The following is a 288,358-nucleotide window of genomic DNA, read 5'->3' as shown; positions in this document are numbered from 1 at the left end:
TCAAGCAGGTTCTCTATTTCATCACAGAGGCAGGACACAAAAAAGTTTGCTCTTGAAGTACTGCAAGCAAGACTGAATAACAGTAGTAAGTGAACATATGACATAAGTTAAAGCAAGCTATAGTTACATTTTCCATTCTAAAAAATGGAAGGGGAAAAAAAAAGGTGGTGGCAGGGGAAAGTAATTTAGTATTTATAGAATTCATCCACATGAACAAAACATGTAGCTAGTATTTCAGCTGATGCTACAATAATTGATGACTTTAAGGGGGGGTACATTATTATACACCCCATTTCCAAATTACCCAGCTTATTCAAACAAATCTTTCCAAAATGTATCAACTAGATTAGCTCAGTGCATCAATCAGCAGCATTCAAGATTGTGCTGATTTCAGTTTTTGTGGTGTCTTCTTTACAGTATTGTTGCCCTTATAAAAATTATTGCTGTGGTCCTTTCAGATTTCCAAAGTCGGCTGCATCCAAGTTGTTCTAGCAGTGGACATTTTGGGTAGTGAGGGATAACTATTTCCAAAACCACATTTAATTTATTTATTACCTCATCCCAGAACTTATTTTACCCTAGGGCACAACCAGAACATATGTAACTAATTATCCTGAGCATGTCCACAGCTCCAGTAAGTATGACTTTTTTTTTTTTAATCCTGCAATTTTTCATTCCTTCTGGTGTCTGTTAAGTCCTACAGAGACGTTTCTGCTGGTTAAATTCAGCTTTGAGTTCATGGGCAGATTCATTTATGTCTCCAAATATTCTGTTTCATCTTTTGCTGTTCAAGTAATAATCTAAATCTTGGACCACAAACTCTTAAGTCTCTCAAACATTTTGGGGATATTAAAAGAGAAGGTCACAAAATGAAGGCACCAAGGCCCAGATTTATTCAGATTAAATTCCTCTAACATCCCCAGGCTTGGTGATTCCTCTTGGCTACATACAGCTGAAGATGCAGGGCCAGCCATGAGGAAACATTAGGCAAGAGGAATAAATTGGAATTTAGCCAACACAAACCAGATCTCATGTATCTGACTTTGATTAAAAAAACAAACCTCTGAATTCTTCAGGATAGAAAGCTGTCTTATGAGCCTGAAGTTTGTTTAAATGCAGATATTTTCACTGTCTTCCTTCCAAAAGAGGGAAAGAATAAATACAAAATAATTAGTGAACTGCAGTGGAGTCATAGGAGGAATAAATTCAGGCCATTCTAATTAGAACTGTGAGAAGGAGTGTTTAAAAAATAAAAAAACAAACCCAAAAAACCCAAGCCCAAAATAACCCCCAATAGCAAAAATCTATAGCAAAGTTTGGAGAAACTTTCAGGCAGATGGCTGAAATCTCTCTCAGATATACAAACTTTCTGTTCTTCATTGCCACAGAACAGACTTTTCCAACTTGCTCCTGGGAGTCAGGAGAGTTGCATGCTAAGAGCGTGCTGGCCCCAGTTCAGTGCAGGGGAAAGAACCAAACCTGTTCAGTCTAAATATTAGAAGCAGCTTAATTCTCATGGAAAGCAGTTCCATCTATGCTAATTTATCTTATGAGGAAGGATGGTACATCAGCCCAAAGCAGCCACCACTGGACTGCCTAAAAATCAGATGTGCATAATGTAGAGAAGGCACTAAGTACTTTCAAGTCTCATTTTCTTTACTGAATATGTGGGAGCTCAATGCATTTCACATTGAGGCTCTTGACTAAAGGTGAAATTCCAGCCTCAGTGAAGGCAACAGCAAAGCTCCCCTGAGTTCAGTGAGGCAAGATTAGCCTGATTTGGCTAATAAAGGACAGGTAGTTCAACACAGGAGAGTTTCACTGCAGTACTTGGTGTACCTGACAACACAAAGTGACTCTACAGCTGAAACACGTGTAGTTCCTGGTAGCACTGCCATGTGGGAAAGAGTCCTTATTGGAATCATTTGTTTTTAATCCTGCAAGCAAGGGCATTTAATATTTGCTGTTTTACATTTATAAACTCCCCCCATAATTTTTCCCATAACTATTAAAAGAAATAATGTAGATGCCTGCTTTTTTAATTAATCAAATTGGAACAATATGCCTGGTTCCATTACAGACTTACAAGTGCACGTGACCTCAGGAATATTAATCTCCCAGACAAACATAGCAAAAGCAGATTCAATAGAAAACAGGAAAAAAAGAGCTGCTCCATATTTCTTAACTGATTCTGATGCTGAGTTTTCATCTATCATGTTTGCTGGAAGTTTGAGGGACAATTGTCTTTAGGAATCCAAACTGTATTTGAGGGATTTTATAGAGAAACATATCCTGCATAGTCTTACTCTGTGTGTGTGTGTCATTTGTTTTTCTTGCTGCCCATTGAAGCTAATGAGCCTATCCACAAGAGTAAACATAAGATGATAAAAATTTCCCCTTCAGACCCTAACTCACATCTCAAGATATGTGACCAAATGTCGGACATTCCACTCAGAAGTCCAGATGAGCTCATCTCAGATAACTCACTGTGTTTCCATCTGGTTCAAATTTGAAGAAAACTATTTAGTTGGAAGAAGAAAAATACATTTTGTATCATTTTAATGCTGAACAGATTTAGTGACATGCTTGCTTATTTAATCTACAGCTTTGGAGAGTCTAATGAACTGAGTAAGATACATATCTTGGCTCCAGTTCTGTTCTAAGATACACCAGAGAAGCCCCAATTGACTTAAATGCAATAGCATTTTTGTTAATGAGTGCGAAATGAATTCCAATGAAAAAAAGACTACAAGCATGATATGAATATAAATATTTCAAACTATTGCAAATTACTTAACAGTTCATCTGTATTTATGTCTTGTGTGTGTTTTTTAGAGGAACAACACCGTTTAGTCAATTCACTGGTCCTATTTTTTTAAACTGAGGAATTTAAGCATGTAACTCCCACTCCCAATAGTTGAAGAAATAACAGATAGGTGGATCTTCCAAATTCTGGTGGGAGAGGGAAATCCAGTGTTATGCTGCACATCACTGGCTGTGCTGTGTGTGCCAGACAGGCTACCTTTGATACAATACAGCCTGGGCCTGGAGGGTCCCAAGCACCTATTAAAGAGTTCATGGTCATCTGCTACAATTCAGGAAAATGGGTGTTTTCAGCACGGTCCAAATATGCTTCCTTTCTGTTGTATGAAAACACAGAGGGACGATTGACATAAAAAACAGGTCTCCTCATAACCGCCCAACTTTTATAAGGAAATTCATGGGTTCTGGTGACCTTATCTGGAGAAACTACCAGGCAGCAGCAAATTCTGTAGTCCTGCTTAAACTGGAACCACCATTGCAATAAAAAATACTGTTCTGTCCATCTCCAGCTGCTCACTTATTCCCAGTTCTGCTCCATCCTTTTTTTCTGTCACACATGCTTGGGAAGCCTTATGATGAACACGATCAAAGAAAAACAGTTCAGGCTGTCCTGTTCTTTGTGTAGGAGGGGACTATGTAAAAAAGAGAAGAAGGTGGAAAAGAGAAGTACAAACTGCATCAAGGGTAAGATCCATGTTTTCAGTGGCAATTCCACTTTATGCTGATTAAAGTATGTCACAGTACACTCAAGGGTGCATCTTCAGCTCTCAGAGATGAATGGGCCCCATTGCCAGTGCAGCTACAATATCAACCATTTGACTGTCTCTGGCCCAAGCTTGACATATAGCTCAGTTGCTTGCTATATTTCTTCTTATTTTTCCCTGCTAAGTTATGCATATGAAACCCTGCAAGTAATACCACAGAAAAATACAAGGATTCAGGAAAAAAAGTGAGTCTAATTTTTGTTGGAGTTGGGTTTGTTCTACAGTTCAGTTTTCTTAGATGTTGTACTGACAATTTATTTTTTCTACATTTGTGTTGTCATCAAAGTTGTGGCATAAAAGACTTGATTCTTAAGTGTCAAGACTGGAGTGCTGTTTTCAGTGCAGCTGATGAAAGAAAAATTTAGAGGGCTGCCTTTTTTTCACAAAAGATTATACAGTAATGAATTGTACAGAGAACATTTTTTGGGCACTCAACTGTAAAAAATTAGGAGTCTTTTGACAGTTCTTTTTTTGTCAGAAAATGTCATTTTGTTGCATCAGTCAAACACTGAAATGTCAGTTCACCAAGCTTTGGCAAAATAACTTCTCCAGATGATATATGGAGGGAAGGAGAGACAAACTAAGAGAAAGGCCTTGGCTTTCTCCCAGGTATGAAAAACCAAGTTTCCAACCCCAGTCTGGTTAGTGAAAGCTCTCCAGAGGACCCTCATCCTTTGCTGGGGAGTGCAGCCACTGTGAACCTTCTCTGGGAGCTTTGTCACAGAGCTATGCTTTGTTTTCAGTAGAAAGGTTGCAGATTGCATTTGCATGCATGCAGAAAAAAATTTTGAAACTAGACGCAGTTAAATGAAAGAGAATTCCAATTTTCCATCAGCCTTCCTTGCTAAGCTTTGTCATCAGCCGAACTCAATGAAAAAGGAAGTAAAAGGAAGCGTTCTCTAAAAAGAAACAGACTCAAGGGAACATATTTGAAACAGGTATAAATGCCAAATTTCCATTGCCATGAAATGATTAAGTAGAAGAACTTAATGGCTGAGAAGTTTTGTCCCCTTCATCATGGACAATCTGAGGGTGGGGAAATTTTCTTATGAAGATGCCAGAGCACTTAACTGCCTTTTAAAATACCATATGGAGGCAGAGCATGCATTCTGCCATGTGCACTGATTGCAGGAATAAGAGGCAGCAAGTAAAGAAGGCAGAAGCAAACGCAGGCATATTTGCTCTGACTTCTTTTCAATGAAGCAATTGGGCATAGAGGTTCACAGGTGTTAACATGATTTTCTCTTTTATGACATGCTGACAGTCATCTCTAATAATCACTTGGTCATTTTTTGAGACCTGTGTGAAGAAGGAAAGGGAGTTAACCCTCCTTCTTTTTCCCTCTCTATTGCGCTGCAGCAAGGTCTTGTGAAGATACATTTACTCCCTTCTTCTGAAGATTTAAGGTAGTAACTCACCCTTTGACAGAAGAGAAAAGAGGTGATTTTGTTACTCTTACTTAAAACTGGCTCTTAGTTTCTTGAGGACAACACAAGAAAAAAAAAACCTTAAGAAGAGAGGGGAAATAGGATAGCAAAACAGCAACAGAGTACTTTTCTTATTCTGTTTCCTCCAAGCTTGCTGTTAGACAAAGAAAAAATGTAGCAGAAAGCCTTATCAGCCACTCTGAGACCTGGCAAATTTTCACTTCTGCTAAGCTGTCAAAGGCAATGCTCTCAGTTACCTTGCTGGATGCAGGGTTGCAGCAGTGTTGTAGAAGAAACAGTTTAGGACAGACTAACTAAACAGATGACAAGAATAGAGAAAGATTAACTGAACTGAAGGAAAAGAAGAGAGCAAGGAAAGACTGGGAACAGTAGCCTGAGCCTGACATGTTGGAGATCATTAAAAAGTGAACAGAAACTAGTAGAAATGGTATTATCTTTTGGATCCTTCCCATTGACTCTCTCTGCCCACATCATCTCTTAGCATTAGGAGAATTAATGTTCAATAATGCCACAAAGAACTCTCAAGTCTCAGCATACTGATGGCATTTTGTGGTACAAAGCTAAATCTCACTCCTTTCTGCCTTCTTGGCATCAAATTATGAACACAAAAGTGCAATAAGTAAAATGGGATTATTCTTTTGTTGTTTGACAAGTAAGCCAAATTTCCTGTTCATCAGTTTTGAACCATTCCTCTCATTTTTTTTAAATGTAATTTTGCCCAACACTTCATTTAGCAAGGATTTTTTTTCCTGAATTTCTTAAAGCTTTTGTCTATAATCTTCCCTGACTTTATAAAATCTTTTATGTAACAGGTAGAGGGACACTTGCTATTTGGACATTGATATGTGCATGTAATATGTCTTGTCAGTTCTAGATTAGTGGTTTTGGTCCAATGAATTAGTCACTATTGGTGTTCCTTGAAAATAAATAAACCATTATTTCACATGGAGTTCTTCATTGTCTTCTAAAATATCTAATATTGTCTACTGTCAGAAAGGGCCACTGAACACTGATATGCCAGCAGTTCTATGGCTTCTAGGATTGGGGGCTGCCAGTTTCTAAGGGTGTGTTCCTCTCAAACATGCCTTGCAAAATATCTTGAGACCATCTGATGGAAATCACTGTGGAAATGTCACTATGCTATGTGCCTGTCTCCTTAAAGTTTTGTGGTAAGTAGAAATAGCTTAAGGATACGTTCAGGCAGTAGTCTCAACAGAATCAATTCTAAGATGCTGCCTATGCCCTTGGCAGTGTATTCAGTGCTCACAAAAGTGAATGTGCAGTACAACAGGGCTCAGCCTGGGCACTGGGAACTCCCTGGGACTCTGGATAAAACCTGTGCAGTTGGGTCCTCAGCCTTCACATTAGCCTTGCTCTCTGCAGGAAAGATGGCATGAGCATACCAAGTCTTGCAGCAACCAGTTCTTCCTGCGGTCATGTAAAAAGGGAGAAAGGAATAAGAACATTATGCAAAGAACACTGCAGGGAACACTAAGCAAAAACTGTTCTACAGTTGGAAAAATGTCATCAGCAGATTTCCTCTTTTTTCTTCTGTAAATTGCAGCCCTAGGAGAAGAAGGGGAGGGAGAAGGAGGGAAGCAGGCTTGTAGCCAAAATTTTATTAGCCATTTAAACAGTAGTCCCAACATAGACCGGGAAGTCTCCGGTTAAGAAATTATTTTTTTCAAAGCTGTCTAAAGTTCTTCAAAATTTAGCACTGGTTTTATTACACTGCCTCAGTAACAAATGTGAAATGAAAATAGTCACCCTCTAGTGCATAGTACCCCTTCATAGTGCAAAGGACTACCCTGTTGCAAAACGCATTTCATTCTAAGAGGCAGAAGCTAGTGTGCAAGCCATGGGTACTTCAGTCCATCTGGTATTCCATGTAGCTGATGGAGAAGAAACCACAAAAAAGGCCCAAAGACAGAAAAAATACAGAGATGTAAGGAAAGGCCAGCAGTCCTTTGATATTCAGTTTTACATGCTAGAACTTTGAGCATTCAGTATGCCATGACTGAGTCATGTCAGCATTCCCTGAGATATGTTGGTGTCCCTTCCAGCTCCACTTCTCTGCACTGCTCTCCAATTCAGTTACTCATTTTAAATCCCATTTCAAAACCCTGCTTTCTTCCTCTACTGAGCCCTATCTTGTTTATCACTAATAAAACCTAATCAGCATGGCTGCAATGCCACGAGGTGGGTCTCACGACTGGAATGTGAGTGTCTGTGGCAACAGCATGGTCTGGGCAGGTGGAGGGGGGTGAGTAGGTGCTGCAGTCGTGGCAGGCAGAGCCCAGTCTGCTGATGCTGAATAGGTCTGGTGAGCACTGAGCCTCACCTACACATGCAGCTCAAAGCTGCAAAATGCTGAGAGACCTTTTACAGACCATCTGGTCATTTAATACAACTGCCTAGGACATATATTAAGAAGAAGAAAAAAACACACTTGTGTGATTTCAGTTTAGGTTTGCTAGATATCTGATGCTGAACTCTGAAAGAGAATCTAGAAGTAAGAACCAACTTTTAAAAACAGAAAGCCTTGCACCCTGGAGGGGTGACTGAAAATAGGAGCACTATTTTAGGTCTAACAGGGGAAGAGAAGCGCTCTATGACTTTGTTAACTTATGCAATCAAAATAGTGCATAAAACGATTAAAGGAAAAGAGTGAGCCAGTTCTCTAAAACCTAAAGCAGTTCTATACATAGTTACTTAGGAACAGAAACTTAACATGAGAACTGTTAATGAAACTGGGAACTGTTGAAGGACCTACCGCTGCTTCGTTGGTGCACAGCATAAAGGAGAAGTAAACGGAACCAAGATCAAGTTTCAATTCAACATATATAGGTGACAAATGCAAATCAAAAGAATAAACAGACTGTTTAGAGGCAAATCTGTCTTGTGTTTGCAATGGAGCAGGAACACACATTCTCTCAGCTGGACAACAAATAGTGCCACACTGCACCATTTGCTGTGTGAATGCCTCTGGCACAGCGTGTCACTCCCTGGGACTGAAGCAGGAGTCTGACTTGTGCAGGGCTCATGGGAGGAAATCTTTGGAAACTAAATTTCAGTTAAGCCAGCCTGATTACCTTAAGGCATATTTACTTACTTCTCACTGCAAGACACCTACCTATGTATCTAACTAGCTAGATCACTTGCCACCTTTCTGCTCTCTTCTCTTGCACCAGTAGAGGTGAAATGGAAGGAGAGGAAGAGAAAAACACAAACTAAAAAAACTCCTGAGAATTCAAAAGCTGTTGTACAATGGGGGTTATTTTTAAATGTTTTCTATGAAAATATTAACATTTTTCCCTGGTTGTAGTGAGTGCATGAAACAAATATGTTGTGTTCTGGTGCTTCCTACTCTATTCAGGTTGCAGCCAAGGACAAGTATGGCTTTTTTACTTGTTGATTTTTTGACAGGATTGTTCAGTCTTCACCTTTTTATTTCCATTATAACTTCACACAGAGCAAACCTTAACATTTCTGAGCATCTCTTTAGTAACTGTCACTTAAAACACAATAACCTCAACATTGAACTCATTGCTTGCTCTCTGCCCTCCCAAACTCCCAATGATACAGAGGATTCTAAGAAAAGAAAGTGGGATGTGCTAGGCATGATCCAAGAGAGGGATCAGCTCCATGAAGGCCTGAATCTTGGAAAGAGACTGAGCAAATGAAGGTCCAGCAGAGGAACAGTCTTCCAGCTGCTACAGTATCTATGCTATTGTGAACACCACTTTTTCTCTTGTTGCAACAAAGCTTTAATAACAGTGCTATCTAACTTCCACTTTTTGTGTTTTCATCGGAGGAAAAAACTGCCAAAAGGAAATTCTTTTGCCAATGGCCAAGTAATATTATTCAAAAATTTTGTGTTAGATGGGGGTTACTAAAATCCCTTTGGAATCTCCCTTGTGCAGTGTTTCTGTACAGACACAGCACAGCACTATGTTAAATCACCATGCTGTAATCCATGACAGGAGAAAAATAGATTGATTATATGGATTGAATCATAAGAGATAGGAAAGACTAATGCAGAAAATACGTTATTTAATTAGGAAATCTTTCTGTCTCAGGTATTTAAAAAATGAAGTTAATTTCAGTAAAAATTTTACATCTGGGCAGACTTAAAAATGTATCTGCACAGAATAGTTTAAGCAGCTTCCTAGGGGAAATTCAATAATTTTTTAGGGCCAAACATTGAAGCTAATAGGATTTTTCGCTATAGAATCAGAATCAAACAAAAAAGCCCCCATCTCTCCCCTTAACTACTGATGACAGGCACCAGAGCTCTGCAAAGGAAAATAGAAAACGAGCACTAATGAATTTTGAAGTGAACTTGCCAAGTTGCAATACTGTCTTCATTTAAGTCTCTCCTAAGAATTTTTCCAAGGTAGTAACAGGAAATAAATAGCTTATGAAAACAGTAGTATAATTTCAGTGGAGCCATTGACATATCCAGGAGCCCAAGTCAAAGCTTTTTCATGCGAATGGGAGCCTCCAGAGCCACTGCCAGAACAGCACACATTTCACTGGTTTAGGGGCTGGTTTGGCAAAGAGATGTGGCTACAGTTGCTTTCTCTGCCCTGACTTCCTCTGAAAGTCTTCAGTACTTGTTGGATGATCCACCAAGTTCCTTTGGGTACCTTTCCATGCAGCAATAACCAAGCCAGCTCTAAACCTTTCCGTACCAAGACAATATCTAAAGCCAAATTTCATATATTAAAAAATACTCCCTGAATGAGAAATCCTGGTTTCTGGAAGTGGGATAATCTCAATAGCAAGGCACAGATTTCTTTCTAGCAGGGCTGACTAACTAAGCAAGCATGGCTGTTCTTCTCCCAGTGCCCATTTTGCTCCTGCATGATTGAGTTGGGAAGGTTTGTGTGTCCCTGCACCAGGCTGTTTAGTTACAAGCACTAGTCTCAGTTCTTCATGTGTAAAATGAAAGCTGTAATAGCTTCCTCCTGCCACACACACACGTAAAGGAGAAAATGTTAGAAGACAGAGGAGTATGTGGGTGTTTCTTGTAAAGGTTACTGGACCTGTCTAGTACCTCAGATCTCTCTTTCTTACAGCTTTGTGATTTTCGAAGCTGATCAATGCCAACTGGCCATGTGGTTTCATAATTTCATTCACAGTCCTGCTTTTATGCTGTTTCCTCCTGTTAGTCACAGCCTTGTTTGGTGAGCACAACAGTCTAGAGGGATGGTAAGAAATGGGAGACAAAGAGTCATCACAGAGCTGATGCTGGGGCTCTGTATTACAGAGGGACTCAAATGCAGTGGAAAAGCTGCTGGGTCAGAAGTTTTCCAGACACTTCCTTTTTCTGCTGCTACCGCAGCAGGGTGTAAGGTGAGAGGCAGCCTATTCTAAGGCCTATCCTGAAAATCAGAGGACCTTGACCACTTCTTATGTTTCTATTGGTAGATTGTAGTGGCAATGCCATTCAAAGCGGTCATACCAGACAGCGAAGGGCGGTCCCGTGGTGTAAAGGAGAGCACTCTGGACTCCAAATCCCAAGGACCTGAGTTCGAGTCTCACTGGGACCGTCCCCAGGCAGTTCAATGCCTCCCTGCCATCCCATCCCGTCAGATCTCGGATGCTCAGCAAGGTCAGCCTCAGTCAGTACCGGGTGCTGTGACAGTCCAAAGGACTTCACTGTCACTGTCCAAGCTCGCTCGGCCATGGCAAATGAACCTTAGGACTTAAACGGTGGGGCCAGTTCGTGCACGCTGTGCCTCACCTAAAAAATCCGCTGTGCAGGCTGGAAGGGCACACCCACGTGAGGAGAGCCCTTCCCAAATCTTCGTACGCAAAGTCTGGCCATACATACATACATATATACATATACATACCAGACAGCAGGATGTCATTGAGTTGCTTGCTGACTTAGGAGGTTGGATATACATAAGGACTGGTTTGGTACATGAACAAAGAAATGTGCTGTCCTGCAAGGCAAGGAGAAAGAAGCTTTTGAAAGTTCTTACAAGTGCAGGCAAACGTCCTCTCTGTATCCGCTCTCCCCTTGCGTGGGTAAGATGTCTTACACATAGTATTTGTTCCACATGCTACTGACTCATTTTCCTTCTCATACTAAGATCACTTTTAAAGCAAAATTTCAGCCTTTAAAAGCAAGTCTCTGCCCTTTTATAGTTAGCAAAAGCAAGCAACTTCTCTAAAATCTGTCTGAATTTCTCTGCAGTGGGTTTCTGGAGGTTATACGACAGACCTGACAGTCATAGTGAAAGAGGAATATGACCTGCTCCATTCATGAACCAGGAAGTCTGCTCTTTAGGTAGTTAGTGAATTTCAGATGAAAGACCTAAGTTCCTTTTTCCACTTCAAGCTAAAAATAATACAGTTCAGCCCCAAAGCCAGAGGGATACAGAAGAATGGGGATAAAGTCTGTCGATTCTATGGCTCAGGAGGTCAAGACACTGCAAGATCATCACATGCTGATACAGTAAACCAGACCTAACAAAAGTCTTGCAAGTGCTTATCGTACTATTTACACATAGTCTTAAACCTTTTTGCACTCACTTGGCTTCTGACCCACTTAATAGCCCTTTAAGCAATATGTTTCCTAGAGAAGACTTTATTTAAGAATTGCCAATTTAACAATCTCCGCCTGGTGCTATAAAGAAGCAGAACTACATAATTTTACATTTTCCCTGCCCTTCATACCTAGGTTTGAGAAATCTCTTGTTGGAAAGTGGAGAGTCTGTGGATTCAGTGTGTATTTCTAGCTTTTCTCTCAGTGAGATTTGTGGCTATCATTTGGGCCCTCTAAACTGAGTCTGAGTGTCTCTCTGAATATGTTTACATTGTACAAGAGGTGTTTGCTGTGAAGCCCCTCAACTCGGATATTTTTCTAGTTCTTCCTTTCAAGCATGTGGCTAAACAATGTGTTGGCTCCCACCTGCTCACAAGTCCGTCCAAGGAGGGGATGGGGAGACAGTGAACATCCAGATCTCTCTGCACTGTGACCTGGCATGTGGGTGTGCAGGTCAACATGCCTTTTACATCACTGGGGAAACAATTTCTCGTATTTGTGGGCCTTTGATGAGGATCTTGAAGATGACTGATAATCTCATTGATTATTTCGGGCTCTTAGCAGGAGGGTGGAGCTAAGTGGTGGAATTCAGTATGTAAAATACCAACCTGAGAAGACAAGCAATTGAGCTGGCTGAGAGTTTCTGTAGCTGGCGTTGCTTCAACAGCTTCTACAGCAGTGCAGTTCTTGTTTTTGCCTTTCAAGAATGATCTAAAAAAAAAAAAAAAAAAAGGAGAGAACTCAAAGAGGATCCAAAGCAATGGTTAAAGGACTGGAGCATGTACAAAGACTCAAAGGAGCTCAACCTATGCATTAGGTAAGTAATAACGTTAAGGAAGAGTCTGCACATTATGCTCATTGGGGAAGAAATGATTTGATGATAAAGGGCTTTCTGATCCAATAAACTCAAGTACAAGACCTAGAAGATGTGATCTGAGGCTTCCCCTAAAATTCCAAGAAAGTTTTTCCCAACACCTCCTCTTTGGTCCAACTGAGTTGGCTATGGAGGGGAGTGTTGCTTCTGCTGAGTCCAGTGCAGGCACTGCCTCCAGTAAGACAGCTCTGGCCAAAGCCCTGGTCTGGCCTCAGTGGCAACGACACTATTGCATCAAATGCACTGTGCATTAGAGAAGCAAGGCAAGATAATGGCTACAGAGCTGCCACGTCACCTGCAAATCCTTGAGCAGTTGTTGAGAAATCTGGATCAATTTTGCTATCATGGGCTGGGCCTGGTACATCAGGCTTTTTTAACATGCATTAGGATTGAACAAACAGGGACAAAAGAAGTAAGGTCTAAAAAGGGAAACAAAGTTTTTTTTTGCCCTTGGAGAAGGAGTTTTTTTACCCACTTTTGTGTCCTCTGACTGTTGAATTTGATGACTGAGAGTCAGGGGCAGAGACACAGAAATCCCATGGTACCGCTTGCTCCTATGGGTGTCTGACAAATTCTGGAGCAATAAGGAAATTATTTCTGCTCTCATCATAATTTAAAAGCACTGTTTCAGGTAAAGAGGGTTAGAGAATTTCATCTCTCTAGCCAAACTTCAAATAAAATCCTCAAGAATCTTCTACAACATACCACTTTAATAACAAGTCCTGCCATCAAAACTAGCATTGGTCAAAACTCAGACAGCAGACTCCGAATGACTGCAAGAAGTGCTGGACTTATAAAACTGACTCAGATTTTTCTTGTAAAGTTAAAAAAGGGCCACTTGTAGAATATTTTTTCTCCTTTTCTTGAAATTATTAGATTTGGCAAATGTTAACTGACATTTAACTGAATGTATGCTAGAAAGGATTTCTGGAATAATGAGGGCACTTACAGGAACATGCTATCAAAAAATCTTTAAAGGAACACTGTAACAGCAGCTCTGATATCTTGGACTTCTCTCTCAGGACAGACTAAATCACTCTCTGAAAGCCCTTTGTGACAGAGGAGATGAATTCCATGTTCAGGGTCAAAGAACATGAATTTCTGTTGTAAAGTGGCATTCCTCATCAGGGCACAGTAAAAAATACCACAAACGAAAAGGCTACTCAGCCACTGTATGCAGTCAGAGGAACGAAGCGACCTGAATGCAAAAAGGGACAACTAATCTCAGGATGAACCAAGCGAGGAAGGTTCTTTTTAAAAATGGGAAAATTAATGTTATTTGTCAAGAATATTGGTAAGATGTTATCTGGGAAGTTTGTTCACTCATGTTTAAGAACTCAGACTTGTGCAGGGGTAGAGCAGGCACCTGGATGAAATGGAGTAAATTGCTCTGGTAGAGCAGGCATGAGGGAGCTTGTCTTGTTTACCACAGCAAAAAAGAGACAGGGATGTGATATGATTGCTTTCTGGAAATACATCAGAGGGCTGAGCACCACGAGAGGAGAAAGATATGTGAACTAACAGCATATACAGGAAATGGGAGATCAGTAGGTAGATGGATAGATATATAAATAGATAGTCCCTTTCAACGTGACTCTTCTGTAGCAGTTGTATCAGGGGCTCAAAAAGTTGGAAGTGCAAACAAGAAAAATTGAAATCAAGATGAGAATTTTAGTTGTGATGATAACTGTAGCAATTTATCAGTTTGCAGTAGATTCTGTTTCAGTAGAAACTTTAAATGAAAATGGCATATCTTCTCTAACAGATAAATTTTAATTCATTCATAGTGCTGCTCTTGAATCAGGAACTGATTCATGTAAATCCTAGGGCTCTTATTTTGCTATGTGACAACTAGGTAATTCCCATAGTGCCTAAAATCTTGTTATCACTCAACTTATTTACTTTACAGCTTCTTTTAAATTGAAAGAACAGTGTAAATCAGACTCAATGGAAAGAAAAAATTGAATCCTATACTTTAGCACTTCTGTGAAACAGAAATCCTTTGTTTTAGATGTCTTTAATCTGCCTTCTTGAATAGTTTTATTTCATACTTGCTGATAGCTCAGCAGAAGGCTGTTGTTACCTCACAATAATAGATAGCCTGTAGGTTAACTTCTGGAAGTGACTTTGGAAACTAATTTTCAGGCAATGCTCCAAGAAAAAGAGGCACATGTTGAGGAACTGACATAACTTTTTAACACCACAACCAGCATATTTCTTCATGCAAACACAGCCAAAACAAGTTGCCAAAGTCAATATTGATCTAGTTCTTCATGCAATCAACAAATGCCATTGTTTATAAGATAGAACTTTTCTTGGTTAAAGTTCAAAGCTAAATGCCAAGGATTTTCAGAACTATTAAAACGAGAGGATTTAGGTTTCCAGAAACTCTGGCTTGCTTTCAGTCTCAGTGGGTATTCTGAGCCGTCAGAAATTATCTGAAGAACTTCTGTAGTTTTTATGTAGAACTTAATGGTGAAATGCTAGCAAAGAGGATGTGAGGGCTTGTACATGTGCATATGTGTGTGATAGATGTACACAAAAAGATACTCTACAAGTCTTATACCAAAAAATGGCACTTCAGATTTTTCTGGATCTCTGAAATTTTGTTTGAGACTAGGAAAAGAGAATTATGCTGTATGATTAAAAGAAATTTGCAGGATCTCCTTTTTCTTGATAAAATATCTGGTCTTCCAATCCATCAAATGAAAATTGTGTCTGGTTCAGAATTCTATGAACATGGGTTCTATAATCATAAATGTGTTGAATCATTGCTTAGGCATGAGATTTATTTAACCTTTTCCTTAAGAATTTTCTTTAACAGAACCTGTCAAATATTCCTGATTTTTCCATTGTAATAATATGTCCAGAACTACACAAACCCAGAAGAGGAAATGCAAATGTTTATCTCTCTTACAAAGAGATTTTCACAATTCTAGTCAAGGGTTATATTCCAGAATCTGGGCTTCATTTTGTGAGACACCTCACAGGAACTTTAGATAACAGGTAGAAAGGCAGGCAATATGGCAAAAAGCCAAGTTTTCAACTAATCTTCAGCAACCTCAGTAAGTAGAACCTGCACATTTCAAAGTTTCAAGTAATAATCTGTGTTCTAAAGAGAACGGTCAAAGTGTTCTTTAAATATTACTGCATCATACTCTCTCATTCTGGACAGCCATTATGCAATGGTGAAGCCTCTTGCTTAGATATTGAACAGTAAAATTTGGTTTATTTTCATAGTCTTTAAATTCCTGGAGCTGTGGTGTAGGCTGGTTTTTAACAGGCTTATATTATCCGCTGAGGCTGCTGCTCGGCTTTTTCCTCTAAGATTTTTGGTTTCCTAGCTTGAGGGTGTAGTGGTTGGAGCTGATTACAATTTCCAGAGTTAACTCCTAAAAAGCACCACATGTGCCTATTTGCTAAGAATTCTGGTTATTCATTGCATTGGGTGGAGCTCGTGATGTCATCTCCCCACTTTTACCATTTCAGTGGCCCAAGACAGTCTCTAAAGCACCATAGCAGTTCCTCTTTGTGCCACCACATACTTAACCTACCTTGTGGCACAACAGAGAGCAGTGGCTTAAATCCCCTTTACTCAGTCTAATATATGGTAATCTTGGACATGACAAGGGATTGTGCCATTTGCTTACTGTCTTCTTAAAAATCAGAGCTATGTTTTTGAAAACAGGAATGCCTCTGATCATGACAAAACTGATGCAAATTGCATTAGTTTCACTTAGCTTTTTTAAAGTAGTCTCCTTAAAATAGAACATGGTGGACGTAGTCCAGGATCTGGTAATCAGACTGTAAGATAAAAACTGAGCATATTACAGAGTGGAAATTTGGTAAAAAAATGCAAAAAAGGGTACTGTCTTTTTTAGATATTCTGAGAGTTCTTCAAGTCTTGGTCTATGCAGTAAAAACATGAATTCATGCTATTTACTGATGAACACTCAAAGAAGATAGGTCTAGTTCTTCCAGACATTGTGGTCCTAACCTATGCCATGCTTTTGGGTTTCATCAGAGTTCTAGCATAGACTACATGGTAGGATATATGTTTCGTGCAGTTAATGTCACAATTTACAAAAATACCCAACAAACAAACCCCAAACATTTTCCCAAAGAAACGCCTTCATCAATCTTACTTTTTTTGTGTGGCTCCAAAATGAGCATTCCACTCAGACCTTGGTAGGCAGACAAATTACCCCTGATCTTTACCTGGAGGTCGATAATCTTTTCTTTATTAGGAGTAACTTGTTTTGGGCTTAGATCAAGCAAAGATAAGGCCCTCTTTACTCCATCCTGCCAGCAGAGCCAGACCTCTGTCCAACAGCTTAGAAGCTTTCTATCAATCTCAGCCCAGACCTCTGCCTGGATCCCAAAAGCTGAGGAGGAGAGTGAAGTACCACCAAGAGCCCCTGGCAGCAGTTGGATACACTGTTATCAGCAGGCATTCAGTGGGGAGGGGACAGGGTGGAGTACAAGGTCCCACTCTCAACTGGTCAGAAGAGGCATTTCAGAGCTGGACATGGAGGACATGGACTGGGAGGAGGCAATCCATTCTCCTGCTGTGGCAACATAAGGTGCCCTGCAGACTGAGTGGTTTGCTCTGTGGTGGCCTCATCTGAAAGTTTCACACACTTCAGGGAGATGAGGAGTTGCTACTGGTGCTTTTCAACCCTTGGAGCTTCAACGTGCTGTAAGCCAGTTGAAAGCAATGGTGGACTGGGTGCTTACCAGAGCATCACCACACTGACCAGGGCAGGAGTTTCACAGTTATCTGCTAATAAACTGTTATGAGTTTGTCTACCTGTTTTTACTTGATTCACATTTTTTAAACTGCTTCTGTTTAATGTGATGATTTTCACTGTGAATTATAAGACTGCATTGTGTTCATTATTTCAGCCTTCACTTTTTTGAAAATATTTCTTGGTCTTGCATAAAAATGTTTGCACTGTTCAAGTTTTTTTCTTCTTTCAGATACAGAAGACTATTTTGGAGTGGACATCCCATGACATATTTTGTTTTCAGGGAGATGTTTAAAAATACTTGAAATCTATTGCCAGTAAATATTCATAATACTCCCTGCAGAAAAGCTTGTTCCCAGAAGTTGCCATAGGTGACATGGAAGTTCAGGAATGATAAATGTTTCTTTTTGCTGATGATTTCACATTTTCTTCTTGCTGCTGACATTTAGACAAACTTTTCTGCTGACATTAGGAAAAAATATTATTTTCCCTCTCCAGACGTTCCTGGCCAAAGCATCACTTTTGTGCTTGCTTTTACATTCTTAATTTCCCAGTTGTCCTAAACAAATTCTTTTTTATTGATCTAATGATTACTAGGTTCAAATTCTCCCTGATTATTCTTTCACTTTATGCCTTATATCTGTAGCCGTAATAGGAAAGCTGAATTGCTTCATTTTAATACATTCAGTAATCTTGCTTTCTGTCTAGCTAGCACAAAATAACTTTCACTTGACTTTAGATTAGTTAATGGCAGGTGGCTGCACAAATTCATATGCTTTTTTTTCATCTCTTCTGCAACCCAAATTATTGATTCGTTCTTCACACAATTCTTGAAAGTACTTCTACCCCATCTGTTTGGTGCCTTTGTTTATGTCTTGTTTTATAGCAATATGGTTACAGTTTCCTCACCACTCTGACATCATCAGGCCTCTATTTCCCTGATCACATCTAGCAGTGTCCATCCTCTAGAGTACTGGGTTTGGCTTCTCTCTTAACATCATACATAACATTCCCCAGTTCTGTAACAAGTCGGTTCAGACCAAAACATAAGTTGCAATGGCCACAAATGAATACATTTTGAAATGCCCTTACTTTCTAGAGCAAACATTCAGTACATGTCTTATTAGTTCCAGACTTGCACAGATTTCTAAATGCTGCTAATTCAAAACTTTTGAATTTAATTTTATAACACTCAGGCAATTAAAAGCAGGCTGGACATCAATGAACAAATCTGGGGCTGGTTATGACACCATTGTTGTTAAAACAGTTAGGGCTGTTTGTATTTTGAAGTGAGAAAATTGAAAGTTATTCTGAACCAAACCAATGCTTGTAAATGCTATACTTTTAAACTCAGTTTCACTGAGTTTGGGTTTTGTGCCACGGAAAAAAACATTCCTAAAAAAATACCTGGCAAAAAAATCTTCTTGAGTGTCATTATCTGTCTGCCAATCAATAAATAAGCAAGAAGGGCACAAGTCTGTGATAACACAGGAAAAGGAAAACAAAGCATGCAGGCCAAATCCTAGCAGATCTGAAAAATTACACCACTCTTACTTCAGAAGCCAAAACAGTTGGGGTGAGGCAATGAAAATGTTCTGCAGAAAAACCTACTGCACCTCTGTAAGATGAAAATGTTTGTTCCATATATTGCTGACAAGGAAGTCAAAAAAGGACACAGTTTTGCACAAAACACACGCTTGTGCAGGACTTTTGATACTCTTTTCCTTGTTTATTGCCTAAAATGATAGGAACCTGTCTGTACACAGCTGTTCCTGATGAGCAATTGTCTTCCAGTGGTAATACAGACCAAGAAAAATATCTCAGCTTGGGTTCATGTTTTCACTCCCTGAAGAGAAGGCACAGCACAGACACCTGCTGTTTGCTGTTTTCTGGGGTTCTGGATCCCCTGGATCTGCACCAGTAAAATAACAGTTTGCCTCTGGAGCCAGATTGTTCCCTCTTATACCTGTCCCTTTGCAAATTCAGTTGCAGTTGGAACCAGTAGAATTGGTTTGCAGTAAGAGAACCCACACTATTTTTTCTCTGCTGCTACTCCAAACACTCTGTAATACCTTTACCCTACTGACAATACAAGGATGGACACAGTTGCCAAGAAAATTAATATATTAAAAAGTCAGCAAAAATAACAGTTTTCTAATTTTTAGCCTCAATATCTTGTAGTGCCAAATACCATTCTGCCTTACCACACTGTTCTTTTCTAGCTTAACACTCAAAAGAAGTAATACTCTACTGTGTCTTGTTTACAGCCTTGAAGCTTCAAATATCTGCAAAGTTAAAGGCCCTATTCCCAAAGGCTGGGCTGGAGGCAAAACAGACAGCTGAAAGCACATGCAGTGTGATGAAAGTATTTTACATAAGAGACTCTTCCCCCCACCCCCTGCAAAATTCATTTTAATATAAGAAAATTAAGAATTTCTAGCAGAAAACAGTAATCAAAAAACTTCCTCATTTTGTTTTTCTGTTCATGTCACTCCTAGTATCCATGAGAATGAAAAGCAATGGAAATGAGAATTGGTTCAACTTCATGGAGGTATAATTCTTGACACACTACATTTCAGTTAATAACACCTTGTGTTAGGGGACAGAGAGGACTATATAAATAACAGGAAGTTTCCTGCTAAAGCAGGAAACTATTTTTAATTTTTATCAGAAGCCCTGCAGAGAAATAAGGTAGCAGTGATGCTGAGCTCTATTTTCCCTACTCATCTGCCCCAGCACCATGGCTTCAGGGGCTTCCTGGTTTGGTAAGCATAGCACGCAGAGTTATCTAAACATATATACTGTTAATGGGAGAAGGTAGATAAAACCAGTACTAAAACTAAGGCAACTCTAGATGTTCAGGCAAATGTCAGCTTTGGAGCTTTCTAAAATTGGATTGAGGTGTATCCTTAAGTGGTGTTGTAAGGCCAAAGTCAGATAGACTGGGAGCCTGAAAACCCTGGGACCTTCAGCCTGGGTCAACCTGAATTAGCAGTGAACCTCTGCAGCCTCCTCTGTTGAAGGACATCTGGCAGGCATGTAAATTTTGGCTTGAGCTGGAATTGCAAGCTAACTGCTATGAAGATGGAGGCCAAAATAAAGCTAAAAGCCAGAGCTTCCAAGGCTTTCTTGCTCTTGGCTCAAGTAGGATCCCCAATCCTCTCTGGCCCCAGGGCACTGGGCTGTTCTGGAACTGTGGGTTCTGGGACCATGGACTCCTAGACAGAAACTTCCCAGCAATGTCACTGCAGTCCATCAGACCAAGGGAGAACACTTCAGGTTTCACAGTTTTCATAGGATCACAGAATAGTTTGAGTTGAAAGGAACCTTAAAGACCATCCAGTTCTAACCCACCTGCCATGGGCAGGGACACCTGCCACTACACCAAAGTTGCTGAAAGCCCCATCCAACCTGGCCTTGAACACTTCCAGGGATGGGGCATTTGTGCTGGTTTAAAGGTAAACTGGCAGGAGAAATGAACTCAACACAAAAGAGATTATAAGTCAGAGTTACAATTTATTAACAATATTACAATAAATGCAATGGCACAAATAGAAATTGGTTTTAACCCACAAAGCCCAGAAGTATGACCCAGCACCCTGGGGCACAAACACAAAGGGCTTTGTTAGCCTCTGTGCTGAACCCCATGTGGTTCCCCCAAGTCCAAAGTAAAAGAAAGTGAAAAATCTGTTGGTGCAGCTGACGGTCACAGTCTGGTGAAGAGTGGTGGTCTCCTCCTGTCGAGGTTCTGATCCTCCTCTGGATCCAACTAGTGGTCCCCAAGTCCCAGAATCCCCAAGATTACATCCCCTCAGGTCCAGGTGGGACCGCCCAGTACCTCCCCCAGGGTGGGGAGTTACACAATGGGTGATCTCACTCTGTGAGTCATAGGGCATTTTGGAATCATTGATGGCCCATTAGCAGACATGACACCTCATGCTGGGTGTGGAGGTGCTAACGACTCCCTAGAGGGGAGTTATCACAGCTCTTATGTCACAGGTGTCTTTCATACCCACATCCTGAGGGGTTGGGTGTGCCCTGGGCAGCTGCTGCAAGTGGTCCTTTGTTAACAGTTCATGAGAAATGAAGAGAGGGTATAGAATTGATGTCGTGAGTGTACCCCCACAAAGCAGGACTCTGAGCCAAATTGTGTAGGGTAAGATAAAAAGTAAAGGTCCTTTAATATCACAGGCCTGCGGCCCACAGGAATACATGATGACATGCATGTGTCCCAGTTCTAGTTTCCATGGCTTTTATAAGATCCTTCCAATCATTGCTTTACACATTTCTCAGTCCAACCCTGGTTCCACCCCTGGTCCAACCCCCCTGGAATTTAGGCTGGGGTCATCAAGACCCTCTATCTTCATCCACCTCCTCTTCTTCAGCACATAAAGGTTTCTTGGAGTTCTTCCAATGTTCTGAGTTCTGGGTCACTCTGACCTGTGTTTATGTCTTGTTCTGTAGGCCTTTCTGATATCTTCCAATCTTGTACCTTGAAAAAGAGACTAAGCAACTAAGAGAATTTGAGCTACTGATAAATGCTAAGGGTTAGGATACATAAACAATGAACTTAGGCTGCCAGAATATTAGCACATTAAATCTACATTTGCTACAGTTACTGTGTTCCTAAAATCTACAAAATGTGAAAATCAAAAATCAGAAAACCCTTTTGGCATCAGAATACATAGCTTTGGTCACACCCATACAGTGATAAACTGGTCCCACCTGCTGAACTAGGACACAACTTCTCTGGGCAGCCTGGTCCAATACTCACTCACTCACTATACTCCAGGTACGAAATTTCTTTCTAATACCTAATATCAACCTAACTCTTTCAGTATAAAGGCATTACCCCTTGTCCTATCACTGCATGCCCTTGTAGAGAGTCCCTCTCCAGATTTCTTGTAACCCCCTTTAGGTACTGGAAGGTGCTATTAGGTCTCCTCAGAGTCTTCTCTTCCCCAGACTGAACAACTCAAACTCTCTCAGCTTGTCTTCATAGGAGAAATGCTCCAGCCCTCTGATCATCTTCCTGGCCTCTTCTGGATTTGTTCAAGCATGTCCACGTCTTTCTTGTGTTGGGGCCCCAGAGCTGGACACAGTACTCCAGGTGGGATTTCACAAGAGTGGGAAAAAATTATAGAAAGATTTTCTAACTTTTTAAAGGAAAAATGACTAGCTGATCTTTGAACCAATTTTTCCATCCTGGTCACAGGGTTGCAATATGTGAGAGGAAAATATAAATGCCTCAGATTGTATCACAATTTCACAGCATTAGTAAATGTGTCTGAAAAGCCAGGAAAGTCATTTGCTGTGATGCTGTCAATCCTATGACTTGTAACCCTACAAAATAAGATAAAAACTCTTCTTACTCATCTTAATTATCTTGCTGTGGCTAAGACTGGGATTTTCTTTCTAATAACTGGGTCATAACACATTAACACCTATTTATACATCATGTGTCAGCTGGAAGTGAACCAGTAGGACAACAGTGTAATAACTTGCCTGAACCAAGAACTTCAATGGGTTATTTTGCCTTTGCCTTTACTATGACTATAATTAATTTTTTTCAATGCCATTGTTCAAAGGACTCAAGTAAAGCAGGTCTGCACTTCATCATGGAAACTGAGTACAAGCTGAGAGTGCTTGTATTCCTGAATGTAAACTGGGAAGTAAGTTGAAGCACAACACATCTGGTTTTTCAAGAAAATACTATTTTATCTTTACACTGAGACAATGAAATCTGTATATCAAAAACATTACAAAACATCACACTGCAATACAGATTACCATAAAAAGAAAACAGACGTTAAAACTGCATTCTTGTGGATCTTGGTTAATGGCCAAGTCAATACCCTTATCTCTGAGAGTAACCAATATAATTTTCTCTGAAGGTATAATACTCTGCTGCTTCTAATTTCCTATTTCTGTGAATAGGAGAAATTCTGTCCTCACCAAGCTAGTGATCAGCCTGTGAAGCAGGACTGATGATTCTAGAGGTTCTCGCCAGCTGGTAGTGTAGCAGTAGAAAAAAAATGCCAAGACATTATAGAATGTTACATCCATAGGTTTATTGACTCATCTTTGTTCCTTCAATGCAGTATATGAACAACTATTGCAAACAATTTCCCTGTCTAACAGAACAAGTAATCAATAGGCAGGAGAAAGAGCTGAAGTTCACATGCAACCATAGTTCCTTTTTTGTCTCTTTCCACAAGACACATTATTCACATGCAGCATGAACCCCACACAGTAGTCCCTCTCCCCCTTTCCCCACATGCATATAGAGCACAAAAGTGGTGGGAAAATACTGTGACTGCTTATTACTGATTACAGTACATTTTTGTGATAACATGGTTTGTGGGACTATCAGGATGAACTCCAGCTGACTGCTTTCAGTACAGCAATATTCCATATAGTCAGGAACTAACCCTTGAAGCATTTCCTTCTTTTCTTGAGCTCAGCAGTGAGAAACACTGGCTAGTTATTTGTACATCTTGAGTGCTTCTCTGTATTTCTTTAAAGCAAGACAAAGATGCATTCAATAGAATTTGCCTCTATTATATAGCTTCTACTTCTGTTTTTGCCATTACCACATATCAGCTCTGATTTTTTTCCCCAGCCAAGTTCTTTTCATATTTTCCAGATCATTTAAGTGTCTGCACTAAATGCCCCAAAAAGGTTTAATGGATAAGTCAGTATTACTTTTAAAGCAAGCAATTAGTTTTTATTCATCTTTTCTCAGATTTGTAAGGGAAATGGTGAATTAAAGAAAGTAGTGGAAAGGAGTTCTTGCTGCCACTCTCATGTGCTGGCTCTGAGCCACAGCCTCTCTGACATTTGCTGTGTGTGAAATCAAAGTGGATGATGGATTTCTGTAAAATTATTAACAGTGTTGGTCCACTTTCACTCTTTTCCTGGACAGAAGTAAGACAGTTCTTACAAAAGAGCTAAACTCAAAAATATTCCAAGTCAGCCTGCATTGGGGAACCAGGATAACCTCTGCTAGAATTAGCTCATCCAACCTTTCCTCCTGCTCCTAAAGCTGTAAAAAGTTCACAGACAGGGGTATGTTTTGGACTCCGGCACCAATGACTGTTGCTGTCTGAAGTAGCTCAGACCAGGATTAGATCTTTTGGATGAAGATTTGGGCCCCAAAGTCCATTTATTTCAAGGTTGTTTTCTTTTCCACTTCTGTTGGTCTGGAATACCTCCAGATATGAAGTTGCTGCATGCCAATGTCCTACCATTGTCAGCCTTTGGGAGAAAACATCCTTGTCCCTCTCACAAGAACAACATAGCAGAAGCTGATAGCTTCCACAAAGTTCTGACTGCATATCATAATTTTTTGTTTGTTTCCTTTTCAGCTGTGGTTTTCCTTGACATCTCAGCCTATAAGCATTATTTTGTTTTCCCTGTATCACTGACAAATTTTTATGCCTTGCATCAGTGCATTGGAGCATTTGACCTAACAGCCAGAATCTCTGACATGACTCTATGTTATGTGTCTTCCAAGTGACCATGGAGGGCAGAGGGAAGGAGTGTATGCTATAACCTACGGGCTACTTCAGCATCTGAGAGGTGCTATTTGGTCTTCCCTTCTCTAGGGATGACACAGTAAAACAGGGATGCTATAACTTTAGCCTCCTCAGTGTCTCATTCAGATGTCAAAAGCAGATAGCTTGTTACTTTTCTCCATGCATACAGAAAATAATCCTTCTGTTTTGGTTTTACATCTGGAATCTGATGCTGGACATGAAGTGCGTTTATCACTGCTCTACTTCCTTTGTAGCATTGCCTCTTCTATCCTTGGGCCCTGATGACTAAGATGTCACAAGAAACATTGATGCCAATAACATGACATCCTCTCACATGGAATTCGTGCTGGATCCCTTTATCACTGTGATTGCTTGTATTTGAAATTTTTGTTTTCTTTTCTCCCTGGATGATGGTAGTATGAATGTCTAATAATTATGCTGATATTAAAGTTTGCATTTTATTTTTGCTTATGTTATATCGCTTCAGGCAGAGATAATATTAAGGCTGTTATTGTAAAATGAGTCGGCATTTTAAAAAACTGCAGTCTTGAGGCTCCAGATATTTAACCCTAGGAGAACAGATTTGTATTGGTAGTAAAGGACTCCCAAGACTTGGGCCTGGACTAGCTGGGATTGTAGTACTTGAGATACTGATGTAAGTTTACAACTTTTATTTCACCCTAACAAAGTTTACAGTATCACCTGTACATGTGAATGGGCACATGATACATTAATAGAAGACAGATTTAAACACACTAACTTAGTTAGTAGTTTAACTTGATTTGGTATCTATTCCCTCTAGTGTTTGTTTTAGAGAAGCCACGAGCTCTTCTGGCTTAGCTGGCCAAGAAACCATGCTGCTCCAGGTGATTCTCAGATACAGGGAGCTGGAGTCCGGGTCCTTCAGTACTCTTAATTTTTAACCTCAGAGCAGAGGTTGACCTGAAGATGAGAGATATGCCCAGGTCCCAGACTTTATCTTCTTCTTTTAGCATCTACTTCCTTATAATTATAAGGCCTTCACCACACAGAATCATGATCACCGCTCCAAACAGCATTGCATATTTTGAACTTATATAAACCACAGTATCTTACCACACCTTGCACTTCTTGTCTGGAAGCATCTCCTGATGTTGCCTACTTTGCTTTTTAAGGACAGGAGCAAGTATTCCTCTGAACTGATTGTAACAGAGTAAAAAGAATAATGCAGCAACTTTCTAGGAAGGATTGTGTTTAAAAACGAAAACAAAGCCTATTGACTGGAAATGATCTAAATGTGATTCTAGCCACTGCCAGGTCTCTTGGCAGTGTAAGCTGCCAGCTTTCCTTTCCTGTTTTTTTTCCCCTCTGATAACGTATGTAAACAATCAGTAGTACACAGCAGAAGGTTTTTCTTAGGCTTACGCAGGACCTGTGCATAAAACACACACATAATACGGGATGGCGAAATCTTCTCCATCAGACACAGGACTCGTTCTGTCATAGGGCAAATTTGCATTTGCAGGACGTAAACCAGCATGATGGTAATGGAACTATTTGCAATTCGGGGAAACAGATGCTGAGGACAGGGTCAGATGACTGCAAGCTTCTGCCCAAGGCACAGCGTGACATGAAGATTGCATGGTCCTGGCTTCTCACACCCATCCCACAGTTCATTCCCATTTGCACCGCATAGGCTGACAGAGGCAAAGTGATCATTACTGCAAAAGCCAGGGGTTTGTGGGTTTAATAAAGTCTTCACCTTTTTCTCATCCTGGTACGTGAGGTCAATTAATGAAGTTGTCACGGAGCCCTGAAGCTACTGAACCCTTTTGAACTTCATGGTGCATTGCTCACAGCTATTGTTTCATATTGTACATGCAGGCACCAGTATGGGCATCAGTATTTCCTCAGAGGAACTTATTTTTAAATGAAAACTGAGACTGTGATACAGTCAAATGAATCTCAGAGGGTTTTGGCTCTAAACTATTAAAAGAAATTTTTATGTATACTGCCAGGTAGGCCTTTCCCAGCTTCTCATCTTAAGTACTCCATCACTTTTACACACTCTCATGACTTGATTGTTAAATGTCTTTGTGCTTGCCAGACTAGCTATTTGGAGTAGGGAAGGAACATGACATAAAAAGACAGAAGAGACTAAAAATTACTGGTGAAAACCAGAAGCAAAAAAAGTTATAAAAAGATGGGCAAAAGGAAACTCATAGTCTTCTTCCTCTGAAATGAAATCTCAAGAATTGGGGAACAATGAAACTTGAGCTGAGTAACTAAGCCTTCTGCCTTGGTAAACTCTGACCTGGGAGGCCCCAGGGTAGTCCTGGTGCTTGTCAGGTTTGGTCACTCACTGGCATTGAAGATGGTGAACAAAAAACACATAGTGTTGCCTTTTTTGATTTCTCCATCAATGCAAACAGCACAGAATTATGTCTGTCAGTGTGTCTTTAGAGACACTAACTTTGTCAATATCCTTGATTTTAAAGAAAATGCAAATGATGATGTCAAATGAACTCCTGGCTCAAACAGCCAATTCTTCATTATCTTGAACATTATTTAAGCAGAAGTGAACAATACCATTTTGACAGAGTATAAAGCTCATTAGTATTCCATATAATTCTCACTAACTGAAATATTAAGCAGGAAAATATGTTTCATTTTAAAATGTCATTTGCCAGAACATTTGAAAGTGTGATGTCAGACAGAGAGCAAGATGAGTACATGGCCAAGTAATATGGCGAAGTGGTAAGTCACAAACAAAATGTACTGTCTTTGTACCAAGAAAGTACCATCCATTGCTTCGTCCTCACAGCACCTCTGTGTTACAGGTTGGAAAGCAGAGATATAAAGAAGAGGCTTGAGCATCCAAAAGGACATGCAACTTATGTTCTTTTTACAGAGAGCTTTGAAACTATTTCACTCACTAGCTATAGGGCACACCTACTTTGTAGCTGATTGTAAGCAGCAGTAGAGATGATGTCCACAGGGCCATGCTGCCCCCTATTCAAGTCCACTTTTCCTTGCCATTATGTCTTGTCAAATCCTAAAGCTGGACTATCACAAATACACATTCACTCCTATTTTAAAACCTATCAGGCAGTCAGATTTCTCCTGCTTGTTCTTGATGGCCTGCTCTGCTCCAGAAGGTAAGAACAAGGCAAAGTCACTAAAGCTGGGCTGTTTTTATTTCATTTCTTTAGACTGACTCATACTCTCCAATTCCTTGTCCTTAGGGAAGATACAAGGAAATGATGTAATTCTTTTTTGGCTTCTTTCTGTGCTTTGGACTTTTTCTTTTGGCATAATTTGTATTGGGCCTGTTTTTTAATTAATCTGTATGGACTGTGCTAAAGTAAAAGCCTGAGCTGTCTGTCTCTGTATGCTCATTTGTAGTAGGGATGTAATGGTTGAGGATAAGAAGTGTTGATATCCATGATTCACCAGGTGAACCACTAATAATTACTCAAAAGTCCTCCAAGCTTTCTTTAGAGATTAAATTTTTAAAAGCTGACCAAATTGAAATTTTAGAACTCTGCTAAAATTTTAAAAATATATCTGAGAGATGCAAATGTGATAATTTCTGCTTCTCTAAACTTGCCATAAATCTGGGGTGGAAGTGGAGACACTACATTTTTTGTGTTTAATCAAAAGAAGGAAATCAGAAACACCTCAGGGATGAAGCTCCTGGTGTTTTATCAGACTGAAATGAGACCTTATCTCCCCCTGTGGACCATCTTTAGTTCAGATTAAAAACTAAGTCTAAAGCTACCCATGGTGTCTGACTGTTGGGAAACTTTTGGTTCTGCAAAACTGAAGTGGAAAACTTTACAAAAGTATCTCCTTATCAGAAAATAAATACACTTGTGTTGTTCTAGAACCAGAACCAGAAAGACAGATGAGGTGCCCAGAGGCAGAGGATGTCTAGGAGGTGGAGAATGTAGGTTTAAGTCCTCTCAGACTCAGAAAGAAGCTGAATATGGCTGTGTCTGAAAGTTTCCTAAACTAAAGTAACATTTCAAGGCATAAATGAAAAAGACATTCTAGAAGCTGTTTTTAATTAGGGTGTGACATACCAGGAGTTTGGAGCCACAGCTGACTGACAACATCATAGCTCCCTGCAAAGCAGTGTCTCCCAGCTCTCTGGGCAAACTTACTCTCTCATCTGGGGATAGGAAAAGTACAGCCTGGGACGCTATCATCAAAATATTATTGGCAGGAATCTGGACTAAACTGGATATTGCACAGAAGTGGGTGGTAGCCTTTCACAAAAAGAAATCTTCCCTGCTCCTGCTGCGCATACCAAGCACAGCCCTTGGGAGAGCCCCAGCATCATGGCACCAAAGCTGCTGTATCTGTCAGGTCCCAGCAGTAACGTGCAAACTGACAGATACAACTCTGAATATGTCCATATGCACAGCCACAGGTGCCAAGGGAGCCTCCAGGTCAGAATAAGGAGGCTCTTGGTGAGCTCAGGCATGTCCTTGGCAGCAGAGTGCATTTGCTTGAATTTCCTGCAGTGCCCAAGGTTTCTGGTGCCAGCATCCCCTGTCAGGTAGCAAAACAGCTTGAAAGCCAGATTGTGGATATAACCTGTGGTCTAAACACGAGTGTTCTTTATTAAGTTTGAACAGAAGCTGAGATGAAGTTCTAAGAGCACATACTAAGAACTTTAGGACATAATTGCTATTTTAAGTAACTAAATCCCTTTATGGATCAGACTGCAGTGGAAGCAATTCAAGAGCATTAGCACAAAACCACTGGAGCACACTTCTGTAGGAATTCTCTTTTCTAGCAATCAAATGCTTTTAACCATTCCCTTTACGTTCCTTTCTGTTGGCTTTCTGGAAACATGCATTCACTCAAAATGTGCCTGACAATTTGTTGAGAACAAATGCAAAAAACATATACACAAGAATTAACTGAAATTAGATTTTCTACTCATACCAGCAGCTGCACAAGAAACTTGCCTGAGCTCTGGCAATCCAACCAAGGAACTGAAATTACACAAATGAATGTGGCTAATCAAAATTAAAACATTCAGTGCAAAAAGTTAGCCAGAAGTAGTAAAGGAAGTTCAGAGCCGTATTTTAAGAGCATAATGATTCACTCAAACAAAAAAACTAGAAGTCAGAAAGGTAAACTGTTAAGTGTTGAACTCTTTATTGTGCTCTTCAAAGCATTAATATTCCTTTGCTGAGGAGGGAAGCTTTGCATAGTAATGACTTAACAAAAGCTGAAATCACTCACAATGTCAAAATTAGCATGTGGAACTTCTGACCTCTGCTCTCATGATCAATACATCGATGTACTATATGATATCTGCATTTCTAATGTCACTTGTAGTCATCTCTGCCAGAGGGGAGTGAGAACAAATGAAAGTTTACCTTTTTCAGTTTGTACTGAATGCCTTTGTCTGAGTTTTTTACTTGAGAAAAGCAGGAGAAGACAGAGGTGGCTTTACATGGAGATAATGTATCAACTTGCTTTTCAAGATAAACTATCAAAATAAGTGAGTTGGAAAGAAAATGTTCTCTTTTATTCAGATGCTGAAGTACATTTATGTGCAGTACTCATTGCTTAAAACTTAAGTGAAAAGAGAAGTCTATGATACAAGCTGAGATACAAAAGAGAAAGAGGGATTCTAGCAGCAAACCCAAACTTTCAAGGTGAGTCAAGTTTTAAAATCAGTTGGTTAAACATCCCGAGTATCTGCATTTCAGGTTACTACATCTGTGTCCTTTTTCCTGCAGACTGCCTGAAGTTTGTCAGCTAGAGGACGTGACCACTATTGCAGGGTTTTTCAGCTGAGAAGAGAGAAGGAACTTAGTATTTTATTTTAATATCCAACATTGAGGTGAACTAATTTTGAAGCACGATGCTTTAAATGAAGCCTACATGATTCCAATTCTTTTCTTCCTTCACTCTTTATGCATTCTCATGAAACTCTATATAGAGCAGGGCCTTCTTTGACCACAGACAATTAGTCTCTTTTTCTGATTTGGCAAACCCATCACTTTGCCTTTTTTGGAGAATTGAAGTAAAGCTCCTTCGATTCACATTGCATCTATTTCATCAGGCAGCCAGGAAACCAGTTTTTCATATTGTTTATGTGAGGACCACAATTGTTATCACTTGATAAAATAAAATCTGCTCTTCTGAGTTACGTGTAAAGTAAACGTGTAAGGATTTCTCTGCTTACATAATGATTCAGTGTAGGTTGTTGTGGCCTTTGCATCATTAAACATACAGAACTTACCAGGGGTTGCTGGCCATAAAAGTATACAAGCAGACACAGGAGTGTTACCATGCAAAATTGCTGAGTTTGCACATTAGAGAAAAATATTCAGTGTCTTCCCAAAGCCACAAAAACATATATAGTTGCCTAAATATTTGCATTTTGGTCCAGAGCACTGATACAGTTTTGTCACAAATCCTACCCCTTCACTGTTCCCATTTTACTGTGTGTTGGCTCAGCTCACAGAGCAGTTTTGGTGCTTTGGTCCTTTGCCAGGAACTAATCCAGAAGCCCTGCTCAGTGCACATGAAATGCTCTCCAGCAGGAACATTAAGGGTCCAAACCCACCAGTGGGCCTTTGGGCAGCTTGCATGGTGAGAAGAGATCCAAGGGATCGAGTTAAAGGTAGCCTGAAGTACAAATCCTTGAAATGTTTGTAACAAACGTGCTGTTCTCATCACTAACCACTTCAGTATGGTGATCTGTTTTTGTTATGATGAATTACTCATTAATGAAGACATACCCTGCTCATGAGACAAACACGAAAAGGAAAAAAATCCCCAAAAGTATCAGATTGGTTTTTGCACAATATTTTGAGTGGTATCTCTACAGGTTTATTTATTGTGATGGTAGTTCCTCTACAGTCCTTGCTGTCACCTCCCCCTATGATATAAAAAGTACCTAAGATTTTACAGATGAAGCAAGACACCTTTGTTTTAAATTAACTTATAGTCAGATGAAAAAATTCTGAAATGGTAAATTTGAAAATACAGTACCAATTTTGATCCTCTATATGGGAACTGAACAGACCAACAAATAAAGAAAACAGCATCTCATTCTTCAACTACTGCACAATGGGTGATTTCTGATCACACAGACATGATGGTGGTCTCATTTTACAGTTGCTAAAGCCTCTGTAGGTTCTTTCAAAATTATAACACACAGGAACTCACTAATAAAAATATCTCAAGAAAATCAGTTCCATTCCAAACTGCCTATTATTCCTACAGAGAAAGACAAATTGATCACTGATCTAAAAACTGTGGATTGTGTAGATTCCATAGGTCATGCTCAAATTAAGTTTGCTTTGGAGAAACAGATTATTTTTTTGACCTAAGCAGTAACTACTTTACAGGAATAATTTCTCAAGGCTGAAAGTAACTGTCAAGTTATCAGAGCAAATGGAAGCATTTTATTTTAAATGTGAATGATAAATGAGAATTTTTAAAGAAGGCTTTATTAACTGCAAAACTTCTGTCATCAACAGAGAAGCCTTTCTTTTCTTAAAAGAAAAACTCCTTTAAGATGATGACAGCAGGGTGCTCAAAGGCAAATGCACGTAAATTGAGCTTATCCATTTCCAACTTGGGCAACACAGAATTTACCCCCTTCTTGGTTCCTGGCTAATATTGCCTCTTGAAACTAAAAGTGGCATTTCTATTCTTCTATCTCAGTTTTTATGGTGCACTTTTCTGACCATTCAGAATGTTCCAAGAGGTCCCAGATAATCTGTAAATGCCAGTGCTGTCTCCCAGTATTCACTTTTGCCTGTAACTTCATTGAGTTATCCCAAGTAAGAGCAGATATCTGGAGTGAAACAGTTGGTGCTGAAGGTGCTATGTTCACCTCGTATGTGTTTCAGGGGATTTTACTTTGAAGGAGCTCAAGCTGGACTGATGGACTAAAAGCCCACGAGCCATGTTGAAGACATTTGGGGGACCCCTTCTAGTTTAGCTGCTTTGTAACTAGATTCAGTTCTCACAGCCCCAGAACTCCCTCCATCCTGAACAACCATCGCAAGTGAAGACAGTTGGGAGATTAATGTACCATGGGCACATCCCCTGTGCCCCTTTGTGACCCTCTTAGACATTCTACCACACAACCAGGAAAACGGTGGTAAAGGAAATAAAACCTAGCCATGCTGCTTTGCTCTGAGCCATCGGTGATACCCTGGTTTCCACTCTGCCATGCCTTTTCAGAGCCAATGCAGTGAAATACAAGGGAAAGGAGAAAATGAGCCAGCTCCATGGCTTTGTTTCAGGCAGCATTTATTTTCTCTCCAGGTTGTTCTGAACAACAGTAAGACACACCATCCTCCTGGCTTCCAGGGCTCTTTAACCCTTTCTGCTTCTCTCAGAGGCATAGGGTGAGGGTGTGAGCCATCTGTTCACAGCACTACACAGTCCCCAATGAGGAACCTCATGTTTTCCAGTCACTCTGTACTTCATAACAGTATTTTGGAAAGTAGGGGACTAAAGTCAGGGTGTATGTATCTCAGAGAGGTGGTGAGAGCAAACATTAGGAAAGTCTTACCTTGTTTTCTCTAGTCTTGCTATCGCAACTATATTCTTTGATAAAGCCCTGCAGAGGTGTCAAATATGACAAGGATGATTTTTTTTATCATCCCCTTTGCAAAGATTAGCATATTTTTCTTTTGATTTTTGTCTTCCTGCCTTCAGTTGTTCCCATTTATTTCTCCTCCCTTCCTCTTTTCTCCCCCTTCCTTGTTTTGTCTCCCTCAGGTTCTTTCATTGTCACATTGTGCTCCTTCAAATGCCGCACACATTTTGTCAATGGAGCCTCTGTAGTGGCTGGAAACTGAGAAGACCCTGTACTGCTGCTTGCCAGGCAGCAGGGGACCAGGGTTTTCTCAGTTTCCAGCTGCTTTTGAAGCAGCACTGATTGGTTTCTCTCGCTGTTGCAGAAAAGGCTGGCACACGGGAGCAACAAATTCAGCATGTCCTTCTGGCCTGTTTTCAATAGATCTGCAAGTGCCAGAACAGAGTTGGGGAGCAATTTGATCTGTCTGCTCAGCCATTCCTCTTTCTATTCACCAAAGACACAGACTCTCCCTTTGTTTTTCTACCACTTTTTCCTTAACTTCTGTGATTTCTCTCTCTGTCACATCTCTTTCCAGTCCACCACTCCATCTTAGCCAGAGTTTCTGTAGGACCATAAAGATGACATTTTCCTCTTGTGCTATTTTTGCATCAGTATTTAAGCTGAGCAAGTACAATTCTGGTGCTGCTTAGTCACTAACCCAGTGCAATGGCTTAAAATGTGCAAACAAAACAGAGTAATATCAGCTGCATTTATAATCAACATAAGGGACAAATCAAAAGTTTCCTGAGTTTATTAAAGCAAGACAATCCTTTCAATAATCTTTTCAAAGGATTTCTATAACAAAAAGTAACACCATAAACAATGGCAACATATTTAAATATTAAAAACTTGTTCTTTCTCATGAAGTTTTAAGCATCTCCAATATGTTTGGTGAACATCCTGTATCATGTTTAGGAAACACAACTAGAAAGACTTCTTTAGTCAGAAAAATTCAAGGGGCTAAAATACAATGCTGTAAGTGGATAGAGCAAGAAGTGAGAAAGGATGGAGGAAAAAAGGAATAGAAGTCTACAATAACCATATGTATGCCCTAGGCCAGCTGTAAATCACTAAAACATTGTTTTCATAAAAACACATAATTGTATTTTATGAATCCCTTATTTCCTAATGGTCACTTATCTGGCCATTAGGCATTAGAAAATGGCAGATGTTACTACAGAACCAATTCAGAGAAGAGATTTGGAAGAACATAGGTTCAAGGCAGATATGTTAAGAAACAGTATATAAGTGGTCTGTGGGTAAAAACCCATCCAAGGCTCCACCAGGCAGTAAATCCAAAGTTACAGCAGTTAATCCTGGATCAAAAATGTCACCATCTCTTGATGCAATGTGCTCAACTGGTACAGCTTAAGATAAAAGATTAAATTTATTCAAAAAGGTCAAATATTCCCTCTGTGCCATTTGAGTTAGATCAAATACCACTTTTTCTCCCATAGTTGTCATTGATGCAGCATAAAGAATAAAGCTGGGATAAACTGACAGTATGTGTAGTATGTGTATGTATTATGTGTGCTGTGTGATTCCACAAACACTTCATTGTGCCTGATCTGGACTGAATTTGTGCTGCCCAAAGATCTGGAAACTCATAGAACTGGTCTTTATAAAAACTTATCTACAGCCTTGGAGATAGAGGATAATGTTGATGAAATAAAAGGGGCAATATAAAAACTAAAACTGCTATCCTGGGCTAGATTTTCCCAACAGCTCATCTCCCACTTGAGTACATGAATAATAAACTTCCAGTGCAGCCCCAGGATGCTGCGGGGTTTCAACATTAGACTCTCACACTGTATGCATAACTGGACACCTCCTGGGCTAGACACTGGTATATTCATTTCATCCAGGCAATTAAAATAAAACTGAGTAGGAAAATTAAAATAAATGAACTCTTTTGTTCACACAATGACAAATTTACACAATAGAAGTTTAGAGTATGGTTTGTCCAGAGCAGAATTTCAGTATGCCACAATAGGATTGAGGAGAAGGGAGTGTTCTACCAACAAGAGCTTGGTTCAGAGGGAACGTGCCACAGAACGAGAGTGCCAACACAGTTGTTGAATTGCTCATTCAGTAAAAGCTTTATTTTTATCAGAATGTATTTTGGAAGAATGTATCTATTCTTGCATTTTGCATTTGGTAGTAAACACAAGACCTGTAAAATATCTCCTGAATACTGAAGTCTCTTATTTATCTGCAGAACACATGAAATCAGTTCTAAATTTCCCCAGCATTATTTGAAAAATATCACAGAATCATAGAATGGTTTGGGTTGGAAGGGACCTTAAAGACCAGCTAGTTCCAACCCCTCTTCCATGGGAAGGGACACCTTCCACTAGACCAGGTTCCTCAATGTCTATACTGTGTCCAGAAGGATGACTAAGAAACCCGGTCCATCCCCTGTGCTAATCTAGTCACTGGCTGCTAGAATAAAGCCTCCAGTACAGGTGCAAGCACACACCAAAAGAGAGGATTTCCAGAATGTAGCACCTCTCTATGGCGGACTACACACAAAATACAACACTTCTCTTGGACTATGAATGGGAATGACTTTCAGTCCCCTTATATTTGGGGCAGATTTACATCAATTACCTGCAGGTCACAGGCTTTTTGTCTTTTCATTTTGTTACTAGTCCACTGCCAGCTTCCCATTCCCTGCCTTCCCCTCCCCAAAATTAGACACATCAAGTTATTTACACGTCATACACATTTTATTATGTAAATGTATCTAAATGATACATTGACTACTCTTCTGCAACTTTTTGTTTCAAACTCAGTTCCAAAGGACCACACCAAAAAAATTGTTCTTTTAGTTCTGACCCAATGCTGAAAGGCTGCCTGGTTGCAGTACAAACCTGTGGAGTTCAGCTCCATGCCAAATTACTCAGGGAAGGTGCCCCCCAAGTACCAATGTGTAGCTGAGCCTGCTGAGGTTTTCCAAGGAAACAGGCAGAGGCTCTGCGTGCCCCTGCAGGCTCCAGAACCAGCTCTGCAGCTCTGGCAGCTGAGGTGTCCTGGTGCCAGTGAGGCCAGGGAGGTGGAGTCTGGAAGACGTGTGCATGCAGCTACCTGGAGGTCTCCTCTTCCATATCATATTTCAGGCAAATCCTTAGAGAAGACTGTCAAACATTACATGGACTGGTGAGGTTTTATGCAAAAATGACAAGTGGTGCTTAGTAAAAAGCAACTGAGGATAGGACCGAACAAGATTGTGTTTACTTCTGCCAAACCCACTAATTATTAGATGAAATGTCAAAGATTATGTATGTGGTAGTGCTGTGACAGACACTGTAGCTATGTGAGGCAGGGACTACAGCATCCTTTGTGTGTTTTTGCTAGTACAGTACAGTTTCTAGTTATTTGGCAATGAGCCTTACTTAAGAAATGTTCTGGGGCCAGCACCACCTGCCCTTTTCGTAACTTTCCAGGGCTGCTGCCTGTTTCTCTCACTCCATGCTGGCACTGCTGCCTGTTTCAACGGTGCTGATGCTGAGACTAAACTAATAAAGTCAGCTGAAGAGTGCTGAGTTTGTCCCAAGCAATTCAGATACCTCTACACTGAACTCCATCATGCCCCTGCTTCCATTTTGATGCAGCACTGAAACACTGGACTTAGCCCTGCAACAAGCTAGCCCAGATCAAAAAGAAGTGTTGTGCTTTACTTCTATGCCTTAAGGTACTGCCAGGAAACCCATCAAGGATGTCATGCCTGCATGTGTATGTTCAGCCAAGGGTGCAGGACAGCAACAAGTGAAAGGTTTGCAACACCCCGCAGTAATGGCTGGTGTGTCACTCTGGTGGTGTTGAAGTAGCCGTTTTTAGCAGGAGAAATGAATTACTCACTAGTTGTTGTTCAGGCTGAAGAGATGCTAAAAATGCTCATGTGGTTTCAACATCACAGTGACACAATAGTACTCATCCGATTTCCAGGAACTGTTCAGTTTACGTCAGTCAGGGCTCTCCACATCTCACTCCAGCACATGGCATAAGCCCCAGAAAAAGAGATCTGCGTGGACAAGCTGGGGTAAGTGGCAGAGATCATCTTGCTGCTGTTACAGAATAACAAGTTTTCAACATCTACTGTCAAAGCTTTTCCCATTTAACTATCGTCTGCAGAGAACTTTGACAACAGGAAAAGAGGAAACAGAGAGACCCAGGCAGTCTTTCAGCAATGCTGCGTCAATTACAAATACAATGATCACTAGATCTGGGCTTATTGGTGACAGTTTTTCTTCCCTTCAATTTGTGTTACAGCCTGAAATCACAAAGCTGTGATCCCCGAGAACCTCCTTTGTAATGCATATCAACTCTCCTTGTGCCCCTTTGTTCCCAATGTGATGGAGCATTGTGGTGCCTGTGTCCAGGGAGCAGGTTCACTTTATTGTTCTTGTAAATATGTACTGCTGGGTGCAGCTCAGTGGAAGGCATTGAGTTTGTGCATGACTGACGCCGACCCGGACAACTGCTCTGACCCCCAGCAGATGGTGGTGCAGGGACTGCAATGATCTGGAAGTAATAGTATGTGCCATTTCTTTTTGTTTGGAACAGACAGGCAGACCCTGCGTTTCCCTCCCCTGCGCAGCAACAGCTGTATATACAGTAGGGACCAGCCAACCCCTAACTGTCACTCCAGTCTTCCTGCCCTGCCATTAATCAGGAAACCTTGGGCACTGAGACTTCACTGACATTACACACTGTATGAACACCACATGGCTTTCCAATGTTAATAAAATTGCGAGTGTTGGGGCATAGATCAGTTGCTTTCCTAGAGAAAAAAAAAGTTAAAAATACCCACTTTCCTTGACATTAGATTTCATAGTGGTGGATTTGCTGGTTTTTAACCTCTGCATAGAAAAAGCCAGGGTACAGGAGTCAGTATTAAGTAAGAACTTTAACTTTTAGATTACAGGTAACTTCCCTGTAGCTTTAATATTTTTTCCTTTTCATTTGTATTTATCAGGGACCAAAATAAGTGTTTGTTTTGAAAGAAAGGTATAAAATAGGTGAAAATCCACAAGTGCTGCTTTCTCCAAGGCCACAGGAGTTTTATTGCTTCAGAATGACAGCAGAGCAGTTTGCATTCGATTTTTTAAGTAAGTTTTTTTTTATAACTCAATATGTATAAGGCATCTCATCACAGGTCAAAAATGACAAATTATAGCGTGCTGGAGTTAATAATAATACACTGTGTGTCTGGTCTGTGTTACTAGTCGCCATAAAATTGTCCTGACGGTCCAGAAGGGAAGTTCCTTGGGATGGATGGAATAACTGCTCTGTGCCCCTCCTCTCCCAGCCCTGGCTGAGACGGCTGTCAAAGAAAGGGGCTGAAAACCAGCTGCACTCTAAACATTGTATTTCTGGCTGCTATAATGCCTCTGCCAGTCTTTCAGCTGGCAGGTCAAAGAACAGCAGACTTGCAGTCCTCGTACCGAGGAACAAAGGTGGGATAGGAGTAATGGTAAGGAAATGCTTTGGAGGCTTTCCCCCCACTGTAACAGCATAATTCTGGAGGATTTCACACACAAGATCCCCAACCTATACCCCCATATACAAACTGTCAGACCATTCCTCTGTAAGAGTGAACAGCTTTATATGGTTTAAGTCAGAGTGATTCCTCTCCTTCTGTGCAGGAGAAACCTGTCTGGGTCTGTCCCTCTCAAAATCCCCACATTAATGAAATTTTCCTGGTGTGACCCAAAATCTCCCAGGTGTCAGCATCAAAACATTGCTGGGCTGTTGGCTGAAATGGATGTCTCATTATCTTTCATTTAGTAATTTCATCCTAGACATAATAAAGTACCTTGTAAAGTTTGCTGAGACCAGCTTTAGTTTTGACAAGTCATCTTCTGAAGAAATAGCTATGAAAAGAAATCCCTGTTCACCTCCAGTGTAAAACTACCTTATGTTCATCCTCCATCAGAGTTGAGTCAAGGGAAAAAATGTTTGAATTTCTCTTTGTATGACTTTTACTGATACATATTGTTCAGTCTGAATTCCTTCCAGACTTTCCTGATCTTGTTTCTGGCTGCACTACCTCAAACAACAAACACTTAAACAGAAGTAGCTTTACTTTCCTGACAAATCCCATTAGCTTTAATGAGTCTAATCACACTAGTAAAATTATGCATGTGCTTAGCTCTTGGCAAGGTCGCTGCCAGTAATGAGCAGAAAAACAAACTGATAATGAAGTCATGAGTAATAAGAATGTCTGGATATCTGCATTTCTAGAAAAATATATAGCTGTCTGGAACATTAAAAATTAAATACCACTTGTTAAGATTAAAGAAGAGAGTGAATTCTGAACCGAGAGTGATAATAAATAAAATTATAGAGAAATTCTTTAATTGTCATCCATGACATGTCTTCAGTTACCTCCATAACAGCTATAAGCTCATTACCTTAGTTATGACTTATCAGTTCTTTCATTCATTTATATGAAGCTCATCAATATGATATCCAAGCACTAATGAACTTTAGCATTAAAAGGCCACATCTAATCCCCTAAGAAGAAAAAAAAAATAAAAGGTGTCAGCCATGCTGTATCTGAGCAATGAAACATTCCCAAGCAATTTTTATGGAATTTATTTTCAATAATTACTGGCAGAAATAATCTGTCTTTTTTCAGGATGAGGAATGGTCTATAGAACAGCAGAGGTTCAAAATGAGAGTAGTATGAAAATTAGACTAAATGCACAACAACCAGAATCTGTGCAAATGTTCATGACAAAAGAAATAATCCAAATAGTTAACAACATGGCAGTATTCCAAGATAATTATTTTTTAGGATTATGTGTTCCTTGACTGTGCCTTTAGACTATATTAAAGAATCTTCTGTTTCAGGAGTGTGTAACTTCCTCAATATTTTAAATAAAGAAACAGCCCCAAAACAATTATTATCTTCATAGCTCAAGGTCAGGGACAGTCTGTAAGCCAAAAAACACACAAAATAACTTCTTCAAGCAGGACCAGCATGAGGCTAAACCATCAGAAAATTCTCCAAGCAGCATTTATGTGGTGCCTAGCTTTATACTTGTTGTGAAGCAATTCATTTCCTGACTCCTCTCCCTAGCCACAGTGAGAATTATTCCAGTGTGCACGTATTTGTAAGTAGAATTACAGATTAAGGATTTCTGTACACATTTTGTCCCATTTGACATGTGGTTATGATGGGGACAAAGACTTTCCTAGTGCACAGTAAAATGGGATGGTTTATAGTGGCAAATGGTACTTTTATTAAGAGGTTATATGCAGTTTGTGGTTTTCTTTTAGAGTAGGCTGATGAGTTGCTTTTCTGTGCCTTACTGTAGTTAGTCTGAAATTCCCTTAAGCACTATTCTTTTACACTATTCCCTTAGGTAAGAGAAATGTGTCTAATCAAGATTGTGGGTTTCTCTCGTGTTTTGTTGAACCAAATGAGTTTTCATTCCTTGTGTTTTCCAAAAGCACATTTTACTCACAGGTTGAGGCGAAGCATGTCAGCACATTTTTTCTCAAAGAGCCTCATCAACAGGAGAGCAGGCTAGTTGAAAAAAATCAGCTGTACCTCAGTCACTGGATTACAGGCTTGGGTGTGAGCACACCTCTGGCAGTGTAGATTGTGAACTAACATACATCAGGAAAACAACAGAATTGTGGCAGCACCTTTGGTTAAAAGGTTTTTCTGCACAAAGACATCTGTTTTCACATTGATTCAGAACTGTAGCACTGCAAATTCCATTTGTACTTATGTATGAATAAAATCAATAAAACATATGGAGCCACATCATAATCTTTAAGTCTTCTTTTTACTTTGTTAATTATTTGTGATAATTCACAGTCTAATCAACTCGTCCAATCTTTCCTGTTTTCTTGATTCCAGCAGGATGAAGCTAACTTCCTTTGGTGTCTTCTGCTCAGTCAGTCCTATAGAGAGCATACTGAAAAGGAGCCGTTATCTTCTCCTGTGTGTTTTGAAAGCATGGAGCTTTTTACAGTTTATCCTGCTGCACCCTTTGTAACTAATGACTTCATAATCCTGCATCTTAGAACTGGTTTGGTAGGTGCACACGCTAGCCATGGCAGAAGGTCAAGGTGGCATGGGAGCCACGCTGCTGACAGCACCAAGAGGGGCCTGGGGACCCCCCACTCTGCCAGCGCCTGTGGCTGTGAGTGCTGGGGTGCAGGGGGTTGGCAGTACAGCCTGGCGTGTGGTGGGCAGGCTCTGACAGCCCCCAGGACATTTCACCCTCCAGACCATTCACTGATGTCTGGTGGTACCTACAGGGGCATCCTGAGGGAAGAGAGGCTGATGGCAGCAGCCACCACTGCAGAGGGCTGTGCGTGGAGAGCAGGGCTATGGGAATAACCCAGTGCCACACTTAACTGGTGGGCAGGCATTGTGTGCAGGAGTGGAGGAACGCTGAGTGAGAGAGGTTCAGGCATGGGCTCTTTGAAGAGCTCAGTAAAAGGGATGCAGGGGCATTGACAGGCAGACAAAAACTTTCACCCAATGGAAAATAAGTGAAGATGCTTTTCTGGGGTAGGGTGAGGAGCAAGATTTAATACAATGGAAAGTGTCTTGATGGGATATTCTAAGAAAGTATTTTTAAACAAGAGCTTTTTAAAATAAAACTTCTGTAAAGAAGTCAGCCATCAAGCTTTTCACACTGTTAACCTACAGAACCACATGATGTTATTACTGTTAACCTCATCTTCCCTCCCCCTCTTCCTTCCTATTGTTTGCTATACTCTTTGCATCTTGTCTTTACGTTATAAGAACACTCTGGCAAGTGACTGTACTTGCTTTCAAGGCGATATCAGAGAGAGACCCAGACCCGACTGTGGCCTTTGGGTACTCCCACACCAAGACATACTTTCACCTGAGCCTTCATGAAGATGCAGATTCAGACTTGGCTCTACTATCCTCTTTGAGATTATGACACATAAGCAAAAACTATTTAACAACACTCCTGCTGCAGACTACTAACCAGCCTATTCTTTCTCCCTGCCACCCTTAAGAGAATGTCGCAAATTCTCTGAGCTATGCTGAACATCAGCATCCATTTCAAACAGCAGAGGCACTTCTGACAAGCTGGCCAACTAACAACGTAGGCGGTAACTTTTGTTGGTATATGCATCCAAATACAGATCTAAGAGGTGTTCTGTGGGCAACTGCCTGTTTATTTTCTTTCCTAGACACACAGTTGAACCACCCTGTATATCCTGTGCTTATGAAATACCAGGAGGGTGGTAACACAGTATCTACCACGAGACTGTGTGATTTACAACACCAGATACAAACTGCAACATCTCAAGATAAACCTGCTGCTTATAATGAAGATCCAGATAGCTGTGGTTCTACTACCTAGGGTGGTTTTTAAGGTCACTGGATTTAAAAGCAGCTGAGGTTTTACAAGACACAGTATGAGCTTTTTCTTATGAGACAGGCTAATCTAAGAAGGGGACTCTTGTACCCTTGCCTGTCTCTTACATGCTTGTGCTAAGCACGTAAGAGACATGGGATTGCTCCTACATGAAATGATGCATGTTGTTTTCTCATCTTTCTCCAAGTCTGAGAGGCAGGAGGCAGTCACCAAATAAGAGTATTAGCTAGTGCTGTGCCCAAATGAATGAGCTTAGGGGAAGCCTAGGGCCAAGGCTGAGCTGAAGAAAGCTTTGTCTGGACTGGTCAAACAAGCTGCTGAAATCTTCAGCCCAGTTATCACAGCCTGCATCCAGTGCTCCCTGCCTGCCCTTCTCCTTCAAAGCTGGGCTGCTTGTGCACTGCTGGCCAGCAGCTTCTGCCAGCATTGATGGGAAAAAGCTTGGGGCCAAAAGACCTCCTCCCCGTTCACATAGAGGGCCTGATGTCTGATGACTCTGGGTTCTTGCTGGGCTCCCTGTCTTCTCTTCCCACACGAGGCAAGATTCTGAGAGGACTGGGGAGGGAACTGCATGAATTCCCAGGCAAAGCTGGTGGCATCCACTCAGCACTGGCTAAGTGGCTGTGTCCACATCTGCATGTGTTGGTGAATCCCACGAAGTTGGAGGTTGTCCTGCTCCTCAGTTTCAACAGAGTAAACTGGATTTCCTGCTTTAACAGCCCTTCCACTTTTGAAGAGGGCTTATGAGTCTGAGCACCCAGCTGGGGTCACTTGACACAGCATCTGCCTGGAAGACAAGTGAGGCTCAACACATGTGGAAATCATATCCTTCAAAGGCACCTCCAAACTGTACTTTTCCAAATTGTCTTTGAAGTGATAGGCCTGATCCAGGATGCTTCCACCAGCCTTGGCTGTGCTCACGTCAAAAAGTCAAACTATGGATTTGCATAGCCAACCCAAAATTTTAAAAGGTGCAAATCTCGCATTTAAATTTGTTCCTCTACCTCAGCTCTGGAAGTGCTTAAACTCATTACAGGCCAGAAAGGGAGGTCTAGATCCCTGAGGGACTAGATGCTTTCAGTTTCCAATAAAGTCCAATAGGAATTGCTCACCCTCTGTGTGAAATACAAACTTTTAGCAGCAAGAAAATTCAGTGCATAAACAATACTAAAATACCCTCTGTGGCTCATTATCTTTTCTCCCACCAGCTACTCACATTAAGTTCAGGCTATTGTTTTTGATTTGAATAGTATTCCTGGCCTTTTGAACTGCAGATTGTTTATAATTTAAAAAAAATAAAATCAATGATTGTTTTATAATGTACTGCTGTCAGTGATGGAAAGGACTACAATGGTTTCTATAATTACTAATTCTTTGAAATAATATACCTGCTCCAGTATCCAATTAATATGGTTATTAACCAATGTGCCTTCTTTGTAAACTATTAAAAAGAGTCTAGACACTGCCGATTATTGTGTGCTACAATTTTAGATTTTGCAGTTTGATTCAAAACATACTATAAGAGGGGCCCCATAAAATGACCATCTAGAGACAGTCCATGGCAAATATCCAGAAACTACTCTTAATGGAATGGAGTTAGCATGAGCTGAGATCATTCTTCAGCCTTGGGAGACAAAAAAAAAAAGAGAGAGAGACATGTTTTTAGGAAGAGATTTCCAAAGGGATTGAGTTGCTCTTTGCAAACAATACAGAGGATTTCCAGCATGCATTGTGCTTTTGACGAGAACTGTGCCTACAAGGGAGCCAGCCAGAGTCCTCTGGTACCTCATGGGGAGGTGGAAATCATGATGGGGAAAGTCCCTTAATGACAGGAGACAAAAGCTGATTGTTCAGTGAGTAGAATTACAGCAAACTTTGTCACCAAGCAATCTCTTAAAACATTTTACTCATCTGAGACATTATTCATTGAATTAGTATCAGCAGCAGAAAATATGTGGGCTAGAAACCCAGAATCATATTCATGGGATTACTGAAACGTTATCCTTTTCCGGAATTTGGGAGACAGCAGAGGTACAGGGCTAAAGTAATAAAAACTATGTGGGCTTTGTAATCTCAGCACTCTTTAAATCAATGTGGCACTTGTGCCCAAAGTTAGATTGGCACGTTGTACTAAAGATGCAGAGGAAGTTAAATGGACAGAATTCTTGATGTAAAAAGTTTATTTTTCAAACATGGTCTCCTAGTGGACCCTGACCACAAGAAACGGGGCAGACCTGCCTGAACTGCGCCTCCACATCACGGCCTCCTGCTGTTAAGTTTTTGTTCCCAATCTGGAAAATCTTGGGGTTTCCGGGCCTGTGGGGATAGAACCCTGCCCTGATTCCTGTCCCCTATCCCTGTTCCCGATCCCTGTCGCTGATCCTTGCCCCGATCCCTGTCGCTGATCCCTGTCCCGATCCGTGTCGTTGATCCTTGCCCCGATCCCTGTCGCTGATGCTTGCCCCGATCCCTGTCCCCGATCCCTGTCGCTGATCCTTGCCCCGATCCCTGTCCCCGATCCCTGTCGCTGATCCTCGCCCCGATCCCTGCCCCGATCCCTGTCGCTGATCCTTGCCCCGATCCCCACCACTCGTGTCTCCGGGCCGCGCACGTGCCGGGCCCGCAGGCAGCACGAGGCGGGCGCGCCCACGCGCGCTTCCCGCGGGGGTAGGAAGGGAGGAGGGGGCGGTCCCCGCGCGCGCGGCAGCAGCCCCGCCCCGGCCCGGCCCGCCCCTCCCTCCGCGCCCCGAATGGTACCTCCCTCCGCCCCCGCCCCCGGGCCGGGGGAATCCCTCAGTTTCCCCCACTGCGCGCGCCGCTCTCGCGAGATGTGCTGCCCGTGCGCGCCGTGCCGTGCCGGGCGGCGCGCGGCTCTCGCGAGAGCGGCGCGGTTCCCACGCCGGGTGTTGTGTCTGGGGCGCGGTCGGGGCCGCTCAGTGGGCGGCGCGCGCCGCCCCCCCCCCCCCGCCCCGCGCGTGTCTCGCGGGCCCGCGCACGCGCGCTCCGCGCCGCAGGGAGGGGGGCGCTCTCGCGAGAGTAGGAGTTTTGGCGAGAGTTTGTGGAAGATGGCGCCTGTTGTGACAGGGTGAGTGCGGGGCGTTCGCCGCGCCCGGAGGAGCCGCCGCCGCCCGGGGCCAGCGGGGCCGGGACGGGCCGCGCCCCACCGCCCGCGCCTCGGCCGCCACTCGCGGGCACGGCCGGCTGCCCTCCGGACGGGCGGCGGGCGGGCCTCGCCGCCGCGCGGGGCTGGGGTCCCGCCGGGTGGGCGCACGGAGGAGGCGCCCCGGGTGCCGGGCCGGCAGTGGCCGCGCTCTGCGGCCGCCCCGCGGCGTGGGGATCCCGACGGGGCCGGGCGCTCTCCGTGCTCTCCTCCCCGGCGCGGACACGCCGGTCGGGACTCCGTGCAGAGTCGGTGCTCGTCCTGGCGGCTCCGGAGCGGGTCCCGCTCTGGGGGCTTCCAGGGGAGCGGCGGAGCCCGGCGGGGAGGGGACCCGGGGCTGGCACGGGCTGTTTCCCCTTCTCGGTCGCCCGGGCTCGTCCCGCCGCAGCAGGGGGTCCCCCGGGCTCCCCCGGCCGCGGACCGAGAGAGCGCTCGGAAAAGGCTTTTGCTGCCGTGGTTGGAAACTGAGCGCGGCGTCCCCGCCGTGCCCGGGACCGCTCGCACACGGGGCCCGGCCCGCCCGGCGCTGTCACCCCCCGGCAGAGCAATCCCGAGCGCTCCCCCGGTCGCGCCGAGCGAGGACGGGCGCTGCCCCTGGGAGCAGGGCACCCGCTTCCCCAGGCTGGTTCCTTTTCTCTGCTCCCTGCACACCGTTCCTAGAGCTTTGTTGAGTTTTAGCTGCCTTCCTCCAAATACTGCGGTGCGGGGAAGGGTAGTAGCGTCCCTACCCCACTAAGCTACGCTGGATCATAATGAATGGTAGTCACCGTCTCTTTCAGCCACGCTGGGTAATACTTAATCATGGCTAGCCAGCTGCAGCATGTGTCACTGTAATAAGTGACACCCTCTTAGCCACCTACAGCTGATGAATAATCACAGATCCAGTGCTGGGATACAGTGTGCAATCACACATGCAGTGTTGCACTGCACGTTGCCGTCCTCACCACATCTTGATTGCTGCTGCTTGTTGTAACTGCAGTGTCCTTAATTTTGGGCTACGCTGAGCGCGTGTGACCTCCCTCTATGTGGTGAAGGAAGAGAGTCAGAAGAGCAGGCTGTTTCTATGCTCAACTTGTTTGTTCCAAATGAAATTTTGACTGGTGGAAGTACTTGCCATGTCTTTCTAAAGCGTGGACTTTATTTTAAGATTTCACAGTGTGTCTGTGACCTTCTGTCTTCCCTGTGGGATTACATTGTCTACAGCATTGGCTCTGTGGTTAGAGAGCAACAGCCTGCTTGGGGGTGGGGTGGAGCTGGTGGTTGATGCTTTTGTTCTCCTGTGGAAGGTAGAATTATGGTATTTGTTGTTTTGTTTGGCTGCAGGAGGGTTTCCAATTCCTCACTCTTGTTTGTCGAAAAATAAATCTAAGGTTTTGCTTGATTTCTCACCTGATGAAGGCGTCTTGCAGCTTATATACATTTTCCCAGTTAAATGTTCCTTAGGAAAGCTGGTGTTGTTTGTTATGATTTCTGGAGTGTACTATTTTAGAGGTTATAGTTTGAAAAAAAGGGAACAAATGCTTTTAAAATTCCTGTAACTATTGGCCGGCACTCTAGTTAGCAGTTAAGTTTTCCCACATTTCTGTTAGTTTGCTCATCTAAATATTTGGGCTCCATTTCTTTTTGTTTATTGATTACTACAGGTTTGTCAGAAGCATTGTCATGTTTGTGACATTACTTTTTTCCTTCTCGGACAACTACTAAAATGTTGACGAAAACAACTGTAGGTTATTTATTTTTTAAAAGATCCATGATCATATAATTGGAACACTGGGAAAAATAGTGAAAAAGTTGTGTACAGGTTAGGATTTTAATACTGAATTTATTGTTCAAAACCTGTGATTCGAGTAATTCTCTGGAAAAGTGGTCTTGTTTTCTTACTGTCAAACACTTCCAACCTTGGTAAAATGAAACCTGTTAACTTTGGTCAATGTTGTCGTTAAATTGCACTAAGGAGCCTGACTCTTTGTTTTCATTATGGCCTGTTTTGAGTACCTCTCTAATGCTGACTCATCTGTGTGTATTAGGATTAAAAACTGCTGTTAGTCCAGCAGCTAATTGTTATGTTTGTTTTTCAAAATAGTACAAGCAGTTTTCCGTCTCGACTATTCTGTAAAAGCTGTTTTGTGCAGGGGAAAAACTGCTTGGAATTAACAATTGAAGAATGTAGTGAGCAAACCCCTGTGTTTGGATGGGTGCTCACCTTTGAGGCACAGCTTGTGGCTCTTCTGCAGTCAGTGTCAGCTGGATGTAAAAAACACTTTTTGTTCCTGTGCAAACTGTGTGTGCCTGAGCTTCAGTTAAGGTCCGTAAGTTTGTGCAGTGTTGGAAGAGAATAGTAGGAATTTACTGCAGTGATTGTGGCAGTCAGAGAATGTCACCGCTTTGTTGCGTGCACACTTGTGCTGCTGCATCTCCAGAAGTGTTTCGGTCAAACTTATTTGTACGTACAGTGTGGCTGAACCTAAACTGTGCACTGTCAGAACCAGATACAGTGAGAAAGTACACAGAAACAGGAGGCAATAACTGAAAATTAATTACAATTTGAACTATTATTACAAAAAGTTGTTAATCTGTGGCTGGAATTATAGGATAGTATTTTGGGGGTTTGTGGAGTATTTTTGGTTTTGCCTGTGAATGATTTAGGGAAACATCATTTTAAGGTGACAAAATCAATGAAATTGTTATGTAATTTGAGAGCACATTTTGAGTGCAAAACACTTGGTTTTAAATAATTGCTGATCCTACAAAAATACCTGTAGGTGTCAGCTTGAAAATTGCTAATACAGCCACATGACTGAGAGAATCTCTAATGCCATGAACTTAATTTTATGTAATTTTAAAATTGCGTAAAGTTTGGAATCGTGTCTTCTCAGTAGCCTGGGACAGCCTGGTCTGGAAATACCTTGCAAAGACGCCTGTACCAGCAGCAAGTGCACAGAGCTCTAATGATAAGTGGTGGCATTGGCTTGGGTGTTCAGTTACCAGTGAAAGCCTCTGTAATAGCCGTATACAATACAGTATTGGGGTTATTTTCCAAACAGTTTGAGAAGCCTTGAAAAGACAAAAATAACTCGAGTGGGCTTATCCCTGGTGTGATGTTTTCCACAGGCACTGTAATATTGAAATTGTTTTAGTAACACTTTGCTAAGTAACAGGCTGTTCAAGTTCCGTGTCTGAATTAGTCATCAGGGAGTTCAGTGGTTAAGAGGGGTTTCCTGACCCAGAATGCTGAACGATTTAAGGGCAAGGGAAGACACATCAGATCTGTGATGACACAGGAGAGTGTTTGGCATCAGAGCAGTGGATTTTAGGGCAGTGGTGTCGATGTGCCAGCCATCTGGCTGTTTAGTTTGTTTTTAATGAGAACTATGAAAATACGTGTGGGAGGTTTTCTGAGAGAACGTGCTGGTTTGTGGAGTTCTTCCAGCCATGAGGCTGAATAAAGAGAAGTTCGGACATTAAAATATGATAATTTATTGAAACTTTAACCTAATCTACATCCTGATTAGTAATTTTAGGATGAGGACATTGATCAGTGAGGGTCTTGAAGTAGAGAGTGAAGGGAGAACTTGGGTTGATCTGACTTTGTATTTAGAAAGCTATTGAGAGAGGAGTGTTCATGAGGGTCAGTTCTGGATTTCAGAAGATAAGGAAAGATGCTTCAGTAGTTCAGATGTGAACTGCTGTGGTCACAGGGTAAAATTTAAGCTAATGAGGGGATAACTTAATGATGTGATAGGCATACCAGGATCTCAACACCAGGTTGTTTCTGGGACCTGTAGAGAGCCATTGTTTGAGTGCTAATGCTTAGTTAAGATTCCTGAAAGTTCATGAGTTGCAGTAGTGGAAAGGAGCCTGAAGCAGTGATAGAGAGGGTAAGAACTGTGTGTTTCTGTGCTGAGGCTGAGCTGATAGTGAGGCATCGATGTGGGGAGAGGGGGACACAAGCTGAGGTGTTGGCTTGGACTAACAGGAGGTGGAGTAGAAAGGATGTTTCTGTTCAGTTGTAGGGGGTGCACAGTTGAATTTGAATCCTGGCCCTGAAGAGAGTGAGGAAGATTGGAGAGGGATGCAAGGCAGAAACCGACTAAATGATTGATAAAACAGCACAGGTGAATGAGGAGGCTCCTTCAGGAGGATATACTGAAGGAACAGTGAGAATGATAAGAGCTGAGTCATTGGAGCAACAATGCCAAGGAAATCAGGGAGAGTGTTTCTGGAAAAGGTGCATTGCTGGTAGTTTTGGGTGATTGTCATGTCTAGGAAGATAAGAATTACATGTTGATTCTGAGCCTCATGGTAGGATTAGGCTGAAAGAGATGTCTGTGAGATTTGTTTAAGTGAAGCTTGAGTGGAAACAGGATGATGCAGACTGTAGGACTGGAATTCATGGATGGGATCTGCAGGCTACAGGTTTTACTGCCACTGAAGGCTTAAGCAGTGCTTATTAAGATTTGAGTAATTGCATAACTACAGTATTGTGTATATGCACCTGATGAGTGTTAAAGGTTGGGAAAAACTCGTTTACAATCCAATGAGTAGATGTTTTGCGTGACTAACATTTAAATCGTTATCAAAGAGCATGTCTGTCTTGAGTTTGACTATTGGGAAATCCTTGTGAGCACTGTATTCTTGAGGGAGTCTTCTGAGATGCTGGCAAATACTCTTTTAACCTTCTGTAGTTTCAGTAGAAGCAGTTTTATGAAGTTAAGCTCTTAATTTGGGTTTTATTTGCTTTCATTGTTTATTCATTGTATTAAGTAGCTCTTTGTTGTTTGACTTATTCTCGTGGATACAAAGCACAAAGAAACTTCAAGCTATAGAAAGATTATTTTCTGTTTCTCTAAAAATAATCTATAGACTATTTTATTTGGCATAGTGTGTGTGCATTTGTTACAGCTAATTAAAAGACAACAGCCCTTGCTGATACCTCTTTGCAGAAGTAACTCTCTTTTAAGTCTCCTGTTCCTTGCTATGAGTTGCATAATGATCCTGAGTTTAGGAATGAGAGAGAGTTTCTTTCCTCTGACTTGCTGATTTCTACTTGGCAGTAATAATTTGTTTGGGTTTTTTTTTCATTGTTTTGAACTGCAATATTTCTACATTTAAAAATATTGTGAAAAGAAGGGTAAATAACCTGTGAGTACGTGTAAAGTCTCCCTAGAAGACTTGAGGTGCCTTCACTGGCAAAGACTTTGAATACAGATTTTATAGTTAGTAACTCATTTTTGGTGAAAATTACTGTTAAGGTGCAGTTCAAACCTGTTCTATGCCAAGTCTGTTCATTGATAAACTTGCAGAGACAAATCTCAATTTACATTTGTAAAGTACATATTTCACACAAGCAACTGTTCTAACTTATGCAACATGCTTGAATCTCTCTTGGCAGTGAAGGATGTAGTTTATGCAAAATATTAGTTTCACATTTGGAGAGCAAATTATGTCAGCAGAATTTTCAAGTTTCAGGGCATCTTTTCTATGTTCGTAGCACTCGCTACCCTAAATTCTTTGGGTGTTAATTGCAAGCACATTATTAACTGACCTCTATGTCACTGTGATGTGCTGATTCACTGCCTCCCAAGAGCATGTCCAGGGAAGTTGTACTTTTATGTGGATTTGTTATTTCAGTGTTTTTAAAAATTGGGCAGTTGTAGTGTCTACCTGCTTTTGTAGGGTTGCTTTCTTTTTCCTGTGTGTTTAGGTGAAGAAGGGAAAAAGGTCAATGTATAGTTAGATAAAATCTTAAGTCTGTTCACAAAACTGGATATGCCTTTTAAGTTTATAGTATTTCAAGGCAATTTTATAATTATAGGTGTATAATATTCTTGATCTTGGTGAACTTTATTTTATGTGGAAATACTTACAATATTATGCACTTGATACCTGTATGGAACATAATTGCATTAATGAATAATTATGATTATGAGAGACAGGGAAATAATATAGAATATGATAATTATAAGTATAGAAATTATAAATATAGAATTGTGGTTATCTCTTTCCAGCATAAAACAGCCAACAGATCTCTTTGAAGAGAGAACTGTTAATAGAAAATAGCAGTTTCCATATCTGTATTCTTACTGAATCTTGGAACAGTAAGTGCTAAACTTAGTTATACATTATCTCATTTCCTGGGGTTCCACTTCTGTTATGGTGCTCCTTAATCATTACACGTGTGTGTTTATTTTGTGGGTGCTGCTTTTTCTTAAAAAAAGTTAAGTACCCTTTACAATCTGAAGAAACTTTATTTTGTTGCCTTTGCTATGTCACAGAACAGCCATTTTCAAAGCCTATTTGTACTGTTTAATTCCATTTTCTGAAAAATACTTCATTCTCTTCAACTGGACACGTATCTTCTTACTCTTTTACTTGTAAATGCAAAAACTACAGATATGTAGTGGTAAATCTTTTCACCCAGAAAGGAAAGAAGGTGTGGGGTTTGGTGTCTGCAGTGTGAAAAATCTCTTGATTAAGGTTGCAGTTCTGTATCCTTACAATAGACAGTCTATTAAAATTATATATATGATATTATACATTAAAATAGAGCTGATAAACACTATTTTTGTGTTCCATTTAAGATTTTCATTTTTGAAAAGCTTGACTGATGTATAAAATTTTACTATGAGATATCATTATAGTGTTTACTGTTTTGATTAATATGATCAATGAATAACATGCTGCTGGGACAGGATTTGTTCTTTCTAAAGCAGTGTGAAGAGCATGTGTCTTCAGGAGATTTGAGAGGCTCTTTTTATGTAGATAAGTCTTGAAAGCATGGTTGTTGAATTTAAGTTACATATTTCTATAGTTATTTAAATTAAGAGAGGGCCTGCAGAGAGATCCTGACTAATTACAGGGCTGGCCTATCACAGCTGTATAAAATTTAGCAAGGGCAAGTGCCAGGTTCTGCACCTGAGAGGTGACTGTCCTGCTCTGCTCTGCACTGGGGTGGCCTCACCTTAGACATTGTGTGCAGTTTGGGCATCACAATGTAAGAAAGAGATTCAGGTATTAGAGAGTGTCCATAGGAGGGCAATGAAGGGCCTTGAGGGGAAGCTGCATGAGGAGCAGCTGAGGGCTCTTGGTCTGTTCAGCCTGGAGAAGAGGAGACTGAGGGGAGACCTCACTGCAGTTCCAACTTCCTCGTGAGGGGAAGAGGAGGGGCAGGCACTGATCTCTGTGGGGACGAATGACAGGACCCAAGGGAATGGCCTGAAGTTGAGTCAGGGAGGTTTAGATTGGATATCAGGCAAAGGTTCTTCACCCAGAGGGTGGTTGGGCACTGGAAAGGGCTCCCCAGGGCAGTGGTCACAGCACCAAGCCAGAGTTCAAGAAGCGTTTGGCCAATGCTCTCAGGCACATGGTGTGGTCCCTGGCAGTGTCCTGTCCGGGGCCAGGAGTTGTCCTCAATAATCCTGTTAAGTCCCTTCCAATTCAGGATATTCTGAGTCTATGACTCTAAAATTGTTTACATTGCTTAACTTGGAAAACATGAAGACATTATGGTGGTTGTTTTATGGTATAACTTTTCCTCATTTGTTTCTCATTTGGGAGCAAGAACTATCTTCAGTTCATTGTAATTGCGTGACTAACTTGTGTGCAGGGTCATTTAATGACTGTATTGAAAGTCTGGAACACTTTCTCTAATAGGCAGAGAGCTGTTTTGGCAAGTGGTCATTTTTAACTGCTGTGTGTGATACTACACCTGGTTCTTAATTTAATTTTTCTGCTCCTGGTAGGCTAAGTTAAGTGTTATACACTGCAATGGGTGCTAGTCAGTCTTTCAGTTGTTAATCTAATTTCTTTTAGTGATTTGAGCAGAATTGAACACTTAAATTTTTCCCTTTACGAGTGCAGACAAATATAGACGTATTTCTAAATGTTCTGGAGAAAAAGCCTTTTTGCTCATGTTCTTGGTAAGATTGCTTGGTCTGCAGAACTTTCATCTGCACTTTGTTGGTTTGGGTTTTTAAAGCCATACTTGTAGTGTATTTCCAGTGTGTGGTGCTTTGGGAGATTACTAGGAAACTTGGTATCAGAATGAAACTCGATCAGGCTGCCATGAAATTCAGAATTTTCCAGGCCTGAAAGAGGGAATTGAATTGTGCAAAATACTGGTCCCTAATTTTTACTGGACCATAGAAATTGCATGAATTAAAAGATACTCTTTAAACAATATTCTGCTTTTCTTTTCCCAGCAGCTTTTATTTTAACTCCGTAATTTGATTTTGTCTGGGAGCAGTGGCAAAGGATCTTGCAGGGAGTGTTTCTTTTTTACAACTTGTGGCTTAGGAACTACCAGTGTAGAAAATAAGTTTAAACTTGTTTGCTCAGCATAAGAATTTGTAAAACTAAACTTTTATCAGTTATTGATACGAGGGAGGGTATCTTGATAAAGGGGTGTTACTGCTTTCACTGGTGATTTTACATAAAGGGAGCTTCAAAATAAAGATGTCTAGAGAGTTGGAGGTGCTTGTGCTCACTCTGAATTTATGCCATTATGGAAGATTTCTAGGGCCAGGCATAATGGAATAAATAATAGTTAAACTTACTCAGTTATTGTTGTTGTTCCAGCCATCTGTGTAAAAGCTCTTCATGTCCTGAACGTGAAAAAACAAGCACAAAAAACCAGTGACTTGCCAAGGTCAAACAGAAGGTCCATGGAGAGGTAGAATTGCTGTCTCCTGACTCTGTTCCTGTTGCCCAGTGTAGTTGGGGGCCGTTTCCTGGGTTTTCCCGGGTGACATAATGAGAAAGTTGGTCAGAAGACACCAGACTTGAGTAGGATTTCAGTCTGTGTAAGAGAAAGGTGTGATAAGGAGGACTCGAGGGTGACTGTGTTCATCATCAGTGTGTTTTGGCTACAGTGAGGGATATTAGAACAAACACCAGAGAGATGGTGCTCTTACCTAACTGAGAGAAATGCAATGGTTGGGGCATGGCCAGCAGATAAATGTGGCATGTAATGGAACAAGGTGGTGCTGCAGTGTGTGATGGAGCCCTGTCTTTATATTGCAGAGGAAATTATTCTGCATAGGTACTTACATTCAAAATTGAAAAAATTGTCACCACTTTCCAAATCTGCCAGCCAGCTCTGGCTTCAGTAGTGAGTGTAAGAATTCAGGATAGAAAAAAGCTTCACTGAAGGAGTGCTGTTATTCTGCATGTGTGTGTTTCTTTTCACGCTCTCTTAGTTTTGTAGTAGATACACAGTGATGACTAGTAAAATCCTCAATAATGTAATATCTTCCAGAAGTTATGGGGATATAGCAAAACTATTTTGGACATGTCTTTTCTGTCCAAGTATTTCTCTGGCCAAATTTATTTTTTTCTGCTGTTCAGCACTTCTTTGCCAGCACTGAGTCCTGTGGTGTTGGTTTTGACTTTTGTTTTTTTCTTTAAATTCTCCTTTTGCATTCCAATTTTTTCTTTTTATTCAGTATCACATGGGTGCTGTTGATTTTGTTTTGTTTGTGGTCATTACAAATCTCTGATTAATTAAGTCATACAGAGCAGTTAATGAAAGTGGGATCAGGCTTGTTCTTTGAAAGAGGCTTGTGGCAGGCTTGATGCATTGTGATAACTGTTTCAGTCAGCACAGATGACACTAAGACAGGATTCTGATCATGATGTAAAAGTACTAATTTACAAAAGTGGCTTCCTCCATTAATTGTTTTGTTGATCATGTGGCTAAATGTACCTTTTTAGTTTGTCTTCAAGAGAGATGGAATAATGTTATATAGAGATAGAAAACGAAGTTCTCTAGAGCTGAAGTAATTTTTTTGCTCTGAAGATCGTCTGAAACAGGAAAGGTATGAAAAGTTATTCTGAGATGTATTTTAATTAATAATATAAATGTTGGCCAGGTTCACATTCAGTGTTCATAATACAGTAAGTAAGAGCAGTGTTTGCAATGTCTGCATTCAGATAACAGCACTCTCAAAATACCAAGAACTGTGTTAAAACAAACGTCAGAACTGTTTGCATTTTTATTTGCAGTGGGCAAAATGTCTGTTTCACAACAGTTAGCAGGAGTTGTTATGAAACAATATTTTAAAAAACTGTTGTTGAGAAGGTTTACTCACAATTAGCCTGTTGAAATGATAAATCATATTTCAAATGGTGGCACAGGAAAAGTAGATCAGGCCTTTGCATTCATTTACAATTGTTAAAGGCTACTAGAAAGTGTAGGGCAACTCTTTTTATTGGATCCCTTGTGCTGTAAGGATAATAGTTGTTCTTTTTGACCAGCTGCATCTGCCTGTGGCTTTTGGGACTGCAGGAAACTGGTGAGCTCAGAAGATGTGCTGAAGGTACCTTTCCAGGCAGACTTCTAAGCCTGTCTTTATGTGAGTGTTCATTGCATCTGGGCTGAATTTCCATGTGGAAATAAAATATATAGGAAACAAAACTCTGGGCATATATCCCATGTCTTTCCTATGTTTCACTCAAATAGTTTTTTGGACAAAATCGTAACTTTAAAAAAATTGTTAAATACTCAGGTCAGTTGTTTCCCTGATTATTTACCTCCTGCCTTGCTGTCTCACCGTGCTGCTGAGTGGCACTCACAGTTAGCAGTGGTCTGGTTAGACTTGTCAGGTTGCATAGTCATGAAAGTTGTGTTGCATCAGTTCAAATTTGAAAGTTTATCTTTTTCAGTTTGAACAGTTCTTACAAAAAATAAAAAACCTCCAAAAGCAACAGACCTATGTTTGCCAGAAATTACCAGGCAGTGATGAGTATTATATCTGTAGAGATAGGGACTTCTTCACTTGCTGGAAGTTTTCCTTTGTGCTTCTCAAATTTTGGGTATCCTTGTAGGAAGTACATTTTTAACAGATTTTACTGGTGGTGCTTTTGATATTTTCTCTGTTGTGTTCAGCATTCTCCTACCTAATGACTCGATTGTAGATTACCTTCAGTAAAGAGACTACTTTTTTTAAAGATGAAAAATGCTATTCTGCGGTTGTCCAAAGTGCATTCCTAGCTCATGGTTTCACTTTTTTGTTTTGATATTAGTTGAAAAGTGTGTGTAGCCACTGCTTGAAATTCCTTTCCTCTGATTCCAGTTTAGATCTGGTCAATTCTGCTTCCTTTTGTTGCATATAAAACATATTGAAATAATGTAGAATTTTGTATTTTACTTAATTGTTCTCAGTCCTGCTCTCTCCTGAATTTTTTGAGCAGCCCTCCATTATTTTTGCTTCTACATCTCTTTTTATTTTCTTTATTTATTTTAATGGAGTACTACACCAGAAGACTCCAAGTTTTTTCCATGAAGGTTCTGTGTAAGCCCTATTCTTTTTTTGTGGGCAGTCCATATTCACTTACCCTTGTCCAGAGCAGTACTTTCAGACTACTCCCCAACAACATTGCTCCTTTCTTCCCCTGAGTTTCTGCTTTTAGCAGCTCTGTAAGGCTTGTGGGGTGCTTGGGGCATCCCCACCACCATTACCTATAGAATGGCAAAGTCTCTGTGCATGCTCCACCAATGCAGTAATCTATCAATTGTGTGTTTTAAATCAAGTGCAAACCTGATCCTTACTTTTTGGAACTTGGTATCAGTGTCTTTGATCATGAGAGGGGGTGTCTAATGAGCACTCCTATGCAGCTTGTCTGCCCCTTAAGAACTGATGAGGACCGGAGAGAAAATACAATCTAAAGAATTCAAGAACCGCACATACCTCATGTACCAAAAGACAGAACACTGACACGGAAAGAGGAGGAAAACTTAAATTATATGGGGAAAGCCCAAGAAAAATCCTAAGTGTTAATATTATAAAGGCAGGAAATGTATTTTGGGCTGGGGAGAAGAAGACATAGTAAAGGATCACTTCATTTTGGAGGAGTTTTGTTATTTCCTTTTACCAAAACGTTTCAATCCTCTTCATGTGTGGGAAGCTATTACTGTTTTTTATCCTGTTGCTACTCTAAAGAGGATGGATAAAACAGAACTTTCAGTTCAGACTGCAGTCTGTTCCAGTGGCTTTGTAGGGTGTATATTGAAAGCTGTGAAGGAGCAGGACACTTTGTTCTTACTAACATGGTGTATTTCTAAAGCAACAGAATTGGGAGAAAGGATTGTTTTTGAAATGATGAAAGCAAACAAAGTAAAGCTGAGACCAGGTTTTGAAAGCTGAATTCTGTAAATAAGCATTGCCCAAATAGTGGTGGGTGTGTGTCTGTGTACACAGATACACTTGGGGTTGTTTGTTATACCAGCTGTGATACACAACTTGCATTAATATTTTCTATACAGAAAGTTTCTCCTAAGGTAAGATGTGTTAAAAGAACATGTGTTACTTTTCAGATAAAATTGTAACTTTTCTGTTTGCCTGGTTCAGTGGTTGAATACAAGTATTAGATTTGCTTTTCTTAATACTTTTTCAGAACCTTAGGAAATAGTATCATGCATGGAGTGTTTTAATATAGATTAAAAATTACCAGTTTGATTGAAGTAGTCATAGTCTACATTTTTTGTTCTCATCATAGAAGGCATCTTTATTACTTTGTAGTTTTTGTAATACATGTTATGCTCTTGTCTGCTCTTGTTGCTTCAGAAAACAAAGTGTATTTGAAAGTTTTATATAAGGGTGTTCTGTAACTTCATGTGTAACAATGGTGCTCTTTTTCTTCCACCAGTGAGCCTCAGTTTACTCTTGCTGATTAAACTGCTCATGTAGGTAGCCCCTTGTCTAAAACATACTCTCCACTTCATTTTGCAACAGAATTCAAAAAGTGAAATAGGCGTGTCCTTTGGGTACCAGAACTGAATGATGGTTCCCAGTCAGAGCCGCTGGTGTGTGCAGCCTCTCCTTTGGTAAAAGGAACCTTCCAACTATCAGTATTGCAACACTGGACCATAGCTGGGAGAAACAGGAAGCAAACACTTAAGGATTGTCCCAGATCATCATTGCTCCTTCAGTCTGTTGGCTCTTCCTTTTTTTCAGCTGCTTTCTTAATTTCTTTCTTGGAAGCCAAAAGTAGCTTCATGTTGTTCTCCTAAGAGTTGAGTCACTTATCAGCTTCTCCTTTGCCAAATAATCCATCATGGAATCCACTACATTTTCTTCTACCTGAGGTCATTTATTGCATTGTCCACTTGCTTTTGACTTTGTCTCAGTCCTTTTGATTGCTTGTTCTGTTTTCTGCAGTGTCTGTAGTGAGTTGTAGCTGTTAGAAACATCTTCTTGAGGACTCTGAGTTCAGAGTGCCCTCCTGGGTCTCCCACAGTGTCGTTCCTGTCAGTAAACTGTTGCTCATAGTGCTTGCAAAGTGCTGGGTGCCAGGCAGGTCCATTCAGTACAAAACCAGTCAGGGTAACAGGAGCTCCGAAGACTTCTCTGTACTCCTGTGTTTTGGGAAGAGTGACGGGCTGATGTTGACTGTACTTCAGGTTTGTCCCAAGGTGTGCTGGCATGGGGGACCAGATCTTGTAACTATTGGTGTAGTTGAAAAGCTGTTGGATGTCTGTAATGGCATTGTTTGTGTAGTTAATGAAGATTTATTTCCTAAAGGACATTGTGTTTTGTTGTTGCCAGTCAAGGGGAAAATTGGAAAATACTTTCCTTGTTTAAAAAAACCCAGACAACTAACTTGAACCTGAAAAACTCCACAGCACTGCCCCTTCACTGATCCCTCCTCCCCTCCAAAAAGTTGCTAGTAGAGGTTCATTATGTTTTCTCTTAATGTTTGTGGTTAACTTTATTAATAAGCATTTGTATCATTGTGCCACACATGACAGCTGGTTTCTACGTGTCCCTTCACACAGCTGTGTCATTCTGTTGCAGCGCTCTGGTCTGTGGTGTAAGCCTCTGTGGCTCCTGAGCCTTCTGACTTGCAGGCTTTTCCAGAGCCATTGCACTATGAAATTGGGGTTGCTGACGTGTTAAAACCAAATTCTATTTCAGAGGCTGGATAACCCTTCGAGGCTGATTGTACTGATGATGCCAAGTTGCCTTGGGATTTCCTTGCACATGTGGTATTGCCCTTTTATGTAACAAACTCTTCCTTGGTCTCCTCTGCCCCATTGGTGCCCAGAGCACAGAGGATGTGTCCTTTACTCTCTACAGTGTGCTTGAACCATGTGAGATCCAGTTATTAATAAAAGTTATGCTCATTTCTGATATCAACATTAGGCTCAAAAATCCCTTGAACTGAAAATGGTCACAGACAGGAGAATGTTCGGGAAGGGACCATTTAGACTTGTGGTTCTTACTCTTCTTCAGCTGTCTCTTAATGCTGCTATTGGAAATGGAGAAATGGATTGCTGGAGTCTTGGCCTGAGTAAGAATAACCCTTGCATCCACTGGCAGTGGGAGCAGAAGGCCCTGCTCCTCTGGGTGAACTGTCTGAACTCTCTCCTTGTTCCCTGTCTTTGCCTCAGTCTGTAATAGCAAAAGGGAATGGAGAGGAAAGGATGGACAGCAGTTTGGGGTTGTGGAACAGAGGGAACTCTCTAAATGTGAAGGTACATGATGATCTCTGTGTACGTGTGTGGAGTCAATTTTATTTACCACTGCAAAGACATTGTCTGAAGAAATTTTGGAGGTGGGAAAAGCACATTTTCTTTAATATCAGTGTTTTAAGTTTTTGTCTGATTCTTTACATTTTTATTTGTTGAGGTATGGAAACATTGAGTGGCTTTTCTGTTTTACACATGTTCTTGTATTTAGCTCTAGGGAAGTTGTTCTTTCTCCCCTCAAGGGAGTTTCCTGTGTATATGGAAAAATACAAAACAGAAGTGAAAAATACCTCAGGCTTCCAAACCTGTCGTTTACATTTCACTTCTCCCCCTGCCCTTCTTGTCCTACAAATAGCCTGGCAGTTCTTCCTCTGCCCCATAGCAATACCAGCTATTTTAAAAGCTACACCATCAGAGCAACTTGGCACACAAAATTATTACAACAACTTGTGAACCACTGAGGAAATAAAAAAGAATTATCCAGTGTTATACTTTTTTGGTTTTTAAATTGCCAGAGTGTTTTTATTAGGTTTTCTTCAGGCTAGTAAACATAACATAACTTGATACCTGTTCCAAGAGCTTTATAGTCCTAAATAGATTCAATATGCAACTCATGGTTGGTTTTGGGTTTTTTTTTTGTTTAAAAATCCATTTAAGGCAGTGGCCCTAAAATTGTGTAACTCGGCAATTAAGTTGCATTTCACAGTGTATTTCTGCCACTAGAAATTCTGGATACCCTCTGCTCACAATCCTGACTACAGAGCAAACAGTTTGTTTCTGTTTTTAATGCCTGGGTGAGCAACATGTAGATAACAAGTGCAGAAGGTTTGTAAGATGAAATGCTGGTGTTGTATTTGATACAAATGCTGTCTTGACAGTATTTAATCTTTCCCATAACCATATAAGATAGTTTTAGCAGTTTAAAATGTTATTGTCATGTAACGGGATTTGCAGGTTTTGGCCTCTAAGTTGTTCTCTAAACAGCAGGACTAAAGAACTTCTTGTGTTCCCCTGTGCATTTGTGCCTTGTATGGTGAGGAAAGTTTACGGCACGGTACCAGCCAAATGGGCAAAATGTGGCTGTAGTGGAGCTGAAACAATGTCTGTCCACGTGGCATATGTGAAGTGACCAGCTGTGAAACAGTCTGGGATTCCCAAGCTCTGCCTGTGTTTTAGATAACATCGGTATTTTGGACATGTCCGTCCAGCTTCCAGTTTTCATAAAACTCATAGCAGCTTAATTGTCTTTGAAGGCTCTTTAATACTGAGTTACAACTGATTTAGGGATTCTGAAGTTCCTGCAAGGATGGCTAATCAGTTTTTATAGCATGAGCTTTATAGTATTTTTTAGTGAACAGAAAAATTAAAGCAATGAAGGAATATTAGTTGTTACAGTATGAAGCTGCTTTGTGGACACATTGCCATGCCATGTTTTCCAGAATGCATTAATGCTGTGGAAGAAAAGATACACCATCTCTCAAAAATGCTGAACTTTAAGCAGTAACTTCTAATATAGGTCATCCCCTGATTTTCTTTAGGATGAGACATTTTTTTGTTCATTTATCTTGTCTGCATATTTTTATTCCATAGTTCAGGTTATCTGTGTGATTGTTAAACCTTAATGAGTGCATTTGTCAATAATGTTTCCTTTTTTTTGTAGAGCTCAGTCAGCCCTATTTGAAGCAGCAGAAGGCAGGAATTTTGGGAAGGAACTCTCCCTATAGGTTGGCGTGATCCACATAATGCATGCTTGGTAGTCCCATGTTGGCAACCATTTTTAAACCAGTCAAGGTACATTTGAAGTGGTGGTAGCTGCTAGCTGAAGTGACAAATTGGGTTGTTTAGTACTTCAGAACAGTTTTGACAATTTATTTTCACTTCTGGCCTGAACATACTTGGAAGGATAAGACAAAATTTTGCGAAGAGTTTGGGTTCAGAGCTCAGCAGTTGGGAGTCCTCACAGCACTAAGACGAGCTGACAGCTGCGAGATCTCTGCAAAAAATGTGTGCCAGCACTGGCACCATTCTGGGAAAGGAGTGTGGCAGCAGTCACAGGTTCAAGGTCCTGCAAAAAGTGCTGCTGGGTAAAATTTTCTTTTAAAATACTAGTTCCTTAAAACCTTAGAACACCTAAGTCAAGTGAAATTTGCCTCAAAAACGCTCTTGTTTTCCAGTTGGCTTCATGGTTTATAGAGTACCTCATTAAGATGCAGGGAGAAGTTTTACCAGTAATTTGCATCTGTGTGGAGTTCAGACTTGACAGACCTGAAAAGCAACCCTCCTTGAATTAAGTATGATTCACACAATTTCCATTTTAAAAATGGACAATAATACCTGCTTTGCATTTGTGCTCTTCAGATGTTTTTTCTTACGAAAAATGACTCATGAAAGCTGTTGTGGCACAATAGGAACATGTGTAACTATGTAAGAGAACTGTAATGTTATAATAGCAGAAGAAAGGATGATAAGGTGTTAGCCTGCTGACATTCCTGCCATGCAATCTAATCTTTTCATATGGTTATTGTAAATGTACTGTGATAAGGAGGAGTAAAAGTTTAGTTTTGGAGTGTCCATATAATTATCTCGTTCAGGGGTCATTGACCCACTTACCATAACAGTTATTGAAGGTATTATGGTATTTGATGATAAGCATTGTGGAGATTATATTTCTCTAGCAAATTTTTTCTAAATATTTAAGTTTTGCTGTTAAAAATAGCAATAATTGAAAGAAGCTTCTATCTTATATTATTTGAACAGAAGTGTACTTGTACTTAACCTATTTTCCTCCTTCTCCTTCAAGTCAAGTATTTGTTAAATGGGAATCTGAATTTCTGTCTATCCTATGTTGGAAGGTTCTATTAATTTTTGCAGGGGCTGCAGCTGCAGTATAAATTGATATTATAGAAACACAGAAAGAATTTAACTGTGAACTAATTCAACCACAGTGACAAAAACTCCATAGCTTTTACATCTTTCAAAACAATTATGTTTTTATTAAAACAGAGGTTTGTAAACTGCAGATGGAATAACACCTAATTTTGCCGTCTAGTTATGTGACTTCAAAAGTTTAAGAATAATTTGCTTGTATAAAATGCTTCCCAGTTGGAGACCTTTGGCACAACCACAGTGACAAAGATTAACAGTGAAGAATGGCCTCTGACTGATGTAGCTATACTAGAAAGTTGAAAAAGAGCTTTCTAACTCTCCCTCTTTTCTGGGATGTGTTTATTGCTGCTGTTTTTATATTCATGGGTGATGTATTCATAAGCTTAATTGTGAAACAATGTACTTGAGATTGATTAATTCTGGGATACTGACAGCTCATTTGGCAACTGTGCCCGATTAATGTGAGTGTAACCACATAATTCCTGGGTGATGAAATAAGAAAACATCTGATATCGAGGAAACCCTATAATTTTGTAAAACAGGTTGGTGCCAAACAGAGCTTGGTTAAAAAGGGTATGTATGCACAGGTTTTGTGTGATCATTTTAGCCTACTGAAGAGATTAATTTTATTTGCTAATTTGGAAATTACTGTTTACATGGAAACCTGCTTGGGAGCTGATAACCTGTTCTCTTCTGCTTACCTACTGTTACAATTTTTGCATTGTTTTACAAGTCTAGAGTCAGTGGATAAGACATAGTTCAGAAAAAGTAAGCTTGTAGAACTCTAGCAGTTTCCTTTTAAATGAATATAAGGAGATGCTTCCATATTGCATTTTGAAAGGTAATGAAAGGAAAGGTAGAGACTGTAATACTGTGTTGAATTTTTTTCCTTTTTTTTTTTTATTTTGACTGAAGTGACTGAGTTGCTGGAGGAAGCAGATGATAGGACATTGTCCCCATTTCTTAAAGGTGTTTTTTGGAAGTGTAAAAATACAGTAAAGATATTTAAAAATGCCTCTTGCAACTTCGGCTTTGGAGGGCTAAGCACTGCATATATTAGTGCTGTCAGAGCTTAGTGTTTCTAAAACAAGACCAGTAAAGGGAAATGTATGAACTGGGGTTTTGGTTTTATTTATTTATTTTTAAAATCCAACGAAGCAGATCTAAACTGAAGCTGTGGGTGCACCAGGTTTCTAATGGTGCTCTGGTACTGAAGTGGGAAGCTGCATATTCTGTGTGCCTGTTGATTGCACTGTGGTGGTGCTGGCACCCACTGGGTTTGTGATTCGAATTTTTCCATGGAAAGATCTGACAAGTACTGGAGTTTGGGGTGTGAGGGCAGGTCACTGTAACCAGGGAGAAGGTGGCAGGCAAGACCTGTTTGGTGGTGACAAATCAGCTCAGCTGCCTGTGAAGCCTCAGTCCAAGTTGTCCTGACCCAGCACAAAGGTGAGAAAGGCATTTGAGGCAGTGGTGACTTAACCTGTCACAGCAGGACTTGTCTCAAGTGGTCTGTGTAAACCTTAAAGAAGTTACTGTACTCAGCTGTCATTTTTTGTTAAGTTCTGTGTTTGGGGTGAGACTCTTGTAACTATCCTAAGCTAAACTTTGACTAAGGATGTTAGTCTGCTGTCAAGATCTCTTGATTATGCTTAAGACTTGGGTTTTGCAAGTCAGTTTTATTACAAAATTCTGTATATTTTCTTACATTGTATTTCTTTTCCCATGAGAGTTATAGTTTGCTTAGGGCAGTCCTGTGGTGTAAAGGAGAGCACTCTGGACTCTGAATCCCAAGGACCTGAGTTCAAGTCTCAGTGGGACCATCCCCTGGGAGTTAAAGCCTCCCTGCCATCCCATCCTGTCAGATCTCGGATGCTCAGCAGGGTCAGCCCCAGTCAGTACCGGGTGCTGTGACAGTCCCGAGGACTTCACTGTCACTGTCCAAGCTTGCTCGGCCGTGGTAAATGGACCTCGGGACTTAAACGGTGGGACCAGTTCTGTGCACACTGAGCCTCACCTAAGAAATCTACTGGGCAGGCTGGAAGAGCACCCACGTGGGGAGAGCCCTGCCCAAATCTTTGTTCACGAAGTCTGCCATACATACAGTTTCCTTAGCTGCCCTTCCTGTGTAATCTCTTCTGGCTTGTGTTAAAGGTGAATTTGCTGAGGTGACCAAGCAGCTTTCTGCAACCAACACCACTGGTTTCCCTGTCTCCTGCTTCTCTGTGTATTATAGGAGTGACAGATTGGTGGGCTGAGTTAGCTCCCTCTGAACGTCTGAGCTCTGCAGGTGGTGCAGGGGAAGCTGGTTGAGGAGTTTGCAGCACGGACAGTAAGCCCCTTAGAGACAGATTAGTCTGTTCTCCTTGTTTTTCTGCTCAGAAAAAGCAATTACTGTAGTAATGAAGCTCCTTGGGAGAGTGATTACTCTATTACTTTAATAGAGCAGTGATTAGAAATTTTGAAGCTGGCCAACAACTGTCCCCCTCAAGAACCTGTTGCCTCTTTAAGAGGTGTTCCAAAGGAATATGTATTTATGGTTAGTGAAGTTTGTCTGGCTTTTTGGGAATCTTCCTTTTGCCTTTGCAAGTTCAGTGTGGTTCTTCACCACTTCCTTGCAAAACCATTCACAATTTCTCCTATTACATATTTCTGACATTACAGTGAACAATGGCCATTCAGAGAAAACCATGAGCCTTATGTTTTTGTGCTTCTTTTTGAAGTTGCCCTCTGCATGGAAGATTAATGCTTATCTTCCAATTAATTCAGTTTACAGAGGGGAAACTGTTAACACTGCAGACATTCAGTCATTGAAATCAAGGTTGAGCAAATCCTTAGGTACTGTAGTATAGTGCAGAATTCCTATATTGGTAGGAAAGTTGTCAGAAAAACCTTCTCTTGTATCTAATTTGTGCCTTTTTCCAATTGAGCAGAAATAATAGTGTATTTATTAAAGTTGTTTACTCGTGCATCTAAAAAAAGGAATATTTCTTCAAACTAAATCTTATTTGCAATTATGGGCAGATAGTAACTGTGAAAAGCTCTGCTTTAGTACTCAATAGCTACATTCATACTGTATTTAGAAATTTATTATCTTAAAATTTTGACAGCTGCTTGTTTATTAGGGGGTCACTGATAGTGAAATTATGGTTTAGTAGGAGACAAAGAATCACTTTCATAGGAAATAAAAGTCAAGGTTACTTGTAAAATATGTATTCAGAGATGATGTACAAGGTGAAGTCCAGAGGAAAATTTACTGTGTTAGGTGGACAAGAAGGATCCTAATAGTTCTAAGCTGAGCAAAGTAGTTGTCGGTGAAAGCTGTGGCTGTGAGATGTTATGAGTGGAATAATTTTCGAGGCTGGTTTTGTGTAGCACTGTTACTTCAGTAGTCAATTTTGTGAACTATGCGCAGGTGTTTTCCTTTTTCTGATTATCCACTCTTTTTTTTTTGGTTTGAGGGGATGAAGATAAAACTAATGATTGCATTCCCTGTGCAGTTGCAGTAGCTGAGCCAAATTATATTGTGTTTTAGGGACTGAGATTCTGTTGGCACGCTGATTTTTCAAGCTGATAACTCTTTCAGTTGCTCAGGTAAGTGTGTGCAAATCTACTGTTTCCACTGAACATAGGAACCAATCTTACTGGGCAGTTAATAAAAAATAAATATTAATTAATTTAGTAATTTTTTTTGTTCTTCACATTCTGCACCACTCCAACATTTAATGGTATCCTTTGAGTTGATAGTATCTGTTCTTCAATATAGGTGCTTCTTGCTGTGGGTACCTACAGCTGAAAGCAAGAGCAGGGCAAACACACCTCCAGGTGTATGATTAGGCTCTTCCTCATTAAATAAGCTGTCATTACTGACTTTCTTACCTCACTGTGGCAGAGCTGTGTGAGTTCTGTCTAATTAAATTATGTCCTGTTTGGACGAGACCTTTGACTTTCAGTCATATACAAGCATAGTGATGACTGCATGAAGTTTTTTCCAAATGTAGCTACACTGATAGCTATGAAGAAGTGAACTTGTTTACTTTCTCTAAGTTTTTTAAAAGTGAGCCTGTTTACTGATATGGTGCAAGCTGTATTTAAATTTCATTTGTGATTCTGAGATTTTATGGGGATTGGAAAAGAGAGGGGACAATAATGAAAGCAACGTGGGAGGATGAAAGCGGATCAGAAGAGGGAGAGGGAGTTTCTAATTGAACCAGTGACTTACAGTGAGAGGGCGTGACTAAGTGATGCAGAGCCTTTTCTGTTGTATTTTTGTCAGTATTATTTGATACAGTACCAAAAGTGACACAGTGCTGTGGAGCAGGAGGCTTGTTTCAAACCCGTAATATGTTCCCTGTGTTGGAGGACTTAAATTGTTTAAGGATAGTCAGGAGCAGTACAGGATAATGCAGTACAGAGATGTGATAGTGCATGGTTGGTGGCATTCACCCTTCAGCAGGTGGGTCTTTTTTGTTGGGTTTTTTTTTCACTGAAGTGGGGAAATGTTTTGTGTATTGATCAAAAACTTTCTGGTTTTTTGGTTTCAAGGGCTGCTGTGCCCCTACCTCCAAAGAGTCATAATGCAGTTGGACTACCCATCATTGGCTCTTTATAGAGGAGAAAGAGACTTCAGGAGTAGGAGAAATGCTAGCATTGTTCATGTCCCTTAGCCATTCTTGATTGGTGAGGTTTTAATTAATTTTATCTCTTTTTGTAGGATGGGTAAGAAAGAGAGTGCCTTGGGTCAGTAGCATTTCAAAGCAGATTGGCTGAGGTTGGTTCTTTGTATGTGAATATGAAAACTGTACTTATTTTTAAAAATGGGTCAACTTTTAGTTCACCTCCTGATCTTCAGGACAAAGTCGTTATAGCAATATTTATTACAATGGACACCCTGATGAGAGTCAGGGCCTGAGTGCTGTTGGCAGGCACAAGGGAGAGTGAGTTGGTGGCTGCACGTGGCTCTGTTAGTGCCTGTGTTCATCCTCAGGGATGGACCAGCCTGCAGTGTGAGGGATAGCTGGGAGCTGTCAGTGCCTTCGTTGGCTTCAGCAGCATTGGAAGGATGGCACTTACCAACACAGTTATGTCTGGAGGGAACAACAGGGGAGAGAGGTGTCATTGCTTCAGCAGTTTCTGTACCTCAGGTGTGTGATATTACAGGAAGAACAAGAACATAGAATGTTTAGGGTATGAGTAGTCTGAGGATTTAAAAACTGCTCACTCTATGATGCTATGCAGATAAAGCCACAGTAATCAGGGACACAGGGAAAACTGAGTCACATTGGGCTGTATGGCTTTAGGTTACAACAGCCTACAAAAATCAGTGGAGGCCAAAAAACCAAAATTTGTGGGACATGGAGGGAGGAGTAAAGGGCCTGAGAAAAGTAAATCTGCTCAGAACTTTGTGAAGAACGAAGTTTGTGTGGTATCATAGGCTGTGAAGTACAAAGTGGCTGAGAGAAGAATTATTTCATCACCTGTCGTTTCTTTTGACAATAATAAGCTTGTTTATTTTAGTTCTTTTAGTTTGTGTTTCCAGTGTGGTGTTTGTTTAGCTCTGGATATTACTGGTAGTAAGACTATTTCTGTTTCCCATAATGATCAGACTTGTGGATATTGAGCTGATTTTTGTTTTGTAGAAGATAAAATTGTCCCTCTGAAGACTTTGTTTTAGCCATTTGTAGGGTTCATTTATTGAATGTCTTCATCCATGGAAAAGATAAATGCAAAATGTCCTATTTGAGCATAAGTTAATTGCTTGTGCTTACTTCCATGTTAACCAACTTCATGTATACAATTACATGTCTTTTGCATTAATCTCTTAGAAATTGTGTCCTTTAGGTGCTTCAGTTTTTTTAGACGTGTAAACCTGTAGAACATTCCTTTTTTAAGCCGTGCTAATCATAGCAGTGCACTGTTTTCTGCTTCATTTGAAAAATAAAGGATATCGGTGTGGAATAAGGTGCACTTATAGAAATCAAATGCACCAGTTACCTCCAACAGCAAACATTTTAAAAGTGATGTGAATCAAACCACTGTATGAGACTCTGTGGCGGTGTTTATATGCCAGCCCATGTTGGATCATAAGTGGCCTATATTTTAATACTCAGGAGTTTTGTTTGGGTCTGAGAAACTACCAGATGGAATAATGTTTTCTACTGACAGATGATCTTTTCCTTTGGCAATTGTGCTCTGATATGTTTGTCTCAGACCTTTCGTTGTAGGTGAACGCACAGAAATATTTTCAATATTTGCATCTTGTCTTCACTGAAATCTGTGCACAGGAAAATGTCCTGTGTTATAAAATGTACATCTGCTGCTTTGCTTTTAGTTTGGTGTAACGTGTTATCCTAAATGTGGCAATCTACAAAACCAAAACAAGTGTGGTGTGAAGTAGCTGGGTCTGACCACGTAGGGTCTAATATGCTGTTTAATCTGAATGGAACATTTCTAACCAATGGCAGATTAAGGAATTGATTTTGTGAACTATTCAGTGTGTCCTGTACATGGGCACTATTGCCTATGTTGGCTTTGATAATTTTACTCATGTTTGATGTCCGTGAGTATGAACGTTCCTTAGTGCTTCTTCAGTTCTTCATTAATTTGTCTGTGGTAAGCAAATTGAAGCTGGAAATGGGCAGATGATAGAGAATTAAAAGAAAGAGAGAAAACAGAGTCCCAGCATGCTACTTGACTCCATCTCTTTCAGCTTTTCTCAGGTGATGTCTCTGTTAGCAGCTGAAAAGGAATACTTTTATATTAATCCTCAAACTTTAAATGAAAACCTCAGTATTTCACTTCCCTGGATCTTAGATAACTTCAGTAGGCCAATTAAACCCTTGAGGTCTCAAACTGGTGAGCTTATAGTTTTGTAGATTTGTGGTAGCTGATCACAAAGCTATTTGAAATGAATTCTTTGAGAAGTATTTTTATTTCTTATGGTCGAAAGTAATAGGCCCTGTTATGATGGGGGTCATCTGGTGCTGAAGGCTGAAGGAACATGTTCGAGAGGCTTTCCAGGTACGTGACATTTATTGTAAAGCCGAGCAAGAATGACAAAAATATCTGCAAATTACTTGTTTCTTTAAAAGGCTTTTGTCTCACTGTCAAGCCCCGAACTCTTCCCATTCTTTCACAACTTCCATGGCTGTGGGAGAGGTCCAGGAGAGGGTTGTACTGACAGTTGACTGGAATTAATAAGTGAAGCACTGAAGTTTCTTTTGCTACTCTCCTGCCTACAGTGCACCTATAGTAGTTGAAATGGCAGTATTTCTTCCTTTCCAATCCTGTCATATCTAACAGCCTGTAGAATACCAGCTATTTGAGAGATATTAGAAATGTGGAACCTAATGTGGAACTTGATCCTCTCACCAAACTTCATTGTTGCTTCCTATCGTTGGAGAGCAAAGGTTGGATTTTCTTACATTCTTTCTTTTGGAATTGTGTAGTGTATTCTGAAATGTCTCTAGAGACTGTATAAAAATCTGAAATCCCTTTCATTAAACTCCTGTCTGAAGCATTGTTTCCCTTGGACCTCCTCTGGGGAAGTAAAAACTTTTCTTAGTCACTCTGTTCTGTATTTAATTTAGTATTCTTCATCATCTCAAGCCCCTGGTAAGCCCACGCACAGCACACTGTGTTTGACTCAAAACCGATGGATCAGCAGCTTTGTTTAAGGCAAGTGGGACTTGCTGCTCAATGAGTCTGGTCTTGTCCTGCCTTGGATTAGTGATTGCCATGTCTTACTGGTGACAGTGTTGAGAAATTCATGCTGCAGGAAGTGGAAGTGAAACCACTGAACTGAACAGCATGGGATAACTTCCTTCCAGGACAGTTTCCCTGTGGCACTTGTCTGGGGATTGTTTCCAAAATCCATACTGAGGTATTACAGTTATCTCTTGTAGCTTATTAAAGAGTTCTTCTAACATATGCTGCAGCAAACACTGTGACATGCCATGATATAGCAGAACTAATAGAGAATTTGTTTTGCCTTTTGCTAGATCAGTCAAAAGCACCAGCAACTGTGTAGGTCCAGTCCGAAACTGTCTGGCAGTCAGATATTTGGGGGTCAAATGTTTCCAATTAACAGGCAAGCTGTGCCTTTTCAAAATCTGGCACTTGTTTCCCATGCAGAAAGCATCCCTTTTCCTTATCCCATTGTACTGGGTCTGGCTGGGATGGAGTTAATTTTCTTCATGGCAGCTGTTACGGTGCTGTGTTCTTTGTGACCAGAACAGTGTTGATAACACCCTGATATTTTAGCTCTTGCTGAACGTGTTTGCACAGCGTCAAGGCCTCCTCTCCTTCTCCCTCTGCCTGACTTGCTTTCCCCCACAGTCACTGAGGGGTGTACAAGACAGGGGGAGGGGACACAACCAGGCAGATGATGCAAACTAACCAAAGAGATCCTGCATGCCATGTAATGTCATGCTGAGCAGAAACCTGAAGGGGAGGGAGGTTTAGAGAGGTTACCCAGTTTTTGCTTAGTAACTGCCGGGTATTGATCTCTTTGTGGGAGGTGGTGAGTGTTTGGCTCATTGTTTCTCTCTTCTTCCACTTCTCCTTTGTTTGTTAAACAATTTTATTATCTGAACCTACAAATTTTCTTGCTCTTTATTGATGCTTTTCGCTTGTCCGATGCCAGGAGGAAATAAGAGTCTGAGTGGTGTTTAGTTGCCTACTGGGCAATTAAGCACCACTTGATCTCTTCATACTCATGTAAGGCAAAAAGAAAATATATCTCAATATGTGGTTATCAGCTATAACTGTAAAATGCACTCATAGCATAGTTTGTTTTGAAAGGAACCTTTAAAGGTCATCTCGGCCAAATTCCCTGCAATGAGCAGGGACATCTTCAACTAGATCAGGTGGCTCGGAAGGCTGGTCCAGCTGGACCTTGAATGTGTTCAGGGATGGGGCATCTACCAGCTCTCTGGGCAACTTCTTTTTGTATAATATGTTTTTGCCTTCTTTGAGATAAGGCAAGTATTTGCTTTTATTTTCAATGTTGAACTTTTTAAGACACCAGCAGAACTTGTGGGCACATGAAAAAAGTTGACACAGAAAACAGTAACTGTAGTGTATTTTTACTAGTCTTTGTATTAAAGCTGAATGTTTTGCCTTGCCACAGGTTTCTGGTGCCCCATTTTCCACAGTGTTCTCAGGTCCATTTTTTTCACTTAGCAAGTCTTAGTTTGCCACTCATGTCTTCCCATTCTTAGTCCACACTGTTTCTGAGACTCCCCCCCTGCTGGCCTCTCAACATGCTCGCTTTCTGCTCAGCTGTTGTTCCTGCTGTAGTCAAATTTGACAACTCCCTTTTGCTTTTTCCTTCTCTGGAGAGCATTATTTACAGAAAGATCTGTGCTATTCCTCCTAGATGCCAAAATGTGTCAGTCTGTAGGCCAAGTGGAGACAGAATTCCTAATTGCTGAAGTTTGTCTCTATTTGGATGTTATGGAAATATATTTTTAAGGCTTCTGTGCTTGGTAAATAAAGGTGAATGGACTTTCTCAGGGACCATAAGAAGGATGTTGTTGGCTAAAGACCAATACTGGAACAAATTGAAGGTCATATTCCAGGCAGGAGGATGCTACAGTTGTTCAGTGACCACAGATCATCAGGCAGAGTTGAGGATGGGATAGCATGTGATTTTTATAGAGGTTTCCTTTTCATAATTTTTTCTTGCAAAACTATTGTGGTTAATTTTCATTTATTAATTTTCCATCCAGAGTTGACTTAACACATAGATTGAACAAAAAAATCCAGCCAAAAATGTTATGTCCAGAAAATAATGCTATATAACAAAAAAAAAAGATTACTTTTCATAGAGGCATATAACTGCTGATAGATTGCAAGATATAAAGAAAGGAGAAATAGAAATACTGAATATAAAAAGAAATTCCACAGCAGTGAAATCCAGCAAAAGCCTACACAAGAAAAGTGTTGCAGTCTCTGTCATCTCTGACAGGTAACCTTGTGATGTCTGAACTGACTTTTCTTTTTTCAATATGCCAGTCAAATATGAAAGTTTGGAATAGCAACAATCACAGCCTGTGCAATGTCTGTCATTTAGTACAAAGCCATTGATGTTTCTTGCACTTTCATTGGTCTTAACATGAGAAAAATTAAAAAGCCTCTTAGTCTTTCCATCTGTGTTGTAGCTGAGGATGGTTTCTGTCCTTCAGGTTGTGTTGTCGGTGCCTCTTTATCAGTTTGTGAACATATGGAAAGAGTGAACCAGATAAACCATTAAATTAAATACGTGTGATACTTTTTTAACATTTTTTTGTCTAGTTTGTATGTCAGAGTTTTATGGTGTGACTGTAAATCCGGCATCCTGGATGCAGTTCCTGCTTTTGAATGTGTCTGGTTCATAGGAATGTGCACACTGGGCTGTACCTGCCAGTCATCAGGAATGAAGGAATAAGGGTAAATGTAGATTAGTTTGGGGTTTTTTCCTCGTGGTGTTTTCTTTCCTGCTGGTAGAACATAGTTTAGGTTTTACTGAGATTAAGGCTGTAAAAATAGATCATTGTACTTAATGGAGTTCTGTACCAGACTTCTGTTCCGTCTTGTGTCTCTGTCCACTTCTGCTTTCAACCTCCACAATATCCTTCAGCAATATGTTTCACAACTTAGTTTTAACAATACTGGTAGAGCAAGGAAAAAATCTTTAAATTTTTTCAGATATATTTCCCAATTCCTGTGTTTGTGAGACAGAGAATAACCATCTCCTTTTCACATTTTGCACATCTTTTATTTGTCTCTTGTGTCATTGCATCAGTTTGTCAGTTTTCGCTTGTGCTGTCACTGAAGGCCAATTGCATATGAAAACTGTTGATTATTTTGAGATGATAAAGTGCTGTCCATTGACACCATAGGTAGGGTACACAACCATCAGTTATCTCTCAACATAACATTATTTAGGAAAAGTAGCTGAATTTAATTTAGAAACAGTTAAAAATAGGACTGAAAGTAAATATCAAGATGCAATTTCCTTCTCTACCTCCCCCTCTAATGTATATTGAAAGAATAATAATAGATCTACCCAATTTACTTTACATCATCTCTTTTGGTTCATTTTGGTAAGGGTTGCATTTATACATGCTCACAAGTTGATTACAGTGACATCATTAACGTTATTTTGGATGGAGGAGGCTCAGGAAAGCTGGTATGTGATTTAGAAAGGTACTAAAGGTACAGACTGCATGTCCAGAGTGACTCAGTGCTTTAGCCCTGTCTCTGAAGAATGGGGGTTTCAGTACTTTTGTTGTGTGCTGTATATTCAGAATTTGACTAAAAAAATGATGGAGTTTATTTCTTTGAGTAATTGCAGCTGTGTCGTGTAGATGCTTTGTTAATAAAATTCTTTTTAACATAAGTGTATGTGGAAAGGGAATGGTCTGCAGCGCTCAGTGAGTTCTGTATGTGTTGCTTTAGGGCTGTGTAAGGGTTTTGTCTAAGGGGTTTTTTGTGTTAATGCAGTTTCTCATGTACTCGGGTCCTCCTCTTGGGCTGGATTTGTTTGCCACAGTGCAAGTACGTGTGGTGTGCCCAGGGCCTTCTTTGCTCCAAAATGAGCATCTCTTAGTGTTTTTCCTGGTGAATCGAGGTGTGCAGAGGGATTGAAAGGAAAACACTAGTTCTGCTGGAAAGCAGGGAGCTCATCCTTAGGGAGGGTGTTTGTCTGTGGAGTGTTGCTTGAAGGTAATGTGTTGTCTGGTCAGTGAGTCACAGACAGTCCAGGCCTCTGCCAGACTGAAGGTTCCTGGGTTTTCAGGGGAAACGCAGGTGATACTGGGGAGGTGGGATGCACACACCTCCTCCCCCTGTTATCCAGGGAAATCTGAGGCATGGGGCGTGCTCAGGAGATGGAGCTCAGCAGATCCTGAAAAACATAAGTGTTAGAAGCAGAAAGGCTTTGGGTGTAACTTCACTGCTGCCAAACTGCAAAGCTGTTTGGGTTTTCTAGTTACCCTTTCTGCAGTACAAATGTGACAATGTAGTGATACTCCACAGAGAAAAATATACATGAAGTTTGTCTCCAGTAGACCTCAGAATTTAAAATATATAAAAACAAATCTTGCTGCAAGAATTTTTGTTTCATTGTTTCATTTAAAGTTAAAATGAAGCCAGAGAAGTGACCAGTATACTAAAAACAACAAAGTAAACGTGGAAGAAACTTCTGTCTGATTGGGAAAAAAACTATTTAATTGTTTAAATTCAAAGAAAAATTTTAGTTTCATGTTGTTTATTCAATTCCTCTATGTAGAGTGGATTGCCACTACTTTAGAAGACTAATTTTTCAAGTCTTGAAAAATAACAAAACTTTCTGAATGTTGTCAGTCTTTTCAGGAGAGTGCTGTTTTGCTCAACTATATGAATGGTGATAGTTACATAATTACACATTTATACATTTCTAGAATTACTGAAATTAATAGGATCATTCCACCACCAGTTTCTGTAGAGTCTGGGACTGACCCACTGCACAGACAGGGGAATTTGCTTTCACATCACTTACTGATGAAGTTCTTGTTGCCCTAGTGAGCCTCCCACACTGTTGTAGGGAAATAGCAGGAGACGGTTCTTTTCCCTATCCAGGAAGGATAAAGGGAAAGATGTGCCTGCTTATAGAAGAGTTTGACAAGTCATGGAGGTATTTATGAACACTGGCACTAAAAGTACAGCCTCTTCTGTCTCAGTTTATTTTTAGGTAGAAAAGTGTTAAACTAAGCCTGACTTTTTATTCTGTTTTTGCTTTGTGGTTTTTGCATTTTTTTTTCCTGTCTTTGTCATCATTTTATCTTGTGGTTACACCTCCTTACCAGGTTGAGTTGATGTGCATTGCTGGGTACAGCCTTCCTTTTTTCAGATCTTTTGTCTAACCATTTTGACCTAATCAGAGGATGTTTTTGATAATAAAAATGTTTCTGCTGTGTATAAATTTGGTGTCTTATGTAAATAAAGACTTTCATGGAAAGTCTTACCCTACTGTAAAGAGTGTTCTGACTCTCAGGAACGGTGTTAAAGCACTGAAGGAAGTGCAGCTGTCTCAAAACATTTCATGGCTAAAAACTGTTGAGTGCACAGCAGCCTGTTGATGGATCAAGTTTAGCTGCATTCCATAGGAGAGATTTTTCCTATAATTCTGTACTGGCATGTATAAAATATGTTGTTGTCCTTTTTGTAAGAAGTCATGAAGGAAAACCAGATTATTGTGAAATTGTCCTGATAGGGAGCATTCACTGTGATTTGTCAGCTCAGAGATATGTCTGGTAATTTCTGTATGTTGATAATAAATGCTTGTTGTTGGCACTTCTGGTCAAATCTGTGGCAAAGATCTCCTGTTTTTTTTACATTCTTGTGGCATCTGAAGTTTTCCAAAGTGATTCTGAGAAAAAGTGTGAATTAACAGAGAAAATTATCTGGTGTTCCAAATAAAAAAAGCCTCTGCTGTTGTAGGAAAAGCTGTTGTAAAGAGATTCATATTTTAGTGGTGATCTGTCTAGGAAATTATAAAGAAAAGACACCAAATTCCAATACAATTTGAAAAACTGTAAAATTGGGATTGTATCTTGCTGTAAAATTGTGACCAAACACTTGTTTTAAATTAGCAATTTCTTCTTTTTTCAGGAAATTTGGAGAGCGACCTCAACCAAAACGGCTCACCAGGTAAGCATTAAAGAAACTGTATTTAACCATTTTCTGGAGTTTTCAGTTTCATTCTTGGAATTTCTATGTTAAAAATTTGGGGCTTACTAATCCTGGAATTTTAAGTATCAAAGCTTTTCTATGATGTGTGCAGTCATTGGCCAGAAGTACAGTTTTGAAAGGAGTGACTTGTTTTTAGTAGGAAACTCAAAATGCATTTTCAGAAATTGTGTTGACTTCACGTATCAGTTATTGTAGATTATTCAGCAGGATGTGAATCTGCTCAGTTGTAAATCACAGGAATGAGCTGATTTTGTTTCTTAGTTAAAAGTGCCTTCTGAGGTCATGTAAAGTAACACTTTCTGCTTCCAAAATTGAACATGGTGCTGTCAAGGAGTGATCTTAGCTGATTTTTGGTGAACCACAAACAATCAGAGAGAGCATTGAATAGTGCTGGCAAGTCAATCCATTCTGAAAACTTCTTAGAGTGACTGGAGCACAGTGTGCCTGATTTGCTCCTGGTCTGCTTTGGAAGTATTTACACCAGAGGGTGTCAAGTAGTCACCTTTTTCTTTCAAACTGCTGTAGCTCAGTCTATGCAAATATTTATTCCATGCCACAAACTGTGCTGGTTGTGAGTAGCTACAGGCTTTGAAATCCAATGTTTGCTTGAAAACAAAAAGGATGTGCCATTTGTTTTATAGTTTTGTGGTAATAGAGGAAGCCCCTTGTTGCTCTGACTTAACCTCTGTTTCGAATTAACTCATCCTCACATGAGCACTTGGGGCAGGGAGCATTTACATTTTGTTTTATGAGGATCTGTCTCATTGCTTTTCTGAGTATGTTTAGGTTAGCATGTGTCATCATTAAACTTCATTTTAATGCCTAATTGATCTGTACTGTCTTGCAAGTAATTGAACAACCGTAGCTGTGTTCTGTTGGCCAGCCAGCCTTCAGGGATATTGAAGATACTCTGTTTTAAGGAATGAGCTGATACCCATCTTGAATAGTAACACCTGTCAGTGTCACCCTGGTGTTATTCACAGGATTTATCTTCTGTGATTTAAAACCCAACAAAAGTAGCATTTATCTTCTACAATTTAAAAAGAGCAACAGAAAGAATGACTATTCAGTGAAAGGTCTTTTTACTGTAGTTCCTGTAAATTCCATGTGCAGGATTTTAGCTGCTCGTTGTGCCAGGTACTCCTTGCTGTGAGTGCAGGGTGGGCATCTGGGGAGTGCTGGGCATCCTTCAGCGCAGCAGCTTGTAAACCCTTTTTGTGCTGATAGAGACTGGAAACAAGCAACCTAACTTTTTTACCCGTGAGGAATAAAATGCTGAAATGGAACAACTCACACCGATTTTTAAGAATGATTTATGTAACGCTGTATATGGCCAGACTTCGTGAACGCAGATTTGGGAAGGGCTCTCCCCATGTGGGTGTGCCTTTCCAGCCTGCCCAGTGGATGTTTTAGGTGAGGCACAGCGTGCACAGAACTGGCCCCACTGTTTAATTCCTGAGGTCCATCTACCACGGCCGAGCGAGCTTGGACAGTGACAGGGAACTCCTCAGGACTGTCACAGCACCCGGTACTAACCGGGGCTGACCCTGCTGAGCATCCGAGATGTGACGGGATGGGATGGCAGGGAGGCATTGAACTGCCAGGGGACGGTCCCACTGAGACTCGAACTTGGGTCCTTGGGATTCAAAGTGCTCTCCATTACACCATGGGACTGCCCACGTAACACTATAAAATGTGTGTAAAAACCCCTAAAAGCATTTAGTTCAATTACTGGAAATTTATTGCAGGTTTTTCTATGTAAAGAAGTCTGGTTTGACTAATAATCTATTAATGGATGTGCAAGCTCTGGCAGAACAACACTGCTTTGTTCATACTGTGCTAGTTGGTTTAGATGTAAGCTATAAAAATACTACCAGTCAGAAGAGTTTTAAGATTAAATAATGAGAAATGTTGTGTAAGAATTGCAATGGTTGTGTTCTCTTTATCAGTGGGAGAGGTTGGAGGGGAACATCCCTAGTTCTCCCAGGAGCTTGGGTTATTCAAGTCCACTGTAGCAACAGATCAGTAGAAAAGGCATAATTTCTTCCTCATAAAATGCTAAATAAAGGTGGTTTACAGTGTGGGTTTCTGGGTTTGAGTTGGTTTTTTTAGTAGTTGAAAGTTTTTAGTGTGACAGATATTCTTAATTTAGTATGACTTGATGGAGCAGTACTCTTGATAGAGTATTTCAAATTGTCAGATTAAAAGTTTTTAAATAAATGCAGCTAATATAATGAATTGTATAATAATAATTTCACAGTTAATTATATTTTGTGGTTTAAAGTATATTCTTAAACAATAGTTGTAAATAAGTAGGTCTGTGTGCTTTGAGACAGTTCTTCCAGTTGTACTTTCTTGGATAAATATAAGTTTTACCAATGTTAAATATAAGTAGATCGAGGTAGTCCAAATTTAAAAGAGCAATTCAGGTCTTTTCTCTGCTCTTTTATCCTGAAATTTAGATGGAAAATCTGCACAGTAATCACTAGACATTAATCATGTCTTATGCAGGCATGACAAACACAAGATTTGCAAAACGTCCTTAGCAAAGCTGGATTATTGTTGTCCAACCCGACCCCCACTTACTGTAATTACTTTGCTTCATGCAACTGTATGTGAAGATTTCTTTTGGAAAAGGTCTTGTCAATAAAATACTGCTTTTTATCTTCCACGGTTTTTTTTTTCCACCAGAACTGTTTGCTTTTCTAAATTTGTCCAAAGGGAATTCAACCATTGGTGCAGTTTACAAAAAAAAAAAGACAAAAATCCAACCAACCAAATGAAAAATTCCCTTTATTTAGGGTTTAATCTCTTCATGTCACTTCTTGATAAATGCATAATTTGGTTCTCTGGTTGATGACTTTGAAGATGAGTATATTGGTGGGCATTCAATGCACAAAAACTCCTCAAGAGCTTAAAAGTGTCCTGCTGGCACTCCGACACAGCTAATCCCTGGTGTGTGAATTTGGCGTGCTGCTTAATGAACACTTGGGTTATTACACAGAAGAATGATAGGGTGTATTGTTCTCTCAGTTCTCTCGAGGAATTGCTGTTGCTGTGTTTGAGGTAATCACAGCATTTATATGATGTCTGTCATTACAGCGATGATGAACAACTGAAAGGTTTAAAAATTAAAGTTTTTACCTTGTATGCAGGAAGTAGAGTTTTTCTCTAGAAAACTAGATGAAACAATAAGGTGAAGAATTTAACTTTTTCTTAGTATCTTCGCAACCAAAAGAAAACTTGTATATAAACACTGCACTGATTCAGTTAAAAAAAGTAAACAATTTGTTGTTGTCATGAGATACTAAATTGGTCATGAAGAAAATACTGAATTAATAAAGTATGTTCTAATTGAATATTCCTGACATCATATGTTTGAAGTAGGACTTTGAACATGATGTAGTGATTGGCGTTGATACAATTTTACATCCCAAGCAACTTTTATTTCTGGAAAACATAGTAATTGAAAATGAACGCAGAGCCTTATTGCTGGTTTCATGCAGGATAGCTGCTGCTTTTTCCTGTCTAATTCTCTTAAACAGTAAGCGAGCACATCTTGCCCCTGTTGGCCATTGCCTTTTTGGGTTTTCAGGTGTTCAGGTTACAGGTTTTTTTCCTAAACTCCTTCAGTTATTCTTATTATAAAGAAAACCCAAAGAACTTTCCAAGCTTATACTGTCTTTAATTTTAGGGAAGCAATGCGGAACTACCTGAAGGAGCGAGGTGACCAAACAGTGCTAATACTCCACGCGAAAGTGGCGCAGAAATCGTATGGAAATGAAAAAAGGTAAGTCCCTGTGCTTTCCTGAGTTCCCTCTGCAGCTGCCAGGTGGGGAAACTATAGTATGCAGTCTGGTGCACAGTTTTCACAATTCCTCAGAATTCAGTGTAGTCTCAAGAAACACAAAACAAAATGCTTCCTCATGAATAATTTAATTCTGTAAAAAGTGCTGCTGCAAACCCGTGGTATCCAGTGGGGTGATGCCAGTTTCTACCAACAGGTTCCCTGTCTATGGGCAAAGCTTTTCTTCCATTGAAGCAAAGTGGTTGTCATTTTAAACTTTGTAAATAAGATGATCAATGGTGACTATTTGTAGAGGAGTTTTTTCCTGAATAACTTCAAACTAATATGAAAGGGAAATTGCCAGCTTCAGTGAGATCATGTTCTGTAATAGGTTTAAAAAGAGGGACAGGTCGATCGTGACTGTAGTTATGATGGTCTCTTGCAAAAGTCAATAAAGTACCTGTTAAAATAATAGGTACTTTTCTAAGGGACAGAATCTGCAGGAAGATGAGAGAATCATGCTTTTTAGGTAAAGGTGCTTTTCCTGCAGTCTTGTAGGCTACGTGAGGTTTTTATTGCATGACTAGTAGAAGCGAACAGGATGGTCCTTTGTATGCAGATTTCTAGTCCTCTTATGATGAAACAGAATATTCTTTAATTATAAATTATGCTTTTCTACCTTACATTTCATTGAAATAGTGCAGTATTTGATTAGTTTGCAGATACTTTGTGTTATTAATATTTGTTCACCACACAACCACATGTTCAGCACAGTAATGGTTTTGAAGTTTAATCTATTGCCACTGCTTGTAAGTCCTGCTAGTTACAGTTACATCATTATGTTTTTAGAGTTTTCTGAGCATCAGAGTTTAAGATACTTGTTTATGACAGTGTTAGAAAAACAGGAATGTTAGAATTAAACTTGCAAATTTCTCATTTATTGTTGCCTGTCTAAATCACACTTTTGATGAGATACAGAGTATATTTTCAACTGTTCTTCAGTATTCTATGCCTGAGTTCTTGTCTTTCAGTATGTGCTGTCTTTTCTGTTGGTCAGTGTCTCAAGTCCTTTCTTTCAGGCAGTATCCACGATCTGCAGCTCCATGGAATTGTTTTCTCAAAGCGCTTTTTAGATCTTTGTGAAATTCTAGATGTGAATCAAGTAGGAGGTTGGTGAAAGAGGAAGGAGGAAGAGCATTAAGGCAGACAAGTGTGGTGTGTGTCTGCTGTGTAGCTGTACAGCCCTCTTGTTCTCTGCCACGTGTAAATGCAAAGGGTTGGAATGCCAGGCTGTCCTAGCACTACGTGGTAACTTTGACCCTTAGAAACAAACTCAGCAGCCAAAAAGATTTATCATGACAATATAGGGACCTCTGATTATCTTCTCAGATTGTATTGTCTTTCAAGGGTTGCATAGTTAACTTCTCACTGCAGATGAGTTAAGCATATTATTCTCCAAAAATGAGGGGTGTGCCTGCAAATAAGAAAGTGATTTTTTAAGCAGTGTATGTGTAACTTCATTCTCCTGATGCCAGAGCAGTTCATAAGGACAGGAACATTTTGCAAAGCTGTCCTGTGTGTGCAACAATTAACATCAAAATTGGGGATAAAATATAAAGTATGTAATTTTGATTATTAAGTTTCATTACTGTTTGGAAAACTTACATAAGTGTTCTGAAGAATCCAGGACAAAGCTTCAAATTGTTATTCAGTAACGGTTTCTGAAATGCATTTCATGGTGTTGCTGTTGATTCCTGTTGCCTTCAATATATGTGTATATTCCCCTTGGTGCTGTAAAGTCACTGTGGCACTGCATTAGCTGGGTACTGGTAGTGTTAGCCAAACTGGTCATTGATTTCTCATTGCTTGAAACAATTGCTAACTAGAATTAGGTGTTCTTTTACCCCTTCTTGTGAGGTGCAGTTCAGTGTCCTATCTCAGCACAACTGTATTTGTTCATGAAAGGTATCTCAGATCCTTTGGAAGCAGGTCAAGTGTATGTAGAGAATATCAGAGCTTGGGCAAAAGATGGCCAGGAATGAAAATGGTTGGATGTTGGTTATCAAATAGTACGATGATGAAATGATTGCTGTTCTGGTATGGGTATGAAAAGAAAGTGTGAAATCTGAGTCACAGACTTGATAAGGTTGGAAGAGACCACATTGGTGCATCTCATCCAACCTCTCTGCTTAAGCATTGTCATCCCAGAGTGCATTGCACAGGAATATTTCCAGTGAGGGAGACTCCACAACCTCTCTGGGCAGTCTGTTCCATGCACAGTTACCTGCACAGTAAAGGAATTCTCCCTCATGTTCAGGTGGAACTTCTGTGCATCAGTTTCTACCCTTTGCCTCTTGTCATACATAGTTTCATTTTTTCAGTTTAAATATTTTTTCTTAAGTTTCAGCTTTCCATGTATACGGTCTCTGGTACTGTTCTGCTCATTCCCAGGCTGTCAGCATCAGTAGTGATTTCCTGGTTTTATCAGCATAAATAAAACTGCCAATTATTAAATCCTTGGATCCATGAGGGCCCTGAGGTACTTAGTGAAACTGAATGAGGAATTATCATATTCCTTTCTCCTTGGTTTTGAGTCTTTTTAATTGCTTCTGTTTTATTTATAGCAGAATGTGCCCTTTGTTTCTTCATATTTCTTGACTGAGCACAATTAGTTAAGGTTTAATATTGCTTTGTACAACTGGCCAATCAAGTTTTTACCATTTTACATTCAGTACCACTTCCGAAGTTAACTGTTTTGCATGCATCTTCTTTATGAGAAGAAACCTATTTCTTGCCTGTTTTTATGGAGAAACTTTGTGTTTTCTATGGGACTTCATTATGGCATGGATATAATCTGGTTAATTTTTGATCCTTAGAGAGTAAGTTAATTTGTACTATTTTTGTAACTAAGAATTCAAGCTACAAAAGGAATTATTTCTTAAATTTGACATCTCTTTCAAATAAATATAGAACCTAAAAAAACCCTAAACAAATGTCCACCTTCCAGTCTCTAAACCTTATTTGTTGCAAGGTCATGGAAAAATTCTTATCATTATTAAACGTTACATGACATAATTAAAAGGTTGTCACAATAACTACCTTTCAGTGTTTTGCTGAAGCTTAGTAGATGGTGAAATACTGTGTTGCAAACTCACCTTAGATGGTGCAGATGGTCTGGTTTAAATAGGCATCACACAAACACCATTCCAGGTTGTTGCCACAGGGATGGAGACTTTCTAGGCTGGTTTGAGAGTTCTTCATACTTGTCTGTAAGTAACAGTAATGAAAGGAGACGTCTTTCCTTTTTGTGTTGACTCTTCATATTAGCCTTGTACTTCTCAAAGTTAATGGGTTTTAGTTAAACAAAGAAGCCAAGAGGTAAGAAGCTCAGGGTATTGGGCTTTAGCTGAATTTAAGACTTTATGCCTCATGTTTCCTGTTGGATGACTTTCATCTTTCAAAGGCATTCAACTGATGGAGACTCAGGTGACGTTTAATCCTGACGAGTGTGGGTGTTTGCCTTGTGCTTGTATTTTTTTTCCATATTTACCAGTAATTGAGGCCTTTGTCTTCAGACTCTGAACAGTATGAACATGTTGCTTTTTAAAGGACTGACGTGTTTCAGATTCCAAGACATAGTTCATCTAAAGGCTGTGAGCCCAATTGGTGTATTTGTAAGACATGCTGTTCTGAGTTTAAACATTATCACTGCTGATTAGCATGAGAATGCTCTCTCTGCATCTCATTTTACAGCTGTTAGTGAAGGAGCTCCTGCAATTTTCTGATCAAATAACTTCCCTTCAGCGAACTGAGGGTGCCTGTTCTCTGGATAATGCTGAGAGCATAGTCTTTTGCAGGGCTTACCCCATGGTTTCAAGACTTCATCCCTGCCACTCTAGCACCTAATGATTTTTCATTTGTGTGTTGTTATATTGACTTCCTTAGTGGATATGGTTAGTTCTTTCACCTCCTAAGAATGAAGAGTGCTGAGTATTTTAATTCTCAGAACAATGTCGGTAATTGACAGACACACCTCCTGCTTGACCAACTTGGAATTGACCAACAGGTACAAAGGAAAAACTTCCTTCTGATGTCACCCTGAATTTAAAAACAACTGGCTGGTAGAAACCTCTGAATTCTCCTGAGTTCTGTAAGGTGAACGCAGGGATGACTTGGAGGATTTGAAAAAACAAACCTTTGTGAACAGAAGCCTATAATTTGAGGAGAGCATTGAGTGCATCAGAACTAGGTAGCAATAACAGGAGTTAGTTTTGTTTTGCTTTCTATCCCTTGCTTCCGGACAAGTTCAGTTAGGGCAGCTTCTCTACTTGAAATACCACATTTTCTCTGTATTGATTGGCCTGAACTGACTGAAGGAATATTGCTCTCTCCTTTTGTAATTGTCTGGTTTAATACAACATTCAAGGCACTGCCAAAGTTCAGGCCCGGCTCTCTTTGTGTTACTGCAGTCAGAACTCAGAAACCACTGGAAATTATCCTTTTCTTCCCTTCAAATCACATGGAGTAAAGGGGAGCATCCTTAGACAAATCTCAGCTTGGTTTTCTTGTGATGGAAAAATGCTCAGTTTGCAGTTGGTCTGATGGAACAGATCTGTCAGAACAGATGAGTAACAGCTTGTTGTTTTTGAGTTACTGGCCCTGGAGTCTAACAGGAGGTTGGTCTTTCCTCATTTGAGTGCCCCATGAAATTATAGTGTAAGAAGATACTATGGGGATGCCCTTTACTTTTTGGAGGTTGATCCTTTGACCTTTTCTAGATAGTACCAGTGCCAATGTTAGCTTCATTTTAAACTGCCCATGGTTTTAATTACACTGATCACAAACACTTGGAAGATGCATAGGAGGAGCATCACAGAAAGCCCCTTCTGAGAAACTTGAGTCCAGAATGAAGTGTTGTAGTGATATGTTAGCAGCAAATAGGAAGCACTGAACCTGCATCTCATCATGCAGCTCTAACAAATGTGGAATAGCTTTTGTCCAGGAATGACATTCCAGGTTGCTGTAATTCCAGTAATGAAAGAGCTCATAGAAAGAATCACGAACAGATATCACGTGTTTTATAGATGAAGTTGTTAGATGTTCACCATACATACATGTGTTAGATGTTCACCTCACAGAGGAACATCCTGTGTTGTTTCACTGCACATTCAGCAAGGAAATGCCAGCCTGCTCATGGCACAGAGATGATGTATTAAGAGCATATGTTACAAATATAGTGAAGAAATTATATCCTATATGGTTTTCCACTATTAATTCTTGTACTGAAAATTCTGAACAAGTTCAGAGGAACCAGACACAGCTGCCTGTCCCTCCAATGTAATTTTCTTTTTTATGTTTTTTACTCATTTTAGTACTTCAGAAGAATTTTTGCCTCCTACTCAGTCTTACTTTAGTTTTGTGGTTAAAGAGAGGTAGGGCTTGTAAATCAAAGGTTGAAGAAAGAGTATTTTCACTTGTTCCTGCAAACATCATCCTACCCTATTTCCCATCAGTAGTACTGGAAATTACTTTGCATAAATTACCTTACTTATTTTGGAGAGATGATTTTTCTCTTTTCCTCTTTATGGAGGAGAACTCTCTCACAAACATTTACATTCCTATTTACATCAGAAATATTTTATTAATGAGAGAACTTGTTTTCAGCAGTTATTTTATACAAATCAAAGATACTTCCTTTAATTCTGTGAGAATTAAAAATACAATGCAAGAGATAGTTTGCTAACAATATATTGGATAGAAAATTTATAGTTAATCACTTCTATATGCGAGTTCCTGGAATTGTAAATGTGAAGTAAAAAGCTCCAAGACAATACTTGTCTATGTCTGAAGGATGAGTTAAGAGCCTGTTACGTAAGAAAACACATTCGAATTGTCAATGTCCAAACTCTTGTTCGTATTTTTAACCCAATTTAAAATTTTCTCCACTTCAACCGTTTGCTTCTTTGTTCAGTAAGACATAGTTTTCGAAGGTTTTGCTGTGTTCTAATTTTTAAAGTGCTGTAATTGTTGTGGCTTGTTTCCTCTTCATCGTCGAGTTACAGTTTATTTCTTATAGGTCTTCATTGCCATCTAGTGGCTGTAGTTATTCAAAGGACTTGGTTTAGAATAAAGCTGAAATGAGAAAGGATATAGAAAAAGTTTGGGATTTTTTCCTTGTGTTCTCTAACCAGTAAGATAAAAACAAAAGAGTGCATGAGGAAGAAAGGGAAATGTGTATGTGTGCTTTATGGTGTTACCCTACTTGGAACACAAGGGATTTTCTTTTTGGCACAGCATTGCTCTGTTCATAAAGATTGGTATTAATTCTTAGTCTGTGTATGACTTCTTAATCAGAAGTAGCTTGTCACTGATGAGAAGAAAATTAGTGGGGTGCATCCATTAACACTGAAAAGAGCTTATATTGTCATTTTGCTTTAGGAGTTCAGCAGCTCTGTGGTGCATTACTTGAAGCTCCTTCCCCTCAAAATCACATTTCTTAGCCTTGGATTTAGTCCATAACCTGCCCTTGAAACGTATTGCTCGTAGACGGTGTATTGTCACATTCTCTGGTCTGGGATGGCAGAGTAGTTTAGGCCCCTGCTTTGCTTTCTGCAGTACTTGGGCATGGTCATTGCCCTCATTTGACCTCTTACCACTCTAATAAAAATGTGACTCCTCCTTATCATCGTGCTTCCTTCCCACTCACACACACACACACATATAATATGTATATGTTTTTTCAAATGTTACTGCAATTGTCTACGGTAGAAATTTTCTCAGTATAGTGCTAAAACTTTCTTTGTTTTGGTTTTGTGTCCCTGAAACATACTGAAAGTTGCAGCAACCAGTAGATGAGCCTCCAGGAAGTTTCTAACAGTTATAATATTTACATCTAGATGTGGGGTGATACAGGGCATAAAAAGTAAATTGGTCATGTGTAAAGTACATAGACACAACTGGGTGTACTCATTCTGCTTTTTTGTCTTTGCTCATAATGAAACCATGATAAAAGCACCGCAGCTGTTTGCTGAGTAAAACCAAACATTTTCAGGATTTGGGCTTACAATTTGCAGAAACTTCAAGACCGATGTACTGGATTGTAATGCTAAAATTAATTTTGAACATGTTGCTATGAGTAGCATCTAGACTGAATACAGTCAGTGCTGCTGAAGGGCTAGGTCTCATCTTTTACAGTTACTGATGAAGATATAAAATCATCTGTTCAATTTAAAAACTGAGGAGATAGTTATGCTTGGATAGAATAGACTCCCTCCTTATAATGACAAAGCACTAAGTGTTTAGGAATTGTAGTCAGCAATTGTTCATTAAATTAATTTGTGGAACTGTTCGATGTGTGTTAATGGCTGCATCATGTTAAGCACATACAAAAGGAAAAGACTATAATAACTTTTGGGACTTTTTTCTTTTTTAATCTCTTCACAAGGGTAGAAAGCATTTTCATTTTATAGAGGCACAGACTGTCATACATTGAACTGGAAAGATACTCGGGGACAATGCATGTACTGCTGATTTTCCTTGCTTTTATTATTTTATTTTTTTTTTATTTGCATTTTAGAAAATCTTCCAAGGCACATGAAGGGGATGCCTGCATAAGCACAAATGCAAAGTGTGAATGGGCTGAGAGCTTTGGGTATGAATCTGTTTTTCTTGAAAGCTGTGTGTAATTCCATCGTGTGTTCCTCATTTTCAGGTTTTTTTGTCCTCCTCCATGTGTGTATCTTATGGGCAGTGGATGGAAGAAAAAAAAAGAGCAAATGGAACGAGATGGTTGCACTGAGCAAGAGTCACAGCCTTGCGCCTTTATTGGGATAGGAAACAGCGACCAAGAAATGCAGCAGCTGAACTTGGAAGGAAAGGTAGAAGAACTGTAATAAACTACTCAGATTACTGCAAAGGATATTATAGATACATGGTGCATATTTCAAGGAATATCCTACTTATTTTTGGGAACTTTTCTTATGCTGTAGCAGATATGGTTTAAAAAAAAAATCTCTCAAAAATATGCAGGAGAGTTGCATAAGTGGATTTGGTTCATAGGGTCATGGCCAGGTACTAACCTTTAATTTGTACGTTCTTGATGCAGAGAACTGTTGGGTTATTTGGTGGGCATCAGTGGCCAACTGAAATCTCGTTTCTGGCCCGCATTGTGTCCTCCTCCTTGGCTTGCATGAATGGATAATGTTAGCAGGGAACTGTCTGAGCATCTGCTACAGAAGTGGTTTCTAAAGGAACTTTGCATAAAAATGCGATTAAAATAGTATCTTAAAAATAGTGTAGTGGTGTAAATTGCTTACACATTTTTTAAAAGTTACTTGTGATGACCTGAACTGTTGAAAACCAGCAGCAAAAGTGCTCATTTTAGCTGGTTGTTTTATTAACCAGTATTTTATAGCTGCGTATTATTTCCAGCATAGTCTACCAGAAGTGCTTCTGAATCACTGAATAGGAAATGATAATAAAAGTTTTTTTCGTTTTGGTTTTTTTTTTTAAAGCTTATGTTGTCGCCTACTATAACACTTAGCCAAAAGTAACTTTCTCGTGTTTCAAACCCCAATCATTTCCTATCCTTTGAAGGAAAGTTTGCCTCAACACTTGTTCTGCACAGGTGGCCTCTTCTGCATGCCCAGGGTAGTGCCTCTGAGGCTCTACTCAAATGTAATTTTCAGTAGTGCTCTTAACCCCTCAGAGAGGGCTTTGATACAGTTATGGTCTCCAGTAATTTTTTCCAGTCCTGGTAAGGATCTTTACAAAGACCATAAAGTAATGAGGTTGGGTGCTAAACTTCACAAAACTAAATAGTGGTCATTAAAGAAATGCATGTGGAAGAGATGGAAAAAGCAGTTTCTGATCTGTTTTAGAAACTATTGCCTCAGATTTCCTATTTTGTTCATAATTAAATATACATAGTTTCTTGAATTGAATTGACTTGAAAGGAGAAACAACAGTGTATTTTCACCTACAGAATTATTGCACTGCCAAAACATTATACATATCAGACTCAGACAAGAGAAAGCACTTCATGTTATCAGTAAAAATGTTCTATGGCAATAGTGATGACATCGGTGTGTTCCTCAGTAAACGGATCAAAGTCATCTCCAAACCTTCTAAAAAGAAACAGTCACTGAAAAATGCAGACTGTAAGTATTTCAGTTATTTCTTTATGTAGCAATTCATTTTGCCTTCTGCTAATGTTTTAGTATGTATTCCAAGATCTGATTACAAAGTAAATACAATGAAATTTTCAACTTCTGGTTTTTTACTGTATTTCAGAACTGTACACATCAGTGTATTTTAAAGTATTCCAATATGGATAAGTTACACTGAGTTTTATACGGTCACAGCTAAGTACTTAGTAAATATAGAAGGTCCACCAAAAACCTTTGTATTCTGAGGAATGAATCCTGGTAGACAAGTGTATAAAGAATGTTCTACCTCAGCTTTCTAAACCTTTGAATCTCTTAAGCTGCCTTGATCTGGTGCTTAGGATGTTTTGATCAGTATCAAAGAGATTGTGATAAATGAATATCATGTTATCCAAACTGCACTTTGTCACATCACAGCCACCTTCTTACTCCCTCATGCCATTTTCATGTTGTTTTTATTTTTCTTTTGCATGGTTCCTTTTAAGTAGTTAAAAAATCTGTATGGTGATATATCACCCAGATTTATTTGCTTACCATGTTTTTCAACTAACGATATCTCTGGTGCTGATGTATAGTTTGGAACGTTTTTGCTTTTCCTCCAACGTTTTTTGCCTGCCTACCACTGGAGCACCTCAAGAGATACCCTTTTTTTTTGTTTGTTTTTCTCTCTCTCTTCACTAGTGCTTTAAAAGGCTCTTCCATCTGTGTTGGGCTGGAACCCATTCACCTATGGAATGTGGATCTCGGGGCCGCTAGCTTGGCACATGACTAAAGGCAATCTGTTGCTGTGCAGTTCACGCCCGTGGGCTCAGAGTATGCACTGTTGAATTTGTATTCAGACAGATAGTTTTGATGGACAGTGAATATGAACCAAGTAGAACAACATGCCCATTTTGATAGCAAAATATTAGTTGCTGATTTTTTTAGGGGAGCAAAGTTTACATTTCTCTCTCTTGAATGATCAGTAAGTTCAGATCTAAGAACATTTCAAGTTGCATGGTTATAATTTGACATAGTTACATCCGTCTTCCTTTCAATTGCTTGTGATTTTTAAGAATAATTTTTCTTTATACCTCAAATATACTTCAAATGATTGCTGAAAGTTGTCTGAGTACTTCACAATGGCAAGCTAAAGCTTCTGCTCAAATAATCAGTTATTGGAGAACTATGAACAGAAGAAGTTTTCAGCTGGCAAGCAGTGGCCCGGTGGGCTAAGTGGCAGAATTCTGTGAGCTAGCATGCCTGTGGAGAACAGACACTATGTTTGTTATCCCACTTAAAAGTAATTTTATTACTTTTTTTGGTCTGTCACAAATATAAATATTTTCTAAATTAACCAATATTTGGTAATTATTCATTGAGTCCAAGTATTCTTGAGTTTATTTTACAGTGTTTGTGACTTGTTACTTGTCTGTGTAATAATGAAGTAATTTCATAATCTCAAGTGTCTGTGTGTTCCTTGCAGTATGCATTGCATCAGGGACAAAAGTGGCACTATTTAATAGACTTCGATCACAAACAGTTAGCACGAGATATTTGCACGTAGAAGGTGGTAATTTCCATGCCAGCTCACAACAGTGGGGAGCGTTTTACATTCACCTCTGTAAGTAAAAACAAAGCAATGTATGTTTTCACTTCCCTCTGTCTGTCCTCATGAAAATAGTCTGCATTTTTTCCTCCATATTAATTGCCCATATGGAGATTTTCTTTGTTAGTGAATATATATTTGATGTAATAGTGTGATGTTAATTGTTCTTTTCAAAGCAAATAATTCTGAAAATTTCTGTTTCATGCAGTGGATGATGACGAATCAGAAGGAGAAGAATTCACAGTGAGAGATGGCTACATTCACTATGGGCAGACTGTCAAACTTGTATGCTCAGTTACTGGCATGGCACTCCCAAGACTGGTACAGTTTTAATTTCTCCATTGCTGTAATTAATTTATAGCTGGCTGCTTAATGTAATTCCATAGTTCAGTTCGCATTATTTACTATATTTGGCTTTGTATGTTTCCTTCTGTTAATACATGTTTCATGTGGAAAATTGCATTCACTTTAATAAAGCATTTTTTTGTATCTGCAGATTAATTGAAAAAACAAAGAACAACTTGTAAAGTAAGCATAGGGAATTTTTCCGAATTCAAGCCTGCCAGAGTAGATTAATCTGTCTGTTATAAAAACAGTAGGGCCCCTGTACCAAAATACTTTAAATATTGATATTGAATGGATCAGTGAAATATTTGCAGCCAATAGGGCTGTTCCATTTGTTGAATTAAGTACAGCTTTAAAAATGCTTTACTGATTTGAATCTAAAAGTACTTTGGTGTACTCATGAGGATACATTACACCAATATCAGCTTGCAAAAACATTTTTCTACATTTATTAATACTATCTGTTCTAATGTGAAGCATGCAAAGTGCCTTTGGGATAACCAGTTAAGGTCTGTGAACCAAAAAAAAATTACTTCTGGGTACACAGAAGTGGTTTTTATAAATACAGTGAAGTATAATTACAGATTTTTTTTCTCCTGTTTTATGCACTTAATGCCAGCCTAAGTGGAATTCTGTGTGACTGATAATAAATAGTGCTTCGTATGATATCTTCTGTGAAGCTGTGGTTTGACAGCCCATTATGAATTTCATACGAGGCTTTGCTAATTCCACTTTTAGCTAGAAAGTCTTTAGAATGTGACAGTGTAAACCCAGCCTTCCCTGCATTTTACTAGGACTGATGAGAAATTCTCTCCCAATATCAACCTTAGCTAAAAAGAAGATAATAGCCTGTTCAGTGTGAATGGAACAAAATGATAATTTCAATAGATTTTTTTGTTTTTTTTCTGAAATCACACTGTTCAACAGTAAAATCCAGACCTGGTTACTACTGATCTGGTTCAAGCACGTGAAAGTCAGTAAGATGTTGTCACTTTATTTGTGGGCTTCCTGTTAATATTTCTTACTGATGCAAGGAGATGCTGTCATTTATTATTTCAGAAGCCTTATTTGTAGGTAGAAATAGAAGAGAACAAGTTAGGCTAAAGGTTCCTCTTTTGTTTGCCATTGGGAACATTTGTCATGGTGCCTTACAGGACTGATTGAAAGTGATGTGATTAAAGGTAACTTGCAGATGTTTTATAGGCTTTGAAGGAAAACGTTAATTTTGAAATATCATTATCATAATCATGTTGTTAGTAGTATTATTATTTCTCTTATTATTATTAGCAATATAATGTCTTCACTATCATTAGAAAACCTAAAGAACATAGTTGGCTTTCTGATTGTCTGCTTAGAAATCTTCAATCACTTTGGCTGTTGCTGCTACTGATGTTGCATAAAATGAAGTATTAGACTCTCTTCTAGGAGTTCGATTAAAATCATGAGCTACAGATTTTCACTGCCTATAAGGGAGTAAATTTTTTAATTTTTGTATTAAAACAGGAAGCAAGCAAATGTAAAAAAAAATTACCTCTCTCTCCCTTTGCTGACAGTACGTATGTAATAAAATACAGAAATTTTCTTAAAATATATATTTGCAATTTTTATTCACAGATAATTCGAAAAGTAGATAAACAAACAGCATTATTGGATGCAGATGATCCAGTATCACAGCTCCATAAATGTGCGTTTTACCTTAAAGACACTGAGAGAATGTATTTGTGCCTTTCCCAGGAGAGAATAATCCAATTTCAAGTAAGTTGTTTAAAACTATTTCAGTAGATGAGATGCATGCTTGCAGAGTTTTCCCAGATATTCCCAAAATATGTATGAAATGCCATTTTTGCAGTAGGTTTTGAATCCAAGTCTAATACTTGGTACTGAGAAGAGAGGATGGTAAGCAATAAACTTCATCTGTCCCTTTCCAATCTGTTTTTAATTTCCTCGTAACCTTCTTCTGTGTCTATCTGGACAATGAAATCTGGTTTCTGCAATGGAAAAAGTAGAAACACACAGGGAATTTGTGCATGCAATTGTGATACTGTGTCGTAGTTAACATGTTGATGACATACACCAGTGGAGTTGCACCATTTACTTGTGTGTCCATTTCTATGTTGCAGCAAATCGGAAATTATACAGTTGAGGATAGTCTTGTTTCATGATAAACTCAGCAGTTGCCTTGTCTTGCTCTTGGCTCAGAGTGTAGACATAGACAGTTGTGGCAGTAAAGCCACAGAAATTTGGTTTGTCTGTAAAGAAGTATTTTTTCTCCAGCAGGTGGAGAAAAATACCAGGTTTTAGTCTCACATGTATGTTAGCCTGCTTTGAGCAGACTTTCGGCATGGTCATTCCTGCCAGACTAACCAGACTGTGACCAAGTTCAGGACTGACCAAGCATCGCACTTTTCTTTGATATTTTGGGACAGCTCAAATAGCAAAGGGTGAGAGATAATATTGTGCTCCAGGAAGTTGGCTACACTTGGGAAAGACTCAGGACTTCCTTAGAACAGCTTCTTGGGTAAGAAAAGGAGAGGTAGGAAAGTGGAAGCTAACTTTTAAGATTTCTCTTAATTTAAGGGAAGGGACAGGAAGGCTTGGTAAAGGCTCACTGACTTCTGTCCTGAACTGGGACAATGGAACAAGAATATGAAAAGCTTTGTTCCTATTTCAGTAAACACATTCATGTCCTGTAGTTCAGAAAAAAACCACCAAACTTTTCTTAAGGATGTCAAATCTCCCTTGGGTGTATGGAAATAGAGACCTTGGAGGCTGAGAGCAGAAAGGCTGTAAAAAGTCAGCAAGTGAGCATGAACCTTGAAATTCAGTTGCTGAAGTACCAGCCATATGTCTCTTTTAACATACCCATTTGTTCAGGAAATAAGAGAACAATTACCAATAATGCCCTACTGGATCAGAGCACAGTCCATGTCGTGTCTAACAGCAGCAAACAGCAGTTGGTGCTCATGGGAAACAGGTGGATCTGGTCACTTCATGCAGTGCAGTGTGGTTGTACCCTGCTGGCAGCCACACTGCTTGTACTGAGTGTTGTTAAAGGCTGCCTCCTTGACTCCATCTTTTAGTATCATTTTGCAGATAGTACATCAGTTTGATTACTTTTGAATGTGCTGATGTTCTTTTTCACAGTAAGCTGTGGCAGAAAGATCAAGAGGTTTCCTGTCCTATGTGTAGTAAACTTTTGCTGTATTTGTTCTGAATGATGTAATAACTTCTGTGAGTGATTCCTACTTTCATTGTTGCAGGATTTAGTGAGCAAGAGTTCTGCATTCACTTTAGCCATCAACCTCTTAATTTCTTTTCTCCTAGCTGGAGAGTCAGTCTTCTCATTTTCTTCTTATAAGGTCAGGGGTTCTTGGTGATTTTAGTTGCCTTTTCTGTCCCTTTTCTTTTCTTTGTGTCTTTCTTCGATAACCATAATTGCACACAGTATTCCAAAGTTAGGTGAACAAAACATTTAAACTGGCAAAATAACACCTGACAGCTTGTTCTCAGTATTTTTTTTCTGATGGTTCTGATGCTGCTGCGCATTGAGGTGGTGATTTCAGAAAACTACCAGGATCAATATTGGGATCCCAGATTGTAACTTCTGTCTCCTCTCCATATGAAGCCAGACAGTACCTGAGGTAGTTAAGCATGATGTTAATACATTTCAATCTTCCAGTGCCATCTGTTGAGAAAATTTAGTTAATAAAGGAAAGAAAGGGGAGGAAATATCCCTGCAGGTAAGCTGATATATTTGGAAGTGGCAAGGAGGAATACTTCTCTAGAATAGGAATCATAATCTTTCAAGGATTGCTGTGACAGAAGGTGTAATGTGTTCCTGAAATGGTTCTTGACATAGCAGGGCTTTGAGAACAAATTCTGTGGCATTTGCCTTCCACTTTGTGGGTTTGGGAGATCTGAAAAGTCAATCAGGGATCTTTTACAGATTTGTTCATGCTTTTATATCCATATTTTTGTCATGCTCAAAGTACATCAGTCAATGCCAAGAGGAATTGCAATCAGCCTGTAGGAAAAATACCATGCTTCAAAATAGTATACAACAGTTCCTCTTTTGAATTTGGGCGAGTAATTTGGAAGCCCCATATGTTTCTGATGGAAGTATCATTTGGGTCTTGAGCTTGGAGAGATCTGTAGTTACTATCCATGCTGCACAATTCCCTTGTAGGCTGTTTTTGCTGCTTTTTGGCGTGATCATACCAGAATGAAGGGTCCACGTGAAACTTCAGCTTAGATTGCACCATCTGAACTGTTCAATTCATGCTGATTGGAAGTTTTTTGGTATTTTGAAGAGGGAAGGTTATGGTTACTTACCTAGCTTAATGGAGGAAAATGCAATTTAGGTATTAGAATTTTTGAGTCCCATTTTTTTTTCTGTGCCAGTGTTAAACCTATACACACTTTCCTTATTGGCTGCAAAGTGGTGGAATTGTTCAGAGAGGCTTCTGTTGCCATAAAAAATAGTTGTCAGTGTATTTTCTATCTATATGTGTTTGTGCATATATGTACTAATCTAGTAATATTTAGAGGGACACAGTAGATGATCTTTAAGATCCCTTCCTACCCAAGCTATTCTATGATTCTATTATTCTCATTTGCAAGGTGGTTGTTTCGGCTTCTCTCCTGTCAAACACTGAAATACAAGCTTGTGTTTTCCATCGTTTTGTGGATGGTGAAGAACACACTAAAAATAGAAAAATCTTGATCAGGTGTAAGTCATAACTAATTAAAAGTATTCCACTTTTTGCATTAGTAGAACAAGATCAATTTAAAAGCATCTACTTCCTGTTGCCATAGTTATTTTTTATAGTGGCTATTGAATAACATGAAGGCTTTGAAAGTTGAACTAAAATAAAACTCAGACACAAGGAGAGGTGACAGTGTCATAGGTGAGAGTTATGGTGTTCTCACAAATACTAATTTTTCTAGTAGTTCTTCTGAAATGTAACTGTTTCTCTAGGTCATGTTGTTAGAGGAGAACGTAAGGAAACATGTTTTTGAAAATAATAGCCATTGTTACTGGCCGAGTTGTATTTAGGTCTATGATTTGACAAACGTATATACAGATCAGATTTAAAACTTTTCTTTCTTTCTAAGGCCACTCCATGCCCAAAAGAACCAAATAAAGAGATGATTAATGATGGAGCTTCTTGGACAATCATTAGCACAGACAAAGCTGAGTATACATTTTATGAGGGGATGGGACCGGTCCATGCTCCAGTGACACCTGTGCCTGTTGTAGAAAGTCTGCAAGTAAGTTTGTTGTTTGGTTTAATAAACTCTTTTTATGTGAGATTATTTTTGTCATACTGATTTAACCTTCATGGTACCTTTTTGGAATACTATAGAAAACAGTCTTAATAGCTTTATAAATAGCAAAATTATGTTGTAGTCATTTGTCTTACCTGCATTTCAGAATGCATGAGCCTATCCATCCCAGCAATAATACTAATATTGTTCTATACAATAAGGCTTTTATTTCTTAAAATACTATAGTAGTGATATCCTTGGACTTCTACTTCTGTTTGATTATTTAGAAATTGTTTTTGACTCTGAGACAATTACAGATCAAAGAGAGCTTTACTGAAAAAAAAAGTCAGCGTTCAGCAGAAATGATGCTCTCATACTATGTTCTCTGTAAGATTTTGTTCTCTATTTTCAAAGCCTTGTTGACATCTCTTCTCTTAAGTGGCCACTGGCAAAACTTGGAAAGTCCTTCATGGTATCACATTAATTGGCAGTGTCTTAAATTTGCTACTTTATAGTTCAGTTGGATAGGTTGTGTGTGTTTTAGTTTTGTCCAGCTGATAGAAACAGCACTGATTACAATTCTTATTTGCATGTGATGATTTTGGAGCTTCTTTGTTGTTTCATTGTGGGGTTTTGCTTGGGGAGGATTTGTTTGGGTTTTTGTTGGGTTTTGGGGAGTGGTTGTTTCTTGGTTTGGTTTGGGATTTTAAAATTTTTTCCTGAGGGAGTAGTGCTTGTTTTTATTAATACATATTTGGGGGCTGGATTTTCTTCTCTTTTTTTCTATTCGCTCGCTTTCCAGTTGAATGGTGGTGGGGATGTAGCAATGCTGGAACTTACAGGACAGAATTTCACTCCAAATTTACGCGTCTGGTTTGGCGATGTTGAAGCTGAAACCATGTACAGGTATGGTATTTTCTTTTACATTCATGGTGATTACATTCTCCTTTGTGCTCTGAAGGATGTAGTCTCATGTGTACAAACTCGAGTGTATACTTTTCTGCCCTGCAGGAAGGGATCTGAGAGTGCTGGTTGCCAGCAGGCTCAGTAGGAGTTATCAGTGTCCCCTGGTAGGAGGGAGGGTCAGGAGTATTCAGCATTGGTGCAGCCTCAGCATGAGCTGAGCACTGTGTGCAGCTCTGAGCCCAGCAAGTTTAAGGATATCCAGATAATGGAATGTGTTCAGAGAAAGGCAACAAAGCTGGTGAAGGGCTGGAAGACGCATCATGGGAGTTATGGCTGAGGGCTTTGGGCTTGTCTAGTTTGGAGAAAAGAAGGTTGAGGGAGGACTTGCTTGCTTTCTGCACGTTCCTGAGGGGGAGTGGTAGAGAGAGAAGTGCTGTGCTCTGCTTCCCACTATCATGTGCCAGAAAACACAGGAATGGTTCAAAGCTGCACCAGGGAAGATTTTAGACTGGGCATTAGGCAACATCTCTTTACCAAGAGGGTGGTCAGACACTGGAACAGCTTCCCAGAGAGGTGGCCAATGCCCCAAGCCTGTCAGTGTTTAAACATATTAAGGCATTGGCCCTTAATAATATGCTTAATTTTTGGTCAGAGTGATCAGAGTGTGGACTAGATGAGTGTTGTAGTTCCCTTCCAACTGAACTACTCTAACCTGTTCCATTCTTTTCCTTAAACTTAAGTATGTTCTGCTCAGTGGACTCTCCTGTTTTGCAGATGTGCAGAGAGCATGCTGTGTGTTGTTCCAGACATTTCTGCATTTCGGGAGGGTTGGAGATGGGTCCGACAGCCAGTCCAGGTTCCAGTAACTTTGGTCCGTAACGATGGCATCATTTACTCCACCAGCCTTACCTTCACATACACACCGGAACCGGGGCCTCGGCCACACTGCAGTGCGGCGGGAGCAATCCTCAGAGCCAACTCCAGCCTCATGGCTTCCAGTGAAACCAACACAAACAGCGAGGGAAGTTACACGAGTGTCAGCACAAACCCAACCAATGTCACATCATCTACAGCAACTGTAGTTTCCTAACTACTGTTGTTTGTCTGGACTTTAACTGACTTTTGTGTGCTACATTCAAGAGAACTGAACAATTTTTGTGGTTTCATGGGAAAACACCTTTCCATTTTAGGTGATACGATTTGAACCTTGTTACCTGCAAGTGAGATCTTAAAAACAGAAGCCACAATAAAAAAAAAAACCAACAAAACAAAAAACCCCCAACATCCGAAACATAAGAACTTTATTGAAAATCTATTTTTCAGCTGTTTTTTTTAGTGGGCAAGAAACAAAAATGTGGCTGGGATACATGTTGAGCAAACTAGAAAACATGAACACAACATAGTTTTTATGGACCAAGGAACTTGTATAAGCTTTAGTATAAAAGGTACATTTTCACCATACCTTTTTTGTATCACAACATATAGTACACTTTTGTTACCAAATAGTTTATATTTTTTTTTCTCTGAGCTTTTGCTCTGAAGTATATTCAGGTTCCAAAGCCTGACCATGCTTGTATAATCTAATTACCATACTCTTCCAGTTAAAAAAAAAATATATATTTTTGGTCTGTGGCTGGAACTGTTCCTTTTTTTAAACTGAAGTCTTGTGACTTTTTATGGACTGAAATTGTTTTTATTTCAGCAAGTAGAACCTTGTAAAGGCCAGCATATTTTTTTTAAGATTATATGAAGTCTGTGCAAAAGCTTTAAAAAATGCCTCTGCCTTGCCTGCAATACATGCAATGTATGTTAACTTTAGTGCTCTGTTTTCATTGTTAATAGTTATTTCTGTTTTTCTTTTTTTAAATATGTATTTATAGTGATAATTCATGAGGTTCTAACATTACATGAGATTTTTTCCCTAAAGTGGCATCTCAAGCAGTCATATTAATGATTGTTCATGTCACAGGCATATGTTGGTGTTTTTGAAGGGTTGTTACTGGGTTACTCCCCCTTTTTCTTACTCAGTCATATTACATCTGAAAATCTTTCAGAATCTATTCAGGTTTTTCTAATCTTGTATATAATTTGTATTAAATGTAAGTTAAATGTTTTATTTCAAAAGTGGAATGTTCCCAATAACTTCATTTGGCAGCATGTCCTCTGTCTTGTTGGCATGTAACTAAAGTACCATGAGAAGTATGTGCTACAAATGGGATTGGTAGGTGATGCCCTTCATCACTTGAGAATCACAGCAAGCATGTTTTTCTTCATACTGTTCAGTAAATTAGGCCAGACTTTCATGTAACACATGTATTGAGAACGTGCTTTCATTGTGCAGTGATCATACATAATAACTAGAAGTAAATTTTATTACTTAGAAATGGGCAAATAGAAAATCATAAAAGCACTATGAAGATGTCAACTCCTTCCATCCTTGTTTCCTGTGGGTTTCCCTTTCCCTGCCAACAGCTTGTGCAACATTCAAGTCTTCTCTCCATCATAAATTCAAGGCTCATTTGCACTTTGACTTTGTTGGTTGTTGCATTTTTTCATTTTGACTTTGTCATGTTTTGTCCCTCCTTGCAGACCTGCCTGCTTGATTTGTATTTGAAAGTATACCCCAGTAGTTCATTTGTAGTCACAGAGCTAGGCATAGACTTGTAGGACAAGTTATGATAGTGCGATCTTCTCTTTAAAAGCCAAAATACAAATTTCTAGACACCTCAGCCCTTTCTATACCCTGAAGCAAAAGTCACAACTGCTGTGTTAATGTGAACCTGTGGCTTCCTACAGCAGTGCATTGCTTACAAGCTTACCTGTTGACCATTTTTATAGGGTTTTAATTTCTGACCACTTATTCCAGTTTCAACACTTTACCACCATTTTAGTTCATCAACTGTGCACCGTATTTGCATACTCTGACGCTCCATTCTCCTTGTTTGCTTTAGTGCTCCGCTCTACGTGTGAAAATGATGTGTTCAAAGGAAGAGATACTGCATATTTAGCAAATAGTAAAATCAGTGCCACTGTCCTCCTAAAATGTGCTTGTATTCTACCACAGGCCTTCATGTTTGCTGTTCTGTGTTACAGAAGTTGTTCCATGACAGTCGTGATGCTGGTTCCCAGCACTAGTGAATGCTGCCTCACCTCATCTCCGTTTCAGTGACCAAGGGCAGAATTCATTGTGGCCTTACTTCTGTTTGATACTGTTTACTGGCATTTACTTGCAAATCTGTTTACCTTTGTATGTGTTATAAAATTTTGTTTTATTGTGTTGTGGCAGGAATCATTTCACAGTGTTTTTGTTAGAAGGACATAAGTATCTTACGTATGGCTTAGTTCAAGAGCCACAGATTTTCATCACTAATTAGACTGAGAATCAAGCAAGATACATGTATCAGATTTAGAGGGTATTCAAGAAACCATGATATACACACAGCAGGCAAACCATAACAAGCCTTTAACTTTCGAAGACTATTTAAAATAGCTTTTCAGAACTTGACATGTGCTTTTATACTCATTATTTTAAATTTTTTACATATAAATGCAATACTTTTTATATTCAGTTTCTTTACGTGCAGTAATTTTGCCCAATAGATATAATATCCCTTGACTTGTAAAGATTTATTGTAATTTCTGCTGTTCGACACACTACAGCCAAGTGGGTGAAAAAAGAGCCTATTAAGTTCTGCTTACCAGGACCATTTTAAACCCCATTTTCCCATTGGGCTTGTGGCTCTGTTGTTGCCAGTAGTTACTCTGTAGTACAGAAATGGTCTTCCAGGTCCTTACTGTTGTTAATACGTCCAGTTGTTCAGATGTATTATCTTCCTGAACTTTTTTTGTGGGGTGATATTGTTGCATATATTGGCCTTGTGAGCTGTTAATCAATTTCCATGATATTAACAATATCTCAAGATTTTGATAAAACTACTTATAGAATGTTTCAATATGAAACTCTTATAACTGTTCAAGTCTAGGTGTTAAGTCTGCTGTTAATTCTGTATACATAGAAATTGAGTCTGTGTTCAGAACGTTGTTAATAGTTTCAACTTTAGGAAGAAAAAGCAAAGTGAGTGCTCTAATTTAGCTATGCCTTTTCTTGTTTTCTGTTGTTTTGAACTGCATTTCAGAATTCAACACTAGCATAGTCTTTAATAATCTGCTGCTGCTGTTTTTCCTAATTATTTGCCCTGAGGGCATCCCACAACTGTGTTAATAATGACATTCTGTACTACTTTTCATTGCACAGACCTAGAAGAACAGAATGGTTACCTGAAAAGACATGAACCCATGACATAAATTACTGAATTCACAATATACAAAATATTAATGCCAAGTGAAACAAATTATCTGTTGGAAGTAAGCTACCCACTTGCAGATTAAATGACTCCATAGAGGTGTCCATCTTGAAACTAAGATGCTCTTCAATTATTAACCATATTATTTACTTTCTTTCAAAAGCAGCTGTGTTTATGAGTACTGAACAAATGTGTATACTTTCCTGTGCCAGACTTTTGACTTTGTTTTCAAGCACTGTACTGTGGGATTGAGTGGCAGCTTTGTTAGAAAAAGAAGTATATTAGGGTTTCTACTTAACCCTTTTAGGACTGAACAATTTCTTCCCCTTAGAAGCTGTAAAATAAACGAGCAGTTGTAACTTCGTAAACATTCTGTCTGTGTTCAGCACTGCGTTTGCCCCATCTGGAGGTGCTATGCTAATGGCATTTTTTTAAATCCTGTAGCATGTGTATACATTCAGTCTTAAAAGGGTTATTTTTACAAACTGTGCACCTGTAAAGTTTCTTAGCAATAAAGGTAGAAAATGAGCAAGTTTTTACCATAATTTTGTAGAATTAATTGCTCAGTTCCATATTTCATCAAGAAAACCCCTGCAATATGGGCAGTTTGAGGATTAAATAAAAGTGAAATGTAAACCACATAAAAGTGTTCTTGTCAAGTGTGCTCTGTGTGTGTATGTGCATATACTGTTGGGTTTCAATTTTTTCTACAAGGCTATAGATAAAATGCCATGTTACTGTTGATGTGACAACCATGACTGAACATCTGTATGATGATACAAAAGTACTTACAATTTGAACAGGTGTGGAAACTTGCAATATTTTTGCAGATTTTTTTTTCAGTGTTAACCAAGAATTATGGTTTTGTTTTTTGTTTGTTTGGTTTGGGTTTTTTCCCCTCAAATGAACAGTGAGGTCATCTGTGGAACCAGAACAACACAAAGGAAGACCAGCTCTGTGAATGCAAAGTCATCAGTAGTTGAGGCTGTGCGCACTGGACCACTTAAACGGGATATGGAATGTCCACCCAAAAATCTAAATCGGTTTCGTTATTGCTTGTATTATTGCTGAAGTTAGATAAGAAACTGTTTTTTAATAATGTGTAAAAAAAGTTTCACTTTTTATATAATTTATTAAATAAGAAAAAATGAACTGTGTTTAATTGTTTAACTTTAGCAACTTTATTATTGCAACTGGTATACCTGGCTTCTTTTCATCAAATTCTTGGTTGCAGGCTCTCTGACATTTCTTTCAGTTTGTTGATAATTGGAGCCAGGGGTTTAGCATATTGGCTTATTTCTTGTTTTGACAGAATAGTTAGGGCCATGAGGAATAGCTAGAAATTATGCACTCTGTTTGCAAGCACAAGTGACAGTCACTTGAATAAAGTTTCTGAGACAGGAAGCAGACACAGCAAAGAGAGAATATAGACTAGCAGAAGCCTCCCAGTACTGGGTTTGTGTTAAACTAATACTAAAACTACTAATTTACCCACAAGACTGTGAAGGGTCCAAAAGGGAATGTTAAGAAGGGGTGCAAGAGCAAGAAAGCAATAAATCATTTGCCTTAAAGGAAGGCTTACAGATCTGTTGTTACTAAGACACTTAAAATAGTCAGAAACTCATAGTTGTGTAGCTTCTGCTGTTTGAAACAGGGATAGTATGGACAGATTGCATCTCAAAATTATTTTAAAGACTTAGTCATTTTCTGGAATTATAAATTGATTCTTCTGGAACAGAACAGAAATTAGATCTGAGGTTTTGGCAAAGAGAATGGTCACTTTCTGAACTTTAGTGTTGGTATCATTGGAATAAACTGCATTGGATGGCACTGGTCTTGGACAAAGAACTACAGATACAAAAAAAATCTCTTCATCTAAATTTTGGTAATTTGCTACAAGGATAATTGCAATAATAAATCCTATTAAGATCCACAGTAAAGGATTAAAAGGAGAATGGTGTGAAATAACTAGTCTGAAAGCAAAGGATTCATTTAATGTTTACATGTAATGCATGCCACTACAGAACTGGGTTAAGTAGTTTACTTTTCACAGTGCCCTGTTTAGATTGGAGTTGCTGCTTCCGAGCACAGTAGAAAAAACTGTGCTCAATTAGTGTCTCTGTAAAGGTTATGTATATCTGATAGCCAGTAGCACAAACTTAGTGTGAGGCCAAAGGCATGAGGAGTTTTAGCCCATATTATTTATTTTAGAATATTTTTGTATTGAATATCAACATTAATTATATATGCTAAAAAGAAAGAAGTTGAAGTCTTGATTCTCTGTAGAAACAAACTTGCTAATTGCTGTCTGAGAAAGATCTGATAAAGTCTTTTGAATCTGACATCTTCCAGGTTCTGCATCTCCTTCAGGTATGGAAAGGGATAGTTAAAAGTTTGATGTCTTTTCCGTGTGCTGTTGCCTTTGTGTTCTAGTCTCAATTCCTTTACTTTTCATGTGTACTGTTTCAGATCCTTAATTAGTTTGCAGTTTGTGTAATTAGTTTGCAGAATGTGTAAATTTTGCTGCCTAATTTAGGAGAGGATTCAGTGTTAAGTAAGGTGAACTATAACTTTTGAGGCTATATGCTGGTGTTGGTGCTGTTGTGCTGTGGGATGGGGAGAAAGAAATATTGGTTGATTGTTTAAGCTGTTTATGGAATGGAAGGTTCTACAGACCTGACCTTAATGATCTATAGGCGTCTGTTCGAGGATGGCACATGTAATTGAGAATAATAGTTGCCTGTGAATTTTTGTCTGAATTTAGAAACACTTTGCTTATTGTCTTTTAATATTTGCTTTTATATTGCCCCCTTCATCTGTGTTCATTCAAACCTTCAGTCTTCTCTTTTGTTCTATTTGCTGATTTGTTCACTGGGAAATTTCTGCATTTCCACCTCTGAATCCCCATAGATGTGTTCACAGGCAAGATGGAGCCCTCCCTCTTCTGTGCTCTCCCTCCATCTCATCTTGCTACTTCAGCTTCTCCTAAGTGACTTGACTTTTGAGGCCTTTGACATACAAATCGCTGGTAGCTGCATTCATTTTTCATTGCTATACAAATACATTATGACATTTAAATAAACTGCTGTCCATTGGCCATCCTTTACAGAAGGGAGGATTTTGTTACGGAAGCTGCAGCCTTGCAGACCATGTCATCAGAATCCTTCTAAGAGCTTCATAGTTCTGTTTGAAGAGTAACTTCAACAATTGTATAAAAGATAGAAGCACAGATCTGTACATACTATGTTTTCTGTCTTGAAATTGTCTGTTTTAATAGACAACTAGTCACAAACATAGAATTAGTTCTTAAAATCTCCAAGTGAGTTTAATTCTAGTTTGAGCCCAGTGACTTGTTTACTTTGAGTGAGACAGTTTGTTCTAGTGGTTCACACTGAGATCCACATTGGTGTGTTCATTGCACATGGCAAATGTGACAGCAGTGCCTTCAAACTTGGCTTCTGCCCAAGACAACTTTGCATGGTACTCCTACATGTGCAGTGTAGTTGCAGAGTTTAGTTTGATGCTAACTACAAATAGTTCTTTACCTGCATGCGCAGGTCTTGTGCAGCACTGCATAGATGTCAACACGTAAAAAACAGAACCAAAGACACAAGTAGTTGGTTTGTATCTTGTTAGCCTCTATTGTTCTCTTTCATCCACAGTAATCTATTCCTTTTTCTATTGTCTTATGTCCTTTTTCTATTCTTGAACTTTTTTGTTTTCTTTGTTTGTTCTGTATTAGGTATATGTTAAATTCTATTTCAGTTCTCTCACTGCCAACAATTCTACTTTATGGAAATTGGGAAAGGGCAGTAAGGGATTCATGGTGATTGAATTTCCTGTCTTAAAAAACATAATTGGGAATTCTCCCAAAATGTTGGAGATTCAACAACATCATTAGGTTTTAACATCAGAGAAATCATTACGTTAGGAAATGGTCTCATTTTTTTGATGTACTCATATCTTGGTCTTAATGCTATTTCTATGCTTTGCCTTTGAAAACAAGAATTTTGATACATTGTTTACCATAATTCTGTGGAATTCCTGGTTTGCAAGATTGAGAAAACAAGCACCTCAGCATACAGTCAAGGCCACTGCAGATTTGAGTCTCGATGTCAGTGCAGTTTCTCCACAGCATCTGCGGAGTCTGAGGAGAGTGGTTCCATTGCTCCTTTATCTTGCTCAGCTTTTACAGGAGTTGCAGCCTGATCTCTAACTCATTCCAAGCATTGTGCTTAGGTATCCTTGGTAAGGTGGCACAGTCCAGCAGCCTGCAAGAATACAAAGCAGAATGCCATACAGAACATAAAAGAAAAGTGTTAAGTCCTGTATTGACCGAGTAGGCAACTAACACAACATTCGTGATAAAGGAGACGACTGGTTTCTTGGCTTATTTTTGTTCCTAATGAAAATGTCTTGTGGCAGTTCTGTGCAGCTTACTGACCAATTACTACAAATTTCAGAAAAGAGTTCCAAACAAATTAAATTCTTTCTGAAGGGCCTGATGTGCATTAATCTTTGTGTGGGCTTGTATATCTGTTTTTACAATCCTTGTGCTGCTCCAAACTGCTTTTCCCAGCGTGCCAAGGCTTAAGGAGCCATCTGGCTTTTGGGCTCTGCTTGATGTGGTGGCTGATGTTAATGTCATCTTCCCAGTTTCACACATTCAGAAAGCTTTGGACTTACAAATCAATTTTTGGTAAACAGTTTTAGCTTGGAGATTTAATGGACATGCAAATCAGACTATGGTCTGAAAAAATGGTTTATTTTTCATTTAATATAGAAATAAGGCTGATAGGGAAAATTCCTTGTTTGGGGAGGATAAATGCAATTGGTGAGTGTTTAGACTTCTAAATACAACTGCACTTTAACAAAGTAGTTCATTTTTCAAGTTAATGACAATTTTGTGCTATTATTCAAAGAAAAAATAAAATGTGATTTTTATTGTTGTTTTGTATTTCTACCTTCAGATACCTTAGCTCTTGAGCTGACATGAGCCAAATGCGTTTCATCCTAAAACTTATGATCTGGGTTCCTTCGTATCCTGAACATCTCCAAAATCCTGACCTTGAAGTGATACATTTTTATAACATTCTCCCTTTGCACAACGTTTTTACAGTCAGCTTACAGGTAAATTTGTAGAAAATAAATATTGGCTACCAATATAAATGTGTTAAATTAGAAAACAAAACCCATCTCCTCTCACTGGATATTAGGATGGTGTAACACTAAACTAGGCTTACAATCTACGTGGAGTTCTCTTTGCAGCAAGGACAAAATTTAAATATGTCATGCAGTCATAGTTTTTAACAATTATATGTTGATCTCTGTTTGCAGCCTGTTGTTTCAGCCACCTTGAGGGATATAGTAATGAAGTAGAGCAGAGTTTTGCTGTTCATGTGCTGGGGTCTGAAAAACCTCTTATTAACCAGTTGGACGTTATATTACAACCAAACTTGTTTCTCCCACCTGTACTTTCATTCCTGTTGTAACAAGTATGTTCTTTGCATCTGGTCATATTGAAGTGAACACGAACAATGTTGATATTTATCTTGTTTTTCAATTAATTTGTTATATGCCTATGAAAACTTTCTAATCATATAGTCATCAATATGTGTCTATAAAGGGCAAGAAGATATGCCGCTTGTTAAAAAATCATACATGAAACCAGCCTGTTGAATATTAGATACTGCTTTGATGGCCAGAACTTATGAATCATTTTGTTCTAAAACCAAGTGATGTAAAATGGGAAAAACTAAATAACAGATGAATGAATTCCAATTCAATAAGCTGCTGGACTCTACCAGAACTGGTTTAAAAACTTGTTCTCTAGCCATTCATTAATTGTCATTGGTATGTGGTCAAGAACTCAGATAAAATATGAAATCATATACAAGATTTCTACTAGAAAGGCTCAGGCATGTGTGCCATCCAAGTTGAAGTCATCTTGAATTTACCTAATCTTAAGCAATTTGGTGTATTTTTGGCAGGGATACAGAGAACAAGTTTTTTAAAAAGGCAAAAAGGGTAAAGTGTGGTCAGGATAATTTGGATGCAAAGCTGGGATGCAAGTAGCTCTCTTGCATCTCACTGAATTAATAATTTCTCTGAATATTTATGTTTTCCTTGTTTTTCCAATAAAGTGTAGTTCATAGACATTGATAAATCCTCAGACCAGGGAGGCTCTAAAGGCTGTATTTCATGTAACCATTTAGTGAATCCATCTTGCCTGGAATGGAGTAAACTGAGTTTTAATCCCTTTTCTGAATCAGGAGGAATTGAAACCTAATTCTCTCTCACCTTAAATCAGACTTTCTCTCTTGGTTAATAGGAGCTTTCTCTCTAAAAAAACCCAAAACCAAACAGACAACAAAACAAAAAAACCCAAAACAAAACAAAACCAAAAAACACAACAACAACAACAAAATCTAGCTTATTTCAATCCAAAATTTTTCTGTTAAACAGTTTAATAGAAAAGCTCCTGACAAACTCTCACTTCACTTCCCAGCTGAAGTTGAATGGTGAAGTTCTTCAAGGAGTGAATTATATTCCCTAGATAGAGAAGTGTGAATGATGTACACAAATGAAAAGTCTTGTTAACTGAGGATGCTGAAGAATCAACCTCTTTAGTACTTTCAGGTCCTGGGTAAGGATCTGCATATGGCAGACCTTAGGCAAAAAGGCAGGGGCTGAGAGTGGATTTGTGTATAAAGGACTCTGGGGGCTACTGGACTTTAAGTGGCAGCTGCTGCCCAGAAAACTCCTGCTCTGGCAGTTGTTTGATGAGGAATATGCCAGTAATGTGCTGGATTTCTACTTGCTAAGGCACCTAAGTAAGTCTGTGGAAATCAGCTGAGCTTTGAATGGAGAGACGCAGGAACCTCAGAGGCAGAGGTAAAATTTAAGTTCATTAGGAAGGTGAAAGAACTGTTTTCTTTTAAATAATGCAAACCCTCCAGCACCTTAGTACAGCATTAAAACTGTTCTGCCTTTCCTACTTAACATGAAAAATAATTAATGCAGCCTGCACTTTGACTAGTCCAATAGATTCCCAGCTGCCGTGGCCTCCCAAGCCCCAGCCTCACAGCACCCTCTGTAGATGGGTGTTAGGGACCCTGATGGAACCACCTCGAGTAGGAATCTGGGCAGATGTGTTTGGGACCAGTGTGGACAAACCCTTGAATACAAACATACTATTTCTTCTTGGATATCCAGAGGAAACAAGTTGTGCTTTATGAATGAAGTAGTTTACACCTGCAGCAGAACCTGCAAATGTAAGCCCCAAATGGTTTACAGCAGCTGCTGTTTGGCAACAAAGAAGACTAGATGGGACTGACCCAAAATGGGTTTGAAGCAGAACTAGCCAATGAACTATATGAAGTTTCTGGGTTATCAGCAGCATCTCAGGTATTCTGCATCTTTATTTACACCATTTTCTGCAAAATCTCTGTTCCTTTCTGAGTATTTCTGTTGCAGGTGCAAGCTACCTCATTGACTCATCCAGGCCAAAAGACATTAATTGTCTGCCCTTTAAACTAATTTCCTTTCCAATACAGACACAATCTATGTACTCACTCAATGCCCTGAAAATGCTGCTCCTGCTTCCTCTGGTGCCAGAAACTTCAACCTACCCTTGCCTTGCTGCCCAAACCTCCACCCTCCTTAACAATGCTTGTGTATGTGCTGCCACTCCTTAAAATGTATTGCAGAGTGAAATCTAGAAAACACATCTGTGTCTCCCCTAATTTTCAGTGCCCCTGCCGGCCACTCCATAACAGGTAATTAGTTGTCACATCTCACTTCAGCTCAAGGAAAGAGCCCAAATGCAACAAACTAAAATGTGCAAGAGGGTCCAACAATTTTCAAGTGTGATTGGTCAGTGCAACCATGACAATCCTGAAATATTAATAAAATTAATTTTTAAATTTGATGAAGCCAAACAATGCACCAGGAGAAGCAATCAAAAATTGCTTTAGTTTCCTGGATACAAAAACCCAGCAGTTTTGTTGGTGACCTGTCTGTGAGCTACTCCCCAAGGAAAAGGGCAGTTGCCAAAATTAGACATGAGTGATAGGAGGTAAAAGAAGATTCATATTAAAGCTATAAAACAAAGTGAAGGGGACTCAAGCCATTGCAGTATTAATTAAAAACAAAAAAAGCGTGAATGTAAAGTTCTTTGGTTGTGTAACTATAGAGCAGGCGTTTCCAAATGTCGCTCCTTCAAAAGCCCTCCCGCCTGCTATCTGTGATAACCGATCATGCAGGTGGGGTGAGTCTCACACACAGCAAAGTACTCAGAAGTACTTGCACAAATATGTTCCTCCAGAGAGGACCAAGGACAAATCTAAGTAAACAATTCTTAGTGCAGAAGCAGAGCCTGAAGTTGCCCAGATGGCTCCGTTTGAGCCCATAGGCGCATGGAAATAATATCAAAGTTATTCAGTTTGTTTTATGTAGTAGTAGATTAGAAAACATTATTCAAACTAAATTTGGAGGAAGTGCAGACACAACATGAATCAGTTATAAAATTGCATTTTGGTAAGTTTATATTAATTTAGAAGCATGTTGCTCTTGGTTAGCATTAGGAGAATAACTGAACCCACAAGGCATTGTAGCCTAAGCAGACACACAAGTCTGAAAATTATCTAGTGAAGCCAACTGGTAGCACTGAGATGCAGAGCAGACTGCTGCTGTCAGTCATCAGAGTGAGGACACAGGAGCTCTGTGGTGAAAAGCTTTAGAAAAGTGAGCTGGAGGTGAGACAGCAGAGGCATTACCAGTTTACTTATAGCAGAAATTACTTTTTAATTTCATTTACAGGATGCTGGTGAGTGGTAGTCTGTTTCAGTTACTGGTAACCATTAAATGCAAACACCACATTAGGCAGGGGGTTGGTAGTGAGAATTTTTTTGGTTTCTTTTTTTAGAGAATCTCTTGCTTTATTAGGTAGTTCTCTTTCTACTTACCGACTGCAACTGTTTTTTATGGTTTCTGAAACCTTTGTTGCTTCTAGCTGTGCCTAATATCTGGTCCTTGTAGGCTGCCTCCCACCAGGCCAGTGGTGCCAGAGGTGAGGTCCATGTTGGCTGGTGGACACGATGTGGAGCAGATCCCAGGGATGTGCAGTGTTCTGGGTATTAGGCTTTGGGACAGAGGAACACAAGGTTATGTTTTCTCAGCCCATCAGCTGGACTAGAACATGATGTGGCAGTGTGGTTTGAACTCTTCAGGTGAGAGATGCCCAGCCCCTGCAGGCATAATGCAGCAGGCTCTGCTGCCCGTAGTGCTGTGCACACTGCAGGTTCTCCAGGCCCTGGGAGGTCTTCTTCATCTGGCTCCTCTGCTTGGGGCACACTGCAGAGACCCCCAGCTCTGCTTGCCTGGGTCTGTCCTGCTGCCAGAATGCCTTTAGCAGTAAAACCCTACACAAAGCCTGTAGAAAAGAAATTAATTCCGGAGTAGTTTTCTCTTTAAATCTTCCCTTTCCACCTTGCCTAAAATGAATGCTTTTCTACCTAAAATAAAATTTGATTTTTCCTTCAATCTTGCTGCCTGGAGAAACTTTTCTCTGTCCCTTCCCCACTATATACCTCCTTCCCCCACAGGGCACAACTGCCTTTTCCTCTCAAGAGGACAATCCAATCTTAAAAGGCATTTGCAATGATTTTCTCTCTCCACAAACCTAAATTACATTGTCTTTTTCTCCTCACTATAACTTTCCTCTTCCCTCCCCTGACTCTACAGGGCCAAAGTGTTTCCTGTTCTCCTTTCCTTCCGTTGCTATCCCAGCCTTATGTTTCAGCTCTGCAGAGCCATATTTCCAGCTGCAAGTGCATCAGACTCGGCTTTGTCTTCAATCACCATCTTCCTAAATATTGACTCTTCTGCTGTTGTTATTAATCTCTTACAGGTCCCACAAAAGCAGTATTGGACAAAGCTGTTCACTGGCAGCTCGTTCACTCTCTCTTCTTTTCCATCCCTACACAGCCTCTGACATCAGAGACTTCTCTGTCTTGGCTTCACTGTGTAGCAAAAAAAGTCTATCCTGGTTTTAATAAATATTGACAAATCAGCACAGTAGAGGAGTCATGCTGGATGTTAATAAACATTTGATGTCTTGTGGAAAACCTGCCTATCAACAAAGGTTGAATTCTATGAATTTTCACCAGCTTTTACTTTTCCCTGCTTGAAAAAAGGGAGGAAATAAAAGAAGCTTGAAAATTACCAGGGAACACAGAGCTATGCCTGACAAGCTCTCCTGGACTGTATTGTTTTGCTTCAGTCAGTTAACAGTATTTAAACAGATTTGCTCTTTAATAAACACAACGGCCCTGAGATATGTTTTCTGGATCATTCTCCTAGATCTGCAGTCTCAGTGAAGCAAAGGCTTTGATATTAACAGGACTTTCTTATTGTTAAAAATGCACTATGAAAACCTGTCTTAGAGCTGCAGATTTGCTTTAGTCACTGCTGATTTTAGGGTAACTCACATAAACACTGACCACATCTGGACAGCAAATGAAAAGCTCTTTGTCTTCAAGATGCAGCAGACTCCTTAACCTGAAATAACCTCTGTGCTTCCCCATCAGATGGTCAGAGTTACTTTAAATCAGTCATAACACTCTGGGAAGCTAGAAAGGACATGATGCGGGGTTTTCCAAAGAAGCAAGAGCTGTGCCCTCTGCTAGGATGAATTAATTTTGGTGTTCTTTCTACTACTTGCATGTGGACCATGGCAGGAACATCTTTTGGGATGCCAACAGAAAAAGCAACTCCAAAGGCAGAGTGCCTTGGATGACACTACTATGCTTTTATTCCTTTACGATGATAGCAAACCAGTCACAGCAACCCTACCAGATGTCCCCATAAGGTTGTGGGCTGAGTTTTGAACCAGTTTCAGAGCAAGGAGCAGCTCTGGTTGCTTCACATCTTCCTTCAGTTTAGCCATGAAATCCTGAAGATCTCAAGTGATGAAAGGCCCATAGCAGGTTTGTGGGAGTCAATGCAGAGTTCCCAGCCAGCTGGGCAGTTCTCTCTTGGATATTGTCATCTGTTTAGTGCCGTTGTCCCTGTGGTTTCACCTTTGTGTGTCATTCTTCACTTGATCATGAGTTAGGCCTCTTAGCAGTTGCTTAATATTCTCAGAACAAGGCCCTGAGCCAATGTCCATTTAAAAATATTGTCTCTGACAGCAAGCAAAGAGCATGAGCAGCCCCTCATCTTTCCTGTGGATGTAGGTTCTGTATGTGTGACAACTTTTATGGCTGTTTTGTAACACTGGAATTTGTACTACGTTCACAGGAGCTATGCAATGATTAGTCCATTGTTTCAAACTAAACGTGGTATATAAGTTGCATTTCTTCATTCTATCGGGAAATATTTTTAAAAATTTTAATAACTGTCAAAATAACAGGACATCAATTAACTGGTGTTTACCCCATAGGGGATGATTCCTGCTTGATGTTTACTACCAGCTGATGCTAATGAGTATGTTTTGTTCCTATCTCACCATACAGTGGAACAAGTGACATCTCACTACCTCAAAATTAGTGCTTTTTGGACACAACTGGGAATGGAAGCCAAGAAAACTCTTCATGACATAGTTATCTATGGAGATGCAGACAAATAGCTCCTAGCAGGGATGATTTGCCATTAGGCAAGGAAAGCAGGAGCTTTATAATTCATGAACATTTCCTTTGCATTTTTTCCTCTGGGAGGTGCCCAAGGCAGCCTAACAAACATTGCAGAAGGAAAAATTAAAAAGGTAATGCTAGAAATCAACCTTTTTATACAGCACTTAGACAGAAATTCTGGCATGTTAAAGGCACATATTACTATGCTGGATATAACCCATGAAAGAAGATCCAGGGATGAACTGTGAACAAAAAGCTGAAGTTGTTTAAATCAAACAAACAAAAGAGCCACCCCCTGAAAAACCCCCCAAAATCTCAACTTTCATTATATACTCTCTACCACTCTCTCTCTGATGCTGTAAGAAGACTACAGAATCTGTTTAACAAAATCCTTACTCAAAATCAAAACAATTAAGTTTTATCTTTCTTCACTTTCCTTCTGAGGATAAGCACCTTTGGCCAATAGAAACCTTCAGTTTAGCTCAACATCCATTCTGTTTAGACTGGGGAAAAGAAAAAAGATGTGTACCAAAGCCCTGAGAAATGACAGAAGTGATTACAATCCCTGAATCCGGAAATATTTTGTGAGTTTTGATTTGTACAAAAAAGCATCACCTGTAGAAAAATGGGTATCTGAGAAAATAAAGATGAGTTACTGTCCAAATCCTCTTAGCACCTAACTGAATACTTCCAAGACTAGTGCTTCATGAGGAAAAGAACATTTTATAAACTGCATTCACCATTGTAATTGCAAAGTTGCAAGGCAGTCAGATGCCACCATGACACCCAATCTCATCAGATCTCAGAAGCCAAGCAGGGTCAACCCTGGTCAGTACTTGTATGGGAGACCTCCTGGGAACACCGGAGGCTGTAGGTTCTAGTCCTGAGGACTTCACTGTCATTGCCCAAGCTTGCCTGGCCCTGGCAGATGAACCTGAGGAGTTAAAGGGTGGGGCCAGTTTTGCACACACTGTGCCTCACCTAAAAAATCCACTGGGCAGGCTGGAAGGACCTTCCCAAATCTTCGCTCGCAAAGCTTAGCCATGATGATGATGTAGGGTTGCAAGATGGTTTGACTGCAGTCAGAAAATGCCTCCCACATTCTGGTCTGCACAGTGTGAGTCTGTCTGACCACAGGTTAGCTTTGATTCAGAAACACTATCAGGGTTATACCATGTGCTTGCTTACATGACTGTTCATCCAGATCTTCCTGGCAGCCTCTATCTGTGGGGTCCCACAAAAGGCAGCTGTCTCCAGATCAGCCTTCTGCCCTAGTGTGGCTGTGCACATGCTCTGAGCAAGTGCCTGCTTTAAAGGGAAATCCTGATAACTGATATTAGAAATGGGGGAGGACTGTGGGTATTAATTTGCTATGGTTTGGCTGCAATATTTCTCTATTGTATTGTATTATTTCAGTATTGACTGACCCTGAAATAATTTATTCCAAGCCAGAAAAGCATCATGATGAGCCATGATGTGGGCATGGGGGTTGCACCATCCCTGAGCTCGGAGGCAGGAGGAGCAGGAGGGCATGGAGGAGCAGGTGGGACCCTGCACAGCCTCACCACCTTGCCAGGAAGGGCTTGGCAGCCATGGCCTCTTTTCCATGGCCTTGGAAAAGAGGCCATAGACTGTGTAAGAGGGTGTAAACCTTTAGTGGCCTTGGTAGTTCCAAACCCACATGAAGCTTTTCTTTAAAAGCGTTGGTATTTTGCCTTGGCAAGAGTGAAATTTCTCTCACCCCTCACCAAGTCCTGTATTTGGCAGTATTTTAAGGCATCAGTCTTAAAGTATGCCATAATAATAGAGGTTGTAATAGTGACAGAAGTAGCAAAGAAGGAATTGGATGCTACTTAATGCTACACTTTTGTTTTCTGAACTAGCACATACGACTTGTGAGAGTGTGCCAGGAGCTGTGGCTCCAGAGATGACGTGTGAACTCAGATGTTGGGTTGTAAGGAGTGATTGCAGAACTTTGGTGTTGTGGACAGGATATATTGCTTGGAGCAACGTGTTTCAGGAGTCTGTCAGCCAGAGATGATAGGGCGGAAATGAAGATGAGAGTGCTTTCTGGGAAAGTAAATCTGGGAAGGAAAATAAACCTGTCAAAGAGGAAAAATCATCTGGCAGTTGGTGGAGGGGGAAAAGTAACCTAGAGACTCAGAAGCATACAGGAGAAAAAACAGATGGTGTCATGCAGCTGAAAGAGATAAGAAAAAGACAAAGGGGGGGGAGGGGGAAGCAGGAATGGAGAGAAAGGGAAAGAAGATAAAGACTTCAGAAATTTATGGGCATTGTACACCTGAAATTTTTTGGTTTGCCATTTGTCTGCTACATCTCAGAAACAATTTGCTTTCAGGGACTGCTCACTGTAGAAGCAAACATCTAGGATCGAATTTCCCATCCACAATCCCTCTAAACTATTATTAAAATAAGATTTCTTGAACTCATTTGATTTTGATATGTTTATTCCACCCACATTTATTGCTAAAGATACATTTTCACTGACATCAGTATCAGAATTAAAGGTTCTGGGAGGATGCCATGCCTCTTTGGCAATGGAAGGGCAACATTTGGACCAAGGAATGACTTCTGCAATGCACAAATCAGGGAAAATTAAGATGCAGAAAGGGTGAAATTTCCTGTGCTAGGAGATCAGGGCAGAAGACGACAAAACTACTGGATTGCAATATTGTATTTTAAAAACTTTTTCCCAGTTCTTGCTGGAATTTGGCTTAGAGCTTATGCCTTTGTGAGATTGATCAGAAGAGTTACTGTGTTGGTTTTAAAGGAAAATAGGTGAACAGGGGGCAACGGAGGGGAGGAGTGACACACGCAGAGATGGGCCTTGGACAAAAGGAAACATGTCCATTCTGGCACATTTCATCCCTTCTCTAATTGTATCCCAGCTGCCACTCCATCAGGATCTTCTCCTATCTCCCTCATTTCATCACCTCCAAATTGTGCTCCCTGATAGTTATGAGTGGGGAATCAATCAGAAACTCTGCTCCTTTCAGCCGCAGTTACTGGATGCCATAGGGGGCTGAGATCTGATTAAGGCATTGTTGAAAATAGCTTTTGCCTTTCAGCTGAAACCACTATCCTGGGACTAAATCAGTGGGAGCAGGGGAAAGGTCCACGTCCTCTTACGTCACTAAAGGTACAGGAGAATCTACATCTGCAAAAAGGAGTTTGCTTTTGAAAGTGCAGAGAGCTGTGAAGGCAGCTGTCTTGCCATGCACCACATAGCCAGTAGTAGTCACAGCCAGTATATTATGAAAATGTGAGGGGGTTTTGAGTTAAACATCAATTTTTAAACCGTGACCTGTAATAGATCCAGGCTTTCAAATGATATAAAATACTCCACAAATATGTTTTCTGCTGTCACTGTTACACATGAATCCCAAAGGAGCTAAGTTTGTTCATTCAGTTTCAACACACAGGACAAGTTTGTGGAGGGTCTCAACTTGCATCCTTAAGTGAAGTAATATTTTCATTTCATTGTTATGAATTAAATCCCGTAATTTGATGCACTGGGTATTTGCAAAAGGTCAGATTGATGTCAGTAGTCTCAGCGCTGCTCCAGGAACAGTTCTACTTTATTAACGTGGCAGGTAAAACATTGTTTCTATGGATTGTGCATAGTGTCGAGAATTTATTTTTCTTTAATTTCCTGTCTGTAGACAGGCTGAACACGGAAAAATAATAGCCAAAGTTGTGTGCTAAGTTGTAAGGGTAAACCATTTCAGGCAATAACTGAGTGCAGAACATGGATATGGGTGACTGGAACTCACAGTATATTTCTAATTTAAAAACGTTCTGTAAAGAGATCAGATTTTCCTGATTAAAAACCTTGAGAGAGGCTATATTTAATATCCACATCTACATTCCATGCTGTGTTCCAGTCTAATCTCTGTCTAATAACAAGGTTTTTTAATGATATTAATTCAGCTGGAAGATAGAAACATCTCCAACAGGATATTTTCACTAAACAAAAGAAGTGATATAACTTCTCCATCTTAGTTCCACAGAGCAAAGGACATGACCTGAACACCCGCACTCACCTGTGGGCTGCATAGCAAAGAGACTGGATTCCTTGCTCAATAAAGTATGAATAATTACATCATTCAAAGCTGGGTTTTTTCTACGCTGAGTCTGTTTACAAGCATGTGTAGCTGGAAAAAAATAGTTGCTTCAAAGTTCAGAAAACTGTTTTCTGACAAAGTCTTCCAGCCTTTGCTCATTATTGTATCTGCTCTTTCTGCCATTCTGTACCCAATGCCTTCTACTTCCTCTGGAGTGACTGTGAAGGTACTTATGAAATGTGGGACTGCTGCAGGCACCGACCTGTGTCTGCAGTCCTGCATCTTTTGTAAAACACCTCTTTGCCTTATCCCAAGCATTTATCCCTGTGCATCCTGGTGTGACAATTTCTCCATGAGCCTTTGGAGCTCATCTTGAGATGCTGCCACTTGTATGAGTGCTTGCTTACAGCTGCACAGAAGAAAGCCCCTTCTCTGTGCTTATTCTATGGCATTTATTTAAGTGAAAAATACGATAAATAATATTCCTTTATGTTATTGGTTGAATGAAGAATGCATTCCATCCACAAAGTCACCAATATTTGTTTCCATTTTGTTTTCATTTTATTAAAAAAAAGAATTTATTTCACTTAAAAGCATTATTTCCACATGGACAAGCCCATTCTCCCCAACCCAGAACTCCTGTAAGTAACTATGACATCAAAATTATCTCAACATGTATTAGCTCAGCTAAAATAATGTGAAAATATACTACTAATATAACAGAAGGGGTTTTGATTATGGTGCATAGCTAGTGAAGTGAAGACTGCAATACATTTATTCATGTTTGAGGAGCATCTATTAGCATTGTGGAAATTTTAAGAGATACTCAAACTGCAGCCAAAAACTGAGCAAAACTGTTAATATGAAGGGCATTATTATTTTTTTACAGTGGAATTTATGGCAAATAGAGCATCTTCTAGGGCTTTTTATGAAGTCCTTTATCTTCACAGTCCCCTTCCTCCTTTATACTTTTGAAGGGAAAGTGATTTAACACCGACACTGATAGCATCCATTTCCCTTAAAATTCTTGCTGTGTTTACTGTCAACTGAAGTGTTTCATTAACTCAGAACTCAGTCATGTTCAGCTGATGCCACAGTCACTCTCAAACACCAGGCCATAGACACTTGTTGCCTCCTCTGACCCGGCTCAGGGGGGTGCAGGTGCTGTCATGTGTGTGTAAGAACATTTGGAGAGTGAAGCCCGCGTTGTCTTGCCCTCCTCTTCCTCACCAGCCTCTCCCCGTATCACAGGGGGCTTCTGCTTTGTGCAGCAGGTGAAAGTGGCCAGGAAGCCCATGCGGAAGCGCTTGTTCATGAAGCAGTAAATGATGGGGTTCACGCAGGCAGAGGTGTAGGACAGCAGGTGGATGAAGGAGATGGGAGCCCCTGAGAGGCGCTGGTCTGCCGAGGCAGTGTCGAACGCACGCCAGGCATTGACACTGAAGATGGGAGTCCAACAAATGAAAAACAAAATCACTATCACCATCAACATACGGATGACGAGTTTCTTGGCCATTAAGTTGGCAGAAGAGCTATTGCTTCTCACTCTCTCTATTTTGCTGTGGCTCATAGCAGAGACCTGTTGCAATGGAATTTTCCTTTTTCTTTTGGTTTTGTTGAGGTAGCATCCATCTCCATCCTCATATTTGGCACTGCAGGTACTTAGTTTTCTTTCTGTACCTATAAATTAGTGTTTAAATAGTTGGCAAAATATCTCTAAATAATGATTCAAAATAAAACCTGAAGAATGCAATCTAATTCTAAATAAATAGTGGAATTCATAGCTGAACAACTTCTGCAAAGAAATCACTGGCCTACATCTGAGTCAGTCATTACCAGCTGCTCTGTATCCACTGCCTCCTGATATTCTCACATTTTATCTCTACACAAGCTGATACAAAAGTTGTAAGAACACCTGTTGAGTCCAGTATTGATGGAAGGTAGTTTTCAAGATTATATGCTTCTATTTTCTTTTGACAATTTTAATTATGGCATTTATTGACAGAAATGGTCCTCATCCATGGCCAGAAAAAAAATCTTGTTATTTCCATAACAAATTAGAAATTTAATGTATCCTCCCCAAGTCTTTGCAAACAAGCCATAGGAGAGGTTTATTTGCTATTGAGTAACAGAATAAGAGACACAGCTGCAAATTCATGATGTAACTCACCATAAAGAGTTTGCAAATAGCAAGTTTTCCTTTTACTAGTCTCAAGATGACTGCTCTTATCTTCAGCTGTAACTAAAAAGCCACCCCAAACCTAAGTGTATTGTTACCTTGCGAAGACTTTCTCTGGCTGGCATCAAATTTTATTCCTCTGTAGAGTTCCAAAGAAATTAGGCCATACGCAACCATCATTATAATCCCAGGAATAAGAAAGAGTGTGAGTAGCAGGAAAGTGTACCTAAATAGTAAAAGGACAAACTGAGACCAGGAAGCAGCATAAACCCAAAAAACTTTTTATTTGGCTAAGAACTGGGAGGGGGAGGTAGGGGAGCATGGCTGCAGGATTTCAAGATTTTTCTTACATTTTTTTCATGCTAATACAAAGTATCATTTTGGCATCTCTGGAAATTTGAAGCTTCCTACCTCTTTTTCTCCTTCTTCCCTCAGAAAAGTACAGCAGGAACAAGCCTGTGCATGGCTGCAAACCTGCTTCACCCCACTTACACAGGCCCAGAGGAGATGGGCATTCCCATAATGGTTAAAGGGGGCATGGGATGCCCCGTAGCTTTGCAAAATGTAAAAATTGTCTTCCAGAAGCCAAAGGAACCCCTGGTACATTACAAATCTTTTAATGGTTGGACTTAGTGATCTTAGATGTCTTTTCCAACATAAATGATTCTATTAGTTTATTCAAGGAAATCTAACTTTCTGAGGGCCGTGGCACATACAGGCAGAAACTGGGCAGTCAAGACCTGGACTTTCACCCCTGGAGCCATGCAGAGCCCCTGAGAAGGAATTGCTTTGCTAAAGGAAGAAGCTTTTATTTGGTTTCACATCTGCTACTCTCCTAGTCAGCTTCTCTGATATGGTTACATGCTGGGGAAATAGTGATGTTTAAATGCGTCCTTGAGCCTGTATCTCTTCTGATCCCTGTGACTTTGGGGCAAACTCAGTAACACACCCAGGAATGTATAACAACACCACAGAGAACTTTGTCCTGTGTCCTTTCTCCTCATCTGCCAAATATCTGAGACTACAGAAAGCACTAACACAAAGATTCTCTGTGGATACACCACACCAAAGTGGTGCATACTTCAACCTTTTTCCCAGTCCCAACTGACCTTCAGTATCCAAAAAAAAAATCTTACATTTTCTCAGTGCCAGTCACTGTTTAGTGAATGTACAAGGATATCATGTCTAAGTACTGCTGCTGCTTGATAGTGCTAATGTTTACTTACTCTGCCTGGATGTGTAGGACTTGGAGCACTGTTTCTCCACTCTTCTCTCTGCCCCTGGTTTCCATAAGTGACCAAAAGGATTCAGTTCTCAAGTAAGACATTTGCAATCCCCTATTCTACTTTACTTCAGAGAACCTTCAAACAAATTAACAGGCAATGCAGAACACAGAGGGTGCTTGTGTCTGCATTTCTCAAAGATTAATCAAGGATTTCTCTGAAAGCGCTGAAGTTTATGTATAAATGATGAAAACAGTATTCCTACTTAATGTGACAGATGCTTTCTTACAGGGGCAGTTGGGGCTTAGCAGACCACAGGGTGAGAATAATTGCCATGTTGGGTATCTTTCCTATGACAAGGGAAAAGCCATGCAAGTGTCAAAATATAAGCAGCTTAAAATATGGGGGTTTTTTACTTCTTAAATAAGCATGACAGAGTGTAAAGGTTTGCTGAAGGTTAATACTTGATTTTCCGTAGGCTTAATGCTACCATGAAATCCTGTTTTCCACAAGATAATTATGCATTTGCTAACAGCCAGTTATGTCTTACCAAGACTGCTGAATGACATCACTTGGCCAAATGAGCCGACACATATTTGCTGTGGTGTTGTTATACTTGGTGAAAGGGATCAGTTTGCTGTAGATTGGGTACGGTGACATGATAGTGAAGGAGACACACCAGGTGGCAGTAATCACTCTCAAGGCATGAGACTTTGTCTGCCAGACCCTGGACTGCAGCGGTTTGCAAATGGCACTGTATCTCTCCAAAGATATGGCAACCAGGTTGAATGTAGATACACTTACAGAGACACCTGCGTATATAAAATGAAGAAGAAGGTTACTCTCTTGTTTTAAAGGTTCATGTTATTTTCAAATGGTTTTGCTAATTTTCTGTATGCATACAGAAATTAAAAAATATAGGAGACTGTTTATAAGCTAAAATATTTATGAATACCATACAGTTTAAGTCAGTGAAGAATGTGTGGGCAATGGGTCTGGGTCTCCAGACTGTTATTCCTGCGCTGCCTTTCTCTACCTCCAAAAGTGCAAGAGAAAAGATACATTCCCTCAAACCATAAAGTTCTAGTAACAGGGGAAAAAGATACTTTCTTTTCTGCTTTGCAATTAACTCCACTAATTGCACTGAAATTCAAACAAGCATTTCAAATCAATGTGGTTATGCTATTAATTACTCTTTTAACACAGATGTTCACAGTCTCTTTTCTATTTTTTTAATGTTTTTTAGTGTCCTGCTTGACTGGTGATCTGATTTCCTTACTCCAGAGAATTAAATATGTTACAACTTTTTAAATTAGATGCTAATGGAGTTACAAAGAAGGAGAAATGAAGTCATGAAGCAGAATCTTTGTCCTTCAAGTGCGCTTAATTTCTCCTGTTCATATATTATAAAATATAAGGCAAGTGTCTGTGTTTCTGTCATTGAGGTGCCCAAGTTCATCACCACAAGATTATAAATATTTCTTCTTAACTTTATCCCAGATCTTTCTTTCAGTGAATGAGCTTTCATTTAACAGTCTTTGTGAATGTTCTAATGTGGGTCAAACTATAAAATGCCGATATCCCTACAGCTTGCTTTACACAAATCATCTGTAATTTAAAATAAGTCTTTCTATGTCTTAAAATAAAAAAATTGAATGTAGTTAATGCAATGGTTGTCAGTGTCTGTCACTTGAAGCCTCTGTTACCTGAACCATTAATGAGAAATATCCACATTCCAACACTTAAAATAAAACAGCTTCATAATGAGTAAGTTCCTGTTTGATCACTGGATTTGTTATTTTTTATGAAGTAATTTATACAGAGAATAAGAGAAAGATGACAATGCTTCAGTAATGTTTTATGGTATTTATGGCAGCAATTCATTATAATTGTTTAAACATGGCCTTTAGTTTTATTGGTTTTATCTGCTAAAAGGTGTCAATTTCCCATTCGCACACTTTAGGTGTGTACTTTCATATTACATCGAAGTTCTCAAGGGCACAGGTTGAAAGGGGACCTGAGGTTTCTGTAATTAACCAAGGGGCTCCCAAAGCAGCAAAAACTTTACATAATGTTCTCCTTTCTTTTTTTTCCTTTTCTTTTCATTTTTTTTGTTTTGTTTCCTTTTAAGAAACCAGTAAAGGCACAAGAGATATTGGAAGTGAACACATATCCATAACCCAGGCATTTTGAAACTCCTGGCTCCTGATTCCACAGCAAAAAAGGAGTACAGCAAGGCATACAAAAGTGATGCTTCTTAGAGTCAGCCTCTAAAACCTATATCTGTATTTTATGGTCTCCTAGCAAGCGCTGATCATACTGGTCTGTTCTTGAAAAATTCTGGCTCTCACTTCCAGCTCGGCAAATTACCTCTACTTTGGCCTATTTTATTTTTTCATGTGTCACTGCTACCAAAAATCTGTGGGCAAAATACACCCTTAGTGAGTATGAACAACTCCACCGTTTCTGGTGGGTGATCTGAACACTGGTAACAACTTTGTGAGGGATGTATGTGCTGGGTTCCTCTTTAAGGCAAGGTCATGCAAACACACTTCTCACTTAACCTGATCCAGCAAAACACTTCTGTATGTCATTAAAGTTAGGTAGGTGTCTCTGAGTTTTGCTGGATCAGAGCAAAGAAACCAGAACCATAAAGGTTTGCACTACAAAGATGTTTCTTCATGATATTGGTAACTTCAGTGGCAGAGGGAAACAATCAGCTTTTTATAGGTCTTTAAATACCTTCTCACCTGTCTCATTAGTCAGAGGTATAAAATTCCACACTTACCCATGAAATAAGTGGCAGTTTTGCAAACAGCACTACCAAAAATAAAATCTTTCAGCAGGTTGGGAATGAGGGTGAAAGGCATGCAGAAAAGGCAGAGCATCAGGTCACTGACTGCCAGTGACAGCAGAAACGTGTTGGTGACTGTTCTCATCCGCTTGTTTCTTATCAGCACTGTAATTACCAGAATGTTCCCCAGAATGCTGAGCAAGAATATCAAACAATACAGCAGAATTCGAATTATCTGATGCAAGTCTGAAAATTGTCACAAGAAAAGATCAGTTATGTAGCACTCAGAGCAGTGTTATATATTTCATCCTTTAATAAAAAAGTAAAAGCCTTCTGTATTAAATTTTACCCAGGTCTATGTCTTTACACCAATGCAATATCAGTTAAAGTGCTGAAATTCTTAAACTTATTCTGATGTACCTGAATTGCACAGCATTAAGCTACAATACATGCAATACAGTGAACATTTGGAGAGTCAAACACAACTTCTTAAAGCATGTTCTGCTCACACTACTTAGGGTGCAGCACTCACTCACTGTAGGAGTTCCTGCTTTATGTACAAGTAAGAAATGATATAGCAAACAAAAATATTCTATATGCATGGATTTTTTGAGCCTCAGAGTGCTATTATGATTTTATATTTAATCACTTTCACACATAGTATGAGATCTGATCACTCCATTGTTATTAAATTGAGTAAAAATCATGTTTCTCCAAATCCTTAGCAGTGTTTATATTTTGTGCCCAATAGTGCTACTGTTTTAATTTTCCATTATATCTAAATTTTTTCCTAGTTGAATTTTTAACTTTGAAACCAGAACAGACTAAATTCTTTGCTGTTTGTTTCTCATCCTAACTTACCAGCAAGCAGTGAATTTTGCACTTTCTCAGAGAAAAAGCCTTGCATAGCTCTTTCTTTCCATAGTATTTCTACAGCCAGCTACAACTAAAATTGCCTGAAATAAATCTATTTTTCTATACATACCTTTAGAAGGATATGGTGGATCATCCACACAGAAAAAAGTGTCATTTTCCAAGATATCACACAGGAAAGCAGTAATGTTAGTACCGTTCCCAAGGAAGCCAGCATCAACTATTTCCATTCTTCAGTATCCACAGGTTAGCTGTGATGAAGAAGAGGGTGGGTTTGTAACTATCTGCCCATTCTTTCAGTAAACAAATACATTTCTGAATGAAGTCTTCGGGAGAAATGCAGGAGAGGCAGTTGTGCAAGGAAGCTCTTCTGTCAGCAGCACCCAACACACAGAGCCCTGTTCAGGCTGAACAAGATTTATTCCAGGGGTGCACAAGGCAGTTCAGAAAACCAAAGCATGTGTGCACATACACACTCACGTGTATGCACACACACACATCCCCTCTGGTACTTTTTAGATCCACCCTCTTCTGTTACTGGACTAGTGTTGGGATTATAAACAGGCTAGAGAAAGATTACAGAATTAACCCCTTGCAAGATCACCTCTACTCTCATCTCTGCAATATTTCTCAGAGGACGCCTGTTATGCCACAGCCAATAAATGAGAGCCAGTGAGTGATGAGAGTGATAAAGCTGTCTCTCAACCACCAACATTTAAATGGTAAGGGTAGCTGAATAGAAGGGCAGAGGGGAGAAAAACATCGTGAAGATTTTCATTCCTAACATGGAAATGATTCTTATCTTCATATTTTTCAGAGTAAACTGAAGATAGGAAAGGCTCAGAAACAGAAGAGCAGTTACATTTTGCTGATTTGGTGAGGTTTAGCTTCATATGAAGGTGCTGTATGTGCCTGGTTCAAACCCCAGCAAGCCGATAGAAAAACTAATTTCAATGTTTTTGGATCAAACCTTATGAAAGTACATTAGAACTGTTAATTAATATAAGCAGAAGCTACACATTTCCTCCATGCAAGGGCTTGTATATGACTTGAATGCAAACTTGATTAAACTGATAAAATTAGTTACACACTGATGTAAATCGCAATGATCTTGATTGACTAAAAGTTCTGCTTTTTTAATACAGAAGCATCATCCTCACTGGTGTTTTCACAAAGTCATGGGCTTTATACAGCTTGTTTATAGACAGAAATTTAAATTAATATTAAAAAATAATCTGATATATCTTAATGGGAAAAATACTTCACATTTAAAAGTTCTTCCACTTGAACAGGCAGAGGAAAAACAGGTTCTTTAACAAATACTGACCCCTTAAAGTTAATATACACAGACCGGAATGCCTGGGTTTCTCTTCCAGTCTTGCCAGCTTTGCTTTATAGTGTGAATAATGGTAGCAGGTGTTAAGGCGAGTAGATTGAAAAGTTACATCTACAGTTCTAATTTCTCAACCTTTTTACCTCTGGGATTCCTGGATGCAGCCAGTCATCAGTGGTCCATAGCACTGCATGGTCCCACTAACTGCCTTGCTCTCAGTGGGGTGAGAGGCTGGCCAGGCTGCAGGGCAGTACAACAAACACCACAAAGCCAGTGCATGTCTCTTGCACTGGTCTCAAATGTATGTAGGACAGTGTGAAGGACCAGCTTTCCCAGGACAGGAGGAGACTCTGACTGAGACCCATCCCAAGGGATGGGCCCACTACAGTGTCAAAACATGTTTCCTAAGCACATGCAGGAGGGATGAGGCCAATGACCAGCAGCCATGACTGGAGGCTTCATGGAGTCAGCACAAAGGCAAACTGAACGAGGCCGCATTGGATGTAGCCTGCTCTGTGAAGCCTTTTGGCACAGCCATGTACTGTGCAGACAGAACTGAGCAGAAAGCACAGTGGTGAGAGGCAGCATGTGCAGCACAGACTTGAAGGGCTGAGAGATAAGTACTGAGCCATGATTGACTCCAGAAGGTACTAATTTCAACCAGAAGCAAGTGCAGAATGAGTGAGGGAATGACACCTCCTGCAAATCCCGACAAGTGTGTAGTTAGTGTTGAAACCAAACTGGATCATCCTGTTCCCATGCTCAGAATTCTAAATCCATACGGTGCAGCTTTCCTTGATAAATTTGTGCAGACTGCGTGCCCAGAGATTTTTATCTTTTATTATGGTCCTCACCAGTTTTTCTTCTGTGAGAGACAAGCTTACAGACTGGCTCATAATTCCAAGGGTTTAGTTCCCCTGGAGTCCTTTTTCAACACTGTCATGACATGTACACTATGGTGGGTTTTTTTGCCTGGCAACAGTGTAGTTCTAAACAATAGATTGTACATCATATTTAATAATTTTACTATTTCCTTTAGAAGTTCTGGATAAATACCATCTGGTCCTGGGCTGAGCTGGATTCAGCATCTGCTGGTTAAATTGCCAGAGTAAATGAGTAAGAATTTGCTATGAACTCTTGACTCCCCTCTTGGACTGGATTTCTGCATGAAACATATCAAGATCAAAGAGTTTTGTTTTTCTAGGCATTTATATTTTGTATAGATTTACTCAAATGTACAGCCAGTAGTCCTCATGTTTGGACAGTTCTGAGTTGCCTTTACACTCCTCTCTACTACTTCTGGCTAATTTCATGATAGATCGTTCTCCATGTAGATCACTATCATCTCGTTGTCTCCTGCAAGCTTTAAGGGAGGAAAAAGAAGGCGGCAGTTTTAATGAAATGCTTGGTAATCACAGATGTCATTTTATTATTTAAGAGAAACAAAACCTGAATGTCTGTCCCACTTGAATGCAGTCATACATTACTTGGGATGTTGGAAGTTTTAGGGAAGAACTTCTTTTGAGCTGGCTGCTTTATTAACTACAGTAATTTATTAGTAATATTTGCTTTGTTAAGAAATAATTTAGATAACCTAATGTGTCTGTGTAGATAGTTTAGACAAGAGTATACAGAATTTTTTTTCTTTCTATTCAAAGGAGGCTTGCTAATCCATGATAACAAAAGAGTGTGGCTTTTTGTTTTGTTTTGTTTTAATTTTAGCGTTAATCCTTTTTTTTTCCCTGTAATGTGAAATACTGAACACACTGGCTTTGCAGCCAAAACAGTTGCTGTGCTCTGTCATTTTCTGCTGTATGCATATGTTTTTCTCATCCAAAACTAAGTCACATCAATTTACAATTGCCTCATTTTTTTTTCCCTTAAGAATAAGCTGTTCTGTTTTCTCATTAATTGGACAAAGATCTTTACTTAAATTTAAATAGAAATTCCACTTGTAAAATTACAAATTTGGCAAAGCTTATCTTTATCTTGTATCCAACTTTGGGTTTGTTGCCATGTCTTTTTTGTCCTGACAAATGAAATGAAATAAAATAAACTAATTAGAGAAAAATATATGAAAATTCATGGTCTACTTCTCTTCGCACTTACCAAGTTCATGCTGACATTAGGCCACTGATTCAGTGGAATTATTCACACAGGCACAACCTACACGGAGATCAGGATTAGGCCACACTTTTGGAAAACACACAAAATTCCCAGGAACACATTTATTGTAAGCTTTTCAAAGGGATCTGAGACTGAATCCCATCAGTGTCTCACAGTAACTGCAATTAAACAGTTCATCATGCCCACTGGAACTCAATAACATAATGATGAAATTTACTTCAGAGCATCTTGTACCATCAGTGATTTTTGAGACACCATTCACCGACTGTAGATGGGATCAAAAGCACACAAGGTGTTCCTGCTGCCTCTGCAATGATTCTCCAGATGTCACATATTACGTGGCATGCTGTTTAATAACTGCCTGGAAGACTCCACAGATCTTCAGTGATGATATTCTGTCTGGACACATCTCAAATTGTCATTTAAATTATTTGGGGGTGATCACTTTCCATTTTTTTGAAGTGCCAATTCATAGTGTTTCAGCATTTTGGATGTTTGCAGTACCATCTACCTGACCTGCCTGTGAGATGCAATACAGCTGGCCCTTGGTGCCTTCATGGGCATCCAGTCCTCCTGTCATACCACCTTTCTCAGAGAGGAAATGAGGCCTCATGGGTGATGGCTGTGACTTCTGTACAAAGTTCAAGGCTATTTGATGAATGGAATGAATAAAGCCAATGGTAAGAGATTCAACAAATGCCAAGTCCTGCACTTTGGCCACAACAACCCCCTGCAGCACTACAGGCTGGGGACAGAGTGGCTGGAGAGCAGCAACCTGGGGGTTCTGATTGACAGGAAACTGAACATGAGCCAGCAGAGTGCCCAGTTGGCCAGGAACACCAATGGGATCCTGGCCTGTATCATGAATAGTGTGGCTGGCAGAACTGGGGAAGTGATTCTTCCCCTATACTTGGCACTAGTTAGGCTGCACCTTGAGTACTGTGCCCAGTTCTGGGCCCCTCAGTTTAGGAGGGATATTGAGCTGCTCAAGCATGTTCAAAGAAGGGCAACAAGGCTGGTGAAGGGACTGGAGCACAAATCCTATGAGGAGAGGCTGAGGGAGCTGGGCTTGTTTAGTCTGGAGAGGAGGAGGCTCAGGGGAGATCTTACTGCTCTCTACAACTTCCTGAAAGAAAGTTGTAGTCAGGTGGGGATTGGTCTCTTCTCCCAGACAACCAGCAGAAGAACAAAAGGGCACAGGCTTAAGCTGCACTAGGGGAAGTTTAGATTAGACATTAGGAAGAGGCTTTTCACAGAAAGAGTGACTGGGCATTGAAATGGACTGCCCAGGGAGGTGGTGGAATCACCATCCCTAGAGGTGTTTAAGAAAAGACTGGATGTGGCACTTACTGCCATGGTCTGGTTGACAAGGTGGTGTTGGGTCATAGGTTGGATTTCAGGAACTCCGAGACCTTTTCCAACCTAGCTGATTCTGTGATTCTGTGATATTGTCTCTGTAAATCTTCAGGTCCAATTTCATAATCATGTTCCTCCAGAAACTCATTTTTTTTCCAGAGATTTCTATGCAAGTGTTGTATGAAATCTAGGGAAACATTTTCAAAGAAATACGTGTAAATGGTTTGTCCGGTGAAACATAAGATCACATAAAAATCCTTCCAACACTCTTTGACAGTCAGTAAGATACCATTACTGAGGTCTGGGATGAGTTGTTATCCACTCATTCCTCCTACATGATTTACCATGCATGTTGTGACTCATGTTGGCACTTCCCAGCCTATCATCTCTTTCCATACACCTGTCCCTCTAAGTAATCATTAAAAATTGAGGGCAGAAGTTAAAATCAATGCTTGCCAAACAACTGAAGCATCCTTTTCCTTTTCATGGCTTACCATAACTGATGATTAAGTGTTATGAGGAATGAATACACACCCCTGAAAGAGGAATACAGATATTTTTAAAAGGTGCCTGGTTTTTTTGCAGGTTATACATGGAGTTGTATGACCAATTTTTTTACTCTTCATCCTGTGAATCTTAGTTTGCCAGAAAAAAGCCAGTTCAGGATTGAAGTTAGAGATGCAAAGAAATAGTCTTGCATACCCTTACAGTGTGGATGCCAGAACCCTAGGCCAACTGACCTGCATCAACACATGTCTCAAGAGGTCACTTTTTTGAATTATAATAACACCCTCAGGTGTTGGTATCATTAATGGGCTCCTTTGAGCACAGCTTTGCATGCTAGGCCAGCATAAGTCAAAGTCAAAATCCATCACATGTTCTAAGGTACAAGTTCTGTGAGATGTTTTTGAGATAGTCTTGACATGGTTTGTAACTAACAGATAAAATATCAGGGGTTGCCACAAGAAACAGCTTCCAGAGCTTATAATGTCAGCAACAAAATGGTATAACTGTTCTTGACAGTACTCAACTCCTTAGCAAAGCTCAAAACTGCAACAGGCTGCTACATAAACCCTCACTTGTAATAACAGAGAACCATAATCTATTCTTTTAAGATTCTAGTTAGTCACATAATAAAGAGTCGCTATTATTTTACCACAAGAAGTCTTCATTAGTAGATCTCACTGAAGTATATTGAAGAAGTTAGCTGTGTTAACTGCAGCAGCTACAAGTTTCAATTTAAAGATAAAATAATGAAGCAAAATATTTGGCACAGGTCACTCGGTGTGAGTGGAAGAGTCAGGAAAAGAAAGGCAGCCTTTTCAGACCGCTGCTGTCAGACACTCTGCTGTCAAAAGAAGTCATGTTACCCTCATAATGTTAAGATCAAATAGATTTCCCCATTTCCACAGGATTAAATAAAGAGATATTAGTTTCACAACACCAACTAAGTCATTAAGAGACTGTCTGTGTAGTTGGCAGGGAGGAAACAGAGAAAGTCAGATGATGAGTGAACTGGTACTAGCATGTCTGAAGCCAGGGCTTTAATTTAAGATGCCAAAGTTTGTATGTTTTACTATGTACAGAGAGAAATTAGTTTGTGTTTCATAACATTTCACTTAACATCTACATTTTTAGAGGAGTATCACTTTCTGTTTATTATCTATTGATTATAAATACATTTAAGGTATTAAGTTCACTGATTGAGTTCCCAAGATTCACCTAATTGTTACCTTAAGGGAACCCAAGCTACAGGAAGCAAGAATAGCATTCTCTATTATCCAAATAATGAAAATTGCACTTATGTAAGAAGAATCCATTTAATCAGCAACAGTACTTCTTGAAAGCTTCAGTTTTTTATAGGAAACATTAACTTCTATGAGCAGTCATCAGATTTGAGGTAAATTTGCACAAATCTGCACAAGAAATGGAACATACAATTTTATCATATTTCGATGAATTCTCTGTTATTCAGTAGCTAAAGAGGAGCACACAGCCACATTTTTACAGGGTAATTAATTGGCTAAATCTCTTCTCAACAACGGAATTCTGAATATGAATTTTAGTCATTTGAGACAAGTCAAACCATGAAGTGAGGGTAAAGAACAAAAATTTTAGAAGGTGTTACAAAATGCCTCTCCTTTAGAAAACCTTTTTACCATTACTACTGGTACAACATAGACAGCTCCTGTCCTCTATAAACCCTTACCAGCAAACCAAATGAGGAAACAACACTACCTCATTTAAAGTACTTAACAAAAGTAGGATTTTGATCTAATAAAAAGAAAAGCAAAAGACTGTGTAATGACTAGAATTTTATTGTTTTCTCACTGTCTTGACTTTGCATGGAACAATACTCAGTGAGATGACAGGTTGTCCCCTTCAAGTTGTGGGGCTTATATAATGAAAGTAAGATTTTAAATTAGGCTCATGGCCTACATTTCATTGTACACAAATAAGTATTTTATTGTTTGACTCTTGTTCTTTTACTGTGAAAATCTCCAGGCCAGTTTTTTTGTATAAATGGAACTCTGTTAGCTGACGCTTTGGACTAATTGTTGAACTCAATAAGATGAGCTACAGGGAGAAGTTCAGGACCAAAGGCCATTTACCCCTGCTGAAGTTCTACTATAGGACTTAATTTCTGAAATGTTTATGTCTGTAAATTAGCTAAATTCTCTTTGTCTTTTGGAATTCTTTCATAGGTAAAAGGCTGTCCAATAACTGGATGTAGAAAGCTGTCAGTTACAATATTTTGAGAAACCAAGAGAGGCAAATCAAGTCCATAGTGATAACAAACACTGATTTATTTCAATTGTTGCGCTAAGCTGTCCTGGAAGTATTTGATAGGGATTTCCAAACATTATTCAAATTCTGAAAAACTGAAAGTAATAATTTCCAGAGTTTCAGCACAGACGGGCTGTTAAAGGATACTATTGTTTGACTTATTTTCCATGTTTTTATCTATATAATTCCTAAGAAAACATATTTTGAGGAACAAATTGCCGTTGTTAGTTTGGACTATTTTTCCATGTTTATACAAGATTACATTGTGCAGGGAGTTAATGTGACTGAAGGTATGCAAGTTTTAAATTAATTTTCATTGTTTAGTCTTTGCTTACATTACAAAACTGTTTTAAATCTGCCAAGAAGGCTCAACTCTCAACAGACAGGAGAAACAAGAGTCGAAGGACAAATTCTGCTCTGAATTCTCTATGCTCATTTTTTGATAGAGCCAGACTCAGTTAGGTTGCTGTGGTGTCCCCAGATATCCAGGTCTTATAAATCAAACATCAGAAATTGGATTCTTGACATGTAATACTTTTGCCTAGAAAAATTACAGAATACACTCTGGATTTTGCTTTAACAAACATTTGAAAATTTGCAGCTAATCTGGATGATTTCTTCTAATATTTCTCCATGTGTGCCCAAAGTCATTATCTCACATCTGCAATTTCATGCATGCTGGTTTAGCCCTTTCTGTAATCAACTGCACTGGTGCTAAGTGTGGTTTTTACAGACAAAGCAGTGCAAAATGGTCACAGATCATACACAAATTGTGCCTATGTCCCTTCCAGGATACCTTACTTCATCCCAACATTCTCCTTTTATTCTAATCCATTCATTCAGCAATCCTGTAATGTGGGAAAAACTAATAAATTGAAGTAGGAATGCTATTTCTCACAAGATAATGATAAAAGATGAGTAACAATTTGTATTTTCTTTTACAAGCTTGGCTTACTGAAGTTACTGGAGCAAGTAAAGGGTTTTTAAAATATTTTCAGTGATATGCTAGTGAAATTATCCCAGATTCTACTTTAACTCACGCTGGTTTTAAACCCAGCAGTACTTGAAGTATAATCTTGCTCAAACCACAATCTAAGAGTGATCTTCTCTCTTTAATTTTAATTTACATTTCAGTTAGAAATCCAGAAGTGTCAGCTGCAATTTTATACTTTGTAAAGACAGACCTCACCAAAGTTTTCACTTAATTCTCAAAGACTGCTCATAAAACTTGCTATTAGAACTCAGATGGGAATGCTCTGGCAAAATAAGAAGTAGCACAATATTTATTTCATTAGCTGTTACACTGAGTCATTTCATACCAGAATACCTTGTGCACAAGACCTTACCCAGAGAAGGCTGGAAATTTAAAATTGGATTCTGTGGAAAATTTTCAAATAAATTCTGAAAAATCAGATCATCATATAAATTGCTAAATAAATTTTAATTTTCTGTTTCAAGAGGAGTAGCTACTGGCCACATACAATATTATCCAGCCTAAAATTATAGGAAACTTTTGTTCTTCTGGTCTGACGTGTGTCTCTACATAGCCAAGGCCCTACAGATTTAATGCTGTTTGAGAAGACACTGACAATACAAATTGGTACTTTTTATGAAATCCAGCTTACTTATCAAGAAGGCAGTAAATTTCATTTCCTGTGATAGAACAGGGGAATGAGAAACAAAACAGGATTTTTCCTTGCTTACATTTTTTCTGTCACCCTGATATGGTGGTTTATTTGGTTAGTGACAGGGTAACGACTTCTTTCCCTCTATTTCTTCTTCAATACATTCTCATGAGGGTTTCTTTACCTATTCCCCATCCTATCTGTGTGTAGTTTTCTCCTTCTTTAAGACAGATTAACCAAAACTGTGAATTGGCAAATGGCACCTCAAGTCCAGAGTGTTCAGCCCTTAGGCCATGCAACTGGGCTGGGTTCAGTACCTTCAACAGTGGTGTTATTTCCAGTTCTAAGGAGGCAATAAATGGTTAAGTCTCAAAGATCTTTGCCTTTTAGATAAAGTTATGAAAGTTAGTAGTACCTTACTCCACAAGGATATTATTTTTAAAATACTTTAAATTTTTTTTAAAAAGGATATTAGCTCATATCACAGTTAAATTTCACAGGAAGTTAAAGCCATTGCAAGGCTATGTATATTTGCGGACTTTGGTGTCCTAAATCCCTGCATAACCATGCCAAAATGAAGTGTTTTTCTAAGCAAATGTTTAGTTCTAAAATCAATATCCAAATATACATTTTCTCCTCCAAATCCCTTACCAAATATGCTCTATAGGTTATTTTAAGTCTTTGTCCCATTCACATTCTTGTTGCAAATCTTCACAGCTATATTTGGGAAAGAAAAAGATTAATGCCATTTTGAAAACAACTTCCTTCAAAGACTCAATGTCATGAAGCTGATTCATGGGAGGTTTAGGTGAGATATCAGGAAAAAGTTTTTCACCCCAAGGGTGGGCTGAGCACTGGGACAGGCTCCCCAGGGCAGTGGTCACAGCACCAAGCCTGACAGAGTTTAAGAAGCATTTGGTCAGTGCTCTCAGGCACATGGTGGGACTTTTGGGGTGTCCTGTGCAGGGCTAGGGGCTGCACTCAATGATCCTTGTGGGTCTGTTCCAACTCAGGATGTTTTACCATTCTGTGATGATCTCCTGCTATTATTTTCCTATACGTCAATATATATGTGGGGGGTACAGGCTTATGTGTCATATCTTTGATCCAAACATTTATTGTGCTGCTTTTATTATTAGCCCAATTTTGATGAAAAGAAAAGCTCTTCCACTCTTGAACAACTCCAATGAGATATTTTAATTCTATATTTTGGGCTGACACTATATAATCTCCAGCAGAAATTTACCCTGCTGTACTCGCTATGAGTGCAAACCTCAAGGTAGTTTCAGATAAAGACCAGGCAATTTTTACCCACAGTAGCTACCAGAGTGGATCCATATATTTATTGAAGCTGGGAGCACCTTTTATCCCATCTGCTCTGGGAAATGTGTCTTTTGGTAAACAGTGGGTAGGAGTGTTGGTCACAGGAGTCCTTCCTATGAAGAACAAAAGTGACCAAAAATAAATTAAATTGCTATGTGGCTGCTTACTCATATTAATGACTCATAGTCTTGGCTAGACTGTACCATTTTTGGTTTATCAGCTTCATAACTTGTCCCTTCACTTTCTTTTTTGCAATGAATACAAATTATTCCAAACCTTTAGAAGCCCTTGAGCGTTTCAACCTTTGTGAATGTTTTCTAATTTTCCTTTCTGGTCTTTTTGGGAACATGTTGCAATACAGACTGTAACATTCAATCCTGTATCCTGTTAATTAACAAAGTAATACAATTTTTTATGTACTACCACTGTCCTTTTTTTGATTTAGCAAATTTGTTGTGGATTTCAAAAATTTCTTCACAGAGCTCTAAATGGTGATGCACAACAGAAAACTAACTGCATTAGTATATTTAAATTTTTTTCCTTTCAATGTGCAGAGCTTCATCTGAAATCAAATCATCTGGGTTTGTCTGTGCTCCCTAGAGTTGTGCATATTATTTTTGTGTCATTTTTCCTTTAAGCAGATGTGTATATTAATTTGTGTGTTCTGGGTTAGTGAAAGCAGGGTAGCCTGCTACTCAACAGCTCTGAATTCAGCCTTCAGAGTTGTGGTTTACATAACTGTGCTCCTCCATCTCACTGTTCCACACTTTTTCAGGTAAATTCCTAAGCATGCTGTTATAATGAACTTATTCCACAGTAAAAACTTGATCATTTAGTTGTGTTTTATATAAGCACAACAATTCTTGTAACAGGCAGTAGTAGTCACAGTTTCAGATAATTTTCTACAATAATATATTCCTGTGTGTAAACAGAGAAACAGTGATTAGAAATAAGGGCTCAGTTTCATATTTTGACTTATTCTCTTTTGAAGTAATACAGGACAAGTGCAAGTATTCCAACACAGGATTCTTTAGGCCCCTGCCACGGCCTGAGATCTATCAGAGAAGACTCTATTCCATAGTTGGTGATGATATTTATTCAGTGCCCAGTGCTCCCTTTCAATGATGTGAGGCATTTGCCCATACAGGGAAAGGAAAGCACCATCAGTGGAGACAAAATGGTAAGAAACTTAGGAAGGTTCTGCTTGCTCTGTTCAGTTCATTCAGCCTTTCCTTTTTGTGGCACTTTCAGCTATCTTTGCAACAGAGCAGACATCAAGTTAAGGAAGCAAAAGGCAGTTAAAGGATATCTGAAAAGTCCTTGTAATGGAAGTAAAAATCCCCATTACTCAAATTAAAGAGTTCTTCTTTGACCAGTTAGGGTAGCTGGTTAACCATACCATCAGAAAAGAATTACAAAAACCCCACAAGAGTTTGTTTCTAGTTCCCCTTAGTTTATTCTTCAATTTTGATTCTTTATTTGAAAATATATAAAAGGAAATGAAACAACCTACTAATCATTCACATAAAAAACCAGACCAAATCAACCACAAAAAAATCCCACAAAAAATGAAACAAAACAACAAACCAAACAAAAAAAAAGCCAATTCCAAAACAAACAAACTAAAACCTGAAAAGAGAAATCCACTGTAATTGTCATGAACTCTTACTTAGAAGAATAAAAGGTACCCAGGAAGAGATCTTTGTTCTGCCACTGAAGTTCATAGTTCTAATTCTTAATGATTAAGGAGAAAGCAGTTATGATCTAGATGCTAAACAGTGTATCCAAGGTGGCCTCCTGGTTGTTGAAGACTTGCAACACACACTGATATGACTCTAATAAATTGTGTATATTCCAAGAAGTGAACAAAAGTATAACAGACTACCTTAAAACATTTATTACATTTTCCACAGAAAAAGAATTCCCTTACTGCAATAAGTAGGATATAGCATCAAGAAGGTATTTCAGTGGACTAATGCTCACCACTGTAAAACAAATAAACAGAAAAACAGAGGGTTTGATATTTTTAAATAGTTGATATAAACATCACCACACTATTTGTTTAGATATTTTCATAGAAACGCTTGGGTTGGAAAGCATCTTAAAGATCATTTAGTTCCAAGACCCCTCCACAGACAGTGATGCCACCCACTAGATCAGATTGTTCCTGTTTTTAAAAAATGAATACTTCCTGTGACAGAGAAAACTGCTTGTATTTAGATGACATAGACTCACTGGTGTCAATAGGTTTGGAAAGAACATAAAATCTCACTCTAGCATACCCACATCCTGATAAACTCTGACCTGGAGATGTTAACTAAGAATCTACTGAGACAGCTCTTTTTACTGCATTTCTTCCTTACAGACCAATTGGTTAAAGTTTGCAAAAACCTTAAAAGAAGTAGTTGAAGTGAGCTGTTATGTGTGAACTGAGAAAATGCTTGCTTATAAATGCTGAATCATGTCTTTTAAAAGGTTTGGATAAGTACAATAGCTGTATAAATTTCCTGACAGACTAGCTGTTGGGTGAATATACAATTTAAAATCAAGATATAAAATACATGCCACGCGTGAAGAACGCAAACTACCCAGTATATAAACTGTATTTGTGACTCAGCAGGTGTTTCTCTTCAATGTGTATTTAGATGGAAAGATCCCATTTCTGTTTTAAGCCAAGAAATCCTTCATCTGCATAATTATATCTTAATACATGGTAAGTGTACACATGGGATTTTACAAACCAGAAGACACAGAATGTTACTGCTAAAACTCATGTCACTTGATTAATAATAAAACACTTGAAAAATGGATTAAATATAAAAACACTAGAAAAACTTGTGCATGTTAGGATTTTTACATATCTGAGAACTCACAGTCCCTGCTATGACTCTGCAATGCTATTAAAATGTACCAGTAATAGACACTATGAACTGAGACACATGATCTCCACTAGGAAGCCTCATACCTATCTAAAGCCATGATCTGGTAGGATATTACCTAAAATCAGGAATCTGAAGCAATTGAAATGCCTAAAACTAAACTGATAATCCTTGACATCATTGGTAGTCAAAGTCTAGCTCTCAAGTTCAGCCACATATTAGATAAAATATATTACTTCTCATGAAAACTGTCTGCAATAAAAGATGTTTTCTGTTCTGATAAATAAGCTTCCTACATTCTTCAGATTTCATCAGTGTTATTGGGGCACAAGAAAAGATCTCATTACTCCATGGGAACTGATTATTTTAAATAAAGTATTGAAACTTTTTAAAATATACACTCTCACGTTTTGGGCAGTAATTTGAATAAAGCTTGAAAGTGATGAGGATGAGTCACTGGCAGAACTTTCTATCTTGTCACACCTCTCTGTTATCAGCTCCAAACAATACATTGTGGTTCTGACTGCACAAGGAAACCAGTGGATGTTATAAAGGGGAGCTTGCAGGATTGACCCCTAACTGAGATTAAGGTTTGATATACATTTGTCTAATATAAAAAGTGAGCACATTGAATAACAGACTGAATGTGATGTTCTGTGAAAGAACTTGCTTGGATGAGAAATCCAGGGAGTAGCTGTTGGAACCCAACACTTCAGTTCACAGGGGAAGTTCTGCTAATGGCTTGAGATGGAGGTTGGGAGTTATGGATTTTAAACCCTCAGGAATTAAAATGTTTCAAGTGGAGAAAGAAGAAATGAAGGTTTGGGCAGGAATAGCTCTTTAGATCAAAAACCCCACAAACCAACAACATAAAAATCTGGTTTATCTGAGAGGAGATAAAAATACCCTGCCTGAAGAAAGGCAGATTAGGAGGGTTTCGGAGGAAGGGAGGATGTTTGTGGGTTTTGTTAGAGTTTGTTGGCCTTTTTGTCTAATGTCTTATCTTTTTGTTTCATCAGAAAATAGAACGTTCTTGGGCTGGGTTGTTTGTTTGTTTGTTTGTTTTTTCTTTAAACACGGGTTTCTGTGGCACTTGGCTGATCTGGGACATGGCCATCCTTACACCTTTCCCAGGCTGCCATTAGGGTATGCACATGCTGTCATCCTCCTGCTAGTGTCTCATGCAACACAAAACCAAAAAGGAATAACTTGGAGATCTACAGAGTGTTTATGATATGTTATCAGGGAGAATGCAATATGTGGGTCCACCTGGATAGCATTAAACTCCTTGGCAATCAAAGTGCCGAGGAAAGGTAAGTGACCCACCTACAGTAGTAAGTCCCCAAAACTGCATGTTGAGTCCTATTCTGTACCATACCTCATTCCTTTACCCTGCACTGAGTGCATAAAAACACCTGCCCTCAGCACAGGTAAAGGGACAGTGTCCCCCTTCCCCTCCTCATCCCTGCTCCCCAAGCAGAGAAAGCAGTCCTAAGAAGAGACTTCATGACCTGGCATTTCTGGCAGCAAGAGAGTGAAAGGTGACAGTGGCATCAGGGCAGTGGAAGTGTTGTGAAGTGCTTAGGGGACAAGTGTCTTGTGAGCTGTTGACTGGAAGTGCTGGGATTTTGTTGATTGCTGGGATTTTGTGACTGGGATTGCTGGGATTGTGTTGATTTCCCTCGTCCATTACTCTGTCATCCAACACCAGTACCTCCTTTGGTGATACCTGCAGACAGCCCTGTTTAGTATTTTTAGGTCTACTAACACTTTGCATGGAAAAAGCCAAGCAGACTGACTGTAATTTTTATTTTCCATTACCAAATTGTTGATGCTTTCCAGACCTGCAGTGGCAGATTAATAAAAGACACTTGGGATACCAGTATCCCAAGTGCTGCAACTTGACATAAAACACACTAAACAAAGATATAATGCTGTAGATCACTGCAGTTGCAACTGCAGGAGGAATACAACTGAGAAGAGAATTGGTGTTCAAAGGTATAATACTGAGACACTGAGAGGGAAAGACAACAGCCCAAAACAGAACAAAGATGACACCTACACTAGACCTCCTGATAAAACCAGCAAGCTACCTCTGGTATGTGGTACTGGACATCAGAAAACCACTCTATGCTGACTGTACTGCAGTTGCTTATTTGCAATTTAAATATGATAAAAAGCAGTTAATTGTCAAAAACTTATCACATGAACCAAACCAAAACAGTCAGGTGATGCCAGGGGGACAGGCTAAAGAGCTGGTTGGGATTTCTGCCAATGCCTGTTATTTAAGTGATATTTTTTAACAATGGCCCTGTATCTCTCAAGCTGCTATTCACTGATCTCCTTGTAAGGAAATAAAAAAAGATGCAAGCACTTAAGCACGCGATTTCTTAACTCGATATGGTGAGGACACACAAGAAGCTGTTAACAGCGCTTGGTGAGATACTGCAAAGGTTCTCTCTTTGTATTGCCTTGCTTTTTAGCTTTGATTGGCATTTGCAAGAAATAAGTTTTCCTACCCATATGGTAGATGTAACTGACCAAAGAGAAACCCAGTGCAAAGGAGGAAGGAAAGCAGACTAGAAATAGCCTAGCAAAACGAGGAATGAAGCATGAGAGGTGTGCACAGGCAGAGGGTGACCGAGGCAGACTTGGAGCAGAGGTGGTCAACTGCAGGAAATTATTCATCTGCAGCTGACATTAGATTTTCTCCTGTTTTCTTGACCTATAGAGATAAGGGTGGCTTTTGCAGGCATGCAAAGTCTTTTGCATTGCACATGAAATTCACCTGATGTAACATTTCCCAATATTCCCCAGGAGCAGGGGAGCTCACACCCATAATCAGAAAGGTGTTGTGGCTTCTCTCCCACTCCACAACCTGACATCTGGCCAAATGTGATGCCTGTAGACCACAGCCAGACACCGCGTTGTGCTACCAGCAGGAGTGTACCCAGACTCTGAGTCCTCACACATCAAGCAGTCCTTGTAAATAACATGCTTGCTAAAAGCAAGGTAAGATTGCCATCCCTGTGGCAGTCCACAGGTGTTCACAAACACTGCAAAGGAAAATGCTGCTGAGGACTTTGCCAGGCAAGGAGGGAGGGCTTCCTCTTACGCTTGCAGCTGCAATGGAAAAGGCCTGGACTTGAGGCAGTAACCCACAGAGCTTGGTGTCATGCCCTGGTTTTCTGCATGTGCTTGTCTTAGCAGGTAAAGTTCCCACACAAACAAATGATCCTCCTCATTTTATTTTTTAAATAAAACCCGGCAAACAAAATAAAACAAAACAAAACAACACATGAGCAGGGATACTGTCTCCATGGGAACATTTTGCAGAATTTTTTTATGAACTAGCACAGAAGGCGATTACACTTTGTATGCTTGTTCTGTTGGGAACATGGACGAAAATTTCCTTAACTCTTCATACACAGAGAAAAAAAATGTGCTCACTGTTGTCCCTAACTTCATATGTGCATGTAAGAGCACAACTGACAGAAAACTTGATGTAGATCAGAATAGACATTCAAGGCATTGATAGTCAACTGGGCACTTGATTTCCCCATACTATCCATGAATTGAGATGCAAGCTTTCCTCAGCATTTTGGTTAGCATAAGTGATATTTTCAGGTTTCTCTACAGTTCATTAAAGAAATTTTGTTTATGATCTTGTATTATCATTCTTCTTTAAATTTTATTTTATCCAGAAATGGTCACAGATAAGTCAGAGCAGGTTGTAGACAGCTGAGTTCAGGTGTGTTTTTATATCTAATCTAGTTGATTTTTTTAATCAACATAGCTGATGACAACTATCATTTCTTCACATCTGTCACTCACAAAGGTGACAAAGTTACACCTGATGTTTCAGAATTTTGGAACATTCTTTGCTTTAGAAAGGCCATCCTCAGAGCTGAAAGTGGGTGCTAATGCTTGGCTTTGGAGGCCAATGATCAGCTTTTCCATGTTACCTCCTTTCTTAGCTTATTTATTAATTGTTCTGGTACTTTAAAAATTAATATTTTGACTTAGTAAATTAGTTTAAGTAAGATTTTGGTTACATGGTTCTGTTACATGCACATAGGAATAGATTTTCGCAGAAGGACTAAGTAGATGAAAATTCCTTGCATTTACATCACACAGTGAGGTGTCCATAGTGCCACATCTGCTCTGCGTAAATGAGGGCTGTGCCAGCTCTGGAATTGAACCTGAATTGCTGAGCAAGAGCAAAATATTCAAGAGTGCTACAAAACTTCACCTCAACACAGTCTGACTTGTATTCCTCGAGAAGCACACGGAGAGGAGCCTTGGGACTGAATTTGCCGCTCACACCATTTGGATGGACCAGAGAAGCAGCTTTTTAAACTGTCTCTCAGGTTTTAATTATATGAATCCTGTTACCTCATACTAGTGCCAAGCCACTTAAACCACAGCAATAGGTGTTTTTAAGCTGCTGTTTCTGACTGCACTGAAATGGGTTTGAAGCCCATGCTCTGTCAGCTCCAGCTGAGGAGCAACTGGGGAAGATGCTGCCTGGCAGATTTTGATTGCAGCAGCTCAGCTGAGGTGCAACAGCTGACTAAGAGAAAGCTGAGTTCTTTCCAAGGCAAGGGCAGACAGGTTAATGGAAGTAATGACAATTATTTCAGCTGAGGGAGCTGGGGTTGGAGAAGAGGAGGCTCAGAGGTGACGTCATCACTGTCTGTAACTACCTGAAGGGAAGTTCTGGCCAGGTGAGGGTTGGTCTCTTCTCCCAGGCACTCAGCAACAGGACAAGGGGGCACGGGCTCAAGCTCTGCCAGGGGAAATTTAAGTTGGATATGATAAAAAAATTCTTTCCAGAGAGGGTAATCAGGCATTGGAATGGCCTGCCCAGAGAGGTGGTGGATTCACCATCCCTGAAGATTTTTAAACTGAGATTGGACGTGGCACTGAGTGCCATGATCTGGTAAACAGGCTGGAGTTGGACCAAGGGTTGGATTTGATGAACTCGGAGGTCTTTTCCAACCCAATCGATCCTATGATTTGTTGAGACAGACCTGGACCGCTCACAACTGTCCCACCCCACGTGGCCTGGCAGGTGACAGCAGCTACAGGTGCCATCCTGGGCTGCCACCAGGAACCCGCCATGGTGGGTGATGGTTGGACACGCAGGTGACGCTGGAGCAGGCTCGGAGGTGGCAGGGACGAGGACAAGGACAAGTTTCTCTGCAGGCTTGGCTGTGGGGAAGGGCAGGGCCAGCAGCCCAGGTGTGTTTGGATGTCTCCAGGTGCTGACCCTTGGCCTGCATGGCCAAAGTGCCAGACCCACACCTGGGCTTTCCTCACGCTCATTTCTAGCGATGCCACATTATAAACTTTTATTTAGGAAAAAGAAGCAACGTGTGAGATTGTCAGGAGAGCTGGAGGCAACACTTTTCCACCCCAAGGCTGGAGAAAGCCTGCCAGGAGCCTGGGGAGAGGCGGTGCAGGGGTTAAGGGGCAATGTGTGTGTCTCCAGCACCGAGGGCTGTGGAGCCAAGCCTGGCTGGGATTGACAGGCAGGGAAATGGTTGGCACTAACACGTCGTGAGAAAGATCAGGTTGTGGCTGCAGGAGGGGCCATGTGGAGGTTGGGCAGCACTTTTCTGGGACAAACATCCTTTCTGTAGTCCCTGGAGATAAGCACAACCAGCTCAAGTGGAGGAATGAGGCTGGGAAGTGGGCATGGACTCCAAGTGGGATCAAGGCCACCAAAGACCCCCAAAGCCCTCCAACCCATTTCCAGAAAGGCCTGAAAGAATGGAGGCAAATGATAACTAATTTGTATAGGAAACTAGAAACCTTCGGGCCAGAGAAACCTGTCCTAAGAAGGTATTTCCTAAAGCCCCACTGGCACCCCCAGGACCCTGAACATCCCAGCAGCTGGATCAGACTGACATCTCAGCAGCTGGAACCAGGGCTGGCCATCTCTTTTCCTTCCTTTCCTTCCTTCCTTCCTTCCTTCCTTCCTTCCTTCCTTCCTTCCTTCCTTCCTTCCTTCCTTCCTTCCTTCCTTCCTTCCTTCCTTCCTTCCTTCCTTCCTTCCTTCCTTCCTTCCTCCCTTCCTTCCTTCCTTCCTTCCTTCCTTCCTTCCTCCCTTCCTTCCTCCCTTCCTTCCTCCCTTCCTTCCTCCCTTCCTTCCTCCCTTCCTTCCTCCCTTCCCTTCCCTTCCCCTCCCCTCCCCTCCCCTCCCCTCCCCTCCCCTCCCCTCCCCTCCCCTCCCCTCCCCTCCCCTTCCCTTCCCTTCCCTTCCCTTCCCTTCCCTTCCCTTCCCTTCCCTTCCCTTCCCTTCCCTTCCCTTCCCTTCCCTTCCCTTCCCTTCCCTTCCCTTCCCTTCCCTTCCCTTCCCTTCCCTTCCCTTCCCTTCCTTCTTTCCTTCTTCCCTTTTCTCTCTTTCTCCCCTTCTCCCTTTCCCTCTCCTCCTATTTAATTCATCTCATCCTTTCTCTCTTCCCTAACCCTAATACTAACCCTTTACCCAAACTCCACTGCCGGGTGCTTATACATACCACTTTCCAGTAATTTACTAATAAAACTCGGATTCCTTGCGGGGTCCCTGCCTTCTGCCGTTCCTTCCCACCACGGCCCTTTAGGATTGTCGGGCACCTCCTTCCCCATAGCGGCGGGGGGAACCTTTCAGTGCGGCGCCGCTTCCCGCCCGGACGCAACCGCGGGAGCGCGCCCGGCGCCGCCGTTGCCGGGTAACGGGTTGGTGCGGCGGCGAAGGCGGCTCGGCCGGGCGGGGGCCGCGATGGTGGACCCGGACCGCGGGCTGTCCCTCACCATCGCCAGGGTCGTGCAGCGCCTGCAGGGCTCCAGCCTCCACTCACAGCTGGAGCGACAGGCCCGGGTGAGCCCCGACCTGCCGCTGTGCCCCCACGCCCGCCTCCCTTTCCCGCCCCCCTCCCCGGCGCTTTGTTCCCGGCTGTGGCCCCGGCCCGGTCCGTGTGGCCTCTGCCTGGGGCCTCCCCCGCCTCTCCTCTCCCCCTTCTCTCCCTCCCTGCCTCCCACCTCGGCGGGCCGGGCCGAGCGCTGTGTTTGGTTTCTCGAGCCGTGTTTACGGTGTCTCCCCTTGGGACCGAAGGATTTCGCAGTGACTATGAAGACTATCCCTGTAAAATCTCACTGCTTCAAATATAGGTCCTGAAACGAATTGCTTCCTTAATCTTTCATCTGGAAAGCTTTAAATGTCGCCCCTCCCCTCCCCCCCACTCCCCTGGTGCCCTGAGAAAATGAGGATTTGGTGAAAGGAAGTGAAAATAAATGAAAAAGCACGCATGAAAGTACATTTTAGTAGCTGAGAAAACAGTTGGGGTGTTTTGTCTTTAGCAGCTTATCTGCACTTGAAACCAGATTTTCATATTTCTGCTGAATTTAATTTAGGATGTTTCAGAATAAAATTGCATCAGTTTTAGTGATCATAATAGCAGAGTCATGGTGCTATAATAATTATTGTGCATTACTGAAATATTTTGGTGTGGGTTCTGTAAAATCTTGCGAGTTGTTTGGGTTTTTTTCCCACCAAACTTTGCTTAAAATGTTATCTTTTTATTAAAAAAAGATAGAATGTCCATTATCTGCCGTAGTTTTTTAATGTTTTTGAATGAAACATGATTTTTCTCTTCGAGTGCCCCTAAAGCTTTCCATAGCAAGTGACATCACTGGCTGCCTTTTGCATGTTTTGTTTTGTACTTGAATTTGCTGATTTGGTCTCTAAATGCTTTTATAAATGTGTGTCTGCTTTGCTGCTGTTAACATTGCTCTCTAAGTATGTGAGTAAGGGAATGTGCATGACTTGAGTGGGGCTGGAATTACAGAAGAGTTTGGAGGTTGGGCTCTGCTGAGTGTTGGGGGATTCTGCATCCCAAGGAGCCCAACATGAGAGTGGAGAGACAAGTTCAAGGTCTTGTCCCCAGTACGAGCAGAGAACAGGGCTCTCTTCTAACAGCTCTGCTACTGCTTGAATAAAAGCTGTGGTTATTCACCTCTGCACTTGTTCTTCAGTCCCTGTCACTGGTGAGACCTGGTTTCACAGTCTTTTCATACTTGGCAAATTTGTTTTGAGACTGAGGGGAGCTTGGTGTGCTCAGGACTTGGTGGGGTGTTTAAATGCTGCTGCTGGGGCTGTTTTACAGAGCCATTGTGGACAGGTGGGCACTGAGGACCTGAGCAGTGCCTTTCCATGGTGGTGGTTCGTGTCTGAAAGGGCAGTGAAGTGCCTGAATTCCTCCCTGACTCGACAGCATATCAATTCACTCAGTACAAGCACAACCTCTGTATAATCACAGCATAAAAGTAACCTGTGAAATAAATAAAACACAGTGTGATGACCACGGTCAGACCTGTCAGGATAGCTTTGCAGAGCCCTGTTTCAGAAATGTCTTGTAAAGAAGAAGAAAAAAAGTATTTATGTAGGTCAGAAGATCATTTTAGTCACATGAAGACTAAGGGGAAAGAAAATAATCAGGACAACAAATACTCAAGTTGATTCTCAAGAGTAGATGTTTGAAGAGTTTGTAATAGAAGGTTAAATCAGAGCTATAGTTTAGTGTAGTGATCTGAAAGACTGGGAAGTTTATATATACTATATACATATTCTCAAATGAATTTCCTTTTGGAGCTTGTAGTTTAAATTATTAGGGCCAAATTAAATGAGTAGGGTTGTGTTTGTCAGGAATCTGTGTGGTCTCCCTGATACAGAGTTTTTTATACTGACCTTGCATGCATTTGTGTTTGTTTGTGTGTGGGAGATTTGTTCTCTTTATAGTGCTTGGGTAGTCATGTTGCTGTTCTGTGCAGGTGCAAAGCCCATCTTAGTGGGGGGCTTCTCATCCCTTAACAACTGTACACAATTCTGAAGGTTTCTGAATTTTATTTCACTTGGTATTAAATTAATGCTTGATTTCCCTCCCATTACAAGGGGTATTTCTGAAGCTGCATTTTCAGATATGAACTCTTTGCCATTGCATCACACCTGTATTCTGGTTTGTTGATAGGATGTGGTGGGGTTTTTGTCTGCTGGTTAACAGTGCTTGGTCTGCACCTGCTGCAGTTTTGACCTATGGCTGGTCCCTTTTTAGGCAATTCTGGGCTGTTTGGGAAACACATCCTGTATTTTGAGAAGTCTTTTGAAGCAGGACATCAGAATGAAACTTACATATTGTTTTAGTTATTTATACTGCAGTTATATTGTACTCTTAAATTCCTCTTAATCTGTTAGTGTAGAAAACTTTGCTGATATTTGTTGCTCAAAAGTATTTACCCTCTGAAAACATGAGAGTCAGAATGGATCATGAGGTCCATTATAATATTGCCTGAAACTTTGAGAGGCCATTCAGTCTCACAAACAGTATTTCAAGTATTAACAAAAACTGTGTTTTGTAAATTCATCTCTTATTGTCTAAGAAGGAGACCTTAAAATGAGCAGTTTCTTCCATGAGTTAATAGAATTTGGGGGAAAACACAATATCCTGACGTTATTTGTGAGAGGTGATAGAGTAGCCCTGTGGTTATGGGCTGATCACACCAGGGCTGTGCTGGGCTGTCACTGGGAGCCGGAGCTTGTCAGGGGCTGAGATGCACAATCTCTTTGAAATAACTTTGGTCTGGGCACCAAATGATTTGCTGTCATGGCTTTACCTCGGGGGATGCCAAGTTAATCACGTTTTTGTCCCAAGGACTAAAGTAGAGGTAGGGTCATGTGCTTGTTAGTGATGATTTGGTGAAAAACATGTCTGGTTGATTTTGGCAGGTTGAGTTTTGGTATACTGATAATGTTCCTGCAGTTAGTATGGAGAGAATAATGCAGGAAGGAATGTTAATGTGCCTGTTGTTTGCTTTGGAATTCTTCTGAGCATGTTTATTAGTGTGTTTGAAAGGAAAGAATAACCAAGAGCCAAAATATTAGATAGTAACTTTTTAACTGGGAGAATTGCTGCTCGAGTTGGTGGGGTAAAAGAGAAGTCTCATCTTGGTTTCTGAGGTGCAACTCTGCTGGGCAAGTTTGTAACCAAACATGTTTGCCTTTGTCTTGATTTTTCTCCTCCCTTTCTGAATTGTAAATATCTTTAAGGTGAGAATTAGAGGTAGTTAGAATATCTGAGACACTGACATCTTCAATGACAAAATGTAGTTTTAAAACAAATTATTTGTGTAGTCTTACTAGTTTTGTTTTAGGGAAAATCTGTGTCAGTGAACTGGCAATAAGAATGTTCAGAGACATGAAAAAGATGCTGGATTTTTAGTATGTTTTCATTTGAAGACAGTTTGGAAACTTCGTTTTTCATCATGTTTGAAATAAGTTGGGCTTTATTAATCAGTTCAGATTAATCCATCTTCATTTTTGTCTGATGAAAACCTCTAATAGAAACCAGTCTGACTCAGCGTTGCCCAGAACATCTACTGGCCAGGGGCAAATAAGTGAAGTGAAAAAAACCCTCAACAAAACCAACCAACAAAAAATCCTCAGAAGTTTATTCCTAAAGAACTTTTCTAAAAGAGGAATAGACAACAAAATGAAAGATAAAGTCTCTAAATTATGTTTTAAATTGAACATGAAAGACTCACAGTGCAAGGAGTCCCTCCAGGCATTGTCTGTGTCGATGTTCTTAGTTCTGTTTCTTGCAGGTATATCTGTAGTTGGGCAGCTGGATGGAGAAGCCTGGGAAGGGCTGTCCAAGTGGGCTAAAAGGGGTAATGTGAGTGTAAGAATCAGCCCTGACACCCCATCCCCACTGGAGTTTGGAAGTGAGAACAGATTTGAGGAGGTACCTGAAGGTATGAAGGAGGTGTGGGGAGGAGAAGTGATTGTTGTCGGGGCAGAGGACTCTGCTGCCATTCTTTGAGCAGACCTGTGATCACACCAGAAAGGTTTAAAGACAATATTAATCTAAGTGAGAGCTGGGAGTCTTCACAAGCCTTCAGATGGGGCACAGGAGGAGAGGAGCTTGCTTTGGGAGCACGAGGGACGTTGCATCTGGGGTGGTGTCCAGCTGTTTGCTTCCGAAGGGAGTGCAGGTAAACAGATTAATTTGTCTGGAGTGAATGGTTTGCAAGATACCTGAGGGGATTAGTTTCATGACATTTTTCTCCAATGCTTAAAAAAAAAGAAATTGATACTGATCCCACCTTAAAATAAGATCAAATTAAGGGGGAGAATGTTTCTGTGCAATGTAGCATTTATTTAATAAAAATTAGCAAATAAATCTGTAGGCTCATGAGTCATCATAGATAATTAAAGATTCATTTTCATGCATCGTATTTAGCAAAGGACTTACTGTCCCCTCCTGACAGAGCTTATACTTTGTTTGAAATGGTTCAGCAGTAACATTTGCAGTCCAGTGAACTTTAAATGGAATCCAGTTGAGTATATGTTGAACAGATGATGGAGTTCAGAAGCAATGCAAGCTTGATTGGCAGAGTATTACTTTTTTAGTAATGTAGATTCTATTTTTTACCTTGTATATTTTATTTCAATAATCTATATTCAAATAAAACCTGGAAAATTTATTAAAACATCAAAATTACATTATTAAAATATACCCTGCATGTCTTGTAGCACAACATAACATTTGAAACTGTTTACTCCTGTATAAGGCTGATTGAAGCTCTCTGTTTACAATGCTAGGTTATTTTTACTTATATAAGAACGTTCATTGTATTTTTTCCCTTAGTGTAATTAATGTAGAAATGTAGAAGGGTTGGAAAATTGTCAGTGTAATCAGGGTTTTGTACTTACTGAAATTTGTTTAGTTAGACTCAAAATTACTATTCTTTCTCTTGCAGAAATGTATAAACCAAGTCCCAGATCCCTCCCTTAAAGTTATAGGATTTTAAATTTTGTTAGAGAGTGTTTGTATTAAAATTTTTGTGGTTGTACTTGAAGTGGTTTTTACCAAGTCAGATTGATCCTGATAAAGTCCAGTTATGGTGGAATGGAGTGCATAAGGAATGGTGAATATTTATATTATTTTTCATTGAATTTACTTCTGCTAAAGTTAGACTATATTTGGGGAGTATCCTTTATTGTAATTTGTGAAATGAGAGCAATAAAAGGGAAAAACATTGTGCACTTGTGCAAAATCATAATGAGCAGTAAGTAATAAATGCTTTGATAGGGTACATGCTTATCTAAACCAAAAAGGCTTTGAAGGGAAATGGTGGTGGATAGCCTGTAAAAATATTTAGATTGTGTAAAGTTATTTGCAGAACTGTTTGCCCCAGGATAAAAATATGTGTTCACCTGATGCAGTTCCACATTTCAGTATAGTTGGATCACTTCTCTGCAGTGTTTATTCTTGTTGAGAAAAGAAATAGTTATGCTGGAACACTTTGTTCTGTCAAGCCTCCTCTTTGCGGTGTGTTTCTGGTCCTCTAGCTATTTTCCTTTACTTCTTTGGGTGCTGTGGTTGTTGGGTCATCTGTCCTCTTGCTTGATCATTGCTGCTCCAGCCATGACTGAATGCCATTTCCAATTTAGATGCTGATTTGCACATAGGTTGATCTCCATGTTCAGTTGCCCTGTGAATCAATTTACTACACCCACCAACTTTTTTATCCTGGTGCTGTGCTGTCCTTTTGCTTCCTTTCAGCCACATCAGTGTTGAGTGTCTGGATTTTCTTCCATCTTGACATCCAGGCATGGAGAATGTACTTTTAGAGCATCACTTACAGTGGTAACTGCCCAGCTCTCAGCAGGACACCTTGCCAAAAGGGAAGGCAAAGAGGATGTACACAAAGGATTGCAAGTGCCACCAGAAAGTATGGCAGAATTTTTAAAGTCCCCAAACTGTTCTACTGTTATGTACAGCTGAAGAACAGAGGGTGCCAACAAATGCTGTAATGGGAGCTTGGTTTATGAATGTCTAACAGGCATTTGCTTCTTTATTTGCAAGAATGTGAACACCCAGCACCTGGACCCCAGTGCCCCATCCATAAGATTATGCACAATCCTAGTTTATGGGAATAGAAACTGTTTGGCATTAACATTTATTAAAAATAATTCGTTTTTTTCTTGCTGGAATGGACTACATTCATCCCTTGTTTCCTTTCAGGGCTCTGTGTTGGCCTGACTCAGCCTCTGAATATTGTGACTTTTTTCCCTGGTCTGGCTGCCACCCTTTGTCGTCGTAGAATGTTCCCCTTATTGCTTACTGTCTTTGTGATAGTCTCCTTATAGTACCAGATATTATTTTCTTCTAGAAGTAAGATACTCTTTCATCAAGATGTTTGTATTTGGAGTCTGTAGTTCTGCCTGGATGTGTGCTGCATTTTGATCATGCAGGAAATGAATTCAGTTCATCAGTACAAATCTCATCAAGGTGGGTTTTTTCCTAATGAACCCTAGCCAGGCTTTTTTATTTCCAGAATTTCCAGGAATCTACCAAAAACCCCCCTGAGAGTTGTCAGTAGAAGTGTCAGACTTTCCTTAATAAGCCAAGAGCTCACAAATGTGTGAACAGCAGAGAATTAAAATACTATTTTGATTGCACTTCCATCATTTCTTGTGCTGTTTACAGTGTCAAGACAATTAGCCCACTTTTTAGTAGATTTTACAGAAACTTTTTTTGTGTGTGATTCATTACCTGTCAATGATTGTAGTTGTAAGGGGGTTTTTTGCATATCTAAAAAGCAAATGTACCAGGCCTGACAGGTGAGTGCCCCGTGGACCTTGAGATTAAAATTAGCTGTATTTAACCCAGAAGACGAAGTTGAACATTTACAAAAGGGTGCACAAAACCTGAGGAACAGTACTGCAAAATCTGCCCAGCTTGATGTGTGTTACTTTATTTAAAATTCCTACAGGAAAGGTACAAAACTGCTGCCTTGCTGCAGAAAAAACCCTCAGCCTGACATACGTTGGTTGAAAATGAACACAGGACTTTCCACTAAAGTAGGTTCAGGAGGAATCCTTCACAAAATACTCCTCGAGGCTGTTGCTTAACCGGGTATTTTGTGAGCTGCTCAAGAACTCTCATGAAAATCTTTGTTTCCCTGACCTTTGCAGTGATCCTTTGCCAGCTTTTAGTGTTGTGCTGAATGGAATATGTGCTTGTCATTTGACATAGGAGTCATGCAGCTTACCATTCCTTGTGGTCTGTGCTTATGATGGCCTTTCTTTCTCAGACAGTATCCTTACAGGCTCTTTGCTATTGCAGTCAATAAACCAAATATAAAAGCCTTCCTTTTCTGTAATGACAGGGTGACTTAAAATATGAGCAGAAATGCTGATGCTGTCAGTCTCTACATTATTGGCCTGTTTTCAGCTAGGGAAAATGGAAAGGTTTCCTTAAAATTCTGCATTATGAATTCACCTAAACCAGCTTTTCTGGACGCTGTGCAGCACAGAAACATCCTTTGCCACACATCAATTGTAAGGCAAATTATAGGATTGTGGAGTTTAGCTGTGTGGGGCCTAAAGCATGCCATGCAGTCAGCAGTGCTGTCAGGGCAGGCAAACTGCCCAAGCTGGTGCACAGTTTAGCTATTTTTTTTCTAAACCTGTAACTTTATTGTCTAATGTTAATCAACTATTGCCACATCTTGTGCTCAGAAAAATACATATTAGAAGTCCCTTCACAAAGTCTTCTGAGTCTCTGCCTGTTGTCCTTTTGGACCTTTGTGGTGTATTTGTTTTCTCCTCTTGGTCTGGCTGTAGAAGGAGATGCTGTAGCAGCTGGTCCTGCTGTTGCTGAAAAATCTGTAGCACCATCTGTGTGGTAGTGTCATGGTGTGGCTGTAAAGCTGTTTGGTGCCCAATTGTCTGTACTGAGTGCATTTCCTTACAAGAGGTCACACATACCCAGCAGTCACAGCTGCAGTGGGGAATGTTTGATGCACAGTTGGGGTTTTTTTGTTTGAAAATGACATACCTGAAAGAGGTGAACTGTGGGAGGTTAAGGGAGGATTTATAGAATGTTTTCTGTTTGATTCAGGTAAAATAAAGTGAGTGGCTTCTCGTTTTTTGCATGAGTTTGTATATATTTATGACCAATTCCTTAATGTTTACAGTCTAACATTTGTGCTAAGTATGTGGGATACTTGCTCAGAATATTAATCTGATATGTCACTGTGTACTCCTGCTCCCTTCTTCTCTCCTTCCCCACATACAGCTTGTAGCAGAGATGTGAAAGACAGACATGGAGTGAGAAAAAAGTTGACTGATGTTTTTAGCCACCATTGCAATTGCTCAAGGAAGAAGTTTGCTTTGTGTAACCTTAAGGATGTGTAGGTCCTACTTCGGAATGTAAATCATGCAATTTACTTTCTCTTTGGTGCTTGATGCTTATTTATTTATTAATTTATTAATTTTTCATGGTAGGTTAGCCTACACAAACCAGAAATTAAGCTGGAATCACTAAAAGAAGATATTAAGGATTATCTGAAGACATCAGGTTTGCAATACTTTTTATACTTTTGTGACTAGTATAGATCTATGTAAGCACATTTATATCTTAAAAGGTGAAAATAGTACTTTGGGCAGCTTGGTGTCTTGTCATGGACAGGAGCCAGAAGCAAACTTCAGTGATTCCAGATTATTATACCAGATAGAGAAATTTAAAGGGAAAATGTTATTGCATTCTGTCAGCATTTTGGAAAACATTTTTATAAGATACTGGTAATTTTTTTGAATGTTCTGAGTGATATGAGAGTTTAGTCACTTCTGAAAATGGAAATCATGGCGGGACTCTTGAAAATTTTAGCTTAGTTAAATTTCCAATTTGCATTAGAAGTTTTAGGCTATGTAATTATAATGTGAAGATTATATGATAAGTGATTTAAGATTTATAATCATCAGGAACGCTGTGTCTATTAATACATGTTTTAATAAAATTATGGCTTTGGAAAAATAGGATGTAATTTTTAACCAAAACTGTGTTGTAATTATTTGAACAGCAGATGGAAATAAAGGATATTCAGTCTTTATACAGGTCTCAACTTGTAGTTTTCCTGTCTTAATTAGATTGAGGTTTCTTCATCTCTTCCTGTCTGTCTGGTAGGTAGACAGGAACTGAGCACAGACAGAAAACTCCAGTGACTGCAAAGCAAACTCTGATTCATGTTCTGTTAGTATTAATTCCTGAAGCTGTCTTCTGCTCATTTTTTTATTGTAACAGGTTGGGAAAAGAAGCTTCAGAATGCTGTTTATAGCGAACTCAACGTGTGAGTTTATTCAACAATTGTATTTAATGACTTCTACTCACATGACACTTTTGATTTATTTGTTTATGTAGTCGTATGATGTGTTACTGTATGTGCAGGATCTGTCATACCAACCATTTCTGTTTTGAAAGTGCAATTATTTCTGTTTGATCCTAGTGAAAATACTGGACTCAAGAACATTTTAAAGAATGAGTGAAACAAATACCACCAAATCACCAGACTTTCTAGTTACTTTAGTATTTTCTTTGTTGCTTTGCTTCTAAAGGTACCAGCAGTTATGTAGATGAGGAAGTTGCTACAATTGAGTTTTAATTATTTGCAGACATTTACCACAGCATTGCACATATTTGTTATATTAATTGTTTTTAAAAATCTTAAAGATATTGAATCTCTCAGATCAGTGCTCATCATGCTTGGGATATGGATAAACACTAAAATATGGATAAACACTAAAATTTATCAAGTTTCCTTTTTACTGTTGTTCAGCAAACTTTAGATTAGACTTCTGGGGAGCATAAGTTGCTGGCACATTCTGGCACATTAGAAAGGTGAATTGTGTAATAGATGTAGCCATAAGTGCAACTATAAAGTAAGAAATCTGTATGGAAATCTATTTTTTCTAATTTATAGAAACTTATTAGAGTTTAAGGATTCATCTTCATCATGTCTTTCCAGGCAAAAATATTTACCTGTCTCTAGGGCTAATGCTTATGCTTTCTTTGAGTTCAGGGAATAAGGACCAAAACAATGAAATTAACCCTGGAAAACTGAAATCAACTGAGAATACCAAGATTTCATAAGCATTGTGGAAAAGCTGAGAAACAGCATTGCTGAAGTCTGTTAATATTGATTCCATTTTACACATAGGGACAGAGTAATCCAGAACTCATTTGCAGCAAGTCAAAGAATGACCTTATCAATTAAAAATGGGAAGAAATTTGGGAAGTATTTCCCAAAAACATATGGTAGGAACTGACTGAATGCATGTAAACAAATGAAAATTCAGGCTAACTATTAGAGAAGCTGTATGTAAATTTGGTTTCCTGAAAGACGTTTGAGACTTTAAAATTAAACTGGTTAAAATGTTTGGCAGTAACTCATTGGAAGTAGTCTGCACTGCTGGAAAATAAACTGGTATTTTGTGGGGGTGGTTTTTTATTTTTAATTTTTGCTTCAGCTTTTATATTTTGGCACAATGTAATTAATGAGTGGATATTCAACTTTGCTTGGGTTAACACCCCAAAGTTCTATTTGGTCTAACTGATGTACATGCTCATTATTGATTTTTGAAAAGAAATGGTCCAAAAAAAAAATTGTCTCTTGAAAAATTTGATGCCCTGGAGACAGAAAGTTCCGAGGAATCATAAAGATGACATGATGTTGGGAAGAGAATACACTTTTAAAATACCTGATTTTAAATGTTATTACTTGATTTTTATTGTACAAATATGTGAAATTATAAGGGAGCATTATTTTTAATATAAGAAAAACGAATGTTGAAATGCTATTAATTCTTACATATTGTTATATTGTTTGTATCCATAGAATGGATGAGGAAAAAATACTTTTAAAAATAATTTTTAGTTTTGATCAACATGCATTGCATTTTTATACTAGTGCTCCTGAAAGAAGTTTATGTTTACTTTTACAGATACAGGATTAATTAAGCAAAATAAAGAATCTGCACCTTTAAAGTGTACTGTATTTTCTTTAAGGTTTCCTTCGCTCTGTCATCCTGCAGCACCACCTGAGCATATTAAAGAACCTTTAGCCTATATGAGGAAAGCACAGGTGGGTGGTTTTCAGTTTTACCATTCATATCAGATCTTTAATGAGACTATTTGAAATTTACTCTGTAGAATGTTATTGTGCAATTTCTAGGAAAAATGCTTAGGAAAAGCACAGATTTGTAATTGCATCAAAGTTAGTAGTAATATCATATATGTGACATTTTACATACGTACAAAACTGCTCAAGTAATTCTCCAGCCATGAAACAAGTAGGATATAATGACAGGTGGGTGAAAAATGTAGAGTAGAGATGATGTGAATATGTCAAAGAAGAAAATTTCATTTTATTGAGAAGAAGAAAAAGAGTAGCTATAGTTTATTTCACTTAGGGTTACAGAAACATTTTCTTGAAGATACACAGGCAGCTTTGCAATGAAGGGTAATAGGCTGCAGAGATACTGAGATCTTCAGAAAGCAGAGATATATTTAGTACTTAAAAACGTGAAAGGAAGATGAAAAATATAAAGCTAAGGAGCTTATGGCATATTGAAGGAGAATAAGAGAAACTGGACCATAAAGATTAAGTGAGGATTTCCCGGTGTCAGGAAAAATATATTTTTCGCTTAACTGGTTTTATTTTTTGCCAATGTATGCCATTTGAAATAAATAAGAAAATTCCACATAAAAATGAAAATAAAAAGCTTCAAGAATATGGTCTAACCAAAACATCTGAGATAAGGATAAAAATGTATTTAATTCAGCCATGCCTAGAAATACATTGCAATATTCTTTTACAGGTATTGAACAAATTGGGTTACTTTTACAATCATGCTGTTGTTTATTCCAAGAAGTCTTACCTTGCTGTCCAAGGTTTCAGTCTTTAGCTTTGGAGACAAAGAATAACCAGTTTTTCTTCTGTGATGTGAAATGTAATGCCACAATTTGCTGCCTGAAAATAATCACTCTTATGAGTTTATTAATGCAAACCCCACAGAGAGGTATCTATCTATGTGTATGTTTGTCTACAGCAGTTTCACTGGTTATTAGTTTATAAAATGTGTATAATACTTGGAGTAACCAGTATTTTTGGCTTTATTTGGAAAGGCCTGTTATTCCAGTAATTTAAAAATGAGAAGTCCTATCTTTGCTAGTTTCAAAATTTGATTGCCCTGTTTCAAAGGATATTAGTCATCCATGTCCTCGGGGGTGGGTTAACCCTGGAGCTCAGCCACTTGCTCACTGCCCCCAGCAAAATGGGAGAGAACTGGAAGGGCAAAAGTGAGAAATCTTGTTGTCAAGACAGTTTAATGGGCAAAGCAAAAGCTACACATGCCAACAAAGCAAAATAGGAATACATGCACTACTGTCCATCAGCAGGCAACTTTTCTTCTGCTTTTTTATTCAGAGCATGATGTTGTATAGTCTGGAATATCCCTTTGCTTACTTGGGCTCATCTGTTCTAGCTCTGTTCCCTCCCAATTTCTTGTGCATCCCCAGCCTCCCTGCTACTGAGGGAGCATCAGAAACAGAACAGACCTTGGAACTCTGTATGTGCTTTTCAGCAACAGCCAAAAGATTGGTATGTTATCACCTATCACTCTTTTGGTCCTGACTCCAAAACACAGTGCCATACCTCCTACCTTGAAGAAAATTACTTCCATCCCAACCAAAACCAGTAGATGCTCTTTCAAAGCCATACTTGAAAAACAACTCTCTGATAAAGACTTGTGAATCCTTTCCATTGAGAAATACTAGTAAATTATAATAGTTGAAAAATAGTAATAAATACAGAGTAAGGGAACTAACATTATCTTTTCTAAACCCAGAGATACATGCAAGTGTTTGATTTTCAAGGTGACACTCATTTATTACTGTAGATAAAGGGTCTGTAAGAAAACAATTGTCATTAGATCAGTTGAATCACAAATAGCTTTTGGTTTGTTACTCTTTTTGATTAAAAAGAAATAAAAATCAGTGTTTGGATGATTTTGTTGAAAATATTTGCAAATAGCTAAAATGCAAGCATACAGGTTTCTAATACCTTTTTGAAGAGAAATAAAGTGGAAACTTACTCATTTACTTCCATAGGTGCTGAAAACCTAAATAATGTTTTGAAAATAGAAGACTGGTTTTATTTTATTTGTAGGTATATTTTTTCACTTTATTTTAGCATTGCAGCAGCTGGAAAAGAATGTTTTGGCAGAGAAATGTTGTCCATATTCTATATTTATTAGTCATAGTCACCATTTATGATGCTAATTCCATTGTTATGAGTTTGTTGACAATTTCTTTATCTTCTTCTGTCTTAATTAATTTTTTTATCCTTCAGAATTCTGGAAAGAAGGATAATACTGCCAGAAAACCATCTTTGATATCAGTTATTGGAATGACTTTGAATTAGTAATTAAATCTAAATTAGGATTTTTCTAGAGTAGATACTAAAATGTTCATAATTAACCCTTCTTCTCCTAGAAATGGTTCTGTTTTCAAAATGGTTCTTCCACCTCAAAAGGTGGCAGATTGTACTTTTTATATTGTTTTCACTACCTCGAAAGAAAAACAGATTTCTAGTAAAGGTTAGAGCATCAATGGCAATTACTAGCAATGCTGTAATTCATAGACTTGTGAAATGGTTTGCTTTGGAAGGGACCTTAAAAATCATCTAGTTTCAACCCTCCCTGCAGGGACACCTTCTACTAGATCAGGTTGCTACAAGCCCCATCCAGCCTGGCCTTGAACACTTTCAAGGATGAGGCATCCACAGCTTCTCTGAGCAACCTGTTCCACTGTCTCACCACCCTCACAGTAAAGTATTTCTTTCTCATATCTCATCTAAATCTACCCTTTCAGTTTAAACCCATGTCCGTTTGTCCTATCACTACATATGCCTGCTGAAATGTCCCTCTCCAGCTTTCTGATAAGCCCTTTAGGTACTGGAAACCATTCTATGATTCTATGAAGTAGTTTTCAAATTGCAGTACTGCCTTCCTCAGTTTCAACTATTTTATTGAATGTTATAATTGTAATCATAGCAATCCTAATACTGTGTTTTCTTAGTGTTAAATTTCTTCATAAAACTAGAGGAATCATCTTGTAAAATGTATTGTTCTCATCAATAAAATTACTTTATGAGCTCTGCCTCTGCCTTTTATTTCGGTGAAGGACAGTGCATGGTTTGTGCTCGCTGCAGGTGACTCCACTGTCCTGGAGAGAGAGTAGGATATCTTGCTTGGAAAGGCTGTGTAACTCTTACTTTTTTTTTCTTCACTTTTTTGCATTTATTTTAACACCCTTTATTTGGCAGAGTCTTGAAGGCTGAATTATGGCACAGCTTAAGACTATCCATAAGAGTTTTATGCTAACATGTTGCATCCCCAATGCAGTAAGTGGATTAATGTCTGGTCTGGCAGTTGTCAGTCACATCAAGAGTACTGACCTCCATTGCTCCTTGAATTGAGCTGGTTCTCAGTCTTGCACAGCTGCCATCTGCTTCTTCTGGGTTTCTTTTGTAGTTTTTATATCTTGAAGCATATCCATGGTATTCCCTTCCCCCTGCCCCCTGTCCTCCCTTAATTTTGATGACATCAAGTATACCCTGATGAAGTTTTCCAGTGGTACCACTGAGTGGGGAAGTTGCATTTCGGAAGGTAGAGCCACCTTTCAGAAAGGCTTGGATATGCTGGAAGAGTGGAATAACAAGAGCATTATGTTTTGCTTGTGGGAAAACATAACCAAGGAGTGCAGCACAGGCTGGGATTTACCTGACCGGGAGGCAACTCTGTGGAGATGAACCCAAAGGAGCTGGTGGAGAACAAGCTCCATACAAGTGAACAGTGCACTGTTATGGCAAAGAAAGGCAACAGGATGATGGGTTGCATCAAGAGAGGCATCAACCAGCAGAGAGAAAGAAGTCATTATCCTACTCTACTTGTGGTTGTCAGGTCACATTTGGAGTTCTGTGCTCAGTTTTGATCTCCAGTGTACAAAAGAGATGTGGACAGGCTGGAGAGGGTCCAGAGAAGGGCCACAAAGGTGATCAATGAACTGGGAAGCATGTCATAGGAGAGATCTGAGATTGTTCAGCCTTGAGAAGAGAAGGCTTAGGTGAGACCTTATCCATGTTTCAGTATTGAAAGGGTGGCTACAGAGAAGATGAAGACCCCTTTTTTACAAGGAGTCACATGGAAAAGATGAGAGGTAATGAGGAGATTCTGATTGGACACAAGAGGAAAATTTTTCATATTGAGAAAAATCAGCTATTACAATAATCTCACCAGGGAAATAGTGGATACTCCAAAACTGGACACTAAGATTCAGCTGAAGAGGGTGCTGGCCCGTTTTCTCTAGACTGTGCTTTGCCAAGAAATTTTGGACCAAATGATCCTTGAGGTCCCCGTTCAGCCTGGTGTTTTGATCAATAATTGTGAAATACATGCTTTCTTTGACATCTGAAATATGAACAACTGAATTTTCTGGGGTTTTTATTGTGTTTTAAATTAAGCAATCTGTTTGATCTATTGTTCATGTAAAGAAGAATGTAAATATTCCCTTAACATTGCTTTAGATATCAGCCAGTGACTCTTCCTATTCTTTCTTATGCATGACTTCAAAAAGCTGCTTGTTATTACATGATAAATGCAGTTTTCAGGAAAAAGAAATTCCCTATAATTTATTTTTGTGTGTGTTTTAGGGAAGCTGGGAAAAACGAATTCTAAAAAGTCTGAACAGCATGTGCACAGAACTCAGTATCCCACTAGCTCAGAAGGTAATGTGTTGTTAATTTTATGTTGTCAGACTGACTTTTTTTTAAATTAGGCCTTGTCTTGAACACTTGTAATGTTCATTCTACACATGATTATCAAGACCTACAGGCCTAATAGCCAAGTAATTTTAATGCAGAATAATTTCAGGGATAGTGGAAATGAATGTGTCAGCTCAACTTGGGAGAAGATGAAGGCCATAGGTAGATTATCCTCTTGGCTGTTGCAGCAATTATTCTCTTGAGGGAGCAGCATGCTGGAAAGCCAATTACAGCGTTCATTGCTCTTAAACAGAGCATTTTGTGTGCAGACTCACCTGTGTAACTTGTAGCTGTGCAACCTGTGTGTGATACAGATGTGCTCTGTGTGCTGGAGGAGGCTGCAGTTGATTTTGTTTGTCATGCATTCTGGTCCATTTTCTTTTGGGTTTTTTTCATTAATTTAGAGGCTTCAATTTTAAAGATCATGGAATTAGGAAGTAACGTTACAATTTTTTTGTTCATTCTACTGTTGCACCTCTGTGATAGGTGGCAGAACGTCTGTGGTTCATCATGAGATAAAGGATGCAGCTGTGTTTGCTTTTTGTGACTGCCAGGGAAGGAGTAAATCCAGCATCTCTATGGAATGGGCAGTAAATCATCAGTAGCATGAAACTGAGTACTAGATAAGCTAAAATTCATTAGTAAACACCTGAAACTATTAAATGGGTTCCTTTTTCCCTGGAAATGGAACCTGGGCTTTCTACAGTATAATACACCTTCAGGCTGGGGATAGTTTGTAAGTGAATAAGATTGTGTTGTTATTTTTTATAGTGTGATATACTAATACATACATATTTGAAAATAGGCATGTTTTTATTCATTCTGTTAAAAAAAAGGAAGTGTTACTTTTTATGCCTTTCAGAGGCCGGTAAGTGAACAGAAAGAACTGCTTAATAAATGGAATGAAATGGGAACTGATGAGCCAGGTAAGGTCAACTAAATCTACATGCATTACATTTTTGTGTGTAGAAGGGTAGAATGCACATTTTACTTATCACTCAAAGATTAATCTAATCTCTTCAAGGCAAATTGATTTCAATCTTTTTTCTCATTGATAATATGTCGTTATGAATAAATATTTATTTAATTGTTATTTCAAGAAATCATACTAATTGAATCATCACTGAGAGATTATGGTATGACACTCCATATTCCAGTACTTTAGAGATTTATACAATCAGGACACAGCTCCTCTTAGTGTCTGAACTCAGGCTAATAGAAAGAAAATGTTCAGAACTATGGATAATTAAGATCAGACTTTTTCTTGACAGAAGATAAAAATAACTCTTGCACAGAATAATCAGGGATATACTTTTGGAAAGCAAAACTAACTGCCTTTTTAGTTCATATCCAAGTTCTTAAACTAAAGGATTTTGCAAAGGTAGTAGTTTGTATCACAGTACCACCTGTTTGATGGCACATAATTTTCATGGATTGTTTATGATGACTCCCTGGTTTTCATTTGACCTAAGTATGTGTCATTCAACAATCTAAGCTGTTAAAAAATATCTTGATTTTGAATTTCTTATCTCTCCCATGTCTAAGAATTGTTTGGTCTAAAGACTTATGAAAATTAAGTAAAAGCCTTCCCTGACTGCTGTTCACTTCATAGAATGGTTTGGGTTGGAAGGGACCTTAACCCTCCACTTCTTGGGGTTTACAAAACTAAGGTACTATCAGCATAATCCAGAGAGAAATGTGCTGGTTGTAGGCATGATATGTGTAATAAGGTTATTTTGATCTTCACTGTACCATGTTATTCAAATTGCTACATGGTGTTACAGATATGGTGTGTCTTTTTTTCACCTTTTGTTTTAACACAGTGTCATTGAACTCTTATTTCAGATCTAAGCCTCTTCCGGCCTGTTTATGCACCTAAAGATTTTCTTGAGGTAAGCAGTTATGAAACAATACTCAGCCATTAACTTGTATCCATTATAGTCTTTTATGTGAAGTGGGAAAGATAATTGTTAAGTGTATTTCATACAAGTTGTCCTTTAGAGCAGGTAAAATTTGACATATTTTTTATAACAGTCCATGTTTGGTATACAAATCAAAATACTATTGTGTCATTATTTTTTTGCTGCAGTTTTAAATTGTACCTGTGATAAACTTCCCTTTCTCCCAAAAAACAGTCTGGGGCTAACTTTTTTACTCAGAGCAATTCTCTGACTGTAAATTATTTTACAATTTAAATTCCAGTACATTAATCTCATAAATGGCAGTATGTGAAGCTGATACACTGTTCAGTGGTAGGTTGTAGACCTGTATGCAATTGAAACTGTAGGTCATTATGAAGACTGTAAAAAATCAAACATGAAACAGGATTGTGTGGAATTTGGAGGCTTTTGTCTGTAATCAAACTGAACCATTAAAGAAAATGGCAACTGTGGATTTAAAGTCACAAATTACAGTAATACTCAAAATTTTGTATGGCTCCAGCACAGAACATCTTAGTAAAACAGAACTTGCTTTACCAGCTGTGTCTAGAATAGGCATGGAATGATAAACAATAAACATGACAACAGTGAACTTAATGGTGACACAGTAGGAGATTTTTGGATTAAAATGTGATTGGAAATAAAATTTTTAAAATTGGTGTCTGTATATCCTTTGAGCTCTACAGGGAACAAATCATCTAAAGCATAACAACAGTAGAATTCTGGAGTTAGGATGGCCTCCAAATTTAAAGAGTAAAACTTAGAAGCCTAATACTAAATTATTGGTCAGAATTAATGTATCAATATTCAATGTGTTTCAGTGCAAATTTAGTGGAATGTCTTTAGTAGTTGTAGAGGATATTATAGTAAATTGTTTCATGGTTATGAATTGTGAATACATTTCTGAATCCAACAATAAATTTTCTATCCATTTTATTACATTTCTAAAGAGCTCCTTTTGCTGAGGTATCATAGTAATCTTGAAAATACTTCATTTATTTTGTTTTCCATCACTATACTAAAAACCAGGTTCTGTGTATAATCTTGGATCTGTAAACAAATGAATCTTATCCAATGATCCTCATGGTCACTCTCTTTTTCTTTTATACTGTTTCCTTTCCAGAGTTTGCAGTTTCCTTAAATTTACAAGTCTCTCAGTGAGGTTATGTGGTATTAGAATACTTACAAGACTGAGAATTGTAGAGGAGGATGACATTAAAGAATTGCATAAGAGTTGGAAACTCATGTTAGAAACAATACTTGCAGTTCAACATCATATCAAAATCTATACCATGGAATAACAGCATGGAAAAGACTGTAAATTCCTTTGTAGATCACAGTTGCTTATCTTGACATGACTCCTTGTCCTTTAAATTTTATACTTGCTTTAGGTTTTCAATTCTGTAATTATTTTTATTCTTAAATGAAAGAAGATATTGAGATATTAGTAAGAAATTATTAGAATAGCAAGTTATGTAGTACTTTGATTGGCAGCTCCATAAGATGCCAGTGTAAGAATATGGATAAAAATTATTTCAGAGAAATCCAATATTGAAGAATATCCTGGATATTGTAACAATCAGAAATATTCTGATGATGTTTGAATAGCTTTGATGAGGAAGTAGATTTTAGTCAAGATACTACTTTGTAGTCAGCACTTAATCCTGTAAATAAAAAATAATTTCTGCTTTTTTATTTCTTATTTTGAGCTTACTTTTTAAAGCAGAATATGTTTCCTTCCTTGAATGTTTGACTCTTTTTTGATTTTGAAAATACGGAGATATAATTTAATAATTGGGTCTATATAGAGAAGTCAGGGGAAATGAGTTCATGCTGAATTTACTGTCTAATACTGATGATGTTAAAAAGAGTTCTGAATGTAAGTTCAAGGAATGACAGAGCTACCATTTTTAAGGTGCTGATGAATCTTCGAAACCCAAATTATGAAAATGGAGAACAGCCTAGTTTCAGAAATCATCTGGGGCTAATTCAAGTTCCTTTAAATGTTAAAGATATTTCAGAATTGGTAAGTACATTTTTTTCTTATAACAGGTTTCTGTAAGAGTTATTTTGCCTTGCTAATGAAAAAAATTATAAAGAATAAGAAAGAATATTAGTATAAGTTTCTCCTTTTGAAACTGAAAAGCAATCTAAATATGTAGTTAAAATACAGACCATAAAAACAGTTTTATGAAAAGACAGTTTTAATGAAAAATAAAACATAAACATTAAATTATCTGCCAGAAGGGAAGTTTTGATTTTATGCCACACAGTTTTGATTTTGTGCCAAAAATACACTTCTGTGCATGTTATTCCCTTACTCATTTTTTTCTGTACAAGAAACTCTAAACATGTCGCTTATCTTAATTCTGAAGTTTTATTTGATCCTGTGCAAGATCAGTAAACTGACAAAGAGTTAGCTTCAGATTTTCTTCTTAAAATAACTTTAAATCACTTTATTGTCAAGTTCTAAATGAAATTATATGCTTGAGTACTAGTGTATTATAATTACAAAATAGGGAAGTTCTTCGTAATGCTTCAGTGATGAGGCTCTTGGGAATTTTTTGCTAGTAGAAAACTTTCACTTGGGTTGGAAAAGAGCTGGGAATTAGAGATCCTTAACCTGATCTTTCATTCACCACTTTACTACATCCAGATATGGGTCATAGTTGACATGCCAACCAGGGCCTGTGATTAAAACTAGAGTAAGAATTGGTGTGACATTCTTCTCTTCTAAAACCTGAGCCTGTATTTCATATGCACTTAAAAAAATTAGTTGGTTTCGAAAATATTCACATTAAGCCTTTCAGAGGAAATCTCTAGTGATTTAGAGAATTAAACGTTGTTATTTACTTTTCTGTGGTTTTGTTTCTTTTCAGAAAGAAGACTTCAGTGAACTAGGCTTAAATATAGGACAGCTGGGTATTGATGATTCAGCACAAGTGCCTCCTGGTAAGCTAATGCTGTGCTTCAGTCTTTTAAATAGAACACTAATGAGTAGAATACTTTGCAATTATCAAGTAATTTGTGTATTTTTTGCATAATAAACCATAAATATTTGTTCTGTAACTATGATTGTAATGATTTTCTTAGTAAAATACAGCAATAATAGAAAACATGACTTATATGAAGTCAGATTTGGAGAAGATTTAAAGTCATCACCTTAAGGTGAAAATACATTAATTTCAGTATGCTGGAACACTTCAGGATTTAGAGAACCACACTGACTGTTTCCAAAAATACAGAAAATATCAATAAATGTTAAGCCAGCTAACAGATAGGCATATATATATACAGATAAATGTATTTTAAATAACTACTTTTAAGAAAATATTACAGGACATATCCATATATTCATATCCAGTAGTTTAAACAGTGCATAATCTCTATTGGTTTTCCATGTATTCATCTATTCCTGTAGAAAGAAGTTTTAAAACTGTCTTTCCATATAAAAATGGAAATCACTGTAGTACCAATATTATTATCAGTATTCTTTTTAAATGGAAACTTACCTCATTGAAAATCTGGCTTCATGTAGATAGTGCTGCTTCAACATTGGTCCTTCAGATAAGAAGAAATTCTGCAGTTTTATTTCCTCTTAGTTTTTAAAAAAGAACTTTGATGCTGATGCGGGTTAATTTTTAGTGATGTTAGCAGTAGCTGAATGTAATGATGAGTAATAAAAACATAAAATACATTACCTGCTGGAGTACCTTTTTTTTTTTGCCATTCTTTTCTGTATCTTTATTTTCTAGAGTTCTTTGAAAATGACCATGTACGTGTTGGACAGAAAGGTATGGATCTGTTTTTATCTGTAGTAAACTCCAAGTAGTTAGGAACATATTAGGTAAATTTCTATCTTAATTTACATACACCTCTTAGAATTTTAAGAATTTAGGCAGATGAACACAAAACATTGTCAGTAATACCAGTGTAATTTAGATAAAGACAGTCACTAATAATGTTGTCATTTAGGCAGAGACAGAAAAGCAAACATTTGCAGTCCACCAGGAGCTACCAGATAAATAACTCCACCGATATTTCATTAAAAATGAAATGGGAAGCACAGAGGCATAGCTTTTTGGTGATAATTTGACTTATGTCTCTACTGAATTTCATGTTAAAATTCAAATACTGTGGACTCCCATCTCTGCACACAAAGTTCTCATCAATGTAATGGGATTTAGGTCTGTGCGTCAGAACAGAATCTTTTTAATGATTGTTTGCAATTGCCGAGTATTGCAATACTTTACCACTATGGAAAAATCACTCATTTCTCTCTGCATACTGCTTTTTCTGAAGAAGTTCTAGGGTTGTTTTTCTAGTTAAGAAATAACCTACAAAAAAAAGGAGAAAGGTAAAAGAAATAATCATTTAAAAGCTTAAATTTGCCTGTAGAAGAAACATACAAGAAATAGTTGAAATCCATCAATATTTGCTTCTTAAGCTCTTGTGTGAATCCCGCTAAACATAAGCACCATCAAAGGGAAAATAAAATGGATACTGTCTCAAAGGTGCTCTCTTCCCTCTTTTATTTTTTGCAGTAACAAAACAGTGACCTTTCTTTCTTATTTCTTCTTTTGTGGTCATGTTCCTCCCCCTTATTGTAAGTTTTGTGATCCAAGGCCAACTCATTAAGTACTATCCACCTCTCTGTTCTTCTCCCATTCTTTCAAATAAATTACCTGTCTGGACTCCCTGAGCCATTCATTCAACTCCATATTGTAGTTCTTTTCCCTCTTCTCTTGTCTATGTAGAGCAGCCTCTGTTACAGAGAATGCCTTAGCTTTTCCTATATGCAAGGATTTAATAATTTGTAAAAATGTAAGTTGAGTGTTGACCATAAACTGAAATCCCAGTTTATTCAGGGCAAGTCTTGTTGCACACTCTTTGTGTTAGTTATGACATTGGTCGCCACTGATGTATTGATTTTGCTTTTATATTAGATGTATTGCCAAGTCTGAGGATTTTTTCTTGGTTGTATTTAGTAAAACCCATCTTGTATATAGCAAAACTGATTTTTAATATTTTGTCTCGTGGACAATGTAAGCACTCATGGACACTGAACTTGAATCACAGTCTTTCTAAAGTTTTGCAGAGAGTGTAGGAGTGTTTTTCTTTTTGCCCTCTTCGTTTAGAAACAAAGGATCACAAAATGTCTGTGTTAGAGCTCTGCAGGTTAAACAGAAAACTGCCAAACTGGTCTATTCAGTATTTAAGAGGAGACAGGAATCAATTGGATAGATTTTTAATTCCAAACCTCATCCTTCTAAGTCGTGTCAGGGCAGATATTGTGAATACTGAATTTAGTGAGATACAGAAAAGCAACTTGTTTCATAGAGACTTCAGAAAAATCAGAGGATATGGATTTGGAAACTTCTGACTATCAGTACAACACCTATCTGATGTCTAGATAACAACACAGAAATTTCTCCCAACTCTCGGTTGTAAAAGACACTTTGGGTATGAGAGTATAGCTAATCACATAACCTTGAAGGGAAACACTTCTGCCAGATTATGATGGCTAAAGATGTATATCTTTCAAGTTGATAGCCTTAAGTAAGGAATCAGCCAATCTGTCCTATGGTACATACAGTACTGTATTCAGCATGAGACCCTTGTGACAGAGTAGCCTAAAGCACCACAACAATGACCCATCTAAGCAAACCTGTCAACACTAGAGTATTTGTTTTATGTCACTTTGAAGGAAAACCAAAATCTTGATATTTGTCCTCCAGAGTACACATACCAATAATGAGAGAAGGACGGTACATGCTCTGAAATGGAAAGTTCTTACCCACAGTTATCTGTGAAGATAGTTGTATGGTTTACATGAAAACAAGGGAGACACACAAAAAAGCCAGAACCAGTGGCAATCTCCTATTTGAACCGAGATAACACTCATAGTTAAACAGGAGTGTTTTGTGGCTGTATACGGCTGCTTGTTCTGCATGATGCCTACAAGCTGCAACCAACCTTGATGCAGTCATGGATATAATATACTGAATGCTGTCTCATGACAGAAGGTAGGACAGCCTTGCTTATTAATACCGGTGGCCTTGTTTTCCAAAGGACTGCTGAACTGCATTGTGGAAAACGCACCTTTTCAGTGTTTTCCCATTGGCTAATGCTTACAGCATGGTAAACCAGTTTATAAAGTTAAATATTAAGGTATTTGAAAGAAATCTTGGACTACACCAATTCTTTCCCTGCTTTGTTTTTTACAGTTTTAGCAGAGCAAGATAGTGCTGCAGCTCAGCAATATGTTCGTCAGGGATGTCCAACAGCACTCCGAGCTGCTCTGTGGGCCCTCATTCTTAATATTTCTAATCAGCCAGAGGTAAGGAACAAAGTGAGAATAAAACATGAAAATTAGGTGAAAACACAAAAGTGCAAGCACATATCTTCTAGTGATCTTTTTCCAAAATAGAAATGCTCTACTGAGTTGTCACAGAAATTGATAAACATTTTATGATGTAAAAATACTCTATGCTGTTGTGACGTCTTTTAGGCTTCTTTCTAATTTTTTGATAGATAAATGAGCAAAATACTGTAGAACAAATTAGTCATTTGAGCTGGCTAGCTTGTGAGGTTTTCTTATATGATGCTGACTTTTTCAGAAGGGAGCAAGAAAAAGTCCTGGAAAGAAGACTGAACCTCTGAGTTTTATAAAAAGATGTATTGTATGTTGTTTCCTGGTTGTTTGAACCTGTCATCATATGCATGTACATATCCTGTAAATTGCTTTATATATTACTGCATATACTCTGTATGTGTACAATCAAAAACACTTAAATAGGAGCTAGTAAGATGTGGATTGTTTTCATACTCCCTTGTACAGCAGCAGTTTTTGTAGTTGATGCAAGTCCTCAACAATGAAATCTTTTGCAGTGTCTGAAGCCATGCCATAGTCATCTAATATATCTTAAAAAGTTAAATCTCTATTTAAAATGCTTGCAGAACTAGGAAAACTTTGATGCCAGGCCTTTATTTCGTCAGTAAAAAATAACACGCATACATATAAATTTGCAGATAAATGTGAGAATTTTATAGTATCTCATGTCCTTTGGGGGAGTAGTCATTTTCTTGTGGTACTGGGGCTTTTATTGGTAACTACATAGTGCAATCATAAGATCTTGCCCTTAGAAACAAATGTAAATCTTATCTAGTGACAGCTTACCTAAGGACTTGAAGTTATTTGGACTGGTATTAGAATAACTTAGTTTATTCCTTTTTGAAAAAATAAAATAGGCTTTTGTTTCTACTAAATAAAACACTCAATTATTTGTAGAAGAAGGAGCTGTTGAAATAATAGTGAAATATTATGTCTTATTTAAGAGGGTTAATACCAGATTTAAACTGTGATAGTTTGAATTTTAGAAGCACTTATCTTTTTGAGGGCAAAAACATTACAGGTGTGAAATTACTGTTGTTGTTTACATAGCATCTTCTTATATTCTGTCAAATGCTTTATGTTTTAAAAGCATTTTTAACTTAATGAGAAAAATTAAATAATTGAGTAAAAAAGCTAGGTGTTCTGTTTTGGTTAGTGAAAGACAAGATAATAATCAGAAAACAGAAAAATGATACATTTTTCATCTTATGTTCATGTAGAGCATAAGTTTTTATGAAATACATTTTCTGAAATACGCATGGACAATTTGGTTATCTTTTTTAAAGAGGAACTAGTTATCTCTGCCTATTAATGTATCTGTGAGCCAGACTGCTAGGTCCTTTTAAAGTTTAACTCTAGTTTATAGTTCATTTTAATATGTACTTAATATGTGTATAATATGCTGATTTTCATATCAAACACTTCTTTATCTCTTGAGAATAGTTTCTCTGCTGAAGTTGAATTCTGTGGTTGCAGTCATTTCTTGCCTGTAATATTTCTGATTTGGAGTTTTAGCTGTATTACATTTATAGCTGTATAAATCTCTTAACTCACATGAACTGTGAATTTCCTTTCTTTAATGTAAAGCTTTTTGAGGGCAGCACTGTGTGTGCCAGCATCCAATTTTGTGGTTTGGGAAATTTTATTCAGTAAAGCTGAGCCTCTGTATAAAGCCAATATACAGCCAAGCAAGGGGTGATAGTAGCAATCTAGCATCATAATCATAAAAATGGTAAACTGGGAGCTCTCTATGCAGGATTATTTGGAAATGTGTAAACACATTGTGTGACAATGAATTGTATATTAGTTTTCATCTGTAATGGTACATTTTAGAGGAACTGTGTTAAAGAGCATTTTTAAGGTTGCAAAGACAAACATTTGAAAGGTGCACAGTGTTACAGTTAATATTGTCTGTGCAAACAATCCAATTTGCTGTATATATATTTTTATCATATGATCTTGAATCACACAATTATTTGCTGTGGGATCTCTGTCTCATTGCACAAAATAGAGGGAACACACTGAGAATCTATTTAAGTTTTTTTCTTCCCGTGTGGAGTATTACATGATTGTTTATTCATTGCATGCTGTTGAAAGAATGCTTAGAAAAAAATTTGCTCATTATCTGATGGACCTTTTGTTTTCCCCTATAATTTTTTTGAGTTAATAGGTTGAAAATCATCTGAAAATTCTAGCATGCAAAAAATAGTAAAGTTTTACTTTTATACAACTTTTACTGAATGTAGTTTCTGAGGTTTAAAAACTTAATAAATAGGAGATGGAACATTATGTATATTTGTGCCTTATCAGATGTGGGTTTTAGATTAGGATCAGTAGTCAGAGGTCTCCAACCAAACAGCAGAGAATCCAGAACTGTCACCATTTTTGACTGGAGAAGGATGCACTTCACAAGTTGGTTTCACAGGTCTCTGGTAAAAGGAGAAAAACTTTTGGACCCTCTTCAAGGATTTACCAGGAGGGACTTCCTTTAACTCTTCTATCTATTTTCTCTTTATGTAATCTCATTAGGATTTTGTTTTGTTTCTCATGCTGCTGTTTCAAAATCTACAGCTGTCCTAATTAATTCTGGTTGCCATTTTTTAGACATCATCCAATTCCCATAAATCTCAGTGTCTCCTTTATAGTCTCCCCAGTGTCAATCTTTCTTCATATTTCTAGTTCTGTGCTTCACCCACTCATTTTTTCCATTAGATTTGAGAGGCAAGTATAGATGGTGCAGCCACAGGGCTGAGGGTAATGAAATGAGTCATGAGCTGCCTACAGTTCAGCAGTGAGGATGCAGCTCCAGCACCAGGGATTCCATGACTCCACACAGGTGGGCTGTGCCTACACAGAGGCTGCTGAGTAACCCAAACATTAATTTCAAAGGTGAATCACCAGATTCTGCTTAAAGTAGCTTTGCTGGGTTCTGTTGAGAGATACTGTTCTCTCTTGCCCATCTGCTACTTTCAGAGCTTGCTTAAGCTCTCAAGTGGGTACAGTATTAGTGGTGGGGTGAAATTTTGGGATGTGGTTTTGTAAGGTCAAGAGGGCTGATCACTGCAATCCTGAAGTGTACTTTGTTCCAATTTGGAAAGATTTTGAGGTGTGGTTTGAAAAAATATATAATTTTGAGAAAAGCTGCAGTCTATAAAAATGTAATACATTTTTAAAAGCAAAAAGGTTTACAAACCAAGGTTACATGAAGATTTGGCAGACAAAGAAGAAATGTTGAATTGGATGAAGTGGTAAGATTTTGGTTTTATAAGGGAAAACATTTTAAATAACGTAAGAAATGTAGCATGTTTTTGGACACTTACAAAACTTGTTAGTAGTGAGTTGTCTCATCTGGAGAAAGAATTGCAACCAATAAATAGTGAAAGGAGATTTGAATCTTTTTTGAAGCCTGAGTGAAGCTTTTAACATATTCCTCCGTGTGTGAGAGACTTGATTACAGGAGAGTCTTGTGTCCTAAATCTGTGACCAGTCTTGTTTATGATTTAGATCTAAGGAATAAATTCATTAATACAGCATCAATCACAAGCCTCTGGTCTTACTAAAAGGCACGGGGAAGATCCTCTTGTAGCCAAGTTGTGGCTGAAAACCTGGTGTGATTCCCAAACCAAACTTCATTTTGCATGACAACAATCACAATTTAAGAGAAAATGAATAGCAAGTAAAGAGCTAAACCCTTTATTCCCATAATGGTTATGATTGTGTTTGCTTTGTAAGTCCCTTTTCAAGAAGTTCTGATGTATTTCTCAAACATTTTTGCATGAGTTCCAGTTCAGGGGAATAGCTTGTCCTGGTTTTCTTGGAATCATAGAATGGTTTGGATTGGAAGGGACCTTAAAGGTCATCTAGTTCCATCACCCTGGGCGTGGGTTTTGGGTGTTGTTTTGGTTTATTTGCTTGTTTGTTTTTTAATTACCTTCTTGTGTTTTAATATAGACAGTCATTTGAGATGGCAAAGAAGCCTTTGGACATTATTCCTCTGGCAGAGTTACACTGGATTAAGCTACAGTATTGATACGTTAAAGCTCTGACTTGAATATTAGAGTAGTTCTCTGTAACTTTGAAGAACACAATGTTATGTTCATACTGCAAATAATTTACATTTAGTAAATATGTATGATCCTTCCTAAAGAAATAGTGTAATATTTATACCTCCCCTTTTTATTTCTCAAAAGAAAATTTTAAATATATTCCCTGTGGTAGTCATCAGTACTTAAAAAATACATCTTTTGTCCTCATTTCAACATAACAGTTTAATAATATATTAATTCTAATAGTTTCTAAGTGTATACTATTCAGTGCTTCTCAGTTTTGGATTAATATAAAAAACAGTTGAAATGTTACCTAGACTTCATTTTTCCCCTTCTCTCCCTCTCAAAATTTCATCTTAATTCCTTTGTTCTTTAAATCCTTACTCCAGACTTGTCCATTTGTCAAAGAAATAAGCAGTAAACATGTTAAACTTGGAGTATACAAATATTTGTGTGGTGTCCATATAGACACCTTGAAAACAAAATAGTTTTGTGAAGTGGGAAGGAGCTCTGAGGCAGCTTATTTAATTTATCAACTAGTTCAAATCCCTCAGAAACTGTTACTCAATTGTAGCCATAGCAGCATTGAGGGATTTGGGAGTTACATGACGATAGTGCAATATTTAATTCCTTTTTTTCCTTTGCAAGTTCTTTCTAAGAAGAAAGGAATACAATAAGTAAACGCAGAGAAGTGTTCTGATTCTTCCCCATCGTTTCATCCTTGTGTCTGTTCTATAGACATTCAGGAAGTAATTGGAGTTTAAAAAAAGTCTGAGTTCTTTGTACTCTTTACAAGATTGTTAAAAATAATTATGATTTCATTGTTGCACAAATTTAGGCTGTTCAGAGGTTTGTATTAGTTTAATGTCAAATATTTGCAGAACCTCCCTAATGCTCAAAGGCAGAACCTGTTGGTGAAGAAGTGCATGAAAATAAAGGGTAACAAAGAAATGAAACCTAATGGTTTTGAGCATTGAGAAGGTTTGAAGTGTAGAGAGAACCAAAGGTTGGAAGAAATGGATCTTTGGTTTGAACTAGTCCCTTCATTCTTATTTTTTAGTTATCTAAAGGGGAGCTCATTTTAAAATGTCTCAAGATCCTGAGATTAGCTCGGTTGGTGAGATCCTCGTGCTAATAGCACTAAGGTTGTGGGTTCAATGCCCACATGGACCATTCACTTAAGAACTGGACTTGATGATCCTTGTGGGTCCCTTCCAATGCAAAATGTTCTGTGAATTTGGGTGAAGTCTCAATTCTTAGGGCTTAAACTAGAATAAACCGTGATAGAATAATACTTCATAAATATGAAGTGATTTTTTTCAGTTGAATCCTTGCTGCTTTGTTTTCAATTGATGAAAATTGAATTTGTTGGTTTAAATATGAATTAAAGTCATGTCTCAGACTGATGATGGTAATATTTTTAATTTTAGGATATCTTGTATTACGAACAGCTTAAGTCAAATGTGATTCAGCACGACCTTTTAGTGGACAGCCTGATATATAAAGTAAGTAGTTCCCCAAACAGTGATTAAGTAATTTGTATACTTATCCACTGGTATCTTTTTTGGGTTCTTTTAACAAGGAAAATGTTAAATAGTTTGGTTTTAAGGAGAGTAAGAATAATTAGTATGAACTTATTATTGTGAACTCAATCCTTTTGCCTGAATTGTCTCTTGTGGAAGACATTTGAGTTGAACTCTTAAGCTACAAAAAAATGGTACCTTCATTTGAGGGAGGAACTGGTTTAGGGAGAAAGAATGAATAGGGTATGATAGCTTCTATTTCAGGTTTTTACTCTGAATACTTCATCATCTTGTTAATAAAGTATTTTTTAATTTTAAAATATGGAACATAAACTACAGTTCTTTCATGATTCAGTGGTGAAACTGTCTTCTTCCACTGTGTAAAGTTTAGCCTCCCCAGGAGTCTAAAGAGAGGTATTTTGGCTTCAAACTGCTGGTTGTTTGTTGTTTTTTTTTGCAGGATGTAAAGCTGACAGCAAGCAATGATGACTACTATTTTGTATTTGAAGATTATTTATATCAGGTATGTAACTCTTTTTTGGTTAGCAAAGCTAGGAAGTGTACTCCTGTGGGGTTGTGTCATCTCTGGAGTAAGGACTGCCTTTGTCCTGGCCGAGCACAGACGGACAGATGCGCCTGTTTAGTGCATTCCATGTACTTTCCCTTATGAATAACAAACTTGTACTCTTGAATAGATGAGGCAGAACTACAGTGAAGGACCCTACAAAATGTCTTACCAGTGCAGTGAGCAGGAAAATACGAAGTCAGCCATATTTTTCCCCTTTCCAGCTTTGCAATAGAAAGAACAATTAAAAGCTGTGGCACACAGAGAAAGTAAGACTTGAGAAGTATATTCAGGGTTTCACATTAAAAAAATGCTTTAAAGTGACCCACTGCAATAAGTATAAAAGATTTTGTATTGACATATTTTTAATTTAAAGACATTGATTCTAAATAAGATTCAATATGTATGGTTACTTTTAGGATTACTCCCATTCTAAAGCTGCTTCTAGTAATGGGGTACCCAACTAATTTATAAAGAATTATCTTTGGTTTTGCCTGTCAAATGCCTTTAAATAGGAGATTACCTCTATGAATTTCTTAATATGTTGTTGATTGCAGTGTCACCATAGATGTCATGCAGCAAACTTAACATTCCCACAGTGCTTTTCATTTCATTAGTCTCATCCATTAGGTTAGATTTGCTTAATTTTTTGGTTTAAAGCTACGTGAAATTAATAATTTCTTCTTTGATTTGTACATGTAAAACTGCTAGTAATTTAACTAGTCAAGAAACTGTTCTTAAAGCTGCTTATTCTGTATAGATATAAAAATATGAGCTACTATTTAAGCACACTATTCTATCACGTCTACATATAATTTAGCATGTGGGCATTTAAACATTAATACTTAAAACCTTGTGCAATTAGACCCTTTTTACTTAAAAATAGTTACAATATTAAGATCTGTATTCAAATCTGTTCCTGAATTAAAATTTGAAAACTGGCTGCATAATGATGACTCAAGCATTGAGTTCACTAGAATTTATGTGTAGGAGTTTTTCTTGATTTAAGGGTCAATATGATCATTATTGTAACTCTGTGTCTTCATTATGGGATGTGAAAATCTTATTTCTGGTTCATTTGTTACATAGACTATTAAGGCATATTAATTAGCCATTAACTGACAGTTCCAGTGGACACAGAATTATAAGCTATGATGGACTATGATCTGATATACCATATAGTCTTTTCTTTTAAGGCCATCAGAAATAGATTTTGTTTGTCATTCTAAATAAATAGCACAGTTGAATGTTTTCATTTTTTAAATAACTGTATTAACTAAAAGAATGACTACAGAATGAAAAGCGTAAAAAAGGCTAAACTGTCTTCAGTAATTTGAAGGAGAGTCACCAAAAATCTTTGAAAAATTTTGTGGCTAGTTTTACTGCAAAGCTTTCAGACAAAGAATATCTCAAACTTGTAATTATTTGTTGCTCTAGTTTTGTTTACTACTTCATGGTTTTCTTCAGCCTCTTCTCTAGTAGAAAGCTATGCATTTTCCTTGATAATTTCATCTTCCGACTTAATTTGCAAATGCTTTGCTGCCAAATTATTTTGTTCTATAGCCCCTGGAAAGATTGTGAAGCATGAGTCATTCTGATACGGGATATTATTTATTGATTTAAAATGATAACTGGAATTAAATATTGGCTAAATAAAATAGGTAATGAAAATGTTAGTTTAAATCAGATACATTTTGCACTGGTTTTGTGGGGTTTTTTTTCTGTGACTAGTTACTGCCTCTTAAGTTTTCCAAATCAATGAGCACTGTGTCTCAAACGTCTGTTGCTTAAGCATCCATGAAAACAAGAAAATTTGGTCTTAAAATAATGATGAGGATATTTCCTTGGGTTATAGGTACCTCTTTAGCAGCATGCAGTCCTTTTCAGGAAGGACACTGAAATGATGTAATTTATTTCCTTTAATATCTTTGCTTTCTTTACTCCAAAGTTTACGTGTTTTTATTACTTCTTTATAAATATCGAAATAAAGTACAGTTACTTTTTATAAACTAATTTCTTTTTGATAAAAGCTTTGGCTTTGCTTTTGTTTCTTTCCCTCAGTTTTCTTTTCAGTTTTATTATAAATATCCAGTAGTTTGCCAAATATTTCTGTACTTTAAACAGGGTTTGTGTATTGTTTTCTTTAGCACTATCATTTTGTTAATGACAGAAATAACACATGTATTAATAAATTTGTAAATTCCATATTTCAGGGCAGAGGTTCAATTTGAATACCTTCGTCTTACATCCTGCATAATGAATGCATGCAAAGAACCTCACCCAGCAGGTTTTAGGTATAGGCATAACTTATGTGTGAGCGAGAGTCTACTCTTATAAAGATGCATAGTCTGAATTTAAAGACTTCCAGATACTGGTACTGAACACTCTATTCCTAAAAAAGGGGGTCTTAGATTAAGGTTACATTCTTTCCCCTGTGAGAGAATATAATTTATGGCCTTTTCAGATTGGTTTCTTATTCTTTCACCTCAGTTAACATACACAGAGAATTAAATTTGCCTGTGTATTGTTATTGTCAGTGATATTTTGGCAGCTGTGAAAATGATTGTGCATTGCACAAAAATAATATTTAGCTTAAACTGTTTGAGATAAAGAAACTGTTTATTTTTTATAAGATATTTGTATCTGAGAAATAGTTTTGAGGTTCAAAAAAGGAAAAGAAAAAAGTCTCAAAATGTGACTTGCTTTCCTTAAAAAAAATTGGAAAGGCAGTAATGCTCAGATGTTTAATTTTGCAGGTTTCCTTTTGACAAATGCTGATATCTGGAAGACTTTTTCACTAATTAGTGGGAAGGAAAAATCCATTCATTTTTATTCTCAGTAGATTAAGTAGTGAAAGACTATTTCAAAACATTCAACCTTTTAGACCTTGACTACAGTTGAAACAAACCAACCTGTGAGAGCTGAGGGATTCAGGTGAGCAAAAGTCAGCAGCAGGTTGAAAGCCTTATGTCTGCCCTCTCGTGTGCATTTTTCATAGTGCACTTTTTGGTTGCATGAAAACATGAAGGTTTTAAAATACAATTATTATAGTTTTTAAAACTCCAGATAGGATGAGATTCCTTACTGTGTTTTTTTTCTATGAATGCTTTTACTATTTTGTTTTATACTCATTTGCTATAAATACTGGATTTTTCATTTATGTGAATAATAAAACCCACAAATATACTTTACAGCGTACAATGTGCATTTCAGAACTTTGGAATACAAGGTGAACATTATTTTCTGTACTCTTTGTAAGAGCTAAATTTCATGCAAGCATTTTGTAAAGATCCTGGGACTGAAAACAAATGTAAGCATCAGCCTTCTGGAACTGCACACATCTAAAAACGTAAATGTTTCATTTACTTATTCACTTACTAGGACTTCCTCAGGTCATAGTAACTGAACAGAAAAACACTCAAGACATCGAAGCAGCATGGACAGTCACTAATGTTGTGACAGAAGGGGATAAACACTTGCCAAGAGGGAAGGAAAGGGGTTGGAGAATATGGGTATTTAACAGACAAGAAATGAATGTGAAGGTAAAATTGTGGCAAGTTCAAAGACCCTGAAAATTTGAACAGGAAAATAAACTAAATTGATCAAGAGCTTATTTGCTCTCTTCAATAGCATCTAATCGGTCCCAAAAAGGGCATTGCTTTGTTGATGCAGTAAGTCAGCTGACTTTCATATGCTGTCTTTTCTACAGGTATTACTCTGTTTTTCCCGAGATACATCTGTCTTGGAGCACTTTACTTACAGTAGTGCCACCCCACCCAAATCATACGTACAAGGTAAAAGCAGTTGTCTTAAAAAAGGTCATGTAGATTTTTGTTGGCTTGTTATACAGGATGTGAGTTTGCTTTGTGTTCTTACACGTAGTAGACTGAAGATAAAAGAATGTTAATAAAGCTATGAGTATCCAGTTGACTTCTGCACAGACTGTTAGGACACTTTCGAAGCTGATCACGTAAAGGGCAGATTGCAATGCTGTTCTACTGCAGTTTTCTGTGTATAATTCTGCAGTGTTTTACCAAAAGAAATGAAACACAACTATGACAATGTAGTAAAATCTTGGTGATGACTGTCTTCATTAGAGCTAGAAATTTTAATATACAGTGTTGTCCTCTGCAACTTCAATAAATTTAGCAGCTGGAAGTGGTTTTAGAATGTTGTCTTCCCAAAGCAGTGAGTTTTGCAGGTATTTGTAGACAGGAGTAGAACATGTTGCTGGAGAACTGTGGGCTCTGTTCAAAGGTGTGCAAGAGTAGAACCCACTTAAAACTGTTTTTTTTTTAAAGCATGACATCTTCAGTGTGTTGGCTTATTTTTGGATGTTCTTTAGCTTAGGTTCTCATTATTTTTCTTAACAATCTTAAATTTATTGGTTCAGCATTCTCTGCCAATTTCTAATGCCATACCTTTGGACACTGTTTTTGTGCTTCTTAGAGCCTCACCTACCTTGACTTTACCCAGAGGTTCCTAATTTTGCCTTCCTTCTTGAGTAATCCAATCACTTTTTTTTTCCATGTACCTTTACCTTCTACATTCCTGTTTTCTTCCTTGGTCCTTGCCTGTTTATTTAGCCAAATGAAATCCCCAAGTATTTTTTGAGCAGGACCTCTGCTGTCAGTTTTCCTGTTGCTGCCTTCTATATCACTAGAAGTAATGTTTGTTTTCTAATTTTTTAATTCCTTCTTTATTGTTTTTGAGTGTTTTCTCTCTCTTTAACTGAATTAGGGAGTTTTCTTTACCTGCTTCTGGAGATGAACAAATGGCTCACCTGGGAGCAGAACAGCAGTGGGGTCCCAGATCTCACTTCAGACACAGAGCCATGGCAGCCCAGAAACACAGCTCTGGCTAACATCCTATTTATCCCTAGACAAATCTGGGGAATGAAGTTGCTGATATCCAAACCTGTGCACTGTAAATCCAAAAGGCTTGTAGGTCCTATTTTTGGCTGATTTTCCAAGGGATGTGCTTGCTAAAAATACTCTCCCTCCAGATTACAACTCTTGACTACACAGCAAGCAATCTATTGAAAGAAAAAGGAATAAATATTTTTTAGTTTAATGAAACAATTAATTTCTATAATTGGAGTAATAGGCAAGAGTTTTGCATGTTAATTTTTATTTTAATTCAGTCAATTCATGCTACAGGAAAATAAAGTCCAGATTCCATTGAACCTGACAAAAGTTCCCTGTGCTAAATTCTGTGTAGAGTGAACAGAATATACAGAGATCTAAAGGATCTCTGAGTATTCTATAAATTTTCATGTAAGTAATTACACTTTCTAGCTGAATTTTCTCATTTCAAAACTAAAATTATTGCAGGCTTTAATTGATGTACAATTATGCATATAACACCTCTATATTTCTAAATAAGTTGTTAATTTTTAATCATGGATTTTTTATTATTAGATTCTATACTTAAAGTATGGTTTACTAATATAATATGTTCATTTTGCAGGTAAGATTAAAAAGTTATGTGGTCAGTCTATATAAGCAGCGATTTTCTTCACTTAGTCCTTTGTATCTAACAGATTACTTAAATATTTGTGTGTTCTTTTAGACCTGTACCATCCATCTTCCTCTCTGTTGCATGCCTAATGAAGCCTTGAATATTTTTTATCTGTGCTTGTATCTGTTTAAATGCTTTTCCAGTCCCTCGGTCAGGCTGACCTTAACCTTATCCCCTTATAGAGCTTCTCTGTCTTCAAGGTCTGCAGCAAACATCTTTAGAGTTCCTGAGACACACCCAAATAAAATCTCTATGGAACAGCATTGCTGAAATTTTTCTCCTCTATTTTGTTGTTTGTATTGTTTTGTCATCCTTCTTTATTGGTGCTGCATTTCAGTTTTATATCGGCCACTGTATCTGTCCTATTGCATTGGTTGCTTGTTTTAGACAATGTAACTAGTTATGATTTTTGTAATTGTAACTTAGAATCTACTTTTTTAATTTAAATCTTTACACCTTTTAACAGCTTAATCACATTTTCTTTGTGGTTTGATGGTTCACAGGGAAACTGGGAATGGAAGAATATGCTGTTTTCTATCCTCCAAATGGTATGAATTGTACTATTGCCTCCTCTAGTGGTAGATTGTAAAGATACAGGATTTTTTGCTCAAATATGTGATAACTTCTTTTTCTATTACATGTTATGTTTTACTGTCATTCTGTGAAATTCAGTAATTTAAAGGAGTGAGGTGGACTGAAGCTGCTCCAAAACCACATTCAGCCAGGTGTGAGCAGTCACACAAAGCGTTTGTCGCTGTCTGGGAAGGAGAAGGAGAATAAGTTGTGGTGCAGCAGCTTGTATTCCAGTCTTGTATCACCACTTAGAGGATCTGAATGACACATGCTGAGCTTGGCTGACCTCACAGCTTTTCAGTACTCAACAAACCACACCCTAAAGACTTGTTCTTTCAAAGTATGTGTCCATATTAAAAATTCAGGCATAACTAATTATGTAATTTTCAGTTAATATCATTGCTGTTGCTGTAACTTCCATCATTAAAATTATTTTTTTCATTTCTTACTTTGACCACTTCAATTGCTGTCTGTTGAATCCTTTTCCTGGTCTTGCACTGCATTTGTGTTTTACGTTCAAGGTCTTTGCTCTTGCTTTCAAGGCCTTGTGTCATCAATATTAAATCTGTGTCCCTGGCCCTGTCTTTTATGTCCTTTGTGTGTCAGTGGAGTCAGTTGCCGCACATACTTTGTTCCCCCTTCTTCCATGTTTGCCTCCATGAATCCTTGCAGCTTTGTCGCCATGAAGCATTGTTCTTACCTTTTGCCAAAGCAGCTTCCTCTTACCAGTCCTGTATAAAAACTAGTGAATGGGAGCTAAAAGCAGCTGGAAAGGAGGAGAGAGCTGTTGTGCTGCAACTGCCAAGTACTGTAAATGTTTTATCTGAGTACTACATGAATTACTGGAGGTCTTGGCCTCCTTTTTTTCCTACTCCATTCTGGTCATTGAATGACATTTACAGGCTGTCATTTATCTGAAATTAGGTTCTGATATCAGCAAAGCTTTTACAGAACGACTTCATGGAAACTGAGCTTTACTTGGCTTTCTAGGAACTATAGCTTGTGTATGAGCATGTAATTGGTTGTACTGAAATAAGAGATAAAATACTTAACAAGATTGAGATCTATGCAGAGGCCATAACAAGGCAATAATTTATTCCTATGGTAGGCAGAATACAGTTAACAACTTGGGGGGGGGGGAAATAGTTCTTTTTACATGGATAAAAAGGATTATAAAAGAACAAAAAAAGAAATATTTTTGTTTTGTAGGTGTAATTCCTTTTCATGGCTTTTCAATGTATGGTAAGTCTGACTCTGGTAAACGACCTCGGGATTGCTTTTTATCATATTGCAGTTTAAAGCTGTATGTACTGTTCTGCAACTTTTAAACTTATGTATATGATTTTATGTTTCTTTGTGGACAGACTGTTGTGTATAATTTTGAAAATTCCAGGGTGTTTCTATTGACTTATAGCTCACTACTGTGCAGAAGTTCCTTCTTTGAGAGCTAATAGCTGAGCTAAGCTATGCATCTTAATGTGTGTGAATAGAGGGATAGAGTTTGTCAACAAAATGCTCTTTTCTTGTGTTTCACTTTTGGGCAAACATAGTTACCTGTGAAGAGAGTTCTTCAAACCATGAGTTATGCGACAGGTCTGTTGCTATATCCATTTGCCTACCAGAGGTATTAAAACAACATTACATAATAGAATGGTTGTTACTTTACTGCACAGAGGAAAACACAAAAATCAACAAGATTTTTAGGAAAAAAGCAGAAGAATCTCCTTGAGTTTTAGATGTTACAAGGAAGTTACTGCAGATGAACTCCAATAATGTGAGACTAGTTTTCTTGACTTTTCATTTTTTTTCTTTTGATTTATCAAAGGTATTTATGGCAAGCAGGTTTTAAGATTTTATTTAAAAAGCCATATTTTCCTAGTAATAAGTTTAACGATCACACAATCATTAAAATCACACAGTTTAAATATAAGATGCAAATTTGAACCTGAGTAAGGAATCTGAAGTCTTTGAACTGGTGAACACTTCAGTTAAAACTCCTCCATATGGACTCACTAGGAGGCTTTCACTTGATCTGGGTGAACCCCTTTTCAAAATGTTTGGATTTGACTCTGCCCTTGAGAACAGTGTCTCCCAAACTTGGGTGTGTGTTTTCTTTCCTTCCTCCTGTCCTTCCTCTTTGCAAAGGCTCAGAATATGCTGGTTGTGAGAAGGAGGGAATCTGAAGAGTCAGGCAGCAGAAACATGGTAACTCCAGTGTAACTCCAGGCTGTGGATACAGTGCTGGGACCAAGCAGAGCATTCTCTGTATTCCATGCTGTGCTGCTATATGAGGACGTATCTGGGTCCTCATGTAAATCCTATACACTTTTTCCTGTTTGCATACACACATATGTGGGGTGCCAGCTGTCAGAGGCTATTCTGTTACCCTCCTGGCCTTCATGTACATATGCATGCTGCCAAGTCTCTCCCCTCCAATTCAATCATTAAAAACATAAACACTGGTAACACCCTCTGCTTTTCTTACCTCTACGTAAGTATATGTTTCTGTGAACATCTCACCCTACCTTAGCACCCCGCCTCTCATATACAGACCATTTTCTTTATTAAGCCACCTTCTGATATATAGATATGAAAATAAATTCACACATGTATATATCCACATATATATGTATAAATGTACACATATCTATGTCATATGCATATATATATATGTATGCAGTGAAATGTATCCATATTCTTAGCTTGTGAAAATAAAACTGGAAGGGAAGGTGAATGGAGTAGGTGATAAAATGTAAGTTGTCCTCCAAAATGAGTGCACCTGTAAAATGGAGCTGTCAGCATGATAAGTGAACAGATAAAAAGGCTGTTCACAAAAATATGTAAGGACAACTGTCTGGGAAAATGCACTGAGTGAATGGAGTATCAGTCTAAAGGGAGCTGGTTATGTTTGTACAGCATATACATTTAACAGATTTATCTGTATGCTAGACTTTCACAAAACGACAAAAGTTTGAGAGCTGCTGCTTTACAAATCTAGCCAATTCTTATTTTAAGTCAGGTGTACTAAAAGACTTCTAAACAGTAAACTACCAAATGTCCATGGTTTACAGCTCTGGTGAGAAATAAACAGGACTCTATCCATTTGTCATATTTATGTGATGTTATTGTGGCAACCAAAAGCTGTTTTTTCAACATTTTCATTTTCACTACATCCATCTCTAAGCAGTCTCACAAGAGAAGTAAGGAGCTGGTCACTAACCTCAGGGGACACTGGAAGTTACAGACAGTTGAATCAAAAACTTGCACTGTTCAACATCCTGTTGCCCTACACCCCAGAGTTCTCCCTAAAGCCTATTTCATATGGTTCAGAAGCCTGTAGTAAGCAGTTCTTATTGGATTCTTAAAATATGTATGACTATTAACTAGAATGTATCATACTTGCTTTACTTTTTACATTAAATGATAGTAGTATTCTATAACAGTCTTTCTCAATAATTGGTTTTTTATTGGTATAAACTACTTGTTTTTTCCTCATACTTCATGCACTTAATCATTGAACTCTTTTAGCAGTTTACAGTGTTGAGTCAATTATAATTCTTTTATCCTTTCAGTTGCTCCACTTTGTTTTCTGTACCATGAACCTTCCAAATTGTATCAGATATTCCGTGAGATGTATGTGCGTTTTTTCTTCAGACTCCATTCCATCTCTTCTCATCCCTCTGTAAGTTCATTAGGAATTAAACCCACTCACTTGATATGCTGTTTGCTATGGAAGAATAATATACAGTAGAATGGTTTTCTATGTGATTGAAATGTATTCTTTTAAATATAATAAAATATTTCACGCAACTTTGGGAAAATTATTAGGTAATTCCAGTTTGGATATTTTTGTTTTCTGTGTCGGTGTGAGTTTTTGCTACAGAATATCATGTACCTTATTAATAGCAAGTTCTCATTTTATGAGGGTGTGAGGTCTTTTATGAGTCAAGTTTTTTAATGTAACAGGTGTCTCAGTTCAAGGAGTCACTAAATACATACTCTCCTTCATTAATGACATGTAAGTGCACAATGAAGTGTTGTCTGGGGTAGAGGGATTAAAGTATAGTCTTATCTGTACAGATACCATGTCAATAATATCAAAGTAATGTGTGTTTTTTTAACTAAGGTATCTTGGTGTGACAGCACCTGCACTAATCGATGAATTTAAATATTTTGGTTATGTTTATGACCAGGACTGTCTCTCTTGAGTGTAAGACAATTGTAGAAATTGGCTTATCTTCTATTTCTGAAGAATAAAACATAGTAAATATTACTTTTTTCCCTTCAAAAAATGCAGAAGAGTTATATTGCTTTTTGAAAACATTTCCTGGTTGAAGGAAAATCCTTTCCTTGATATACCATTTCAAGGCTGTGCACTATGCTTTCCATCATTAATTGCAGGGAAACAGGTCAAATAGGAGTCTATTCATTTCCATGGTAATTTTGAAAAGTGTTTATGTATTACTTTTTTGTAGTTATCCCCATTGCTGTTTGGTTTTGGCTGTGAGAGACACTTTTTATCACATTCCCTATTTTTAGTGCTACTGAGTTTCATTTCTTCAAAGTGGAAATATTTCAAGTATTTCATGTTATGATAACACACTAAGTACTTAGGCCCTGACATGCAAACACCATAAGTAACTCAAGAACATGTTATGTTGCTAATACATACATAGAGTTTTAGGACCAAAGCTTTAGTAGCTGAAGGTATTAGAGCTGCTTGTGCCTTTCTTACTTGAGCTGAATATTCTATCCTAAATAGTGTTTTATTGCTTGAATTAAAAACTCATGCATACTTACATATTGATATTGTTTTCTCGGATTTAACAGGATGAGTGTTAGTATTCAGGATATGATCTTGTTTCTTTAGGGCATTGTATCATTGTGTTTGCTTTTTGAGACTCTTCTACAAACCCATCTGCCCCAGCTGTTTTATCACCTCCGAGAAATTGGGGCTCAGCCGTAAGTACTTCTTTCTAACTTGTTACAAATGTTGCAGATTCATTGTTCTGAAAATGCTGTTCTGTAGTCTTTAATTTAAAATCTGTGGGGAATTACTCAAAAGTGTAAACATCAGTGTGCCATTTTTCCTTGAAAGTCAGCAGGAGTCCTTTGTCTGTGTATCTATGCTTTATGCATTTCTTCAGCATGTTCTTCAGAAGTGGTACACTACTCAGATAAGTTTCAGTAATTCATATCAGGTCTGATGGAACTAAGTGGTTTATTTCGTGGGGGACAGGAGACACAGAGGTGTGTTAGTTACAGCAAAAGGTACCAGAAGGGGAGAGAGAACAAGAAGCTGTCACTGGATAGTGAACTCAGGGCACTAAGAGCAATAGAACCTGAAAACCTCTCTGTCATAATTGATATCCATCTTAAAATAGCAGAAAGGATGAAACATTGAGGGTGATAATAGCTGAGGATCACTCTAATGTGATTGTTTGATCGGAATGATAATGGAATTATCACTTTATCAAATGAGGTGCTGAATAGCTTTATGATGGCTGTTGCAAATTAAAACATTGTTTATTAATGCAGCAAGAAAAAAATGGCTATTCTTCCTGGAAGAGAAATGCAGAAGGGTAATGAAATATTTTCAATTTATAGAGGATCTGCCTGATCATTATGGGAGGCAGAAATACAATAACTGTTGTTTATCCCTTGTTTGCAGGCTACGAATTTCATTTAAATGGATGGTACGAGCATTTTCTGGTTACTTAGCTACAGATCAGCTCTTGCTTCTGTGGGACAGAATCCTGGGATACAATTCTCTAGAAATTCTTGCTGGTAATAGAATAATTTTTACAAAACATATTAAGTCTAGGTCAATGTAAGACAGATGCATGTTAGCTTCAATGTATTTTCTGACAAGAATTAAAAAGCTCTTTGAATGCTAACAGCAGATTACATACATGCCAAAGAATATACTTCTAGAAAACTAGACTTGCATAAATACTGCATTTCTAACTAAAAATGTGTGAGCTAATTTTTTTTTATAGTAACACTCAAAAATGCTTAACTGGTCTCTGAACAGAACACAGGATGTTCTCTCAGCTTCAGTTGTATTGGTAAATGAGTTCATCACCTTTCACAAAATAGAGAATTCATATTACTTATATATGGCAACTACTGTTTCAGTACTTAAAGCAACTGAGTCTCTCCTGGATTTTGCTATATTTCTTGCTTTGAAGTGGCATCTTTTAAGAGACGTTGAAAGTTTTGTACTTAAATAATCTCCTCTTATTTATGAAGATTTAAGATGAGGGTTTTAAAGAAGATATAACTTCAGTAGGGTCAGTTATTAAATATGAAGTAGGTGAATAGAAGAGAAAAGGTTCTGGTTCCACTTAAACATATAAGTCAAATTGTCCCATTCAATTAAAAGCTACTCAGGTTAGGCATTTTTGCTCAGACTTTTCGGAAGGAGTGTTGTGTTTCTTCTGTCTTTTTAAAAGAGTGGCCAAAGAAACTCAAACACAACCACCTGTTGTATGTTATTCTTCAGAATCAAAATGATTAATCTAAGGGAGTGAAAGTTGGTATTTTACATCAAGATTAATTCTAACCACTAATTAACAGGTCATGACCCTAAATGTTGGGCATTTTCTTTCAGTCCTGGCAGCTGCTGTGTTTGCTTTCCGAGCAGTCAACCTGATGGAGGTGACATCACTGGCTGCAGCTGAAGTAAGGATAAGTTTCAGTTAGAGGAGATTGAAATAGTTTCTGATGCTTTGCCAATAAGAGTAACTTAAGCTTCACATGGCACATGGTACATAGTGCAAATTTTCAGTCTAAATTCTTACCTTAGATAAAAAGTATGGAAACTGTGAATATGCAGTAGATAATGCTGCTTTTCTGGAGTAAAAGAAAATAAAGGATATTTGTACAAAAATGCAGCTCTACAGAATTATTTTTTACAATTATATTTTTTTCTGTTATATAATCTGTGTTTGTGGGGTATATTGTTTTTGAAATATTATAGAGGTTTGTACCTTTTTCCTCAGCACATTTTAATGGAGTTGCTTCTATGCTACAAATTACAAAGATTTTGCAATATTACTTTGTTGGTATGAATCTGAAATTTCATTGTGCATGTGTTCATGGGAAATGATGAAAATGAAGTCATTAAGATGATTATTCTTGTTTATGTCTAGTAATTTGTTGGGGTTTGGTTTTGGTTTTTTTATTCAAAATTATGGTGATGGATTTTTTTCCAAACTTTGAGAGTTTATGATCACTTTCTTTGGGGTTTTTTAAATGTAATTTCATGAGAAGACGTTAACTATTTGAGACATTATATTGGACTTACTTCACAAGTACTAGCCAAGCCACAGGATAAGGATTCTTAATTCCTAATTATTTTTAGAAGCAAGTTGAAATGTTAGACCCCTTGTTCACCCATGATGCCGTGTATATTTGAAGTCAGGCTAAAGGCTGAAATAAAGTTACTTGGGTTATATATGTAAACATATGCTTTTTCTTTGAAATGTTGGAATGAAAAATAATTCAATAAAGTACAAACATAAACCAGTATAATTCGTTTCTAGTCAGGTCTGAATCTAATTAGTGACAGTATTATAGTCAGTATTTTAAATTTTTTCTTACTTCTTAACTTGCTTTAAGGAAATTTGATTCAAATGTCAAGTTTAACAAGCATTTTTGGTTTTCATCCTAGGCTGTACTTGCTGATCTTTCAACCCTGAAAGTTATGCCTCTCCTTCAAATCTTCTTGTTTGCTACTGTCACTTGATAGGCTTCAATACTGGTACCACATTCCAGTCTTGCTGGGGAAACTAAACATCAACTATGCACTGTCTGCATAAAACCAAAATAAAACTGTATAATAGCAATTTAAAAATCATTACCTTAAAATTTTCTAACTGAAAACAATAACTTTGCCCACGATTGTGTGCAGTGCATGCTAATGAATTTCACTGTAACAGCAATGGTTATTACTTGTACATCGAGAAGTAAACAATATGAATCACTGTCTAAAATGCATGTGATAATAAATGATGTAAATGTAATTTGTGGTCTGAGTTTTGTGATGTTCATGTCAGAGTTGTAAAATCTCTTTTTATTTTAATATGAAATTACTTTTTCAAGCTTACAGGTTAGAGGATATCAGGTCAGATACTGACAATTGAAAAAATAAAGATACTTTAACTTGCAATATATTTTTTTCCTCATTTTCTAAAAAAAAGGTAGGATCATACAGAAGTTCTGCTATCTCTACCTTATTTATTCTCTTCACAGAAATTTTGTCCATATTCTTTCTCATGTTAGTTGCTCCTGTTTATTCTTTCCATACCCTGAGATGTAGTCACGCATTCCCCATTCATCTTTGGTTAGGTATACAGCTATCTCAGGCGTCTGCTGAACTCCTACCCAGAGTCCCATCAAAGGCCCCATGTCATAAAATATGTTCCCCTGCAGAGAAGGCCTGAGCAAAGCTTCCTTCAGAACTTGCTGGAGCCAGTCCTTGCATGAGACAAAATATTCCCTGAGAACCATGCCAAGAGTCCTTTCACTGTGCCCCACACCCTCTTTGGGAGGGCAGTGCTACGCCTTTGACAGTTTTCCAGCCTCTGTGATTCAACAGCTCAGGCTTCAGTGCAAGATCCAAACTCCTATCTATGTGTGACAGATTGTCACTGCTATGTTGTGCTGGCATCATCTGTTAGCTATCAAACCTTTCTGTGAGGTCTTCCAGATTTTTTCCGCTGATTTGTTGAATAACAAAGTTGGAATCAATAAACTGATTTGATTAAGTGTATCTTAACATCTGAAAAAGGCTCAAAGTCAAAAAACCATAATGGGTAATATAGTAACTGTGTTTGCAATAGGACTTCTGTCATTGCCTGGTTTATATACATGTAGTTGACATCATTTGTCATACATACTGAATGTAAGTCAGTGAAACATGAATCCTTATAATTTACTCAAAATCTGACTTGCGATCTAAGCTGTAGTCTCAGGGTTATGAGTCTTATGTCTGTGATTCTTGTCTCTGTCATGATAACGTAAACATACCGAACTTTTGTAGACTGATAGTAAATTTATTAGGTCAGTTTTAAAAAAAGATAATGTTGTGGACTTGGTATGATCACTTCTTATATAAAGAACCAAACTGCTTAACAGATACAATGTATCCAGTGAGAATATTTGGGGAAATTTTGATCTGGATAACAGAGAAAATTGATCTTTTCCTTAGTACTTGCAAGAAATGGTTTTAACTGTATAACTAGAGGTTTTTCTATGACACTGAGTTTTTAAAAAGATGTATGACAGCTTTTATCCTTTACAACAAGTACTGCCCTGTTTCATGTATGGGGAATGGAGGCATAGAAAAATACAGTAATTTGCTAAAGTTTACAGTGTAAATTCCAAAAAGAGGTGAGCAGTCCCTCCTCTCCTGAATTCCTGTTTACACTTCTGGATACTCAGTTTGTGTAATACCTACAAGACCTTATTTCTTCTTCAGAACAACAGATAATGTACATTACCTGCAAAAATACAGCATTTGGCCTATTTTAAAATCTGTAAGAGTGGGTAGCAATTTAGAAATTATAATGTTGCAAAGCAGTCACAAGGATTGTGGCTCAATAAGGTTATTACAAGGTTCCTATGGCTTTTAGAGAAATAAAAATATTTATTAAATAGCAAGGGAGATTCCCTACAGGCCTGCTGACTCTCTAATTCCCATCATTCTGTGCAAGTACACAGTGCAAAATCTGAACATTAGCCTAATGCAGTCTGTTCAGCCTGGAGAAGAGGAGACCAAGGGGAGACCTCATCACAGTCTACAACTGCCTTGTGAGGGAAGAGGAGGGGCAGGCACTGATCTCTGCTCTGTGGTGACCAGTGACAGAACCCGAGGGAATGGCCTGAAGTTGTATCAGGGGAGGTTTAGGTTCGATATTAGAAAAAGGTTCTTCACCCAGGGGGTGGTTAGACATTGGAATAGGCTCCCCAGGGCAGTGGTCACAGCCTGACATGGTTCAAGAAGCATTTGGACAATACTCTTGGGCACATGATGTGACTCTTGGGGATGGTCCTCTGCAGGACCAGGACTTGGACTTGGTGATCCTTGTGGGTCCCTTCCAACTCAGCATATTCTGTGGATTTTTTTCCCCGTTAGTTTTGAAAATGCTTTAAGTAGGCAGAGATAGAGACCGTTGAGTTTTGTTTGAACAAGCAGCTCTGTGACTAATAGAGTATGGTCTCTTTTTCTCTGACTTGGCATCTTCTTGGTGATCTTGACACTTTTGTATCTTCTTTTTGCCCCCTGCACCTTCCCCACTGGGGAACTAGAACTTGTGTTCCTGACCTCCTCCTGTGTTTCTCCTGATGGCTGCACAGGGACCCTTTTGCTCTGCAGCTCGTGAGGGTCAGCACTCACCTTTGGCCAGGCTGTGGGGGAGGCTGCACGGGGTGGCTGCTCCGTGTGCTGTGGTGATGCTGTGCCTCTCACTTCTGGGGTGGCCAAAGGCCACAAGCAGCACCTGAGCCAGGGATCATACAGACCTGCTACAGCAGCAAATCTCTTGGAAACCTCTGCTGCCATTTGTCAGATGGTTAAGTTGCCCTTTTTTGAGACATGGAGAGATGCCTACAGACAGACAGACGTGTATTCAGGAATATTGAGTATAATTACTTTTAAAAATTAGATTAAGATGGGATTAAAAAATGAACTAGATCCTCACCTTGGGCTTCACCAGTACTGTTAGATTTTTATATCTTTTTAAAAACCTGTTTGAAAAAGTTGCTTTTACTGTAGTGCTGTTTTCATGTTCTCCTCAGTTACTCATTTAGTCCCAACAAAATACTGTGTTTCAGTTTCTGGCTGATATTTGTGTTTCTAATCTCCCTTGCTTAAATAACACCCTTTCATTTAAAATAGTTACTTTTCCAAAAATTAAAATGACTGGATTCTGTCTTGCAGTGAGATACTTCTCTTGTATACACAGATAGTATGTTATTTAATTCCTTAACTCTAGAGATCAGTGCAAACTTGTTGATGTCTGTAGTCTACCTTTTGACTTCCAAATTCCTAAAACTCCTTTTTCATTTTTGCTGTTTAAAGAAATTATCAGATATGATAGTAAAATCATATCTAAATTAGTAATTACATTTGTTTAAACAGACTCAGCTGAATGTTCAGTGGCTCAATTTAGTCAAACTGTTTTTCTTGGTTTGTTCCTTCACATCTGAAACCAATACAAAAAGACATTTTTGTACAAGAACCAGTTGTCTCCATACTGATAGATAAAGATCAAGTTTTTTGCTGCTTACCTTAGGACTCTGGCTATGGCCAGTCAAGGGTTTCTTGTAATGTTAAATAGACTGTTGTAAAAATGCAAAAATAAATAGACTTCTCTAAAAATGTACCCACATTATCTTTGTTGCTTCCAAAAATATTTCGAAGCTCAAATCTTGATGGCTGGGTAATGGAACAGTTGAATAACTAGAACAGTTTATAATTTTTATTGGAATTTTTTGTCATAGTAACAAATTTTACTATGAGAAATGAAGAGAGTAGGAAAATTGTAAAACAGATATCCCAGTAAAGAGAAAAGGCCGTGAAGAGTTTCCAGTTTAAGAAACATTTCTACTTGTTGCCAGAAACCAGCCTAAAAAATATGCTGAAGCTTGTGCCTCTCTTACAGTCTTCTGATGAACTTTATAAAATTCTTCAAACAAAAATGAAGGCATTCCTTGAAAGAGAATTGCTGTTTATAGATCAGTTTGGGGAAAGCAATATAGTGAGACATTTATTAACACTAAATAAACATTTTATAAAAGATAGTGAAATACACTGCAAAACTGAAGGGCTGTGACTTCAGTGAGGAAGGGGAAGAGCCTTTCAACATATTTTAAAAAATCAGTAAAATACTTTGTCCAATATTTTATGTGAGGAAACAGGCCAGGGAGGGGACGGATGCAGCCGGGGTGGCGGGAGCTGCTGGTTGCTTCCTTTTCCCTCCTGTCCTCCAGGCCGTTCCCATCCATGCACCGGTGGCTCCCATCCCCACAGCTCACACAGGAAAGGCAATTAGCTGCAGCACGTATTTGAGATAACAGCGCTTTGAGTTGCACAGCCAGCTCCAGCAGCTTCCTCTGGGCAGGGGAGCACAGCAGGACAGGGCCAGGGCCAAGGTGAGGACCCCTGGGAACCACCAGCAGAGGGGCATTGGGCAGCCTTCCTGTTGGACAGCGCAGCACCAGCAGGAGAAATTACCCCTGTGAATAATTCCCCCTCTGGTAGCCAAAGCAGTGATACTGAGTTTCAGAAGAAGTCCTGAGGGGCAGCTGTGGTGGGGTTGGGTTCTTTTTACAGGTTTAGGACTCATTTTAGGAGGGAAAAAATACTCTTTTTGAAGGCTTCAGGCTTTTAAGCCCATGCTTGTTGTGAGAGGTCTGCATGTCTGTGAGCAGTTCTGCAAGAACCACTTATTGTAGCTGTACTGTGCTGCTGTTTGAGATCACAGACAGATTTTTTGTCCTGCACACTTCATGCTTGGCTTTTCCAGTCCCTTAACAAAATTGTTAATGTGGGGAAGATCATTGTGATCCAGCAGTGCAACAGTTGTGCTTTGCTTTAAAACAGTGTTAAAATGTCTCAGCTCAGTATTTTTTAAATTAGGCAGCCAATAGTATGCCTACCAAATGATGGCATTACTGGCCAATTATGCTTTGGAGAACCATCTTGGGATGCTTGTTTCTTCTGTGGATGACACAGTACAGCACAAGTCAGGAGATGTTAGTGGGGACAGAAGGAGCCTATGGTTAGAACAGGATGTTCATCTGGGGTTCACCATGCTTTAATAGGATGGCAGCTCATAATTGGTAGGTAGTAATGCAATCTGACTGTGCTAAACACTGACAGGGATCAGCCTTAAAGTTAATACAAAGGGAGAAATACTGCTCTTTTTTTTTTTTTTTGCGTGTGTGTGTGTGTGTGTGTGTCTGTTTAAGCCCAAGAAGGAGGTTCACCTTTTTCTGTTTCCTGTCAGATTGCTGGTTACAGGAGGTGAACTTGAGGGTCTCTGAAGAAGGATGCAGTGGGGCCTCTGTGTGCCCACATTTCAAACCCAGCATGTTGTTGTAGATGTTGGACTACTAATATGTGCAAATAATTCTCTCTAGAGAACTGGCTTTATGGAGGACCACAGTGCTTTGCCAAATGACATTGTATTTGGCTGAACAATTTGAACAAATTGTTTCTTTTGGGATTATGACCAAAATAAACGGAATACTTATCAAAAGAGTTAAAGATCACAATTTGTTCAAGACAAAGTGTGTGACCAATTTCTGTGCTTTGTTTTAAACAAAAAAGTGTGGATCATGTTGCTAAGAGACAAGATGGAATTTGATATTCAAGGACAAAATATTATGTTATAGCAACCTAATATGTTTTAGTAGGTATCTGATAGTTCATTTTGTTTGTGTTCCACGAATGGTACATTCTATGATCTTTATTCTGAAAAGCTCTATCTAGGATAGTTACGGCCTGAATAAGTCCAACAATAAATAGGATATCAGCACAGATATATGTTTTAAAGAGCAATAATATTTAATTTTCTATCCATTCAGGACTATTTATCTAAATTTGTTTGACTGTAAGTCTAGTGTGACAACATTTTCCCCTTTCTCCCATTTTTTTTCTAAGTGCAGCTGGGTTACAAAACCATATGCATTGCTTTGAAGCCCAATCATGGTTCATTAATGTTAACATCAAGTTCTAACTAAGGAAAACTGAAATAGTTACAGCTTGAGAAGGAAGTTCCAGTTGCTTGCAGCATTCACATCAGTGGTGAAGAAGTTCTCTCGATAATTTCTGACATAAAGACATAATTAGATGTTTCGTTTGTGATACATTTGAGATATTCTAACCAGTTTCTGAAGGCATTACAGTTAATGGACATGGGAAAGTGGTCTTGTGAGTATTAATCCCTCTCACTGCTAACACATAGGCAGGAGAGCCTGTCTCCCACCTCTGCCTCACACTCATGGAATGCACTTCCACTATGGGAAAAGCTATTTTTGAAAGAAAGGGGGTGTGGAAAAAGATGCTCAAACCTTGTAGACTATGGCACCTGCAATACAGAAAGGGATCATTTGTGATTTATATGTTTAACAAAGTACACTTTCTTCTACTGACTTTATATTGCATCTTTAGTCAACAATTAAAACACGTATGTCAAAAGGTAAAAAGATGTTTCTGAATTCTTCTGTATGTTTTTATTTTAAAAGCTTGAGTAAGTTTTGTTGATCATATGAAAAATAAAGTGGTTTTTTTATATGCTCATATGAATTTTGAAATTTAAACTTGTACCAGTAGATGTTTCTGTTCCAGAGCTTTATCTTCTCGTCTCTTCTCTTTTTCCAACATTCAACAAACATCCTTACATAGTTTTGTCTTATCTGGTTTTCCTGTCTTTGTGAATTACAATTTACAGAAAATACAAACTTTTATGATTAAGGCTCTTATCTTTCCCTGAGAAATATAATGTTTCTATTCTGCTGTGAAGAAATCCAGGAAAAACTTTAAACATTCGGTATTAGTCCATTCCTGCCTTAGGTGGTAATAGTGATAAGGGGTAAATGTCATAGTGGAGGAGTCAGTTTACAGCAGGTATTATTTATTTAGGTGGGTGTTCAATATTCAGACTTGAAAACACACAATTAAAAGATGGAAGTTTTAGATGTTTGGGCTTTGCAACAATCTAGGTTAATAAAGACCTAAATAGAGGTTTGAAATGTTAGAAAACCTAATCCATGAAAGACCTTCCTGCCAGCTCAGTCCTCCCAAAACAGCAGGGACTGATTCCCAGGATATTTTCTTGAATTATCCTATGTCAGCAAGCTCAATCCAAAGGCTGGAGAAACTATGTGCTGGAGGGGTGTGCCGCTTGTCTGCCATGCTTTCAATTAGAAGGGGATAATGAGAGAAGCATGGAAGTTGCAGACACCACAGTAAGTCCAAATTTTCTCAGACTGGATGTTAAAATTTTTGTTCACTCAGAGGTGGAAAAAGCCTAAGACCTTATTGAGCACCTTCTCTTTGAAAGAAATCACACATGGCAGTGTTATGTATTAACTTTCAAGCAGGTAATGGAATATTTCCCAGACAACTCATCCCTACTACTACATTTTGAATGAGGGAAGGGCCAAGATGGTAGATTGTATAAATAAACTTTGTTTTGTATACAGTAGATCTTTACACAGTATTCTAGAACATGCTTCTCCACAGACACCCCCTTGTCCTATACAGATTATATCAGAGAAAGCTGACAAACTTCACTGAATGCAGAACTTTTTTGTCACACCACGAACCAAAATTCTTTGAATTTCATCATGAAGTCAGATAAAGGAATAAAGGAAGCCTGATAAAGGAAGTCCAGATCTAAGGAAGATCATGAAAGCTTGTTCAACTCCAGTGCTCAAGGAAGCTTAGCACATTGCATACAACCTTCCAAGTACCACAGCCTGCAAAACAGGCTGGAACAAAAATGAACTGCATGTACTGTTTCTGAAAATGTAAGCAATGGATGAAATTTTACTCTTGCTTTTTTTTTTCCCTGACAAATACAGCTGCTTGTAGTAAGTCATAATGCCAAATGCCCAAGGTTGTGTTCTGACAGTAGCAAAATGTTCTATATCCAATGACCTCCTAACTAAGGATATGGTCTCCAATGCTTTTTCTCTATTACCCAAACCAAAACATATAGAAAGGACAAAATACCTGTTATCTGATTTTCTTAGCAGTGGTTTCTAGATCTCCTTCAACTTTCTGTGTGATTTGAGACTAGCTGTCTCTGCCTCTGCAGAATGACCTTACTTATTAGGTGTTGTGTCACTCTCAGTACCTGGCAGTGCATGCCATGGATCCAGAGAGCTCCTGTTTACAGGATGTGCAACCTGCCTGCGGAAATTCCAGGGAACAGTGCTTGCTGTGACCTTAGAGCAGCCATTTCAATTTACCACAAACCATCTGACAATAGAATTGTATTTACATGATACACATGTTCACTAAGCTTTTTATTACTCTGTTAGTCACAGATTGTAAGAATATAATCTCCCATTCACTGAAGGTCTGGCCTCTGAGTGATTGCTCATTTCACTTTTCAATCAACAGCTGCTAAAACTACCAAAACCACAGTTGAAGTAAAAGCTCTGGTCACTTTCTTCTTGCTTCTCATAAGGTTATAAATAGTCCTTGTTCTTATCCCAAATATTGTCTTAAAGGGGCAAATGATTAATCTGACAGCATTTTCCTGACCCTTGTCATTCAGGTAAAGAACAGCTCGATATATCATGAACTAACAGGGCTTTAGCTCCTTACTTAGACAGAAAAAAATATTCTGAAAGTTACTACTGACATTGTTCTTAATACAACAATTACTTTACAGCCACTGAGAAGATTATAACTGATCCCCAGAATGCCTCTATCAGCCTGAATAGGCAGGCTCCATCCTGACAGTTCCTGTTACAAGCAAGTACAAACTTTTTTCTCTGAGTGAAAACACATCCAAGCACATCTCAGGATGTAGCCTTCAATACTTGCTACAGTCACAAGTTCGTGCTGGATTATTATGCCCAAATGGTATTTTTTTAAATTGTGATTTTTATTCTATTTTTTTTTCACACAGTTTGTCAGTATGCTTATTATAAGATAAAAGCTACTTGTGTGCAGTAGTGACTTTCATCACCTCCTGATTGTGCTTTTCCTTGTTTCCTGTCTACCAGGAAGGGAGGGAATAAGAAGACACAAAGCACTGGCTGTCTCTGCTTAGGCAATGGTGGATTTATTTAGAGATTTACTGAGATTCAGGGAAAGTGAAAGACAGATTATGTACATACTAGGATTTTTTTCTTTCGTTTGGCAGTGAAATCATCTGTACTCCTTTTCCTCTGAGATAGCCATTTTCAGTGAGTCACCTCTAGAGCTATCACTTCTGTGTTGAAGGAGGTTGAATTCTCACATTGCTTGAAAACTGAAAAAGACAGCCAGCAAATTATTTTTAATGTATGAATCTGTTGTGTTAATATTGCTGTTCATTAAATGTCAGGAATAGTTACACTGATAATTTCAAAACAGTTCAAACTACAAATGAACTGATTATGATTTTACTGTGGATGCAAAATCTTAACCTTCTTAAAATTTAATAAGATGCCAAGACTTTTACAGTCTGGCAATCAATTTTGGCAAAACCAGTTATAGTGAGGTATGTTCTGAGTAGATCAGATGATGAGAGGAACTCTCTTACATCATGATCTCCAAGATAGTACCCTGGCAATTTTTAATGTACTTGTGATCACCTAAATCTGTGAAGTATTCATTTCCACAACCCTTTTTCTGTTACTCCAAATGTCCTTTAGCTGTCAAACATCACTTCTTTGTAACCTAACTGATGTGCCAAGTAACACTCAGTCAGATGACAAGATCCCTGCTCCTGCATCACCAGTAAGATTGTGTCCTGGCAAGCTGCTTGGCTCCTACTACAGATTCCAGAAATCAAAGTGCTGCCTGAAATATTTTATCCACTCATTCTACCATTGTTTTCCTTCAGACTCTGTATCTCCGGATGTGCTTCCAGATCTTGTATAAGCAAATTGAGTCTTTGTTTATTTTTGAAATAAACAGAATTCAACCACAGTCTGCCTAGCCAACATCTTCTAGTTGGAATGGTATCTTTGTTCCCATAAGGAACTCAACAAATTGAAAGAAGGATAAGCAAAGCTTCCATGGAAATACGAAACTCAGCTGCAATGAACATTTGCTGAACATTGTGTGCTCCAAGACTTTTACATTTGTCTTTACTCCATAAATGTTCTAGAAAAAAAATCTTCTGCAATACTAGTGACAATGCTGATTGAAAAAAAAATATCTAAAATTAGGAAGCTTACTCAAAAAGTTCTTTTGCAGATCTGTGGCTAGAAGTTTTCACTTAATGACTGCCCTTTCTTGCTGATTGAAATACATTTTGTCATTTTTTCCACATTTTATCCTGTTACCAGGCAATTTGCTCATTTGAGAGATACCTAGACTCTTGGTCATTGATAAGAAGATCATAAGGACTAATAGTGTCATCAGATAAGGAAGATGCTTCATTCACTTCCATTCTCTGCATTCCAATTTCATTACTGGACTGTGATAGCATCTATGACCCAAAGTTTCTTAGTCCATTAACAGCTGGGAATACAGGAGCACTTAAAATACTTGGTAAAGTTTCCTCTTGAACAAATGACTTTCACTTCAGTAATCCAGAAACAACTGAGAAGGGTTTCTAAACCGATCCTCTCATCCTGACCAATACAAAGTCTCTAAAATTCCACCTTCATCTGAGATTTTACCAGTGTATGAACTAGAAAGCTTTATAATTTGGGTGTAGAGAGTAACTTCTTTAATTAAGAGAAGACATTTGAATTTTACTCTCAAGCTTATTCAAAAATTTAGGTTTCTTTTCACATCATTTGTAGACTTAAATGTTTCTTGGACAATTTACCAATAATCTGGTGGTCGTCACTTATCTGAATTTGAACTTTGTCAGTTTGTATTTGTATTGTTTTTTAACAAATAAATTTTATTATCTAAATCTTTTCTGTAATGTGACCTTCCAGCATTTTTTTCAGTTTGTGTTTTGTTTCTGTTTTGCCAACAAGATTTCTTTCTCCTCCTATTATTATCAGACTGGTTTGTATTTTTGCTTCTAAGTCCTCACATCTACCCAGAGCATTCTCAGCTTGTAGTTTGCAGAGATTGTAAATAGCACCAAACAGCACCAAAACCATTTTTTTCCTTTATTGTACCATGCAAACCTGCTTCGAGGTTGTTTTAGGAATGGTCAAATGTATACATTGGAAAGCACTGTGGGCATTAAACAGCTCTGAAAATTATCTCCTCTCCCTTTTTCTGTTCAGATAAATCAATATGGTGGCTAAGGCTAAGTGAATGATAAAATTGCTGACAGAAATGCCAACTCAAAGCATTAAAATGCACATTAATAAGATGTTTTTGCTCCAAAGATCAGTGGAAGGACGGAGGACAGGACTCAAAAAAGGCCTCTCATGTTATCCATATAGCAAAGTACTCTCAGACAATTCGACCAAGACTGTAGGAGTCCATTAATACTGAGCAGGATTCGTGACAGAAAGTAACATAAATGGCTGCACTCTTAGGCCTTGAGACAAGATAAACATAAGTACTTGTGAGAAATACTGTTGCTACACTCTATCAACAATGTAGCACATGGCAGTGGCAAACTTTCTTTGGGGAATGGGGATATACTTAGAGCAGACCAGGACATGTGCCTCTACAAAGCCTGGAAGGCCACAGGACACCAATGCCGTGGTGACCAGGCTGCCCATCTATCACATTGATGGCTGTGTCCAGATGTTGTTGGGTCGATCATCCACTGCAATTACATGGGAGCGAAGTGACACTGGCTGTGAAGATCTCCTCGTGCCTCCTGGGGTTTTCTTAGGCTGCCTCTTGGCAGCCTTGAGCGGCTGATAGTGATCAGTGTCTCCATCCCGTCTCACCTCTGTGAGTCATCAGGATTTCTTTGTTGCTCTTTTTCTCCAGAACTGGATGTCTTGTGAAACTGCTCACAGATGTACTGGGTGATGACCAGCTAATATGGATCCCAGTAGCAATAGCCCATCCTGAGAGCCCCTTCCCTGTTGTAGGCTCCATTCAGTGCCTCCACGCCCACACATTACCATTCATTCTCCATTCACACCAATTCCAGGGGTTTTATTACCCTTGTCTACACCTAGAGGCAGAGAAAACAATCAAGCCAGTCTAATTGCAAGTATGCTAACCTTGAGAATCACAAGCTCTGCTGATCAATGGGCAGGTGGCCTAGCAATGAAGGACTGTGAAGAGGCTGATATATTCAAAGTCCTCTTTCCCTTGCTTTTTTTACTACCTAGGTCAGCAGTCAGGCCTCACAGAGGTCTCTCTGGCAAATTTTGGAGGACACTACTAGTAACTGTAGAGGAAGGCTGAACTGGGGACACTTGAGCAAATTAGTATGTTTGCAAGTCCTTAGGACTGGACAGAAGTTGCTTGTAAAGGTGCTGAGGAAACTGAGTAATGTCATTGTGCTGCTTCCTATCACCTTTGAAAGGCTGTGGCAATCAGATGGGATTTCCAGTTACTAGAAGAAAAAAGCAAATGTCACATCCATCATCAAAGCAAAGTGCAGGAAACTGCAGAACAGTCATTGTTACCTATCATCTCTCTCAGAGGAGATCATGGAGTAAATCTTCCTGTAAGTAATTTCTGCGATGGTGAAGGACAAGTCAATTCAGAAAAACCAGGACAGTTCTACTAATATGATTGCCTTCTGTCATGAGATGATTTGCTCTTTGGCTGAGGTGATAAGAGTAGCACACATTGATTTTAGCAAGGTTTTTGCCATGGTATTCACAGCATCTTTGTAGTTCTGTAAGGACTGAGTAAGTGGATGAGGTGGGTGGAAAGCAGTCTAAACCACTCTACTTAAAAAGTAGTCAACAGTGATCAACAGTCCAAACTGGCATGTGGTTATGAGTAGTGTTCTTCAGGGCTGAGTGGGGAGATTATACTAGATGAACTCAAAAGGTCATACATTTTTTCTCTGGTTCTGTGATCAAGCCTTGCAGGGCACTCAGCAAAATTTGTCTTCATGTTGAAACCAGCTGTTTAGGTTTCTGTGGATTAACGGGTTAGACCACAGCCTTTTCTTGATTCTGAGCTCATGCAGCTGATTCTGCATGATATGAAGTGGCAGTGCATCATGATATGTTTCCAGTTAATATGCTTCTCTCTGTGAGACTTGCCAGGGTATCCTGACCAGCAGTGACCTCCCCCCAACTCTGGAATACAGGCATTGCTTGAAAACAATCATGCTTCCTGATCTGGGTTGTAGCTGAAAGCAAGAGGTGAAAATGAACCAATACTGGAAGAGAATTTTTGATAAGGATAATATTTCAGGGACAGGACATTTTCATTGAAGTGTTCCCTGTTAGTGTCCCCATCTCACAGCTATTCTGATGCCTGGCTTTTCTCCATAGCACTCATGCAGTCCATATCCTCCAACTGCAGTGAGTCTCAGCCAAAATAGTTCACACTTGTCTAGGAAATTTGCCTCTTCATGCATACCTTCATGCGTACCTCTCTCTTTGTATTTTAAAATTAACTAATTAATTAAATTAACAGCTGGTTTCTTTGTTTCCACCTGGGAAATGTACTCTCCTCCAACTCCCCTCCCTAAAGTTAAACAACACTGAACAAGCTTTCTTAAGATACAGGCTTTACATTGTTCTCTTTGCACAAGATCTGGCCAGATACTGTTGGTCTTTAAAGGCTGTTGTAGTCATCAAAAGAAATGATAAGGCTATACACAGGCTTCAAAATTCAAACAGAATTTGTTAGGTTTATACACATTTTCCAAATCTTCATATGCTGTATGACTACTTTAAAGTTTTGGTATTTTTTTCCCCCATAAAGATATGGTTCAGCTGGGACAGAGTGTGCATGCCAACTATGTTGCTCGGGAAATTGTTTCCTGCTGCATTAGACAGTACTATAACGATTTTAAAGTTAGCTTCATGGATTTTGCTGACCTGCAGAAGTAGCTTCTACCACTCCATTTCATGCCCCTGCCTCCTTATGGTCTACGAAGCAAAGGTTTTTCTCAAGACCCTTTCACACCCCCCCTTAAGTTATTTCTTAAGTAATTGCAATAGCTGATAGTAAATGTAATGTTTATATAGCTTTTGGCATAAGTGCTGTGTTATTTTCTCAAGTATTGTGTACCTAAGATATTAGATTGAATTTGGTCTTTAAAGGCTGTGTTACTCTCGTTAAATGGCTCTAAGCAGGATGGTGGAAAATCCCAAAGGTTTCAACAGGAGAAACAGATTTTTTTCCCATTCAGTGGCTTGATGGAAACGTCTTTAGCAAGTCTTTTTTTTTTTTTGGTCAAGATTTTAAGCCCAATGAAATCGGGGTTTAATCTCCGTGAAGGCGCAGATGTCCTGATTTCAGTTGCATGGGATCAGATTTGAAACACCTCATTTTCTCGTGTTGTTATTTTGAGCGTGTTGTAGCACACCCCGAGCCGAAACTTCTTCCGTAGCCCCGCTCAGACGCTCTGCCAGGTGTCCGCACTGGGGAACAACCAGGGCAACTAACAAAGTCCAGGGACTCGTTTCTTTGCGCTGTGGCCAAAACGCCGTGTTTGCACGCTGTGCCTGTCCTGAATCCGGCCAAGCGCCCGGTCTGATCCGCGGGGTCCAGCGGCGCGGGGGAGTTGGGGCCGGGGCCGCTCCTCCCCGCGGCCGTCACACCTTTCCCGCCGCCCGGCGGCACGGCCGCGTCTTGCCACGCTCTGCGCGCGTGGGCTGAGGACCGGGACCGGGACCGGGACCGGGACCGGGATCGGGATCGGGATCGGGATCGGGATCGGGATCGGGATCGGGACCGGGATCGGGACCTGCACGGCGCGTCCGCGCTCTGCCCACCGCCCCCTCGCGGGTGACGTCACGGCGCGGTGACGTGTCGCCCGGCGGCGCGGGGGCTGCCGGAAGCGGCGGGAGGCGGCGGGGCGGGTGCGGAGCGCGTTGGAGTCGCCGGAGCTGCAGCGTTTCCCTCCCGCGCTTTCCTCCGTCCGTCCTCCCATTCCGCCTTCGCTCCACTGCAGCGCGGCACCTATGAGCGCGCTCCGAGCGCCCGGCGTGCGGCCGCTGCTGACCTGGCTGCTCCTGCCGGGGCTGCTCCTGCCCGCCGCGGGCGCGGGCTGCGACCTGGAGGCTGCGGACGGCGGCGGACGGCGGGGAGGACGGGGGGGCGCCGCCGCCTCTGCGGCGGAGACGGCGACAGGTAACGGCGCCCGGGGGTCCCGCCGGGCGGGGAGGGAGCCTTTCCCCCGGAATCCGCCGCGCTCCCGGGTGCCTCCGAGCTGCCCCCGCCGGCGCGGGGCAGCCGCGGTGCGGCTCTGCAGAGGGCGCCGGGCCGGGCTGCAGGGGGTCCGGCTGCGGCGGCGGCGGCACTGCGGTACTGCCCGGCGCGGCCCTACCCGGGAAGGAGCCAGCCGCAGGATGTGTGCAGGATACTGTTGAATAGCGATATTGTTGAGAGCGGAGCCGCCGCTTCCGCATCGGCTCCCGCGGTGCCGCCCGTGCGGGGCTCTGTCTGCGAGCCCCGAGCGCGCCCGGCCCGGCGAGGACGGGGCTGCAGGGCCCGGCGACGGCGCGTGGGTCCCGGAGCGGACGGGGCTGCAGGGCTCGGGGATGGTGCGGGGGTCACGGTGGGGACGGGGCTGCAGGACCCGCCGCAGCCGAGCTGCGGGTTCCGCGGTGTCGGAGCACAGCACCCGCCCGGGAGCCCCGCGCTGCACGGGCGGAGGTGTCCAGCCCTGCCCTCGGGGGGTTCAGTTCTCCAGGACAGTGTGCAAAGCATTCCAGCCTTCGCTTCGTTCTTTGAAGAAAAGTGACTACGGTCATACTAACGTACTTTAGGGCAAATGCTAATGCCTGCAGTTAAAACCAGCAGTTGCGCTGAAACGTTTAAAAGTAATCTAATTTCCGCAGGCTTTGATGGCTTTGAATTGCTTATACATATTCGGAATCTATCTTGTAATGAACAGTAGGAAGCTTATGGTTCTTCTGACAGTTCACTTAGGAAAATGGGATTTGCATGCTAGGAAATGCTCTGAAACATTTAGAAGTTTGTCATGTCTCATAATGCGCTTTTCAAAAAGCACCGTAATTGGAAGGAGGAGCATGGAAGGTGGAAGAAACAAGAAAAAACCATACCCCTTCAGAATCAAAGTAGTGTGGTTTCTTACGAGAGAAAAACTTCTAATGTTATTTGGAGTAGTATTTGACACCCTGAGCTAAAATTACTGAACTTCAGTGGATGGCACATGGTTTCTTCCCAGCCTAATACCTTAAAAATGTGAATTTAAATTATAACTAATGAAACTTCAACAGTGTTTGTGTAATAACTCTGAAGTGGAGATGCAAGGCTACGTGATCTAGCGGTCTTGTCTGAGGACATGACATTTCTAAAATCTGAATTGTCCAATCTGTTGGCTTGCTGTATAAACTAAGGAAGTTGGAACATCCGCAGTCTGTGAAGCAGCAGTTGTACCTCCCAAGGGTGTTGTGAAAAGGCTGTATCAGAACAGCTCGCTCTCTCTGGGTGGTGTTTTTTTTAAATCATAATTATTCTGCTTGTAGGTGGTATTAAATAGTTCTTACTATGTATAGGGCTGACGCTGTCTACATTTCATGCTTATTTAATTTTGATGCGTCAGTCTATATGGAAAACAGAATTTTTTTTGTATTTTATAGACTATTAAATAATGAGATGCCTGTCAGCTGTGCTCTCTCCCTCCCATCAGTGTTTCTGGTGAAGAAATGCAATTACTTGAAAAATCTACATGTTATAAGTGGATTTATTCTGTTACATGTCAGTTTGGTCTGGAACATACATACAATTAAAAGCCGTCTTAGAAACCGGTTTAAACTTTGGGAGGTTTCAGTGTAGTTAGTTCCATGTTTATCTGGATGATAAACAGCGTTTCAGTTGGTCATGTAAGTTGTTTGCCTGTCAGGTAACTATCCCCTTTTCTATTTCTTTTCTTTTCAGTTTTTTTTCCCTTCCCGGGAAGACTCTAGGGGGAGGGAGGAGGCAGTCCAGGGTTGGTAAAAGAACAAGGCCAACCTGAGACATAGTTTTAAATTACTTCTTGTAAAGCTGGAAGAACTCTTGAAGATTGGGAGAAAACCAGACGAGTTGCTCAGGGGATGATTTTAGTTACATTATCTATCACTTTCTTGAAAGTTAAAACTTGCAGATGCACCATTGAGTTTGGAGGGAATGCCAGCACTTCTCTGGAGAAGAATACAATAAACTTTTAATTCAGTCATTTTAAGAAGTTTGAGAAGTACAACCCAGAAGTTAAAAGGCTGTTAAGTGTAAAGTGCCACACCACAGGAGGAGGCTGTTGGATGGTCAGATAGAGGTGTTTGAGAAGCAGAGGTGTAGGAAATCAGGACTCATAGTCACAAACTGGTCTGAATGAGCAACATGCAGATGGCAAAAGTGAATGCTATCCTTAGATATGTGGAATCAGTTTAAGTTACAGAAGGCTTTTTTTTTTGATTGCACTTTTGTATCTAGTCTGAGTGTTAAACAATCCAAAAAGTACAGAGGAAAGAAGCAATATGGGTTGAGAGGTTCAGAACCTATGCCTTAATTTCTTTTTTCATCAAAGTATTGCATTATTTTCGTGTGGTGGAAAAGGCGGTGGGATGGGTATATATGTCAGAAATAGTTCACAGAAGCACTGGGGCGTTTTTTAAAACTTTTTTTCAGTTTTTTTTTCCTGTGGTTCAGATGTAGATTAAGAGGAAGTAAATTTTAGTGGGTGAGATGTACATTAAATGTAGGCTGGAAAGTTTTTACCTGTAACAGTCAAATTACATAGATTTTTAAAATCAGTTTCCCATTATTAGAAGTTTTTAGTAGGTTAGAGCAGAAGCTGGAGAAGATAATCTAAACACCTGACAGAAGAGGGATATAAGATGGATGTTAGGACTAGGGAAGAGCCTAAGATTCTGTTTTTGCCATATTTCACCGGGTATTCAAGGATTTATTTAATTGTTTATGTAGATTATCATTACTGTTGTTTTGACTCTGTATATATGCCTTTTTAACTGTGTTTTTAAATGACAGCAGAATATGTAACATCTGACACCATGCCATGTTTATGAAAATAAACCTGGAGAACCTGGATCTGTATTTGGCTAATAAATTGCTCTCAAATTATGTCTTATAATACTGAGCTATACCAGTTGTAACTAGAGCATTACATTCTATTTACTGAAGAAACAATGAACGGCATAATGTAACTTTTTCCTTGAAGTTATTTGAAGATTTTTCTTTTAATTGAGTTTCTGTTCTGGAATTAGCCATCATTTTAACACTCTGAGCTATTCAAATTAATCAGACTTTGGCATTTGAGAAGCAAAGGTTTTTGGAAAACATGATTTTAGCTGCAGCTTTACAATTGGCTTAAGCCATTCTAATGTGGGTGGCTGTTGAAGTGTGGCTTTTTTCTCTGGTGTTCGTCCCAGCTGGCCATGCAAGCAATATTGTTAGCACAGGAGACTTACTGGGAGTAGGTGTGCTCATCTCACTGCGGGAGATCCACAAGGAGGGAAGGAGTTCATGCTCCCTTTCTGCTTTGTACCTGACTTACCCCAGTGTTGTGATGAGCACTGTCTGTTGCTTTAGCTTGCAAGAATGTGAAAAGAAGCTCAGGCAACAGAAAAAATGAGTAATTTCTTCCCAGGCTCTTTCTTGACTTTCTTCAAGCTTTAGCACCAGTGCAGAGAAGAGGGAGGACTGTGCAGGTGAGGCTCAACAGGGGTGAACTGGGATGGTCTGCTTCCTGTGATGGTCTGAACAGAAATGTTTGTAGAATCACATCACTAAGGTGACTGTGAATCTGCTGCAGTGACCTTTTGTCGCTTGAACAATGCATTTGGAATTTGGTGGTTGTGTGTGAGACTTCATGTGTAGTGGACTAAGGATGGTGAATTTGGTCATGTAGCAAGATCCTTTTGCATGATTATTTTGGCACGCGCTGGTCTGAGGAGTTTGTGGGCTATGAGACTTCTGCTGCTCCCTTAGTAAACTGCTTTTTAAGGATAGTAGATTTCTCTAGTGATGAATACTGAACACTACAGGTTTGGGGTTTTTTATTCCATTACTTCTATTTGTTTGCCCCTAGTTAAGCTCATCATAACCTGTTTTACTGTTTCTCTTAGGAGGACAGACATTTCCTTGACCATCAGCTTCACCTCCTCTGAAGATTCAGTCTTGCTATTGTGATTTAGCTAGGTTATTTAGCTGGTATTTTCTTTTTCTTGCAGTCGTAGTCTGTAGCAGACCCGTTCTTCAAACCCCTTGTATCTCTCCCTGAAATGTTTGGGCTCTGTGTCATCCGTCCATCAGCAGGTTTTGTGTTGCCCTTTCATCTATAAGCTTCCTGAAGACAGCTTTGCCTTTCTGAGGACCATCTCAGAAAACAACTTGGGCATGACTCATCCTCTTCTACCTAACTCCAGGGTACTGATCTATCATGACTAGATTGGCTGCCACAGGCTTGTCAAAGGAGGACTGTACCCAGTGACAGGAGCAGTTGATCTTAATGATAAGATTTCCCATGATGATAGTATCACTATGAAAAACACCTAAAAATACAGGGGTTTTTTATGTTTGTATGAAGTAAATACTTTGATATCCTTTTAACTGATTTTTAACTTATCTACTCTAACTTGTATGTCTTTTTTTTTTTTTTGCATCTGTTCTCAATCAGCATTGAAAGAGAGGGACATATAGTAGAGAGTTGTGATGTGGGAAAGCTAAGAACATTAGGAGTGTTGGTTTTGGTTTTTTTTTTTTAGTTTTTAAGGCAGTGTGAAAGACTCCTCAGAAGTCAAAAGTATGTTATTTTATGTAAATGTTGAGTAATTTACTGCAGAAAGCCTGATGTATGAGAAGACATCACTGGTATTTCTCTGTTACATTCTATCTATGTAACTGGCTTTTTAAAATACAGGAACTTGAGATGTTTATTTTGACCGTAATAGGGTGTGTGTAAAACATAAATAACCCCTACGTTTGTTGTCATAAAATAAGCATATACACATTTTAGAAACCAAGGTGAATTTCAAGTTCTTACATAAGTTAGTGCTGTTCTGCGTGTGGTTACTACTAATCTCACCTGTTACTATGGAGACTGTCTTTGCATATCTGAAAGGGAAGGGATGAATAAAATGATAATGTGTTGTTAAAACTTAGAATCAGCATAAACAGAATGTGTCGATTGTCTGAGTAGTAGAAAATTTGCTTTTGTTTACTTGATTTCTCTGAGCACTTAGAACTTAACTGAAGAGAGTTTTATTTATAACTTTCTTTCCCTTGCCCCTTTCTTCTAGATCTTGCTTATTTTCCTTCAAATCCAAAAACCATGGTGTTTTTCAGAGTCGTGGTACAGACATCTTAAAATCTGTATAATGAGAAGTACTCTAGAGTTTTAACTAAAAACTGTCTTGAAAATTGAAGATAATGTGCTTGTCAGAACAGCTAAGAATTTGAGCTCACAGCATTCAGAGCTGTTGACTCATTTGATTCAACAGAATTTGAATTAACAGGTAAGAACCAGTGACCTTTTAAATCTCATTCCTGTGGTCCCTTGCAAAGAATTTGAAGTATATCTGGAGAAAATATCCTGTCTGTGCAGATGGGGTTATGCTACTGGAGGTGAATCTTGCTTCTCCAGTGATTCCTGGATGGTGAGGTAGGAAGGGAACTGTCTTACTGCAGCTCGTATTGTAAACCACAAGCAGCACCATGGAAGCTTGTGTGAATTGGAATGGTTGTTGGGGCTACTTGGATTGTGTGAAGCTTTAACTTTTGCAGTAGCTCAGAATTTATAGGAATACAAAGATAGCCTTGATCCTTTTCTTCTAGGCAACACTTTGTTTTCTGACTTTTCTTCTGCATCATGAAGCAGTTAAAAGCTGTCAGCAGCCCAGCCCTCTGGTACTGTCTCCAGTTTAAATTTGAATACCTGATGTTTTTGTGTGTTCCGTATTTCTGTGGTTATTGTTAATTTGTGAAATTGTCATGTTCACAGCTAATAAAACTGCGATGGGCAATAAACAGAAGTTTATCTGAACATATTTGAAGCTGTGTTTAAAAGCAAACAAATCTTGTGGTGAAGTATTAATTTAAGCAAGGTTTTGTTGAATAAAAAGTTGGTGAAGACATTTGGTTTTCTAGGCTCTGTGTACTTGAAAAGGGAAACTTGCCATACATGAAGGTGTGGTATAAATGCTCTTTCTTGCCTTGTGGCTTAGAATAAAGTAAGGAGTGTATTTATTGTATGTAATTATTCAGCATATGTAGTAATGTTACACTAATAAAGGAAATGTTTTTCTCAGTTCTGTCCAGTGTCTCTGTGAACTGAATTACTTAAAATTCAGAGTTTTCTGCAAGTTAAATATGTTATTTAGAAAGGAATTTCTCACACAACAATAGTAAATAACTCCTCTTGACTTCCCTGAATGTTTCTTGTTTGTTTTGTTTGGTTTTTTTTTCCCCGTGTGTAGCATTTGATCAATGAGTGAATAGCTCAGTAAGTGATCTTTTTTGAGATTTATTCTGCTTACATGTAGAAATATGTTCATTGAGCTTTGTTAGGAAATTATCAACTTTGTCTATTAACTTTGGTCAATCTGCTTAACTTCTTCTCCAACCACAGGCTTGAAATGTCTGTCTCTCCTCCCCTCACTAGGTGCAGTAAGCAGATGAATCTTCTGTTTGTATGCCTAGTTCTAAAGCAAATAAAGAGGATGTCTTATGCTGTTTCTCTCTAGTAGTCTGGAAATGACAGGTTTGATTAGTTTTTCCTCATTCTGACATACTGTACAGTATTCCTATTTGAAAAATATCAAACAAGAAATATTATACTATTAACAAATAAAAACCACACCCAAATAACGTGTTCTGTGATGATTTTGCAGCAAATATGAAAGGTAGTTATTCTGAGTATGAGACTTTCTTCTACTGTAGTTTTATTGCTATATATAGAAGGTTGCAAGGTAACTTGCTGAAGCATTATATGCCTATGTGACAAATATCGTTTGCTTTCATTATTTTCATTGCCTGAAGTATTATAAATTATTTTGAAGGGAAAATGAAAAGACTTTTTTTTACTGCTAATTATTGTTTACTGTTTTGCTAAATATGAAAATTAGACTATATAATATCATATAGTTCCAAAATTTATGTCGTCATGTGTCAGGAAGGGAAAATACATCTTTTCCTGCTTGTGGTTTTTAGTTGCAAATGAAATGCATGAAGACAGTTCGATCTTCTCCAGAGTATATTTTTAATTTTTATTTCAAAAACCTGAATTTGTCAGTACTTTTTTGGAACACAGCTGCCTCGGTTTCTTGTTCGTACCTGGTTCATGTTCCTTAAATGTATTGACTGAAGTTATCAGTGCTATAGAAGGCATTGTAGTTACTTTGGAAACAGCACAGTAACATGTCAGTCTAAAGTCCCGATAAGAGCCAATAAAATGGATTCTGTTGACTTCAAAGGGCAAACCTCTATTATGTATTTATTCACTGGCATTTCATTCTCAGACTGCAGTTTAAGTAAAGTGTCATTTTAGTTTTAGTCTTGTGAAACTTCACTTCCGACAATTGCCCTTCCTGTGCAGGCAGCGGTGCCAGACCTGTCGCTCTGCAGCTTTAGAGATGTCGCTTTCTTACTGGTCTAACCTGACCTTGGAGTGGGCTGTTTCTCAGGGGTGCTCTTCCTTTGTGCCAGTCGCTTTCTCTCCCTCCCTGCCTGCCTTGTGTGTTCCAGCTGCTCACTTAACCTTGTCTAGAGCTGGACCACTTTGCGGGAATTGATTGAGATGAAAGTTGTTACTGATTTTTTGTTAATTTTTTTTTCCATCATGATTAGGTCTTTGCTTCAGTTCAGTGCACACTTCACAGCATCTGTGAGAAGGCAACAGTGGTAGAGGAAGGTGTTATTAACCCTTTTAGTGGAACTAAGTAGCAGACACATGGCAAGTAAATAGCGACTCAGGTGGGTAAGGGAGACTTGGGTACTCAAAAAAAAAAGGCAACATTTTACACCGGTCATACCAGCTGTGAAACTGGAAAATGCCATTCAAAATTGATAAGGAAATACTTCAGCTATCCAGTATATTTGCAGAAGGAGACTGTTAGATCAGCAGTAGGACTTCTTAAAGAGATTAGTTATTGTAGATGACAGTAACTTAGTAGATAGTAAGCTTATAGAAAAATCCACGTTTTAGAATGAAATCTTTGTTTCAGGAATTAATTTGTTTTTTTTACCTGTTGATTTATTGTACTAGAATTCATGTTTCAAAACTAAAATTGCTTGTCTGGCGTAACTATTTACTCTCTAAAGTAAAACTGAAGAAATATTATTTTATTAATACAGGATAATAAGGACATGTCCCATTCTGATTTAGCTGTAGATGTTTGAAAGAAAAAAACCCCTATCTGAAATCTAAATGCATCCAATTGACTACTTTTAAACACTGTTATAAAAGAATCCAAGTAAAACTGGTTTGTTTCCTTTATTAAGTAAACATCCTAAGAAACTATGGACCTGTGATGTGTTTCTCTTTTGTCTCAGAAGCACCAGGAAGCTTGTTTTATGTTGCCTCATGTCTGTTTATAGTATCCTGTGAACAATTGTCAAGCCTCTAATTTCTCTTGATGTTGAGGAGTGGTAAGTCTTCCTTATTCCAACAAAATGTAAGCTCTGTGTGCAACCTGTGCTGTGATCAGTGTCACAGAAAGCTGTCTCCTTATGAAAAAGTGCTGAGCAATCACAGGTACAGCGTTGTCTTAATGGAAAGAAAAAGGTTGCATCTTCACTGAATTACATGGTTACAAACGGAGCATTTGAAGGGAGTGGAAGTTTGGTGTGTAGAAGGATGATGAAGTGAGACTCAAGGTAAATTGCTGTTGCTTGCAGAGGTCTTATGGTCGAGTGTGACTGTGGCAGGGTGATGAGACAGGAGTGTTAAAGTGCAGAGCAGTGGAGCAGGGAGAGGAAAAGAAGGAGGAGCTTACTTTAATCAGTACTTTCAAACCATTAAGTGTGTACTTGAACTGGATTTAACTGATTACTTGGATCTCTGATTAGCTGTTATTTTTGAGAGTAAATAGTGGATTGTTCTTTGGAAAAAGCCTAGTTGTTGATCAGGAAGAAATACTACAAATTATGAAGACAGGGAAATAAAATACTAATCATTGTCACTCAAAAGGATATATAAAAATGAAAGTGTTTGGGTAAAGCTTGCCAGTCAGTGCTTCTATATATATGTTTTTGTGTAAGAAAAGAAAGTGGGATTTCTTGGTGTTAAAAGACCCGCCCTGTGGCTGTAGTTCTTCGAAAGCTAAAGCCATTATATGTTGGCAGCTGTGGTTTAGTCCTTGAACCTGTCCTTGTCCTCATGCTGAGAGATTTCAGTTTGGTTTTTGTGTTCAGTTTTTGCTGGAATAATATGCTGAAATTAGCTAAGCAAAGGTTGAATGAACACTGGACTGGAAATAAGGAAGGCCAAGGAGGTGGAGGAAGGGATGGAAAAGCTCTGTGGCAGCCAGATGAGTTTTGGGTCTTAGGAGGTGATAGCCAGGAGGTGGTAGACCTCTTTGAAATTGTGAATATTATAAAGGAGGCAACTATAGGAAGACTGGTGATTATTTTCATGCTGTGAGATGTGGAGGCATTAGTTGCAAATAAGGAGAATATTTAAAAATAGATATATTCCTGCCCTGCTTCCTGATTTCCAGGGCAAAGGGGCAGAACCCACCTGCATGAAGGGGTAGAATTGAGCTAGAAAACTCATTACAGCAGACTGTCTTGCAAAAGAAAAATGTGTTGTGTTGAAGAAAGATTGTACTTGCTGTCACCCTTTGTACTGCATCATTTACTGCTAACTGGTCCTCTACAAGGTTGAACTAGATGGACACCTTTGAGTCAGTGTGGCCAATTCATTTGTTTTTGCTGCAAGGTATGGTTTGGTTATGCTGCTGGAGACAGGACAGTTTGACAGAACACTTGCTCTTTCCATTGGCACTTCATTTTGGTTTTTGTGCAAATGTTTAAATTGACTGCTAAAGTAGAAAGAAAAAGGGTAAAATGCTTAAAGAAGAATGTTGTAAAGTTGTAGTAAGTGCATCATAATTTATGTTGGTATTTTTTGGGAGGTGGTTGTTTTCAGTTTGAGGACTGACAAAATTTTTGCTGGCACTGACTCACTTTTAAAATTGATTTTATTGAACTGTATTTCTTCTGCTGATTTGTATCCTGAGTCTGGAATTTCTTTCCTTCCAGGAGTTAGCAAAATTACAATGACTTTTTTGGTTTTGATTTTTTTATCACAGTTTTCTGTGCCCAAAAGGTGGTCAGCAGCAGATTAACATTCTTCTAGAAGCCAAAGAACAAGACAGCCATTGTCTTGTTACCCGAATTACAGCTTTTATTCTTTAAATATAAATGTAATAGTTGATTATTCATTTGAACTGAAATTTGTTTTGTGATATAATACAAATATTTTAGTAAGTGCTTCTTTAGTTCTAGTCGTTGTTTTGATACTGTATTTTTGGGGTTTGTGAAGTGTTTGAGAAGACTTTAGGCAGAGGACTAAGCATACCAACTGAATCTACTGAGTTTTCAGAGCACTGTAATTGTCAGAATACTTGTTTAAAGACTAGAGATCATGCCTTGCTATCTGTGATGAGAGAACCAGTCTCTGGTTTTCCATCTTCCGATCTGACTGTGAGTGCAGTGGAGGTTTTAGGCAGCTGTAGTGTTTTAGGTAGTAGTGTGACAATTTTGAAAGTTGATCAATCCATTTTTTAAGATCATTCATCCAATACGCTTTGGAAAATGAGTTTTCACTCTGTAGTTCCTACCAGGCCACTCTTATTTGCAGGACATTGAGGGAAAATTACCAACCTTTTCAGACTTTGCGGCCTCTTGTACCTTTTATACCCACCCTTACTGCTGCAAAAAAAACCCCAAACAAACAAAATGAGATTTGTAAGGCTTCTTGGAATGTCAGTACTTGAAGTGAAACTATCTGGTCTTCCCCCTGGTTCTGCTCTGGAAAGTGACTGCAGACATGTTTAGCAGATGTGTGTAGTTTGCCTTGTTCAAAGTTTTTGTGGTGTACACAATTGAAACGAAAGTGGAAGTGAAACACTGCTGGTAACAAGGACATGCTGCACATGAAAATTGAGAGAAGGATGGGGTTTGAAGGAGTGAAAATTGAGTTTGCCTTTTCAGGTCTGTGCTGTATTTTTAATGATCATAAAAGACAAGCTTTATTCATGTATGTTTATTGGAAATACAGTAAGAGATAGCAGCTGGAAAGGAGCATTTAATTCACTATCAAGACAGAGCTGTAATTATATTTTGCTTGGCAAGTTTTGCGTTCAGAATTTTGAAGAAGACTGACTTAAATATAAAATTTTGGGGCACTTTCTGTACACAGATGAGAATTGGAAACATCAACTGTAAAGTTCTGTGGAAAACAACAACTTACGTCCTGGGGTCAACACAGAGGCTGCCTTTTGTACAACTGCTTGCATATTTTAAAGAGCTCATTTTGTTTGGCTAGGTAGTGAAAGAGAATCTGACTGCAGAGCATTCTGTATTGTAGGGAGCTGAAGCATATAAAGCATTTCTCTAAAGTATTTCACTTAACCCCAGGGCTGTTGGATACCCAGTTCCTGAGTATTTTCTTAGTGTTGATATGTGAAGTAAGTGTAAGTTAGAGATGTAGTAAAGGGTGAATTACGATGTTCGTACTGTGTCAAGTAGAGGTGCCAACACCAGTAATGAAGCTCACAAAGTATTGCAGTTTTAAGTGTTAGGGCAAGGTAAGCACTGTACTTGTCCTGTGCATCTTGTCCAAGAGCTGCAAGGAGCCCGTAATACTTGCATGAATCATGAGCTATTGACTGTGACATGTTCATCTGTATTATGAAATAGCCTCACATGATGGTCTGAGATTTCTCACTTAAAAATATTTTGAAACTTACTACCCCTTTGGCCTATCTTGAACTGCTGTTAAATAGAGAATACTTCAAAGTGCAAGTTCGAGTTGGTTTGTTAAATAGAAAAAATCCCTTGATTTTACTGAGTGTAATTTTCTGTTTAGCATTTAAAATGGCTATGAAGTTTAATTGTAATGAAAGGAACTTAAATTATTTAATTCTTAACCTGTAAGATTTTAAAGACAATGGATATACCTGGATATTTGAATATGGATTAAATACTTCTGAGAATTATATTTTATATTTGTTAACGTGTCCTCATCCAAAGGATGGCTTTCATGCATCCTCCAGCTCTTATCCGGTTGTTGTTCCTTTCAGAGGAAATAGGGAAATAATGATTTGCATTTGTGAGGGCAGGCAGAAAGCTTTGCTGTTGGCTTCAGTGCTGGGTGAAGCATTTGTGGTGGTTACTGGTGGGATACAGAGCACAGAGTGGAGTAAAGCAGCCAGCCCAGCAGCAGCTGTTACTGCCCACAGTGGATAATTCCTTCCTTCTCCTTGGCTTTTCTTAATGGCTGTTGCTCATGCCAAGGTTATTGTTGTTATACTGGACTTATTCTCATGCAGCATCATTTGGGAGCTGGTGTTTCAGACCATGCAAACTTCAAGAAGTGGTCACAAAAGCGCTCTCTGATCACTGTTACTATGCAGTTTCCTGCTTCATCTATTCATATTCCTTTAATTTGTTGTTTAACCTTGTTGAGTTGTAGGACCCAGTGGTGTTGAAGCGTGTACCCAGGGTTTACTTGATCAGAAGCTTTAAAGATGGGATTCATTTTGCGTCTCTTGAGGCATCAGCATCTGGGCTTCTTCTATAGCAGAGTAAACTTGTTTTGTCATAAGATAGGAAGTCCTATGTGGACATGGGGATCTCATCACTAAGTCTGCTCACTGTGTCGGTTTGGTTTCTGCTGGGTGTGAAAAGGACCCCTAGTTCAGATACAGGGAAAAAGTATTGCTCTCCTGGCTTTATACGAGAAGTGTTCTACAAGCAGTGCCATATGCCTTTTAAGGAGTGTCTTAGTTTGAGGGAAAAACTAAATTGTTTACAAAAAAGCAGAGGAGAGAATTCCTCCCCAATAATCACATCACTCTATTAAATTTAAGAAAAGGGACTTTAATTAGAAAATGGATATAAGAAGGATAACTGTTCTTAACTACTATATATATACATATATATGTGGATATACATATAACTGTATATAGGCTAGGGCAAACTACTCCTCCAGCACCAAAGGTAAGGAAAAAAACCCAAAGAGAACAACCCCCCAAACGGTGGATTCCTCCTGGAGCAGTTATATTTATGGACAGTGTCAGTGTCCCACCTCGGCTGGCTGCAAGATGAATTTTCAGTCTTTTTCCCAGCGAGGCAGAGACAAGCGGGGAGCACTCAATGAACTCTCTCTGTCTCTCTTTGTCCATTGTCCCAAACGAAGAAGGAATAAAGCTGGGAGTGGAGGAAATGGTGATAGTTCCCGGGAATCTCCTTGCAGTCCAACTTGATCCCCAGGAAGAGGGGAAAAAAAAAGGTCTGCAGTGTCCTGAAGCAGCTGTGTCTCTCTTCTCTTCTCTCTCTCTCGAGCTCAGGGTGCCCAGAGATGGAGGGGGAAAAGCAAAGAGCAGAGCCAGAAAAAGAGCTCACCAGCAAGCCGTGGCTCTTTTTTCTGCAGCTGCCCAAAGAAAAACCCCCAAAAAGTCAAAGCAGCACACAGGGAACAAAGAAAGAAAAAACCTCTCCCCATCCCCAGGTGCTGCGGTTCTGTTTTCTTACCACACCCAACCATTAGGCTTGAATTTATATGTCATCAGCTATCTTTTGTCCTCACTCCTGGGACTCCAAGCTTAAACCTTTTGTGTTGGTATGGCGAGAAAAATTCTTTGAGGAGGTTCTCCCAACACCGCCTTCCTGTGTTTGAACCTTTAATAAGGAGCCTCTAACTTGTTTAGGTTTGTATGTAAGTTTAATTGTTTTTTGTGTGAGGTATTTTTGCCATACTTCTTTAATGTTTTTAAGTTTTTTTGAATGCTGCAGAACAAATAATTGCTGCTCAGGTTGGATATTAATTTGATATTTATGTTTGCAGTGCTTCCTAAGTGCACTTAAGTTTTGTTTTCTATGTGATTTAGGTTTAAAATGTTGCAGGGTAAGGTTTCAGCCAATCAGTAATACTGCCTAGGAAGCTATAATTACTGTGTTAGTCAGGGAAAGAGAAGTGCTGTTAACTCCTTCTCCCCATCTTTGATAGCCTTGTTAGCTGTAATTTATTGCTTTCAGAAGCTTTGAAACTTCTTATTAGATGGCTTATTTACTAGAGAAGTCGATCTATGCTTGAATTCACTTCAGCTTTTGAACTGTTTTACTGAATTTATCTGAATGGTTGGATTGCAGTATAAGGAAATTTTTTAGGATGTAGTGTTTCATAATATATATGGTAAAATGTTTTTAAATGTCTTATCTGTTGCATTTGCCTTGCCTCTCACCTCGACAAATGCTGTGCCTGTTTTGTGTGTTCTGATTGTGTACCACTTAACCCTCCTTAACAGGTCTTCTCAACTCGTTTGATTTACCACTTATTTTTGCTCCAATTTAAGAATAGAAAAGAAATACTGAAAAGCTAAATATGACATTTCTCTATGGCTAAACTTCTGATGCAGGAGTTGTGTGGGTCTTGTAAAATGCTGGGTGCAGTAGTACATAACTGAAAATGCTGTGTAGGTTCCAGGAAGAATTTCCCTGCTTTGATAGAAATTTTTTTTTGTGTGGCTGTAAGATGCACAGCTGGTTTTAGACCTTTCCACCTGTGTTCATAAGGAATATCGCAAATAAAGAGTAGTCTGCCATCAGCTAATGTGGTTCTGAAAACTCTCTAACAGAAATATTTTGGATCTGTCGATAAGACTGAGGCTGTGGAAAAAAGGAAAGAACAATTCCACCTCTGCATTAATTGCATCAGGGAACTTCAAGTAACACGTTGTACTTCATAGCAGAATGTTGTGCTAAATTAGAAATAGTGATATCCTCGCCCACAATTGTTCAGTATCACGCAGCTGGGATTGGTTTAGTCACAAGCAGGATGCTGGGCTGCCTACTCTGCTTTTGAAGCTACTGCAGCCCTGGAGTTGCTCTTGGTGGTGTTGCAGTGGGAAAGATGAGAGTTGTGGGCAGTGTCTGTTTTTTTTTCTGATGGTACAGACTTTTAAAGATATCAAAGACAGAGAAAACCCAGAATCTAGAAGAATTTTTGGTGACACAGAGTCTGCAGCTTGTTTGGAGGCTACAGTTGTTCTGCATTTGAAGATCTTTTAGAAATTGGTTGTAAAATCTGATAGGATTCTCCCAAGTGCCTGTTCATTTTTTGAACTAACATTGTAATCTGCAGAGAACTCTTACCTGTTATCTCTGACTAATGCAAGTTGTAATGAATGAGCATTTATGCTGAAGTTCTGTACTGTAATTCTGAGCAGAGCTGAATTTGCTTCCTGTAATTAAGGCTTCTAGAAATCTTCAGGGTAGCTCTTTATATGCAAATTTTTAAATAACTAAATAATACGTTTAGAAGCACCAATTTTTCTAGTCTAGAATGACTTATTCTGTCATGTAATTTTTTAACTTGAATGTCTTTTTATCTTCCTTGGGCAAAACTCTGGCATTGGATGCCTGTTCAACATTACCTTCACATTTGGTCACACCTGTTATTTACTTTCTCAGTTAAATGTCCAATGGAACTTGCTAAGTGATGTGTTAAAAAAAATCCAGGAGTAAATTACTGTGCAGCTCTTGCTTTTATGTTGTTTATAAGGTGGTTCAGTTCAGATAGGAGATAAATGTTGTGAGGGTGAGTATTTGAGAAATCTGAAGCTTGTTCTTAATAAATATGATGAAAAGCCATTTAGGTTAGTTGAGACCTTATTACCGTTTGAATTTATTTTGACTTTTTGTGATTTCTGCCCAATTAATGAATGCCTCTGTCATTGCAGTCAGAGTTGGTGATTGACCCAACACTTAATGGTGGAAGTAATTTTTTTGTGTTCAGCCTAACACAATATATGCAAAAGGACCTTTGTATGTTGTGTGACAGTGTTAAAATCTCCTCTGAACTGGGACCTTGCTTACGGGTAGTAATGCCAGTAAATAACTGAATAGCCATGAATGTTAAATATTCCATAATTAAAAGTAGCATAGTCAACTTTCAGCAAAAAGCATGTCAAAGTTAAGTCTTCCATTCTGACTATGCACCTGCTTGGTCCAATATGTGATGTCCCAAGTGCCTGCCACTGTTGCCCAACCAGATTGTAGAAGAGAGTAACTAAGGAGAGGTTGCCAATCTGGCATTATGAGTGTTCAACAGAAGATGGTACTGACAGAGCATGGATAGAGAAACTTAGTAAAAGTTGCCAGTGGAATAAGGGATGTGTCAGGAAAAGGTCTCTAAAGGGAGTTTAGCAAAGATTGTGCAGCATGAACAGCCTATTGTTAAAGGCTTCATTTGTTTAGGTGAGAGCCTTTGGCATTAATGGCATGCTATCCTAAAGGCATAGCAGGTTAGCAGTGGTGACAGAGATGTTCTGTGTGGGGTTTAAAGGGTTGCATACACAGTTTCCAGCAGTAAATAAGTCAGGAAGCTGTGAAATGTTGCTTTGGGTTATTCCTTTCTCTCATTCTTTTGATGTGTCTCTTCAAATTAAATAATATTTTTTAGCTGCATAAGTTTTATAACTGGGTAAGAAACAATTATAAAGCAAAACAGAAATGCTAAATTAAGAAACATCTTTAATTATGTGGTTTATTTTTATATGAGAAATGTGGTCATTCTGAAATTTTCCACTCTGAGGCTGCCTGGCAGGTTACATTGTGTATTCTTTATTCCACTCATGTCATATTCTTGCATTCTTCTGTTATGTGACTGGAAGTTCTTAGCTAATTCACTGACAAAGCACCTTTGTTTTTAGGATAGGTTTACTTTTTTAAAAAAAACTTTGTTTAGCAGAATTTGTGTTACATATGCACGAAACGGATTGTCCAAAAATTACTAGTACTGAAAATATGCGGCAAGAAACCCTAAAGGCTTTTTTCACTTTTCTCTGCATAATTTAGCCTGACTTATGACTATATATTTACTTCCAAAGACTTGAATAACAGACAGAGGAAGGATTGCATGCATGAAGTATATCCATCTGTTCCCTTGTTTTTTAGAAACTATTAATGGACTCAAATTTTGGATGCGATTGTAGATCTTCACAGACTATCAAAAGATGGTATTCAGGACAAAGTGGTCTTGGGCAATATTCTTATGCTTTCATAAAAGAGCAAACTTGCATGTCTCCAGGGTGGCCACTCTCCCATAACCCAAAACATGTCACTGTTATTCAAAATCATATTGCTAACATTTAATTTCTTGATAGGAGAGAGGGTTCAAGTCCTGTGGGATCACCTTTGACTAAAACAGTGGTGTCTCCTTCTTTAAGTGAAAAGCCATGTGTATTATCCATGATGGTGTAATACAGAAATCCATGGAAACTCTTTATGGAATTATATTTTTTTCCAAAGGTGGCTCTTTCAGACAGTAATTGATGCTATTCACAAACAGGCTTTTAGGCATATGATTGTGTGCTTCTCCCCGCTTGCTGGTCCGGAATAACTGGTTAAAACCTTGTTCAAGAACCTAATCATTACCTTACAAATTCAGAAAAATAAATAGCTTATCTAATATCTTGAAATAACCTCTCCCTGGGGCTTGAGAAAGGGTCTTGCAAGAAGTCAAGCACATACATTAAACTGATGTGCTGCAACTGAGTCTTCCTAATAAAAAATGTTTACTAGATGCCTTGTGTCCTGAAGTGTGAAGATCTGTTCCAGACTACTTGATTTTTATCTTACCTAAAATGAACATGGCTTTATGTTCCAGCATGTAGATCTAACTTGGAAAAAAGTTTGATGTCTTGGATGTGATGATCAATGGAACTTGTCATAGCTGTGTATTATACTACATAAGGCAGTTTGTCTTGCTCTTTTTTTTTTAACTAGTAGCTTTTCAAAATACTATCAATTGGAAAAAATCTCACTATTTGGTTTATTTTCTTTACTTTGTTTTCTACCCTATGCTTTCTTCATATGAAGATCTCTTTATTCTTTGGCATTATTCTGTTTAGAGATGAGCAGAACAGTACACAGTACTCAAAGAAGGAAGGTGTAATTACCTCTGCTTTTCTCTGTTTAGCAACTTTTAATAGCTACTTATTAAGCAAATAACTTAATGTAGTTAACACCAATTAGCAATCTTTCTGGTAAGAAGTTCTCTAAAACATTCCACTATGTTTAATCACTGTGGGTGACCCAGTGTGCAGATCAGCCATGGTCAGCTGTTCTGCCCCTTCCCTTCCTCATCTCCCTCTCCGCAGCTCAGGCTTGGATTTCTCTGCAAATTGTCATAGATGGCATTTTCTGTTTACATGCTTTCCTTTGTCAGCAGCAAAACACAGTAGGAAGTAAGAAGATTGTTATGCTTGGTGTCATTTCTGCAATTGAACTTGTAGCTCCCCAGCACTGACAGGAAAAGAGGAACTCTCGGTGTTTGTTTCAGGTATAAACTGCCTGGTTATGTAAGATTGTGAGTACAAAAGTTGTGCTCCATACACTGTGTTCAGTGTTTCTCTGCTGCATTTGAATCCTGTCCCTGGAAATTGTTTTAAATGTTGTACTCTCTCTTCTATTGAGTACAACAGTTTATGAAAAGGATTTTGTATGATTTATGGGTTATTGAATTTGTCTTCAGGTAAAATACTAACTGACCTTCGAGAAACAAAGTCAACATTTTTCAGACAGAACTGAATGTAGCTGTCTTTCCCCTAGAACACATTTATGCAATATTTATTGCATTAATGAGGGAAGAGAAAATGAAGGCACTCTGGGAGGCTGAGTGAAAAAAGGCGTTCAGGGGAGGGGTGGTTTTCCCATAGTTGGTAAACATCTTATGTTAAATAGAGGTAGCAAGTGGAAGGCATTGTATCAGGAATCTGTGGTTCTAAGTAACTAAGCATTCTTGTGGATCCAAACTGAAATAAACAAGGCAAAATTTTCTTGATTTCTTCTAATAAAATCTCTTGCATACTAAATGAGGAGTGGTACTGTTTTTGGAGTAACTCCTATTAAGAAGCAACATTTTGTTTACATATGTGCACATTTTTGCAAGAACCTTCTTTGATAATGTTGCTTATATTCTAGTGAGTTACAGTATCTCCAACTGGGTATGTAGTTATGGAGATAGTATTTCCTTTAGTTTCAACATTTCTTGTCTATCTCGTCCCCTAACAGAAGGGAAAGTATTTTCCTGGCTGTGAATTGAGCACTGTGCAAAACCTCAGGCTGGTGGTTCTAGTTGTAGGTTGCTCAGCGAGCTGCTAAAAGTGATTATGTTCACTTCCTAAGTCCTGCCTGAGGCGTGTGCAAGCTGAGTTAAATATTTGCACCCATACAGAAAATCTCAAGACTGAGTTATGAAATCATCTTTCTGTTATCTTCCTGATTAGTTACTGACGCAGCTTCAGCTTGCGCTGGGCTTGAGCTGCAGTTTGTTCTCCTGTCTTGTACTCGTGCCAGGGACCCGGGGGTGGCTTGGTAGTGGAGCTTTGGTCGGAGCAGGGAAGATGCTAACGAGAAGAGAGGGGTTTTTGAGTTAGTTTGCAGTCTCAGAGGTGACAGGAAGACACAGCACTGCAGAAATGGCTTTATGTTTGGCCTGATTTCCTTGTTTCTGCTCGAAGCCTCTCTGAGGTGTGGCTTCTATCAACCACATCTTCATGTGGGTGGGTAATTCGCTGCACTGCAGGAGCAGATTAAACTACTGTAGAGCGTGCAGGCAGAGCTGGGGTGGCACTCAGGTTTGGATCAAGATGATGGGGGCGGCTGAAAATATTCTGAGTGGCATTTTTGAAGGGAAAATGTAAAATGAAACTGTTACCCAGATTTGTTCTTTTTAAGTTGCCATTTGGCCTGATTTTGACGAGGTAGAAAACCATTCTCCCCATTCTACTGGGCTACTGCAGGTGTTTTTCATATGTAGGTCAATGGGCCTGTGCTCTGTTACTGTTATATGAAGTTGGCATGTACTGGTGTAATTTCTTATGTAGCAATACCTATGGGAATAAAAATAAAATATTTTGAGAAAATGTAGGTCTCCCATTTGTATCAAGACATGCTTGTGAAAAACTGGAGCTAAAATCTGGCTTGTCTTCATTTTAATTTTGTGTAGTAGCTGCTTGTGTTTTGTTACTTCAGCTATCGTTTATTTAGCAGTTATGTATACACTTACTTGTCCCGATGAGTGTACTGGTCTGTGTGCAGACATAGAAGTGTACAGTTCTGACAAATGCTGATCTAATTTAAAAATGCAAGTGGGTGTTTAAACATATAGAAGCTTATCTCCTTTTATGACAGCCTTCACCCTCCTGCTTGTCTCGTTTTTGGAGTCATTTCAAAAAGGCCTGCAGGTAGACAGCCCTTTCAGATAAGAAAAGTGTGTTCTTGTGTTCATTTAAGGAGTTTCTTTTAAAGCGTGTATGTGATGTTGCATATGATAGTGAGCAGAAATTATTTGTTCCTTGTTTTTAGAGTAGATGGAATACTTTCTTTTAAAATAAAAGGATGTAAAAATGTATATTCTGGAGCTGGTTATTTCATTTGCCACCTCAATGGTCTGCATTTATTGAATTACCTATATTTGTTTGGCCTGTCCTGGAAAGGTACATGTAAATGATTGCAAAATGAATGATTTTCTCAGAGCAGTGCTTTGGTAGCAACATAGGATTACATTTTTAGTAAAGTAGATTTTTTTTACCTCTGCAGGTAATTTGCAGGATTTTTTTGTCATTTGAAAAACTGTACTTGGCTCTCAACTATCCTGTTATTAAAGTTGAGGATTTTTTATTAGTTGTTTGACAGTTTCTTTAAGGTTTTGGTATTCTGTACTTGGAATAGTATATGCTTATTTTTTTCTGCAGTTTAGCACTCTTGCAGTCCTGTCTGTGGCTATAAGTGGTGGTGTAATAATCATTTTAATTGCCAAGCTAAAGGAATTCTATTAATTAGGTTTTACTGAAACACATAATCCTTTGTGAAGGATCAGTAAATCAATAACCATGTGATCTTGTATGAAACAAGGGAATTTAAAGAACCCGAGTGTTTAAGTTTGTTAAAACTTCCGTTGAAATAATTACCCTTCTCGGGGAAAAAAAGAACAAAGAAGTTCTTAGTAAAGAGATTAGATTTTACTGTGAGTAATTTACATTACCTACTGACTTCTGTATTCTCAAAACCTGTAGATTTAAAAGCTCAATGAAACTTGCAATTGTTTGCACCAGTAAATGTAGTAAACTTAAACAATGTTTGCTGCGTTGATTTCTCCATGTAAGTTTAGTGCTTGAGCGTGATTAAGTGTTGTTACTTAAAAATGTTAATAGCTCTACTCTGCTGACTAGGTAAGCTATTCCCGGCAAGTGTTAGAGAAAAGGTTTTAATTGATTGCATTAAAGCCTACCCTTAAGTAATGCCGTTCAGTGTGCAGTTACATAGAACAGCTGATGCTGTTCAGAAAAGGTTGGAATGAATTCTTGGTGTTCTGTTTAAGCCCTAAATTTGTTTCAGGGTTTGCACCTTCTGTAATTGCTGTTGTAGGTAGTTACACACTACTGAGCTCAGTATTTTTCATGTTGAGATAGAACTTCTCTCTGTTTAAGAACTGAACTCTCTTGGGATAGATTTGAGTACCTTTTCAGAGTGTTGGTTGAATTGATTCTGATATTTCCTTAGTTTCACTTCAATTCTTCTGATTTTGGTTATTTCTCTTTTTTAGGGCATTTCATATATGCAATCATTTCTACAGATTTCCAATCAAAATATGGGTAAAGTCTAAGGCTATCTAGAATTCCAAATAATTATTTCTTGTAAATATATTAAATGGTTTTTGTGAAGTGCTTTTTTCACACTGCTCTAAGTAGATCAATCAAACTGATATTTTACTGTCTTACGTCTTTTTCAACCATTTCCACACCCTTCTCTTTCCCTTCTCCCCGCTCCTGACTGCAACTTAGCTAACACTATCTTGAATCTTATTTTTGATCAAGATTGCACTTGTAGTGCAGTAACTTATGTAACACTTTTTCGTTATTTACTTTTTCAGCTTATAAAAACAGTAAATGTATTTCGAAACAAACCTTTCTTCCCTTCTTCTGCAGATGATAATTGCTAATCCTTCTCAAAATATTTAGCTTTAAACTTTGTAAATGTCATAAAGCCATTAAAACTTTTTTAATGTGTTAACCCCTGGAGAATCTCAGATGTCTCAATTTTTAAATCACTGAAAGGAAAGGTGACACTTATTACCAAAACAACATGGAATCCTACTGGAGTTTTAGAAAAGTAACAGTGTCAGGATGTTTATTTGCTCTGGCCATGGCACAAATTTGTAGACTTTTGCAATAGGTCTCACAAGTGTGGGTTGTCATTCATTTGGGGCCAGACATGGCCATGTACAGTAGATTTTTAGCTTTCTTGATGTTTTAAGGTTGTGTGTGCAAAATGTCTCTTAGTGTAAAAAGTATTTTTTATGGAACTAGAAGATGCAAAGCAATTCCATACAAATATTGCATCTTTAGAAAACCCCTCATTCTTGGAATGACTGTGCCTGTCCTTGTTGAGATGAATTCTTTCTTCTTCTGAATGGTTGTTGCCCTATTTTCAAGCTCTGGGCTTCTATAGACATAACAGTTCTTGACACTGTTCTCTTAGCATGCCTTAAGTTCAGCTGAAACTCATCTCTCTTCATTATGTACAAGTTACTGGTTATGGCTGATGTGATGGTAAAAACATACAGATTTTGCAAAGGTATTGCTTTGGAAAAGTTCATTTGTGTGTATAAATGCAGATGTTCTTTATTAATGACACGAGGAACGCACATACTTATTGATAGGAAGTAAAACCTATGCACAGATGATCCCATCTGGGATTTGATCAGGATTTACCAAGAGGTTTTAGTCAGCCTTGCCTTGTTCTTTCTTCTGTTTGTTATCATTAGGTATTTACTTAATGCTTTGAGATGGAAATGTGCTTGTGGGTCAGCAACTTCTTCAGTACAGAATACTTTCTAGGAACATATGGTGAGGATACAAGTAAGATTTCATAAATGAGGATGACTGCTGCAATTCCATTTTTATTTGTGTTTGTGAATTGGAGCTCCCAATACTGGGGAGACAGAGAGGAATTGATGGTGACACACAGTTGTTATTGTAGAACCTGCCTTTCAGAAGAGATGATAGAGATGCTGATGGAAAAGGGACCACTGAGTGTCAAATGTGCTCTGAGCAAGAACGTCATCATTGTAGGAAGACATTGTCTGGCCACGTCCTAAAAGCTGAGAGAAGTAAATTTGTAGACTTGTTTAAAAGAAAGGTTTCAGACTGAATTTCTGATATGCCTAGTTGGGCGACTTTTTCTTTAATGCCTTGACACTTACTCCTTTAAATAAATCTTAAGAGTACCAAATTTAAAAGAAAGGAAGAACAGATTGAGAACTTGGTAATGGCTAAGCTGGGAGGGAAGTGGGTCAGTAGCATAGGTGGGTCTAGTGTAGGCCGTGTGTAATGTTATCACATTAAGGGAGTGAGAAAATAATTCTGCCAGATTGTCTGCTTACAATATGGTGAGTGTATTAAGCTTTCCATTTGTGATGTAAACTATGAAAGTCATGGTTTTCAAAGTTGGGTTTTGTTCTCTTCTTACAATAGCCCCATCTTTGTCACATATAAAATATTGCTGTTCTGTCTCTGGCATGTTTTTGCCAGAGAGAATTTCTGAATAGGAGTGAATTTTTTCTGAGCAAGTTTAAAAGTCTTTCAGAGACAATGTTACCTGGCTTTGGTTTGGCATAGGTAGCAAAACTTCACTTGCATAAAGAGAACTTAAGCAAATGTTTTAAATGTCAGAAGAGGGTTTTTATGTTCCTCTCTTTTCATGGTAACTGGAAACTTTTTCAAATGTTACTTTATACGTGTTAATTTAACTATTAGTAAAGAAATTAAATTCAATGAAAGGAAGAAATTATTTCTTTTGTGTTTTACTAGAGCAAATAGAGAATGTAACATTTTGTTTTGGAGAGCAAGGCATAAATATGCTACCCATTTTCTGGTATCAGCTCTATGTCAATTAAACTCGGTATTCCTCAGAACTACAGAGTAGAAACACACTGTCCCCCTGCCCACAGCAGGTAACTTGGTATTAAACATTTCTTTACAATTGTTGCAGACAAGAAGAGATTTTAAGCAAAGTTTTATAACAAATCACTGTGTTAGTATAGAAAATACAAAACTTTTGTGCTGGTTGATAGATGTGTCTGACACTGATTAGTTGGTTTTCGGATGTCAGTGTTGTCAGGTAGTGCATTTAAGGCATGAGAACAGACCTTGGAGATAAAGTCTGGACTATGTGTGTCTCTTGTATTGTATTAAACCAAAGTGAAATTACAAAGCAGAATAGTGTTACAAAACATGCCTCTCTGAGATGTAAATGAAGAAATTCAGATGCATTTTGTTGTTTATGAAGGCCATAAACCAGCAAAAGGAGACATGACAGAAACCCCAACATATTTGAAAACAATTGTCATTTAGTAAAAGTGTTTTTTCCTGTATATTCTATTTGTAATGTATTTCTGTGGGAAGCAGAAGGTTTCATGTGAAATTAACTTCCTGGGGTTTTTGAAAATGGAATCTAATAGAATGTATTGAAATAGAATTAATCTTTTATGGTTCTGGTTTCTTGTTGTTTAAGTTCAATGATGGGCAAATGGCTTTTTTTACTTTGGGAAGTCGGTGTTTTGGTATTGAAAATGATGTACTGCCTATATGTGCTGGTGTTTGATATATTAAGATGAGGTAATGTAGTGGAAACACTTGTCTGTTGCAGTTTGACTCTGTGCCTGTTTTCCTACTACTGTCTGTTGCTGAGAGCAAATAGCAACAGAAGCCTTGGTAGTGCCGTGCTGAGACACAGCTTTGTTTGCAGTGTATGTCTAGTAGTTTAAAAAAACCCTTAGGATATTATTTTTCATGCTTTAGTGTTCTCAAATCTGATAGATACAAATCAATATTAGTGTTTAAAGTCTTATGTAAGACTATAAAATACACACTGAAATTTTATTTTTAAATAAATTGTATGTATATATGTCATAAAGTACTTAAAATGACTCTGAGGTCATAGTCATCTGGAAAAAGCATACTGCCCTTCATTTCATCTTGAATATTGTCAGTGTGTGTCAGGAACATATAAGAATAGATTATATATCACTTAATGTCATTGGTTACCTTTAAAGATACCTTATACCAGTATTCTTTTGTAGTTGGTTGTAACCTCACAGTCTTAAATTACAAAAGCTCTTCATACTTTCTTGTTCTTTCCTTTGAGCTTTCCCTAAGTTCTCTTCAGAAAGCTGTCATCTTATGCTGCCAGTAATAAAAATTTTAAAAAGCCTCTGAAAAAAGCAAAAAAACTCCCAAGTACAAACTCATTTGGCTTTTTGTAGCCAAGTGTCATAGTTTGTCTGCTTTGGGACAGATTCTACTCTACTGTTTTTTTTATAGTCCTGTGTATTTAATTCTTAATGCATGTTCTGGCGCCAAGGTTTTGGAAAACAGTCAAAAAATGAAGCTTGAATGAAGGCACAACATAAACTGCAGCAGTATTTGGAGCAGAGATGCACTTAGCAGACACCTTGAGCTTGCTGGTGTATGTTTGGAGAGATGTGGTGTCTCTCAAGACCCGCTGTTTATGGTGTAGGACTGACTGCTGCTGAAGTTGGCTGTGCCTGGAGCCTGTGACTTCTCCAGGCTTAGGGGGAGAGTTTTGGAGAAAGGATAAAATCTGATCTTGCCTGCAGCGGTGTTAGGAACTGTTTTGTCAAGTGTGGAGTTTTAGTTGTATTTGCTATGACTTCATCTCCTTTAGCGTTCTGAGTCTGTTTTCGGTTTTATAAGGCCACAAAATCCTTGAAAAAAACATTGAAAAAGAGTTGACAGTTAGTTGCAACAAGTTAGTTGCAATAACAGAGCCTCGTCCTGTGCCTCTGAGTAGTGAAAGCCAGGACCTGAAAAGTGACACGGAATTTTCCGCTCAAGTAGCGTAGATGTTGTTCACTGCATTAATTTCATTTTTTTCATTTTTTCAGTCAATTAACATGCTGCTGGCTACATTCAGTTGTAACATGGAGCATGTCAGGACCAGGGTTTAGCAGCAGCACTGGCTGTAAATGCATTTCTCTCTGCTGCTGCATGGATTTCCTCCTCCCTGCACCTTTGCTGTTGCAAGTGTTTGTGCAGGAGCTTGGAGGACAAAGTCAGACAGAATCAGTTTCCTCAGCCTTCCCTCTGCATGATCACAGAATGTGCTTGTGTGAGTATAAGAAAGGAGATAGCATAAGGCAGGAATGAATGGCAGGGGCTGGAACAATTAGAAATCCTTTTACCATTAGTCTTTGTCTTATTCTGCTTTAGAGCATATGTGAAATTGTTGCCTTGGCCCTTCCTTGCATCCTGAATATGCTCGTGTGGTAAGGGAGCAGCTGACGCTGTTTGAAGCACACAAGTGGTATTTAGCAGTGTGTGTTGTTCCAGCAAATGTAGGGGCTTGGGGAACCTTATTGTTTCCTTCTGTATACAATGACTTGAGGTTTGGCAAGAGGTGGAATACTCCTTTAAACCTGTATGCAAATTGTGTCTAACCCGTTTGGATGAGAAGAGCCATGTGTGAACTTGTGTGAAGAACTATGAACTTTTTTTTTAAACAACCAGCCTGAGCTAAATCTCTCTAACATGATAGGACTTATTCTAGATTTTGGAGTTCTTGTTTAATTGAATTTTCTGTTTTTCTGCTCTGAGTGATTCCATTGCATGACTTTATGTGCAGAGTATGTGCTCAGTGTGTTCTCATTGTGTAAGAACTGCCTTCTGTTTTATTCAACACTTTAACAGCTATGAAATACAGATTGGAAAACTACACCATTTCCTATTGTTTTTATGGGCCCTGAAAGACATTTGTCAGAACGATATCAGCCAGGATGTATCTCAGATATGTGCAACTATGGTTTATTCTAACATTCTGGTAATTGTCTTATTATCTGTGCTGAGTTTGAGCCCAAGCATAATGATAATATGGTATTTCCAGAGATGTGTGACTATCTAATTCTTCAATATATTTTTTTCTTCTTTAAAAGATTGATTTTTTAAAGGCTCTTTAAGTTGAATTTTTATGAAATAAGCCAAGGTGAACTGAGACACCATAAGTAGATTTGTCAGCCCGGTTTATCACTTGGTGAAATTCATCATGAGAAAAATATTTAGCAGCATATTAGTAGGAGCAAAACTGCCAGTTATGCAATCTGGGGTTGGAGTGCTAACAGCAGAGCAGTTCACGTAAGCTTCTGGAATTAGGATAGTCCTTAACTAGCCAGCAATCTGTACTACTAAATTTTCACATAAGCTAATAGGACTATTTAAAGAAACTGATATTTATACATTCTTAAATTACTGATATATTGAATGGTGCTAAAAGGAAATGTTTCATTATGGTATTATTGATTAAATAAAATGAATCTATGCACTCAGTGGCTCAATGTTTCTGAAAGTATAAACATAGGCTGGCAAATCTATTACTCAAATGTTAGAATACTAACAGATTGTGCCTTAAAAAAAAGATCCCTGATGCTTTATTTCAATCTTCCTTTATAATAAGTACTATGTTATGTCTTTTTAATTTATGTTTCAGCTGTATAATTCTGATATGGTCTCTTAAAGTATAAATACATCCTGACAACATGTTGTTACAGGAACTGTGAGGGAACTGATGATGCTACAGATGGTGCTCACAGAGGATTAAATTTCATTCCTTGGTTGGAACAGTTAATAATGTGCGTACTAGATCAGATGGAGTAGAAGAGTGAAGTAATTCAGTAATGCCAGCAATGTCATGCTTACATGCCTGATTCATGGTTATGGGATATGATTATGAATCACATGTGAAAACAAATATATCAGAGGAAACATTGATGTGATCAAAACTTTATATATAACATTTTATATGAAAATACTTGATTTTACTTTATTGCACTCCTCTAATTGTAGCAAATTTCAGTTTATTTGCCTGATAATTTTTCAATCTTAAAACCCAGATCTCTAAAACCTTTTATGCCTTTTATTAAAAATTTTAGAAAAATTTATAAGGTGATAAAATCCTTTTCCAGTGCTTTCCCCTTCCCTTTTTTAGTCGTAGAAGTTGTGAACTAATTTTTCAGCAGTAAAAACATTTGTAAATTTTTAAATCATCAGCCATACTATCATGGTTGCTGTGTTCTGCACATCACTGTCCTTCAGAAAGGAATGTAGTGCCTTGTGTTCTTTTTAGCTCTCAGTAGAAATGAATATACTGAATATTGACTATAGGCTTTCACCAGGAGGCTGAAGATCAGGCTTCCAGATTAATGGGTTAGCAAGGATGAAATTCTAAGCAAGAAAACGAGGTTTTAGTTAGAAAATGCTTACTAGCAAGTTTGCTTTGGAAATCACATGGACATCTTATCAGACATTTGGAGATCACCTGTATATCACTCCTCTGACTTCCTGACCAAATTAAGAAAGTGGCTTAAATGCTGTGCTGCTGTTCTTTACGAGCTGACATGTTCTTGGGCAGATTGAAGTGTACAGTCAGGGATATATACTGCATCTTTAACAGCTTCCTGATCTTAGAAAAAGGAGAAGGTAGTTGGAACAGTAATAAGGAACTAATCAGACCTAAAATATACAAGAGGGTTAGATGTGTGTTGTTACATGTGCTTAGATGCGTGTTATGCATTGTCACTGAATATATATGAATACCCATCTGTAACTTCATCAGTTTAATGAATGTTCTGTTGACAAATGAACTCAAAATTCACAATTGTATTTCTCCAGTAGCTGTAACTTCTGAACCCATGTGGAATAAAAGGCAAAAATACTTGACTGTCTTTTTTAATTTTATCTGAGTTAAGGATGTGTGTTTATTCCAGGTGAAGTTAGGAATTCAGGTCGTATTTGAATCTCTGTAAATGCTTTTTCTTTTTTTTTCTTGGAGCTATTATAATTTTAGCTGTTGATAATTGCAGTAATGTGCAGAGTACATCATACAGTTTTTGAAGATGCATTGAATAGTCTTTACTACCAAATCATGAAAACTTAAACTATTTTAAATACTTTCCTTCTTGGTTGTGTACTAATAAATATAAGTAAAGTGAAACAGACTCTGAGAATAAGAATGAGGCATCTGGAATTTTTTTTTAATACTGAATATTCTTATGTGTTTGTAGGTTTGTATAGTAAATATCTTAAAAGTATAGGTAAGGTTTTAAGGAGGAAAAAACAGAGTTTTAGAGGGCTTGTCTAAGATGCATCTCCCAGTTTCCTCTCTTCCTGCTTTGTTAATGTTGGCAGGAGTTCCTTTTCTAAATCATTCTACTTTGACCATTGTATACAATAATTGTCTGACTTCCTCTTCCCTTCAAACTGTGTCATTGCTCAGGGAGGGTGTGGGAAGGAGATGGAAAAGCCATGAATCCATCTTCTTGATTTTTATTTAGTCAGACAGAACAGTGTTGTAATTTTACAATTAATTTCCTATCAGTCTAAATGAAGTATTTATACTGATATTTTTGTCTTATCAAATCCATGGCATGATTAACATATTTAAACCCCTTTTTGCAACTTCCTTTTAAAACAAGCATTGCTGATTTGGAATAGTTGTTTTTAACACAGTTAAATTAAAGCAAAATTAGAATTGCCATCAGCAAAATGAGATTTGCCATGAAATATAATTCTGTGGAGAATTCCTGCTGTACTCCTTTGAGTAAACGTTTTTCTGGCTACAAAGTTCTTAAATAGTTTTCCAAGACAGTGTATGATGTTTTGAATGTCTGAACAGGTGATCAGAAAGTTAAGTGTCTGATGTTCTGCAGTTTGTTTTGAGGCTTTTTATCTAGGAAAGATTATAAAAGCTTTAATCCAAACCTGTCTTAACACTTGATTTTACTATTGGCATAATTGGACTGAATTTCTGGTTTAAATAAACTGATGTATAGAAAATGTAGTTGAAGTTCAGAATTAGACAGTTTTTTTGTGGATTTAGAGAAAGCAGAGATGAGCTCATGGGGATTTAAGCAAAAGTCAAAGCCTTGCTTGCCTCATCAAGTTTCCGTGCAGGGGAAAGAATATAATTGGTCTGTGTATGTTAAAGATACTGCAGTAGGAGAATCAATGGACCCTTTTCAATAGCGACAAAGCCAGGTTTCACTCCCTTATGCGAAGATGGCTTCTATACATAGTGAAGTTGCAATGATTTATTTTGAGGCTGTATCATGTCATGTTTTTTACTGACGAATGTTTAGTGGATTTTAAAAGAATGGTGGCAGCTTTCATGGAGCCTGGCATTACATATGCATTCAGGAACAAGTGCTCCAGATACCAGACTTTGAAGTCAGGAGTTTAATCTAGGAGTCTAATCTGCTGTTATTGCACAAGTTTATAAGAACAGTTTCAGGGGAGCAGCAGAAAAACCTAGTGTGAAACTTAACATTTCCAAATTTTTTGCAGACAACAATGTTCTGAATCTGCTTTCCTGTTGTACCCCTTCTCCTTGCCCTGCTGTCATTGGTGTTACTGCATTTCCCTCTTCAGGAAGCTTATTTAAGTAACATCGGTGTTGTGATTAGAAGATAAGGTACTCAATACTTTTTGTCAATTTTGTCTGTTTTTAAAAAAAATGTTTTTTGTGGAAAGATGTGCTGCAATGATGAACTTTTATTGAAATGATTGGAGTGAAAAATAACGCCACAAATTACTTTGTCAAGTTAACTGTTAGATCCTGCTCAGCCTACTTGCCATATGGAGGAGTTTAATTATTAAGAGTAGGAGTGATTTGCTTTGGGAGCTTCTAATTGAAAGATTAAACGAAGCTCACTGTGAGGCTGTTTGAAGCATTTGAAGATTTTAGTGACATCTTATGTAAGGATTTAAGATGAAAACATGTTTGTTGCCTTTACTGTGAATAGCTGTTTTGAACATCAGGTAAAATTCTTGAGACAGTTGCTTTTTGCAGTAATTTCATTAATCTCTCTTGTATCTGACACTCAGATTTCTACTCAGGTCTTCAGAAATTGTTGTTCTACAAGTTTTTTGTTTTGAAAGGAGTCATGTTAAATTGGTGAAGAAACTGTAATGTATTGAAGAACATATAAAACTAAAGCACATCAGAAATACAAGGAAATAGGAATCCTAGTTAGATAAAGATGCGTTTGGTGGGTGGTTGGGGATATTGCAGATACCTGCTTTGTCTCTGGAAAATGCAAAGAAATCCGCTTCTGTCCTCATGGCGTGCTGGAACATAGTTATTTTAAGCTGAGAGTATGTACTTAGGAAACTGATACTTAATAGTGCTTGCCTTTTCTGTGCAGCTTCCCTTTATTCCATATGGCTTTTTAGGAACGAGGAATTGTAAACCTAGCACAGCAGTGCTGAATTCATGAGTAAAAGGCAGTCATGGAAACACTGCAGGCTCCCATAGGACGGCCATATGTTAACATTAAACAAGTGCTCTTCCTTCTCGGTGAATGCCGAACATCCTCACCCAGCAAAAAGGATGTGCAGTAGTCAGTCTGTTCAAGTAAATTCCAAGTGCTAAGTTGTTCTGAATATGAGCTAATGGGAAAATTTAAAGGCATTTAAATCTTAAATATGGGGGTGTGTACTTGATTCCAGGTACCTCTGAAAAATCATGAAGGTTTTGTGTGTCCATGCGTTCTTACAAAGGCTTTTTCAGGCATTGAAAAGACTTAAAGGCTCAGGCATTTTGTGGCCACGTTGCTGCAACACCTGGCTGGGGTCACTGTCACAGGCTTTGGCACAGCCACAGCTGTTCTGCTCCAGGGTCTGTGTGCAAGAGGAAGGGTGTGAGAGAGAACTGCTGTCTGTTGGTCTGTCAGTCCTTTTCCTTCTGCAGTCTGTTGCACTCACAGTGCTTTAGGAAAAAGTAAACGGAGGATAAATTAAAGACTATGAGGTGCATATACCCTTTTGCTTTGGAACCATGTCTAATGGAGTATTCCTAAACAATTTTCAAGGGCTTTGCTGTCATGAGCTCTTGAAGATATCAATGTAATTAATTTTCCTTATGGTCCTGTGTTGACAGTGTCACTTACTAGGTTTAACCTCTGTGTCTTAAGGAAGTGGAATAAAGACCCATGAATCTAAAGTTGAGGGGAATTTCAGACTGAAGTTTTTCTCATAGTCTCACCATATTTTAGCCTCATTGCAAAAGAGAGAAGGGGGGTGAAGTAAGGAAGGGTACGGGGAAAGGGTGTGAAGTGTTATTTTCCCTTTGCCTGTAAATACAAACTTTCCTGTATCTTGGCTTGGATAACTGTGCTCTGTTCATTATCAGACTGTCCCACGAGAGACTCCTATGGACTGGTTGGTAAAGATTTTCTCTCCTTGCCTTGGAGCTGCGAGGTAGTTACTGCCTCAAGGCAGGAGAGAGGTTTGTTTCAAAATCCTGTGCCAAGTTTGTTGAACCATGAGTGTGACATTTTGTTTTTAGTAACAAATTCCCTCCTTATTATGACAAGTACTTCTGAAACTTCCCCACTTCTGAGTAACATGAAAAACTGGGCAGTGAAATAGCTGGTGCCTGGAATGACATATGCTCTGCTTTTCTGTTCTGCCTCTTGCCCCCCTTCTCTCTTTTGTTTGCTTTGCAATTCTTCTGTGCTTCTTGTTAAAGGAAGGCTCAAATTCCAAGCTATCTGTTCACTTCATGGGCGAAGTTACCATCTCTGCCTTTTCCTGTCATGATGATTTTGGACTGAGTGTATTTATGACAACATACCAGACTAGGACAGAGGAATTGACCCTGACATGAAATTAGGTTAATCCTTAAAGCACAGTAAAAGGTTTGGAATCCCAGAACACCTTCAATAGACTGGATTCTAAGTGAAAAATAAACTATCAAGTACTCTTGTGACTTATTGTGGGGCCCCAGGGCTATGTCTATGGTGTTTGCTGTATCTTACGATTTTCCTGCAGTGGATTTTATCTTGGAAACTTCCTAAATATCCTGTTAAATAGACATACTTAATTTCGTATTAATTTAAATTGTTTTTACCATGTAGTTGAGGCAAATTACTGCATGATAGAATATTCTGCAGAGCTGCAGAGGATTAAATTTCTGTCAGCTTTTTTTTTGGATTTGGTTGGACTCCATAGGTATGCTTGTGAAATGCTTTTCACTTATTCTTTAGGTCGGGCCAGCTTTGTAATTTGTTTTTGTTTTGAAATTGTTCTCTGAAGAAGGGAATGACCAGTGTTGTCAGTCTGGGAATGTTTAATTTTACCAGCTTCTTAACTGTAAATAGCTTAAAAGTAAATCTGGATTCTGGTTAGAGTGGGTTAATTTTTATTACAGTCAACATGTGGTCCTACTCTTTCTCAGTCCCAAAAAGAGCAATTGGCACTCTGTCGTTTCTTAAGAGAGAGATCAAGTGTTCTTGGAGCCAGTGCATGGGACATTTGTAGCATTAGCAGCCTGTTTACTTCTCTCAAGAAGAACCATAGTTCCTTAAAGTGCCTTCATGCTTAAATATCCTAAAAAGGCATATTTAAGATAAGTACTCTGATTAAAGAACTGATCAACCTCAGCTGTGAGAAAATGTACTTTGATAAAATGTTTTTGGTTTGAAAAACTGGGCTTTCCTCTGAACAAAATGGAAGAACATTTGAGTGGGTGCTTGCAAGCTGCGAACACTATCTGACATTTTCTTCTATGTAAGAATAGAACAAAGTGAAAATTAAGCAAGTTGAGTGTGTTTGGGGGACCTGTCTGTTTTTGATGTTCATCCTTTCTTCCAACTTAAAATACAGTATATATCTAAACTTGTAATACAAAGATGGTTCTTCTGATACATGATTGTATTTAAGTAAATTCATATTTGTTCGTGGCCACTGGAATTTAATCACTAGCAGAACCTTGAGGTGATTCATTATTATTGCAAGGGAAGCCTTTCTACAGCAAGCACCCTGTACTGCAGGGGTAATTTGTTTAATGCCCCCCACTGTATTAATGTTTTAATTGCAGGGCAAAAATCTAAAGGCTGAGTATTGTGCAAATTAAACCTTTCGTAATAAAACAAAGAGGGACAAATAAAACGGATTTTTTTTAACTGTAAAAAAAAAGTTACTTGGTTTCACTTCATGAAATACTAGCTGCATTTCAAAACTGAAAATTGTAGTTTGTGATTGCCCAAGTTCAATATTTAGTCATTAGTAATAAATAATATTTAGTAATTAAATACTTAGTAATATTTATTACTTAGTAACTTAGTAAAGAAGATATTTGGAAATTTCCGTGTTCCATTCTTTGATGATGTTTGATACATCAGAATTAATAAAATAGTTATCTATTTGTTAATGCCAAGGTCTGTGAAAGATCAGTATAATGAAAGTTGATCATCATGCATTGTAGAATTTTGGAGCATTTGGCATATGCCTTGTAGAAGGGAAAGAACAGAGATTGAACAGTCTGATGTGATGCAAGCTGAGCCATAAGATATGCACAAATCATGAGCCTTTAGTAATGAATGCAAGTGAAAATGTACTATTTTTGACTTGGAATCCTGCTCCACAGCAACTGCTGTGTGTCATCCGTGTGTACAGGACTGATATCTCATATATTACTATCAGCTGGAATTTCTTTGCACTATGCTTTCTTCTCTTGCAGTCTGCCTTGAGTATCTTGTGTGCAGTAGTACTCCTGACTTAGAATTTTATCTGCAATGTGATTACCATTGCTTTGTTACCTGTTTATGAAGCTATGATTGTATGATGTGGCAGTTCTTTTTCTTTTCCTCTACCACACTGTGTAGCCCAGACTTTCAGAAAGGAGCTTGGAACATGCAGTGGATTTATTTTCTATTGCATATTACTGAGGGTGGATGATAGGAAAAAAAGTGGAGATAGTTACTGGGGTGAAAAAAAAAAACCAGACAAAACTCTTCCAGCCTATTTTTTAGGATTCCTGCCTGGATAAAAAAAAGAGTTGATTTACACACACACACACACACACACACACACACACACACTACTTTCACCTTTTTTTGTAAGGATTATTATTTTACAGTTAAATTTGATATCTATGACCTGGTCATTATGTGCAGTGAAGTACATGTACACAAGACAGAAATTTAAGCCCTTTCTTGTGCTTGGGAGCTTTATATTCTGGAGTAACTAATATTTTTTTGTTTGTTTGTCTTTTTCCTTCTCCTCAATCTCCAACTTTAGATCCCTGCAGTTCACTGAGCCCACCATGCTTTACTGAGGAGGACCGATTCAGCCTAGAAGCTCTTCGCATGATCCATAAACAAATGGATGATGACAAAGATGGTGGTATTGAAGTAGATGAAAGTGACGAGGTAGGAGTTAAAAAAAAATTCACTTGTTCATACATGAGGTCTTTTTTCCCCCCCATTGTTTTGTATAGCTGCTCTTTATCTTCCAGCACCTGAGTAGTTATTGCTGATTTTCTTAATTCAGCCCTTCCCTCAGCCAAAGATGGAGAGAAAGTCTAATTTCTGTAATTGTCTGAAATGGAGCATTACTGTCCATTGTTCTAGCCCAAAGCAAAGTGTTTTATGACAATGTATAAAAGCTGTTATTTTTGTGATTGGTGTAAGGCGTAGGTAAGTGGTGTTGGCTTAGCTTGTGGTGAGGTTCATGTGATCCATCACCTGGTATTACAGTTTCCTTGCTCAAAGTTTTCTTTCTTAAGGCATTGCCGGCTTTACTATTTGCCTTTGATCTGTTGCAGGCACTTCATGGTGCAAAACAATACCTTTTACAGACAGCAGTTTAGAAAGATTTCTGGTTTTGCTTACATTTTACAGGCCAGTAGTAAGTATCTCTTGCTCTAGGTTAATTGTAAATTGAGAACTATGAACTAAAGGAAGGTCATTCTGACCTGCCTGAAGTTTTTTGTGTCTGTTCGAATGAGTTTGGTAGGCAGACTCCTGGTTGTCCTGTCAAAGGACATGCCTGGGCACTTTCTCAGGTTTACCATTGGGATTCTCAAAATTACTGAGCAGGAATGGAAATATCTGTGTAGTTTCATTACACTTATTTTGCATTCTGGCAGTTCTTAGGCATGGGCTTGAGAAAGGAAGGGGAATGAAGATGTCCCTCATTTTTAGAGGGTATTGTCATATGCCTCTGGCACCCATTCTTACCGTAGATGAATGGAAGAAGAATCTAGCCCTGCTTTGTCATCCTTTTCTATAATATCCAGGGGAAGATTGCTCTCCCTGAATGAGTTAAGTTATGAATTATCCTCTATCAAGTTTATTGTGATGCTGCTTACTTTTTTCTGTGCCTGTGTACAAACAGCATCAACAGGCCCCGTCCAACCTGACCCTAAGCTCTTCCAGGGATGGGACATCCACAGCTTCTCTGTGCAACCTGTTCTGGTGCCTCACTGCTTTCTGAGTAAAGAATTGACTCCTAATATGTAATTTATATCTCACCTATTGTAGTTTAAAACCATTCTCCCTTGTCCTTTCGCTACCTACCTGTGTAAAAAGTTGTTCTCCCTCTTTATGCCCTCCCTTTAAATAATGAAGGTCATAATAAGATCTCCCTGGGGCCTTCTCCAGGCTGAACAATTGCATCTCTCTGTCTGTCTTTAGAGGAGAGGTGCTGCAGCCTTCTGATCATTTTAGTGGCTTTCTCTGCACTTGCTCCAGCAGGTCAATGTCATTGCTGTGCTGAGGACCCCAGAATTGGATGGAGTACTTCAGGTGGGGTCTCATAAAGAGCAGAATAGAAGGGGAAAATCACTTTTGACATGCTAGCCACTTCTCCTTTGATGCAGCTCAGGATATACAATTGGCTTTCTGTGCTGTGAAAGCACACTTTTGGCTCATGTCCAGCTTTTCATCCATGAGAACGTCCAACACCTTCTCTGCAGGGCTGCTCTCAATGAGTTCTCCCTGTCTGTGCTCAGTCTGGCATTGCTCCAACCCAGGTGCAGCATCTTGCACTTGGACTTCATGAGGTTCTTATGGGCCCACTTCTCAGGTTTGTCCTGGTCCTTCTGAATGACACCCCTTCTTTCTATTGTGTCAGCTGCACTGCTCAGCAGTTGGTCATCTGCAAACTTGCTGAGGGTCTACTCAATCCCACTGTCTGTCATTGATAAAGATATCAAAGAGCACCTGTCCTGAGAGAAAACCCTGATGGGCACCACTAATCTCTGGCCTCCACCTGGACATAGAGCCACTGACCACAACTCTCTGGCTGTGTCCTTTCAGCTAATTCCTTGTCCATCCAATAGTTCACCCTTTTAATCTATCTCTCTCCAGCCTGGAGAAAAGGATGTTATGTGGGACCATGTCAGAGGCCATTCAGAACAGAAGTCTGGGTAGACGGCATTGGTTCTTCATCTTCCCTCTCTGACTGCTCCACTCATCCTGTCATAGAGGGCCACCAGATGGGTCAGACACTATTTGCCATGCTGACTGTCTCAGGTCACATCACTGTGTGTACCTTAACATTGCTTCCACAGGGATCTGCTCTGTGATCTTCCCAGGCACAGAGATGAGGCTCACTGGTCTTAACTCCCCGGGTCTTGCTTTCTTCTCTTTTTAAGCAGGAGAGATATTTCCTTTTTCTCTGTCATCAGGGATTTTGCCTCACTGCCATGACTTTTATAATATAACGCAGATAGTCTGGCTGTGTTATTGCAGAATGTTGGGTGGTTGTCATTAATGTCTGGGATAGGCACAGTCCAGTCTGAAAACTGAAACAGTAGTGGTGGAGTTTGAGCTTCCTAATGAATTTCCCAGCACTTCGAGTGATTCTCTTGACTTGTATTGCATTTGTTATACATGGAAGACGAGAAAGTTAAAAGAAAAAATATTTATACATTGGAAACTTTTTATTGGTATTCAGATGATCTGTCTCGGTTTCCAGTGGACCACCTTTATATCTGACCTTACGTTTCTTCCTCTTCCAGAGGAAGCAACAGAAGCTACTCTTAAGACCTGTGTAAGTGGCTGAAATTAGAACAGTTGATAAATGATGCTGCTTCAGCTGGGGTAGTGACAGATGAGTGAAAGTGCGTATTCAGACTACTCATTGTGCATAAAATGACTGAAATGTAGCCCTGGTTTCTGCCAGTTCATTTCAAATTATTGAAGAAATATTTAATAACCCTGTCCCTGCAAATTAACTCTCTTCTATGTATAATTTCCATCCAAATCAGTGAAGAATATTTATTTGCATAGGATGTTTTCTTTAAAGGCCTTACATACAAATCTGAAATAAATGAGAATGCAGTTTAATTGCAAGTTCAGCTAGTAATTTGTGTTCTTGTGCTTTTACTGGCTCTTTACCGTAATCTTAAAAGATCTACATTTCAACAACATAGTTACATCGTTACCTGATTACAGTAGGTCTGAATATGTACTAAATATATCCTAATATACACTGTTTCAGAACCAGATTTTTTTTGTTCTGTCACAGTGGATAGTGCTGCTTGTCTTGATTAAACATGAGGACTTATAATTACATACCTTTATTACAAGTAAAGCTTACATGAAATACAGGGATTTTACTTAACAGCAGGGAATGGATTTTCTGTGTTATGCTGCATGCTTTTTACCTGAAAGATTTCTGTAGGAGTGGCATATTGAGTATGTTGATTAGATATTCATCAGCTTTTTATCTGGCAGGAAAAATATCACAAAATAGAATAACTTTCTGCGGTTTTACCAGCCCTATGACAGTGTTACAAGTGCATGTTTGTATACACCAAGGAAGGAAGTTCTTTTAAATATGTTATTTTGAGAAGAGAAGGTAAAAAAGAGCTAAAGATGAACTACTTATGTTGACTATTTTAATTTGCTAATCCAGTTAACTCCCAGCAGTGATTCCAGACATTTTGTTGCACACAGTTTATTTTTCCTAATATTTTCATGCCCTGTTTTATGTTGTAGTTTGTTTTTCTTCTGTAAAATGAAGGCTCACATACAATCAATCTGTAGGGAAAGAGTTTTTTAGGGTATAAGAAAATTGGAACTGTTAGAAGAAATTTCTTATTTTCTCAAAAATGGTCTGATACTGGGAGCCCTTTGGACCTTCTTTATATGGGCTGGAAAGAAGCTGGTATTTGACCTTGATGACATTAATGTGGGGAAACCTGATCTAAATTTTTAGCACGGGATTTAACAGTCATGGAAACATATGAGGGATTTATTGAAGTCTACTAAGGAAGTTAAAGGGGCTCTAATCTGTCTGTGGACTAGTTAGGTTTATTTCTTTGTTTTTTTTTTTTTTTTTGGAATGGTACAGGAGAGACAAGGAAAAAGGAAGGATGTGAAAAAACCCAAACCTATGCTTATTGTTAGGTCAGGTTAATATGAATTCTTCAGTCAGATCCAGCTCTTGCTGTTTTTACTTTTATTATGAATACGTACAAGATTGCAGTTGTTTAAACTGGTTTCAAGAGTTAGGCTGTAAATGGGTAGCTGAAAGGGAGAGTGTGGTATGACTGAGGTTTCAGTCGTGTTGTGGGAGGTTATCTGCCTCAGGAAGCATCTGTTGCACCATGTGAACATGACTTATTTTCATGATGAGGAGGCACAAGCAGTAAGGCAGACTTATCATATGTTCACTATTTACATAGGTTCTTCCTGTTTCCAAAGAGCCTCTGCATGTAGGTCCTGCATGAAGTAATTTCCTCCAGGAATCTCTCTACAGTGCTAGAATAAATTGATGGTTTTGAAATATTAGTGTCTTACTGTGTGTCTAATGTAACACCAAGCTAATGGCACAAATTTACAGTTTTGCATGGGATATTTGGATATTTCTTCATATTTTGAGTTTTTTTAATGAGGGAACTTGCATTATTACTTAACAAAAAAGCCCTAAAACCAAACAAACACTACAGAAAACCACCAAATAAAAAGGACAAAAATGTACTGGAGAGGAAAAGACTGCAGCATTGAAAGCTTTGAATGGCTTTTAATGCGATTGTGAGATGAGTTGGAGCCACAGAGACAATATGCAGAATCACCTGACTTAAAAATGTTGTCTGGAGAAAACAATGTAGCTTTAGTGGCCTATACTGAGGAAGATGATTGTCTTCTGTACAGTGTGTAAAGCAGGAAAAGTAGCTAGTATGATCTGAGCTGGAGTTCTAATAGCACTTTTAGTAAATTTGAAGGGGTAGAATATTTAACAAGCAAAGATGTTTCTTTTGAAGTGACCATTTCTGAATGGATGGGCTCTGTGAAGCCATTATATGAGGGTTTGCTCATATTTGCATCCAGGATGCAAATAATCTGAGAGGCTGAACAATCATGATGTCTGCAGACAGAGCATGCTGTGTTTCTTGAAGGAAGAAAAAATGTCAAAGGAAGATTCCAGAAGGAAATAGAAATGGATAAAATACAGAGGTCAAGTGTAAACAACTCAGTTAAAAATTAATAATTCATAGAACTGGGGTGAGTTCAGAAGCATATGCTTCAGTATACCCTGCCTTTAGTGCTAATGTGTGATGCAAAGTTTTATAATAGAGGAGAATTTGTCCATGCTCCTTATACTTATTTTTATTATGTAATTCATTTGCTAGTCATATTCTTGGTTGTTTATGCATCCTTTCTTTTAGTAGTCAAAATGGTACATGCATCTGTATGTCATAATCTACTTTACAAGCTTACTAAATTAATTTATTTTGGATCAGCCATACTATTTTAGAACAACCTGGAGAAATAAAATTTAATACAGCTTTTCAGTGTGAAATTATTTTCTGAATTACTACTGAAATAGATCTGCCTATTCAATTTGTGTGATGATGAATTGGTGAAAGTTGTTTTTGGATATCTTTGTTCTTTAGTTCCTTAGGAGATAGCAAAAATGAATGAAAGGCAGTTTGCTACCTTGGGCCAGAGACCTATTAATTTGAATAATCTGCTCTGGACAGTAGTGAGCACTAAATACTTAGGGCAAAATATGCAAGAAATTCCATGACAGGAAATCGTGGAGGACTAGATGCTGATATAGTCTGGTGCTCCCATTTTCAGTATGTGCATTTTGGATATTAGGAGCATAATGTGTGAGCTGAAAAAAAAACATTTTGAGAATTTAACATTAAACTTGAACAGTCAATCTATGTTATTGAACAGAAGCAAATTCATGTGCAAAATTTCTCTTTCTTTTGATCCTGGAGGGAGTAAGAGTTTAGCAGAATGTTTTCAAGAGGGGGAAGTACTGCTATGTATGGAACAGATGTTAAAAAATAACATTATATAATCTAGAAGCTTGATTTCTATTTCTTTAGTGCATCTTGGGCCCTGGTTAAACTTCAGAAGCCTACCTCAGGTGTTATAGTTTCAGCTGAGAGAGGTTTTGCTGTAGACCAAGCTCTTGCTTCATTTTTTTCTCTGCAAATATGCTCTGGTCAAGGTGTTAAATGTCCTTGAAAGTTCCCTCAGTATTCTGGTGTTGTCCTCATCATTTATATAATAAAAGTCCTTAAATTGGTGTTAATATTTCTGTAAATTACTTTATATTTCAGTGTCAGCTGGTTAGGCAAAATTCTGCATGTGGAGAAATACCTGCTGCCGTGGGTCAGAAACTGCAAACGTTGCAACTGTTTTTTTCATGATACTGGGATGGCTCTTGAGCGTGTTTTACATCTCACTGTGCACGAACACTCTGTTAAAACACTGACCTTTCAAACAAGTTTTTTGAGCTTCCTAGCCAGTTTAGCAAATCTTTAGTTGCTTTGATTCCCTTAATTTGTCATGGCTCTCTTAGAAGTCTTTTTTGCATTATTTTTTTTCATTCAACTGCTATTGCATTTGTTCCCAGACAGAGTGTCTTTCAGTGTCCTGAAGTTCAGTAAGCAACTCTGAATGTGTCTACACAGTTTGTTTTTTCAGAGCAGGATAAGGAGCCGGGTCTGGTCTGAAAACATGACCGTGTTAGTAGAGGGCTGTGCACAAAGGTCCTATAGAGAGGCAGCGTGAGTTTCCCTGCGTTCATTTGCACGGGAACCTGTTCCAACGTGATTTGGATCAGAGCTCCCTCACGCCTTGCCTCCTTGGAGGTACTTAAGCTCACATGTAGCTGTCTGCACCTATTTATGTAGCACTACAGGCATGTAGTCCTGCTTCTATGGAATGACCCCTTGGAAATTGGAAATTGGCTTAGAAGAGTTTGCACAGTTTGCTTTGCAATAGAATAGCTGCAGTTTTGTTTTCAGCTGCAATAGTATTTTTTCAACAGAATGTGTAGATTGCTTAAGATATACTTGGTTACACTTCCTTTACTATCTCCTACATTTTTCTAGTAATTTTTTTATTCTGCTTAAATATATTTTCTTACTGTGTAACATCTTTAGAAGCAATTTCTGTAGGGTAAGCAGGTACAAAAGCTGTAATACCTGAATTATAGCATGTTGCCTTTTAAAAGTACATTTGGCATTATAATTTAGTCAGTACATGTGACATTGCAATAGCTGCAACAAATCTGGTAGCAATAGGTGGGAAGGCTGTTGGACAGTGACTTGAAAGTAGCCAAAGGTTTATAAGAAATCTGAAGGGTTGTAAGAAAACTGACGTTGTAACTTTTGTGGGTTTCCCTTGGAAGGAATAAAACTGAAGGAAGTAACACTGCATGAAGACAGCAATACTTAGCCAGGAGAAGTCACTAATTGCTCTTAAGAGTAAATTTGTCAGTTAGAGAGTGTATTTTAAGTTGCTGAAACTGAAAATCATTAACTTGAGCCTTCACCAGAACAAAAGATAAACAGCATATGAATGCTTCCTGCTGCAGTTAGTATGGTTAATGTTACATTTTCACAGGCATTTGCAAAAGTATGCTATTTCTCATTTGCTCTTCAAAGAGCAAGTGTCTCTTGCAACTTCCATATTTTAACTTTCTGTATTGTTGCATTTGGGTTTAGTTTGCAAGTGTTCTCTCTGATACCAGTCAAACTGGTATTGAGTTTTGGGGTGGTGGGGGTTTTTTGGGTGGTTCTTGCTTTGGACTGGTTTTTGTTTATGAGTTGTCTGGATTTTGGTGAAAGTTGCACTACTAAAGGTGGAAGAGGAGGGAAGGTGGTGGCACACCTGACCCTGGAACTTTTCCAGGGCTCCACAAGTCCTGTGTCCTCCAGGCAGGAAAACATTTCCTCTCATGCTATTACAATGCTGAACTTTGGACTTTAGGATATTAATCTTTGTTGAGGTACAGTTGTTACAGTAGTTTTGGGATCAAAACTCCATTTCAAGTGTTGGTGTGGTGGTTTTCGTTTTTTACTATCTGTTTTTGAAGTAATTACTTCAACAAATTATTTTTCTTGTTTCACTCAGAGTTCTTAGGTAACTTATCTGCTGCTTTCTTGGTTTCTTCTTTGTAGTCTTAAAAGGACTTCTTCTCTTCCTGAGTAATTATGTTGGCTAAGATAATCCCTGCATGTGTTTTTGTTAGAGCTTATTCTTTTAACCTCCCTATTTAGAGTTATTTTTCTAACCTTTTCATTGTATACTTAATGACCAGGGCAACACAAGAGAGATTAGCTGCCATGACAAGGAACAGAAAAATCCTCTTTTTACCAGAGTTGTTGTTCTGTTTTTATGTCTCTTTAACTTAGGACATGGTTCTTTTTCTTAAAGCAGCACTTCCATATTAGGCCAGTTTTGAAACTAAGATCTTTTAAACAAAAGAAAGATGTTTGATGTTGTTATATACCTCTTCTTTAGTAAATACATTAATTCCTTGAAGCACGATGGCCTCTTTCTACCAATGTGCACTGTAACTTTAGTGTTGTGACCATGTGGTGTCAGAGAACCTTTTCGAGGAAGTCAGTCATCGTGGTTATTGTCACAGGATCTGGGAGCAGTGTGGGTAGGATACAGCAGAAGGGAAGTTCTAGCCAGGTGGGGGCTGGTCTCTTCTCCCAGGCAGTCAACAATAGGACAAGGGGGCATGGGCTCGAGCTCTGCCAGGGGAAATTTAAGTTGGATATCAGAAAAAAATTCTTTCCAGACAGAGTATCAGGCATTGGAATGGGCTGCCCAGAGAGGTGGTGGATTCACCATTCCTGGAGGTTTTTAAACTGAAATTGGACGTGGCACTGAGTGCCATGATCTAGTAAATGGACTGGAGTTGGACCAAGGGTTGGACTTGATGATCTCGGAGGTCTCTTCCAACCCAATCAATTCTATGATTCTATGAAGATGGGCTTTTCCCTTGGAAAAGACTCTCAGAGATGTATATAACCTGTCCCCCGACCAGGAGCTGTGCTGGTTACTGCCTGCAAGCTGCTCTCAGGTCAGTGTGTTGACAGCCGCTTTTAAAAAACGGGACGTCAGTCAGGCATTCTGATCCGTGTCTCGGTATGACCCAGCTCCGCTGTCATCCTCTTCTCCCGGGAGTTCGTGCTGCAGACCCGGGGCCGCCTTTCCCACGCCACTGTCGCGCGGCGCCTCCTGCGCCCCCTGCGGGCGCCGCGGGGGAACGGCAGGAACGAACGTCGTGTCCGACCCGCGCTTACATCGCTTACAGCGCTTACATTGTGTAGTTCCTTGCGGTGCTTAGTCTGGGATGAGACTTCATGTTTTTCGGTTTATCAGTTGGCATCTTGCCTCTCCCCTTACTTCTAACCACCTATGTCGTGTTGTTAACAGCAATTCGGATTTTCCTTGACAGCAACTCTAACTGCAAAAGTGTTCTCATTGTTCAATGTTTTACAGCCTTTGCTGACAACTACCTGCAAAGGTAGAAGCAAGTTTTTACAAGTAAAACTGATCTGAATTTTATCTGAGAAGATGCAAAATGGGCTTAAGCCTGTTCATACAACAGATGTGTATGTATATATTCTGTTCCTCTTCTGAACTTTGTCTCCTTACATTTGTTTTTAAAACAAATGTCCTGATGTTTGGAGTCTCTAAGTGCAGTGCATCATGAGTCCCTAGAAGAGTGAGTGTTAGCACTTGCCTTTACCCCATATGAAAAGAGAGAATCTTTACAGGGAGGGACCTATAATACATTTTTTTGCTGTATTTTGAGTATATTTTTTCCAAGTTCACAAAAGATAAGCCAGGGACACCAGCTGATAGTAGGTACTTGCAGTCTGTAGGAAAAAGGTAAGGTGGGCAGACATCAATTCTTTCCTGCTGTTCCTGCTGTGAGACTGAATCTGGAAAGGCTTAGACACACTAGATAAGAAGATTATTTTGCTTGTTTTCTTATTGTTTAGTTCCTGCTCTTCCGTTTACCTTTTAATAAACATGGTGTGGGGACAGCTAAGGTAATCCATCTTTGGTTGCACATTGAATGATAGCAGTAGAGTTTGCCAGCTTCATGGTAGTATTGCCAATGTGGGAAGTATTCAGAGTTCCCTCTTGGACTATGGAATATGCAACAGATATTTTTACATTTGCATATGGTTACAGCATACAGTTCTGTGCTTATTAAACATTTTTACTGCTGCTGATCTATGATGTTTCAGAAGTTCTATAATTGCCCTTACTGCAACAGGCTTCTATTTTCAGTTCTCATAAATTTCTCCCATATTTCTCATGTATATGCATGTGTGTGCACATATATATATTTTTATCTGAATTTATGCCATTCTCACACATATGGGGAAGCTGAGTTAAAAATGTTCGTGCAGTTTGTAGGGGCTAAATGAAGCTATTTTAGGCATCAAAAGGCTTTAGAAAGCTAATGTTTGATAATCAAAAAAAGTTTTGAAGTGATAGATAAATATGATAGGATTTGCATCCTATCTATATTTGGATACTGTGGCTCTATGGTTTGCTTAGGGAAGGCAACTAGTGCTTTATCCCAAGTCCATCAGTTAGAGGAGAAACTTGAATCCTTTTCACAGAATTTTAGATTCCTTTAAGTCCTAGTAAAAATATTTATTAAGGGAAAATTGATGTTAGCTTTTGCTTGCATATTTCTGGTATCATATTCAGTTTTTTGTTACAAAGAGTTAATATTATGGTTTAACACTGACTACTTTTCAGTCTCTCCTGCAGTTTCTTGAATGACATAACCTTTACATTTGTTAGAAATAAGGCCTGTGCAGGAAGCTCTGCACATGAATTATTGTCTGGACTAAATTTTAAGAATTGAGCTGATCTACAGTGCATCACTAGCTTGGCCTTCTTTCTCACCTCTGCTTGAAGTGGTGATGACATAATGACCAGCCACATAAAAAAGCTGGATTTTACTTAGCTGTTATGTCTGTTTATAGCTGGTTTTGATTGAGCAGCTTCATCCTTCAGGAACTGAAGTAAGCAAGCTCTCTACTGTGGAAGTTTGCTTCATTTTCTGGTACTGTTACTGCCAAATGTTAGTTTTCTGATACAAATAATAGGGTATTCACCCACAGAAACTGCTCATACTGTGATTTTAGAGACTGATACCTAGGGAAGGTTTCTACTTTTAATGGGAAGTCATTCGCCAACCACTATTCCAACTTTTCTAAGCCTGTATGAAATAAAAAGTGTGGGTTTTATAGTTCCATGGGAGGGGTTTTTGTGTTTCTAGTGACTGATACAACACTGCTTTCATAGAATTACAGAATGGTTTGGGTTGGAAGGGACCTTGAAGATAATCTGGTTCCAGCCCCCCTATTGTAGGCAAGGACACCTCCCACTAAATCAGATTTCTCAAAGCCCCATCCAGCATGGCCCTAAATACTTCCAGGAATGGGGCATTCGCAACTTCTCTGGAAAAGCTGTTCCAGTGCCTCACCACCCATTAGGTTTGACATGATTGCATGAACTTTGTTTTTATTATGTTTACTGAAAGGCTTCCTATTAATTACTGAGAATAGAGCAGCTTAATGTAATGCTTCTGTGCTTGGAGTGTAACCACTGAGGAATGATTAGCAAGAAGAAAATTAGCCCTCAGATGACTTCTGTTTTTTAATTTGATGAAATAGAAGTCAAATTTTTGTTGTCTAATCAAAACACTTTTGTAATGCTTAGTCAACAGCTTACTCTCATCCCTCAAGCAATTGCATTTAATTGGTGTAGCAGGATTCAGATACTATTCATTCATAAAGGACTGGCACACTTTCAAATCTTACCTGGTCTTATTTTCAAGTAGATGAAGCTGGTTAAATGTCTTCAGAGTAGAGAAAGTACGCAGCATGACTTGTGTGGTGGATTCTTGTAATCACTGTAAATCTAAGGCATACTAATGATGTTGTTAAGTCTAGTATACTAACAACTGAACTTCAGTTCTTCTAGGATTTAAAACAAATCTTTGTACGAGTGTTCAGCTTGCTTTCTGAGTCTTTGAAATAGAAAACTTAATTGAATTCTGTGCTGCTCGCATGGGGAAGAGATAGCAAAGACTCTTGTCTACCTGATTTCCTTATAGTCTCTCTTCAGAAATTGTTATTTTGGCATTTAAGGTTATGTTTTTCCCTTTTCTTCAGTTTCTAAGGGAAGATATGCAGTACAAGGATGCCTCTAATAAACATAGTCACCTGCACAGAGAAGACAAACATATCACCATTGAGGATCTGTGGAAACGTTGGAAAACATCTGAAGGTAGGTAAAGAAGTATAGCTAAAAATGATGGTGGTTATTGATATAGATATAATCCAACAATTTTTCCACCAAATATAGAGTAGTCAGTGAGTGACTTCCTGAACTGTCTTCATGAATCCATTTTGATACTGTTATTTATAGGCACATGTAAACCTGACAAAGAACTCCTTTAGTACAGCTAACATTAATTTCCTCTTCATGTGCTTGGTGTATTGTAAATAAACTATGATAGCTTACATGCTCATCTGTATAAGGTTCTAGTTTATCAAGGTGACTGGTGCAAGTACTGAATTCCAGATTAGCATATTTTCAATTTAATAAACCCTGAGAGTTGCTCTCAAGGTATTTTTAAAATTTTTATTGCACATTTTATTAAGTTGAAAATTCAGTGTACTTCCAGTTTGATGTAAATTTTATTTGGGCTATGAAGAGCTAAGATACTTAGTCCAAAGCATTTTTGAAAATCATTTTAAGCTTGGGATACAGTAAAATGGACTGACAAGCCAACAATACCAGCCCTCCCTGTTGTTGCTGTTACTGCCTGTTTTCTTATCTCATTGCTGTTTCCAGTAAATTGTTTTTATTTCAGCCTCTTGATCTTTGCCTTTTGTGCCTCTGATGGGAGGGGGGAGGGGAAACCACTTTAGTGGGAGTACTAAATTTGAGAATACAGAACCTGTGCTTGTGGCACACAGAGAGAGATCTAAAAGTTGGTATTGGTAAAACAACTAAAAGTAGGATCAAGGGAGAAATGAAACTAGGAACATACTATTGTTCATTCTGCTAATAGGAAGTCATTTAAGTGTAGTCTGGGGTAATAAATCAGATGTTTGCTATGTAGTAAATATCTGTTTTAACCAGTGATTTTTAGCCTTAGTTTTTCAAATATTCTGTAAAGCCTTACTCACTGGAGATCTTGTTCTGCGAAAGTATTGGAACTAAGTTGTCAGAAAAAATTCTCTTCCCACAATTGTTGGTTTAACTCATGAGTTTAGGCTATAATGATACCAGAAGTATCTAATTTGTCTGTTGTGTATATCTTTATTCCAGGTTTCTGCAATGTAGTGAGTAGTGTGAGTAAGACTCAGAAGACTTTGAGAGGATTTTCTCATAATGTCTGCACATTGTGGCTTTTTTGGGCATGCTGTTTGAGACAACTAAAGTTGCACCACAGGCAGACCTTTAGAATGAGACTCCTGAGCAGTGTTAACAGTGGTGTGGTGACTCTTACAAAGTAGGAAGACCCTCAGAAAATTAATTACTCTTATTTTATTTTTGGTAGCATGGAAAAATGCTGGTTTTCCTTTCTAAATATTTTAGGAATTTATATTTATTTATTTCTTCTGCGCTGCTAGTTTATAGTGCCAGTTTAATGCAATTTGACAACATCAAATGAGGATGGAAGGTAGTGTAAATGACAGTATCAGTAATTTGAAAATTTTAAGTAGTCTGTTGAGACTGTGTGAGAATTACAAGCTCTAAATACTGCTATTGACAGTGTGTGCAGAAACATCTTCTGGATCAATTGCTGCCTGGTTTATTCTGAGTAGAATTGCATGTTCCTTCCCATAACGCTTGCTTTACGGTAAAGCTTTTGCCTTCAGTATTTGTCAAATAGCTTAAAGGTGCTTTCTGTTTAAGATATTGGTGATGCGAGACAGACTGTATTTGAGGGAAGAAAATGAAAACATACCATTGCTGTTTGGTGTCTCCTTTTAGCATTAAGGAAAACAGAGGTTGCTCTTAACTAATTGCTTGAGAAGGATCTTATTCAGTGAACTGAAACCTGAATATTGGCTCCATTCAAAGCTTTAAAATTTGCCTTATAAATGAAGAAGCTTCAGAGTATTGCTTTTTAATATTTCTGGCACTAGGCAGGCTTTTGATGTCCCTGTCCAGTGCAGAATCCTTAAGGCATAGCCAATACTGGTGCAAATTAGAAGAATTCCAACACTGCTATAGGTTTTACCCGCATGGAAGAATCATATCATAGCTTGAATCAGCATCTAGCCTTTGATGCCAGGTTGCCACACAGTTTAAATGAGCACTTTAGTACAAAACAAGCCTTTATCTAATTTAGTTTAGTTACAATATGCTTTTTGTGACCTTTAAAATTTTTAATCTCATAGTCTGACTCTACAGGGTGTGCTTTAGAGGAGTGACTGTGAACTGGCATAGCTGTTTAAAACACAGAAAACACTGCTCTCTGAAAGTCTTATGACCTCTGTTGCTGTGTGTTACTGCTCTTTAGATGTAAATGCCAGTATATACATGTTACATTCCTTGACTGTCCCCTCTTCTAAGAAGTATTTATACGTGCATTGCAGAGCCTTTCAGCTATTCAAAGGTAACAAAGTTAGTAGCTACTCTTAGGTTAAAATCAAAGAAGCATCTTCAGTATTTTTTCTACAAGAGTCTTGAAGAGGTAATAGTGGAAAAGGTAGTAGAGGACTGTGGAAAAGGGGAGCATAAGCATTTGTTTTTTGGTGTCTTGATACCAGTCTTTGTACAATTATCTTTGTAAGTTCTTTAACTCCAAGGTACCTGCATTCTGTTCTTTCTCCTGTAATAAGCTGTAATCATATGGCTTTTATGTTGGAAGCAAGGTGTGTAGGTATTTAGTTTCAGTAGTAAGGAAGACTAAAATCATTGCAGGGCCTTCAGCTTGGTAGTTCTCTTCTGACCTGTCTGGTGAGAAGTGTGGTGCTGCACTCTCGGTGAGCATTGTCCCTTGGGACTTGATTTTGTAGTGAAGGAAAACTGTCCTGATCAAAGTTGGAATTGCTTTATGTTTGTATGTGTGGTCATGTGTTGTATTCTGCTATACTGTTGCAGAGGTGTTCCTGCAGCAACTGGGACTAAACTGCATACCACAAAGATGTTATGGTTGCCTTGCACTTTATTCATTTACTGTCTCAGGTTTTAAGTATCTGGAGGTTGGGAATGCATGCAGGCAGGGGTTGTCTGAGTTACATAATGCTGCATGCTGCTGATGTTACTGCTGAATGTCCTGAAAATAAAGTTTTGAATCCTTTTGTGGGCTTGATACAGAACAATCTTGTGTGTCTGGTCAGTCTGTTCTCAACTTTAGCCCAATATATGTCTGTCATTGACTCCTTGCCATAAAATACTCTTGTCAAATGTAATTTGATTTCTGAAAGGAGTAGGAGGCCCATGAGAGGCTGACACTATGATGTTATTTTACTTCATGCCTCCCTGCCTGGAAATACTGTGCTACATGATAAATTTAACATGAAAAAATTATATTATAGCCTAATCTTCTAATCAGCCATTAGCAAGGATTAGCAAGGATCAACTTTCATATGGGGCCAGTTTAAAGCTACTTTTGCTGTCTTCACCTTCAGGAATGTTCATAGAGCAGTTAAAAAAAGGTAGGGAAAAAAACCCAACAACTTGTGATCTGAAATAGAACAGCTGATGCAAGGCTAAAGACTGAGTGCTGCTCTGGGCTGTGAACACCATGGCTTCTACACCTGCCTGCCCAAGGCATGTTGCTGACATCCTTTCTCTCAAGATAACCTGTTTGTGAAGAGAGGTGTGAGAGGGAAGGATGTTATAATTACCCTGTAATGCTATATGCATTTAACTTACTGTGACTTGCTACTCCACTGTCAGAAGCACTATGTTCTTTTTCTGGTGATTAAACTAAGGAAAAGTTACAGCCCCAGCTAATTAGTAGGAGTTGGCACATTCTAATTGGCAGTGCTGATTAAGATGAGTTTCAGCTGGCCTGCTTGCGCTTCAGTACACCTGGTGTGGATCACACTTGCCGTGTGTCATGTTTCAGTGGGCTATAACTGCTTCTGCTGAATAAAGGTCAGTTTGCTTTTCAGTATTGTATACTGTTGCAGAATAAACATGTATGTGTGTCATAAAGTCTTACTCGAGACAAATCAAGCAATGCTTCTTACCAGCATCTAGCATATAGAAGATATCAACAAAAAGAATGTTTTCGCTGATAGAGTAGGAAGGGAGAACGGTGTAGTTTAGAGTCTGAGACCACCTGGAAGATTTGGAGAATTGCAGGTACTGACACTGGACTTCTGTGAATGAAAAATTAGTTTGCAAAATAAATCTAAATTTCTTGTAAAACATGTGAATGAGCAGAGATTCAGGCTGTGAAATCCCAGAATAAGAGGTGAGTGTATCTGTTGATAATTTCAACGGTGAGTGCTGATTTCAAAGGACACATAGTCAAAGAAGTAATTGATATTAATTTTTACGTAAACCTGTAACAGTCTAAGAAGAATACAGAAAGTACAAGTTTGATTCTAGTTTGGGACAGACCTTAGTTGCTTCATTTTGCAGTTTCTGTAGTAATGGAGGTATCGGATACAGCGATAGATAATGATTAATAAAGTTTTCCCGAATATAACTGATTTGTTTGGGAAAATTTCCTGGATATTCTATGAAGACAATATCACACTAGTCTAGGCAGTAGAACAGATATGATTGGCTCTATGGTAAACCACTTAATATGTGCCTCATTTATTACAAGATAATATGTGTGGCTTGTGAAATTGCTTGTTCTGTACTGTCAGTGATAATCTCTAGTGTGTGTTGGCTATTTTAAGTGGGTTTTTCTCAAATGTCACATCAAAGCAATGCTTTTGCTTTGGATCAGTCCGTGGACATATTTCTAGGATGCAGTTAGGGTGATATTTTTCTGGATTATTTTACCACCCTTTTTAGACTTGTAGTGACCAGTCTTGAATGACATGTCAATTTGATTGCTTATTCACAAAACAGTTAAGAATGTTTGCAGTGGGAAGACTGACTACTTGTTTACAAATAGAGACCAGATATATTGCATAAAATCTTGGAGTAATATGACAAACTGAGTCTGTTTCAAATCAATAACTGATTGTGGCTCAAAAGGAGAGAAAGAAATGGGATAGCGTGCTGGGAAGGTTGTGTAGCCATTCCTATGGCTAGAAAACAAGGGATTTGTACTGCAAGTTTGTTTTTAAACCTATAAGTGATTCTGGTTATCTGGAATAACGAAAATCTGAAATGCTTAGGCTTATTTTTTTAGCTATGGTATTGTACACAAGAGACCTAGAAGTCCTTATTTCAGTTTCAGTGTGAACTGAAATATGAATTTGAACTCCGATTTCCATTGCCTGCAGCTTTACCTGTCAAGCTTTCATCATCTCTTTTAAAGCAATCATTGTCAAAATTCACCACTAAGAATGTGTCTTTGTGATAAGGTTTCTACAGAAATCTCTGCCCAGCATTGTCACATGCAAGCAGTTCTAAATAGAAAAATGTTTAAAAAAAATGAATTTTTTTTTCATGTGAATATATGTCTGTCCAGAAGGAGCTGTCACCGTTTCTTTAATGTGTAGACAAACTTTTTCAGGCTCATAAATGGAGTGAACAATGTCCCATCAATTTTGTCAGGGTGAAGCTCTAAGCTGTAGCAGCTGGCCTGTTAAGCTCACAAATGTGATTATTTTTTTTTTACTTTTCTTTGTTTTAAATCTGTGAGTATTATTTTCTTAGAGCATTTGTAGCTCTGAATGTTTGTGTAGACTGTTGCTGTTACAGAGGAAAACTGTTAATTATTCTCTACATGTTTAAATAACCATTCTTAGCAGGAATACTTTTGCATGTAATTCAGCTTTTTTGGGCATGTTTGAGGGAGATTTAATTGTTTTCCTGTTACTTTTTTCTGTCTTTTGCTGTTTTCTTTCAATCTCCTCTCTTCTTCTCTCATTGGCTCCCATTTTGTGGTTAGTAGGCATAAGCCTCTAAGAAAATTCTTGTGAAAATGAGTTCTTAAGCCTCTGTCCAGGGTATGTTGCCACAAATGGCTACAGCACCAGCTGATGTGTGTTTAGTTCTGCAAGGGTATCAGGGACAAAGGGATTGGTGCTGAGATCAGTTTAAGTAGATCAAAGTCACAAGAGACCACAAAATGCTGTCGTGATTTAAACTAAAGTGAAAGACTAAATTATTCTGTGGAATTTTTAATAAAGAAATGTTTCTCTTGGTTCTGTCCTTGTTCTTTTTCTAGTTTGCCTAAGCTTTTACTGAGAAGCATATAATGAAAAAGGCAAAATGCCAGAAACACCTTGGTTAACATTAATGCTAATTTTCCAGAAATTATATTTTACTAAACTCTCTTGATCGTTGTAGCCTGCTTTTCTACTGCTTGTCTTCTATGTCTTGATGTTGATTTTTACAGAAATGTTAGGTAATTAAACTGAATTTTTTTTCCAGTTCATAACTGGACTCAAGAGGACACTCTTCAGTGGCTGTCAGAATTTGTCGAACTACCCCAATATGAAAAGAACTTCAGAGACAGCAATGTCAATGGAACAACACTTCCAAGGTGAATCTTTCCTCTGGATTAGTTTCAAATAATTCCTTGTGGGTTTAGTCTGTATGAGGCAACAACTATGTGAGCCTGAAGTCTAAGAAGATACAGTCAGGTGCTAGAACAGAAAAGCATCCTGGCGGTTTCAAAGAGGTGGCTGTGTTTTTTTTCCTGCCAAAATGTTTTAAGATATAACTTTTATAAAGGTTTTGTTTCTTGCTGTAGGAACTTTTGTCAAAGATCACATAATTATGTGTGATAGCAAATTTTCTTCTGAACATCTTCCAATCTATTGCATTGATATATGTAACAAACTATCTGTAGAACCCCTTTCCTGGAGCATAACTACCACATTGAGTATAGTGCATGTATTACAGAGTTAGTGTCACAAGTCTGCAAATACATCTTTACCTTTAGCTATACTGAATGGATTTATTTAATGTTTTTTCCAGAAAGAAAATAATAGGTAAATTGATTTATTTAATGATTTTTTCAGAAAGAAAAGAATAGGTAAATGATTTAAGTTCTTTTTTTGCCACATTCTGATACGCTTTTTTTGTGGGACTATGGTCATATTATATTTCTCACTTAGCTCTAATCTATATAACTATGGGAAATGTTATTGCGTAGACTGATTTTGCATATAATTTATGGAACAGGTAACATTTTCTCTTATCGTTAACAGGATAGCAGTAAATGAACATGCTTTCATGATCTCTCATTTGAAAATAATTGACCGGAGCCACAGACAGAAGCTTCAGCTTAAAGCCTTGGATGTTGTTTTATTTGGACCTCTTACCCGTTAGTAATTTTTTGGAGTTTTTTTCTTTTATCTCTTAATAGTAAGAACTCAACAGAGTATTATTTTCAGTGATACTTGATACTGTCGATAGTGCAGCTTATCTGTTTGGTGGATGTACTGATGGATTGCTTGGCATGTGTTGTGGAAATCTTCAGTGAATTAAAAAAGGTTATTGAGATGCTGTGACCAGAACAAAGGTTCACTTCTGTGTCTAAGATCACGTCGAAATTTTAGTAATACCCCATGTGAAAGATGGATGTTGGCTTTTGTGTCACAAGAAGAGTCCTCTAAGTGTTTTTAACTGTTAAAATTGCACTTTTAGCTAATGTTATATTCACTTCCCAATTAGCTTGGACAGTGCAGCTGGGATGAGAGGGGATGACCTTCCCCAAGAAGAAAAAAGGAAATGGTGGTGCAAATCCAACAACTGCACCTTTTGTGCAGACTCGAGTTTGAGTACAGTTAAATTTGAAGCAGCAGTTCACAACTGACACATTTTACCATATGGGACATGTCAATAGCTCTGCATGCTTGTTTGTACACAGTTAGAGATTTGTTGTGGTACTGTGCATGTCAGGTGCTCCTGGATTAGTCAGGCCAGATCTGAGCTATGGATTTTTTTTTTTTGGGGGGGGGGGGGGGGGGGAAGCACTTTGTATTTGTACTATACCTTTAATGCTAGCAGAAACTGTCTTGCAGAACGGTGCAAGTGACTATAAAAATTGTACTACCAAAGATGAGTATGTGCATCTTGCATATGATAATTTGACAATCCAAGAATTGCTTTCTGAAAGTGCTGCTGTTAGCCACTTAACATTTTTAAATGCACTTTATTTTTTTCAAATGCATTTTTAACCCAGCATATGGTATTTCAGAGGATAGAAACTGGAGAGAATTTGCTCAAACATAATTAAAGGTCTTACTGGCCTGGTCAAGTGTAATTGGGAACTCTATATGAATTAAAATAAACATACAGAGTATTTACTGTAAAGGTTTAGTAAGCTTTTCTCAACCTAATGAATGTTTTAGTATAGGTTAAGTAAATTGCATTAGAGCAGAGCTGCTTATTTTGCATGGAAAGTGCCCTGGAACACATTGAAAGGTAGTTGTTGTAGATGGTTTGAGGTAAATGATGCTGTTTAGCATCAGGTTCCGTCACCTTTTAGGCTGGGGAGAGGGGGGGGGAAGGCCTTATCTGTTGTCTCTATCAATGAACTAGTTAATGATGGTATTATTCTCTGCACAGGTCCCCCTCACAACTGGATGAAGGATTTTATATTAACAGTTTCTATAGTTATTGGTTTTGGAGGCTGCTGGTTTGCATATACACAGAACAGGACTTCAAGAGAACATATCACAAAAATGATGAAGGACTTAGAAAGTCTTCAAACAGCAGAGCAAAGTCTTCTTGACTTGCAGGAAAGGTATAAAACCTAAAGAAAAAAGTTAATGTCCAGTTGTCCTTTTGTTTTGAGATTAAATACAAATACAGATCCTTAACAGTCATAAATTATTTGCATTAAGCTGCCTTTGGATTTTGCTGCATGGATATTGTGATTTCAGTGATGCTGTTTTTTTTGGGTAGAAACTGCACTGGGATATTTTAGCAGGCACGAAGAACTTGTGGATAAAGGTAAAGAACAGAGGTTCAATCTTTTTTACCTACAAATTTACAAGTATGTATTGTTATTTTCACATAATTGCAATTTACTTTGGAGTATTTACATACTTGGGAATAAGAACATTTCTCCTGTTTTTCAACTCTTAAGGTTAAAACAGACCTGGACTGATTTCTTTCTATTGGTTATATAGCAGTGTGAGAGTTGATAGACTTCTCTGGTGCACCTTTAACTCAACTGTCTACAGAGACTTGTGTTTTGATACTACACCTTTTGATGATGGTTTGCTTAAAAGTTTGTGTATTTTGCCTGACGGGGATGTCACGTTGTGTGATGCAATTGCTACTGATTGATGAAGCTTGCAGAGTCTTTATTATCACAGAGTGATTGAGGTTGGAAGAGACTTCTGGAGTTCATCTTGTCCAGCCCTTCCTGCTCAAGCAGGATCATCTAGAACAGGCTGCCTAGGACAGTGTCCAGGTGGTTTCTGGATATGTCCAAGGATGGAGACTCTACCCTGTGCCAGTGCTCGGTTATTCTCATGGTGAAAGTGTTTCCTGATGTTCAGATGGAACCTCATATGCTTTGGTTTGTGCCCATTGCCTCTTGCCCTGTTGCTGGATGCATTTTCTTCTCCTGAGGACCACAACATTTTACAAATACACTGTGTATTTTCTTATATTTTTTTGTTCAATTGCGAAGGCTTGAGAAGGCGCAAGAAGAGAATAGAAATGTTGCTGTGGAAAAGCAAAATCTGGAGCGCAAAATGATGGATGAGATCAATGATGCAAAACGGGAAGCTCATCGCCTAAGGGAGTTGAGGGAGGGAGCTGAATGTGAGCTCAGCAGGCTCAAATATGCAGAGGAAGAGTTAGTACAGGTATCTGCAAACTGTTTATGGCTTTAGCATTGACTTTAAATTTGTCCTAGTTTTATTAGATCCTTAGGAGTGTTTAAAGCAGCATTCCTCAAATGCTAGATTTGAATGGAAAAATTCTAAGCATCCTTAATGATTGTTAATCATGTCATTATCTAGTAAAATAATCGTGAAACTATAAAAAGCCATAAGCTTTGTATATTAGCTTATTGTAATGTTTCTGGATTCACTGACAAAAATATATACAAAAGCCTTTTTTATCTTGTTATCAAAAGAGAGAGTAGCTTTGTCTCATCAGAACAGCAATAAATTTGGATTTATTGTTCTAAAAAAATGCTGTCCTACAGAAGTATTTAAGCTTCAAATTAGGAACCATGTATTACAAGATAAATAAAACAAAACCCTGAGAATGGTTCAGTATATGGAAGGTCCTATGCTAGATTTCAGAAATGCCAGCTCTGCCTTCCTGACAGCAATTGGCACATACCAAAACTCTGTAAGGCCTTGGTATGGTGCTTTAGGGTATAAAGGAGCTTATACTTTATCATCCTCTGCTGTCAGTGCTAATGTTACATTTGGTGACACTCTTATTTCTTACTGATTGCTAGGTTCGGATGGCTTTAAAAAAGGCTGAGAAGGAGTTTGAATTGAGAAGTAATTGGTCTGTTCCTGAAGCTTTGCAGAAGTGGCTTCAGTTAACACATGAAGTTGAAGTACAATATTACAACATCAAAAGACAGCATGCAGAAATGCAATTAGCAATTGCCAAAGATGAGGTAATAGTTTATTCTTCAGCTACTTCAAGACTTTTCTGATCTGTTACTAGCTATATGACATAGTAAACACCAAGCAGATAAGCTTTTAGGTGTTTTTTTCTTCTCTGAGTTATTTGCTACCTGTCCATATTGCTAGTGTTTTTTCATCTGTTAAGGATATTACTCCTCGTTTTATTTTCATTTTATCTTGCTTTTTAGGCAGAAAAGATAAAAAAGAAGAGGAGCACTGTATTTGGAACATTACATGTTGCACACAGCTCCTCCCTGGATGAAGTGGACCATAAAATTCTTGAAGCAAAGTAAGAGAGTTACCAGGACAGGATGCATACTGTTTTGTGATTACTTGTTCCTGGAAGCATGGCATTTTTGAGAATTAGGGAATTGAGTGTCATAGTGGTTTTGCATTTTAAGAAAAGCAGTTTCAAAAGTATTAAAATGTGAATATTTGAACAGTTCTAATGGATCTTCTGGTATGCTGGAATGAATGCATTTGTGTTGCTTTGCTTTATCATTAAGAACAGTGTATGTAATTTTAATGTGTGCTTTTCTTCAGGAAAGCGCTCTCTGAGTTGACAACATGTTTGCGAGAGCGTCTTTATCGATGGCAACAGATTGAGAAGATTTGTGGGTTTCAAATCGCACACAATTCTGGGCTACCAAGTTTGACCTCCTCTCTCTACTCTGATCACAGCTGGGTAGTTATGCCTCGAGTTTCCATTCCTCCTTACCCAATTGCAGGGGGAGTCGATGACTTAGATGAAGATACTCCTCCAATAGTTTCACAGTTTCATGGTAAGTGATGAGCTCAGTAAAAAGAAGGGGAAAAATTGTGGGGATGGGATTTTCAAGTTAGGTAGGAGAAGAGCACTGAAATCAAACAGCATTAGATCAAAGTCAAAAGAACCAAAATTCTGACTAGCATTTCATATGCTAGATCCTATAAGACTTAATGAACTGAAAACTGAGCTCTCATTTTGTTTCAGTGGGGGCGTGGAACAAATCCAGCTAAGGTTTTGAAAGCTTGTCAAGCTTGGATTGCTACTTAGACAAAAATTTGTAATTAATAATGCTGCATTTCTGTTAGCATATTTATTCTTTCAGATGGCGGGGATAGAGTTAGCCTAGAGTGCCTTGAGCTGCTAGGAAGATCACACCCTTTGAGCACCCACATGCTACATAGCTTTGCAAACATTCTTTAGCGGTTGGAACAAAATCCTGTTGTTGTCCAAGGGAAGCTTTCAGGCAGAATGTTTGCGTTTGGATAGAGTGGGTTATTTGAGTGTGAGGCAAAGAAGCCAAGTGCTGGAGGGAGTGGAATCCAGCTTTGGTCAAACTATGAGCGAAAGATATACACTGGGGATTCAGACCACCCTTGTATCATGAGTCATTGTGCCAGTATAAGAGCCTGTTTTGTGGAAGTTTTGATTAACTGGACTCTAGAGGCAACTCAAAAAGATGAGCTCCCATGTAGCTATTCAAACAAGCAATACCAAGCTGAGGAACAAGTAAGGAGGAAAGCTATCTTCTTCTTCCAAGGCTGGGATTCTCAGAAGTTCAAACTATTTTAAAATAGCATGAAGTTGCCACTTGCTGGCTTCATTTAGTGTGCCTTGGGCACGTTTTTTTTGAAATGTACCAACCTGTTTTCTACAGATCACCTTGAAATTTCATAAATCTGCTTGGAACATTATTTACTTCCAGTTCTGATCACTTTTAAAGAATGCTGTTTCTCTAGTTGTCCTCACTGTGAAGGATTTGATTTTAACACTGGCAACAGATTTATTGGATGGTCCAACACAATATGGATACCTGGAGTTAAAACTTCTAATTCAATATGGAGAAACCTCTGCTCTGATTTCAAAATGAAGAAATCCATTTATTATCACAATTTTCCAGATGGTCTAAAATGACTGCACTTGAATATGTATATAAGACATCAGACTTGTGGGTTGTTTTAGTCACTTTTCTCATGCAACTCTTGCTTAGAAGTGAAGCCAGAGAAGAGTGCAGTTGGTTCAGAGGAACTGCAATTAGAAAAGGATTGTGGTTCATAAGAGCATACTTAGCTGAAACTGTACTGTATGTTTTCAATTATGGTTTGTTTGGATTTTTTTTGTTAAAGTTCAGTTCATTTGGAAGTATTTCTATCTCAGTGATGAAAGTTATCTGAATCTTAGTAACACTACAAAATTTCTTTGTTTTTTTCGCTGAGTTCTGGTAAGGCACAAGAGCCTAATGTTAAAGTAATCACATGAAGGGAGCAGTTTATGCTTAATTTACTGTCTTTTAAAATTTCTACTTAGTAAAAAGAAAACCTGGAAACACTTGGGAATGGGGAAGGAGAGGGAAAATATGTTAAGGGATCTGTTGTTGAAATGAGATCAGGAGTCAAATTATTGTAGGTTAGTTCAGTAACTACTGAATTATTCCCATCCTTTAGAGAAAAATAACAAATGCATGTGAGGAAGGACAAAAGCAAAATGGCTTGTCATGCTTGCGGGGCTTCAGGCAAAATGCAGCATGCAGACAGTTAGTTAAGAGTGAGACTGTTTCAGTCTCTGGATCTAAACTGAACTGGGCTGTTACCTTGCCCCAGTACCCTCTGATCTCCTAAGACTGACATAATTTGAGGTCTGTTGGGCAGGCTTTTTTGTGCCAGAGCAATTGGGTTGATAGGCTCAGATGGAGTCAAGTAATAGAGCTGTTTGATTGATCTGAAGACCAAAAGCTGATAAGAAACAGATGATATTAGAACAAAGTCCTCCCAGGAAGGTGATAGTGAAACTTCCACTTAAATTCACTGATTGTGCAATCATTGGGTTTTTTTTATACCGGTGAGTAGGGTGGCATCTGGACCTGTAGCCTAAATTTGCTAAAGAGATTCTTACTCTCTTATCTCAGTTCACATTTGTGCATTTAGGAATATTTTTGTAATAAAGCAAGATCATTTCTGAGCTCCCAACACCTGCATTTAGGGTCAGTAGGGAGTTCATCAGAAGTAAAACAAAAAGTTTGAGTTACATGAGAACTCTCAATGGACTTGCAAACCTGTCTTTTCTGCTCAGGAATGGAAATAAATTTATGTGTTGGCAAAGGTGCAGTTACTTGCTGTTCTGTAAAAGTTGTGATTTCCTGTACTAAAATGGAATGACAACCTTTTCTGAGCTTCTAGGAAGGGAAACCATAACTTAACTGGTACTAAACTGGCATTGCCAAAAGTAAAATGTATTTTGTCAGGTTAGACACCCTTATGTACAAAAAGAATTGATTTTTTTTATTGTGTTGTGTTTACTCAACATTTGGAACATCAGTAAGGGTCTGGTGTGTCTTACACAAGCTGTGATGCATTCTATGGGACAGTTGGAGAAGGGGTATGAAAAATCCTGAGACTTGCAACAGCTAGCCTCAAGACAGGTCTGCAGCTTTAGTTCTCTACAAGTCTTTCTGCCTCTAATCACCTTTTGAAGGAGGAATTGGATTAGGAACATTTGAGTTTGTCACTTCCTGTTGCGTGCTTTCCTAGTCAAGTCTTGTGTTGCTGTCTCCACCCATTCTCGCTACTTTTGTTTCCAGAAATTCATAGCCTGGCAAAAGAAAGTGTTATCTAAAAGGAAATTCTTGAGCTTAAAATGAGGTTGAATTATATATTTTCTATCATGTTACATAAATGAAATTTGGTCTTCCATGTCTAACCTACTTTTCAACTGAGTGTATTTCAATTGGCTCTTTAGTTAGGCATACCTAGATTGCAAAACTTTTACATATTCTTTTAAACTTGAAATTGCCACACAAGTAAAATACAGGACATTGTATAACATACTAATTTCAGCACTGCTATTTTCAGTGTATAAGGGGTTGTGAGTTTCAGCAGAATCTTTTTTTTTTTTTTAATCAATAGAGCATAGTGAACCAGAGCTTTGGGGTGTGTGGTCAGGGTAGTATTTGGCAGGCAAAAAAATCTCTGCAGTTGCATCTTGATTAGCTTCTTCATCTAGTTGTAGAATGCATAAGGTGTTCGGTCTTTCTTGCTCTGAAACAGTCAAACTGTCAAAATTTGTTCAAAAATCACTGTCACTGAAGCAGATACCTGCTATGTAGTCTTCAGGTAGATATTGTTAACATCAATGTCACTTGGAGGGTTTTGGTTTGCTTTTTCTCTGCCTCAGGTTCCATTGTAAAACCTCCCAGCACTCTGGCAAGAAGCAGTAGCTTGTGTCGGTCAAGACGCAATGTTGTGCCATCATCTCCACAGTCTCAGCATGCTTTGCACTCCCCTGACCCTGACATCCTTTCTGTGTCGAGCTGCCCAGCTCTTTATCGAACTGAAGAGGAGGAGGAAGCCATTTACTTCTCTGCTGATAAACAATGGTATGGAGATTAGCAAACAGCTCTCAGACTCTGATAGGATTATTGAGACTAACAGTCTAGTATTAGAGGTTAAACCAAGCTAAAAGTTGGAGTAATCTATAGGATAATATAAACTAATATAGTCTACACGGAACAGAGAGTTCTTGTCTGGTATGTGTATGTAAATAGCTAGCTTGTCATATACAGTTAAGTAATGTTGCAATCCAGGGTGCACTGAACTAACCCTGATTCTCCATTACAATATGTTACTGGCTTTTACATCTGAAACTAGGATCAAAAGCAATGTCAGCTACTGGGCGAAGAGAAGATGGATGGTAACACAATTCTTACAGCATGTTGAGCGTGTACCTACTCTTGTTACATGGCCTCATAGGAAAAGGTTAAATTCCTTTTGGAAGGAGCAAATGAGCTTGTTGAAAGGTAGGGACACTTGTCCTGAAGAAACTTTTTGTATATGATAGGCTTAAATCTCCTCCTTTCATTTCATAACTTTTCTGACTTCACGTGCCAGAAAGATAGTTTTGTTCTTTGAAGTGACATACAAATGACTGATTCTGGGCAGATGCTGCTGCCCACAAAAGCAAGATTGCACAAATTAATTACCTTAAGTTTATATAATAAAATGATGTAATGCAAGTTGTAACTTAAAATGTTTAACTTTGGTTTTTTTGTTTAAATTAACTACTAAGGAAAAGTGTGGGTGGTGCTTTTAGACTAATGTTATTGATTCTAAATTAATTTCCTTTTTGAATGTATGAAGGAATTAGTTTCATCATGTTTTCTCTTTTCTTTGCTCTGACTCAGGGAAGTACAGGAAACCGGTTCAGAATGTGACTCCTTAAATTCATCCATTGGAAGGAAGCAGTCTCCTCCAGCAAGTCTTGAGGTGTACCAGACAATTCCTCCTCAGAAAGCATCCCCAGAAGAATTCTCACTGGAGGAATCATCTACAGGAGACTCCTCTTCTCTAACTGCAGATATTTCTAGGGGCTCTCCTGACTGTGTAGGCATGACAGAAACTAAGAGCATGATCTTTAGTCCTGCAAGCAAAGTTTATAATGGAATCCTGGAGAAGTCCTGCAGCATGAACCAGCTTTCAACTGGGATCCCAGTCCCAAAGCCTCGGCACACCTCATGTTCTTCGACCGGTAGTGATAGTAAACCCAGCCATGAAGCTGCCTCTGTCCCCAGGATAAGCAGCATCCCACAGGACCTCTGCCAAAATGGTGAAAAAAATAAAAAGCCATCAAAAATAAAAAACCTCTTTAAGAAGAAGTGTAAGTGAGGTGGGCAGAAGAAAACCTATAGTAATGTTATAAGAACTCTATTTTTTACATCTTTAGGAATGTAATTCTATTTGAGCATTCCAGACTGGATGCCCTAATGGAATGCTCAGTAGGTCACCTATATTTAACTGACTGTAACGGTCGTGCCAGCTGTCAAAGAGAAATCATTAAAAAGTTCAGACAGTTTACATTAACTTCTGCCTATTTATTTCCTTTTTTTTGTTTGTTTGGCTGTTGTTGTGGTTTTTTTTTTTTGTGTGGGGGGTATTTTTTTGTTAAATTTGTTTTACTAGGTTTTTTTAAAGTTCATTCATAAACCATTTTAAACCACTTTGGACTCCTAAGCTTTAATGGACTAGTAAGCCTTCCTGGGCTTGCCAAAGTTTCTTGTTTACTGGAGCATCTTCCTATCTTTCCATAGAACTAGGACATTTATCTACTGGACTTTAACAAAAATAAAAGAAGTAGAACTAAATGAGTTGCACTACTGTTTTACAGACTGGAACAGTCTTTGCAAGTGAAACTGAAAGACTTGTATTTGACTGAGAAGATGAACCTTTTCACTTTTAGATCTTTTGGGGTTTATAAGTAGAATTTAGCATTTCTAATTTACTTGATTTCTGGAAATGGAAATGTCATGCTTTTATTATGGGAAGCTTTGTTAGATGCATTTATTATTAGAATGGTTCAAGGCCTGCTGTAAAGATAATTTTTTTCCCAGGACTTTCACTGTGATTTTACTTCACTGCAGGCTGTATGACAAAAAAAAAAAAAGAAAAAAGAAAAAGAGAAAAAAGAAAATAATTTACCAAGAGAAAAGGCTCTTGATTCCTTATGCAAGTGATGGTTATGAAACTTGATTGAAGACTGAAAATATTCACTCTCTTGAAGTGAGGAGGGAGAGTAGTAGCTTTTGTTTACAGACTGAGAGACATTTGGATTGTGAAAGTTTGTACTGTGGTAAAGATAATAAATTGGAAACATTATTGTGCTTGGAAATGTTCCAATTTTAGCTGATGCTTGTTTCAGACATATTTTGGAGATCCTGTTAATTGAAAGCTGTTGTAGGCTACATTGCTTATGCTTACTGCTGTGTATAAGTTATATTTTTTGAATTAGCTATTATTGTCTCAATGTCCTCCTTTTGTAAGATTTCATACACTTTATTTTTGTATAGTTTGAAGATTTAGCTGTTCGGAAATGTCTGAAGTAAATGGTATAATTTTATAATGCATACTGTTATACTAACTCATAATTTCAGATATAAAGGTAGATATAAAGGTGAGACTTGACGTGCTTCAGATAAAAGCAATTTTTCATAAGCTTTTATAGGGAGAGATGAAATTACTGTGAGGTAATAAGGAAGCCTTCTTAGAGTAGTAGTAGTGAGTTGTTCAAAAGCATCTTTTTATTTTTTTTAAACAGTTGGAGACAAATATATTGCTTAAGCAACAGTGCCTTTTATTCGGTTTGAAAATATTAATAGTGAGCAGGAATTTTTTTTGAGGTACATTCCAAAGAAATATTTCCTGCTCTAGTCAACACAAGCAATTTACCCAGTCATGACTAAACAGTTTCAGCTCTTCCATAGGGTTGTTCTGGTTGCCTCAGTAGCAGGTACCCTTGCCAGGGGCCTGTGCTTTGAGGCTCACTTCTTGCCAATATGTACGAGACGTACTGTATCAGAGAATTAATTCACTGAATGCCTAAATTTTTTCTAATAAGGAGCCTTCAAAACTTGTAGCTAATTGAAATTAAGTGAAGCATATATTTTCTATCATTTTTTTTTAGGTTTCACTGTACATAACTAGTGTGTTAGTTCTGTCCTCTAAGTCATGGTGGTTTTAATAGAAGCATTTACTGTGTTTAGTGAAATGATTAGAAGAGAAAGGTTATAAAATGGGACACCTTACATGTGCAATTACCTTAAAAGTCCTGGTACACTGATTAATTCCCTAAGAGACAGAACAAATCCAGAGTTTTACTGTCAAAGAATGATTGTATGCCATCTGTACAGAAAAAAATAGGAGGAATCAACTGTTTGACAAAGTTTGGAGAAGAAAAAAATTGCAAAATAGGAAATAATGAGAGCATAATATTGTTCCACTAGTCTAGGAATCATCTGATTGAACAGCCGTAACTTAAAAAAAAAAAAAGTCATCACAAAGTAACAATGGTCTCTTTGAACAAGGATTGTACAGTCTGTACATGCCAGACAAAAAAAGCAGCAATGCAAAAAGACTTTTTGCATAGAACCACCTCCATGCTAAGCCTTCAGAATTGTAGTTAAAAGCCTGATGAAGTACTTGAACACCTACAAAGGGAAAAATTACTTTCATGAAAGTAAGGAACTTATGGTGCCTCCCAAACAGCATGGAGAAGACTACTACCAGAAAAGCATTGAACTTTGATGCAATTGAGCAGGCTATAGCAATAATTGAGTTTAAAGTAGGATCAGGCTGGGTAGTAGATCTTGGTGTTAGGTTTGAGAAACTCTGTCTCTATCATTACCAAAAAGATGAAGTGACATTTACTGGAGAGTAAATACTTTCACATGGAAAAAAATCTGGTACTCAGGAGTGGGAGGGCAGCTCTTAATCCTGACATCAAAATCAGGCAAACTCAGATGCTGAGAATCCAAAACAGGCAAAAAAAGTTTTCTGTAGTAAGTATAACTGAAAAATGAAATACAGGAGGTGTTGAATAATTGGCTGTGAGTTTAAGTGTTAAGTATCTTTTTAAAATAATTTAACTACAGGAAGAAAATATTTTATGGTGTTGTACAAACAAATCAGGTGAGAATATTTTAGTGATAGATTTTGTCTTCAAAATGGGAAACCTTTGGAGAACAGACTGCTCTAAACACTCAGTTTATTACCAGCTGTCCTCTATAGCTACTTCTTAATAAGTATTAGAGAACAAAAAGCTTAAATTAATACAATCAGAAGTGGTGAGTATTGTATGTTGGAGCACAAACTAATTTTAAGTTAAATTAATTCGGTTTATTTTTTATTAATAGACCACTTTCATTTGTTGCCACCCAAATTTGTCCACAATGTGTCTTGCATTGCTCCTACTGTGGCTCCTGCAGAAATTCCCGTGTTCAAACTGTCAGTGCCCTTTTACTAAGGATGTTGAGAGCACTGGCTCTAAGGCAGATCCCACTGGCAAACATCAAATCCAATCTTAATGTTCTTGTAGTACCTGGCATATATCAACACCTCAGGTGTGAGATGATGTGCTTCAAAGGTGCTCTATTCTGACTCCATGTGCTTAACAGTGTAACTTGAACTCTCTGGCAGCCAGTGAGTCTAGCAAGCATTCCAGCCACTAGGTTTTCAGTCCAGACAATCATTCAGTGTCATTAGAGGGTTTTTTGTTTGGGGTTTTTGTTTAGCTTTTATAGCTAAAATCCATTGTTCTATTTTAAATTCTCCAGTATTTCAAAAGATGAGGATCTTTGCTTTCTTAAGTACTTTGTTAGAATACTTTGTCAGGACAGCAGCCCATTTGTGGAAACTGCCTAAAAGGCTTCTCCCTGAAGAGGTTACCGTTTAAGTATTTTACCTCTAAAAGGAAGAAGTGTCAAGTGTGTGGTTCTATATAAAGAAGAAGAAGAAGAAAAACCTTTCCACAATTCTTACTAAACCGATATGACTCTTGTTTACTGAAAGCATAAAGATTTTAGGAAAGGCATTTCTGGTTGCCATGGGGGGAATACTTTTGACCAGCTTACAGTGGATTTAGAGATTAAAACAGGTGATTGTTTTAGTTTTGTGGGGATTTTTATTTTTTTTCTTTTTCACTGTTCAGTAAATGAATTTAAAGTAGTTCATTGACTGTTCCAAGCCTATGTCAGCTCTTCTTCCCCAGCTGGTACTTAGGTAGCAGATGGCCCTCTACTTCCTGATGGTCAGTTTGCTAAGAGAGGGAAGAATGTCCATCGTAGTCAAGGCAGTACTGCTATAGTAAGAATACAGTTCCTTGTTTGAAAACCTTGAAAATTGTGAAGCCAAAAATACTTCAGTTTTCTTATGGTATTTATGGATGCCGACTGGACTTAGGCATTAATTTATGACTGATTAGAAGTCTAAAAAGATAAAACTAATTAAAAATTAAAGCTTTCAAGATTTTGCCCTTTTGCTTTCCAGTATATAGGAACACAGCATGCACAGTAGGGAAATGAGCTAATGAGCTTTCAGAACTTCAGGGTAGTTTCATTCCATTTCCCAGATACATTGCTGGAGAGGGATTACTACCTTACTTACATAATGTGTACAAAGAAAAATTAAAAGCATCTTTACAAGCAGTGGAGAATGTATAAAATATGTGGGTTTTTTTAAGCCACATAGAGGAATTGATAGTTCTCGGACCTCTTGTCAATTTGCTTATCTCTTTGTACAATATGTTAATTAGGGTGAACACATTTTTCTCATCTGTTCCAGTTGCTCTCACTAAAGGGGTGTATGGGTGCATTACTGTCTCCTGTTTGAAAGACTGCTCCAAACTGCTTGTAGGCATTTTAATCCTGGATCTTGCATCTTCATTGATTGATGGTTAAGCCCATTATGGCTGCTGGATTCCCAAAGTGCTGCTAAAATTTACCGCCAGTGGGATGCTGGGATAAGTAATGATGAAAAAAGGCTTTTGCCTGTAGAGTTTGACTGCCTGACAGTTTGTAAATGTTTAGGTAACCATTCTTAGAGGCTTCAGTAGCTGTTCAAAGGTGTCAAAAGACAGCTTTCTCTTCCAGCCCAGTACAGATGGTGTTCATCTGATGCTCCTCTTAGTCCTCCGTTGCAGACAGAATGCACCAGTTCATAGAAAATGGTAACAATATTGACCTTTAAACTATTATTCCTGGGTGCTGTTACATCTGACATTGCTTAAACAAGAGGGCAGTACTTAGCAGTCCACTTCAGGCATTCAGAAACACAGTAGATTTCCGTTAGCTTTTGTTTTTCTCTGCAATTTTGACCCTCAAGTTTAGCAAACTGTGTGTGCGTGTTCCACTGAAATAAAAAGGGGACGGTTGTTATCTGTTTAGATGTTAAGGAAAGCACATTTGAGCCAGGTAAAAAGGAATTCCTCTTGCTCATTGCCGAGGATGAAAAAAGTGTTCAGAGGTATTTGATCTGCTCCTAAGTCAGAAGACTAAGAACACTTACAACTTAGGTTACTGGAGATAAAAGGTACAGTCCACCTCAACCTTTCAGATCAGTAACTCTTTATCCAAGAAAAAAATCCCACTTTCTTCTTTTGGTGTACTCTTCAGGCCATTACTTTTGTACCTCCAATTTCTATTTTTGTCCCAGCATTAAATTTGGTAGTTACACCACTAACTGAAGTGATTGCCACACCTCAGAGTAATTTCAGATAAATTTCTGTAGCATGTCTTAATGTCAATTTTGTTTCAATATGTGCTAACCACATCTGAATTAAAACTTTTTCTTTCACATTCCTTTTATTTTAATTCAACTCAGTTTTTTGTGATCTCTCTACTGTTAAAAAAATAAACAGGTACTGATAGTTGTTTATAGTACTATATTTTTTTTCAGTTGGGAGTTACTAATAGATAAGTGGTAAATAGTTGCCTTTAAAAGACTAGATCATGGTTGGATATTATAAAAACACTGCTGTACTGCAGTTGAACTAGGTAGAGCATTGGCTGGTATAATTTGTATATGAGTGGTAAATTTATTCTTCTTAAATTATCCTTTGATTGCTTAGTTGTGTCTTAATTTAATGATGCACAATTATTTTCAGACTTGAATTCAATAAAATTAAGGTCAGTATGTCCAACCCTACAAAAGTTCAGTCTTCAGTTTTCAGCCATCACTCCATTCTTACAGAAATTAATTACAATCCTGAATATTTGTACTCGCTTGTTAGTTTGTTAGGTGGGTATAATGGATTCCTGTAAGTCTTTGGGTGGAAGGCAGAGAACTTCTGAGGTGAACCAGGTAACCTGTATTGTTTATCAGCTTTCAAACCCATCTCCCAATAAGATGGAGTCTTCCCAGGGGAATGTAGATGTACTTACTGCTTGGAACTGTGTAGTTAATTATATTTCGCTAATTCTAGTAGCTTGCATGTGCCCTATGCTTGCCTGCTTTTCAATAGCTGACAAAAGCTATAGGAGATCGTGGGGGTTTGTTTTTAAAAAATTACTGTAAAACAAAAAAGGACTGGCAAGAGAAATCTGTCAGGCTGTGAACTAAATAGAACCAACAAAGATCCCATTTTGTCAAAAAGGATTGTTTGAATACTTCTTAATTAAATGAATTGGGTAGCACGTGTATTCTCACATTGCTGTCCTCCAAGCAGCAAGCATAATTAAAATACCCTAGACTTCAGCAAGGCTGTTTGGGAGATGTCTTGCCCTGTTTTTGTTTTTAGTTTAAATAACACTGAGTTGTAGTGAGTGTTCAGCATATTAATGCCTGACTTAAAAGATTAGCATAATCTGAATGACTTGCACTGTTTTGTTTTATTAATGCTTTATAAAAATGTAGATACTTGCATCAAGCCCACCATTGGATCTGGGTATGTTTCAATGACATAGCAAGAAGAGGACCAAGACAAGTGAATATATGCACAATTTGAATCTTAAGATGCTTTACTGTTCTGGGAAGAGATATTGTTCCCCATGCAGATTCTGCTCTTCCTCTGCTTGCTCTTGGCTTCTGTTTATTTTCTTTAGTTGAACTAAAATATGAAACAAAACCCTCAGACTGACTAGTTTCTGTCTCTAGTATATACACTGTACTTGCTTTTAACTTCATCTACTGCATGATGTTAATGCTGTACACAAATGCATTTGAAATATTTCTTTGGTGTTGTACAGCATGATGCATTTCATTCCCTTTTCTAGTTTACCTCCCGTTAGCTATATATTGCTTTACAACTGGAAAAAACTGAGTTTTTGGGAATTGAGTCTGTTTGCATATAATTTTTTTTTTCTTTTCTGTGAGTCTATGAGAAATGTCTTGCTTGGAGAGTCTCAGACAGTATTTTTCCTGTGTTTATTCATGTTACTTTATTTTATAAGTGGAAATTGATTTTATTGATTTCTGATGTGTTGTTACACTTAATGTTGAATAAATCTGACTTCCATTTTGAAAAGTGAAACTGTGTTAGTGAAAATGTTATGTAGTGTTAATTGATCTTAGACTATTTCCTGATTATATATAAATCATTGATTTTTTTTTTATCTTGAGATAAATTTTCTCTGTTTTGCTTAGGATCTGGCCAATATTTCTTTGCTTCATGCTATTATTAAAGCTTGACAGCAGTATTACTGGGAAGGGAAAGGTGAAGACAGTTTTGTTCAGCAACTAGGTTGCTGCAGGTAGGCTTGGAAATCCTGAGTCTTACTGCTTTTGCTTGAAAGCCTTTCTGAGTAAGTTGCTTAACATTTTGAAGATTTGGGATTTTGGTTTTGTGAGTTGTCCATTCCTGCCCCCACCCCTGCTGAACAAGCTGGAAAGCCTTTCTAAGTGACTGCTGGAATAATGTGTAGTCTTGTGATTGTAAGCATGAGGATTAGTTTGAGAGCCTGTGCCTCTCTACCAAGAAACCCAAATGTCCTTGTTGTTGGATAATATTCCTTTTAACTTGTAGCAGCTTCGAGAAGGAAGAAGCTCAGCTTCTTAAAAGTGGCTTCTATTGTAACCAAAAATCCTACCTATATGGAGGTGACAAGGTTGCTTTGTGGTAAATGAATGAGTGACAATACAGGTATGGACCATGGGATCAAAGTGAATCATGTTTAGAGAACTTGCAGTGCAAAATAAATTATTTTTTCCTGGATTAAAAGACATGGACACTGATAATTGAATCTGTATATAAATTATTTTCAACTGTAGTTGTCTAATACAGCCCACTTCAGAAGCAATAACTTGGTGTGTGAGAGTTGGTCACTATTTTTACTTCAATTTGTCCTTAGTGTTCTTGTTTAAACAATTTAACTCTTTATCAGTGGGGAAATCGTACAAGCTGGCAAAGCATAAGTCGGATCTGTATCTAAATGCCTTTCTGTTGGGGAACTGCTGTTCATTTTACCTGCAAATTTTGATTGAGCTATTATAGCTTATAAGAAATGTCTTTATCTTACTGCAAGACCAAGCAAGTGGAACACAGAGCATTCTAATCTCATAGGACTGAGCTTTGGTAATTAACAGCATTAGCAAGCTGGTATGCCATTACTGAAGTCAGGGTTTGATTTGTGTGCTTTTTGTTTCTAGATGAACTGCTTTTGATTACTATTGAATCAAAGTCTTACCTTACGCTGCCAAAACTAGACTTTTAAACTGATAGTTTTTCCAATTCCACTGGATGCTAACATCACTTGTGAAACTTTGTAGCACCCTGCTTGCCCTCAGTGAGATGGAGAATGTAGAATAGGATTGAAATGGGACAGGTAATCTCCTCTAAGGTCCTTTGGGCATTTAGCTGTTCCTAAGCACAGAGCGCTCCTGATTAATGTGGTTCTGGAGCAGTTTCAGAAAGGTGTCCCAATACTTCCTGGTATTTTTGATGCCTTGTAAGCATTTGCTGAGTATCCACAAACGTAGCTCTAGAGGGGAAAATATTTCTTTATTGAAAGAAGTTATCTGTATTTGAAGAGAAGTTTTGCTGAATATTCTGTCAGCTTAATGCTGCAGTACTTGGCCACTTCTATCCTTTCTCTCTTACGCCTGTCTTAAAATTGTCACCTTTTCCCTAGTGTTTGTAAGAGAAAGTTAAATAGTTAAGTTCTGAAGGCCAGATTTTTTCTGTATTCTGAGGTCTTATCTTTCAGCTTGTGGCTGATCATAATCTGGAAGTGATTTCTGAACCTCAAGCTGGATTTCTTGTTTGTTCTGTAAACTACTAAGCTACTCTCTCTCCAATTTTTCTCACTGGTTTTATACAGAGGACACTAAGCAATAGAGAAATATTCCAGAAACTTTTAAGTAACAATTACAGCATGGGAGTGAAGGCATGTGGATATGTGTTTAGGAAGAAAGAGGCTGGGGACAGAAGAAAGAGTATACCATTAAATGTTTGTACTCTGAAATGTAGTTTTGAAGAATGCTTGGAGGGATAAGGTTTCTATGAGGGAAGTTTGAACACAGACTGTGATTGCAGATCTTTGGTTTTCTTACTCCCTCTCATGAAATACACCTATTTTTAAGGTGTAGGTACAAAATCCTAAGGAGGATTGTGAATAGAAATACTGGTTTGTGGAAAATAAAAATAAAATTCTGCTTTGTGCTCAGCCTATAGTTTGTATAAAACATTTTGTAGCAATTTTAGATAAAATATTTTGAGAAAGATAAATAAAACATCAGAATCTGATATACTCCTGGAAATAGAATGTTATCTACCAGGAACACTTCAAGATAGATAACTACCCTAAATACCTACAACAAAATACCCCAAACAAAGAAACAAACGAGGAACAACAACAAAACCACGCCAAAACCAAACCAAATAACCCCCCCCCAAAAAACAACCAAACAACCAAAACCCCAAAACAACAGACAAACAAAACCAACACCAAACCGTGTAGGGTTAAAAGTGGATTGGTTTTTGGTTTTAGATTGGTGTTGCCTAGTTAGAGCATATTACAGCCTGGATAACTGCAGTTTACATTGTCAGAGATTTTGATTAATTTCTGTTCAGAGTGGAAGAAGTAGCAGAGACATTAGGAAACAAACACTGAATTTTGATGAAAGTTGGTAAAGTTAATGATGACCAGTACGTAACAAGCAAAGAGCTTCTGAATGTTGACGTTTCCAATAAGGTTCCTGTCACTTTAAAAAAGTCCTTGCATTCATGCATCAGGCACTGCTGAATTGTTGAGCCACAGGTGTGCTTTAACTGTGTACTTTCTGCTTTGATGTATAAATTCTGATTTGTAAACAGTAAAACCTCTAAAATTCATATGTAGAAATAAAAAATATCCTCTTAAGAAAAGTTTTCCGGGATAGACTAACTAAATATAACAAGTAGTTGTATATTAGTGATTCAGTAAGCAGCTCAACCCATCAGTCCCAGCATCCCACAACATGAAGTTATGTTTTGTAGTGAATCTGACTTTTGTCTTGTGCAATGCAATAAAAGTGTCTGCAGTGCAGTCTATGCCCTCCAGTTACCTCTGCAGTCTTCAGTGAGTAAATCCAGTCTGGGAGACCTCTGCTTCTTTGCTGCTGGCAAAATATCTCCTCATCTTAGAAGCAAACCTAAGTTTTCTGGAAAGTTCAGATTTCTTTTCTTGGAATTTTGTTTTGTTGAGCCTGGAATACTTCAGCCCAGGCAGGTCTGGTCAGAGCTACTGGGCACAGCTAGTGACTGTGTGTCAGAGGCAACTGCTGTAGCTACTTGGAGCCATTGCTAATATGAGCCATAGACAAGTATACCAGTTGAGGCTCTGCAGGCAGTGGAGAAAATTTTCTAATTTCAAATCATGCCAATATAAATTAAGGAAAAACCTTGAAGGAGTTCTAATTATGGTGATCTTGAATCAGGTTATTTTCTTGGAAAGAAAAATAAGTATTATTTTGTTCTTCAACATCCCAAAGTACTGTGAATAAAAAGAAACAGTAGTTCTTCTTAGATGTCTGCAAACTCTGCATTTGTGACAGTGTTCATGACATAGCAGCCAGGAATTAAGAAACTATAAGGTGTAATGCACTTGCATAGCTGATTGGAACAGTGAAGACAGGCGCCTTGTTAGATTTACCAGTCTTTAATGACATTAAAGATGGCAAAGATGGAATGCGCATAAAAAAGTGTAGAAGAACAATTAGATGATCACTTTAGATCTGAGGAAAGAGGCTTAGTGTTGAGCTGCTAATCAACTTGAACTTGCCCGAGGTTGGGATTGGAATTGATAGAGTGATACAGTGATAGAGACACTTATAGTGTGACCTGTTGTGCAAGGTAATCATTAACTGCTGTGATGCTAATTTCTCTTGTAAGAGTTAACTTTGCTGGTTTAGAATCAATCATATTGAGAGATGTGCTCTTCAGCATTACAGGAAGCAAAAATGAAAAAAACCAAAACAAACAAATCCCGACAACAAATGTGTCTCTTCCACATTTCTGAAAATACACTGTTCAGAGCCTCATTGGTAACAGTGAATGGTAATAACTTGAGAGTTATCTGGAGATTTTGTAATTAGAAATTAAAGGTCCTGCAGGAGTCTTGTGAAGGAGAGCTGAACAAAAGGAGGAACTCCAGCTAAAGACTATATACTTTTCAATACTTTGTTCTTGTGTGTGTAGCAGAGGATTGCAGTTCTGCTGCTCACGCTCCCTCTTTTATCTGGACCTGTTGAAATCAAATGTAAGATCCCCAATAACATACTCATTCGTTCCTTTCTCTAGAATCAATTAGATATGTCTTTGCCAAAGTCAAGAAGATGATTTGCCCTATGCTGCTCACTTGCCATACACATCTTTAGATAAAGGTGGCGTCTTTTGGTTCAGATGATCATCTTGTCTTCTTTGGCTTCTGCCAGACCTTTCAGTATCTCTGTGGAACCAAACTGTTCTGAGATTTGTATAGAAATAATTCAGCCTTCCTCCCTACTTATTCATTGCAACTGCAGAGGATATTTTGGATTTGTATCTACTGTAGTTAAGTATTCTCAAGTGTCCTGTTTTCCAGGACAGCTCAGACAAAACCATTATCAAAAAGTGGTGATTGTTTTTTTTTTTTTTTGTTGCATTACAACCAAACATTAATTTTCTTCTTTTGTTCCGGAGGGAGAAGGGGGTGTATGTTTTCCATGTCTTTAAAGATGCTCTCCATCTCCAAGTACTGTGTAAGCTGGCATATGCTAAATCTCCAACATCAGTGGAGAAAGCAGCACTGTAATTCACACATTTTGATTTGACAGGTCGCAAATATGCTAACATTCAACTTGTTGGTTATTATTGCTGCTCCTTTTCACAAGGGAAAATTAGTATGCACATTACAGGATGACTTCTCTGCAAAGAATTACATAAACTAGGCAGGCAGCTCCATTTCTTAGCTGTTTGTGAAAAAAGCCCTTTTCTTCTTACTGTATTCCCTGCCTGAGAGAAGTGAAACATTCATTTGAGCAGAAAGGCTTGGAATTAAAGAAATACTTCCTTCACTTTAAATGCAGCCTCAACTCTTCTAAAGCATTAGCTGTTTCCTGTTTTTCTCTTCAGGGTCTTGCACTGGTGGATGACAGTTTCAGTGCTGTGACCATGATACAGTGCATTCATAATCTGCCTACTGAAGACTTAGCAGGACTCTGTCCTACTGGTAGATGGCAGTAGATGAGAAAATAAAGGGTTGTAGCAGTAAGAGACACCTACTTTCATGAGTACTCTCCTGTAGGGTGTAATTGGAGCAATGAAGACTTTGGAGGAGAGAGAATAATAGAAATGGCAGGAATTTGAAGGTCACATTGGTATTACTTTTCAGGAAAATACTGTTAGATTGTGAAACTGTAGTGGAAAGTCTCCTTGAATTTTTGTAGTTTACTGGTATGGATACTTGAAAGATTTACCAACACCTGTCATTTTTCAGTTGGTTTAAAATATTCTAAATTGGAAACATTTGAATACTGCTCCATCAACTTGCTAACTTGAAATGATAGCTTATGCAAGTTAGTTGTGAGCTTCTTCCAAATAAAGTGTTTTCAGTAAGATTGGTACTAATGTTTCTCTTGCCCTTCTACCCCCCATATGGTCAGCTGAAACCAACAAATTTTGGTAAGTCCTGCTGGAAGTGCAACCAAAACCTGAATCTTTATTTATAATTTCTTGCTACACCACTGTAGGACTGGATTGTAGAATTACATAGAAAATGTCTGTTGTGCATGAGGACACAAAATGCAGTTTCACAGTGTGAGAGTATAATTTAATATTACATATATTCTGCACTATTGCAAATTGTTTACTTGTCTTCACTGAAAATGAGGTAGTGTGGTGTTTTGTTTCTCTCTTTTATTCAGTGATAACATGTAGCAGTAATGCCTTACTCGCAACTGGGGAGATGTTTGCTTCATGGACCTACCTTTACACAACTCTCTTCCTCTTATGTGGTGTTGGCTGCTCTGGCAATACTGGACAAAAATACAAGTCTTTCAAAGCTGCTTTTAATGAACTGCCAGGACCTTGTTCTTTTCTGTTTCAGAAGCCAGATAAAGCAGTCCCAGCTGAGGTTTCTCGGTGCACTCCAGCTTAGCATTTGATCACTTTGCCTAGGCTGCTGCTGGCTATGCTTTGTACAATTAGAGGGCTGTACCCAACAGAACCCAACCCTCAACACCTCAACCAAATTCAGTCTAGATGAAACAGCTACTGCCTAGCATGGCAATCTTCACAGTAATGCAACAGAAAAAAAAAAGAAACCAAACCCCAAAAACCTCCTCAGAAAAAAATTGACATTGACTACTTTAAACAGCTTCAGCTAATGTGTGTATATGTATGTATAAATACTTACGTATATATATATATACACACACTGATGTATGTATAAAATAAATATATGGCTAAGTGTCCATATAAATTCCCACTAATACCTTAGAGGATTGACTCTTCCAAGTGAAAAATTCTGTTGTTTTGTCTGTTGCCACTTTGAAGTGAACAACTTCTTTTGTCTTCTGGCCCTTCAAAGGTAAGTATCAGCAAAGGTGGTGCCGTCAGATATTTGCTCAAATGAATATAAATAGGTAACATAATACATTTAGTTAAACTTCAGAAGTTGAAATCTAGTTCTCATTGTCACTTATTTGTTTTGTGGCTTTAATTTGACAGTTCAATTGTTCTGTGAAAATAAAGGCAATAGTGACTGGCTTCTTGCAAGGGGTTGAATGAATGTTAAGCTTCTGTTAATTAAAAATACTGTTCTGAATTCACCAGATTAAGGGATAAAATTCTGAGAGCTAAGCGTTTTCTCTTGCAAAGAGAAATGTTGATTTTCAAAGCTACATTAAACTCTCTTCTGTCTTTCAGGACACTCTAACCTATTCGTATTTGGGGAGGGAGTGCAAGGAAGTGAACAGAAAGTAAAATGAAAACCAGGAAAGAGTATAATATAAAAAGCAGATTTTACCTTCCTTCATCTTAAAAAGGGACATTCATAGTGACATGGTGGGGGAATGGAAAAGACACAAAAGTACTGAGAATGTAAAACCTAAGTGGTACAAAACCATCAAAAACACTTTCAGTAGTGCTCTCTATGTGTTTCACATCTGTGTTGCTAGTTGTTCTGAAGACCTCTATATGTTTGTGGAGTACACACAAATAGGAGAGAGGAATGTTCAGGCTTATCCTGTCATTTGTGCTTATTAACTGATGACATTAACATAAGTACTCTGCTAAAGCATAATCCCTGTTTCTGTAGTTTATATTTCCTTTCTTGAAAAAGTCTTGCAGCTTGACTTGTTCAGAATTAAGTGTGCTCAGTGAGCCCACCTACGTGCTTCAAAAGTGTTCTGAGATCTTGCGGGTGGGATGTCTGATGGCTTAACTTGCCGGTGGATTGTTGGTATATGGGAATGTCTAACAATCTCTGATCTCTTGCCATATGTTGAGTTTGAAACATATTGGGGAAGAGTCAGTTTCCTTTTTAAAAAACATTTTATTTTAATCTTATTCAGTCACCAGAATATGGATCATAGAATCACAGAACCTTTAGGCTCAGAAGGAACCACTGGAGGCTGTCTAGCCTAACACCCCTGCTGAATGTGGGGTTACCTACAGCAGGTTGTTCAGGACTGTGTTCAGCTTGGTTTTGTACGTCTCCACAGATGGAGACTCCACAATGTCTCTGTGCTGGAATTGCTCCAGTTCATCCATCTCTCCCTTGTACTGTGGAGTGCAGGGCTGGTAACAGTGCCTATGGTGTATATCAACAGTGGGAATACCTTCACCTGCTGGCATGGCTCTGCCTAGTGCATCCTGAATGTTTCAAGGGCACAGTGGTGACTCTAGTTCAGTTTCTCATCCACCAGGATCTCCCAACTCTTCGCTGCACAGCTGTTTTCCTTCCAGTTGCCCCTCCAAGCCTGTGCAGGTGCATGGGGTTATTTTTCCCCAAATACAGGACTTGAAATTGAACTTCCCTGAACTTCATGAGCTTTCTGTTGCTGCATTTTCCCAGGCTGTTGAGGTCCCTTGGAATAGCAACATAGCCATCTGGTGTATCGGGCAGTCCTCCCCAACATTTATCATCTGCAAGCTTGCTGTTGGCATGTTCTGTTCCATCTTTCAGTTCTTTAATGAAATGGCCCCAGTATCAACCTCAGGGATACAATATTAGTGATTGGTCTTCAGCTAGGCTTTGTGCTGCTGACCACAACCAGTCTGGGCCTGGCAGTTCAACCAGGTTTTAATCCACTTTATTACCCACTTATCTAGTCTGTATTTTGTCAGTGTATCTATAAGTGTGTAATCTATAAGCATGATTAGCCTTGCTAAAGTAAAAATAACCCACATCCACTACTCTCTTCTCACCTGCCAAACTCATCACTTTGTTGTGAAAGGCTATTAGGCTGTTCAGGTATGATTCCTGCTCTGTAAGTTTATGTTGACTCGTCACCTCCCTGTCTGTCATGTGCTTGGAAATAACTTCCAGGATTATTTGGTGCATCACCTTGCCAGGGTTTGAGGTGAGATCAGTTGACCTATGGTTTCTTAGATCTTCCTCCATGCCCTTCTGGAAAATGACACGTGTTGTCTTCCAGTCCTCAGGAACCTTCTTCACTCACTACAACCTTTCAAAAGTCATTGTTCAAGGTCTCACAATGACATTGACTAGCTCTCTCAGCACTTGTAGGTGCATCCCTTCTCTACTGACAGTCTTCTCTACTCTAGACTTTTTCACTAATTTCAAGGACCTGAGATTTCTGAAAGGCAGGTCTTGCTAGTTAGAACCAAAGTGTAGAAGGCATTGAGTGCCTCAGCCCATTGGTATTGAGTGCCACCACAGATTGTGTCCCCCATTCAAGCAGGTCCACACTGCCCCACGTCTTCCTTAAGTTGCTGATAGGCCTGCAGAAGCCTAAGTCCATAACTACATACTTGGACAGTGTCTCTACATTCTTTCTGTGTCACTTGTCCCTGCTGCTGTCTCCTGTATGTTTCCTTTTTGATAGGTGAGTTTTTGCACATTGGGATAGACAATTATTGAGTTTGGAGGAGATGATCCTTAAACAAAAATCAAACAGCCACCATGAACTCCTCTTTTCTTAAGAACTGTACTCCACATACAGTTGGCTCCTCCAAGCAGGTCGCTAAGGGGGACCAAAAGTAATCTTTCCTGGAGTACAGGGTCTTGCTATTTGCCTTCCCTCCTTTCTGGATCTTAAACTCCATACCTCATGATTAGTCTCAGCCTTCACACCCCCTCTCCTGGGTTTCACTGGGGTGGAGTTAATTTTGTTTATAGCAACCTGTAGGGTGGTGTGTTTTGGGTTGGTGGCCGAAGTGATGCTGATTACCACCATTATTTTCACTATAGCTGAACAGTGCTGATGCAGTATCAAGGCTTTCTCTGTTTCTCACTCTGCCTGCTGCAGTGAGTAGGCTGGAGGTGGCCTGGGACAGCACATAGCTGGGATAGCTGACCCCAACTGACCAAAAGGATATTCCAAAGCATATGGCATTATTCTCAGCAATAAAACTGGCAAGGAGTTTTCCAGGGGGTTGCTGTTGCTCAAGGAAGGACTTAGCAAAGAATTGCTTTTGCAAATTTTTATTTCAATCCCATTTTTATCTCAACCTACAATTTTTCTTATGTTTGCTGCTCTTCTAACTCCCTCCATCATTATTCTGCGTGGGGTAGTGACTGAACTGCTGTATGGGGGTGAGATGCCTGTGGGGGTTAAATCACAACACCCCTGACTAGTTTTTCTTTCTTTGTAAGTATAAAGTCCAGCAGGGCATCTCCCCTTGTTGGCTGCTTGATGACTAGTATCAGAAAGTTTTCATTAATGCACTTCTGAAACATCCTCTATCTCTTGTGCTCTGTTGTGTTGTCCCTCCACCAGATATTGGGGTGACCAAAGTCTGCATGAGCACCAGGGCTTGTGCATGTGAGGTTTCTATGTTTATCTGAAGAAGTCCACAGCTATCGTACTTTGGATCAGATGGTTGATAGCAAACATTCACTACAGCTTTACCAGTTTTGCTCAGCCAGTGATTCTGACCCATAAGCTGTCAGCTGGCTCATCATTCAGCCCCAGGCACAGCTCTTATCCAACCCCTGCAGTGCTCTTGCATCAAGGGCAATTCCACCTCCTCACCATCAAGCCCTGTATCCACTCATTTCAGCAGCTGAGTTGTGTGAGCTGCCCCACTCTGTCTCCATGGCCCAGTGAGATCATAGCCCTGACAGTTGCATGCAGACCTCTAAGTCGTCATGTCTGCACACTGTGTTAGTGTATAGACACTGCAGAGAGGCACTCAGTCACCCTGGCTTCTTGTTGACAACATGACTAATGCTATAAAGACCTATCACAACACAGCACACACCAGTTATTGAAACTCAGGACACATCCTTCAGCGTGTTTCTGCTGTAATAGAGACAAGAAGAAGGGAAGTAGGAATGGATAATGAATGCTTACTGCTCTTTGCTTCCAAGATCCACTATGCCTATTTACTCCCTGTTCCTAGCAATAGAAAATGATTTGCTCCCCAAGGAGTCAGGAATGATTAGTGCAGTGCTAAAAAATGTGGTAAAGGTTGAGAGAGGAAAAATGTTCTCTGACTTCTGGAGGGAAATGTCAAGTGAAATAACTTGTGGAATACGATGTTTGGAGGAAATGTGATACTCAAAGGTCAACTGATTGGAAGTAGGTCAAGACTAGCAGATTTGAAAAGAAAGGTGAATGTATTTGAAGGTTAGGAAGGTAACAGAATGTAGAGAAATAATAGTAGGACTGAGAAATGCTAATAATATATAATCCTGCAAGTGACAAGAAAAGAAAGGTCAGAAGAAACCAATAATTTTAAAGAGTATCTATGCTTCATAAATCACATAAAAATCAAGTGCTCTGTTCCGAGTAATCCTTGACTTTACTTTCTTTGTCCTGGGATGTATGTAGGTTGATGTGAACTGCAATGGATTCATGGTGCTTTCAAGGGCTTGCTTCCATATACTTTGCTGCAATGGCTTTTTTTCCTGCATCCCTTGGGTGTGATAATGGCATTCTGTGAATCATATTAGCAGTGCAGAGCTTAATTAATGTTTGCAAAACACTTAGATCCTCAGATGAAGTGTGCTATGTGCATTCGGTGCAACATATTATTGCCAATAAGTACAGGCTATTTTTAATTCCAGCAACAACTCATTTTTGGTGCTTTTTTATCACAAAAGTAATCACATGAGGATGGCCAGGAAGGGTCGTGCCAAGGTTCAGCTATCTCACTATCTCAGCTTCAGGAGTAGCAGGTGTTTAAGGAAGAGATCTGCAAAAAAGACAGATGCTTTATCTGGCAAACTCTTATGGCTTCTAGCAACAAATTTTTAAAGACTTTGTGGTCTGAAGGTTACATCCAATACCTGCCTCTGAAAGAAATTCTTGTCCATGCCTTTTCAAACAATGATTGATGAGCCAAGGGATTAACCCTGCAGACCTTCTTACAGGGTGTTCTCTCCTCTCTGAGACAGAGAGCCTAGAGGAAGAAAATCATGTTTTTAAACTGTTTATAGTTGCAAGCAAATCTCTGTCTACCACGATGACAAATGTATTTGAGTCACTAGTGGAAAAATGATGTGCTGTTTGGTACTTTGACATAACTGCTCATGGAAGAGCTCAGCATATGTCCTTTCAGCCCTCAGAATAGGTTGATTTATTGCTTAAAATTTATCAGAATCTTTAAACCAACAGATTTATATCCAAGGAGACATAAGTTCTTCATCTTTGTGAGCTAGAGAACTGGATGTAGATGCATTAATTCATACTAAAATGATGTTAAAATCCTAGCTTTTATGTGAATTAAACTGAAGATCATCAGCTCTTTGTAACGAATTGCTTTGCCTTGTCGTTGCCTCACTTTTCTCCTCCCAGCTAACACACAGTGTTTTACATATCATCTGGAAGTGGGTTTTGTCCTCTGAAATAGAAATATTTGGAAATATACATATATGAATGAACTGGAGCCATTTTTGTGTTCAATTGGATTATAATTTTCTGATTTGCCCAGATAGACCAAGTCCTAATTTAAAACCTTGTTAAGGGAATTCTATCCCGTTTATATGGGGAAGTGGATAACTACTTTGTGAAGTTGTGGAAATATTTGGAGAAGTGTGTAATGAAAGTGTCAATAAAAATGTAAATTATCTCAACTGTATTTATTATATATTTCACCTGGTTCTCTGGCAATGCTGCTGATTTTGATAGCAAGCAGCTCACTAAATATTTTGTGGCATGATTTAAAAAATAAATGAATAAACCCATAATATTTGCATTTAATTATCTGCCACAGAAGGTATCTCTTCCATTTCAAATTAGTCAAGCTGATAGTGCATGTTCACCAAAACCTTTTTATGTTGGACCTCGATTTTACTCTAGGTGGCAGAATTGCTCTATCTACAGTGTACAAAGAACAGATTAAGAAAAAAAAATGGTTAATGATATCTATCTCCCTAGTGTGAATAATTCTTGTTTCCTAAATCAGCTGCCTTATTTTTCCAATAGTGTCAAATATATCAGTAAGCAGGTAGAATTCATAAGCTGTGTTTTTTAAGAGGGGGGAGAAAAAGTACTTTTCTTCATGAAAACTGCCTGGCTCAATTCGAAGCTGCAGAATTTTTTGTAAAGTATAATTGCTATGAAATACTGATACTTGATACTGATACTTGAAGCAACTTTGAGGTAATGTGTATGAACTGCCATGTATGTATAGTTTCCTAGGAGGGCTGAGTTTGGGAGAAGCGTTAATCTTTCTAACAGCGTTATATCAAATTCCTTGCATATGAAGGACTTAAATTCTAACACAAAATGCATGCTAAACAGGGAGTTGGGACACTCTGGAGATGTTTGTAAGGAAACTGTTCTTTCAGGCTAAAATACATGTGTGTAAACCGAGCGAGTATGGGCTCTGTGTGTTCT

The 288,358-nt window shown here is 38.7% G+C and overlaps 4 protein-coding genes across 9 annotated transcripts; 3 read left to right on the top strand and 1 right to left on the bottom strand.

The window, feature by feature from the left end:
* Positions 1–45,764: 45,764 nt before the first annotated feature.
* On the top strand, positions 45,765–101,311 carry RBPJ (recombination signal binding protein for immunoglobulin kappa J region). Of its 3 annotated transcripts, none has more exons than XM_071556679.1 (11): positions 45,765–45,827; positions 76,891–76,929; positions 80,666–80,761; positions 88,470–88,635; positions 89,742–89,916; positions 91,388–91,525; positions 91,719–91,831; positions 93,470–93,610; positions 96,971–97,126; positions 97,926–98,029; positions 98,804–101,311. In XM_071556679.1, exons 1-11 carry the CDS (start codon positions 45,808–45,810, stop codon positions 99,117–99,119), a joined length of 1,464 nt encoding a protein of 487 aa, XP_071412780.1. In that variant the 5' UTR covers positions 45,765–45,807; the 3' UTR covers positions 99,120–101,311. The 3 variants fall into 3 exon arrangements, with proteins under 3 accessions (XP_071412780.1, XP_071412782.1, XP_071412781.1); XM_071556681.1 differs by lacking the exon at positions 45,765–45,827 and adding an exon at positions 58,161–58,179; XM_071556680.1 differs by lacking the exon at positions 45,765–45,827 and adding an exon at positions 66,830–66,849.
* Positions 101,312–119,198: 17,887 nt separating this feature from the next.
* On the bottom strand, positions 119,199–145,186 carry CCKAR (cholecystokinin A receptor). Its single transcript, XM_071556678.1, has 6 exons — positions 145,075–145,186; positions 125,233–125,371; positions 124,242–124,493; positions 122,004–122,265; positions 120,329–120,456; positions 119,199–119,725 (listed from the first exon to the last, which is right to left on the bottom strand). The coding sequence occupies exons 2-6, from the start codon at positions 125,348–125,350 to the stop codon at positions 119,199–119,201; spliced, it is 1,287 nt and encodes a 428-aa protein (XP_071412779.1). The 5' UTR covers positions 125,351–125,371; positions 145,075–145,186.
* TBC1D19 (TBC1 domain family member 19) lies at positions 145,170–190,007 on the top strand. 2 transcript variants are annotated; one of them, XM_071556675.1, is made up of 21 exons: positions 145,170–145,415; positions 153,885–153,957; positions 154,681–154,726; positions 156,442–156,517; positions 161,147–161,221; positions 162,120–162,183; positions 163,103–163,149; positions 165,113–165,223; positions 166,077–166,149; positions 166,953–166,991; positions 169,425–169,537; positions 175,068–175,142; positions 175,621–175,683; positions 179,435–179,519; positions 181,749–181,793; positions 183,028–183,060; positions 185,391–185,500; positions 186,689–186,780; positions 187,490–187,605; positions 188,432–188,502; positions 189,494–190,007. In XM_071556675.1, the coding sequence occupies exons 1-21, from the start codon at positions 145,317–145,319 to the stop codon at positions 189,566–189,568; spliced, it is 1,581 nt and encodes a 526-aa protein (XP_071412776.1). In that variant the 5' UTR covers positions 145,170–145,316; the 3' UTR covers positions 189,569–190,007. The 2 variants fall into 2 exon arrangements, with proteins under 2 accessions (XP_071412776.1, XP_071412777.1); XM_071556676.1 differs by lacking the exon at positions 154,681–154,726 and having other exon boundaries at positions 145,403–145,415; positions 189,494–190,005.
* A 14,386-nt stretch (positions 190,008–204,393) lies between these two features.
* On the top strand, positions 204,394–268,459 carry STIM2 (stromal interaction molecule 2). 3 transcript variants are annotated; one of them, XM_071556674.1, is made up of 13 exons: positions 204,394–204,694; positions 239,908–240,038; positions 252,086–252,200; positions 258,447–258,558; positions 259,229–259,344; positions 260,592–260,769; positions 261,667–261,844; positions 262,450–262,617; positions 262,816–262,916; positions 263,171–263,409; positions 266,784–266,985; positions 267,257–267,405; positions 267,790–267,918. In XM_071556674.1, the coding sequence occupies exons 1-13, from the start codon at positions 204,526–204,528 to the stop codon at positions 267,825–267,827; spliced, it is 1,896 nt and encodes a 631-aa protein (XP_071412775.1). In that variant the 5' UTR covers positions 204,394–204,525; the 3' UTR covers positions 267,828–267,918. The 3 variants fall into 3 exon arrangements, with proteins under 3 accessions (XP_071412775.1, XP_071412773.1, XP_071412774.1); XM_071556672.1 differs by lacking the exon at positions 267,257–267,405 and having other exon boundaries at positions 267,790–268,459; XM_071556673.1 differs by lacking the exons at positions 204,394–204,694; positions 267,257–267,405 and adding an exon at positions 207,975–208,236 and having other exon boundaries at positions 267,790–268,459.
* The last annotated feature ends 19,899 nt before the right edge of the window (positions 268,460–288,358 follow it).

Source organism: Pithys albifrons, chromosome 5, assembly GCF_047495875.1.
Source record: "Pithys albifrons albifrons isolate INPA30051 chromosome 5, PitAlb_v1, whole genome shotgun sequence".
Classification (NCBI taxonomy): Eukaryota; Metazoa; Chordata; class Aves; order Passeriformes; family Thamnophilidae; genus Pithys; species Pithys albifrons.
Note: the sequence above shows the minus strand (reverse complement) of the source record. Positions and strands in the feature narration are given on the sequence as shown.

Bases quoted from the DNA above. Each gene is read 5' to 3' on its own strand.
- CCKAR (XM_071556678.1), bottom strand. From the start codon at position 125,350: ATGGAAATAGTTGATGCTGGCTTCCTTGGGAACGGTACTAACATTACT. The intron at 124,494-125,232 runs GTATGTATAGAA...GACAATTTTCAG, and splicing joins TCCACCATATCCTTCTAAAG to ACTTGCATCAGATAATTCGA. The intron at 119,726-120,328 runs GTAACAATACAC...TTATAGGTACAG, and splicing joins CCAGAGAAAGTCTTCGCAAG to AAAGAAAACTAAGTACCTGC.
- TBC1D19 (XM_071556675.1), top strand. From the start codon at position 145,317: ATGGTGGACCCGGACCGCGGGCTGTCCCTCACCATCGCCAGGGTCGTG. The intron at 166,150-166,952 runs GTAAGCTAATGC...TTTATTTTCTAG, and splicing joins TTCAGCACAAGTGCCTCCTG to AGTTCTTTGAAAATGACCAT. The intron at 186,781-187,489 runs GTAAGTACTTCT...CCTTGTTTGCAG, and splicing joins CGAGAAATTGGGGCTCAGCC to GCTACGAATTTCATTTAAAT.
- STIM2 (XM_071556672.1), top strand. From the start codon at position 204,526: ATGAGCGCGCTCCGAGCGCCCGGCGTGCGGCCGCTGCTGACCTGGCTG. The intron at 240,039-252,085 runs GTAGGAGTTAAA...CCTTTTCTTCAG, and splicing joins AAGTAGATGAAAGTGACGAG to TTTCTAAGGGAAGATATGCA. The intron at 262,618-262,815 runs GTAATAGTTTAT...CTTGCTTTTTAG, and splicing joins TAGCAATTGCCAAAGATGAG to GCAGAAAAGATAAAAAAGAA.
- RBPJ (XM_071556679.1), top strand. From the start codon at position 45,808: ATGGCGCCTGTTGTGACAGG. The intron at 45,828-76,890 runs GTGAGTGCGGGG...TTCTTTTTTCAG, and splicing joins ATGGCGCCTGTTGTGACAGG to GAAATTTGGAGAGCGACCTC. The intron at 91,832-93,469 runs GTACAGTTTTAA...TTTTATTCACAG, and splicing joins GCATGGCACTCCCAAGACTG to ATAATTCGAAAAGTAGATAA.